This window comes from Ranitomeya variabilis, chromosome 1 (assembly GCF_051348905.1).
Source record: "Ranitomeya variabilis isolate aRanVar5 chromosome 1, aRanVar5.hap1, whole genome shotgun sequence".
In the NCBI taxonomy this organism is placed as follows: Eukaryota; Metazoa; Chordata; class Amphibia; order Anura; family Dendrobatidae; genus Ranitomeya; species Ranitomeya variabilis.
The window spans coordinates 604,953,468-605,223,746 of NC_135232.1; the positions used below are offsets into that span (position 1 = coordinate 604,953,468).

The 270,279-nt window shown below is 45.3% G+C and overlaps 7 protein-coding genes across 17 annotated transcripts; 3 read left to right on the forward strand and 4 right to left on the reverse strand.

Annotated features, from left to right (window-relative positions):
• Positions 1-1,007: 1,007 nt before the first annotated feature.
• On the reverse strand, positions 1,008-29,060 carry GABPB2 (GA binding protein transcription factor subunit beta 2). Its single transcript, XM_077259499.1, has 9 exons — positions 28,841-29,060; positions 28,252-28,356; positions 15,657-15,824; positions 15,374-15,568; positions 3,662-3,800; positions 3,480-3,590; positions 3,222-3,401; positions 3,038-3,150; positions 1,008-2,923 (listed from the first exon to the last, which is right to left on the reverse strand). The coding sequence occupies exons 2-9, from the start codon at positions 28,354-28,356 to the stop codon at positions 2,630-2,632; spliced, it is 1,305 nt and encodes a 434-aa protein (XP_077115614.1). The 5' UTR covers positions 28,841-29,060; the 3' UTR covers positions 1,008-2,629.
• A 17,323-nt stretch (positions 29,061-46,383) lies between these two features.
• Positions 46,384-122,447, forward strand: CDC42SE1 (CDC42 small effector 1). Of its 4 annotated transcripts, none has more exons than XM_077259521.1 (6): positions 46,387-46,405; positions 55,878-55,987; positions 100,253-100,497; positions 105,010-105,120; positions 105,252-105,337; positions 117,494-122,447. In XM_077259521.1, the coding sequence occupies exons 3-5, from the start codon at positions 100,444-100,446 to the stop codon at positions 105,324-105,326; spliced, it is 240 nt and encodes a 79-aa protein (XP_077115636.1). In that variant the 5' UTR covers positions 46,387-46,405; positions 55,878-55,987; positions 100,253-100,443; the 3' UTR covers positions 105,327-105,337; positions 117,494-122,447. The 4 variants fall into 4 exon arrangements, with proteins under 4 accessions (XP_077115655.1, XP_077115636.1, XP_077115627.1 ...); XM_077259532.1 differs by lacking the exon at positions 46,387-46,405 and adding an exon at positions 56,989-57,047 and having other exon boundaries at positions 55,839-55,987; XM_077259540.1 differs by lacking the exon at positions 55,878-55,987 and having other exon boundaries at positions 46,384-46,405.
• MLLT11 (MLLT11 transcription factor 7 cofactor) lies at positions 49,485-51,772 on the reverse strand. Its single transcript, XM_077259553.1, has 2 exons — positions 51,622-51,772; positions 49,485-49,813 (listed from the first exon to the last, which is right to left on the reverse strand). The coding sequence occupies exon 2, from the start codon at positions 49,805-49,807 to the stop codon at positions 49,586-49,588; it is 222 nt and encodes a 73-aa protein (XP_077115668.1). The 5' UTR covers positions 49,808-49,813; positions 51,622-51,772; the 3' UTR covers positions 49,485-49,585.
• A 949-nt stretch (positions 122,448-123,396) lies between the features above and the next one.
• On the reverse strand, positions 123,397-132,984 carry BNIPL (BCL2 interacting protein like). Of its 4 annotated transcripts, none has more exons than XM_077259575.1 (10): positions 132,878-132,984; positions 128,650-128,754; positions 128,495-128,556; positions 128,174-128,398; positions 127,921-128,085; positions 127,410-127,512; positions 126,951-127,082; positions 126,685-126,729; positions 125,657-125,755; positions 123,397-125,432 (listed from the first exon to the last, which is right to left on the reverse strand). In XM_077259575.1, the coding sequence occupies exons 1-10, from the start codon at positions 132,967-132,969 to the stop codon at positions 125,408-125,410; spliced, it is 1,053 nt and encodes a 350-aa protein (XP_077115690.1). In that variant the 5' UTR covers positions 132,970-132,984; the 3' UTR covers positions 123,397-125,407. The 4 variants fall into 4 exon arrangements, with proteins under 4 accessions (XP_077115690.1, XP_077115682.1, XP_077115709.1 ...); XM_077259567.1 differs by having other exon boundaries at positions 126,643-126,729; XM_077259594.1 differs by lacking the exon at positions 132,878-132,984 and adding an exon at positions 130,930-131,222.
• A 1,749-nt stretch (positions 132,985-134,733) lies between these two features.
• On the reverse strand, positions 134,734-148,840 carry PRUNE1 (prune exopolyphosphatase 1). 2 transcript variants are annotated; one of them, XM_077259617.1, is made up of 8 exons: positions 148,720-148,840; positions 140,608-140,709; positions 140,222-140,427; positions 139,822-140,006; positions 139,571-139,729; positions 139,139-139,233; positions 138,843-138,998; positions 134,734-136,764 (listed from the first exon to the last, which is right to left on the reverse strand). In XM_077259617.1, exons 1-8 carry the CDS (start codon positions 148,756-148,758, stop codon positions 136,222-136,224), a joined length of 1,485 nt encoding a protein of 494 aa, XP_077115732.1. In that variant the 5' UTR covers positions 148,759-148,840; the 3' UTR covers positions 134,734-136,221. The 2 variants fall into 2 exon arrangements, with proteins under 2 accessions (XP_077115732.1, XP_077115724.1); XM_077259609.1 differs by having other exon boundaries at positions 138,843-139,001.
• Positions 148,841-164,499: 15,659 nt separating this feature from the next.
• On the forward strand, positions 164,500-177,023 carry MINDY1 (MINDY lysine 48 deubiquitinase 1). 2 transcript variants are annotated; one of them, XM_077259629.1, is made up of 10 exons: positions 164,500-164,862; positions 165,500-166,457; positions 168,108-168,165; positions 168,439-168,503; positions 171,277-171,435; positions 171,583-171,685; positions 172,824-172,966; positions 173,227-173,412; positions 173,498-173,641; positions 174,216-177,023. In XM_077259629.1, exons 2-10 carry the CDS (start codon positions 165,837-165,839, stop codon positions 174,291-174,293), a joined length of 1,557 nt encoding a protein of 518 aa, XP_077115744.1. In that variant the 5' UTR covers positions 164,500-164,862; positions 165,500-165,836; the 3' UTR covers positions 174,294-177,023. The 2 variants fall into 2 exon arrangements, with proteins under 2 accessions (XP_077115744.1, XP_077115752.1); XM_077259637.1 differs by lacking the exon at positions 164,500-164,862 and adding an exon at positions 164,895-165,256.
• Positions 177,024-265,754: 88,731 nt separating this feature from the next.
• Positions 265,755-267,927, forward strand: DUSP23 (dual specificity phosphatase 23). 3 transcript variants are annotated; one of them, XM_077259730.1, is made up of 3 exons: positions 265,755-265,844; positions 266,832-267,103; positions 267,423-267,927. In XM_077259730.1, exons 2-3 carry the CDS (start codon positions 266,834-266,836, stop codon positions 267,606-267,608), a joined length of 456 nt encoding a protein of 151 aa, XP_077115845.1. In that variant the 5' UTR covers positions 265,755-265,844; positions 266,832-266,833; the 3' UTR covers positions 267,609-267,927. The 3 variants fall into 3 exon arrangements, with proteins under 3 accessions (XP_077115845.1, XP_077115826.1, XP_077115836.1); XM_077259711.1 differs by having other exon boundaries at positions 265,827-265,951; XM_077259721.1 differs by having other exon boundaries at positions 265,829-265,955.
• Positions 267,928-270,279: the final 2,352 nt, after the last annotated feature.

The window sequence follows — 270,279 nt, forward strand, 5'->3', positions numbered from 1 at the left end:
ACCACTAGATGGTGGCCCGATTCTAACGCATCGGGTATTCTAGAATATGTATGCGTAGTGTATAGCGCAGCCCACGCGGTACATCGCGCAGCCCACGTTGTATATTGCGCAGCCCACGTTGTATAGTCACGTAGTATAATGCCCAGCCACGTAGTATGTAGCACAGCCCATGTAGTATATTGCCCAGCCACGTAGTATATAGCAATGTGGGCATCATATCCCTGTTAAAAAAAAAATAAATAAAATAAAAAATAGTTATATACTCACCTTCCGGAGCCCCCGGATCCAAGCAAAGCGGTTACCGACGCTGCTCGTGCGCTCCGGTCTCAGGAGTGCAATGTGGTCTCGCGAGATGACATAGCGGTCTCGCGAGACCGCTACATCATCTCGCGAGATCGCAGCATGGACCGGTTACCGGAGCGTCGCGAGCGGGAAAGGCCTGTTGTCGATCCGGGGACCGACGGACGGTGAGTATAACACGATTTTTTATTTTTTTTAACATTAGATCGTTTTACTATTCATGCTGCATAGGCAGCACGAATAGTACAAAGTTGGTCACACAGGGTTAATAGCAGCGGTAACGGAGTGCGTTACACCGCGGCATAACGCGGTCTGTTACCGCTGCCATTAACCCTGTGTGAGGGCAGACTGGAGGGGAGTACGGAGCGGGCACTGACTGCGGGGAGGAAGAAGCGGCCATTTTTATGCCGGACTGTGGCCGTCGCTGATCGGTCGTGGCTGTTTTGCCACGACCAATCAGCGACTTGAATTCCATGACAGACAGAGGCCGCGACTAATGAATATCCATGACAGAAAGACAGACAAAGAAGGAAGTGACCCTTAGACAATTATATAGTAGATTAGTTCAAATCGGTAATATGGAATCTGCTAAGAAATAAACAATTACAGCAACAGTCTCACTTGGTGGCACAGTAAAGCCACAAACTTTATAAATAGGACTTCTCTCCATTGACATCATTAAGGGAAACTTTTTTTTTACTTTAAAATATAAAAAAGGCTTTTATTGAAATATAAAATGTTTTACAAATTAGAAAAAAAATAATATGTACACAATACAAGAAAATTATTTCACATTATTGACAAAATTGTTTGCTGAGCTGTAGAAAAGCAGTTCTGTAAAGAATTCTCTCCCGAATATGCCGATGCTTTATACAGGTCAGGAATGACACATCATGTGACTGAACAGGGAGCAATCAATCTGATTCACTTGTTTCTAAGGGGCCACTTAGAGATTCACAGAAGTTTTTATTCTCCACACAATGAAAAAAAAAAAAAAAAAAAAAAAAAAAAGATTTTTTGCTTCACATATATATTACACAATGCTCTATATAATTGTCTCCAACGTATAAATAACTTTCATACAGAATATATCATATACAAGATTTTATTTAAAAGCGTTGCAAATTTTTTTGATTTGGAGGATTTTGTGACTCCGCGTAGAAAAAAAAAAAAAAATGTTATATATGCCAAGGAATAAAATTTACCTTTAAAACTCCTTCAATATTATATTTCTCTCCCCCATCCCCCCCCCAAGAAAGTAGATTGCGTGCATTAAAGCAGAGAATGAGGCGAGACATGGTGTTCTATTTAAAAAAAATAAATACATTTCTAAGAAAAATTTGACCTCTCCATGAAGTCTGATTTTTTTTGTGCCCGAATTGAGAAATTATATATAAATAAAAGTTAAAATATTACATATAAATTAATTACAGACAAGGGGAAAAAAAAAAAAAAAAAAAAAAAGGGCAAGTCTAGTAATAAAAGTAAAAAAAAATATGAAACAATCCTCAGTGAAGTATTATACAGGGAACCCCACATTTTCAGCCCCAGACTGTACATGCTGTGGTTTATGTTTTTTTGGCATCGGCCATCATGGAGTTAACAAAGAAAGACCACAGATATGAGCGTTATATTCCAACATCGCGGCTTTTAATGATTATTAAAAGGGCTGGGAGTGATTGCCATGGTAACAGCATGTAGACTGGAGAAACTGTCACCGTGTCTGTCTATGCTGGGTCTGTTCTGTCTTTTGCTTTAAGCCACGTTCCGCAACAAATACGAAGCATCAATCTCTCGTCTCGGGAGTTCCAAGTGTGACCACAAACGGATCCTTCTGGGATGCAAACCAATATGGAACGGAACACAGCTGAGCTCACAAGCACCATATTTTAGTTTCACTTTAAAACTACAAGTCCCAGCATGACCGGTTACCAAAGGCTGGGAAACCAGCATTTTGTGCGTTGTGTAGTGATAGCTAGGTGATGTATATTGCAGGGAAGGGGTAGAGGGGGATGCAGTGACATGAGCGCTGCTGGAGAATATATAAATATAGACCAGTCTATATACAGTATATATGTACATTTACAGTGAGGCTCTGCCACATCCGCTGTGGACCACCATCAGGAGGCCAACGCATCCCAGAAGCAGGGCTGTGTCCACCTTCTGCCGTTCATGATACAGGATTGCATTAGTAGTGTGACTAAGGGGCTATTCTCCGGAGGACCCTCGCACCTCACCAACCTAAGATTTACAAACCTATTCTGGCCTTGGATCCCAGATAACCAGCTGGAAAGTTTGCCAACCTGCTACGATGATAGAGGCAGCTTGATCACATCACAACGCTTTCCACGGGGATGTCGCAGTAATGTTCCACTGTCTCTATCTCCGTCATCTCTGTGCCCTGTAACTCCTCGGTGGAGATGATAATGGTGTCTCCGTCACCCACCACCGTGAAGCTGTCCCCATTGATGTGTTGTCGAGCCAGGTTCTCCAGCCTCACCCGGTACTCCTCCGCCTCCTGCTCCTTCTCCAGGAGCTGCTGCCGGAATTCCTGTGCCCGTACGTTCGCTTCGTGCAGCTGCTGCTGGAGAAGCTTCCTGGCGTCCTCGTCGTGATTGTTGTCCTGGATGGAAGACGAGATAAAGGAATTAACCGCGACCAAATTCATCCTCTCCTACGGTGCCGCTTAGGTCTCGCCTTTCCCCACTGGTTCGCCCCTGAGCATCAGTCTCCTCACCATTTTCTTTGCTGTAGCATTCTCCACCATTTCTAAGCGAGGTTTTTTGGCTGGATGCAAGTCTTCCTCAGTAATCACCTCCTCTATCACCTCTTCCTCCGGGATGGTGACAACTGTAAACAAAATGGTAACAGTTACATGTGGCACCCGCCCTTCCTTCTCTCCTTACACTATGTCTACTCACCTTGCTCCCCATTTTGTATGGTCACTAGGAGCGGATGCTGGATGTGATCAGCAGTAAACCCCCCATGCAGGTTTCCAAGCCCTACGCCATCCGTCACAATGGTGATCACCCTCTGGCCTCGGTTCTGCATAATCTGCCCCACGGAGGAGCCAGCAGAATCCACGAGCTCTGTGGTGGAGCCTGGAAAACAATACTTTTATGAGTAAAAGTCCAGAAATAATAAACATAAGATCTAACTGGGGCGAGGGCAACACTCACCAGCTGTAAAGTCTGAGCCAGATATAGGGGCGGAGGCCTCTGCCAGTGCTGCTAGTGTGGCCAGCACAGAGTTGGGGTTGGTAATCTCTATGGTGCCTCCATTGCTGTTGACTGCAATAGAAAAAAACATTACAAATGAAATGAACATCAGAGAGTGCAGGACTATGCCCTTTACGCCATACCTGTAGTAGTGGTCAGGTTAGACGCAGACACCAGGCTGGACAGATCTCGGGGCGTCAGGATGATCTGCGGCGAGGAGACAGTGATGGCGTTGGTCCTGGATGGCTGAGGGTGGAATTGTCCCTGTCCTTGCATAGTTTCCTGTGGTGGAAGAGGAGCGATCACGTGATTGAGCAAAGCTCGAAGGTTGAATGCTCTTGACCACCGATATGCCTTTTAGTGGCAGCTGTTAAAGGGGCATTAGTCCGCAGAGCTGTTTTTTAACATCAAGAATTAAGAGTATAGCGCCGGGCGGCGTCAATTCCCACAGGTGTCATCTGTATATGACAGCTGACACCCTGCAGTATCTGCCCCGAGATTATCGGGGGTCGATAATCCCCTTAAACACTGCTGTCAATGAGAGCAGTAGTTAAGTTGTTATAAAGGTGGTCACGAGAGTCCCTTAGTAACCATTGGACCACCACAATGAGAATCAGGGGTCCCGATGGTTATCATTGTGACAAGGGTATGGTGGCCAGTGAGATTCAGCAATAAACAAACAATCTCACAGGCACAGTCAGTAAGTCACTGAGTCTCATACACAAGTACTGCGGTGTATGAGCCCAGCAATCTTAAAAAAAATTAAATAAATAAAAATGCACAAAGGTCACAAGAATCCATTTTGATATATATATATATATATATATATATATATATATATATATATATATATATATATATATATAGATAGATAGATACACACACATACATACATATATACACACACACCATCAAGTTAGGCGCCTTTTTAGAGCACAAGTGGCAAGTGTGGGCGACCACAGATTTGTGCATGCCCAAAAAGGTGGATACCATCGGAGAAGATGCAAAACAGACTAAGGCTATGTGCGCAAGTGTGTAAATTTCTGCGCGGTCTCTGCTTCTCTTTGACTATTCTCCCATCATCGGCTCATGCGGTCACTGTTATTTGACAGCAGACATAGCTGCCTGGAAGTGCGAATCCACTTGACTAGAGTGGCCTTTGAGGTGGGTAGACCTTTCCTATGTCCCTCCGGAAGCACGAAGTTTCCTAGCGAGAATCATGGTAGAAGAAACCCCTGGAGAGAATCCAGCTTGGACTAAAATCCAGGATTCAACAGCCACGCCGTCAAAGACAGGGCCCTGGAGTTCTGGTGGCAAATCGGGCCCTGTGAGAGATCCATGCGATCTGGAAGCCGCCAGGGAACATCGGCGACCATTTGGACAAATACCGCGTACCATGCTCGGCGTGGCCAGTCCGGTGTGACGAGGATTACCGGTCTCCCCTCTGCCCTGATCTTCTTGATGACTCTCAGGAGCAGAGGAAGAGGCGGAAATATGTATGGCAGCAGGAACCGATGCCACGACAGGACCAGAGCATCTGCCCCGATGGTGCAAGGATCGCGGGATCGAGCAATGAACTGGGGAACCTGGTTGTTGAACCTCGAGGCCATGAGATCCACATTCAGCGTCCCCCAGCGAAGACAAATCTGCTGGAAGACTTCCGGATGGAGGGACCACTCGCCCAAGGCAAGACCTTGGCGACTGAGGAAGTCCGCTTCCCAATTCTCCACACCCGGTATGTGGATCGCCGAGATGAGTGAGAGATTGGTCTAGGCCCAGCGCAGGATGTGGGAGACTTCGAGCATGGCTTCCCTGCTGCGGGTTCCCCCTTGCCGGTTGATATACACCACTGCTGTGGCGTTGTCGGATTGGATTCTGATGGGATGGCCTGCGAGAAGATGGTGAAAGTTGCGTAAGGCAAGTGTCATCGCTCGAATCTCCAAGATATTGATAAGAAGACGCAACTCTCTCATGGACCAACGACCTTGTGCCATGTGGTGACTGAAAACTGCGCCCCAGCCCAAAAGGCTGGCATTGGTGGTCACCACTAACCAGCGCACTGGGAGGAAGGACTTCCTTTGGTTCAGGGAAGACTGAAGTGTCCACCACCTGAGGGTCTGCCTGACCTGTGGGGACAGGCGAAAACGTCGATCGAGGGAAAACAGACCCCTGTCCCAGGCTAACAGCAGCACCTGTTGCAAGAGATGGAGATGGAACTGCGCAAACGGAACGGCTTCCATCGCCGCAACCATTTTCCCGAGGATGCGCATCGCAAAGCGAATGGAGTGAGGGATTGGCTGCGCTCCCTGTTGTAAGGACAAGACCTTCTCTGGAGGGAGAATGACTAACCCACGGGAAGAGTCCAAAATCATGCCCAGGAAGCAGATTTGCTGAGCTGGCACTGGAGAGGATTTCTCAAAGTTGATTTTCCAACCCAGGCGAGAAAGAGAATCCACGGTGATACTTACAGACTCCTCGCAGGCAGAATGGGTCAGACCCTTGATTAAAAGGTCATCCAGATACAGAAGGACTACCACTCCCCGAGCGTGAAGAATTGCCATGACAGCCGCCATGACCTTCGTGAAGACTCTGGGGCAGTGGCGAGTCCGAAGAGCAAGGCCACAAACTGGAAGTGTTCTTCTTGGACTGCGAAAAGCAGGAACTGCTGATGAGAGGGAAAAATTGGAATATGTAGATAAGCATCCTTGATGTCTATGGATGCAAGGAACTCTCCTTTTTCCAGGGACAAGACAACGGAACAGAGCGAGTCCATCCTGAAGTGTCGGACCCGTACGAACTTGTTTAGCAGTTTGAGGTCCAGTATGGGCCGTAGGGTCCCGTCCTTCTTTGGGACCACGAAAAGATTGGAGTAAAACCCCTTGAACCTTTGGTCTCGAGGGACCGGAACGATGACACCATCCCTTTGAAGCGCCTGCAAGGCCTGAAGATGTGACGCCCTTGCTTTGGGTGGGGGGGGGGGAGAAGACTGGAAGAAGCTCGGAGGGGAGATGGAAGAAAACTCGATTTTGTATCTGGAAGACACAAGCTCTCTGACCCACTCGTCGTGAATGACCGAGAGCCAATTTTGACGGAACGAAAGAAGGCGTCCACCTACTTTGTCGGTGTCCGCCGCACAAACAATCGAGTCATTGTGTAGAAGGTTTAAGGGATGCGGATGCCTTAGGGCCAGAAGGTCTCAGTCTGGGTTTCCAGGAGCGGTTTGGTCTGTATGAGACCTGGGATATCCGTTTTCCCGCCGTCCCGAACCAGGGGAGGAGGACGACCAACTGGAGCTGTTACGAAAGGACCAGAATCGAAACTGCGGCCGAAAAGGCCGGGCAGGTTTTCGCTGAGGAAGAAATTTACTCTTCCCTCCAGTAGCATCAGAAATTATTTGGTCTAGTTTCTCCCCAAAATAAACAACCAGCTTGGTAAGGTAAAGAAGTCAGCGACTTTTTAGAAGCAGAATCTGCTCGCCAATCATGGAGTCATAAGGCCCTCCTGATGGAGACTGCGGTTGAGGCCGCTTGCACAGCGCAATTAGCCACATCTATGGAAGCATTAACTACAAAATCTCCGGCCTGAGCCTACTGGTTAGCTAGTCTGGCCGCCTCTGGGGGAAGATTACTGTCGTTGACGGTAGAGGTTAACACCTCTGCCCAGGCATCCATTGCCTTAGCCACCCAGGTAGCGGCAAAGGATGGAAGGAGAGCTGCTCCTGAGGCCTCAAAGACAGAGCGAGCTAGGTAGTCAATTTGACGGTCAGAAGGATTTTTGACTGATGAACCGTCAGACAGAGATAAGGCGGTTTTGGCTGCGAGTCGCGATACGGCAGGATCCACAGGAGAGAGAAGCAACTCCTTCATCAGATCCTTGGAGAAAGGATATTTAGCTTCCGTGGCTTTTTGAGCCGTAAATCACTTCTCCGGGTGTTCCCTGTGCTTTTGGACAATGTCCTGAAACTCAGGGCGATAGCAAATATCATTTGAACGCGTTTAGTCTTTTTAAAAGACAACGTGTTCCTGAGTGGATACAGATTCCTCGTCCACCATTAGTGTTTTGTTGACTGCCTCAATAAGGGAGTCAAGTGTCTCCTGACCGATAGAGGAGTCTTGGTCTTGGGTTAAAGATTCCTCCGACTCGTATTCTGAGTCATGTACGCTGCGACCCTCGGGGGAGGGGGAGCGAGAAGATGAGCTCACAGATACTGAAGCTCGAGCATGGACGGGAGATGAGGGAAGGGTTCTTTTCCTGGCACCCCGAGATTCCCGTAGTACGGTATGCCCCCTGTGGTCGGACGGCATCGCACAGGCGCCAGATTCCGTCGCAGCCGATGGAGGCGAGTTCTGGCTTAAGGAGGACCCTCGGAAAGAGTCCAATGCCTTGACCAAGGAATCCATAAAGCGTGACAAGGACGCGGCCCACTCAGGAGGGTTAGGCTCGACGGAGACATTGGAGGTGGAGGCAGAAGGTGGCTGCGCACAGGCTGGGTGACAGTTCTGGGGTATTGTGGGCACGTGGCAACGCAGAATTGCAAGAGGCACATGAAGTAAACACAGTGTGCTTTTTATTGCCCCTTTTTGCCTCCTTAGATTGAGACATAGTGTATGTCTATTCTCCAGTAAGCTGCTAATAGCAGGGCTATGGGTGCAGAGAAGGGGTTAAGTTTTTCACTATGGAGTGGAGCAGCTTACCCACGGTCCTGTGCTGGTGTCCCCAGGGAGGAAGAGAGGGAAGTAGCGTTTTCGGCTGTATTTCCCTGCAGCAGTGTCCCAAGATGGTGCCCAAGATTTTGTTCAGAGTGAGAAGTGCCTGAGTAGTGGGCGGGGCTCTGGCGGTGGGCGGGATTTTTGAATTGCGGCCTAGTCCGGCTGAAGAAACCAGGGACTAAATTAGTGAAGCCGGCCAGCAGAGCGCGCCGCATCTAACGGTCGCAGCTGGCATCTAGCCAGCGGTACCTCTCCCCAGGGACCCGGACCGCATCTTCCCACGTCAGTAGCGTGAGGAAGAGTAGTACTCACCGAGGAGGGAGCCAACTCCAGCTCAATCGATCATCCCTATGCTGGGAGATGGAGAGCGCCCTGACGTGTGCTTGCCCCTTTCAGGGGACTTACAGCTGTGCCTGCCGCAGGGGGGCTTACGGCTACTGTGGGGACTACAAGATGCCAAGGAGAGGGCTTGAGTGCGGTAGAGCCCGGGAGATGCACATGAGAGGTATACTCTATGTGCTCGCCATCTTACAGGGGGGAGATCGGGACCGTATAGGAACCGTTGCCCTAGCGTAGATTAGGCGTACCCCAAACGTTGCAGGAGAGGTACGGGGAGGTATACTCGCCTGTTGATGGTTCGGGGGAGAACAGACCCTGAAAAGGAATCGGTCGCCCCCTTCACTCTGTTAATTAAAAAATAAAAATTTACAGAAAAATAAAATAAACGTTGGGGTCTCAAAAAGACCCAAGTGCCTCCTACAGACACTAAGCAAGAACTGGGTTGTTACTGGCCAGTCAAGGGGTGTCTACTGCAGAGGAGGAGTTACCGTATTTTACGCTTTGTAAGACGCACTTTATTTCCCCCAAATTTGGGGGGGAAATGTGGGTGCGTCTAACAAAGCGGATATACCGCTTACCATTACAGGCTGGGATGAGGGGGTGTCCGCCGCTGCTACCGCCCGCCGCCGCTGTCGCCCGCCGCCGCTGTCACCCGCCGCCACTGCCGGGGTTGTCCGCTGCTGCCCCGGGTGATGCTGGAGGCTCCGGTGCTGCGGGGGGCTCTGGCGACATTTTGTGAAAGACCAGAGCCCCCCGGCAGTTCGTCCATGCGTTCTAGTATGACTAACTCCTGGAAAATGGCCGCCGGAATCTCGGGAGATGAGATTTCAGCACTGAGATCTCATCTCTCGAGATTCCGGCGGCCATTTTCCCGGAGTCAGTCATACAGGAACGCATGGACGAACTGCTGGGGGCTCTGGTCTTTCACAAAATGTTGCCAGAGCCCCCCGCAGCACCGGAGACAGCCCTGGAGACAGCCCTGCAGCACCAGAGCCCCCTGCAGCACCAGAGCCCCCTGCAGCACCAGAGCCCCCTGCAGCACCAGAGCCCCCTGCAGCACCAGAGCCCCCTGCAGCACCAGAGCCCCCTGCAGCACCAGAGCCCCCTGCAGCACCAGAGCCCCCTGCAGCACCAGAGCCCCCTGCAGCACCAGAGCCCCCTGCAGCACCAGAGCCCCCTGCAGCACCAGAGCCCCCTGCAGCACCAGAGCCCCCTGCAGCACCAGAGCCCTCTGCAGCACCAGAGCCCCCTGCAGCACCCCTCATCCCAGCCTGCAGCACAGCAGCCCCCATGCAGCACCGAAGCCCCCCTGCAGACCCCATCATCCCAGCCTGCAGCAATGCTCCACTCCTGCCCCCAGCAACGACCCTGGGACCCTGATCCACCGCAGCCACAACCCCTGGTAAGCAATAAGACGCATGGATTATAAGAAGCCCCCTCAATTTATTAAAAAAAGTTTTTTCCTATTTTTCTCCTCAAAATTTGGGGTGCGTCTTATAATCCGGAGCGTCTTACAAAGCGAAAAATACGGTAATTCTTTGTGTTTACTTAGTGTCCTAGTGGCAAGCAGCATAACACCCATGGTCCTGTGTCCCCCAATGAGGCGTAGGAGAAAAGAATTGACATGCTGCGGAAAATAAAACGCTGCGAATCAGGACAGAATTTTCCGCAGCATGTGCACACCAATTCTGGATTCCCATTGATTAACATTGACTTTGCAGATTTGGTGCAATTCTACACAGAAAAAAAAAACGCTGTGGATCCGCAACGTGTGCATATAGCCTAAAGTGTCTCCATCTGCCTCATTAAAAGGTGGGTGGTTCAGTTGGGGGTTTCGTGTGAATCGCAATTTTGTGGGATTTACACAGCAACCCAGACATGTGCGGAGTGGAGAACACAAGAATGTGATCCCAGCCTTATACTGGAAGAGATTGAAAATTATTATTTTACATTTCTGACCACGGTCCCTTTATGAGGTAATAACTCGAACGCTTCCATGGATCCCGATGATCCTGACATTGTTTTCTCATGACATATTTTACTTTAGGATAGTGGTAAAATTTCTTTGATATGACTTGCGCTTGTGAAAAAAAACAAAAAAAAACGGAAATTTGGCAAAAATTTCGCAATTTTCCAACTCTGAATTTTCATGCCCTTAACCCCTTCATGACCCAGCCTATTTTGACGTTAATGACCTGGCCGTTTTTTGCAATTCTGACCAGTGTCCCTTTATGAGGTAATAAGGCTACGTTCACATTTGCGGTCTGCGCCGCAGCGTCGCCGCATGCGTCATGCGCCCCTATATTTAACATGGGGGCGCATGGACATGCGTCGCACTTGCGTTTTGCGCCGCATGCGTCCCTGCGGCGCACGCGTCCCGGCGCAGAGGACGCAGCAAGTTGCATTTTTGCTGCGTCCAAAATCAATTAAAAAAAAAGGACGCATGCGGCGCAAAACGCAGCGTTGTGCATGCGTTTTGCTGCGTTTTTGTTTGCGTTGTGCGTTGCGGCGCCGACGCTGCGGCGCACAACGCAAATGTGAACGTAGCCTAACTCAGGAACGCTTCAACGGATCCTAGAGGTTCTAAGATTGTTTTTTTTGTGACATATTGGGCTTCATGTTAGTGGTAATTTTAGGTCGATAATTTTTGTGTTTATTTGTGAAAAAAAAAATTTGACTTTTTGAATGAAAAATTAGCTCCAATCATTAGCGGACACCATGTCGTGTTTGGAGAGCCGCTGTGTGCCTAAACATTGGAGCTCCCCCACAAGTGACCCCATTTTGGAAACTAGACCTCCCATGGAACTAATCTAGATGTGCGGTGACCATTTTAAACCCCCATGTGCTTCACAGAAGTTTATAACGCAGTGCCGTGAAAATGAAAAATAATTTTTCTTTCCTCAAATTTTTCAGCCCGCAATTTTTTTTATTTTCACAAGAGTAACAGGAGAAATTGGACCCCAAAAGCTGTTGTCCAGTTTTTCCTGAGTACGCTGATACCCCATATGTGGGGGGGACCACTGTTTGGGCACTGCGTTTTACCGCGGATTTCCAATGGTTTTTGTGCAGATTTCACCTGTGGATTCCTATTGAGAATCAGGTGTAAAACGCTGCGGAATTCGCACAAAAGAGTTGACATCCTGCGGAAAATACAACACAGCGTTTCCGCGCGGTATTTTAAGCACCATGGGCACAGCGGATTTGGTTTTCCATAGGTTTACATGGTACTGTAACCCTGATGGAAAACTGCTACAAATCCGCAGCGGCCAATCCGCTGCGGATCCGCAGCCAAATTCGCGACGTGTGCACATAGCCTAATTCTAGCCTAATTCTAACCGTAACCCTAATGGAAAAAAAAAATAAATATATATATATATATATATATATATATACACACACATATACATACACACACACACACATCTTCTTTATTTTATTATTGTCCCTACCTATGGGGGTAATAAAGGGGGGTGGGGGTGTTCATTTACAATTTTTTTTTTTTTGATCACTGTGATAGAACCTATCACAGTGATCAAAATGTACCTGGAACGAATCTGCCGGCCGATTCAGCGGGCGCACTGCGCATGCGCCTGCCATTTTGGAAGATGGCGGCGCCCATGGAGAAGACGGACAGACACCGGGAGGCTCGGTAAGTATGAGGGGGTGGGATCGGAGCACGGGGGGAGCGGACAGGAGGACGAAGGAGAGCGGACCACTGTACGGGCAGATCAGGGTTTCCAGCCATGGCCGATGATATTGTAGCATCAGGCATGGCTGGATTGTAATAGTTCACCACTTTTCATAGGTGAAATAGTACAAATCGCTCTGATTGGCTGTTGAAAGTAGCGCGAAGCCACCCCCCCTCCCCGGGCTGAAGTACCACTCCCCCCTCCCCCTGCAGATCGGGTGAAATTGGAGTTAACCCTTTCACCCGACCTGCAGGGACGCGATCCCTCCATGACGCCACATAGGCGTCACAGGTCGGATTGGCACCGACTTTAATGATGCCTACGTGGCGTCACAGGTCGGGAAGGGGTTAAATCAGAGATATATGTCACACAAAATGCTTAATAAGTAACATTTCCCACATGCCTACTTTACATCAGCACAATTTTTGGCACCAAAATTTTTTTTGTTAGGAAAATATAAGGGTCAAAAGTTGACCAGCGATTTCTCATTTTTACAACACCATTTTTTTTTTTTCTTTTTTGGGGACCACATCACATTTGAAGTTACTTTGAGGGGTCTATATGAGAAAATACCCAAGTGTGACATCATTCTAAAAACTGCACCCCTTAAGGTGCTCAAAACCACATTCAAGAAGTTTATTAACCCTTCAGGTGGTAACAGGAGAAATTGGTCCTCAAAAGTTGTTGTGCAATTTGTCCCGAGTACACCGATACCCCATATGTGGGTGTACACCACTATTTGGGTGCATGGCAGAGCTCAGAAGGGATGGAGTGCCGTTTTGGAATGCAGACTGATGGATTGGTCTGCAGGCGTCAAGATGCGTTTGCAAAGCCCCTGATGTACCTAAACATTAGAAACCCCCCACAAGTGATACCATATCGGAAACTAGACCCCCCCGAAGGAACTTATCTAGATGTGTTGTGAGAACTCTAAACCCCCAAGTGTTTCACTAAAGTTTATAACACAGAGCTGAGAAAATAAAAAAAAAATTTTTTTCCCACAAAAATGATTTTTAGCCCCCAGTTTTGTATTTTCCCCAAGGGTAACAGGAGAAATTGGTCCTCAAAAGTTGCTGTGCAATATGTCCTGAGTACGCCGATATCCCACTGGGTAAACCACTGTTTGGGCGCACGGGAGAGCTCGAAAGGGAAGGAAGACTGTTTTTCTTTTTCAACACAGAATTGGCTGGAATTGAGGCCGGACGCGATGTCTCGTTTGGAGAGCCCCTGATGTACCTAAACAGTGGAACCCCCCCCCCCCCCCCCCAATTCTAACTCCCTCTTAACACACCCCTAGCCCTAAGCCCAACCCTTACCACACCCCTAACCCGAACACGCCCCTAGCCCTAATCCCAACCCTAACACGCCCCTAACTACATCCGTAAGGCTGCTTTCACACATCAGTTTTTTTGCTATCAGTCACAAACCGTCGAATGTTTAAAAAAATCTGATCCGTCGCAGACTGTGAAAAACTGATGTGATGGATCCGTTTTTTTGACTGATCCGACTAGCTGATCCAGCTAACTGGATTAAAAAAAAACCCACACTGAATCAGTCGCTGGATTCCATCATTTGACGGATCCGGCCCCATAGGGTTCCATTCTAGCAAACGACGGATGGTGACTGATCCGTCGCTGTCCGTTTTCTCCAGCCACCAGAAAACCCAATTTGACGGATTCGGCCAAAAAAAATAAAAAAAAATATGGATGAAACGTAAGGCTATCCATCGCTAATACAAGTGTATGCGAAAAATCGGTTGCGGTAGCAACTTTTAAAGGATCCGGGTTTTTTTTTTTTTTTTTTTAAATTCACCGGATTGTGACTGACGGCAAAAAACTGATGTGTGGAAGCAGCCAAATCCTAATCCCAACCCGCCCTTAACCCCAACACAAATGCACGTCAGGGCGTCTGTGGTAAATAATAAAAAAGTCATAGCGTAGAAATTTTACCACCATCATGAAGTATAATAGGTCATTGAAGAAAAAAAAACAACCTGTCAGAATCAGTGGGATCCATTGAATCATTCTAGAGTTATTACCACAAAAAGTGACACTGGTCAGAACTAAAAAGTTTGGCCTAGTCATTAAGGTGAAAATTGGCTCATTCACTAAAGGGTTAAACACATTTACTGGCACCAGTACCTGCAAGGCCTGTTTCACACGTCAGTGGCTCCGGTACGTGTGGTGACAGTTTCCTCACGTACCGGAGACACTGACACACGTAGACACATTAAAATCAATGTGTCTCTGCACATGTCAGTGATTTTTCGCGGACCGTGTGTCCGTGTGCAAAACACGGAGACATGTCTACGTTTCTCCAGCAGCACGGTCCGCAAAGCGTCCCGCACACGGAGAACAGTGTGCACTCTCCTCCGTGTGCACGTACCGCCGCAGGAGAAACAGAGCTAGAGTTAAGCGCTGTCCCCTGCTTTTGGTGCTGAAGCCGGCATTCATTCCTTCTCTCCAGCAGCGTTCGCTGGAGAGAAGGAATGAAAAATCAAGGTTTTGTTATTTTTTGTGTGTTTAAAATAAAGTTCGTGGTCACTTCCCGCCTCCCACCCCCTGTGCGCCCGCCCGCTTGCATTAGAATACTCACCCAGCTCCTGCGATGCCTCCTCTCAGCGCTGGCAGCTTGACTTGTGTGAGCGGTCACTTGGTACCGCTCATTACAGTGATGAATATGCGGCTCCACCTCCCATAGGGATAAGCTGCCGGCGCTGAGAGGAGGCATTGCGGGAGCTGGGTGAGTATTTTAATGCAAGCGGGCGGGCGCACAGGGGTGGGATGTGACCACGAACTTTATTTTAAACACAAAAAAAAAACACCTTGATTTTTCATTCCTTCTCTCCAGCGAACGCTGCTGGGGAGAAGGAATGGATGCCGGCTTCAGCACCAAAAGCAGAGGACAGCGCTTAACTCTAGCACTGTCTCCTGCACGGTCCGTGTGCTCCTCAGTCGGCACATGGGCGGCACACGGCTGCCGTACGTGTGCCACACTGATGTGCCACATGAGCACACGGACACTGATAACTCCGGTATCGATTTTTCCGGTACCGGAATTATCTGGACATGTGAGACTGGCCTAATGGAGAGCCGCACAAAAATGCAGACTGCCTAACCTGTAAGGTAATCAGCAGCTCAGGGTAGTTTCGGTCGAGGGCGATATCAAAGGGTGTTTTTCCAAACTTGCTCTGGAGGTTGACGTCAGCCCCATTGTTGATGAGCAGCTCCACCACGTCTTGGTGATTGTGCTCCGTCGCCCAGTGCAGCGCTGTCATCTCCAGCATGTCTTTGGCATTGATGTTGGCGCCGTTCTAAAGAAGAAGGGGAAACACCACAATTAATAACCAATTAGGAAGAGGAGATGGGTGAGCGGACTGCACCCGATGGGTGTGGCCACACCTTGATCAGTAAATCCACTATGAGAGTGTGTCCCTCGGCAGCCGCCATGTGCAGGGGAGTCCGGTCCACCTTGGTCCGGGCGTCTCGGCTGATCCCTGCCTGCAGGAGAACCTTCACCGTGGAGAAGTGTCCGCACTGAGCAGCGAGATGAAGAGGAGACGTCCCGAGCTGGAAGACAAGTTACATCACCTTCATATGTCAGTATCTCCATTACGTGTAGCAACTGTTCTCAAGCGTACTGCAGAGTTACACATGTAGATCCATTAAAATTAGTGGTCTGCGCACATGTCAGTGTGTTTCCACAGATGTGTATGCGTGGGCAAAAACACGTTGACATGTATATATATGTGTACGTGTGTATCTATCTATCTATCTATCTATCTATCTATACACACACACACACACACACACACACACACACACACAGTGTGCCTAAAAGTAGTATTCAACCCCCTGCAGATTTAATAAGATGCAAATAAGTTAGAGCCTTCAAGCTTCAAACAAGAGCAGGATTTATTAACAGATGCATAAATCTTACAAACCAAAAAGTTTTGTTGATCAGTTAAATTTTTAGAAATTTTAAACATAAAAGTGTGGGTCAATTATTATTCAACCCCTAGGTTTAATATTTTGTGGAATAACCTTTGTTTGCAATTACAGCTAATAATCGTCTTTTATAAGACCTGATCAGGCCAGCACAGGTCTCTGGAATTATCTTGGCCCATTCCTCCATGCAGATCTTCTCCAAGTTATCTAGGTTCTTTGGGTGTCTCATGTGGACTTTAATCTTGAGCTCCTTCCACAAGTTTTCAATTGGGTTAAGGTCAGGAGACTGACTAGGCCACTGCAACACCTTGATTTTTTTGCCTCTTGAACCAGGCCTTGGTTTTCTTGGCTGTGTGCTTTGGGTCGTTGTCTTATTGGAAGATGAAATGACGACCCATCTTAAGATCCTTGATGGAGGAGCGGAGGTTCTTGGCCAAAATCTCCAGGTATTCCGTGCTATCCATCTTCCCATGGATGCGGACCAGATGGCCAGGCCCCTTGGCTGAGAAACAGCCCCACAGCATGATGCTGCCACCACCATGCTCGACTGTAGGGATGGTATTCTTGGGGTCGTATGCAGTGCCATCCAGTCTCCAAACGTCACGTGTGTGGTTGGCACCAAAGATCTCGATCTTGGTCTCATCAGACCAGAGAACCTTGAACCAGTCAGTCTCAGAGTCCTCCAAGTGATCATGAGCAAACTAGACGAGCCTTGACATGACGCTTTGAAAGTAAAGGTACCTTACGGGCTCGTCTGGAACGGAGACCATTGCGGTGGAGTACGTTACTTATGGTATTGACTGAAACCAATGTCCCCACTGCCATGAGATCTTCCCGGAGCTCCTTCCTTGTTGTCCTTGGGTTAGCCTTGACTCTTCGGACAAGCCTGGCCTCGGCACGGGAGGAAACTTTCAAAGGCTGTCCAGTAGTTCCATAAGCCTTCCACTTCCGGATGATGCTCCCAACAGTGGAAACAGGTAGGCCCAACTCCTTGGAAAGGGTTTTGTACCCCTTGCCAGCCTTGTGACCCTCTACGATCTTGTCTCTGATGGCCTTGGAATGCTCCTTTGTCTTTCCCATGTTGACCATGTTTGAGTGCTGTTCACAAGTTTGGGGAGGGTCTTAAATAGTCAGAAAAGGCTGGAAAAAGAGATAATTAATCCAAACATGTGAAGCTCATTGTTCTTTGTGCCTGAACTACTTCTTAATACTTTAGGGGAACCAAACAGAATTCTGGTGGGTTGAGGGGTTGAATAATAAATGACCCTCTGAAAAGACTTTTCACAATTTAAAAAAAAAATAAACAAGAAATAACATTCTTTTTTACTGCAGTGCATTTCACACTTCCAGGGTGATCTACAGTCCAAATGTCACAATGCCAAGTTAATTCCAAATGTGTAAACTTGCTAAATCTGCAGGGGGTTGAATACTACTTGTAGGCACTAATATTATATATATATATATATATATATATATATATATATATATATATATATATATATATATATATATATATATATATATATATATACACACACACAGTGGGGCAAAAAAGTATTTAGTCATTCAGCAATAGTGCAAGTTCCACCACTTAAAAAGATGAGAGGCGTCTGTAATTTACATCATAGGTAGACCTCAACTATGGGAGACAAACTGAGAAATAAAAATCCAGAAAATCACATTGTCTGTTTTTTTATCATTTTATTTGCATATTATGGTGGAAAATAAGTATTTGGTCAGAAACAAACAATCAAGATTTCTGGCTCTCACAGACCTGTAACTTCTTCTTTAAGAGGCTCCTCTGTCCTCCACTCATTACCTGTAGTAATGGCACCTGTTTAAACTTATCAGTATAAAAAGACACCTGTGCACACCCTCAAACAGTCTGACTCCAAACTCCACTATGGTGAAGACCAAAGAGCTGTCAAAGGACACCAGAAACAAAATTGTAGCCCTGCACCAGGCTGGGAAGACTGAATTTGCAATAGCCAACCAGCTTGGAGTGAAGAAATCAACAGTGGGAGCAATAATTAGAAAATGGAAGACATTCAAGACCACTGATAATCTCCCTCGATCTGGGGCTCCACGCAAAATCCCACCCCGTGGGGTCAGAATGATCACAAGAACGGTGAGCAAAAATCCCAGAACCACGCGGGGGGACCTAGTGAATGAACTGCAGAGAGCTGGGACCAATGTAACAAGGCCTACCATAAGTAATACACTACGCCACCATGGACTCAGATCCTGCAGTGCCAGACGTGTCCCACTGCTTAAGCCAGTACATGTCCGGGCCCGTCTGAAGTTTGCTAGAGAGCATTTGGATGATCCAGAGGAGTTTGGGGAGAATGTCCTATGGTCTGATGAAACCAAACTGGAACTGTTTGGTAGAAACACAACTTGTCGTGTTTGGAGGAAAAAGAATACTGAGTTGCATCCATCAAACACCATATCTACTGTAAAGCATGGTGGTGGAAACATCATGCTTTGGGGCTGTTTCTCTGCAAAGGGGCCAGGACGACTGATCCGGGTACATGAAAGAATGAATGGGGCCATGTATCATGAGATTTTGAGTGCAAACCTCCTTCCATCAGCAAGGGCATTGAAGATGAAACGTGGCTGGGTCTTTCAACTTGACAATGATCCAAAGCACACCGCCAGGGCAACGAAGGAGTTGCTTCGTTAGAAGCATTTCAAGGTCCTAGAGTGGCCTAGCCAGTCTCCAGATCTCAACCCTATAGAAAACCTTTGGAGGGAGTTGAAAGTCCGTGTTGCCAAGCGAAAAGCCAAAAACATCACTGCTCTAGAGGAGATCTGCATGGAGGAATGGGCCAACATACCAACAACAGTGTGTGGCAACCTTGTGAAGACTTACAGAAAACGTTTGACCTCTGTCATTGCCAACAAAGGCTATATTACAAAGTATTGAGATGAAATTTTGTTTCTGACCAAATACTTATTTTCCACCATAATATGCAAATAAAATGATAAAAAAAAACAGACAATGTGATTTTCTGGATTTTTTTTTCTCAGTTTGTCTCCCATAGTTGAGGTCTACCTATGATGTAAATTACAGACGCCTCTCATCTTTTTAAGTGGTGGAACTTGCACTATTGCTGAATGACTAAATACTTTTTTGCCCCACTGTGTGTATATGTATATGTATATATATATATATATATATATATATATATATATATATATATATATATATATATATATATATATATATATATATATATATATATATATATATATATTTTTAACAGCAGCACAGGCCGCAAAATGTCCTGCACACATGCATACTGATTACACACGGACGTTATCCGTGTGCCGTATCAGTGTGACACATACTGGTGCCTGGGGAAAGTCATACATGCCGCACTGTTCCCAGGAACTGAAGGCTGTTAGCATCATTCTCACCTGGTCTCCCCAAGATCAGCGCGACCAAATGCCAAATATTGGGAGTTGTGTTCAGCACCCACTGTGTACATCGTGTACTATAACATTCAAAAAACAAAATTGTGTATGCTTCCGCGTAATTTTAATAACAAGCCGAGAGAAGGCTGAATGCAGGGGGCTGATGTTAATCTGGGAAAGGGGGCCAATATCCCAAAAGGTTCCCAGGCTATTAACAACAACTTTTTGCTTAGCCTTTACTGGTTAGTTAATGGGGGGACCCCAGAAAAAGACAAAACAACTTAGGATTCCCCTATAATTCCTAACTAGCAAACGCTAAGCAGACAGCTGTGGGGGTTATTTTATAGATGCCTCTCCATTACTAACCCCTGGGCTTGATGTCAGTGTCCATAAAACAGCTGACATTAGCCCACTTGCCACCACACCAGGGCAAGTGGGAAGAGCGAGGCCAAGCGCATCTCATGGATGCCCCATTTCTGGGACGGCTGATGATGTTCTTAGCCTGAGAGGAGTCCCAATATCCCTAGCCCCTTCCCAGCCTATTAATATCAGTCCACAGCTGTCTGTTTAGCCTTTGCTGGTTACAAAGTAAAGGCTAAGCAAACAGCCGTGAGCCTGGGAACCTTTTGGGATATTTGCCCCTTTCACAGATTATTATCAGCCCCCTGCGGTAGGCTTTTCCTCTGCTGGTTATGAAAAGAATCACAAGGAAGCCCACACTTTGTTTATTATTCAATACACTATGTTCACAGCAGGTGTTGAATTCAACTCCCACCATTGTTGCGATCTCAGGGAGACAATGAGGAGAGCAGCCTTCAGCACCCGGTGCGTACGAACAGCGTGAACTGTACTGCTTTTCCCAGGTGACGGTATGTGTCACACTTACATAATGTTACATACAGACATGGATAGCACCACTACTGGTTTTTCGAGTATCAGAAACATCAGGATGTGTGAAGGGGCCTCAGGTGCATCCATCCAGTACATAGGACAAATGTGGTAGTGACCGGTGAGGGGTGCATAGGAGCAACGTTATCCGCCCTTAGTACTAGAGAGAAGATTCGGTTCAGCTCCCTGTTAACCATTTAAATGCTCCTGTCAATCTCTGACAATGATAGGACCGTTCTGTCACCATCACCACCCCTCCTGTGACCATATCCCCAATGGATTGGCATGGTAGCCAACGGCCTACTAAAAACGATCAATAACGCAAGTGCCGACTTGGCACCATCGCTAGCGCAGATAGAGCATCTGCTAGCTCTTTCTGCGCTAGCAGTGACGGACCCGGAAACGCTCCAGCACGCGTCTCAGGGTCCGTCACTGAATGACGGCACATGGCTAGCACACGCCCATTGTGACATAGAACTTAATGGCGGGGTTACAGACGTTACAGCGCATTTATGCCGGGGTGTAACGTAATCCGTCTAACGGACAGGTTCAACGCAGTGTGAACCCAGCCTTAATGGTATGATCAATAACAAAGAGAGAAAAAAAAAAGCCCACACTGCTTTATAAAATTACGCCTCTTACAAGATTGTGACAAACATTTTTTATACTTAAACAAAATACAGACTGTAAATACCAATGTAATACAATAAGATCTATACACGCTGGGTGTTGCTGTAGTTCTCCTGATATGGAAACTTACCAGGACATAATTACCGTATAATAAATGCCGTAATGCAAGAAGAAAACCCTAAAACAATGGTGCAATTGAGTGTTTTTTTTTTTTCCTCATTACGCCATCCAACTTGGAATATTTTCCCTCCCATTTTCCAGTACATTATAAGATAAAATGAAAGGATTAATTCACAAGTACAATTCGTCCCGCAATTCGACCAGCAGGGTCAGTTTTACACAAAATAAGAAAATGCCAGTCAGCCAGAAACGCCACTTGGCTCCACATGGCGTTTTTTGCAGCAGTTTTTCACAAAAGCTGCTGTGTTTTATAGTAAAGCAAAATAAATGAGGTCTCAAAAATTGTCTGCTTTTTTTTTTTTTTTTAACCTTGCATTTTGTTTTTGATCTGCAGAATGTCAATTCTTTCAGTCTTTTTGACCCAATTTAACGAGGAAAAAAAAATGCACCAAAAATGTCTTATTTTAGGCAGTGTTTGCCCTGCGAACATAAAGAAAAAAAAAAAAGTTGCAAAAACGCCACATGTGAACATAGCCTTGAAATCATGTCTGGCTGCCTTAATGGAAGTACAGCCAGAAGGAAAAAATGAACATATATCCTTTGCGCATTCACGCAGAGCGGCCCATCAGTCTAAGTGCAGGGTAGCTATTACAGCGCGCTCAGTGTAGTGATGCGTGACCACTGCGATGGCTATACAGAAATGCTAATCGGCAGCACGTCCTGGGCAGACTGAAGCTACAATGACATGAAACAGTGTTGAATTAACAAAAAAAAACAACCCAACACATTTGTGAATCTACACCGTGTTCCAAATTACTATGCAAATAATATTTCCTCATATTTTCTCAAAATTACCTATCTGAATTGCAGTCATTGTTATTTTCCAGTCATCTACTATTCTAGTATAATTGCAATGTTTTGGAACAAACTGCCTATGAAAACAGTTTCTTTAAAAAAATAAACACTCAAAATGCATGTTCCAAATTATTATGCACAGCAGAGTTTTCAACCTTTTTTTTTTTTTTTAACCCCTTCCCGACCCATGACGCCACATAGGCGTCATGAAAACCCGTGCCAATCCGACCCATGACGCCTATGTGGCGTCATGGAATGATCGCGTCCCTGCAGATCGGGTGAAGGGGTTAACTCCTATTTTACCCGATCTGCAGGGAGAGGGGGAGTGGTACTTCAGCCCAGGGGGGGTGGCTTCACCCCCCCGTGGCTACGATCGCTCTGATTGGCTGTTGAAAGTGAAACTGCCAATCAGAGCGATTTGTAATATTTCACCTAAAAAACTGGTGAAATATTACAATCCAGCCATGGCCGATGCTGCAATATCATCGGCCATGGCTGGAAACACTAATGTGACCCCCCCCCACCCCACCGATCGCCCCCCCAGTGCTCCGTTATAGGGTCCGGTCCCCTCCGTCCGCCTGCCGGCTCCCCCGTCCTGCTGTCCGCTCCCCCGTCCTCCTGCCCGCTCCCCCCCTGCTCCTATGTCACCCCCCCGTGCTCCGACGCCCCCCCCGTGCCCCGATCTCCCCCCCCCTTATACTTACCGAGGCTCCCGGTCCCCGTCCGCCTCCATCATGGGCGCCGCCATCTTCCAAAATGGCGGGCGCATGCTCAGTGCGCCCGCCGGCCGGCAGATTCATTAGAGGTACATTTTGATCGCTGTGGTAGGTTCTATCACAGCGATCAAAATAAAAAAATAATAAATAAACCCCCCCCTTTATCACCCCCATAGGTAGGGACAATAATAAAATAAAGAAAATATTTTTTTTTCTTTTTCCACTAGGGTTAGGGTTAGAACTAGGGTTAGAACTAGGGGTAGGGTTAGGGGTAGGGTTAGGGTTACGGGTAGGGTTAGGGGTAGGGTTATGGCATGTGCACACAGAGCGGATCGGCCGCGGATCCGCAGCGGATCCGCAGCGGATCGGCAGCGGATCGGCAGCGGATCCGCAGCGGATCCGCAGCGGATCCGCAGCGGATCGGCAGCGGATTGGCCGCGGATCCGCAGCGGATTGGCCGCTGCGAATTCGAAGCAGTTTTCCATCAGGTTTACAGTACCATGTACACCTAAGGAAAACCAAATCCGCTGTGCCCATGGTGCGGAAAATTCCGTGCAGAAACGCTGCGTTGTATTTTCCGCAGCATGTCAATTCTTTGTGCGGATTCCGCAGCGTTTTACACCTGTTCCTCAATAGGAATCCGCAGGTGAAATCCGCACAAAAAAACACTGGAAATCTGCTGTAAATCCGCAGGTAAAACGCAGTGCCTTTTACCTGCAGATTTTTCAAAAATCATGAGGAAAAATCTCACACGAATCCGCAACGTGGGCACATAGCCTTAGGGTTAGGGTTGGAATTAGAGTTAGGGTTGGAATTAGGGCTAGGGTTTGAAATAGGGTTAAGATTAGGCTTGTGGTTAGGGTTACGGATAGGGTTAGGGGTGTGTTGGGGTTACAGTTGTGGTTAGGGTTGGGATTAGGGTTACGGTTGGGATTAGGGTTAGGATTAGGGTTGGAATTAGGGTTACGGGTGTGTTGCGGTTAGGGTTGTGGTTAGGGGTGTGTTGGGGTTAAGGTTGTGATTAGGGTTATGGCTACAGTTGGGATTAGGATTAGGGGTGTGTTGGGGTTAGTGTTGAAGTTAGAATTGAGGGGTTTCCACTGTTTAGGCACATCAGGGGTCTCCAAACGCAACATGGCGCCACCATTGATTCCAGCCAATCTTGCGTTCAAAAAGTCAAATGGTGCTCCCGCCCTTCCAAGCCCCGACGTGCGCCCAAACAGTGGTTTACCCCCACATTTGGGGTACCAGCGTACTCAGGACAAACTGGGCAACAACTGCTGGGGTCTAATTTCTCCTGTTACCCTTGCAAAAATAAAAAATTACTTGCTAAAACATAATTTTTGAGGAAAGAACAATTATTTTTTATTTTCACGGCTCTGCGTTATAAACTTCTGTGAAGCACTTGGGGGTTGAAAGTGCTCACCACACATCTAGATAAGTTCCTTCGGGGGTCTAGTTTCCAAAATGGGGTCACTTGTGGGGTGTTTCTACTGTTTAGGTACATCAGGGGCTCTGCAAATGCAATGTGACGCCCGCAGACCATTCCATCAAAGTCTGCATTTCAAAACGTCACTACTTCCCTTCCGAACCCCGACGTGTGCCAAAACAGTGGTTTACCCCCACATATGGGGTATCAGCGTACTCAGGAGAAACTGGACAACATCTTTTGGGGTCCAATTTCTCCTGTTACCCTTGGGAAAATAAAAAATTGTGGGCTAAAAAATCATTTTTGAGAAAAGAAAAATTATTTTTTATTTTCATGGCTCTGCGTTATAAACTTCTGTGAAGCACTTGGGGGTTCAAAGTGCTCACCACACATCTAGATTAGTTCCTTGGGAGGTCTAGTTTCCAAAATGGGGTCACTTGTGCGGGAGCTCCAATGTTTAGGCACACAGGGGCTCTCCAAACGCGACATGGTGTCCGCTAATGATTGGAGCTAATTTTCCATTCAAAAAGCCAAATGGCGTGCCTTCCCTTCCGAGCCCTGCCGTGCGCCCAAACAGTGGTTTACCCCCACATATGGGGTATCATCGTACTCAGAACAAACTGGACAAAAACATTTGGGGTCCAATTTCTCCTATTACCCTTGGGAAAATAAAAAATTCTGGGCTAAAAATCATTTTTGAGGAAAGAAAAATTATTTTTTTATTTTCACGGCTCTGCGTTATAAACTTCTGTGAAGCACCTGGGGGTTATAAGTGCTCACTATGCATCTAGATAAGTTTCTTGGGGGGTCTAGTTTCCAAAATGGGGTCACTTGTAGGGGAGCTCCAATGTTTAGGCACACAGGGGCTCTCCAAACGCGACATGGTGTCCGCTAACGATTGGAGCTAATTTTCCATTCAAAAAGTCAAATGGCACGCCTCCCCTTCCAAGCCTTGCCGTGCACCCAAACAGTGGTTTACCCCCACATATGAGGTATCGGCATACTCAGGAGAAATTGCCCAACAAATTTTAGGATCCATTTTATCCTGTTGCCCATGTGAAAATGAAAGAATTGAGGCTAAAAGAAATTTTGTGTGAAAAAAAAGTACTTTTTCATTTTTGCGGATCAATTTGTGAAGCACCTGGGGGTTTAAAGTGCTCACTATGCCTCTGGATGAGTTCCTTGGGGGGTCTAGTTTCCAAAATGTGGTCACTTGTGGGGGAGCTCCAATGTTTAGGCACACGGGGGCTCTCCAAACGCGACATGGTGTCCGCTAAAGATTGGAGCCAATTTTTCATTAAAAAAGTCAAATGGCGCTCCTTCCCTTCCGAGCCCTGCCGTGCGCCCAAACAGTGGTTTACCCCTACATATGAGGTATCAGCGTACTCAGGACAAATTGGACAACAACGTCCCTGGTCCAGTTTCTCCTTTTACCCTTGGGAAAATAAAAAAATTGTTGCTAAAAGATCATTTTTGTGACTAAAAAGTTAAATGTTCATTTTTTACTTCCATGTTGCTTCTGCTGCTGTGAAACACCTGAAGGGTTAATAAACTTCTTGAATGTGGTTTTGAGCACCTTGAGGGGTGCAGTTTTTAGAATGGTGTCACTTTTGGGTATTTTCAGCCATATAGAACCCTCAAAATGACTTCAAATGTGAGGTGGTCCCTAAAAAAAATGGTTTTGTAAATTTTGTTGTAAAAATGAGAAATCACTGGTCAAATTTTAACCCTTATAACTTCCTAGCAAAAAAAAAAATTGTTTCCAAAATTGTGCTGATGTAAAGTAGACATGTGGGAAACGTTATTTATTAACTATTTTGTGTCACATAACTCTCTGGTTTAACAGAATAAAAATTCAAAATGTGAAAATTGCGAAATTTTCAAATTTTTTGCCACATTTCCGTTTTTTTCACAAATAAACTCAAAAATTATCGACCTAAATTTACCACTAACATGAAGCCCAATATGTCACGAAAAAACAATCTCAGAATCGCTAGGATCCGTTGAAGCGTTCCTGAGTTATTACCTCATAAAGGGACACTGGTCAGAATTGCAAAAAACGGCAAGGTCATTAAGGCCAAAATAGGCTGGGTCATGAAGGGGTTAAACAAAAAAAAATAAAAAATGCTCAATTGTGAAGTTATAAGCATTATCAGTTTATTACAAAATGAAATCAAACAGTTTTCAAGTGAAAACTTCATTCTAGGTGATGTTACATTTGCACATAGGACCCCTTGTTCGAAAGAAGCTTCTGAACTCTCTCGTCCATTGAATTTGTCAGTTTTTGGATGGTTTCTGCTTCAATTGTTTTGCATGTGGACAGAATACCCTCCAAGAGCTGTTGCTTAGATGTGAACTGCCTCCTGCCATCACAGACACTCCTTTTGATGATGCTCCAGAGGTTCTCAATGGGGTTGAGGTCAGGGGAAGATGGTGGCCACACCATAAGTTTGTCCTCTTTTATGCCCATAGCAGCCAGAGATGCAGATGTGTTTTTTGCAGCATGAGACGGTGCATTATCATGCATGAAAATGATCTTGCTGCGGAAAGCACGGTTCTTACTCTTGAACCATGGCAGGAAGTGTTGTTTTAGAAACTCCACATAGATTATGGAGTTCATCTTTACCCCTTCAGGGATCATAAAGGGGCCGACAATCTCTCTCCCCATGAGTCCAGCCCAAAACATTACTCCACCTCCTCCTTGTTGGTGCCTTAGCCGTGTTTTCATGGGGTGTCCATCAACCAGCCATCCTCCACTCCATCCATCTGGCCCCTCGAGCGTTGCACGGCACTCATCGGTGAACAAAACAGTTTGGAAGTCAGTCTTCATGTATCGTTTGGCCCACTGGAGCAATTTCTGCTTGTGTGCAGTGGATAGAGGTGGTCGACAGGATGGCTTACGCACAGCTGCAAACCTCTGAAGGACCCTGCATCTTGTTGCATCTGGGGACGTTGGAGGCACCAGCAGCTTCAAAAACTTGTCTGCTGCTATGACAAGGCATTTTTGCAGCTGCTCTTTTAACCTTACGCAATTGCCTGTTGGAAAGAGTCCTCAATTTTTCCTTATCAGCACGCACACGTGTGTGCTGGGAATCAGCTACATACTTCTTGATTGTGTGATGATCACGATGAAGTGTCTTGGCAATGTTGATTGCAGTCATGCCTTGACCTAAATACTCCACAATTTGTTGCTTCTCAGCAGCCGACACATCCTTTTTCTTTCCCATTTTGGCAAAAAATGTAGGCTGCTTAATAATGTGGAACAGCCTTCTTAAGTAGTCTTGCCTTTATTTGGACACACCTGCCAAACTAATGTGCACAGGTATCTGCAATCGCTTTCAGTGATATAAAGAGCCCTGACACCCATCACCATCAATGAGTGTAAATGACAAACAAAAAAAATTCTAACCTTATCACTCCTAAACTCTTTGTGCATAATAATTTGGAACACAGTGTATTTTAGTGCTAGGCTGTAGCTAAGTTGAACCCGAGTTGCATGTTGCGTATGTCCAGCGACACAATATCCTACTTACCCCGGGCGTTGTGCTGCCGAGAATAATGATTTTTATTCCAGCATAAACTATCTAGTTACTCAATGTAAGAGCGTTTTGCTCTTTTGGAAACCCAGGAACGCTCATCTGCAATGCCATCACACTGTCCGTTACACACATTACCTGCCAAGCAAACCCAGCACACGTCGCACCCATACAAGCCGCTTTTTACTCACCCTCCCGGGTCCAGCATTAAGTCTCCACAACAGCTCCCAGTGTCCGCTACGGTCCATCACATCAACAGCGCTGCTGCCAATCAGCGGATCTACCGATTAGCTGCAGAGCTGAAGACAGTAACAGAAAGTAGGAGCAGCGGTGGAGACTCGGCACTGGACAGAAAAGTGTAAGTTATGGGTCTTGGAGAAAGGAAAACACAAAAAAACAAAAGGAAAGGAGTTGTCAGGACCTCTCGCACCCCCATGATACCCGGCCGGGTCACATACCCAGTCTGTGGTGAATGGCGCCCCATTCTGCATCAGCTGTCGGACCTCGTCGTCTTCTCCGCTGCGAGCTGCCTCCAGTAACCGCTTCCCCAGGTCCAGCGCCATCTGCAACATACACACAAAGGGAATTGCCACACATGCGATTGTCTGAGGGAAGACGTGACGCAGGAGGGGGTCTGGAGGCCTAATATGAAATGAGGGGCTAATGGGGGCTGTAATCAGCCTTATATGAGGAAAATGTCACATTTATCACGAGTTTCTGCTACGGAAATCCAGCCACAACAAATATGGTCGCCTCAGAGGACACCGGCACAGCGACAGGGACCGCTGACTGGAAATAAGATGAGGACTACCTCACAAATACACAAAATACTTGTTATATCTCTCCCCAAGAAGGCTGAGCGACACCTCAGCAGATTGGGGAAACACGCAGGTGGCTGAGGGATTATCAGGAGCTGTGGAGATAATGTGTGGGGTGGTAATGGAAGCTGCGACTTGTAGTGCCCCTACAGCCTCCCCTCTTAATTGCACACAGGACGACCACATGGACATCGACGGACTATATTGACCGATACCCAGGAGCACTCACCGTCGCGGCCGGTCAGCGCTCACAGCCAGCTTGCCAAACCTATTCCTTCCTCAATCCGCCCTCTTCGGTGATAATCCGTCACGTTACTGTAAGTATTTCATCTATTTCAAAAGTTTGGGTGCCAACAAAATGGCGGCGACACCAGCGGAGGAGTACAGGGCGGAAGTAAGGTGCACAGCGTCACGCTGCCGCGGATGAATTCGGTTGTGGACTTGGACACTTCACTCCCCTATAAGACGGGACTTAAAAAAAAAAAAAAAAAAAAAAAAAAAAGTGCTGAACTGCAGCTGCGCAGAACAAAAGGCGCGAAGAACGTCACCTCAGCATTATAGAAACTGCCAGATTTGTTGTTTTTGGCAGTCATGTTCTTCACAGTCTTATTTTTATAGCAAAATTGGTCATAATATGAGGCACTTTGTTATGAGGAGCTGAACGCCTAAAAAATGTAGCAGTGGGGCAGTTGTACCGGATGTGGACACTTCTCTGAGAAGAAATGCGCCTCAAAATAATTATAAAACAAATTAGGTCGAAAGGCAGTGACAGTAAAATGATGCGATTAATGCAGCGCCATGTTTGCCCCCAAATGCTATGGTGGAGGCAAAATTCTGCTTAAATGCATAGATTTCAGTTACTAAAATGAGCGTCTCCTAGATGTGGCTCCTCAAAGAGCTGTTTATTAGAACTACACCGGTGTGATTTCTGGTTTATCAATTATTTCCTCTCAGTTGAAGAAAAATCCTTTGACGTGTTTGAGACTCTTGAGTTGCCAAATAATCCAATATTACAGATTATGAGACGCCTTTACATTACTGGTCACATAAGTTTCCTTTGCCCAAACCACATTGCAGGGTCTGTCACAACTTGGCTCGTCGGTCACCATTTATTTATATCGGGGTCGTTATCAGCATGCACCATTTTGACTGGAAAAATGCTGCCTCATACATCATACTACGCTCTTCTTCCTGTCAAATGTGAGAGAATCTGCAGTCGGATCTGAATAAAGCAAGAAATCACGACAGTGCCACCGTCTTGGTGCCAGGATTTGGCAGATTTATTAACCCCTTAACGAGGGCCAACAGTCATTAAGGGGAATAACATAGAGACCAGCGATTAAAGTAAAAAATATTCATGTCCCACAGTGGGACCAAGCAAAAATAAGCTAAATAAAATGTGTAAAAAAAAAAAGACACAAAAGTAAGTGCAAAATTCCGAAAAGTTGTCCCACCACTAAAACCGCAGCTTTTGTGTAAAAAAAAAATCCACATAATTGGTATCCAGAATAACCAGAACTATAAAAGTGTCACGTTATTTATTCTGTGCAGTAAAAAAAATACCAAATACTGCTTTTTTGTCACACTGACACAAAAAAGTTACCGTAATTAAAAGCAATAAAAAATACATATGTAAAAAAATATGGTTTCAATGAAAATGAGAAATCGTCCCTCAAAAACAATCCTGCGTATGGCTCTTTTGTGGAAAAACATAAAAAGGTTATAGCACTCTGAATAAGGTGATGCAAAAACAGATTCATTTTTGTAAAATATTGTTTTTAGTGTGTAATGGTAGCAAAGCATAAAAAAACCTATATAAATCTGGTATCGCTATAATTGAACTGACCTGAACAATAAATGGGTCTTCTCGTATTTTCCGCACTGTACTAGACGGAAAAAATATATATACTGCTCAAAAAAATAAAGGGAACGCTTAAACAACAGAATATAACTCCAAGTAAATCAAACTTCTGTGAAATCAAACTGTCCACTTAGGAAGTAACACTGACAATCAATTTCACATGCTGTTGTTAAAATGGAATAGACAACATATGGAAATTATTATGAAGACACACTCAATAAAGGAGTAGTTCTGCAGGTGGGGAACACAGACCACATCTCAGTACCAATGCTTTTTGGCTGATGTTTTGGTCACTTTTGAATGTTGGTTGTGCTTTCACACTTGTGGTAGCATGAGACGGACTCTACAACCCACACAAGCAGCTCAGGTAGTGCAGCTCATCCAGGATGGCACATCAATGCGAGCTGTGGCAAGAAGGTTTGCTGTGTCTGTCAGCGTAGTGTCCAGAGGCTGGAAGTGCTACCAGGAGACAGGCCAGTACACCAGGAGACGTGGAGGGGGCCATAAGAGGGCAACAACCCAGCAGCAGGACCGCTATCTCAGCCTTTGTACAAGGAGGAACAGGAGGAGCACTGCCAGAGCCCTGCAAAATTACCTCCAGCAGGCCACAAATGTACATGTCTGCACAAATGGTTAGAAACCAACTTCATGAGGATGGTCAGAGTGCCCGACGTCCACAGTTGGGGATTGTGCTCACAACCCAACACCGTGCAGGACGCTTGGCATTTGCCACAGAACACTAGGATTGGCAAATTCGCCACTGGCACCCTGTGCTCTTCACAGATGAAAGCAGGTTCACACTGAGCACATATGACAGACGTGACAGAGTCTGGAGACGCCGTGGAGAGCAATCTGCTGCCTACTACATCCTTCAGTATGACCGGTTTGGTAGTGGGTTAGTAATGGTGTGGGGTGGCATTTCTGTGGGGGGCCGCACAGCCCTCCATGTGCTCGCAAGAGCTAGCCTGACTGCCATTAGGTACTGAAATGAGATCCTCAAACCCCTTGTGAGAACATATGCCGGTATGGTTGGCCCTGGGTTCCTCCTAATGCAGTACAATGCCAGACCTCATGTGGCTGGAGTGTGTCAGCAGTTCCTGGATGATGAAGGCATTGAAGCTATGGACTGGCCCGCCCATTCCCCAGACCTGAATCCGATTGAACACATTTGGGACATCATGTCTCGCACCATCCACCAACGTCACGTTGCACCACAGACTGTCCAGGAGTTGGCGGATCCTGTGGTCCAGGTCTGGGAGGAAATCCCTCAGGAGACCATCCACCGCCTCATCAGGAGCATGCCCAGGCGTTGTAGGGAGGTCATACAGGCACGTGGAGGCCACACACACTACTGAGCATCGTTTCCTTGTCTTGAGGCACTTCCACTGAAGTTGGATCAGCCTGTAACTTCATTTTCCACTTTGATTTTGAGCATCATTCCAACTCCAGACGTCCGTGGGATATTAGTTGTGATTTACGTTGATAATTTTTAGGTTTTATTGTTCTCAACACATTCCACTATGTAATGAATAAAGTTTTACAACTGGAATATTTCATTCAGTGATATCTAGGATGTGGGATTTTAGTGTTCCCTCTATTTTTTTGAGCAGTGCATATAAAAACAAAAACTGAATTGCTGGTTTTTGCTCATTCTGCATCTGCAAAATCTGCATAAAAGCGATGAAAAAATGTTATGTACCTCATAATGATACCTATAAAAACTTTAACTTGTCCAGCACAAAAAAGCCCTCATATAGCTGTGGTGGCCAAAAAATAAAAAAGTTACAGCTCTCAGGATACGGCAAATAAAAAACTTTTTCTTTTTTTTTTCTTTCACAAAAAGCCTTTGCAATTCTCCAGAAAAAAAGGTATAAAGTGGATGCTGCAGAGTGAGGCCAAAATAGTCACTGCAGCTATAAATTAATTAATTGAGAGATGTAATTTCTAAAATGGGGTCACTTTGCGATGTTTTCCTGTTGTTCTGGCATCCTTAGGGCTCCACAAATGTCATCTGCAAAACTATTCCAGGAAAATCTGCTCCGAAAGCCAAATAGTGTTTCTTCCTGCTCAGCCCTGACGTGTGGCCTAACAGTAGTTTCAAAACAGCAGAAAAAAGTCAGCGATGTTTACCTGCCCAGGCCTCCAAACAAATTCACTATAAGGATGCAGTGGACCCATGTAGTTAAGATGGCGGCAACACAGGTGCAAAAATACAAATGAGACAACCACTCACGGCCTACCAATCCATGGAGGGGGTGGTTGCTTGGTATACTAATGCACAATAGAGTTTTGTATGCTGCGCTGTTCACATACAGGTGATGCACAGCATCCAGGTTAACAGCCTATTAGTGACACCTATACTACTCGATCAGGCGAGCTGCCCAGTGCTATCCAAATGCATCCCATGTGAACAGACACCACAGTTTACAAAACCAAATGGGCCCAGCTGTACCCTGAATAATAAAGTGCAGAAAATACATATAAAAATAATATGTGAGGTATTAGTTGCTATTTTGGCCAAGATATGCAAGCTCGCAACCCACTTCAAAGGTCCTCACACTTGCGAGTCCTAACACTAAACAGCAAAACCCAAAATAGCGGACTTAAAGATCCTCCAAAACCTCAAAAACAGCAGAAAAAAGCAGTAGTTTCCATCGATATATGCGGCATCACCGCTGTCAGAAGAAATTATGCAACAAATTGTGGGGTCCAGTTTCATTTATTAACTTTTGTGTAGCTGAAAAATCTGCAGCAAATAAAAAATAAATACATTTTTACCACTAAATTTTCACTGCCCAATATTATAAAATTCAGTGAGGCACCTGTGGGTTCAAACTACTCACTACACCCCTAGATGAATTCCATAAGCAGTGTAGTTTCCGAGATGGGGTCACTTGTGGGGATTTATGCTTTTTTCAGCACTTCAGGGGCTCAGCAAATGCAATATGGTGTCAAAAATTTTGTTCAAAAATTAAATTCAAACCCTACGATGTGCCCAAACATTACTTTTTCAACACATAAGGGATATCACTGGATTTGAGAGAAATTGCATAACAAATTATAGGGTCTTTTTTCTTCTATTACCCCTTATATACATTATAGATTTGATGCTAACAGAGGATTTTACTGGAAAAATGTAATATTTAGTTTTCGCATTTTAATGTTATAAAGTTCTGTGAACCACCCATGGGTTAAAAATGCTGAACTCACTCCTAGATGAATTCCTTCATGGTTCTAGTTTACAAAATAGGGTCGCTCATTGGGGGCTTCTGCTCGTTTGGTATTTCAGGAGCTCTGCAAATGCGTCATGTCGTCTGCAATCTATTACAGCCAAATCTACACAACAAATATCCCTTCTTACCTTTCCGATCCCGACCGTTTGCCCAAACAGCAGGGTTTTTTTTATCACATATGGTATATTTTCATGTTCGAAAATAAATTGCGTAATACATTATAGGGTCTATTTTTTCCTGTTACCTCTTGTGAAAAAGAAAATAATTGCAGCTAAAGCAATATTTTAGTAGAAAAAGGTAATTTTTCCTTGTTCTTTTCATCCCACTTTGCCTTAAAGGGAACTTGTCACCTTGTTTTGCCGCTATAAGATGCGGCCACTGCCTTTCAGGGCTTATCTACAGCATTCTGTAATGCTGTAGATAAGCCCCTGGTCTGACCTGAAAGATAAGAAAAATAAGTTTTATTATACTCACCCGGGGGCGGTCTGGTCCGATGGGTGTCGCAGGTGTGGGGTCCGGAGCCTCCCATCTTCATACGATGTCGTCATCCTGCTTGCTTCGTGCCGCGGTCCTGCGCAGGCATACTGATCTGCCTTGTTGCAGGCAGAGCAAAGTACTGCAGTGCGCAGGCGCTGAGCCTCTCTGACCTTTCCTGGTGGCATGAAGCAAGCAGGATTACCACATCGCATGAAGATGGGAGGTGTTGGACCCCAGACCTCGGACACCCATCTGACTGGACCGCCCCCTGGGTGAGTATAATAAAACTTGTTTTTCTTCTCTTTCAGGCTGGACCGGGGGCTTATCTACAGCATTACAGAATGCTGTAGGTAAACCCTGAAAGGCAGTGGCCGCATCTTATATCGGCAAACCGAGGTGACAGGTTCCCTTTAATTTTTATGAAGCACCTGAAGGGTTTACAAATTTCCTAACAGCAGTTTAGAATAATTTGAGGTGTGTAGGTTTTATAACGGTATCACTCCAAGTATTTTCTGTTCACTGCATGGTAAAAATTAGTCAAAAACATATTTCTCTGGGTCAGTGTGGCTACGGTGACACCAAACTTTATTATAATTTAGTGGTTTACTTAACAATTAAGTCACTGGAAAATCTGTTCAAATCAAGGAACATTTCACTAGTGACGTAGACACGTCTCGTACATACTTTGGTCTCTTCTGTGGCAACATACGGATGTGAAACCTGGACAATATAAAATTGAGGCAAAAGAAGAACCTATGCCTTCAAAATGTGGTGCTGGAGAAGGATGTTATCAATACCATGGATGGCAAAAAAAAACAAATCAATTATGGAACAAATCAAGCTAAATACCTTATTTTGCGGATTATAAGACGCACCCCAAATTTTGAGGAGAAAAATAGGAAAAAGTTTTTTTTTTTTAATAAAATGGTGGTGACTCTTATACAACATGTGTCTTATTGCTTTCCGGGGGTGGTGGCTGCTGTGAAGCGGGGTCCCAGGGTCACTGCTGGAGGAGGCAAGAGTGGAGAGTTGCTGCAGGCCGCAGGCTAGGATGAGGGGGTGTTCACAGGTGCACTGCTGCCGGTGTCAGGCCGGTTTCACATTTGCGGTGGTGTCCGCAGCATTTCTTCCGCAACTATCCGCATGCATTGTGTATTCCTATCTTTAACATTAGGGACGCATGCGTTTGCGATCGTTCGCGTTTTACCGCGTTTGACGCCGCATGCGTCGTTTCGTCGTCTGCGGCTTTTTGCGGAAATGCAACATGTAGTAATTTTTTGAGGCGTCAATTTACCGCCTGGAGACGTATGCGGTCGATTGCGCAAGGAATGCGCCAAAAAAACGCATTGCTGTCTATATGAACGCATGTGTTCACAAGCACATGCGTTTGCTTGTGTTTGTGAACGCATGCGTAACACCACAGAAAAACATGTCTAGACACTAATTAGTCACCCCCCCCCCATAGTCACCCCAAACAAGGAGTGAACAAATTATAGGTAAATTATGATATTAACATAATAACTAGCACCTCTGCCTTTATCACCCACTCCTGGTTTTGGATTACAAATACTGATATTAAATACCGACCAAATACTGCCAGTTTAGGACAGCCTTGGTTTGTAGAGGACATACATAGGAGACACGGGCAACACAAACAAAAATAAAGTTTATTTTAATGAGACATATTATTCACATTTAAGAAAATTACTTGTACAGATAAAATTACAACAGGACATTTACACAACATTGTCCTGCCATGACACACGTCCAATATCAGAAACAAAAAAGGCAGCAAATTGGTCCCGCATGTGACCAACTTCAGCAGTTGACCGCAGCGGGTGATGCTGGTAATTGGGCAGTGGGTGTGCAACTGGTTCATCCAGTTTAATGTTGGTTTGCTCCTTTGCCATTATATAATTGTGCAGAACCACACAGGCTTTGACCACCTCGTCGACTGTCTCCATTTTTAGATTAATGGCTGATGCAAGAATGCGCCATTTTGAGACTAGAATGCCAAAGGTACACTCTACTGTTCTTCGGGCCCTGGTCAGTCTGTAGTTAAAGATCCTCCTAGTGTGGTTCAAGTCCCAACTGGAATATGGCTTCAGTAGGTTTTCACACATCTGAAAGGCCTCATCCCCAACCATAACAAATGGCATTGGTGGTCCTTGAGTGTTGGGGAGAGGTTGTGGCCGTGGAAAATTAAAATTTTTGCCATACACACGGCGGCCCATATCAGAGTTCTTAAAAGTCTGGGAATCGTTGCCACGGCCAAAAGCTCCAATGTCCACGGCGATGAAGCGACAGTCCGCATCGGCTATTGCCATGAGCACAACAGAAAAATATTTTTTGTAATTGAAGTACTCCGATCCTGTTCTGGCTGGTTTGATAATGCGAATGTGCTTTCCATCCACCGCTCCCAAACAGTTGGGGAAATCACACACATTCCAGAATTTTTCCGCAATTTCAAGCCACATTTCCACGGTGGGTAGGGGTATAAACTCTTCCCGGAGTACATTCCACAAAGCCCGGCAGGTGTCTGCAACTATTCCGGACAGGGTGGATATTCCGAGCCGGTATTGGAAGTGGAGGGATGATAAACTCTCTCCGGTTGCAAGAAATCTGTAAGAAAAACAAACAAAAAAAAATTACAATCTATTCTATTTACGGTGTGGTTACGCTAAAGAAGGAAAGGAAAATACCCAAAAAAATACATGTCAGAACACCCAAAATTTGGACTGTCATTGGTTTAGATTTGGAACGTACCTTAATGTAACCAGCAGACGTTCCTCGGGTGGAATCGCTCTACGGAGCTGGGTGTCCTGTCTCCGTATGGCTCCTTGGACACGAGCAAGCAAATCCCGGAACGAGTCTTGCGACATCCTTGTATATTCATGGAATTTCTCCGGGTTGGCATTAAGCTCCCAATACTGCGTGTGATAGGCTCCACGGCTCTCACGTAGTTCGATAATGGGGTGTCTGCAAAAACGCCTACGAGGTCTCCTTCTCCATCTTTCGCGATTTCTGTCTTGCTCCCAAGCAAACGCACAGGCAAGATACAGCTTGATGATTAAATCCAGGTTGAAATAAAAGCTCTCCATGCGAAGATCCATTCTGACACAGCATACAGGAGCAAAATCTGAAGATTTCAGCTGTTCAAGGGTCTATATATTGAGATCCCATAATACACGCCCTCTGTAGTCCCATTGGCGGTTTCTGGTTATCTCGATTTTTCTCCTGTAAAATTTGTCACCATGCGCACCAAAAACTCAAACGCTGGAAAAAGTGCATAGAAAAGCGTGCAAACGCGGCGTTTTTTTAACCGCATGCGTTTCTGCATGCGTCTAAAGAACGCCGCGTTTGTACACGTTTTCAAGCGTTTTTTCCTGCACTTGCGGATGCGGATTAAACGCTGCGGATTTGAACGCCAATGTGAAACTAGCCTTAGGTGGTGTGGGGGCTCTGCCGGCATTTTGTGAAAGCCCAGAGCCCCCGCACTTACATGGTTTACTATGCGGTGGACTCCGGGAAAATGGCTGCCGGGGCGGCGCATGCGCAGATGGAGATCTCGGCACCAAGATCTCGGGGGGATTTAAAAAATAAAAGGATTCTGAACTTTGTAAAGAAAAAAACGGTTTGAGATATCCTTTTCCCTCACTTTTCATTTTTCCACCGATGCAGCTGCGTGACAGATTGTTTTTTTGTTAGTAAGCTGTAATTTTTATTACTACCATTTTGTGGTACTTACAACATTTTGATCACTGTTTGTTCATTTTTTTGGGGTTTCAATGACTGAAACGGCAAGTTTAATGTTTTATTTTTCTTTACGTCATTTATTTTATGGGTTAAACCATTTTATATTTTCATAAATCAGACTTTTACAGCAAAATGCCTTAGAAAAGCTGCACTACTGATACCTGACCTCCATTACCAATCAGCGATGATCTGTACAGTTACGTCTGACAGTCGATGTTCCCGGACTAGCTGGATGTGGCGGGGAGATTAAAGAAGCTACTTAACCTATTGGATTTCATGATCATTTGGCATCTCTGGGAGGAGATCCGTGTGCGGCTTTGTTTCTGTTTGAACTTGTATTGTAGGATTCTCTGGTTTCAAGAGAAGATTTAGTTTTTGTTTATATTTCTTAGGTCACGGGAAGGCATGAAATATTTTATCTGCTGGCACATGAATGGATGACATAGCCAAGATCAGTAGCAATTTAGAAAGTATTTGGTCTAAATTTCTTTTAAAAAATCACCGATAAATCCTTGAGTCATCTTCTCATTGTGTTGAAACATCTGTTTAGTTGTTTTGTCACACGACAAGTCCCACGCAAGTTGTACAAATGTCATTATGTGGATCTAGCTGCAACCAAAAATATTTGTGCAATTTTGCAGAAATTAACACACCCAAACTGCAGATATGCTGTTCGTGGCATTGGCGATTTGATTTCTGTGGCCCAAAATCTAAGATTTCTTTAATTTTTGCAACGTTTGCATAAGGGTTGCATTAAATCGTAGGTCGTATCGAGATTCTTTGGACAATGAGTAGATGCACATGACAACATCTTCATCCTTGTACTATAAAATATCCAAGGTTTATTTACCTGAATTATGTGTACCTAAGTAAATACCGTCATTTGCCTGATTATTGAGATTTTTCAGATGTATTATTTTACAAGTACACTTAAATGTAGAATTTTTAGGGTTGGATATAGCAACACCGGTAAATGCATATAGTGTAGAAGTGAAGCTACATAGGCACCAGTCCTATTACATCTACATAACTCGTCCTCTTATATAAAATAATTAGCCAAATGCAGCAAAAATTGTTTTAGCTTTACAATAGAAGTCACTGAAATAGTGTATGGAGAACAATGAAAAGCGGCACTCACCACTAGCTGCAATTTTAACAGTCCTTTAATCAAGCATACATGTCGGTGGAGCGGTTCACAGGGGGTGTCCAGATCTCCTTACCCCCTGCCAACTGCTCCGTCAGACATGTATGCTGGATTAAAGGACTGTTAAAGGACTGTTAAAATTGCAGCCAATGCGTGCGCACATTGTAGCTAGGATACCTGTTGTGAATTTGGATTCTGGGCTCCCCCGGTGGCTACTGGTGGAATTGAACTGGTGTCTTCATCTTCTCTGTTCACCTGTTCCCATCAAGATGTGGGAGTCGCTATATAACCTTGCTGCTCTGTTAGTTGCTTGCCGGTCAACAATGTTATCAGAAGCCTCTCTGTGCTTGTTCCTGCTCCTAGACAACTACTAGATAAGTTGGACTTTTGTCCATGTTTGTTTTTGCATTTTGGTTCCAGTTCACAGCTGTAGTTTCGTTACTGTGTCTGGAAAGCTCTTGTGAACAGGAATTGCCACTCTGGTGTTATGAGTTAATGACAGAGTTTTAAAGTAATTTCTGGATGGTGTTTTTGATTAGGGTTTTCAGCTGACCATGAAAGTGTCCTTTCTGTCTTCTGCTATGTAGTAAGTGGACCTCAATTTTGCTAAACCTATTTTCATCCTACGTTTGTTATTTCATCTTAATTCACCGCCAATACATGTGGGGGGCCTCTGTCTCCTTTTGGGGTATTTCTCTAGAGGTGAGCTAGGACTAATATTTTCCTCTGCTAGCATTATTTAGTCCTCCGGCTGGTGCTGGGCATCTAGAATCAACGTAGGCATGCTACCCGGCCACTGCTAGTTGTGTGTTAGGTTTAGTTCATGGTCAGCTCAGTTCCCATCTTCCAAGAGCTAGTTCCTATATATGCTTATGCTATGATCTCTTGCCATTGAGATCATGACAGTTTGACCGGCCCTCTAAAGGGTTAAAATCCTTGGCTGAGAAAGGAGAGAAAATAGTAGTCTGCTGATATTTTTTTTTTTTTTTTTCTCTCCTTTGAATGGCTCTGTGTCCACCTGTTTGTAATGGATCTTCAGAGTGTAGCTGCAGGTTTGAATAATCTCGCCACGAAGGTACAAAATTTGCAAGATTTTGTTTGTCATGCACCTGTATCTGAGCCGAGAATTCCTTTGCCGGAATTTTTCTCGGGGAATAGATCTGGGTTTCAGAATTTTCGAAATAATTGCAAATTATTTTTGTCCCTGAAAGCTCGCTCTGCCGGAGACCCTGCACAGCAGGTCAGGATTGTGATTTCCTTGCTCCGGGGCGACCCTCAAGACTGGGCTTTTTCATTGACACCAGGGGATCCTGCGTTGCTCAATGTGGATGCGTTTTTTCTGGCCTTGGGGTTGCTTTATGACGAACCTCATTTGGAGCTTCAGGCAGAAAAAACTTTGATGTCCCTATCTCAGGGGCAGGATGAAGCGGAAATTTACTGCCAAAGATTCCGTAAATGGTCTGTGCTTACTCAGTGGAATGAGTGCGCCCTGGCGGCGACTTTCAGAGAGGGTCTCTCTGATGCCATTAAGGATGTTATGGTGGGGTTCCCTGTGCCTGCGGGTCTGAATGAGTCCATGACAATGGCTATTCAGATCGATAGGCGTTTGCGGGAGCGCAAACCAGTGCACCATCTGGCGGTGTCCTCTGAGAAATCGCCAGAGAGTATGCAGTGTGATAGAATTCTGTCCCGAAGCGAGCGGCAGAATTTTAGACGGAAAAATGGGTTGTGTTTCTATTGTGGTGATTCTACTCATGTTATATCAGCATGCTCTAAGCGCACTAAAAAACTTGGTAAATCTGTTTCCATTTGCACCTTACCGTCTAAGTTTATTCTATCTGTGACCCTGATTTGCTCTTTGTCATCTATTACCACGGACGCCTATGTCGACTCTGGCGCCGCTTTGATTCTTATGGATTGGTCCTTTGCCAATCGCTGTGGGTATGATTTAGAGCCTTTGGAGACTCCTATTCCTCTGAAGGGGATTGACTCCACCCCATTGGCTAATAATAAACCACAATACTGGACACAAGTAACTATGCGTATTAATCCGGGTCACCAGGAGATTATTCGCTTTCTGGTGCTGTATAATCTACATGATGATTTGGTGCTAGGATTGCCTTGGCTGCAATCTCACAACCCAGTCCTCGACTGGAGAGCTATGTCTGTGTTGAGCTGGGGATGTAAGGGGGCTCATGGGGATGTACCTGTGGTTTCCATTTCATCATCTATTCCCTCTGAAATTCCTGAGTTCCTGTCTGACTATCGTGACGTCTTTGAAGAATCCAAGCTTGGTTCGTTACCTCCGCACCGAGAGTGCGATTGTGCCATAGATTTAATCCCGGGTAGTAAATACCCAAAGGGTCGTTTATTTAATCTGTCTGTGCCTGAACATGCTGCTATGCGAGAATATATAAAGGAGTCCTTGGAAAAGGGACATATTCGTCCATCGTCATCTCCCTTAGGAGCCGGTTTTTTCTTTGTGTCAAAAAAAGACGGCTCTTTGAGACCATGTATTGATTATCGGCTTTTGAATAAAATCACTGTTAAATATCAATACCCATTGCCGTTGCTGACTGATTTGTTTGCTCGCATAAAGGGGGCCAAGTGGTTCTCTAAGATTGACCTTCGTGGGGCGTATAATTTGGTGCGAATCAGGCAGGGGGATGAGTGGAAAACCGCATTTAATACGCCCGAGGGCCACTTTGAGTATTTAGTGATGCCTTTTGGTCTTTCTAATGCTCCGTCAGTTTTCCAGTCCTTTATGCATGATATTTTTCGCGATTATTTGGATAAATTTATGATTGTGTATCTGGATGATATTCTGATTTTTTCGGATGACTGGGACTCTCATGTCCAGCAAGTCAGGAGGGTTTTTCAGGTTTTGCGGTCTAATTCTTTGTGTGTGAAGGGTTCTAAGTGTGTTTTTGGGGTACAGAGGATTTCCTTTTTGGGATATATTTTTTCCCCCTCTTCCATTGAAATGGATCCTGTCAAGGTTCAAGCTATTTGTGATTGGACGCAGCCCTCTTCTCTTAAGAGTCTTCAGAAATTTTTGGGCTTTGCTAACTTTTATCGTCGATTTATTGCTGGTTTTTCGGATATTGCTAAACCATTGACCGATTTGACTAAGAAGGGTGCTGATGTTGCTGATTGGTCCCCTGATGCTGTGGAGGCCTTTCGGGAGCTTAAGCGCCGTTTTTCCTCTGCCCCTGTGTTGCGTCAGCCTGATGTTGCTCTACCTTTTCAGGTTGAGGTCGACGCTTCTGAGATCGGAGCTGGGGCAGTGTTGTCGCAGAAAAGTTCTGACTGCTCCGTGATGAGGCCTTGTGCCTTCTTTTCCCGTAAATTTTCGCCCGCTGAGCGGAATTATGATGTTGGGAATCGGGAGCTTTTGGCCATGAAGTGGGCTTTTGAGGAGTGGCGCCATTGGCTTGAGGGGGCCAGACATCAGGTGGTGGTATTGACTGACCACAAAAATTTGATTTATCTTGAGACCGCCAGGCGCCTGAATCCTAGACAGGCGCGCTGGTCATTATTTTTCTCTCGGTTTAATTTTGTGGTGTCATACCTACCGGGTTCTAAGAATGTTAAGGCGGATGCCCTTTCTAGGAGTTTTGAGCCTGACTCACCTGGTAACTCTGAGCCCACAGGTATCCTTAAGGATGGAGTGGTATTGTCAGCCGTTTCTCCAGACCTGCGGCGGGCCTTGCAGGAGTTTCAGGCGGATAGACCTGATCGTTGCCCACCTGATAAACTGTTTGTTCCTGATGATTGGACCAGTAGAGTCATCTCTGAGGTTCATTCTTCTGCGTTGGCAGGTCATCCTGGCATTTTTGGTACCAGGGATTTGGTGGCAAGGTCCTTCTGGTGGCCTTCCCTGTCACGAGATGTGCGAGGCTTTGTGCAGTCTTGTGACGTTTGTGCTCGGGCCAAGCCTTGTTGTTCTCGGGCTAGTGGATTGTTGTTGCCCTTGCCTATTCCTAAGAGGCCTTGGACGCACATCTCGATGGATTTTATTTCAGATCTGCCTGTTTCTCAGAAGATGTCTGTCATCTGGGTGGTGTGTGACCGTTTTTCTAAGATGGTCCATTTGGTTCCTCTGCCCAAGTTGCCTTCTTCTTCCGAGTTGGTTCCTCTGTTTTTTCAAAATGTTGTTCGTTTGCATGGTATTCCTGAGAATATCGTTTCTGACAGAGGGACCCAATTCGTGTCTAGATTTTGGCGGGCATTCTGTGCTAGGATGGGCATAGATTTATCTTTTTCATCCGCTTTCCATCCTCAGACGAATGGCCAGACCGAGCGGATTAATCAGACCCTGGAGACATATCTGAGGTGTTTTGTGTCTGCTGACCAGGATGATTGGGTTGCTTTTTTGCCATTGGCGGAGTTCGCTCTCAATAATCGGGCCAGCTCTGCCACTTTGGTGTCCCCGTTTTTCTGTAATTCGGGGTTTCATCCTCGATTTTCCTCTGGTCAGGTGGAATCTTCGGATTGTCCTGGAGTGGATGCTGTGGTGGAGAGATTGCATCAGATCTGGGGGCAGGTGGTGGACAATTTGAGGTTGTCCCAGGAGAAGACTCAGCTTTTTGCCAACCGCCACCGTCGTGTTGGTCCTCGGCTTTGTGTTGGGGATTTGGTGTGGTTGTCTTCTCGTTTTGTCCCTATGAGGGTCTCTTCTCCTAAGTTTAAGCCTCGGTTCATTGGCCCGTATAAGATATTGGAGATTCTTAACCCTGTTTCCTTCCGTTTGGACCTCCCTGCATCCTTTTCTATTCATAACGTTTTTCATCGGTCATTGTTGCGCAGGTATGAGGTACCGGTTGTGCCTTCCGTTGAGCCTCCTGCTCCGGTGTTGGTTGAGGGTGAGTTGGAGTACGTTGTGGAGAAAATCTTAGACTCTCGTGTTTCCAGACGGAGACTCCAGTATCTGGTCAAGTGGAAGGGATACGGCCAGGAGGATAATTCTTGGGTGAATGCATCTGATGTTCATGCCTCTGATCTGGTTCGTGCCTTTCATAGGGCCCATCCTGATCGCCCTGGTGGTTCTGGTGAGGGTTCGGTGCCCCCTCCTTGAGGGGGGGGTACTGTTGTGAATTTGGATTCTGGGCTCCCCCGGTGGCTACTGGTGGAATTGAACTGGTGTCTTCATCTTCTCTGTTCACCTGTTCCCATCAAGATGTGGGAGTCGCTATATAACCTTGCTGCTCTGTTAGTTGCTTGCCGGTCAACAATGTTATCAGAAGCCTCTCTGTGCTTGTTCCTGCTCCTAGACAACTACTAGATAAGTTGGACTTTTGTCCATGTTTGTTTTTGCATTTTGGTTCCAGTTCACAGCTGTAGTTTCGTTACTGTGTCTGGAAAGCTCTTGTGAACAGGAATTGCCACTCTGGTGTTATGAGTTAATGACAGAGTTTTAAAGTAATTTCTGGATGGTGTTTTTGATTAGGGTTTTCAGCTGACCATGAAAGTGTCCTTTCTGTCTTCTGCTATGTAGTAAGTGGACCTCAATTTTGCTAAACCTATTTTCATCCTACGTTTGTTATTTCATCTTAATTCACCGCCAATACATGTGGGGGGCCTCTGTCTCCTTTTGGGGTATTTCTCTAGAGGTGAGCTAGGACTAATATTTTCCTCTGCTAGCATTATTTAGTCCTCCGGCTGGTGCTGGGCATCTAGAATCAACGTAGGCATGCTACCCGGCCACTGCTAGTTGTGTGTTAGGTTTAGTTCATGGTCAGCTCAGTTCCCATCTTCCAAGAGCTAGTTCCTATATATGCTTATGCTATGATCTCTTGCCATTGAGATCATGACAGATACCGCATCGGCGCTTCCCGAAATGCGCACTATTGACCAAGTACAGACATCTCCGGTCATGCGCACATGGATACTATGACGAGGATACTGCCCGACTGCTAGATTGCGCACACTATGCCTGCTATATGATGAGCTTCCGAACATGCGCAAAGGGGGTCAGTATAGCGCGGTTAATACATCTAATCATGAGACACGTGCGCACCTATTCCGCCATAGGTGCAGCCTATCTGGTGATCAGGTAGACTATATAAGTATTAGGGTGGGGGGAGTAGAACGCCAAGCATCATAAACAGGGGAGCATTGTCTCGCTGAGTCCGGCCATCATGCCTGCCTTATCAATATCGCTGCTAAGCTAAGTATTGTTGGTTACCTTGCATCTATGTTCTGCAACAAGGTCAAGCCTTTTGGCTATGTTTGAACTATCTACTCCTGATGAACCTCAGTAGAGGGGAAACGCGTTGAGTGTGGTTTTGTTGCACTACCGTCATTTGCAGTGCTTTAGTGTGGTTTTGTTGCACTACCGTGGGTTGCAGTGTTTGCCTGTTACTGTACCACTATAAGTAAAGGAGTGAATATGATGTGTCTCTGTGTACATTATGCCTAGGGGTTTTCCAGTTTGTGTACTGTATGGCAATATTTAATATGCCACTATAATTGTATTGGTAACTGCTGACACTATCAAGTGTCAAGTGTTTTGGACAACCTTTACCATTGAATAGTTAGGTTGGGATATGTTGTATCCACATTGGCATTTATATCTGATATAATAAGAATAAGATAAGATAAGATATTGTTCTAACTATTTTCTACTCTACTTTCGTCTACTTATAGACAATAGGTTCTTATTATGATGTCTATTTAGCCTCTGTGTATTTATTAAACAGTTAGAGATCAATACAAGAAGACTCTTCAGTACGACAAGCATCAACATTAACAAATATACAGAAGCTCACCAATGTATGTAGAGTTCTAGAGAACAGAGTATAGCTAGCCTAGTAATTAGACCAGTATTAGCTAGCTTTATCACAGGACCCACAAGCAAATGGCATATTCCCCTATGACTATCTTTCTCACCCTTTTAGGCATCTTTTTTCACTCCCCTGCCACGATTGGGCATAATAGGGCAGACAGGGAGAGCCGCCGTCGAGTGGGGGCGCCACAGCGCAGGACATAGGGTGCCAACCTCCGCTGTCAGGCAGGGTGAGACAGGCAATACATAGGGACAGGCACCTCCCCTGGGTGCCTCTGTATTATATACTTTATAATCTGGTGTTGGTGTGTATTCACAATTGGGTATTTGTTTGTATTATTTTAGAGGTATTTAATAAAAGTTGTATTTTATATTTATATTAGAGGTCAGCGGTGAATACGTGTTTCTTTGTTCTCCATACACTATTATAGCGGAAAATGTATTTTATGCTGCAGTTACTTCTTTCTCCAGCAGATGGACAGTGAGCACCCTGACGTTCAGTAAGGAGTCATGTGGAAGATTCCAGAATATATGAGGTACATGTATGTTAGACAACTGTGAAAGTATTATTAATGGAAAGTTTTTTTTATGGGTAGGTAGTATGTTTGTTTATGGTGGCGTCTTTCACTTGACGTGGCGACCTCGAAGCGCACACAGACTACAAAAACATCAATAATTATACAAAAGTGCAAGTCACAACTGAAATATTTTATTTGGCGCAGTGCAAATTTTGACATTTTGTCACATTTTAACTCACTTAAGAGCCCCATGGTCTTTTGCTCAGTGAAATGTCTTGTGGAACCTGGCTACAACATAAAGTGAATACTGTCTTATAACATTCATAGTCCTTCTAAAGCATGATGGAAAAAGCTTAAAGTCTGTTACTGTGACCCCATGATAACACTTCTTGCCTTATCTGTTATAAATAAATACTATGACAATCCAAATCACCATCCAAGTCTCTGTAAAGATCTAATCATTACGTAAGATTGGGACAAAAGGACTGGTAGAAAGCCACTTCCATCCCTTGCAATTTATATGTGGAAGGTAGTGGCTGAATTTAAGGATGGAGCATGGTTTTTGGGATTTTTTTTATTTTTCAATGTTGCTAGACAATATCGATCCTCTACAATTCTTTGAAAGGCCAACGTTACTTTATAATTTAAAGGGCCACTGTCACCCCCCTCCAGCCGTTATAAACTAAAAAAGCCACCTTGTGCAGCAGTAATGCTGCATTCTAACAAGGTGGCTCTTTTAGTTTTTGGTTCAAGTGTTCCCAAAATAAAGCGTTTTGAAACTTAGCCAAAATACCTGTCTTTAACCAGGGAGGCGGGTCCTCACTCCCCAGCTTGAACCGCTACTCTGCCGTCACTCCAATCTTCAGTGGCTTTCGGCGTCACCCCCTCCGCGCTTTTTTCTCTTCAAAGCCGGCGCCTGCGCTGTGTTTAAGCTCTGGCCGTGTGACGTCCCAGCCAGGCTTGCAGACTGCGCCTGTGCGGGCAGTGCGGCCACCCACCTTGGGAATCCCAGCCCCGCAGTGTGTTATGCATTATGCACAGAGCGGGGCTAGGATTCCTGGGCATGCGCATTGCGTGTGTCAACCTGTCACCCAGGTCCCCCGCCTTACAGCGCCTGTATACTGTACTGTACTGTACTGTATACTGTACTGTATACTGTATGAGGAGGCACGATCAGCTGAATACAGTATGCAGGCGCAGTCTGCAAGCCTGGCTGGGACGTCACACGGCCAGAGCTTAAGCACAGCGCAGGCGCCGGTTTTGAAGAGAAAAAAGTGCGGAGGGGGCGGAGCCGAAAGCCACTGAAGATTGGAGTGACGGCAGAGTAGCGGTTCAAGCTGGGGAGTGAGGACCCGCCTCCCTGGCTAAAGACAGGTATTTTGGCTAAGTTTCAAAACGCTTTATTTTGGGAATACTTGAACCAAAAACTAAAAGAGCCGCCTTGTTAGAATGCAGCATTACTGCTGCACAAGGTGGCTCTTTTAGTTTATAACGGCTGGAGGGGGGTGACAGTGGCCCTTTAACTACAAGGACGATTGTCAATTACACAGTTGAGAAGGAAAAATCATTCTGAATGGTTGTTGTTTTCTGCCTATTATGTACACATTATTCAGTGGTTCATTTAAGATTAAAGTATCTTTTTTTTTTAACATTCAAATATTATGACTGGAGCTCAGCCCTAACAGATTGGGACTGAACAGCCAATCAAATATTTTTAAGCCTCTGCAGAAATAACATCCACACATCCATTAGTGGTAATCACATTCTACAAACCAGCAAAAGTTCTTGGATTTTTTTGTGAAGAACGAGGCAATACAAAACCATTTCACATGTAGCTAACATAAGGACTAAACAGGATTAGAATTTTATCAGCTATATCTGAACTTCTCAGAGTCGGCATCTACATTAGGCCGGTTTCACACGTCAGTGGCTCCGGTACGTGAGGTGACAGTTTCCTCACGTACCGGAGACACTGACACACGTAGACCCATAAAAATCAATGCATCTGTTCAGATGTCATTGATTTTTTGTGGACCGTGTCTCCGTGTGCCAAACACGGAGACATGTCAGTGTTCGTGGGAGCGCACGTATTACACGGACCCAATAGAGTCAATGGGTCCGTGTAAAACACGGACCTCACACGGACATTCTCCGTCTGGGGTCCGTGTGCGTGCAGGAGACAGCGCTACAGTAAGCGCTGTCCCCCCCACATGGTGCTGAAGCAGCGATTCATATGTTCCCTGCAGCAGCGTTTGCTGCAGAGAAAATATGAATAATAGTGTTTAAAATAAAGATCTATGTGTCCGCCGCCCTCCCACCCCCTGTGCGCCCCCCAGCTGGTCAGAAAATACTTACCCGGGTCCCCCGTCGGCTGTCGCTCCTTCCTGGTCTGGCCGCGGCTTACTGTATGCGGTCACGTGGGGCCGATCATTTACAATCATGAATAGTCGGCTCCGCCCCTATGGGAGGTGGAGCCACATATTCATGACTGTAAATGATCGGGCCCACGTGACCGCATACACTAGAAGCTGCGGCCAGACCAGGAAGGAGCGACAGCCGACGGGGGACCCGGGTAAGTATTTTCTGACCAGCGGGGGGGCGCACAGGGGGTGGGAGGGCGGCGGACACATACATCTTTATTTTAAACACTATTATTCATATTTTCTCTGCAGCAAACGCTGCTGCAGGGAACATATGAATCGCGGCTTCAGCATGATGCAGAGTGGGTACCACACGCTCCGTGTGGTACCCACTCGCCATACGGGCGGCACACGTGTGCCGCACGTATGGCGTCCGTGAGTTCCCAGGCACACGGACACGGATAACTCCGGTACCGATTTATTCCGGTACCGGAATTATCTGGACGTGTGGGACAGCCCTGAGGGAGAGCAGATAATTTGCCTTTGGTGGGATGGACTCAGATTATCTGAGAAGAACATCCCCTTTGCTAAGGAATTGGCTTTAGTTTGGTTTCTGTAATTCAGCATCACATCTGTGAGCTCATTCAAACTTTTCAAAACTGTAAGTGCCTGATATGTAACAAAAATAAATTAATACCAGCAAATAAAAAAACATATTCAATGAGAAACCGCCAGGGTTGTGATATAAATAAATAATTATTCAAGCTCTACGATTGATTGGTGGTTGAAAAGCAGGTAGACTACAGCAAGGCCTTCGGGGTTTTAAGATATTTTTTCTTTATATCAAGTCAAAGTCCAAGGTATCAATGCTGGCAATGGGTTCTCGCCAGAAGTTGAAGGCAGTGTACTCAAGCAGGGTGTCTTCCTCTACGGATCCAGCTTTGGAAGTCTTGGTCGTTGTTTCTAAGCCAAGGCACTCCAGTTCAGAGAGATCCAATTCTGGGATAGGAAGTTTCCAGAACAGAAAGGAATCATATTGGCTGCTTAGTGTGTCCAGCATTATTAGCTACAAATGAAAAACAAATAAAAAACATAAATTGTCACCTAAATGAAGAAGACATCACTTAGAAAGTAAAAGAGAATACAACATAATATAGAATACGAAGGAGATGACAAAATATCATGTAGAAAATGAAAGATGTGACATACACCTAAAAAAAAGTAATATACAATATCGTAGAAAATGAAGATTAATGGAAAAACATTAATTAGAAAGCAAACTAAGGAGAAGGCGAAGTAGAAATAAAAAAAGAATATATAAAAACGTATAGAAAATGAAGAAGACTTAATATCAAGTACAAAATGAAGAAGATATCAAGTGGAAAAGGATGGATAAGAAATCATATCAAATAGGAAACAAATGAAAACACATTAAATAGAAAGCAAACTAAAGAGAAGACATGAAGTAGAAAACAAAGAAAAATGTATAATATCACTTAGAAAATGAAGAGACTTCATATCATGTTAAAAACAAAGGAGAAACTATCACATGGAAAATGAAGGAGAAGATATCACGTAGAAAATGAATAAGACTTAATGTCATGTTGACAGTGAAGTAGACATAATAAAGTGGAAAAATGAAGGTGGGCATACACTATAGATTTTGGATGGCCAATAAGGATGCCTTAACCCATTTTCAACCAGAAAACATTTTTGTGACACTAATTTGCCTGACAGTGACCACCAATGGCAGATATCTTTCGAAAAGTTGATCTGCTGTCTTGGACTTTCTCAGAAGGATCATTCATGGTGAACTACAAATCTACATATTGTGAGTGAAACTGAGAAGGGATCATTTGTGGCAGTGATTGGCTGGTGATTTGTTGTTTTAACTTACGGCCTAAGACGACAATCGTCACAAACCATAAACGGCAAGCATGTCAGTCTGAGGTCACTAATGTATGCACTTAAGGAGAAGAGATGTGGAAGCAATAGCTTGGACTTGAGATTCAGCCCTGAGAAGGTCTCCTTTCTCCTCACCATCAGCGCTTCTGGGAGCCCATTAATGAGATGAGATGTACCTGATTTTTTTTCCTTGAGGTCCTTTTCTCTAGTCTCCTAAATCCAGCCACCGCCCTGCACACAGCTCCCTCTATTATGTATTCACCATGACTGAAATAGCACCGCACATTTTGCAGTGTGCCCGCCACACCCATGGCAGTAGCAAACCATCACCCAGCTATTAATAAAGACGACTAATTTTACAGTCCCCTCCAGATCGCATCAAAGATTGGACACACAATCCTGTATGATGAATGCATCCGCCTAAGTGTCCGGTACTAAATACAATAATCAGCTTTTATTACATATCGTGGCACCGGATCATTCATTTACATTCTGCCCCCACACTACATCAAGGATATTGAGAATTCTCCAATGTTTGTGCCTACCCCACACAAAGACAATCCCCTTCTCTGATTTCAATCCTATTCTTCGTCAAGAAAAAAAGAAAATTGTAGATAATGCAAGTGCCTTCTAAATTGTTAATAAATTTACAGCAAAATTACGAGAATGTAGTAATAGTTATCATGTGCAGTCAGTGGAATGATGTGTCCATGGATGGATACAATACTTCAGCAGGAGATGGATTGATATATATTAGATATAAATCAGAAAGACGTATATGCAATAAATATACATTCTGTGTTATATTAGATAGAATTGCATCATTCGCCTGGTAATGATCTGGTTGCCTTATTAAACTCAGCTTTTCCTTCCATTTGGCAGTGCTTCCAGATAAATAGATTATAATGAAATAAGTAGATAAATGGATACACTGCATGGGATTAGGATGATGGTGGTGTTGGTACTTACGATACAGGTAATGAAGATGGGGATGCTGCAAAGGTGCTGGCGGCAGGCAGGGTATTGTCAGGGCTCCTCCTGGATACAGGGAGCTTGCAGGGCAATCTTGTGTGTGGCTTTGTCTGTATGTGAGACAGCAACTCCTCCTACCTAACACCTCTATCCTCTCACAGCAGAGGATTCTGGGCCAATGATTCAGCCAAATTCTGCTGGATGCTCATTACTTTTAAATGACAACTCCCAGCAGGGACTGGATATTCTAGTGTGTTCCCTGGAAGGAGCCAGAAAAGAAGGGACATCATCCCCCTCCCAAGGACAGACACTAAATAACACTGAGGAGAGATGTTATAAATGGCTGAGATGACTGTAGCATCAACTAGTCTAAGAATTATAATCTGTCCCTCAAAGGGTTAAATGAAATGTAGTACAAGTTCTTATAAATAATTTATACCATACAGTCCATAAAGTGGAAGAGATTTTCTGAAATCTCATACATTTTTTCACCATAGATTTCACTCTTTGCAACTGTGTGTTCTATGGTCAGCGTCTCTTTCTGCTGAGGCACAGCAGATACACCTTTTCTTTGGGTGTTTTAGTTCTGTTATCTGTGTTTCTGTTGGTTTTGGGTAACAGATGTTTTTCATTTACTCTGTCTGCCCTATCACCTTTCGGGTGCAACTTTATATACCTTTCCCTGCTGGTATTTCCTGCTGGTGATAGTCTTTGTTGGATTCGTTTACTTTGCTGTAGTTTCTGTTGGTTGCAGATGTTTTGAGTGTGATTTCTTTATTCCTTAGGAAATTGCTACTCTAGCGATTCTGGGAGCTGCTAAGGGTTTTCAGGGTAAGCTGCTGTCGAATGGGGGCACCATTGCGTTATTTTATAGTGCCAAACTTCACAGTCAGGCATGGACATACCAGGATCAGACGAGGGCTTTTTCCTCATCTGAACATTGATCTGTCAGGTTCAGGTATTTGTTATTCTGGGTTGTATGCTACCTGTGTGAATGTGCTTTGGCAGCCCTATGCTGTGCCCTTGAATTAGTAACTTTCCCGACTGTGCTCCCTGCACAAAATATAACCATCACATTATCATTTTTATGTACATGGCTGTCATACATGGCACACCAATAAAATATTAGCGCCACACTGTCCCACTTATGAACTACAACTGCCACACTGTTCAGCCTTATTAGCTATAACCACCACACTGTATGCACCTTATGAGATATCACCGCCACACTGTCCTTCCTTATTACAAATAATCGCCACACTGTCCATCCTTATTAGATATAACCACCACACTGTTTGCCCTTATTAGATATAACTGCAACACTGCCTGACCTTATTAAATATAACCACCTCACTGTCCGCCCTTATTAGATATAACAGCTACACTATCTGCCCTTATTAGATATAACTGCCACACTGTCCGCCCTTATTAGATATAACTGCCCCACTGTCCCCCTTATGAATTACAACTGACACACTGTTCGGCCTTACTAGTTATAACTGGTACACTGTCCCTTTTATGAACTACAACTGCCACACTGTTCGACTTTATTGACTATAACTGCCACACTGTCTGCCCTTATTAGATATAACTGCCACACGGTTCATCTAACTTCAGCGTCTCCCCCTTTATGCTGCCCCCTTTCCATACTGGGCCCCCTTTTCACATTGCATACTTTTCCACACACTGTGCCCTCAAATTGTCCCCTCATTCTGCCCCCTGTCTATAATGTGCCTTCTTACACTGCGCATCTGTGGACTGTATTGTATTGATCCTGTTTATATGTGATCACTGTCTACACTTGTCGTCTTGCTGCAATGATGAGTGGTGATAAAATTGTGGCTTACTGCAGACTTTAGGACGAGTGCAGGTAGAAAATGAGCGGCTGGTCCATGACACTACAAGTTGCATTTTACAAAATTCAATGCAGTTCAGTGTAGTTTTATGGGATAGACCTATAAGCCCTGATTAGTCTGATCCCCATGATTCATTGATAAATTCTATCTAATTCTATTCTATTAATCTACAGTTAGAACTGACCGGCAGAGTAGTGATATTTTTATTTAGCCCTGAGAATTTTTCCAGCTATGCCAAGACAAAACAAGGCCCAAGAAAAGCAAATAATGCCTTGTTTTCCTTCATGTCCAGAAATAGCCCAGCAGAGAACAATGCCTTCCCTTCCTATGGAACTACCTAAAGCCTTGGATAACAAATATCCATTTCCCAGAATTCACCCCGGCCACTCTAGTGAATGGAGGCAGTATGTGTAGTTCCTGTTCTGGGGAGGTAAATGTACCTTATCAGGGGTTGATCAGTCAGGAGCGAATTCACAAAATATGCACGCTATTCCAAACAAGTCATTTTTCAACATGTGCCAATGTGCATTCATATGAAGGGGACATTTAAAAGGCACTGTTGTATTTTGCTATACCTAGTTAGTGACAATCAATATTGCTAAAATCCAATGTACAGATGCTGAAATCATGATATCCTACTTTCGAAAGGCAGCTTTCTCCTTAAAGGGAACCTGTCACCCCCAAAATCGAAGATGAGCTAAGCCCACCATCATCAGGGGCTTATCTACAGCATTCTGTAATGCTGTAGATAAGCCCCCGATGTATCCTGAAAGATGAGAAAAAGAGGTTAGATTATACTCACCTGGGGGGGTGGTCCCGCTGTGGTCCGGGTCCGATGGGCGTCGCAGGTCTGGTCCTGGGCCTCCTATCTTTATAGGATGACATCCTCTTTTCTTTACACTGCGGCTCCGGCGCAGGCGTACTCTGTCTGCCCTGTTGAGGGCAGGTCATTACAGAATGCTGTAGATAAGCCCTGATGACGGTGGGCTTAAGCTCATCTTCTATTTTGAGGGTGACAGGTTCTCTTTAAAAATGTGATATATATGTCGGACCCTACAAGAGATGGTTGATTACCTGCTAATTATTTTCCACAATGTTGTGATCTGGGACTACAGTTTAGCTGCACTGTCTACTGGGACTCTGAGGTAGTCTGAGACACACCTTCTGTCTCATTGGTTCAGGGTGTCAATTTTTACTTACGGTAAATTATATAAATCTCATGAAATAAGGACATTAAAAGTAGGCTCAAAGTTGGAATAAAAACTCATTGTACATTTTAGGCTGTTATTTGGGGTATGGTCACATGACTGTGAGGCAGAAAATAATCTCATAATTCAAGGGCCAAACATTGCGCCTTGCCAGCGACTTTTACTGAGGATCGGGAAAAGTCAGGAATTCACAATTGTTTTTCTATAAACTTTCTTAATAACAGTCCGGTCTGTCATTATTGTTTTTTATTTACACCCTGAACATTTTACTTTCCTCTGGTTCTGAGCAAATGGTTTCTAATGCATTCTCCAGACCTGAGGTAACCGGAGAGTGATGCTGTGTTGGGTTCCCTTGAAGTCAACACGTTAGGACTTGTATGAAGTACGATTCATAATGTGACTCACACAGGACGGGCTCTGCACTTTTCAGGCCTCAAGAAGGTGGAAGGCGCGTGGGATTAAAATGTAGAGATCAGAATGAGATGGAATGATATACCAAGAAGGAAATGTAACTGTATTTATGGAATTGCCCAAGTGTCGAGTGGACATCAGTGGTTTCCTCTCGTAAAACTTAGTTAATATAATTTTTTTCCAACTCTAATTCATACGCTATGCAAGCTACAAACCCACTAGACCATGCCCAAATAGATGTCATTCACCAGTGATGACTAGGTAGAGCTCCAGGCTCTTGTTATCATCAGGGTATCACCATGTAGACTTTGCCCCAATAGCTGCCCTCTACTTGTGATTACTAGGTCCAGATCTATGCCTTTGTAAGCATCCTGCTAGTCACCTTGTATACCACGAGAATGCCGTTGGTATACTTTTAGATATATACTTTATTTTATTTTTACCTGTGCGGGAGGGTAAAAGTAAGGGTGCTTTCAGGACAAAAGAGCGTGGTAACAGCGATATTGTATCCATATTTCATCCTATAATCTTTAAATTGTCCATTGTGCTTCTGTGTTATGTCATCCTTAGATAAGTAACCATTATTGTGTGAGTCTCTTCTTCTCCCTCCACCCTGGGGAAGTAAGTTCCTCAGCATTGGGAAAGAGTTTGAAGCTTGTAGCCACCTCCCTCCCCCTCTTTCTTCGCCTTGCACTTTCCATCTCGTCCACTGCGAGTGCTCTGTGAGATTCTGAACAAACACAGCGGAGAGCAGAAGCATTTCCTTATTCTCACACAGGAACCACACCTCACTGGAGACCTCAACTTCACAGCAACTTTACACCAGCTGCCGAGAAGACCAGAAAAGCCAACCGGTGACTTAGAGTTTGGCAGGGTCACCGACACCAGGTAATAATGGGTTCTGCGGGTCCCCACGCTAGTCTTTACAATTCTATATCCAACACATGATCTTTAATCTTAAAACAGTCTTCATCTAAACATGTATCTGCAAACTTTATAAAATTCTGTAAAAGATTGCTGCATTTTTTTTTCTGTGTTGAAAGCAAAAGTAGGATTATGTTATTTCAGGAGTTGCTCCAGTGCTGTGTGGAAATTTCCTTTGAGATGAAAAGATTCATAGATTACGGAATAATGTAGGTTGCTCCTGGGAAAACAAATTACGGAGGTTAACCCCTTGACTACAGATGAGGTTTCATTATGCTTGGGTCGGTTGCGGACTTGATCGTGGATGTTCAGCTTAGTTATTTGGCTCTACTCTTTAGGATGGCTCTATGTTACTACCAAAGTCTTTCTCTCTGTACATTGTGATATGATTGACATTCTTTTGGGTCGCGATCATGCCGGCTTAGTTCTTTGGCTTGTCTACTATAATCTTTAAAGCTCGAGCTGCTTCAATGGTGGACCAACACAAACCATTTTGAACCAGCTTTTAAGCTTTAGACATCAAGGTGAGGACCCGATCACACAACTCCTGCAATATTTTGTTCAATCCTTTGATAACATTCTCGGATATATGAAGAACTTTTTTCTGCCCTAAGTGAAGATCAATACGATTGACTTTTTTTATGTACTACACAGGAAATTATTATTGACCTGCTTGCTAAATGTTTCAGCCATAGTGATTACCATTGGTCAATATGTAATGAATTTAAGATAATCTTGTGGTGCATCCTTAAGTCCACATCAACCATGAATTCGAACCCTTGTGTAGCGGTTACCAAGAATTGTACTGGTTGGGCCTGTGGTCCTCCAGACCCTTTGAGATCCTGTCTCCATCTCTCTCCCATTCTCATTACGAATTATGAAGCACAGTGTTTCCATATGTGATTTACTAGGTCGGCAAGGAATTAAAAATTCTAATATGGCCTTCAATGCTCTGCATCTTCCAGGAGCAGTAGAAATACTTCAGGACAACCAAGTGAAGAGTGGTTCGTGGGCAACCGAATAGGTAGGGATGTAGATAGGATGGGTAAGGTTGTCGTAAAAACAACAGGAAGGAATCCTATTTAGATTATTTTTTTTACTTCCAGAAAAGATGAAAATGGTAGACATGGTTTAAAAAAAAAGTTGGGCCTTGAAGCTTTGCAACATGATGATGGTTGGATAGTCCACCATCCTGGTGTGTAGTAATCTCTATGTTGGAGGGAAAGTGACAACTAATTCTAGGAGGTTATTGGTCTTTATTTTACACCCTCGCCTTCCTTAACTCTTTATATAAGGTGAGTTATATAACCTGAGTATAGGCTCTTGTAATCCAGTCATGATGGAGGGTTCTAGGTGTGTCAATTATCCATGACTCAGGATAAAAGGGAAAGGGACACTGTGCAGCATGAGCAAGGTATATCATGTTTTATCAGGCAGGTAAGTGAAATGACGCCGCGATGAAGGTCAAGTTACAAGTCATGAGAATTGCAGTCTAGAGGGGAAAATTAAATGGGTGCTCCGGAATTAAGTAAACAGGGCAAACAATAGCTGATAACACGAGCTGCTGTGATTTCCTAAAATACTGAGTGTTACATTTGTTTGTCCCCACTATCCATTCTATGCATGCAAACAAAAATTTCCCACCCCACACCTCCTGAGAGTGACAAAGTGGCTCATTTCAATACATTTTTTAAGATGTTAGGGATGTCATTTTACCCATATCTGCTATGTCCTGGGGCACCCATTTAATATGATTTCATACATTCATACAATCATGTATTCAAACAAAAAACATAAGCTCTGTTTGCCTAGAGCCCATGAGGTTTAGATGGGGGTGGGGTTTGGCGGTGGACAGTGCAACTATATTTTAACCCAGTGATATATTCCAGGATATATTAGTAGTACAAAACTAATTCTATATTTAATCTGTCTACAAAATTTACCTTGTACATAGGGATCGTGTTATAATAGTTATATTCTTGTACATAAGGGCAGTATTATAGTAGTTATATTCTTGTACATAGGAGCAGTATTATAGTAGTTATATTCCTGTACATAGGGAGCAGTATTATAGTTGTTATATTCTTGTACATAGGGGGCAGTATTATAGTAGTTATATTCCTGTCCATAGAGAGCAGTAATATAGTAGTAATATTCTTGTACATAGGGGCAGTATTATAGTAGTTATAGACTTGTACATAGGGGCAGTATTATAGTAGATATATTCTCGTACATAGGTGGCAGTATTATAGTAGTTATATTCATGTACATGGGGCAGTATTATAGTATATTCTTGTACATAGAGAGCAGCATTATAGTAGTTATATTATTGTACATAGGGGCAGTATTATAGTAGTTATATTCTTGTACATAGGTGGCAGTATTATAGTAGTTATATTTTTGTACATGGGGCAGTATTATAGTGTTTATATTGTACATAGGGAGCAGTATTATAGTAGTTATATTCATGTATACAGGGCAGTATTATAGTAGTTACATTCTTGTACATAGGGGCAGTATAATATTTATATTCTTGTAGATAGGAGCAGTATTATAATAGTTATATTCTTGTACATAGGGGCAGTGTTATATTCTTGTACATAGGGTCAGCATTATAGTAGTTGTATTTTTGCACATGGGGTATGATTATAGTAGTTATATTCTTGTACAGAAGGGACAGTATTATAGTAGTTATATTCTTTTACATAGGGACAATATTATAGTAGTTATATTCTTGTACATAGGGGCAGTATTACAGTAAGTATATTCTTGTACATAGGGGCAGTATTATAGTAGTTATATTCTTGTGCATAGGAGCAGTACTATAGTAGTGATATTCTTGTACATAGGAGCAGTATTATAGTAGTTATAGTTGTGTACATAGGAGCAGTATTATAGTAGTTATATTCTTGTACATAGAGGGCAGTATTATAGTAGTTATATTCTTGTACATAGGAGCAGTATTATAGTAGTTATATTCTTGTACATCGGAGTAGTATTATAGTAGTTATATTCTTGTACATAGAGGGCCATATTATAGTAGTTATCTTTTTGTACATGGGGCAGTATTATAGTAGTTATATTCTTGTACATAGGAGCAAAATTATAGTAGTTATATTCATGTACATAGGAGCAGTATTATAGTAGTTATATTTGCATAGGGACAGTATTATAGTAGTTATATTCTTGTACATAGGGGCAGTATTATAGTAAGTATATTGTACATAGGAGCAGTATTATAGTAGTTATATTCGTGTACATAGGAGCAGTATTATAGTAGTTATATTCTTGTACATAGGAGTAGTATTACAGTAGTTATATTCTTGTACATAGGAGCAGTATTATAGTTGTTATGTTCTTGTACATAGAGGGCAGTATTATAGTAGTTATATTCTCGTACATGGGGCAGTATTATAGTAGTTAAATTCGTGTACATAGGAGCAATATTATAGTAGTTATATTCTTGTACATAGGGGAAGTATTATAGCAGTTATATTCTTGTACATAGGGGCAGTATTATAGTAGTTATATTTTTGTACATAGGGGCAGTATTATAGTAAGTATATTCTTGTACATAGAGGGCAGTATTAAAGTAGTTATATTTTTGTACATAGGAGTAGTATTATAGTAGTTATATTCTTGTACGTAGGGGCAATATAATAGTAATTATATTCTTGTATATAGGGGCAGTATTATAGTACTTATATTCTTGTATATAGGGGGAAGTTTTATAGTAGCTATATTTTTGCACATAGGAGCAGTATTACAGTAGTTATACTCTTCTATATAATGGACAATATGTTTGTTCAGTAAGGTCCAATAGAAACATGAAAAATTGTCTAATTTGTGAGTTTTCAATAAGGAGAGAAGCAGAAGCTGCAGGGAGACTCTGCCAGCAGTTTATCTTCTCTATAAACAAGGGATTGGAGGTTGGCATTACAAATGCAACTGCCAGGTCCTTCTTTCCCTTTAGTATGGGAGCATTAGCTGATAAAAAGTCTTAACAAGTGAAATCTTTTTTTTAGCCAAAAATGTTGTCAGCATAGTTGCCACATCCCTTCTCTTCTCCTGTAATATGATTAGCATGACACTCTGAATACAAAGGGGGTTGGTGTCCCGATTAGTGACCAGTATATAAAAAGTGTATTTAGTGAATCCTGTTTCCAACTATGTTAGCTGACGTAGTGACAGAGGGGGGCTCTCCGATTCCTCTCATGCACACTCCAGTCCATGCTCCTCATGCCTCAGCTGTGTCTGCACAAAAGTCCCATAGAACCGCAGACAGACTGGGTACTATCGCTGACGTGATCCCACTGTCAAGTAGCAGAAGTGGGTTCTGTGCAATGCTCACTGTGAAATGTGTATCTAGTGATGTGCAAACTGTGGCTGGGGAACCTGTGTGATACTGTCTGCTAAGTTATGTATCTAATCCTATCATGTGTGATACAGTCTGCTGAGCTGTGTATCTAATTCTATCCTGTGTGATACTGTCTGCTAAGTTATGTATCTAATCCTATCATGTGTAATACAGTCTGCTGAGCTGTGTATCTAATTCTATCCTGTGTGATACTGTCTGCTAAGTTATGTATCTAATCCTATCCTGTGCGATACAGTCTGCTGAGCTGTGTATCTAATTCTATCCTGTGTGATACTGTCTGCTAATATGTATCTAATCCTATCCTGTGTGATACTGTCTGCTAAGTTATGTATCTAATCCTATCCTGTGTGATACTGTCTGCTGAGCTGTGTATCTAATTCTATCCTGTGTGATACTGTCTGCTAAGTTATGTATCTAATCCTATCATGTGTGATACAGTCTGCTGAGCTGCGTATCTAATTCTATCCTGTGTGATACTGTCTGCTAAGTTATGTATCTAATCCTATCATGTGTAATACAGTCTGCTGAGCTGTGTATCTAATTCTATCCTGTGTGATACTGTCTGCTGAGCTGTGTTTCTAATCCTATCATTTGTGATACTGTCTGCTAAAATATGTATCTAACCCTATCCTGTGTGATACAGTCTGCTGAGCTGTGTATCTAATCCTATCATGTGTGATACAGTCTGCTCAGCTGTGTATCTAATCCTATCCGGTGTGATACTGTCTGCTGAGCTGTGTATCTAATCCTATCCTGTGTGATACTGTCTGCTGGGCTGTGTATTCCTTTGGTTGTGATACTTTCTCGGTCCAGTCCAGACCTGTGACCTCTTGTTCTGTGCAGTGCATGCTGGGTATATCAAATTGCACTTCCTGCCCGGCTCGTACTAATACTTGGCCTTTCTTCCTAACGTCCTCTACAGACCTGCATCTTCCATTGTGTCCTCAAAGAACATTATACAGTAACTGGTTGTAAAAAGTAAAAAACCCTTTATGTTTCCTCACATCGCTCCACTTGTTTTGTTCAAAGAACAGGAAGTGATTTGCAGCATCTCGTTTGTTTTACTCATCCCTCCGCCCCCACCACTGCTCCTGTATAACACACCCTGGGTGTTGTAACCGGCCGGGGACGTCGTCAGCTCTTGTACACTATATATCCCACACAGAGAAATCCTCTGACTTGAGGAAAGAAGTGATACGGCAATAGATAGGGTTGGGAAGAAAGTCACAAATTTTGTAATCAAGGACTGTATTCACCCCGCGCAACAAAATCTGGAAGTTTGTAAGGGGGTGACACTGTCTATATGACATAAACTCTCTTGGACCTTTTAGGAGGCTCCCAGAAGGACAGGAGGGTTCCCGAACTTCATATCCTCATTGAGTGGCGCTCTGTTGCTTCTGCCTATTAGAATGTTGGTAAATATTTACCAACATTCTAACAGGCAGAAGTGGAACATTTTGGCCACACCCCCTGGACTGTCTGTAGAAAACTGAAACACCCACTTTTGTGCAAAGTTTTTCTAAGTCGTATCACGTTTGTTTTCTTGGTCCGACTGCCTTGTTGAGGTTGTTGGCAAACATGCCAAAGCAATGTGCAGACCCAGGAAATATCTCATCTTCCTTGACTGTGACATAATAATGACTGGTACATTGGTGTGGTTGGGTGGAATCAGGCTTTAGGCGTAAAACATACTGTAATATGCAGCAGTGAATTTTATAGAGATTACCAGTCCTCTCATGACTATGCTTTATTGCCATTTTGGAAACCTCTCAGATATAAAGTCCTCGTAGTAGGTATTTCATCTTACAAGCATTCTAATAAACTATGTGAGGGCGAATGTTATAGTACATAATAAGCAGCTTCCTAGATTGTCATGGATGTCCCTTTCCCATTGTGAGAGTGCATAGCCAATCTGCTGAGTTAAGAAGAGTCACATGACACATTTCAAATCAGCACTGCCTCTAAGATTCAGCTGGAGGGCTTAATCTACTCAGGGGTGGAGCTTCTTCAGATGCCCTAATTGGTGCTTAGGGGAAACTAGTGGATGTACGTGTTCAGTTTTGATAAAGTAGTGTCATATTCTGAAAAGTCTTGTTCTAATGGCCAGTTCCTTTTCATTGATGTCTATGACAGTTACTTAATGGATCTGGATTGACATTAGGTGTGAGGATAGTCAGAAATTTGCAGACATATTTATACCGCCAGACGTCAGATGTAACTATCTGGATGCATGGATTGTCCCAGTGATGTCCAAGTTACGTGTAGTCATCTCATTTATGATCTGAATATCAGAAAATCACACTCTATGACCATAGAGGACTGAGGTTATGTCCACAGCTGCAGTGACTCTCACATTGTCCAAGTGCTCACTGGGAAGATTAACACTGGGGTAATGCACGACCCTGTGATTGCTGGCCTATGATCTAAGTATGTCTATGAAAACTCCTGTGTGGTGGGAAGCATTATACTGCTAAAAGGTGCCAAATAGCAATCAAAGAAAAGTGCCTTACTGTGCCCAAGTAATAGTGCCATAAAATGTCCAAGTAATAGCAGCTTACAATGTACAAGTAATAGTGCCATACGGTGTCTAAGTAATAGTGCCAGATAGAATCAAAGTAACAATTACAATATACAAGTAATAGTGCCATACAGTGTCCAAGTCACAGCACCATACAATGCCCAAGTAATAGCACCATTATAATAGTACTATACAGTGCCCAAGTAATACTATCATAAAGTGTCCAAGTAATAATGTCAGACAGTGTCCAAATAATAGTGTCATACAGGGTCCAAGTAATAGTACCATACAGCACCACAGTAATAATGCCATACAGTGTTCAAGCAATAGTGCCGTACAGAATCTAAGTAATAGTGCCATACAGTGTTCAAATAATGCAAAACAGTGCACAAGTAATAGTGCCATGCAGTGTCCAAGTAAAGTGATAGTCAAAATATTAGTCATACAGTGTCCAATTAATACAGCTATACAGAGCCCAAATAATAATGCCATACATTGTTCAAGTAATAGTGCCATACAGAGTCGAAATATTAGTGTCATAGAGTTTCCAATTAATACAGCTAGACAGAGTCCAAGTAATAGTGCCATACGGTGTTCAAATAATTATGCCATACAGTGGCCAATTAGTAGTGTCACAGAGTGCCTAAATAATAATGTCATACAGTGCCCAGGTAATAATGCCATTCAGTGCACAAGTAATAGTGCCATACAGTGTCTAAGTAATAGTGCCATACAGTTTCCAAGTAATAGTGCCATACAGTGCCCAAGTAATAATGCCGTAAAGTGGACAAGTAATAGTGCCATACAGTGTCCAAGTAATAGTGCCATATAGAGTCAAAATATTAGTGTCATACAGTGTCCAATTAATACAGCTATACAGTCCAAGTAATAGTGCCATAAAGAGGACAATTAGTAGTGTCATAGAGTGCCTTGGTAATAATGCCATACATTGCTAAAGTATTAGCACTACAAAGTTCCAAATAGTGGCAAGTAACCAAGTAATAATGGCATACATTGTCCAAGTAATAGCGCCATACAATGCCCAAGTAATAACGTCATACAATGCCCAAGTAATAGTGCCATAAAGTGTCCAAGTAAACCGATTGACAAAAAATAATCAGCAGCACTGAAACAGGCAGTGGCAGACTGCCAAGAGGGGCATCATTCTTCCATCGTACATCAAGTTCTCAGTGTGTTGTATAATGCATCCATATTTAGAACATGAATGCCACATTCCCACACTGTGGGCACAGGTTCCTGCCTGGCTCTGCTCTTACAGACAAGCTGTGTTTTGTGCCCACCATGGAGGTGTATGGCCAGAGGTCTGGGCTTGTTCTGATGCTTCAGTCACACAGAGACGCCCGAATATAGCTGTGCACTGAGACGTCGTGTCTATTGGGGAAAAAGCTTATTTACTGCGGGCAGAGGCGGGTGACTCAGCTCTGTAATTATTACATAACGCACACTTCTCTGCTTCCAGATCTGTACACGAGGTCATTTTTATATCTGCAGTGCTCATCATTAGGCCCTGAACCTTTCTTTGCAGACCCACGGTAGATGACTGACTAACGGGCGCCAAAATTTTGCAAACCCCTCAATCTCAATGCAGATATACACATAAGGGTCTGTGGAAATCTTACAACCCCCTACGGCTGATAATAAAGGGGTATTGGAGTGAAATGTTTGTGAACCCTCTGGATAGTTGAGACAGTTCTTTGATCTAGTTCTAAAATGAGGATATTCTGTTTTTATTATTCCATACTGGAGCGCAAACCCTTGTCACCTGAAACAAAGTTAAAATAAAAAAACAACAATATCCCATACCTCTCCGGCGTTACAGTCAAGTCCCATGCTGTAAATCCATCAGAAGGGGTTAAATAATTTTACAATCAGAAGCCTGCTAATGCAGCTGTGCTCCTGGCTGTAAAAAGTGGTGAATGAATGGAAAGCAGGGGAAAGTAGCTACGTAGACTTGTGGTGCTGCGCCCCCCTGCTGGCATAAACTCGTATGAACTCGAGCGTGGGAATTTTTCAGAATATTTTCTCACGCTCAAGTACATATGAGGTTGGTGCAGACGGAAGTGTGAAAGAGGCCTTAGTAATCTAAGACATACTGGCTACTAGAAAGTGTCTCCATAGTAACCAGTCTGTCAGTCAAGACTAAGATAACACCAATCTCACAGTAGTGAGTAGTGATCTCTGCACCGTTATTAATCAGATTTTCTCATTAGATGTGTAAACTATTCGGTCTTCATCCTCTGATTTCTCTAATGTCTTCCTGATAATACAAGTGGAGGGAAGATTTGTGTTCTCGAGCCACGTTCTGTCCATACTTGCAGAATGCTTGCTGCAGGGTGAGGGATACGACGAGGGGAGCAGGCCTGGACAGGAACATCCGTCTCCTATTAGGCATGACTAACACGTTGCAGCTCATAGAGCTTTTCACGACCTTCGGGCGTGGGCTTACCTTATGTTCAGTAGGCAGGTTCAGGCCAGCGTTCTGATGAGGTTTTGAGAACTTTAGAACATCCATCAAGTGCTGAACATCTAGGACCCAGGAAAAAGACATGAAAGGTCCTGTTTATGGTGACATTTTTTAAGAATTTTTTTTTTACTTGGCTACAGATTCACAGATGTAACAACAACGCTCTTGGTCAGTGATATATGTTGGTTATAAATCCTTCTACGCGCGGGGGGGGGGCAGTAGAAGACAAAACTAAACATTACACTCCTACAGATGTGCAGTCGGCAGGATATGCTAATGTTAGAGCACATTTGAAACTAATCCCCTTACCTGAGGGATTTCGTCACTAACCCTTGCAGGATTTTTTGACTCAGAAGATTGAGGAATGGGACAGAGCTCTTGACTTTTTGGAAAGGTTTTGGGCTAGATAGCATCCCTGCAAGCACTTTTTTTGTTGCTCATGGATGACTGAGCACCAAAAGGCGTTTTCCAAGGCTATAAAAAAAAATTAGGCGGAAAAGAACCTATATTCCCCTATTACATTCCCTTCTATTCATTCCATCACCAGTGTTCTTGACAGTAGTCTATCCACCATGATGGAAAAAAAATAAAATGAAAGCCACAATGTTGAGAACCAGTCTTTGTCACCATGTATGTACCTCCAAGACCAGGATTTGTGTCTGACGTATATCAATAAGGAAAGATATTCTGAATAACACCAAAGGTATACAATGAAAAAATAAAACAAAAAAGAAAATCGTAATTAAAAAAAGACACAAAAGAGTAAACCAGACATGTGGGTTTGAGTCTGAATGCCTGCACCTGTGTGACATACAGGAAGTGGTTGTATGGGGCAATACACCCATCATCTCACTGAAGCAAAACCCGTAGAAACAACCAAGAAACAATGATGAGAAACAGAGAATCATACATTACTTACAAGAAAGATATGTTCAGTAGTGCATAGGGGCAGTATTATAGTAGTTATATTTTTGTTGTCATATTTAGTAAGCTCACATTTATGAGGCATCTCATTCCCTCCCTTTCCAAATGTATACTAGTTATATTCTTAAATATAGGAGCAGTATTATAGTAGTTGTATTCTTGTACATAGGAGCAGTATTTTAGTAATTATATTCTTGTACATAGGGGGCAGTAAAATAGTAGTTATACTCTTGTACATAGGGTGCAGTATTATAGTAGTTATATTCTTGTACATAGGAGGCAGTAATATAGTAGTTATTTATTGTACAAAGGAGCAGTATTATAGTAGTTATGTTCTTGTACATAGGGTGCAGTATTATAGTAGTTATATTCTTGTAGGAAGGGGGCAGTATAATGGTAGTTACATTCCTGTACATAGAGGCAGTAATATAGTAGTTATTTCTTGTACAAAGGAGCAGTATTATAGTAGTTATATTCTTTTACGTAGGGGGCAGCATTATAGTAGTTATATTATTTTACGTAGGGGGCAGTATTATAGTAGTTATATTCTTGTACATAGGAGGCAGTAATATCTATCTATATATATAATTGTCTAAGGGTTTTTCCGTCTGTCTGTCTGTCTGTCTGTCTGTCTGTCTTTCTGTCTGTCTGTCTGTCTGTCTGTCTGTCTGTCCTGGAAATCCCGCGTCTCTGATTGGTCGAGGCCGCCAGGCCTCGACCAATCAGCAACGGGCACAGCATGGCGACGATGATGTCATAATGGAAATCCCGCGTCTCTGATTGGTGGAGGCCGCCAGGCCTCGACCAATCAGCGATGGGCACAGTATCGACGTAGATGTCATAATGGTTGCCATGGCGACGATGTCATAAAGGTTGCCTCGACCAATCAGCGACGGGCACAGTCTGCCGCGAATTCTGGAATCATCATTGTCCATATACTACGGGGACATGCATATTCTAGAATACCCGATGCGTTAGAATCGGGCCACAGTCTAGTCTATATATATAATTGTCTAAGGGTTTTTCCGTCTGTCTGTCTGTCTGTCTGTCTGTCTGTCTGTCTTTCTGTCTGTCTGTCTGTCTGTCTGTCTGTCCTGGAAATCACTCCATATAAGGTATGGTCTACAAACAGGATACCTTATATGGAGTGGTCGGCGGTTTGTAGACCATACCTTATATGGAGTGGTCGGCGGTTTGTAGACCATACCTTATATGGAGTGGTCGGCGGTTTGTAGACCATACCTTATATGGAGTGGTCGGCGGTTTGTAGACCATACCTTATATGGAGTGGTCGACGGTTTGTCGGGCGGCCTCGACCAATCAGAGATGGGCACAGCATGGCGACGATGATGTCATAATGGTTGCCATGGCGACGATGATGTCATAAAGGTTGCCTCGACCAATCAGCGACGGGCACAGTCTGCCGCGAATCACATACTACGGGGACATGCATATTCTAGAATACCCGATGCATTAGAATCGGGCCACAGTCTAGTATATATATAATTGTCTAAGGGTTTTTCCGTCTGTCTGTCTGTCTGTCTTTCTGTCTGTCTGTCTGTCTGTCTGTCCTGGAAATCCCACGTCTCTGATTGGTCGAGGCCGCCAGGCCTCGACCAATCAGGTACGGGCACAGCATGGCGACGATGATGTCATAATGGAAATCCCGCGTCTCTGATTGGTCGAGGCAGCCAGGCCTCGACCAATCAGCGACGGGCACAGTATCGACGTAGATGTCATAATGGTTGCCATGGCGACGATGATGTCCTAAAGGTTGCCTCGACCAATCAGCGACGCGGGATTTCCATTATGACATCATCGTCGCCATGCTGTGCCCGTACCTGATTGGTCGAGGCCTGGCGGCCTCGACCAATCAGAGACGTGGGATTTCCAGGACAGACAGACAGACAGACAGAAAGTTATATTCTTGTACATAGGGGCAGTATTATAGTAATTATATTCTTGTACATAGGGGCAGTATTATAGTAGTTATATTCTTGTACATAGGGAGCAGTATTATAGTAGTTATATTGTTGTACATAGGGGCAGTATTATAGTAGTTATATTCTTGTACATAGGGAGCAGTATTATATTAGTTATATTCTTGTACATAGGGGCAGTATTATAGTAGTTATATTCTTGTACATAGGGGCAGTATTACAGTAGTTATATTCTTGTACATAGGAGGCAGTATTATAGTAGTTATATTCTTGTACATAGGAACAGTATTATAGTAGTTATATTCTTGTACATAGGAGGCAGTATCATAGTAATTATTTTTTGTACAAAGGAGCAGTATTATAGTAGTTATTCTTTTACGTAGGGGGCAGTATTATGGTAGTTATATTCTTGTATATAGGGGCAGTATTATAGTAGTTATATTCTTGTACATAGGAGGCAGTATCATAGTAGTTATTTCTTGTACAAAGAAGTAGTATTATAGTAGTTATTCTTTTACATAGGGGGCAGTATTATGGTAGTTATATTCTTGTATATAGGGGCAGTATTATAGTAGTTATATTGTACATAGGGAGCAGTATTATAGTAGTTATATTCTTGTACATAGGGTGCAGTATTATAGTAGCTATATTCTTGTACATAGGAGGCAGTAATATAGTAGTTATTTATTGTACAAAGCAGCAGTATTATAGTAGCTATATTCTTGTACGTAGGGGGCAGTATTATGGTAGGTATTTTCTTGTACATAGAGGCAGTAATATAGTAGTTATTTCTTGTACAAAGGAGCAGTATTATAGTAGTTATATTCTTTTACGTAGGGGGCAGCATTATAGTAGTTATATTATTTTACGTAGGGGGCAGTATTATAGTAGTTATATTCTTGTACATAGGAGGCAGTAATATAGTAGTTATTTCTTGTACAAAGGAGCAGTATTATAGTAGTTATTCTTTTACGTAGGGGTCAGTATTATGGTAGTTATATTCTTGTACATAGGGGCAGTATCATAGTAGTTATATTCTTGTACATAGGGGCAGTATTATAGTAGTTATATTCTTGTACATAGGGGCAGTATTAATAATAATAATAGTAATAATAATAATTTTATTTATATAGCGCCAACATATTCCGCAGCGCTTTACAAATTATAGAGGGGACTTGTACAGACAATAGACATTACAGCATAACAGAAATCACAGTTCAAAATAGATACCAGGAGGAATGAGGGCCCTGCTCGCAAGCTTACAAACTATGAGAAAAAGGGGAGACACGAGAGGTGGATGGTAACAATTGCTTTAGTTATTTGGACCAGCTATAGTGTAAGGCTCGGGTGTTCATGTAAAGCTGCATGAACCAGTTAACTGCCTAAGTATGTAACAGTACAGACACAGAGGGCTATTAACTGCATAAAGTGCTTGAGAACATGATACGAGGAACCTGATTATGTTTTTGTTTTTTTGTTTTTTTATGATAGGCCACACAGGGATCGTTAGGTTAATGCATTGAGGCGGTAGGCCAATCTGAACAAATGAGTTTTTAGGGCATGCTTAAAACTGTGGGGATTGGGGATTAATCGTATTAACCTAGGTAGTGCATTCCAAAGAATCGGCGCAGCACGTGTAAAGTCTTGGAGACGGGAGTGGGAGGTTCTGATTATTGAGGATGCTAACCTGAGGTCATTAGCGGAGGGGAGGGCACGGGTAGGGTGGTAGACAGACCAGAGAGGAGATGTAGGGTGGTGCTGAGCCATGGAGTGCTTTGTGGATGAGGGTAGTAGTTTTGTACTGGATTCTGGAGTGGATGGGTAGCCAATGTAATGACTGGCACAGGGTAGAGGCATCGGTGTAACGGTTGGTGAGGAATATGATCCTGGCTGCAGCATTCAGGACAGATTGGAGCGGGGAGAGTTTAGTAAGAGGGAGGCCGATTAGTAGAGAGTTACAATAGTCCAGACGGGAATGAATAAGTGAAACAGTAAGAGTTTTTGCAGAGTCAAAAGTAAGAAAAGGGCGAATTCTAGAAATGTTTTTGAGATGCAGATAGGAAGAGCGAGCCAGTGATCAGATGTGGGGGGTGAATGAAAGTTTGGAATCAAGGATGACCCCAATGCAGCGGGCATGTTGCTTTGGAGTAATGGTGGAACCGCACACGGAGATGGCAATGTCAGGCAAAGGTAGGTTAGTAGAGGGCGAGAACACGAGGAGTTCAGTTTTTGACAGGTTCAGTTTCAGATAGAGGGAGAACATGATGTTAAAGACAGTGGTAAGACAATCACTGGTGTTTTCTAAAAAGGTCGGCGTGATAACAGGAGAAGAGGTGTATAATTGGGTGTCGTCAGCATAGAGATGGTACTGGAAACCAAATCTACTGATTGTTTGTCCAATAGGGGCAGTATACAAAGAGAAGAGGAGGGGGACTAGGACTGATCCTTGAGGAACCCCAACAGTAAGGGGAAGGTGAGAGGAGGAGGAACCAGCAAAACATACAGTGAAGGATCGGTCAGAGAGATAGGAGGAGAACCAGGAGAGAATGGTGTCCTTGAGGCCGATGGAGCGGAGCATATTGAGGAGGAGCTGATGATCCACAGTATCGAATGCTGCGGAGAGATCCAAGAGAATTAGCATGGAGTAGTGACCATTAGATTTAGCTGTTAGTAGGTCATTAGAGACTTTAGTGAGGGCAGTTTCAGTAGAGTGTAAAGAGCGGAAGCCAGATTGAAGAGGGTCGAGAAGAGAGTTATCTGAGAGATAGCGGATAAGACGGGAGTGGACCAGGCGTTCGAGGAGTTTAGACATGAAGGAAAGATTAGAGACAGGTCTATAATTAGCGGCACAGTTTTGGTCGAGGGATGTTTTTTTAAGTAATGGATGTATGATGGCATGCTTAAATGAGGAGGGAAAAATACCGGAAGTGAGAGAAAGGTTGAATATTTTTGTTAGGTGAGAGGTGACAGCCGGGGAAAGGGACTGGAGGAGATGTGACGGAATGGGGTCACTGGTGCAAGTGGTCGGGCGAGAAGATGCAAGGAGCCCAACTACTTCTTCTTCTGTAACTAGCTCAAAGTCAGAGAGTGAACTAGATGCAGTGGGGGAGGGAGGACAGTGCATGGTATGAAGAGATTGTGAGATGATTTCCTGTCGAATGTGGTGAATTTTTTCTTTGAAGTAATTGGCCAGATCGTCAGCGCGGAGATCCGTGGTTGGGGCCTGCTCTCTTGGGTTGAGTAGGGACTGGGAAGTGTCAAAGAGACGTTTAGGGTTATTTGACAGTGAGGTGATCAGGGTGTTGAAATAGGTTTGTTTGGAGACGTGATGGGCAGAGTTCGGGTAGATTAGATTTTCTCCACAGACGTTCGGCGCACCTGGAGCACCGCTGCAGGAAACGTGTTTGCAGCGTGTGCCACGGTTGTCGCCGTCTGTGCTGAGTTGTTCTATGTATAGGAGGTGCAGCTTCATCCAGGGCACTTTGCAGGGTTTCATTGTAATGCTTCAGAGCAGAATCATGACATGAGATGGAGGAGATTGGGGCCAATGAGGACTGCAAGTTCTTCATAAGTTTCTGGGGGTTAATGGCCTGTATGTTTCTATAAGTGTGGAAAGTGGGGGTGACCTGAGCGGGATGGCAGTTCTTGATAGAGAATGAAAGAAGGTTGTGGTCAGAGAGCGGGAGAGGGGAGTTTGTGAACTCGTCCACTGAGCAAAGGCGGGAGAAGACCAAGTCAAGGGAGTTTCCATCTTCATGCGTTGGAGAGTTAGTATGCTGCGAGAGGCCGAAAGAGGAGGTTAGAGATAAAAGGTGAGAAGCAGATGGGAAGAGGGGAGAAGCAATGGGGATGTTGAAATCACCCATGATAAGGGTGGGGGTGTCACAGGAGAGAAAGTGTGGAAGCCAGGTGGCAAAGTGATCCAGGAGCTGATGAGAGGGGCCGGGAGGACGATACACCACCGCCACTCGCATGGAGAAGGGGACGTAGAGTCTGACAGCATGGACCTCAAAGGAAGGGAATACAAGTGAGGGTACTTGGGGGATAACTTGGAAGGTACATTTTGGTGAAAGGAGCCTCCACCTGCTCTGTTGTCTGATCTTGGGGTATGAGAAAAGTGTAGTCCACCATATGAAAGAGCAGCAGCAGCGGTGGTGTCTGACTGCTGGATCCAGGTTTCAGTAAGAGCCAGGAGATTAAGAGAGTTAGAAAGGAAGAAGTCATGAATGAAGGAGAGTTTATTACACACAGAGCGAAAATTCCAAAGGGCACAATTGAAAGAGACAGAAGGCATGCATGGAATATTAATAAGGTTAGAGGGGTTTCTGAGTGTAGCAGTTGGGAGGTTTGACTGGCTATAACATGGGGGGGATGGTTAAGCGACTTGTGAGAGCGTCTCTTGTGTTGGATGGTGGGACTGAATGGATCTGCGCTGTTAAGCAATGTGAACAGAGCGTGAGTGCTATACATAGGAGAGGAGAGGACAGAGGGGCCGATATGGATGGAGTGTAAAGAGTTTATGCAAGGGCGGTGAATGTGAGTGAATGCAGCAGCCAGGATATAGATTATACAAATACATATGGTGAGTATTTGTTCTCTTTCAAATGAATAGGGAATAGATTTAGTTTTTCTTACCTGTCTCCTGCCCTGTCTAACTGCCATGTTATAACTGCCGAGTACTTAGAAAAAAGTACTTTGAATAAATGTACACGAATAATAGTGCACAAATGCATCCCCAAAGTATGTCTACATTTATAGAAGGCTAGCTCTTAGATCTCACTTTTTTTTTCCCCCTCTTGTTACCAATCAATATCAACTAAGTTGAGACAGCAGGACACAATAAATGTAGTGATCAGATAAACAAATGTCCAGGTCTACATGGATCATAAACCGATTTGAAACAGTTATGTGATCTCTGTGCATAAGGACAAGCAGAAGTGAGTTAAATATCTATAAACAAAAACAATTGCATAATAAGATGGCTAACATATATAGATATATGCAGGATTCAATCCCGAAGATAGAATGACTCAGATACCATTCAGGCTGCTTGCTGTCAGGGAATGGAGCAGTAGACATGCAGGATATTTCAGTTCAGAGAATGAATGATAAGTATTACAGTAGTTATATTCTTGTACATAGGGAGCAGTATTATAGTAGTTATATTCTTGTACATAGGGCAGTATTATAGTAGTTATATTCTTGTACATAGGAACAGTATTATAGTAGTAATATTCATGTACATAGGAGGCAGTATCATATTAGTTATTTCTTGTACAAAGGAGCAGTATTATAGTAGTTATTCTTTTATGTAGGGGGCAGTATTATGGTAGTTATATTCTTGTATATAGGGGCAGTATTATTGTAGTTATATTCTTGTACATAGGAGGCAGTATCATAGTAGTTATTTCTTGTACAAAGAAGCAGTATTATAGTAGTTATTCTTTTACGTAGGGGGCAGTATTATGGTAGTTATATTCTTGTATATAGGGGCAGTATTATAGTAGTTATATTCTTGTACATAGGGGCAGTATTATAGTAGTTATATTCTTGTACATAGGCAGTATTATAGTAGTTATATTCTTGTACATAGGAGCAGTATTATAGTAGTTATATTCTTGTACATAGGGAGCAGTATTATAGTAGTTATATTCTTGTACATAGGGGCAGTATTATAGTAGTTATATTCTTGTACATAGGAGGCAGTATTATAGTAGTTATATTCTTGTACATAGGGGCAGTGTTATAGTAGTTGTATTCTTGTACATAGGGGGCAGTATTATAGTAATTATATTCTTGTACATAGGTGGCAGTATTATACTAGTTATATTCTTGCACATAGGGAGCTGTATTATAGTAGTTATATTCTTGTACATAGGGGGCAGTATTATAGTAGTTATATTCTTGTACATAGGGGGCAGTATTATAGTAATTATATTCTTGTACATAGGTGGCAGTATTATACTAGTTATATTCTTGTACATAGGGGCAGTATTATTGTAGTTATATTCTTGTACATAGGGGGCAGTATTATAGTAGTTATTTTCTTGTACATAGGGACAGTATTATAGTAGTTATATATTTGTACATACTGGGAAGTATTACAGTACTTATTTTAATATGTTTTACTTTCTGACTTGAGTCACAGCCGAGGCCACAGAGGGTAATTTGTTTCTCTTAACATTTCTGGTGCACATCTCATGACACGTCTGACATCTTCAGAAAGGTTGTCTGCACACTTCGCCTAAGTCCTGACATTCTGAAGTTAAAGTTTTGTGAACTTGTTCAAGCCAGACTGTTTAATAGCTGTTTCCCTGCTGACATATCGTTTTTGAATATTACAGTCACACATCATCAGTGCTGGAGAGATTTTTTAAATCAGTGCAGAATGTTAAACAATGTTATTTCATCCTTCTCCAAGAACCTGTATTTTGCAGGCTGCTTTCAAATTATGTATTTCTCTTTAGATTGTTTAATGAGACATAGAGCTGTCCATTATAGCTGATTTACACTGAATACATAGCGAACCATAAAATAAAATAAGGGTCTTTCTTTGGTGATCACCCCAATTATCTCCTCAGACAAGCCACAAGGTGACAAACCTTTTCCTATAATCTCTATACTGAGATTTGTAAGGCCTTCGATACAATGTAAAATCGGATTGACAGCACCATTATAGATCTTGTAAAAAAGGTTGGGGATGGAGGCCTAAAGGTAAAATCTAAGTACTGTGTACGATCAATTTTGGGTTCTGTTATGTACTTCCTATGCTCTCTAGCCATATAATTTGCCATGTTTGTTTTTTGAACAGTAGTACAGTAGATCTAGTTTTATTGGTGATCCCATGGCTTACTGACTTTGTATCTTGATATTCGCCTGACAAAGTCTGTAAGTTTTCAACAAGTTGGACAATAGTTTCAAAAGACCTCCTCTTCTCAATCAACCAAAATAGTTGTGTTTGCTCATGAAATTATATTTTGCATATTAAAGTTTCTTCTACCTTTTCCCAGACATTATCTTGTATATGACTTTATTTTGGGCCAAATATGGCGAGAAGTTTGACGCTGATGGTCAGTAAGACTAATTTCCGTTCTTGAATTCAAGTTCTGACCCTTCTGCTTTTTCTAAGAAGTTTTCAAACAGACCATGAGATCACTGCAGAGGCTTGAGCCCTTCTGATCATGAGTAACTGATGACTTATTTTTGGCTTGATTGCTAGAAGTGCTCATCTCCAATGCCAACACAGTGAGCAATGAAATAGATATGGTTGAGTGATCATGCAAAAACTAGAGGCGTTGTTTCAGCACCCTGGCACTGTAGAGTTGGATTTGCAGGTAGACACCTTCATGCAACAGAGCTGAGAATTCAGACAGCACTTTGCAAGAGTAAAGTCAGGTATGCAGACTGGCAACTTGATTCAGCAGAGATAAGTGTGCCGACAGCATCTCGGAACAGCATAGTTTGATTTGGAAGCATGTACCTTAATGCAGTAGAGCCAAGTGCACAAACAACACTTTGTAACACCAGAGGTGGGTTTGCACTTGATGTAGCAGAGTCAAGTTTGTGGACCACATCTTCAAACAGGCAGCATGGTAAAACAGAGTTGAGTGTGCAGACTGAAAATGCGAGTTACCATAATCAAAATAGTAATCACTCATGTGGATGGTGCCCAAGTGGGATGCTATCGCATCCTATCCCAGCCGTCTATATTGACCACCACTGCAAGTCACCGCCCTTGATCTCTCTCCCCCTTGGACTCTCCTAATTCCTCCTGTCCCTCCTGCCCGACTGCACTCATTAGTTATTTTTTCTATTTCATACCACAGCTCCCTCAGTAGTACACTGCACCGCTGAACATCCTAGTCTTACTACACACACCCGAACCAGGTTACAGGATCCCTTGGATTCCATAGTGGTTGGATTCCATAGTGGTGGAACGCATGCACTGTTACCGGTGGAGCGCACACTTCCGGTCACGGCACGTCGATTAGTCCCGCCCCCGCCTTTAATCAGACACACGGGGGCGATTGCCTCTATCTAACCAGCGGCGGACACCGAGTTAGATGAGCTGAGCTAACGCCACCATCCACCGCCTGTGAGCTACTATCCTTATAGGACTTGTATCTACTATCTTTAATTGAAGCATATTTACCTATACTATGGTGTGGTGTAGATATTAATACACAAAGACCCACATATTACTATGTAAACTACTGGTAAGACGACAATATACCTAATAGGTTTTATCCTCCTCTTCATTATATTTTTTTATCTACTCCTCATATGTTCATGCTACTTAGGAACTTACTCCATAACAGGGGCTGGATTACCCCACGGTGGTTAAATGATGTCTCATTTTTAGTAAGTTCAGACCTAGTTTGCCCACGGTCACATTATTTCCATTATATCATTGCTAGTCGTCTAAATTCCCTTTTTTTTCTACTCCTTCAGGCAATTTTGCCTGTTACAAACTACATTTGAGCTGTCGGGTACGTGAAATTCCCTTTCCTTTGTTCCTACCTCCTAACTAATCACAACACTATGAGCTATATTGTTATATTACCTTCATTGTGATCACGATTGTATTGTTTTTTTGTTTTTTCGTTCCTATACTATGTTATGCAGTATACTGAAGAAGGTCATGTTTTGACCGAAACGTTTATGTTGGACTGCAATAAATTTACCTTTCTTTATTCATCCATATGAGTTGAGTGCCAATTTCTATTTTTCACTGTATCACTGGTTTGGGAATCTAATTGAGCATCACCACAGCTGTGCCACGCTATACTACATGCTATCCCATACAAATCTTGGAAAAAACTTGGCACTCAGAGGTAAATGATGAAAGAAGGTAATTATATTGTGTGCAGGCGGTCCAAAATAAAGAAGACGTTTCGTTCATACAATGACCTTTATCAGTTAGACAGATTACTGTGTGTATAAAAATACAGGTAATAATGAACGCTCTGGATGCACAGCATGTGCTGCTGCAGTGAGTTGTGCCACTGGATCTCCCTCTGATGAAGCATTATACTTGATAGATTGCGAAACGCACGTTAGGGATCTCTTTGAGGTGTCTCTGACCATTGACACTTATATGAACTAGCACTATGGGTGTGAACCTATGACGTGTATGTTGGTCTTTCCCTCTGGTAGCTGAAGCACTATTAGCACTTTAAACATAATACTCTCCATAGAAGCTATGTATGTCAGTTAGAGGAGAGGCTTACACAACAGTGGTGCTTGTTATGTAGAGTATTGAAATTGTGATATATATTATTGTTCTCACTGTTGTAACTGTATACATCTATACATGATTAATATATGTAATTGGATACGATCCACCTTATTATACTACCTTTCGTCTGTTTTTAAATTGTTTGGATAATCTATAGCATTGAATAAAGTTTCCAATTTAAGCATTAGCTCTGTGTGTTCTGCCTTTTGCTAGGAAGCACACTTAGCAGGAACACATGGCAGCAATGTTAGGTTACTACCTGAATACTAACGCCACATGGTGTCGAGTTGGCCTTAAAAGGCCTGTTAGAGTGACATTAGAGGTGCACACCGTTGTACAATATTACAGGGAAAATTGTCCTCCTGGTAAATGAGAAAGTATTGATGGGCAGCACGGTGGCTCAATGGTTAGCACTGCAGCCTTGCAGCGCTGGGGTCCTGGGGTCAAATCCCACCAAGGACAACATCTGCAGGGATTTTGTATGTTCTTCACGTGTTTGCGTGGGTTTCCTCCCACACTCCAAAGACATACTGGTGGGGAATGGTAGAGATTGTGAGCCCCAATGGAGACAGTCGATAATGTCTATAACGCGCTGTGGAATTAATGGTGCTTTATAAGTGAGTAAATTCTCTGTAGACAAGATTCCAATTATAGAAATATCTGACTAGACGTGTAGATGTCCTCTGTTGTCATGTTTTCACACTCCATTGAAAGTGGGACATCACTCACCGGACACCAACTCTTGATGTACAGTACAGACCAAAAGTTTGGACACACCTCATTTAAAGATTTTTCTGTATTTTAATGACTATGAAAATTGTACATTCACACTGAAGGCATCAAAACTATGAATTAACACATGTGGAATTATATACTTTACAAAAAAGTGTGAAATAAATGAAATTATGTCTTATATTCTAGGTTCTTCAAAGTAGCCACCTTTTGCTTTGATGACTGCTTTGCACACTCTTGGCATTCTCTTGATGAGCTTCAAGAGGTAGTCACCGGGAATGGTCTTCCAACAATCTTGAAGGAGTTCCCAGAGATGCTTAGCACTTGTTGGCCCTTTTGCCTTCACTCTGTGGTCCCTTCTCTCCCCAAACCATCTTGATTGGGTTCAGGTCTGGTGACTGTGGAGGCCAGGTCATCTGGCGTAGCACCCCATCACTCTCCTTCTTGGTCAAATACACAGCCTGGAGGTGTGTTTAGGGTCATTGTCCTGTTGAAAAATAAATGATGGTCTAACTAAACGCCAACTGGATGGAATAGCATGCCTCTGCAAGATGCTGTGGTAGCCATGCTGGTTCAGTATGCCTTCAATTTTGAATAAATCCCCAACAGTGTCACCAGCAAAGCACCCCCACAACATCACACCTCCTCCGTGCTTCATGGTGGGAACCAGGCATGTAGAGTCCATCCGTTCACCTTTTCTGCGTCGCACAAAGACACGGTGGTTGGAACCAAAGATCTCAAATTTGGACTCGTCAGACCAAAGCACAGATTTCCACTGGACTAATGTCCATTCCTTGTGTTCTTTAGCCCAAACAAGCCTCTTCTGCATTTTTGCCTGTCCTTAGCAGTGGTTTCCTAGCAGCTATTTTACCATGAAGACCTGCTGCACAAAGTCTCCTCTTAACAGTTGTTGTAGAGATGTGTCTGCTGCTAGAACTCTGTGTGGCACTGACCTGGTCTCTAATCTGAGCTGCTGTTAACCTGCGATTTCTGAGGCTGGTGACTCAGATAAACTTATCCTCAGAAGCAGAGGTGACTCTTGGTCTTCCTTTCCTGGAGCGGTCCTCATGTGAGCCAGTTTCTTTGTAGCGCTTGATGGTTTTTGCCACTGCACTTGTGGACCCTTTCAAAGTTTTCCCAATTTTTCGGACTGACTGACCTTCATTTCTTAAAGTAATGATGGCCACTCGTTTTTCTTTACTCAGCTGCTTCTTTCTTGCCATAATACAAATTGTAACAGTCTATTCAGTAGGACTATCAGTTGTGTATCCACCAGACTTCTGCACAACACAACTGATGTTTCCAACCCCATTTATAAGGCATGAAATCCCACTTATTAAACCTGACAGGGCACACCTGTGAAGTGAAAACCATTCCCGGTGACTACCTCTTGAAGCTCATCAAGAGAATGTCAAGAGTGTGCAAAGCAGTCGTCATCAAAGCAAAAGGTGGCTACTTTGAAGAATCTAGAATATAAGACATAATTTCAGTTGTTTCACACTTTTTTGTTAAGTATATAATTCCACATGTGTTAATTCATAGTTTTGATGCCTTCAGTGTGAATGTACAATTTTCATAGTCATGAAAATACAGAGAAATCTTTAAATGAGAAGGTGTGTCCAAACTTTTGGTCTGTACTGTATAATATAAGGGACAATTCTGATAGGACCTAAACATGAACTGTAATGGCGTCAACTCCAGCAACGGACATTGAATATGTTTAGCAGGTCCTTCATTAAGAACTACGATCTGAGTTTTGTTTATGAAGAGATGTCCTTTCTGGCTGAGGGCTCTCCACAATGTCTTATCATGAAATCTCGTCTTAAGGCATACCATTGAAAATCAGCACATTCTGTCCATTTACATTCCAGAAGTTCCCCTTCACGCACCCGCACATGAGATTTGTCAATTACTCTATCTCTCCTCTTTTCTTTCCCAATGATTTTGCTAAATCACTTCCCTTTTTCTATGATCCAACTGTTTTTGATTTTAGGGAAGCACTGATGCAGAAGCCGAGCGTTCAGTGGAATTTCCTAATGCCTGAAAACACTTGCTAAAGGTTCTGAAAATAGGAAATTTTTACTTTACATAAAGAGGGCTGTGGCTGGTTACAATTTGTCCTTTGTTAAGAGTATGGTTAAACCACTATTCATTAAGTGAAGAAATCATGGAGAAAAGGGTGCCGCGTAGCATAAATAAAGTCCCACTTTTGGAACCAGTTCTTGTTCTTGCCACCAAAACCCTACAAGTAGAACAGGATGTCACGTCCCTTCTTCACCATTCTCTATTTTGATCCCATTGAGCTTAGAAAAGTGGCATGACACTTGGAATAGTTATCATGTTCTTAGTTGCATGCTTAAAAAGGTCTTCTAAAATATGGATGGTTGTCTCGCGAGTCATTTTTGGTGCTTCTACCTAAAAAGTAGACTCTAAAAATATTCAAAAAAAGAGTTAAAAAGTTCTTAAGGTACAAAGAACACTTTTAAGACTGCTATATGGGCTATTATGCGTGATACCATATGAGGTCCACACACCGGCCAGTAGAGTTTAGCAAAATGATTTGCAGGACACTGGACCAGAGATCACCTGGTAGTTACCAGAGCCCTCTGAACCTTCTACCTACCAGCATTCCCAGCTCCTCTTTGGTTTTGTCATACCAGCGTGATGTTTTGCCTGCATCGTGTCACAATGGTGACACTGTGTCGGACCTACTAATCAAAGGCTGAGTCTAGAATACTGGAAGGAAGGAGGAGGTTCACAGGCTTCTGGTCCATTGACTGTTGACTTCTAAACTGACGGCTGGACCAAGATACTGCAAATCTTTTTGCATAGCTCTATCGGCCCATTAAGCCAACTTACTAGATTCTCATGGATAGAGCCTTTCATAAATGCCAGATAAATTATGTGAGTTGTGATGGCTTTGTTTACAGAAAAATCATCAGTATGGCACAATTGAAAAAAGTCGGAGTATCTGTCTCGTGGTCAATATTAAAAATGTATTGCAGATTTTCATCAGTACGTGGCACAATAATTTACTATGGAAGCCATGTAAGTCGGAGGAGCTTGTCCTCTGCTCTGTCTTTGGTTTCTACCATATGGAAGTTATGGAGTCTTCAGTAGTGTGCCAGTAGTTTTTTTTGTCCTCAAAGTGGTGAGAAAACATTAAGGTAGTGATTACTATGACTTGAAGTTGACACAAACATTCAGTGACACTTGTTGACCTTTTTGAGCCCGAAAACTCAATTACTGGAATCCATATTAATATATGTCATGAATTTGTTATATAAAAAGTTATGGTAGAAGTGGTAACATCTAATGCAGTCTAGGGTTATAGGACTGCTCCAAGCCAGGCACTGGGAGGGTTCACAAATTCCCATACTTCCCATCAAGAACCACTGCCTGATGCCTTAACTTATCTACTCTTCTCAGTATGTCATAAGTAATGACCTGTAATTAGCGCTGTCAGGGTCGTACTGGGGTGTCTGGGACCCATCTGGGGAATGGACTCTAGGAGCCTACCCCACAGCTCTATGCAAATATCTCTCAGTCGTTATTCCCCATTATAGTGGAGCATCAGCTGTAATACACAGGCGGCTCCTGCACATCTACTGTGCACCCCCATAACTGGGATGTATAATTACGGTAGTTTACATTAATGGGGTTCTTTGGTTAAAACAATTTATCACCGATCCATGGGCTCCACAGGATAGATGATCGCTTAGGTCCGACCATTAGAAACTACACTGATTTGAAGAATGAGGAAGTTTTATCGTGGATAGGATACTTATCCCCATTTTAAAATGGAGCGGCAGGTGGGATGTCTGACCGCAGGTCCATTCATTCTCTTTGGGGCTTCTAGAAAAAAAACAAGTGCAGCCACTTAGGGAATGAATGGATCAGTGGTCAAGTTGGACATACCACTCCAGTCTAATGGGGATAAAAAGTTCCACATAATGCTGAATGGGTCCAAGTAGTTAGACCCCCACCAATCAATACGTTATCACTTATCCTGTGGATAAGTGATTACTTTTTTCCACAGGAAAACCCCTGTAAGTGCATCTCTGCCGCGGTGTATCAAGTATCTAATCTCTAATGGAAATAAAGAATCTTCTCCTAAGGGTACCGTTACACTAAACGATTTACCAACGATCACGACCAGTGATACGACCTGGCCGTGATCGTTGGTAAGTCGTTGTGTGGTCGCTGGAGAGCTGTCACACAGACAGCTCTCCAGCGACCAACGATGCCGAAGTCCCCGGGTAACCAGGGTAAACATCGGGTTACTAAGCGCAGGGCCGCGCTTAGTAACCCGATGTTTACCCTGGTTACCATCGTAAATGTAAAAAAAACCAAAAAAAACGTACATACTCACATTCCGGTGATTGTCAGGTCCCTAGCCGTCTGCTTCCTGCACTGACTGAGTGCCGGCCGTAAAGTGAAAGCTGAGCACTTAGGTCCGACCATTAGAAACTACACTGATTTGAAGAATGAGGAAGTTTTATCGTTGATAGGATACTTATCCCCATTTTAAAATGGAGAGGCAGGTGGGATGTCTGACCGCAGGTCCATTCATTCTCTTTGGGGCTTCTAGAAAAAAAACAAGTGCAGCCACTTAGGGAATGAATGGATCAGTGGTCAAGTTGGACATACCACTCCAGTCTAATGGGGATAAAAAGTTCCACATAATGCTGAATGGGTCCAAGTAGATAGACCCCCACCAATCAATACGTTATCACTTATCCTGTGGATAAGTGATTACTTTTTTCCACAGGAAAACCCCTGTAAGTGCACCTCTGCCGCGGTGTATCAAGTATCTAATCTCTAATGGAAATAAAGAATCTTCTCCTAAGGGTACCGTTACACAAAACGATTTACCAACGATCACGACCAGCGATACGACCTGGCCGTGATCGTTGGTAAGTCGTTGTGTGGTCGCTGGAGAGCTGTCACACAGACAGCTCTCCAGCGACCAACGATGCCGAAGTCCCCGGGTAACCAGGGTAAACATCGGGTTACTAAGCGCAGGGCCGCGCTTAGTAACCCGATGTTTACCCTGGTTACCATCGTAAATATAAAAAAAAAAAACCGTACATACTCACATTCCGGTGTCCGTCAGGTCCCTAGCCGTCTGCTTCCCGCACTGACTGAGTGCCGGCCGTAAAGTGAAAGCAGAGCACAACGGTGACGTCACCGCTGTGCTCTGCTTTCACTTTCCGGCCGGCAGTCAGTCAGTGCGGGAAGCTAGGGACCTGACAGACACCGGAATGTGAGTATGTACGTTTTTTTTTTTTTTTTTTTTTTTTACATTTACGATGGTAACCAGGGTAAACATCGGGTTACTAAACGCGGCCCTGCGCTTAGTAACCCGATGTTTACCCTGGTTACAAGCGAACGCATCGCTGGATCGGTGTCACACACACCGATCCAGCGATGACAGCGGGAGATCCAGTGACGAAATAAAGTTCCAAACGATCTGCTACGACGTACGATTCTCAGCAGGGTCCCTGATCGCTGCTGCGTGTCAGACACAGCGATATCGTATGGATATCGCTGGAACGTCACGGATCGTACCGTCGTAGCGACAAAAGTGCCACTGTGAGACGGTACCCTAATTAATATCAGAGAGAACAAATGATGCCATACACATTACAATACCCTATACCAAGAACAATTGTACCACATACAGGGAAGAAATACCGCCACAACATGACCAGACCACATAGTGACCGAATAATACTACATACAAGGGACAAATACTGCCACACCATGACCAGACCACATATTACCACCACATAGTGACCAAGTAATATGAAATATTACCAGCATATATGGACCACACATACAAGGAGAAATACTGTCACACCGTGACCAGACAACAAATTACCACCACATAGTGACCGATTACTACAATACTGATCGGGAATACAAACCACATTACTAACAACACTGTTATTACCACCAGTGACATTATACAAAGAAGCTCTGTATATAGTGTCAGTGTACAGGTAATACAGTGACTACCAGTGACATTATACAAAGAAGCTCTGTATATAGTGTCAGTGTACAGGTAATACAGTGACTACCAGTGACATTATACACAGGAGCTCTGTATATAGTCAGTGTACAGGTAATACAGTGATCACTGGTGACATTATATACAGGAGCTCTGTATATAGTGTCAATGTACAGGTAATACAGTGATCACCAGTGACATTATACACAGGAGGTCTGTATATAGTGTCATTGTACATGTAATACAGTGATCACCAGTGATATTGTACACAGGAGCTCTATATAGTGTATAGTGTACAGGCAATACAGTGATCACTGGTGACATTATACACAGGAACGCTGTACACAATATATAGTGTATAGAGTGCGTGTACATGTAATACACTGACTCACCAGTGACGTCTGTAGTTGAAGTCCTTCATCTTCGCTTTTCTTCTTCAACCTGCACAGACTGCTATTACTTCCAGCCAGGACTTGCCTCTGCAAAAAATAACACAGTCATCAATAGCTGATCGCTTCCAGAGCATTTTCCCCACTTTTTCCCTGACTTCTACAATAAATCAGGTGAAGGAAAAAGCGACGTAGTGCCACCCTGCACAGTAACAGGACCTCCATTTTGCTCCCTCCATGGAAAACAGTTTCGTAGAAAGTAAATTATATTACAGTAGTAAAAATGCCCCTAATTGGACAAATTGTTTCCCACTTGTCACCATAAACTAATATAGCATGTTCCTCATTCTGGCCCTCAAACATTAATTTAGTCCCTCATCCTGGCCCCCTTTATTTTTATTATTATTATTATTATTATTTATTTATATAGCACCATTGATTTCATGGTGCTGTACATGAGAAGGGGTTACATACAAATTACAGATATCACTTACAGTAAGCAAACTAACAATTACAGACTGATACAGAGGGGCGAGGACCCTGCCCTTGCGAGCTTTTATTCTATAGGATGGTGGGAAAGGAACAATAGGTTGAGGGTTGCAGGAGCTCTGGTGTTGGTGAGGCAGTAGCTCCGGTAGTGGTGAAGAGGCAGCTGGGTCCCTCATCCTGGCCTCCTTTATTTAATAATCTAGCCCAGCCTGGCCCCATTTATTTTATAATATGCCCCAGCCTGGCACCCTTTATTTTACAATATGCCCCAGCCTGGTCCCCTATGTCCCTTGTCCAGCCTGGCCCCCAGATATCCATCCTGCGCCCCCAACTATACATACTGGCCCTCATATGTCCCTTATCCTGCCCCCCATATAGCTTTCCTGGACCCCCATATATCCTTCCTTGTCCCTTGTCCTGGCTTCCCCATATATCCATCCTGTACCCCCATATATAAGCATCCTGGCCCCCCATATATGTCCATCCTGGTCTCTTGTCCTGCCCCACTATATATATCCATCCTGGGCCCTCCCCATATATATCGATCTTGGCCCCTCGACATATATATATATATCAATTCTGGCCACTTCCCATATATATCCATCCTGGCCCCCCATATATGCATCCTGGCCCGCCATATATATGCATCCTGGCCCCCCATATATATGCATCCTGGTCCCTTGTCCTGCCCTTCCCCCATAAATCCATCCTGGCTCTACCATATATATGCATCCTGGCTCCCCATATATCCATCTTGGCCCCCCATGTATCCATCCTGGTCCCTTGTCCTGCCCCCCATATATATCCATCCTGGCCCCCCATATATCCATGCTGGCCCCCCAAATATATATGCATCCTGGTCCCTTGTTCTGCCCCCCCATAAATCCATCCTGGCCCCCAATATATATATGCTTCCTGGCTCTACCATATATACATGCATCCTGACTCCCCCATATATCTGCATACTGGGCCCCCCATACATCCATCTTGGCCCCCATATATCAATCCTGGTCCCTTGTCCTGCCCCCCATATGTATCCATTCTGGCCCCCATATGTATCCATCCTGGCCCTTTGTCCTACGCCCCATATATCCATCCTGGCCCCTTTTCCTGCCCCCCCATATAACCATCATGGCCCCCATGTGAATCCATCGTGGCCCCCTATGTATCTCCATCCTGGCCCCCCATGTATCTCCATCCTGGCCCCCCATGTGTCTCTAGCCTGGCTCCCCATGTGTCTCCAACCTGGTCCCCCATGTGTCTCCAGCCTGGCCCCTCATGTGTCTCCAGCCTGGCCTGTTATGAACTGGTGGTTTAGAAGCAACATGGGACGTGCTCTGGAGGAGGTGGTACCTGTACTGACCGCAGTTCCTGAGCTTAACACAACACTAGAAGTAGCCGTGGAATGTACCTAGCGCTCCCTAGACATATCGTCACAGCCGGAGGACTAACTGCCCCTAAAGATAGAAACAGGAAAGCTATCTTGCCTCAGAGAAAATCCCCAAAGGATAGGACAGCCCCCCACAAATATTGACTGTGAGTGGAGAGGGAAATGACATACGCAGAATGAAAACAGGGTGTAGCAAAGGAGGCCAGTCTAGCTAGATAGATAGAACAGGACAGAATACTATGCGGTCAGTATTAAAAACTAGAAAAATCCACCACAGAGTTTACAAAAATCTCCACACCTGACTAAAGGTGTGGAGGGTAAATCTGCTTCCCAGAGCTTCCAGCTCAACTGAATAAATCCATAGAGACAAGCTGGACTAGAAAAAACATAGAAAGTGCAGAAAGATTAAGTCCACAACAAGTGGACTGCAAAAGAACAAAGCAAGGACTTATCTTTGCTGAACTGGTCAGAATATCAGGGAAATCCAAGCAGAGATGTGAATCCAACCAGGAACCATTGACAACTGGCACTGGCTGAAGGATAGAGCCAGGATAAATAGCCGTGCCAGAATAAACGATCAGTGGAAGCAGCTGCTGACTGCTAAATCCAAGGAGCAGCAGTTCTACTTAAATCCACCGGAGGGAGCCCAAGAGCAGAACTCACTAAAGTGCCACTTACAACCACCGGAGAGAGCCCAAGAGCGGAATTCACAACACTGGCCCACCATGTGTTTCCAACCTGGCTCCATGTCCTGCCCCCCATATATCCATCCTGGCCCCCAAGTGTATCCATCCTGACCCCCCATGTGTCTCCAGCCTGACTCCCCATATGTATCCATCTTGACCCCCCATGTGTATCCATCTTGACCCCCCATGTGTCTCTAGCCTGGCCCCCCATGTGTCTCCAGCTTGGCTCCCCATATGTATCCATCTTGGCCTCTTGTCCTGGCTTCATGCACAGAGAGAGAGGAGAAAAAAAAAGATTCCTCTTACCTTTCCGCGCTCCCAGAGCTGGGTGGTGTCCCCCTCCTCTGCATGTCCGGAACATAGTAAAATGGCCGCCAACATAGTAGAGGCCAGCGGTGAATGTGTGTGCCAGTTGCATGCGGCGCATGACACTGACGTCATCAGGTAATGACCACTGTGTGCACACGCCCCTGCAGATACGCTGCCTGTGCTTTTAAAGGGCCCGCGCCCCTAAAAACCACAGACTTTTTTTCCTTTCTTCTCCTCCTCTCCTTCCCACAGCCAAGGGCCCGATACCCAGCCAGGCCAGTCCGACCCTGAGCGCAGTGATGTCACTAGTCACAACCCAGGACTGTCTTATAATGAGCACAGTGATGCAATTAGTCACAACCCTGACTATCCCATAATGAGCACAGTGATGTCATCACCCAGGACTGTCCTATTATAAGCACAGTGATGTCACCACCCAGGACTGTCCTATTATAAGCACAGTGATGTCACCACCCAGGACTGTCGTCTGTTGTGCACAGTGATGTCACCACCCAGGACTGTCCTATTATAAGCACAGTGATGTCACCACCCAGGACTGTCGTCTGTTGTGCACAGTGATGTCACCACCCAGGACTGTCCTATTATAAGCACAGTGATGTCACCACCCAGGACTGTCATCTGTTATGCACAGTGATGTCACCACCTTGGACTGTCATCTGTTGTGCACAGTGATATCACCAACTGGACTGTCCTATTATAAGCACAGTGATGTCACCACCATGGACTGTCCTATTATAAGCACAATGATGTCACCACCCAGGACTGTCCTATTATAAGCACAGTGATGTCACCACCCAGGACTGTCATCTGTTATGCACAGTGATGTCACCACCTTGGACTGTCATCTGTTGTGCACAGTGATATCACCAACTGGACTGTCCTATTATAAGCATAGTGATGTCATCACCATGGACTGTCCTATTATAAGCACAATGATGTCACCACCCAGGACTGTCCTATTGTAAGCACAATGATGTCACTACCCAGGACTGTCGTCTGTTGTGCACAGTGATGTCACCACCATGGACTGTCATCTGTTGTCCATAGTGATGTCACAAACTGGACTGTCCTATTATAAGCACAGTGATGTCACCACCCAGGACTGTCCTATTATAAGCACAAGGATGTCACCACCCAGGACTGTCGTCTGTTGTGCACAGTGATGTCACCAACTAGACTGTCCTATTATAAGCACAGTGATGTCACCACCCAGGACTGTCCTATTATAAGCGCAATGATGTCACCACCCAGGACTGTCGTATTATAAGTGTAAGGAGGAAGACCGAACCACGGGAACCTGTACCAAGCCAGGTCCGGAACTGTTGAGGCTGCCTTCCTTATTGCCTGGGGGTAAGGAATGAGGAGTGGGACCGACCTAATGACCCGGGTAGGAGGGGCAGCTTAAAAGCGAAGCGCGTTTAGTTTGGTGGGAATCAGCAGCCAGGTGAGTAGCGTGATCCGTCCCCTGATCACCGGCGCCATGCCAGGCTGCGTTGTTTGGTCCCTGCCGCCTCCAGCGGGACTGCTGCAGAGAGAGGTGCCGTGCGCTCAGTAGCTGCCGGAGACAGAAGCACCGTACGCTCAGTACCTGCCAGAAACAGAAGGGCTATACACTCCGTAACTGAGTACCGCGCACATGCAGAGGAGAGAAGGCCCACCCATTTACATTTGACTCTGAGAGTGCCGCGACCTTGTTAGTTTCGGCCGCACGTGCTTATTGACTAGTGGCTCAGCAGAAGGTACCAGAGACCGACCGCTGCCGCCAGAAGACGGACCATCGCTTAAAGGACCCCATCTGAGGACATCGCCCGGCCGATGCCGGTTCTACAATCTGACCTCCAGTGGGATCATCAGCTGCAGAGGACCATGCAGGACACAATAAGTTCTTTTCATCCGACTGCTATTGTTTTACAGTTTTACTATTTTCCCTCCTTTAACCATTAACCTCCCTGCGAGGAGTGAATTCCCTGTTTATTAAATTGTTATATCTTGTTAACCCTTGCTCTACCTCTTGTCTGTCACTGCATCCCGCAACCTGCTTACATAAGCATAATGATGTCATCACCCAGGACTGTCGTCTGTTGTGCACAGTGATGTCACCAGCCAGGACTGTCGTCTGTTCTGCACAGTGACGTCACCACCCAGGACTGTCCTATTATATAAGCACAGTGATGTCACCACCCAGGACTGTCATCTGTTGTGCACAGTGATGCCACCACCCAGTGCTGGCCCATAATAAGTATGGCCGTCTTTGACAAGGGATGTGAGGTCTTGTGATGGAGGTTTCTTATAGATACTCTAACATATATTGCGAACAGAGAATGCTGCCATTTCCTGCCTCCCTCCATGTGACTTTGAAGAGGTTCCTTTCGGCATTGCAGTGAAACGAGCCTATTGTCACTACTGGTTGGGGGAATGGTGGCTGCTGTTCAACAACCATGAATGCACAAAAGACACAATTGTGTGTAGCACTCAGCTCCCGCTCTGCCCCTGCTCCTAAGGAAGCCGGCAGGATGCGCTCCTACCCAAAACCCAGGTCATGTTTGTGGTCAAAGCAATGTCTATTCACTGCTCTCAGTGATGAGTCTTATAAAAACCAATTACAAGACCAAAATCTGTCTTGATAACTTAGGGCAGAATTCCTCTCACAACACTAATGATAATCCCAATATCCTATTCCCAGGGTTTCACATTCAGAGAATTCCAGAAAGGGGAGATACGAGGAGCTGTTTGGTGGTGTCCACAGATTTCCCAGTTGCTTTAGCTGTTCTCGGCCATTGAAGGGACTAACTAGTCACCAGCAAGTAACAAAATTAGCTTGATTTTATTTTTACCCTTCTGCAGAATGTTCCACAAGGGTTGCCACCCAGATTTCCCAGACCCCTAAATTTACAGTCTGATTAGTAAAAATGACTTAATTGCCGCCTACAGAGGATAACATAAAATTGTAAAGATGGCGTCAACTCACGAAACCTTTAAAATTGTCAGATCCAAAGGTCATAGTTAATAAAGTGCAAAAGCACACCAATTCAATCAGCTAAAATAACATAACTATAGAGATAGTCTCCATGTACAAGTGTTTCACATCTATAATACCTCCCCTATATACAGCAAAATAACTACTATAATATTGTCCCTATGTACAATAATAATAATAATAATAATAATCTTTATTTATATAGCGCCAACATATTCCGCAGCGCTTTACAGTTTAACAGTTTCAAACACAACAGTCATAGGTAACAATGTTAACAATACAGTAATAAATACCTCCCCTATATACAGCAAAATAACTACTATAATATTGTCCCTATGTACAAGAATATAACTACTATAATACTTCTCCTATGTGCAAGAATATAACTACTATAATACTGCACCTTTGAATAAGAATATAACTATAATACTGCCCCTATGTACAAGAATATATCTACTATAATACTGCCCCTATGTACAAGAATATAACTTCTATAATACTGCCCCTATGTACAAGATATAACTACTATAATACTGCTTCCAAGTACAAGAATATAACTACAATAATACTGTCTCTATGTACAAGAATATAGCTACTATAATACTAAGCCTATGTACAATCATATAACTACTATAATACTGCTTCTATGTGCAAGAATATAACTACTATACTACTGCCCCTATGTACAAGAATATAACTACTACTGTAATAGTGTTCCTATGTACAAGAATATAACTACTATAATACTAAGCCTATGTACGAGAATATAACTACTATAGTACTGCTCCTATGTACAAGAATATAACTACTATAATACTAACCCTATGTACAAGCAAAAAACTACTATAATACCGTTCCTATGTGCAAGAATATAACTACTATAATACCGCCCCCTATGTACAAGAATATAATTGCTATAATACTGCTTCCAAATACAAGAATATAACTACTCTAATATTGCTCCCTATGTACAGGAATATAACTACTATAATACTGCTCCTGTATACAAGAATATAACTACTATAATACTGTTCCTATGTGCAAGAATATAACTACTATAATACTGCCTCCTATGTACAAGAAAATAACTACTATAATACTGCCCCAATGTACAAGAATATAGCTACTGTAATTCTGCCACCTATGTACAAGAATATAACTACTATAATGTTGTTTCTATGTATAAGACTATAACTACTATAACACTGCCCCTATGTACAAGAATAGAACTACTATAATACTGCCCACTATGTACAAGAATATAACTACTATAATACTGCCCCATGTACAAGAATATAACTACTATAATACTGCCTCCTATGTACAAGAAAATAACTACTATAATACTGCCCCAATGTACAAGAATATAACTACTATAATTCTGCCACCTATGTACAAGAATATAACTACTATAATGTTGTTTCTATGTATAAGACTATAACTACTATAACACTGCCCCTATGTACAAGAATAGAACTACTATAATACTGCCCACTATGTACAAGAATATAACTACTATAATACTGCCCCATGTACAAGAATATAACTACTATAATACTGCCCTTTTGTACAAGAACACAATTGCTATATATTACTGCCCCCTATGTGCAAGAATATAATTGCTATATTACTGCTCCTATGTTCAAGAATATAACTACTATAATACTGCCTCCTATGTACAAGAATATAACTGTAATAATTATAGGGGATAACTCAGGAGACTCTTTGCGTGGAACAAGACAACTACAGGACACAGTTTTATAAGTGGTAAAGTCTATATTATCACACGGTGATTCAAACAGGTGCAGAGAGAAACTCAAGTCCACAACACTTGGTGTAAATATTAAACGCAGCTTAGCAGTCTATAGGAAACTTCAGAGGAAAATGCAATCAAGCAGAAAGTCTATGAAGCACAGTTATTCTTGAGGATACTTGACAGGAATAAATCCTTATCTTAGTCCAAACACAGATAGATATGCTTATAAGGCAGTTCAAATCATATCTTAGCTCAACTAGGGAGGCCTGGGTAATAGTCTCAGGTTTTTGCAGAGCAGAAACAGCTTACATGTCCAGCAAATGCAGATGGAAGTAAACACGAGCAGCAGATGAAGTAGGATTACTGGAAACTGGTGTATGCAGCAGGAACTCAGAGCAGAGTAGCAGGATAACCACGCAGGTTCAAAGGAGCAGGTATATAGCCAGGGAGTAATCAGAGGTCAGGAGCTGGATGCAAGGCAGAATACTCTAGCACAGACTGAAGGCTGGGGTGGAGTTTTATAGCTGGAAGACACAGTGCACATGAGACCAAAGACGCCATCTTGGAAAAGGGCAGTAATGCACAAAAGGTAAAAAATGTTCAGAGTCCTGACATTACTCCCTCCTTAGAAGCGGCCTCAGGACAATCCTGGACCTGGTTTCTCAGGGAATCTCTGATGAAAACGAGAAATCTTCTGTTGGGCATTGATGTTTTCCACAGGCTCCCAAGAGTCTTCCTCAGGGGGATATCCCTGCCATCTTATCTGATATTGGAGCCGATTCCTGCGAATCCTGGAATCAATAATTTCCTCCACCACAAATTGTTCTTGCCCATCAATCACCACGGGCTGCGGAGGTGGCACAACATGTCCCTGGAAGGTATTAGGAGATACAGGCTTTAGTAAAGATACATGAAAAACTGGGTGTACCTTCATAGTCCTAGGCAGCTTCAGTCGGCAGGCCACAGAGCTCACAATACCGTTGATCTTGAAAGGGCCAATTAATTTCTGTCCAAGTTTTTGTGAAGGAACGTTTAACTTCAGATTCTTAGTTGCTAACCACACAGAATCTCCTACCTTGAACATGGGTGCAGATTTACGGAATCTATCAGCCGATCTCTTATAACGTTCTTGAGCTGTGGTCAGGGATTCCTTCAGAACCTCCAGATTTTGTCTCATCGCAGTCAACCTTTCCTCCACTGCCGGAACCGGAGAATTAATTGGAGACCTAGGTAAAATACACGGATGATAACCCAGATTGGCAAAGAAAGGTGTAAATTTAGTGGAGGCGCTCTGAGAATTGTTATATGAAAATTCGGCTAACAGCAGCAACTCCAACCAATCATCCTGGAGATGGCTGACATAGCATCTTAGATATTGTTCCAGCGTCTGGTTGGGCCGTTCAGTCTGACCATTTGTCTGGAGATGGTAATCGGAAGAGAGACAGACATTAATATTGAGTGCAGAGCAAAACCCCTTCCAGAATCTTGAAGTGAACTGCACTCCACGGTCAGATATGATCGCATCCGGAACCCCATGCAACCGAAAGACATTCTGTATAACCAAGTTCACTGTATCTTTAGCTGAGGGGAGGCCGGTGCACGGAACAAAATGAGCAGCTTTAGTCAGGCGATCAACTACCACCATGATTGTATTCATGCCCCCTGATGTAGGCAGCTCCACAATAAAGTCCATTGATATAGACCCCCAAGGGCGGGACGGAACCGGTAATGGTTGTAGAAGACCCGTAGGTGCCACATGAGGAGTCTTGTAACGGGCACATACCTCGCAAGAGAGAACATAGTCCTTGGTATCCTTCAGGCAAGTTGGCCACCAGAAGAATCGGCTCAGGAACTCTTGTGTCTTCTGTACCCTCCTGTGACCAGCCAACTTGTAGTCATGTACCAACTTGAGGATCTGCAGACGGACGACCTCAGGGACGTAGATACGTCGATCTCTGAACCACATGCCACCCTTAAAGACAAGATTAATATCCACAGGTGGGTTGGCCAGAAATACATCACCGTCATAGGCCTCCCTGCACTCCTTCCACAAGTCCTGATCGTGGATAACTCCGATGAAATTGGCATCAGATAGAATGGTATTGGACAGGGCTCCAGGTACGGAATCCGCAGCATGGATTCGGGATAAAGCATCAGCCTTCCCATTACGAGAACCTGGACGGTACGAGATAACAAAGTTAAATTGATTTAAAAATAAGTTCCAACAAGCCTGACCAGGAGAAAGACATCTAGCGGATCTAAGGAACTCTAAATTGCGATGGTCAGTTAGCACTATGATCTGTTGTGCAGCTCCTTGCAGATGATGCCTCCATTCTTTGAAAGCCGCAATAATAGCCAGCAATTCCTTGTCTCCCACGTCGTAATTCTTCTCTGCTGATGTTAGTCTACGGGAAAAGAAAGCACAAGGATGTAGCAGACCCTTCTCTCCAGTTCTTTGGGAGAGAATAGCCCCCAAAGCATTATCAGAAGCGTCCACCTCCACAATGAATGAAAGTGTTGGATCTGGGTGTATGTTATGATCCTAGTGGCTGAGGATCACAAAACGGACTAGCTAAGTTTATGAACATAGACATGAGCTCTAGGGAGGTGGAAACTGGACTGACCGCAAAACCTGATCCTAACCAACACACTAAAGGTAGCCGGTGAACGTGCCTAAAATCCTGGACGTCTCGACGCAGCCTGAGAAACTATCTACTCCTGGAGGGAAAGTAAGACCTCACTTGCCTCAAGAGAAATCACCCCAAAGATATAGGAAGCCCCCAACAAATAATAACGGTGAGGTAAGGGGAAAACACAAACGTAGAAATGAAAACAGATTCAGCAAATGAGGCCCGCTAATACTAGATAGCAGAAGACAGATAGGGAACTGTGCGGTCAGTAAAAAACCCTATGCAAAATATCCACGCTGAGAATACAAGAACCCCCACACCAACTAACGGTGTGAGGGGAGAAACTCAGCCCCCTAGAGCTACCAGCAAGCAAGGAAATCACATATTAGCAAGCTGGGCAAGAAACAAAAAATAAACCAAGAAACATATGACCACTGATGGTCAAAAAATGAACCAAGCAAAACTTAGCTTCTCTTGAAGAGACTGATAACGAAGGACTGCAGGAGAGCTCCAAAATAGCACTGAAGACATTGACAGCAGGCAACAACTGAGAGTCCAGGTGAACTAAATAGGAAACCAGCTAACAGATAACGAGAAAGCTGATCAGCCTCAGACCTGCAGAATGACACAAAGAACCACCAGAGGGAGCCCAAAGACAGCACTCACACAGTACCAGTTGTGACCACAAGAGGGAGCCCAAAAACAGAGTTCCCAACAGGTGTATCAACAGCGGTGCTGATGTGAAACAGATCGTAAGCCGATCAAAAGCTTCTTGAGCCTGTGATGACCACTTAAAGGGCTTTTCCTTCTTTGTCAAAGAAGTAATGGGACGGACAATATCAGAAAAATTTCGAATGAAGCGTCTGTAGAAATTTGCAAAACCAATAAAACGTTGGACCTCCTTAACATTCTTGGGTACCGGCCAGTCAAGGATAGCCTGAATCTTACCAGATTCCATGTTCAGCCCCTGGGGAGAGATGATATAACCTAAGAACTGTATCTCAGAACGATGGAACTCGCATTTCTCCGGCTTGATATACAGATGGTTCTCTTTCAGACGTCTTAAAACAGCTTTGACATGTTCTTCATGTTCCTGTAGAGAGTCAGAAAAGATTAGAATATCGTCCAAATAAATCACCACAAACTGGTCCAACAAATCTCTGAAAATGTCATTAGCAAGGTGTTGAAACGTTGCAGGGGCATTACAAAGCCCAAAGGGCATCACGAGATATTCAAAGTGTCCATACCGGCATCGGAATGCTGTCTTCCACTCATTCCCTGGACGAATATGCACCAAATTATAAGCCCCACGAAGATCCAGTTTAGAGAACAACTTAGCATGGCGGACTCTTTCCAGTAATTCGGGAATCAGAGGCAAAGGGTAACGGTTTCGTATGGTTACCTTATTGAGTTCCCGATAGTCAACACAGGGTCTCAGGGTCCCATCCTTCTTTTTTCAAAAAATATAGGTGCCTCTGCTGGTGATGAAGAAGGACGTATGAAGCCTTTGGCCAGATTTTCATCAATATACTCCTTTAAGGCTTGAAGCTCAGGTGCCGCCAAAGGGTATACGTTACCAAAAGGAATAGCTACCCCAGGAAGCAGCTCAATGGGACAGTCATAATGCCTGTGTGGAGGAAGCTGATCTGCATTCTTCTTGTCAAAGATGTCAGAGAACTCTATATGCTGGAGGTAAAGAAAATACCTGTACATGTGGTTCCGTAGCCGTGGACTCAGGGACAGCTTCTGTTAACGCTGAGTTGCTCCTTGTTGGAAAGATAATCTCCTTGGTCTCCCAGTTGATAATTGGGTTCTGAGAACGCAACCAAGGAATGCCTAAGATCACAGAAAATGAGGAGAAGAAATTAGCACAATAGAAAGTTGCTCCTGATGTTTAGGCTCCAACAAAATTTCAAGGGGTACGGTCTGATCCACAGGCCCAGAGATTAAAGGTGACCCATCCACTGTTTCCATGGTAATTGGAGAGGCTCTTTGCTGAATTTCAATACCATGTTCCTTGGCAAATGCGATATCCATGAAATTGCCACCTGCGCCTGAGTCAATCATAGCTGCACTGGAAATCCACTGTCCTGAATACAGGATCTTAATAGGGAGCGAACAGTGAGAGTTCTTCTCCTTCAGCTCCTTGGGGGGTGAAGTCATAGAAAGTGAATGGAATACAGCGTTTAAAGGCAGGCTACATTCAGAGATGTCAGATTCATCATCGCAGTTGTCATACTCCCCTACTGCAGCTAACACCTTGTTAGGCCGTCTAGGACACTTAGGACAATTGATCAAGAAGGGGTCAGACTGGCCGCAATAGAACCATAGACTTTCATGAAGGCGATGCTCCCGACGCTCATTGATCTCGAGCCTCTGAACGGAATCAATTTACATGGGCACTTCCTCCACCTCCCGAGAGGTTTTACCTGCAGGCTCTTTGGAAGGAATGGAAAAGTTAGAAATACGGTTATATGCAGCAAATTTCTCCTGCCTACACTCAGTAAGGCGAATGTCTATGCGCACACAATGCTGTATAAATGTCTCTAGCTCTTGTGGTGACTCAAAGCGAGCTAGTTCATCTTTTATAATACTAGACAGACCCCTTTTAAAAATAGGCAATTGTGCATAACTGTCCCAATTAGTATCTACCGCTAATCTCCTGAATTCAGTGGCATACTCAATAACAGAACGTTTAGCCTGGCGTAAAGACAACAAAGCAGATTCAGCGGTTGCACGGCGATTAGGGTCATCAAACATTAATGCCATAGCGGCCAAGAAATCATCCAAGTTATTTAACCGTGGGTCACGAGACTCAATCATCTGATTTGCCCAGGCGAACGCTCATGAGGTCAGTAGCATTATTACACACAATACTTTGGATCTATCAGTAGGAAAACGGTCAGCATGCACATCAAAATATAGCATACATTGAGTCACAAAGCCACGAAATTTGTCGCGATCACCATTAAATCTGAATGGGGGCAACTTAGGTGGGCTAGCTGGTGGCGGTTGCCAAGAGGGTAAAGTCACTTGTGCAGCTATTTGCGTGCTTATGTCCTGAAAAGCCCGTCCATACTGGGACTCTGTGCCAGGAAGTTTGTTTTCCTGGGCTGCCATGCGGGTGCTAAAGTCCTGCAAAGTTTGTCCAAACACTTGTTGATTGTGTTCAAAGCTTACAAACTTCTTTTGCAGACCTTCCACATCTTTCTGCAGTGATCTAATTATGGAAAACACCTGCTCTAATCTGCTCTCTGCAGTCATTGTTCCAGCAGTCTCCTTTTTTTTTTTTAAGGCTAGAGTATCCTGTAATAATTATAGGGGATAACTCAGGAGACTCTTTGCGTGGAACAAGACAACTACAGGACACAGTTTTATAAGTGGTAAAGTCTATATTATCACACGGTGATTCAAACAGGTGCAGAGAGAAACTCAAGTCCACAACACTTGGTGTAAATATTAAACGCAGCTTAGCAGTCTATAGGAAATTTCAGAGGAAAATGCAATAAAGCAGAAAGTCTATGAAGCACAGTTATTCTTGAGGATACTTGACATGAATAAATCCTTGTCTTAGTCCAAACACAGATAGATAAGCTTATAAGGCAGTTCAAATCATATCTTAGCTCAACCAGGGAGGCCTGGTTAATAGTCTCAGGTTTTTGCAGAGCAGAAACAGCTTACATGTCCAGCAAATGCAGATGGAAGTAAACACGAGCAGCAGATGAAGGAGGATTACTGGAAACTGGTGTATGCAGAAGGAACTCGGAGCAGAGTAGCAGGATAACCACACAGGTTCACAGGAGCAGGTATATAGCCAGGGAGTAATCATAGGTCAGGAGCTGGATGCAAGGCAGAATACTCTAGCACAGACTGAAGGCTGGGGTGGAGTTTTATAGCAGGAAGACACAGTGCACATGAGACCAAAGATGCCATCTTGGAAAAGGGCAGTAATGCACAAAAGGTAAAAAATGTTCAGAGTCCTGACAATAACTACTATAATACTGCCCCATGTACAAGAATATAACTACTATAATACTGGCCTTTTGTGCAAGAACACAATTGCTATACATTACTGCCCCCTATGTGCAAGAATATAATTGCTATATTACTGCTCCTATGTGCAAGAATATAACTACTATAATACTGCCTCCTATGTACAAGACTATAACTACTATAATACTGCCCCTTTGTACAAGAATATAACTACTATAATACTGTCCCTATGTACAAGAATATAACTACTGTAATACTGATTCCTATGTACAAGAATATAACTACTATAATACTGCCCCTATGTACAAGAATATAACTACTATAATACTACCCCCTATGTACAAGAATAAACCTACTATAATACTGCCTCCTATGTACAAGGTTATAACTACTATAATACTGCCCCCTATGTACAAGAATATAACTACTATAATACTGCCCCTATGTACAAGAATATAACTACTATAATACTGCTCCTATGTACAAGAATATAACTGCTGTTATACTTCTCCTATGTACAAGAAAATAACTACTATATTACTTCTCCCTATGTACAAGAATATAACTACTATAATACTGCTTCCTATGTACAAGAATATAACTACTATAATACTGCACCCTATGTACAAGAGTATAACTACTATAATACTGCTCCCTATGTACAAGAATATAACTATTATAATACTGCCCCTATATACAAGAATATAACTACCATAATACTGCCCCCTACGTAAAAGAATAACTACTATAATACTGCTTCTTTGTACAAGAAATAACTACTATAATACTTTCCCTATGTACAAGAATATAACTACTGTAATACTGATTCCTATGTACAAGAATATAACTACTATAATTTTTTTTATCAGTTTGTGGTTTTGGGATAGGTATTATTAACACACCTAGAGTCTTTCTGACATAGCTTTGCATACCACCATAACCCTTTATTGTGATGTCTCACCCTGACCCTTAACAGCCACGTGTTGGTGTTTCTGTGACTATGAACCTTTCAATTATTTTCTATTTCCATCACATCTGAAAACAACAAAACATTTTGATGACCTGAAGGTGTTGTTCGGCTCTGTTCTTCCTGTTCTTGTATAATGCTCGGTGACTTCCTCTAGGGCTACTTGGGGTGTTTGAAGATGGGAAGCACAATAGGGTGCGGCCAGACCCCCGAGCGGAAGACAGGTCAAGGCTTCATAAGTGAAGACTACAATTAATAAAAAATAGCCTTACCTTAAAATTATGTCTAGTTGCTCACTCTGTTATGAGACTGAAATTGTATTTTTTATATTTTTAATAATTTTTCAAATTTAAAACTTTTTGAGAAAATATTTGTATTTTTTTTTAAATTGCAGGAAAATAAAGAGTTATCCTCCCTGAGGGGCAAGAACATAATCCACACATTATCTTCATGGGCTACCAGTTGTGAATTGCTATGGAGTGATCTAGACACACCCGCCTTCCCCGAAGGACTACTTTACGTCTGACTTAAGGGATCTTCTGCTGTTGGCCAATCCAAATTTCAACCAAACTGGAAGTCACAAAAATGAGCGACTTTTGGCATAAATTAGGCTGCTGTGTCGTAGAAAAGCCACAACCGGTAAGTTCTAATACGTCGCCATCAATCAGTAGGGACGTATTGGGAATTAACAGTTCCCTCCAGCAGTTATTCTTTAGTATTGTTATATTTTACAGATTTATACTATGTCAACACTTCTGGGAAATGGAACTTAATCTGTTAACTTCCTATCTGTAGGCTGAATACTTGTGCTCACAACATCTACTTTTTCTGACTACCTCATACACATGCACGATCAGATCTGCCAGGAATCCACGTGTTTTCAATTTGGACAGAGAGTAGCTGCTGCCTGACAACTCTGTTTATGTTCCCTCAAAACTGACCAATCCTCTCAGTCTGGTGTCCCTTCTCACTAAAATTGACTGGTTTAATCTAATGTATATGGGGGCCTTGAACGGGTTGTCCCATAGAAAAAAACATTCATTACTTATCAACACAAACTTATGATTAGTGGGGGCCAGCAAACCTCCTCATAGATCCTGAGCACAGGGACCTAAAGTGCTCAGTGTGAATGGAGTGTGCGTGACCACCTCTCTTATAGACTTGAATGGAGCAGTAGTGAGCATGTATGACTGACCACCTCTCCTGTAGACGGTGGATGGAGCAGTAGTGAGCGTGTGTGACCACCTCTCCTGTTGATGGTGGATGGAGCAGTAGTGAGCTTGTGTGACCACCTCTCCTGTAGGCAGTGGCTGGGGCAGTAGTTAGCGTGTGTGACCACCTCTTCTGCAGCCGGTGGATGGAGAGTTAGTGAGCGTGTGTGACCACCTCTCCTGTAGACAGTGACTGGGGGCGGTAATGAGCTTGTGTGACCACCTCTTCTGTAGACGGTGGATGGAGAGGTAGTGAGAATGTGACCACCTCTCCTGTAGACTTTGGATCGAGAGGTAGTGACCATGTGAGACCACCTCTCCTATAGACAGTGACAGGAACGGTAGTGAGCGTATGTGACCACCTCTCCTATAGACGGTGGATGGAGAGGTAGCCATGGTGTGCGACCACCTCTCCTATAGATGGTGTATGGAGAGGCAGTGAGCGTGTGCGACCACCTCTCCTATAGACAATGACTAGAGCAGTAGTGAGCGTGTGTGTCCACCTCTCCTATAGACGGAGACTTGGGCGGTAGTGAGCGTGTGGGACCACCACTTCTTCTTAAATAAAACTGCACCATGTGAAATAAGAACAACAATATACTCACTTCGCAGACACCATTAAAGAATTGAAGGAAAAAAAACCCTCATGCGCAAATGATGACACAGTTGTGCCCCACTTTAATGGTCATCTCTGATTTGTAGAAATTAAAGTGGTTCTCTGGGACAGGCTCTTCTTTCCGAGATGCGTTCAGTGGCCTTCAGTGACATCAAATATATATATATATATATACATACATATATATATATATATATATATCTGCAACAGATGTTTGAAGCTGAGGTGAGAGGCACAAGGCGACTCCCCCCCACCCACACACACATCTGCCGCCTGCAGGATGACTTTGTGATCAGACTTGCTGCAGAAAGCCTCCGGCTACCAGGCAAGATCTGTGATTGATGGAACGTGGATTATGGATGATGCTGAACCCGAGCTGCGGAATCTGAATGTCACTTAATAAGGTCCAAACTTCAGAGAGATATTTGTTTCAGAAAGATTAAGGCAATTTTTGTCCTTAAACATCCCCTCCCCCATTGCCCCTCCTAGGCCCCATTATTCTTCCCCATACCAAGCGTAAACATGAACAGGGCCAAACATAGCGAGAATCAATCCAAGTGCTCACTTCGCGCTCATACCAAGGGTGATAACACCACCATAGAAAGCCGATATAATACCACTATACAGAGCCGATAAAATACCACCACACAGATGTCACATAATACCTTTATTTAGAGCCCATATAACACCGCCATACAGAGCTCATGCAACACCATACAGAGGCCATATAATACCTCTATACAAAGTCCATATAACACCGCCATACAGAGCTCATAGAACACAATACAGAGCTCATATAATACCACCGCCATACACAGTCCATATAATATCACCATCCAGAGCCCATATAAAAACCCTATACTGATCTCATATCCCACCTTATGGAGCCCATGTAATACCAGCATACAGTGCCCATGTAATACAACCATACAATCCTCACATAATACCTTTATACAGAGCCCTTAAAACATTGCCAGAGCTCATATAACACCATACAGAGCCCATATAATACCATCACCATACAGAGTCCATATAATACCATCGTACAGATTCCATACACCATACTACAAAGCTCATCTAAAAACACTTACAGATCTTATATACCACCAAATAGAGCCTATATAATACCATCATACAGAGCTAATGTAATGTGACCATACAGAACTCATATAATACCACCATACAGAGCCCATATAATACCACTGCCATACAGAGTCCATATAATACCATTGTCCAGTCCCCATAAGAAAACATTTTACATATCTCATATACCACCATGCACAGCCAATGTAATACAACCATACACAATACCTTTATACAGAGCCCATAAAACATCGCCATACAGAGCTCATATAAAAACTTACAGAGACCATATAATACCACCACACTAATCTCACATAATGCCTTTATACAGAGTCCATATAATACCATCGCCATACAGAGCCCATATAATACCACTGTATAGAGACCATATGCCATCATACAAAGCTCATATAAAAACCCCATACAAATCTCATATACTACCAAATAGAGCCCATATAATACCACCATACAGAGCTCTTGTAATATGACCATACAGATCTCCTATAATGCCACCATAGAGAGCCCATATAATACCACCCTACAGAGACCATATAATACCACTGTACACAGCCCATATAGTACCACCATACACAGCCCATATAATACCACCATAAAGAGACCATATAATGCCACCATACAGAGTCCATATAATACCACCCTACAGAGCCCATATAATACCACCATATACCACCCCTATAATGCCACCATACAGAGGCTATATAATACCACCGCACACCGCCCATGTAATAGTACTGTACAGAGCCATATAATGCTACCGTACAGAACCCATATAATACCACCATATGGAGCCCATATAATACCACCATACACCGCCCTTATGCCACCACTGTACAGAGCCCATATACCACCACTGTACAGAGCCCATATAATACCACTATATACAACCCCTATAATGCCACCATACAGAGGCTATATAATACCACCGCACGCTGCCCATATTATACCACCGTACACCGCCCATGTAATACTACTGTACAGAGTCATATAATGGTACCGTACAGAACCCATCTAATATCACCATACGGAGCCCATATAATACCACCATACACCGACCTTATACCACCACTGTACAGAGTCCATATACCACCACCATACAGAGCCCATATAATAACACTGTACAAAACCCATATAATACCACTGTGCAGAAAATACGGTATATAATACCACCATACAGAACCCCCAAAAACCGTTAAAATGGAAGTGAAATCTCATTGTCGCTCTGTCCCCTACAAGGCAGAGCATATGTTGGCAGTGGTGCCCCACCTAGGAGTAGCAGTGCTCTGGTCTCATGGAAAGCTGGTTAGTTGTTGTAGTGGTATGGCTGAGGACCTCTAAATCCTGAATAACTGCAGGATCCGTCACATGAACGCGGATTAATCAGTAACGCGCGGTTTGTCTCATTTTTTGGAATGTCTTGAGTCGTCCACATTCCTCCTCACCTCCTGGTATTCCTCCTCCCTTTCCTCTGTGCCAGGGGGCACTGCTTTTGATTGGGGTCATGTGGCGGGCAGTGGAGGGTGGTGGGACAGATTGTTACCACTTTCATTAAAAATAGCAGCCATCAAGTGATTTGGCAAATCCTTATCTTTGATCGACTATTTAAAGGGCCAGAGCATGTGTGTCAAAAAGGGGCCACTCCGCCCAGACATATTGCCAAATAGTGCCAAATAGATTTGTGTGTGAGAGCAGGGTGACTTCCTACGCACGGGAAGCGTGAGTTGTATATACCCCACGAGTTCCTGTACACGGCTCTTGAGAGAAACATGTCTTCAGTGTGTCAATGTCTACAGGAAACCGAGAACGTGGTGAAAACAGGAAAACCAAGCCCCGGCGAAGAACGAAACTCCGCCATCAGCCCCACACACACGAGTCCACTGCCCACAGCACGCAGAGGAATTCACATCTCACAGGCCCAGTGTGTGCGCTGGAGACATGTGTCCCTCTACAGCCACCGTCCACATAGCCTCACTGATCTGCGGGACCTCTGTCCACCGCCAGAGCCTGGTGTGAGAGATAACTGCCACCTCCGCCTCTGCCCGCAGTTATCAGACAGCTACCGCCACCACCAACATCTCCTGTAATCCACAAACAATATCACACACATGATAGGACTATATATATTACATTACATGATGGCAAACTTAGGTACGCTGTGCTTATATACTCCAGGTATGATGAGCTACGATACAATTATCTAATCATGTGCTCTGTTTCGTACAGAAAAAGAAGAGGAGGAGAATCGATCGCTCCATGATCGGAGAACCCATGAACTTTGTGCACCTGACACACATCGGCTCAGGAGACATGGGGGCGGGGGATGGCGTACAGATGGTACGTCCTGTATGTACCGCGAGTCTACTGCTGCTGTGTTACTGTATAACGGCATCAAATAATCATTACACATCTGCATCCAAATCGCATGGTAAAACAGTATAACTTCAGGATGTCTCTTATTTTTGCAGGCAGGTCCAATGCAAGAACAAATGAGATCGAAAGGTGGGCGAGATAGACAATGGAATAACTCCAGGATCTTGTAGCTGTACACACTGTAAGACCCTGCTGTGTATTATAGCACTTACTGTATATTCCTGTATATAGGGGCGGTATTTTAGTATCTATATTCTTGTACATAGGAGCAGTATTAGGGTATGTGCACACGTCAGGATTTCTTGCAGAAATTCCCTGAAGAAAACCGGAAATTTTCTGCAAGAAATCCGCATTTTTTTTTGCGTTTTTTTCCCGATTTTTTCGCGTTTTTTTTAGCATTTTGCAAGCGAAATTAGCTTGCAGAATGCTAAAGTTTTCCAAGCGATCTGTAGCATCGCTAGGAAAACTGACTGACAGGTTGGTCACACTTGTCAAACATACTGTTTGACAAGTGTGACCAACTTTTTACTATAGATGCAGCCTATGCAGCATCAATAGTAAAAAGATATCATGTTAAAAATAAAAAAAAAATGGTTATACTCACCCTCTGCAGACAGCCGATCTCCTCAGCGGTGTCCGTTCCTATAGATGGTGTGTGCAGGACCTTCCATGACATCGCGGTCACGTGACCGCGACGTCATCGCGGTCATGTGACCGCGACGTCATCGCAGGTCCTTCAGACACACCATCTATAGGAACGGAAGCGGCAGCATGCACCTGAGAGGCGGGAAGACTGCGGGGGCCATCGAAGGTGAGTATATCACTATTTTTTAACTATTTTTTATTTCAATTCTTTTTTTTTTTTTACCAATTATATGGTGCCCAGTCCATGGAGGAGAGTCTCCTCTCCTCCACCCTGGGTACCAACCGCACATGATCCGCTTACTTCCCGCATGGTGGGCACAGCCCCGTGCGGGAAGTAAGCAGATCAATGCATTCCTAGGTGTGCGGAATCCCCGCAATTCCGCAAATTTAATGAACATGTTGCTTTTTTCCGCGATGCGATTTTTTCGCGGAAAAAAATGCAAAATATGCACAAGAAATGTGGAATACACTTAAAATAATGGGAGGCATATGTAAGCGTTTTTTTTCGCGTTTTTATCACGTTTTTATAGCGAAAAAACGCGAAAAAAACGCGAAAAATGCTGAACGTGTGCACATGGCCTTATAGTAGTTATATTCTTGTACATAGGGGCAGTATTATTGCACTTATATTCCTGTACATAGGGGCGGTATTATAGTAGTTATATTCCTGTACATAGGGGCGGTATTTTAGTAGCTATATTCTTGTACATAGGAGAAGTATTATAGTAGTTATATTCTTGTACATAGGGGCAGTATTATAGCACTTATATTCCTGTACATAGGGGCGGTATTATAGTAGCTATATTCTTGTACATAGGAGCAGTATTATAGTAGTTATATTTTTGTACATAGGAGCAGTATTATCATAGTTATATTCTTGTACATAGGAGCAGTATTATAGTAGTTATATTCCTGTACATAGGGGGCAGTATTATAGTAGTTATATTCTTGTACATAGGGAGCAGTATTATAGTAGTTATATTCTTATACATAGGGAGCAGTATTATCGTAGTTATATTCTTGTACATAGGAGCAGTATTATAGTAGTTATATTCTTGTACATAGGAGCAGTATTATCATAGTTATATTCTTGTACATAGGAGCAGTACTATAGTAATTATATTCTTGTACATAGGGGGCAGTATTATAGTAGTTATATTCTTGTACATAGGGAGCAGTATTATCGTAGTTATATTCTTGTACATAGGGGGCAGTATTATAGTTGTTATATTCTTGTACATAGGAGCAGTATTATAGTAGTTATATTCCTGTACATAGGGGGCAGTATTATAGTAGTTATATTCTCGTACATAGGGGACAGTATTATAGTAGTTATATTCTTGTACATAGGGGACAGTATTATAGTAGTTATATTCTTGTACATAGGAGCAGTATTATTGTAGTTATATTCCTGTTCATAGGGGGCAGTATTATAGTAGTTATATTCTTGCACATAGGAGCAGTATTATAGTAGTTATATTCTTGTACATAGGAGCAGTATTATAGAAGTTATATTCTTGTACATAGGAGCAGTATTATAGTACTTATATTCTTGTACATAGGGGGCAGTATTATAGTAGCCATATTCTTGTACATAGGAGACAGAGTTAGGCTGCCGTCACACTAGCAGTATTTGGTCAGTATTTTACATCAGTATTTGTAAGCCAAAACCAGGAGTGAAACAATTAGAGGAAAAGTATAATAGAAACATATGCACCACTTCTGCATTTATCACCCACTCCTGGTTTTGGCTTGCAAATACTGATGTAAAATACTGACCAAATACTGATAGTGTGACGGCAGCCTTAACTACTATATAATTGTCTAAGGGTCACTTCCGTCTTTCTCTCTGTCCTTCTGTCTGTCTGTCACGGATATTCATTGGTCGCGGCCTCTGTCTGTCATGGAAATCCAAGTCGCTGATTGGTCGTGGCAAAACGCCCACGACCATTGCCACGACCAATCAGCGACGGGCACAGTCCTGCGGCAAAATGGCTGCTCCTTCCTCCCCGCAGTCAGTGCCCGGAGCCCGCTCCATACTCACCTCCAGTCACCGCTCACACAGGGTTTATGGCAGCGGTAACGGACCGCGTTATGCCGCGGGTAACGCACTCTGTTATCGCTGCTATTAACCCTTTGTGACCAACTTTTTACTATTGATGCAGCATCAATAGTAAAAAGATCTAATGTTAAAAATAATAAAAATAGTAAAAAATAGTTATATACTCACCATCCGTCGGCCCCTCGGATCCTCCAGAACTGGCCTTTCCCGCTCCTCGCGACCCTCCGGTGACCGCTCCATGCATTGCGATCTCGCGAGATGATGACGTAGCGGTCTCGCAATGCACTCTTGGGACCGGAGCGCGCAAGGAGCATCGGTAAACGCTTCGCCTGGATCCGGGGCCAACGGAAGGTGAGTATATAACTATTTTTTTTTTTTATTCTTTTTTTTTTAACAAGGATATCGTGCCCACATTGCTATATACTACGTGGGCTGTGCAATATACTATGTGGCTGTGCAATATACTATGTGGGCTGTGCAATATACTACGTGGGCTGTGTTATATACTACGTGGGCTGTGCAATATACTACGTGGGCTGTGCTATATACTACGTGGGCTGTGCAATATACTACGTGGGCTGTGCAATATACTGCGTGGCTGTGCAATATACTACCTGGGCTGTGCAATATACTACTTGGGCTGTGCAATATACTACGTGGGCTGTGCTATATACTACGTAGGCTGTGCTATATACTACGTGGGCTGTGCAATATACTACGTGGGCTGTGCAATATACTACATGGGCTGTGCTATATACTACGTGGGCTGTGCAATATACTACGTGGGCTGTGCAATATACTACGTGGGCTGTGCTATATACTACGTGGGCTGTGCAATATACTACGTGGGCTGTGCTATATACTACGTGGGCTGTGCAATATACTACGTGGGCTGTGCAATATCCTATGTGGCTGTGCAATATACTACGTGGGCTGTGCAATATACTACGTGGCTGTGCAATATATTACGTGGGCTGTACAATATACTACGTGGGCTGTGCAATATACTACGTAGGCTGTGCAATATACTACGTGGCTGTGCAATATACTACCTGGGCTGTGCAATATACTACTTGGGCTGTGCAATATACTACGTGGGCTGTGCTATATACTACGTAGGCTGTGCTATATACTACGTGGGCTGTGCAATATACTACGTGGGCTGTGCAATATACTACATGGGCTGTGCTATATACTACGTGGGCTGTGCAATATACTACGTGGGCTGTGCAATATACTACGTGGGCTGTGCTATATACTACGTGGGCTGTGCAATATACTACGTGGGCTGTGCTATATACTACGTGGGCTGTGCAATATACTACGTGGGCTGTGCAATATCCTATGTGGCTGTGCAATATACTACGTGGGCTGTGCAATATACTACGTGGCTGTGCAATATATTACGTGGGCTGTACAATATACTACGTGGGCTGTGCAATATACTACGTAGGCTGTGCAATATACTACTTGGCTGTGCAATATACTACGTGGGCTGTGCAATATACTACGTGGCTGTGCTTCGCTAATTGGTTGCGGTTGGCCGAATCCTGTGTATTCAATGTATTATTCTAAAATCTTCATAAATAAACTACATACATATTCTAGAATACCCGATGAGTTAGAATTGGGCTACCATCTAGTAGCAGTTATATTCTTGTACAGGAGCAGTATTATCCTACTATATAATTGTCTAAGGGGTACTTCCGTCTGTCTGTCCCGGATATTCATTGGTCGCGGCCTCTGTCTGTCATGGAATCCAAGTCGCTGATTGGTCGCCACAAAACAGCCACGACCAATCAGAGACGGCCACAGTCCGATTAGTCTCTCCCTACTCCCCTGCAGTCAGTGCCCGGCGCCCCTCTATACTCCCCGCAGTCACCGCTCACACAGGGTTAATGCCAGCGGTAACGGACCGCGTTATGCCGCGGGTAACTCACTCCGTTACCGCCGCTATTAAGCCTGTGTGACCAAGTTTCTACTATTGATGCTGCCTATGCAGCATCAACAGTAAAAACATCTAATGTTAAAAATAATAAAAAAAATAAAAAATCATTATATACTCACCTTCCGCCGCCTTTTCTGCTCCTCGCGACGTTCCGGTGACCGGTCCATGAAAGCGGTAGGTTCCGTTGGCAAGGATGGTCTGCGAGAAGGACCTACCATGACGTCACGGTCATGTGACCGCGACGTCGTCACAGGTCCTGCGCGAGAAGGACCTGCCGTGACGTCACGGTCATGTGGCCGCGACATCATCACAGGTCCTGCGCGCCTGCGCGAGAAGGAGGCGACAACTACAAGGGTAGCCTCGGAAGGAGAGTATATGTTTATTTTTTATTTTTTAACCTGTGACATACGTTGCTGGGCAATATACTACGTAGCTGGGCAATATACTACGTGGCTCTGTGCTGTATACTACGTCGCTGTGCAATATACTACGTGGCTCTGTGCTGTATACTACGTCACTGGGCAATATACTACGTCACTGGGCAATATACTACGTCACTGGGCAATATACTACGTAACTGGGCAATATACTATGTAACTGGGCAATATACTACATGGCTGGGCAATATACTACGAGGCTGGGCAATATGCTACGTCACTGGGCAATATACTACGTAACTGGGCAATAGACTACGTGGCTCTGTGCTGTATACTACGTCGCTGTGCAATATACTACGTGGTTGGGTAATATACTACGTAGCTGGGCAATATACTATGTGACTGGCCAATATACTACGTGACTGGGCAATATACTACGTGGCTCTGTGCTGTATACTATGTCGCTGTGCAATATACTACGTGGCTCTGTGCTGTATACTACGTCACTGGGCAATATACTACGTTACTGGGCAATATACTACTTGGCTGGGCAATATACTACATCACTGGGCAATATACTACGTAACTGGGCAATATACTATGTGGGCTGTGCAATATACTACGTGGCTGGGCAATATACTACGTGGGCTGGGCAATATACTACGTTGGCTGGGCAATATACTATGTGGACTGTGCATATTCTAGAATACCCGATACATGTCTTTCTGTCTGTCACGGATATTCATTGGTCGCGGCCCCTGTCTGTCATGGAATCCAAGTCGCTGATTGGTCTCGCCAGCTGCCTGTCATGGCTGCCGCGACCAATCAGCGACGGCCACAGTCCGATTAGTCCCTCCCTACTCCCCTGCAGTCAGTGCCCGGCTCCCGCTCCATACTCCCCGCAGTCACTGCTCACACAGGGTTAATGCCAGCGGTAACGGACCGCGTTATGCCGCATGGTAGCTCACTCTATTACCGCCGCTATTAACCCTGTGTGACCAAGTTTTTACTATTGATGCTGCCTATGCAGCGTCAATAGTAAAAACATCTAATGTTAAAAATAATTAAAAAAAATAAAAAATCATTATATACTCACCTTCCGCCGCCTTTTCCGCTCCTCGCGACACTCCGGTGACCGGTCCATGAAAGCGGCAGGATCCGTTGGCAAGGATGGTCTGCGAGAAGGACCTGCCATGACGTCACAGTCATGTGATCGCGACGTCGTCACAGGTCCTGCGCGAGAAGGACCTGCCATGACGTCACGGTCATGTGGCCGCGACATCATCACAGGTCCTGCGCACCTGCGCGAGAAGGAGGCGACAACTACAAGGGTACCCTCGGAAGGAGAGTATATGTTTATTTTTTATTTTTTAACCTGTGACATACGTGGCTGGGCAATATACTACGTAGCTGGGCAATATACTACGTGACTGGCCAATATACTACGTGGCTGGGCAATATACTATGTGGCTCTGTGCTGTATACTACGTCGCTGTGCAATATACTACGTGGCTCTGCTGTATACTACGTCACTGGGCAATATACTACGTCACTGGGCAATATACTACGTCACTGGGCAATATACTACGTAACTGGGCAATATACTACGTAACTGGGCAATATACTATGTAACTGGGCAATATACTACATGGCTGGGCAATATACTACGTGGCTGGGCAATATGCTACGTCACTGGGCAATAAACTACGTAACTGGGCAATAGACTACGTGGCTCTGTGCTGTATACTACGTCGCTGTGCAATATACTACGTGGTTGGGTAATATACTACGTAGCTGGGCAATATACTATGTGACTGGCCAATATACTACGTGACTGGGCAATATACTACGTGGCTCTGTGCTGTATACTATGTCGCTGTGCAATATACTACGTGGCTCTGTGCTGTATACTACGTCACTGGGCAATATACTACGTTACTAGGCAATATACTACTTGGCTGGGCAATATACTACATCACTGGGCAATATACTACGTAACTGGGCAATATACTACGTGGGCTGTGCAATATACTACGTGGCTGGGCAATATACTACGTTGGCTGGGCAATATACTACGTGGACTGTGCATATTCTAGAATACCCGATACATGTCTTTCTGTCTGTCACGGATATTCATTGGTCGCGGCCCCTGTCTGTCATGGAATCCAAGTCACTGATTGGTCTCGCCAGCTGCCTGTCATGGCTGCCGCGACCAATCAGCGACGGCCACAGTCCGATTAGTCCCTCCCTACTCCCCTGCAGTCAGTGCCCGGCGCCCGCTCCATACTCCCCGCAGTCACTGCTCACACAGGGTTAATGCCAGCGGTAACGGACCGCGTTATGCCGCTGGTAGCTCACTCTGTTACCGCCGCTATTAACCCTGTGTGACCAAGTTTTTACTATTGATGCTGCCTATGCAGCGTCAATAGTAAAAACATCTAATGTTAAAAATAATAAAAAAAATAAAAAATCATTATATACTCACCTTCCGCCGCCTTTTCCGCTCCTCGCGACACTCCGGTGACCGGTCCATGAAAGCGGCAGGATCCGTTGGCAAGGATGGTCTGCGAGAAGGACCTGCCATGACGTCACAGTCATGTGACCGCGACGTAGTCACAGGTCCTGCGTGCCTGCGCGAGAAGGAGGCGACAGAACTACAAGGGAAGGTGAGTATATGTTTATTTTTTTATTTTTTAACCTGTGACATACATGGCTGGGCAATATACTACGTAGCTGGGCAATATACTACGTGATTGGCCAATATACTACGTGGTTGGGCAATATACTACGTCGCTGTGCAATATACTACATGGCTCTGTGCTGTATACTACGTCACTGGGCAATATACTACGTAACTGGGCAATATACTACGTGGCTGGGCAATATACTATTTCACTGGGCAATATACTACGTCACTGGGCAATATACTACGTCACTGGGCAATATACTACGTAACTGGGCAATATACTACGTGGCTCTGTGCTGTATACTACGTAGCTGTGCAATATACTACGTGGTTGGGCAATATACTACGTAGCTGGGCAATATACTATGTGACTGGCCAATATACTACATGGCTGGGCAATATACTACGTGGCTGGGCAAAATACTACGTGGCTCTGTGCTGTATACTACGTCGCTGTGCAATATACTACGTCACTGGGCAATATACTACGTCAGTGGGCAGTATACTACGTAACTGGGCAATATACTACGCGGCTGGGAAATATACTACGTGGCTGGGCAATATACTACGTGGGCTGTGCAATATACTACGTGGACATGCATATTCTAGAATACCCGATACGTTAGAATCGGGCCATCATCTAGTAGTAGTTATATTCTTGTATATTATTATTATTATTTATTTATTTATATAGCACCATTGATTCCATGGTGCTGTACATGAGAAGGGGTAACATACAAGTTACAGATATCACTTACAGTAGACAAACTTACAATGACAAACTGATACAGAGGGGCGAGGACCCTGCCCTTGCGGGCTTACATTCTGCAGGATTATGGGGAAGGAGACAGTAGGTTGGGGGTTGCAGGAGCTCCGGTGTTGGTGAGGCGGTAGCTTCGGTAGTGATGAGGAGGCAGTGGGGTCAGTGCAGGCTGTAGGCTTTCCTGAAGAGATGTGTTTTCAGGCTCCGTCTGAAGGATCCGAATGTGGTGGATAACCGGACGTGTCGGGGCAGAGAATTCCAGAGGATGGGGGATATTCGGGAGAAGTCTTGGAGGCGATTGGATGAGGAGCGAATAAGTGTGGAGGAGAGAAGGAGGTCTTGGGAGGACCGGAGATTATGTGAGGGAAGATATATGGAGATTAGTTCAAAGATATATGGAGGAGACAGGTTATGGATGGCCTTGTAGGTCAGTGTTAGTAATTTGAACTGGATACGCTGAGGGAATGGGAGCCAGTGAAGAGATTTGCAGAGGGGGGAAGCGGAGGAGTAGCGAGGAGAGAGATGGATTAGTCGGGCAGCAGAGTTAAGGATGGACTGGAGAGGTGCAAGGGTGTTAGAAGGGAGGCCGCAGAATAGGATGTTGCAGTAGTCAAGGCGGGAGATGATGAGGGCATGCACAAGCATTTTAGCAGATTGAAGGTTGAGGAAAGGACGGATTCTAGGGATATTTTTGAGCTGGAGGCGACAGGAGGTGGAAAGAGCTTGGATGTGTGGTTTGAAGGACAGGGCAGAGTCGAAGGTTACTCCGAGGCAGGGGACTTCCGGTACGGGGGAAAGTATGATGTCATTGATTGCGATAGATAGGTCAGGTAAGGAAGATCTGTGGGATGGAGGAAAGATGATGAGTTCAGATTTGTCCACATTGAGTTTGAGGAAGCGAGAGGAGAAGAAGGAGGATATGGCTGATAGGCACTCTGGGATTCTGGACAGCAGAGCGGTGACGTCTGGGCCAGAGAGGTAGATCTGAGTGTCATCAGCATAAAGGTGGTACTGGAATCCATGGGACTTTATGAGTTGTCCCAAGCCAAGTGTATAGATTGAGAAGAGTAGGGGTCCTAGAACAGAGCCTTGGGGGACTCCAACAGAGAGAGGGTGGGATGAGGAGGTAGTGTGGGAGTGGGAGACGCTGAAAGTGCGGTTGGAAAGGTATGAGATCCAGGATAGGGTGAGGTCTTTGATGCCAAAGGAGGAGAGGATCTGTAGTAGGAGGCAGTGGTCAACTGTGTCAAAAGCAGAGGACAGGTCTAGAAGGAGGAGTACAGCGTATTGTCCAGTAGCTTTGGCGGTAAGTAGGTCGTTAGTGATTTTGGTCAGGGCAGTCTCAGTTGAGTGATGGGGGCGGAAACCAGATTGTAGATTGTCGAACAACAAGTTAGATGAGAGGTGGGAGGAAAGTTCAGCGTGGACGTGCTGCTCCAGGAGTTTGGAAGCGAATGGGAGCAGCGATAATGGGCGATAGCTGGACATAGCAGTTGGATCGAGGGTTGCCTTTTTAAGGATAGGTGTGATTGTGGCATGTTTAAACGCAGAAGGGAAGGTGCCAGAAGTTAGTGATAGGTTGAACAGGTGGGTTAGGGATGGGATCAGTGTGGTAGTGAGGTTGGGGAGGAGATGGGATGGGGTCGAGCGCACAGGTGGTGAGGTGCGATTTGGAGAGGAGACAGTTAAGCCCCCCTTCAGTGATGTTGGATAGGGATGTTATGGGGTTTGGGCATTGGTCTGGTATACAAAGGGGTTGTGGTGGTTGAACAATGAAGGCTTGCCTTGTCTGGTCGATCTTATTTTTAAAGTGTGTGGCAAAGTCCTCAGCAGAGATGAGGGAGGTTGGAGGGGGCAGTGGGGGGCGGAGGAGGGAGTTAAAGGTTTTGAATAACTGTTTGGGGTTGTAGGATAGGGAAGATACGAGGGTTGTGAAGTAGGCCTGTTTAGCAGAGGTGAGAGCAGATTTGAATGCGAGTGTTGCTTGTTTGAATACAGTGAAGTCATTTTGCGAGTGTGTTTTCTTCCACAGGGAGCAGTATTATAGTAGTTATAATGTATATGCAAAGAGAAAAAAATTGCGGCAGCACTCACCAGGTGGCGTGGTTCATTCCTATATTGAAGATACGAATTCCATTAAAGTAAATGCACGGCTCGGGGGAGTGCGGACATGGTGGAAGTGAGCAGGGAAGGACAACAGCTGTTTCGCGCTATACCAGTTATACCAGTTACCATTATAGTAGTTATAATACTGCCCCCTATGTACAAGAATATAATAGTTATATTCTTGTACATAGAGGACAGTATTATAGTAGTTATAGTCTTGTACATAGGAGCAGTATTATAGTATTTATATTCTTGTACATAGGAGCAGTATTATAGTAGTTATATTCTTGTACATAGGGGCAGTATTATAGTAGTCATATTCCTGTACATAGGAGCAGTATTATAGTAGTTATATTCTTGTACATAGGAGGCAGTATTATAGTAGTTATATTCTTGTACATAGGAGGCAGTATTATAGTATTTATATTCTTGTACATAGGAGCAGTATTATAGTAGTTATATTCTTGTACATAGGAGGCAGTATTATAGTAGTTATATTCTTGTACATAGGGAGCAGTATTATAGTAGTTATATTCTTGTACATAGGAGTATTATAATAGTTATATTCTTGTACATAGGGGGCAGTATTATAGTAGTTATGTTCTTGCACATAGGGGCAGTATTATAGTAGTTATATTCTTGTACATAGGAGCAGTATTATAGTAGTTATATTCTTGTACATAGGGGCAGTATTATAGTAGTTATATTCCTGTACATATGAGCAGTATTATAGTAGTTATATTCTTGTACATAGGAGGCAGTATTATAGTAGTTATATTCTTGTACATAGGAGGCAGTATTATAGTATTTATATTCTTGTACATAGGAGCAGTATTATAGTAGTTATATTCTTGTACATAGGAGGCAGTATTATAGTAATTATATTCTTGTACATAGGGAGCAGTATTATAGTAGTTATATTCTTGTACATAGGAGTATTATAATAGTTATATTCTTGTACATAGGGGGCAGTATTATAGTAGTTATGTTCTTGTACATAGGGGACAGTATTATAGTAGTTATATTCTTGTACATTGGGGCAGTATTATAGTAATTATATTCTTGTACATACGGAGCAGTATTATAGTACTTATATTCTTGTACATAGAGGACAGTATTATAGTTGTTATAGTCTTGTACATAGGAGCAGTATTATAGTATTTATATTCTTGTACATAGGAGCAGTATTAGAGTAGTTATATTCTTGTACATAGGAGCAGTATTATAGTAGTTATATTCTTGAACATAGGAGCAGTATTATAGTAGTTATATTCTTGTACATAGGGGGCAGTATTATAATAGTTATATTCTTGTACATAGGGGGCAGTATTATAGTAGTTATATTCTTGCCCATAATCACCTATCTTTGTGTTCCCCCATGTGCTGTACACAGATATAACATCATTATTTATTATCTGCTGGTTTCGGGATATTAATAAGTAATAGTTTCTGGGCACAATTACTAATTGGATTTAGTTTGTTTCTGTAATTGACTTAGATTAAATACCTTGCAATTAGCAAACCCTTTATACTTCTAAATGGATTATCATCTCCGCTGTGAAGAACATGTGGGCGTGCTTTCAGCACAAGCACAGTTCATACATTCCTTGTGGCATAGCGCCGTCATCTGGAATTTTCAGTAACATCTACATTTTGGGAAATAATGTCATCATTTGTTTTTGCATGTCTTTTACTTATTAAAAAAATTCTAAGATAACCAAAATATTAATTTACGGTATTTTAATTTTAGGGATGGAGTCTACGCAAAGAGATGTAACGAGGAACAGGAACAAAGCACAGTGCAGTAACCACTGGATAAATTATTCTATCTTCCCAACAATTTTTTTTTTTTGCCTGGAAACATTTTTTGGAGAACTGATAAAGAAATATCTAAAGAATGTGCAATATTTTGTTCTAGAATATTCTACGTATGTATTAGCTTTTTTTCCCGGTAGATTCCTGCTGTATGAGTTATGCCATGGATTATCTCTTTATTTTATTTTTTTACGGCTGGAATGAGTGAAGTGTTGCCAGATTGCGAAACTGAAAACACTTCATAGACTTTTCTGTGCTTTTTTTTTTGTCTTCACATTCCGAAATATTCACCCCCTCTCGAGAAAAGAGAAAAAAAAATCTGTAAAAATTCCAGATTTTTTTTAACTTTATTCGGTGACTTGCCATCTTGCTCCCATAGTATTCTATGTTAATAGGAATTTTAGGAAACATTTTTTTCTATCAATTACTTTGAAAAAAAATTAAAAATAAAAAAATGATTATTTTTTAAATAAATATGTATTATGCAAAGTACGAGAAGTAAAATTTCTATAATTAGCTTTGTATTTTTCGAGGCCTAATGTTACATGGTTGATTTTTGCCATAGAGCATTTGCCGACACTGCCTTAATAAAAAAAAAAAATTAAAACTGCACTTGAAATGATATAAAACATCTGCAATAATAATGATAAAAAACAGGCCAGGCTACTACTTCTACATCACGACCGCAGTGCCAGAAGCTGACACTTTACTTACAGACTAGTAGTAGGCCCTTTTCCATCACTGTTTTTTTACTACCTACCCAAAATTGAATCTATTGGTAGAAATATGTTGTATGAACTAACTCCATTTTGAGGCTTTTTTTTTTAATTACTTCAATGTAGAAGCTTTTTTAATATTAAAGGAGAATTTAAAACAAAAGAAAGTGTAATAAGAGCTTAAAAAAGACTCTAATGAAGGCTTTGAGGTTGGAAGAACAAGTTTTGGATGTATATCTATATATTTTTTAAGAACTCAAAAAGATTGGGCATATCAATGAAAACTGCCTAATCCTTCTGTACGCCTTCTATGTGGCTCTAGACGAGACCAAACACAAAATAGTTGGACATTCTCTCCAAAATCAAAAAGGAAGGGGAGAAAAGTTGCAGCCTGAGTCATCAATTGCTAATGTTTTCCAAAATTTGTTCTTCTAACCCGCTGTCCTGAAGGGGGTCATTCCCAGTGAAAGGGAGCCTGTTACTTGCACTTCCAACAATAAACCGCCAGCACCATATTATTCATCTCTTTTACCATTTTAACATTGTGCGCATGTATAAATCATGCTAATTATACTGACTAGTCATATGGGCGGGATTATTCCTATTAGTCATAAAGTGCAGCTTGTAATCATTGCCGTTTTGGCTTGAGTGAGGTTAGGCTATGTGCACACGATGCGTTTTTGATGCGTTTTTTACCCCCATAAATGGTCCAAAATCGCAATGGAATACTAAAGCAAGGTAATGCAATGACAATCCTGAAGTGTTGTGCACATGATCTGTAAATTTCCGTCCGTACTTGCAGCATTTTATTTTCTGCAGCATGTCAATTCTTGCATTTCTGCAGTGTTTTTCACTCATTGACTTCAATTGAGTCAGTCAATTCTGCAGCAAAAACGCAGGTGTAAAAAGGTTTGCTTATTTGCTGCCAAAAACGCTGCGATTTGTCAAAGGAAATGATGTCAGAAGGAGGAAGAGTGTGTGGGTAGAGAATATGTGTGCGGGCAGAGAATATGTGCGTGTGTCTGTGAGGGCGGAGAATGTGTGTCTTTGTGTGGGCGGAGAATATGTGTCTTTGTGTGGGCGGAGAATATGTGTCTTTGTGTGGGCGGAGAATATGTGCGTGCGTCTGTATGAGCAGAGAATTGCGTGTCTGTGTGTGGGTGGAGAATGCGTGTGTCTGTGTGTAGGTGGAGAATATATGTGTGCGTCTGTGTGTGGGCGGAGAATATGTGCGTGGTCTGTGTATGAGCAGAGAATTGCGTGTCTGTGTGTGTGGAGAATATGTGTGTATCTGTGGGTGGAGAATATGTGCGTGTGTCTCTGTGGGTGGAGAATGCGTGTGTCTGTGTGTGGGCGGAGAATATATGTGTGCGTCTGTGTGTGGGCGGAGAATATGTGCGTGGTCTGTGTATGAGCAGAGAATTGCGTGTCTCTGTGTGTGGAGAATATGTGTGTATCTGTGTGGGTGGAGAATATGTGCGTGTGTCTCTGTGGGTGGAGAATGCGTGTGTCTGTGTGTGGGCGGAGAATATATGTGTGCGTCTGTGTGTGGGCGGAGAATATGCGTGGTCTGTGTATGAGCAGAGAATTGCGTGTCTGTGTGTGTGGAGAATATGTGTGTATCTGTGGGTGGAGAATATGTGCGTGTGTCTCTGTGGGTGGAGAATGCGTGTGTCTGTGTTGGCGGAGAATATATGCGTGTCTGTGTGTGGGCGGAGAATATGTGCTTGTGTGTGTGTGGGCGGAAAATATGTGATTGTTTCTGTGTGTGGGCAGAGAATATGTGCGTGCGTCTGTTTGTGTGCGGAGAATGCGTGTCTGTGAGTGGAGAATATGTGTGTATCTGTGTGGGCAGAGTGTGTCTGTGTGGGCGGAGAATGTGTGTGTGTGTGTGGGTGGGTGGAGAATGTGTGTGTGTGGAGAATGTGTGTGTGTGTGGGCGGAGAATATGTGTGTCTCTGTGTGGGCAGAGGATGTGTGTCTCTGTGGGCGGAGAATATGTGCGTGTCTGAGTGGAGAATATGTGTGTATCTGTGTGGGCAGAGGATGTGTGTGTGTGGGCGGAGAATATGTGTGTGTCTGTGTGGGCAGAGAATGTATGTGTGTGACCGGAGAATATGTTTGTGTGTCTGTGTGGATGGAGAATACATGCATGTGTCTGTGTGTGGGCGGAGAATATATGCGTGTGTCTGTGTGTGGGCGGAGAATATATGCGTGTGTCTGTGTGGGCGGAGAATATGTGCGTGTGTCTGTTAGGGTGGAGAATACATGCATGTGTCTGTGTGTGGGCGGAGAATATATGCGTGTGTGTGTGGGCGGAGAATGTATGTGTGAGCGCGGAGAATATGTTTGTGTGCCTCTGTGTGTGGGCGGAGAATGTGTGTGTGTCTGTGTGGGCGGAGAAAGCGTGTGTCTGTGTGGGTGAAGAATACATGCATGTGTCTGTGGGCGGAGAATATATGTGTGTGTGTGTGGGCGGAGAATATATGTGTGTCTGTGTGGGCGGAGAATGTATGTGTGTGTATGGGCAGAGAATATGTGCGTGTACCTGTGTGGGCGGAGAATATATGCGTGTGTGTGGGTTGAGAATATATGCATGTGTCTGTGTGTGGGCAGAGAATATGTGCGTGTGTCTGTGTGTGGGCAGAGAATATGTGTGTGTGTGTCTCTGTGAGCGGAGAATATGTTTGTCTCTGTGTGTGGGCGGAGAATATATGCATGTGTCTGTGTGTGGGCAGAGAATATGTGCGTGTGTCTGTGTGTGGGCAGAGAATATGTGTGTGTGTCTCTGTGAGCGGAGAATATGTTTGTCTCTGTGTGTGGGCGGAGAATATATGCGTGTGTCTGTGTGTGGGTGGAGAATATATGCGTGTCTGTGTGTGGGTGGAGAATATATGCGTGTGTCTGTGTGTGGGCGGAGAATATATGCGTGTCTGTGTGTGGGCGGAGAATATATGCGTGTGTCTGTGTGTGGGCGGAGAATATATGCGTGTCTGTGTGTGGGCGGAGAATATATGCGTGTCTGTGTGTGGGCGGAGAATATATGCGTGTCTGTGGGCGAAGAATATGTGCATGTGTCTGTCTGTGTGTACTCATGCGACGTGTGTACCCAGGCTTCGTCTGATGGGCCGGGTAGAGCGGTCACGTTCCCGATGAGAGTGTTCTAGACGTGAGATCGCCATAGGACACTTGGTATTAAATGGGCTACGTTGGACAGGATAGTATTATATGTTGGTTTATTATTTTTTGAGTGTTTGCAGGAGACGAGGGCGTCAGGGATTAGTTGTTCTGTAAGGATGGTAAATTTAGATTCAATAAAGGAGTCTGTAATTATTTCAAATAAAGGACTTTATACTGGCAGTATCTTTATTTACCAAGTAACTATAGGATTAGTAATGGATAGGTGTCTTATAGATGCCTCTCCATTACTAACCTGTGGGCTTACAATACAAATATGAAGTGTGAGGCTGATATTAATAGCCCCTTCCCAGGCTATTAATATCAGCCTGCAGCTGTCTGCCTAGCCTTTGCTGGTTCGATTTTATAGGGGGACACCCATGTCAATTTTTTTCTTAGTCAGTAAAGGCTAAGCAAACAGCTGATAATAGCCTGGAAATTTCTGCAAGCAAATACGCAATGTGCGCACATAGCCTTAATCTCAATTTTTATATGTATATATACATTTTCAATCCCTATCAGCTTCACTTCGAGTTTGCTTTGCCCATTTGTGCCAGGAGCCTGCTACTCCTTATAGTTACTTCAGTATTTCTACGTTGAGAGCTAGAGGATCGCTGCAGCGACATAACCATATAATATTCAATAATCGCAACGAAAATTTAAGACGCCCCTTTTATGCTCTGGGACGTCACGCCTTGTGATCTGTAGTTGTAAAATTGGTAGCTTTTATACAAACATCCTAACCTGTTCATGTGCAGCTGGTCTGTTATAATGTGATTGAACCGGAATAGCAGGTCTATTCCAGGAGCTTAAATACAGATTTTCTTTTTTAATGTTTTTTTGTGCGTTGATAAAACCGGAGTCGCTCTAGTTAATTATATCTAAAAAGCCAGTCCGATATTGATTTCTATGTCATTGTATCCGGAGCTGTTGTTCCTAGTTCTGCTGTAAATGAGATCTGTCTGTGCACAATAAATGCAATTCTGTTAAAACGCATTACATTTTGTTTGTTTGGTTTTTTAGCACTGAAAAAAAAAATTATCAAATTTGTGCAACTTTTGTAGTCTTCTGCTGATTCTGACCAATTGGTCACCAGATGTGCCCAATGACATAGCACCTCGCCATCTAGTGGCACTTAAAGAGGACCTTTAACTGGATTTTTTTTTTTTTAAACTAAGTACCTCCTCTAATCTCCGCTTCCCCACTGATTCTGGAACAGTTTTACATTTTAAAATGTGTGTTTCTATATTCCAAAATTGTGACCCCCTGAAATAATAGTACACATTTTCCCTGCATATGCCACAAAATTTCTTTGCTCTTTCTCCTCTGACACTGGCCAATCAAAACACAGTGAAGTTCTAGGGTACACGCCCATTTGGCTGAGGGAAGAATTTGCACCATTATTATTGGAGGGCATAACTTTCTAATTAAGGGGCACAGAGGAAAAAGAAAGTCTGTTCCTGAATCAGTGGAGCAGCGACAACTGGGAGAGATACTGCTTTTACTTTATAAAAAAAAATAAATAAATAAATAAATCAGTGAAAGGTTCTGTTAAGTGTAAGAAGAAAAAAAAAAAAAAAAAAAATTATATCTATCTATCTATCTATCTATCTATCTATCTATCTATATATATATATATATATATATATATATATATATATATCTATCTATATATATATATATATATATATATATATATATATATATATATATATATATATATATATATATATAAACTAGCACAAGATGGGGCCTAGTGAGATAGGACAGCGCCACCTGGTGACATAAATTAGTCAGTTTCAGAAGACGTTGCAAAAATCCACAGTCTCTTCAGCTGATTTGGATCAAGTTATGTCACCAGGTGGCGGTGTCATGTTTCTGTGCACCATCTAGTGGCGGTATTTTTTTCCTTTGTGTTTACACCATAGAATTGCACCCACAATTAATTCTCAGAATATAAAACGATTGTTTTTTATTAACATCAGCAAATTTAAATAGAAAAAGTAATATATACACACTCGATATAAGAGTACACAGGGCAGTGGGAGAACACTTGACAACTATTAACGCTCATATATACAAATATTTAATGTGCCAATTATGTTTTTATGGGTTAACGAGCTTGTTGCAGAGGGCATAATCAAAACTTGGATTATCGTATAGTTAAGAGGCAAAGATCCAACTTTGCCAGGACACTATTGTACACTTAGAGGGGACTTGTCACTTGCCATTAATATGCAATTCTTTTTTTCCCTCTATATAAAAGCCGCTGTTGTCCTGAATCCGGCGATGTTTCTCTTTTGTTCCTGCGCCTCTCCGCTCCTGAGATATGGCCTTCCCTTCCCTGTATACAAATCTAGTGTTTGCCAACTGGGCATGGTCCTCAAGAACACGCCCACAAAGAATAGTTGGAGTACGCCCACTTGGATAATAAGACTAGATTTATATACAGGGAAGAGGAGGCCGTATCTCGGGAAAGGAGAGGTGCAGGAACAAAAGAGAAACATCGCCGGATTCAGGAGAACAGCGACATTTACACCAGGTAACAAAATTACATTTATAGCAAGAGACAGATCTCCTTTAAAAGCATAAATAAAAACACTGTAAGAAGCAGCTTTCTGGTGTTTTCCAGGTACAATCTTGTGATTTGATTGGGAAAAATAAAGGCAAAAAAAAAAAAAGTGCAATCAAATCACGACATGACATAAAAGCAGAATTTTAGATTTAGTGACTAGATTGGCGATAATTGAAGGCGGAGCTTCCCTTTACTAATGCAAACAAAAAAAAATTGGGGGCAGTTTTTGAAAGGTCATATGCTGTCCAAATCAACTATTTTTCAAACTAAAGTGATAGGACTGATACTTAAAGGGAAAATCGGCTAAAAATCTGTTAAATCCTACCCATGAGGAATAACCAGACCCCACCCATGAGGAACAATCATTACGGATCAGCGTGAAAGCTTAGAAGATATATTTTTAAAGTTCTATTTTCCCATTAATTGACCATCATGATGACATGTAAATACCACTTGTCAGATATAGGACTAGAACCCATATTTGTCAATTGTTGTAATCCCCACTACAAAACATCTTGCCCCAACACCTCGGTGTAAATAAGTGGCACTGGGTATCACTGAGGCAACTCACAACCCAGCCATCACAATGACAGGAAGTGTTATCATGTGGACTTTTTTTATATAGATTTCTGTGTCATCTTATAAACAGTATGGATATATTTGTTAAACCAAGATCTGTCAGAGAACAGTGACAGGAGGTGTTGTCATGGGGACTTGATTTTTTTAAAAATGTTTAAATAATTCAGATTCTAGGTAGTGTTTTCATAATTATTACTTATAAAAAATATGCAAGAGCTAATTTGTTTAGGTGACATCCAGGCGTTTCTGATCTGCAAGTGCACAGGGACTAGAAGTGTTGTCATGGTGACTTTTTTTATTATATATATATAAAATTATAGTAAGTCCTCCCATAAGCATTATTAAAATAAATATTAACCGAGGTGCAGTGTATGAGACATGAAAAAAAGGTTACCACGACACAAAAATATATACATATGTATGTAAACAGTAAATTAAAATATTCTACAACTTGTTCTGTTCACGTCGTAGCTTACATAGGAACGTCAGAAGTCACTATGAAAGGACACGGAAGCTCAATGGATCCCATCTTTGCTTCAGTTCTCTAAATTGCAGTGGAGCCGGAAGTGTTATCATAGGGAAAAATCAATTTTTGACATAATTATTTGCAAATTTTGTCCACCAGATGGCGCTATTGTCTTTATGGATAGAGTCTCATCTGTGCAGCTTTCCAGAGGGAGGTCTCAGCCTGAGAGGTATCTCTAGTGCTTATTCCGGCAGATCTCCATTTACCGTGCAAGTTATCGTTCCCACGGTAGTGGAAGAGTTGTCATAGGGTTTCACCGCTATGCTATTACAGGTGCTATCTCTTTAATTCATTGTCCAACCTGAAAGAAGAGAAGTGGACAGTTTTACTGCAAAGTACTATAAGAGGACATTATGGAACATGAAGAAAAAAGTGAGAACTGTCAAAGTGACAAAAAAAAACAACAAAAAAACACTGGAAATGCAGAGCTGTAGGGTAAAGCATGGGGGGGAAGAGACAGTGAGCCTTGGATGAGGCTGGAGGTGGATAAAGCAGACAATATCTGAATCACAGGGGGCGACTCACTCTTGAATACAGTCCGGTATGTGAACGTTATCTAGCGAAACGAGCTGCGCCAGATCCGCCAGGCTGCTGACAAATCGTATCTTTTTTCCAAATTTGGAGCTTTAAAAAAAAAAGAACAAAATATAAAAAAATAAATACATGAGAGAATGAAAGCCGTTACAAAGGGCATCTCGCTATCTGGAGGACCCAACTTTACACACAACCCAATGATGTGATTGGATACTGTAATTCTTCATTTCTCCAGTAGTGGCACTGTGGGGAAACTGAACACTTACAACCAGGTTTCCACACAGATCACAGAAGAGAGAAACTTAGCGATTAGCTTATTGTCCAGGTACAACCCCTTTAAGATATTCACCCTTTGTTCTTTCTCTTGCTAGGTTATTATCTTTTTTTTTTTTTTACTTAACTACAATTTCAACTTTTTAAAATATCTATTCCACTAATATCTAGTGGAACTCCCCTTTAATATATATATATATATATATATATATATATATATATATATATATATATATATCTATATCTTTTTTTTTTTCTTTCTTACTGGCGCTCCCCTTTAAGGCTACGTTCACACGATCCGTTTTTCACTGCGGATTTTTCCGGTCCTTTTTCGGGGAAATCCGCAGTGGAAAACGGCGGTGCTTCTCTCGGCGGATTTGTGTCCTTTTTCTTCTGCGGATTCCACTGCGGGTTTCCAACTGCAGTTTCCTATTGGTGCTGTTGGAAACCCGCAGCGGAATCCGCTGAAAGAATTGACATGGTACTTCTTTTTTCCGTTGGCAAATCCGCGCGGATTTTCCAGCGAAAAAAAGGATCGTCGGCACAGCGGGTTTTGTTTTCCATAGGGTAACATTGTACTGTACCCTGCATGGAAAACGGCTGCGGATCCGTAGCTGCAATTCCGCTACGGATCCGCAGCAAAAACCGGATCGTGTGAACGTAGCCTAAATCTCTAATGCCTGAATTTTTGGGGAAGCACTAACCTGATAAATGGCCTCGTGATGACCAGTAAGACTTTCACGTACCATGTTGAATGCACAATCAGGACAGATTTCAGATTTTTCTTTAACCTAAAAGTAAAAAAAATAATAAGTATTTAAAGGGGGATACCGCCTTCAAGGCCTTGATACAAATCACTTTTGGTCGAATCTCTACATCAAGAGTTTGTAAAGTCGGAACTTTTTGGGCCTCAACAGAACAATTTCATTTTTGGAATCGGAGTTTCCCTTTATGATTTCCACACTATGTCGATTGCACAGATCAGCGCGAGGGTCTCTGGGATGTCACTTACCGTCTCCCCGTGGCCTGGTAACAGCGCTTGATCCAGCTGATTGGGGGGATTTTACTACGTGGAGTACATCCGTTCAGGTAGATCATCATGTAGTCCTCCGCCACCAGAAGATCCAGAGTTCCTATGATGTACCTGAATACACAGCACAACAAACTATGAAAGGAAGTCCAATCCAAAAGAAGTAGAAAAACCTAGCATCAGAAAGAGAATTGCGAGTGGAGTTCTCCTTTAATTGTACACAAGATTATATTACTGCTACGAAGGGGGTGAAGCTATGACAACCTTTTATTCATTTTTCTAAGTGAAAGTGGCTTTCAGATCACGATCTGCTCCTCCAGGATCATCAGAACAGGATTTTTGTATTTTGCGTGGCGTTTCCCTTTAAACAACTTTCTGCATTGTTCATCAGTATTGTGTGGTGGTGCTGCCCCCGGTGGCCGAGCCTTGTACTGCGTGTACCTGAAGAGATTGTCCATGATGTACTGGTAATCTGGATTATTACTGTCTGGTAGATAACAAGATGCGAATGTAATAATGGCAGTCAGTCCGTCTCCATAATAACCTGTGGGAAAGCATAGGATAGGATTAGATGCATGGCTCAGTGTGCAGCATCACGGTCAGGTACGGACTGGGGATGAAATTCAGCCCTGGCATTTGAAATCACTGAGGCCCATGGTGTCCCCGTCCCCATGAACCAGATGGGATATATTACTAATATTACCCTGGATGGAGGAAAGGAAGATTTTCTACAAGACCAATATTTCTAATGATACCTGTGGCCTGCTGGGGTAAGTGATGGAGTCAGTGACTTTGTGCTCCGTCACAACTCTTGACAGTATGGGTGTCTTCACAAGACAGATTCTGCTAACAACGTAGCAGGCAAGGCAGCCCATGACCAGACAGACCCCCTTCTGGCATTTGCCAGATGGCCAGTCCGGCCCTGATCACGGTATAGGACTGAATATGCTACCTCCATGGGACACGACCTTCTTGTACGGCTCGATTGCTGTCATGTCCACCTTGTGTTCCCCCATCAGGAATATTCTCCATTTTCGGCCATTTTCATCTTCTATGTCCGTCACACGGTTTTCAACCTCAGAAAAACTCTCTGCCCCTTTTGCCTTTGGAAGGTCATCTGTAATAGAGGAGGCCGGGGTCATTATGGCCTCACCATGATCACCCCGACCCCATTTGCCAGAGCTCGTCCACACAGAGGACGTTACCTTCCCACTCAAACTCGTGGCTCAGGTCCAGCATTTCGCTGCTGTTTGGAGTCTCCAAATCATCTATGTCAAAATCGAAATCTTCCTCAGTGGTCTGATCGTCACGGGGGTCACTGGAGACCGCCGACTCCTGGCTGTTCTCCAGATTAAAACTAATGTCTGGGGCAGACAATCGTTTCTTCATATGGCGGTTACCGCACAGCTCCAGCGTGCTGGGAGGACAAGCTGTGGGTCACAGATCAGGCAAGAAAAAAAAAATCATTTTCCTAAAATTCTATGTGCTGCTGGGGGAACCTGGTGCAAGTTTGTCTCCCCCCTCACCTGAGGGTTTATCCTCTTTGGAATCTGAATCTTCTTCCGTCGCCGCCTCTTCTGGGAGGAACCTAAAACCCAAGACAAGGACATCACATGATGGTAATAAGCAATCTACTAAGGTCAGGTCCCGTAGTCGTGTCAAGTGGGAAGGGGGGACCGACCTTGGAAACTCTTCATCTTGCCATTCTTCTTTCAGCTCCATGTCATCAATACCCAGACGAGGGGCAGCGGACGGGGCTGCGGGATGCTGCATGACACCACTGGAACTGCCGGGAAAGAACGGGACAATGGAGGGTCACATTTTAGTCACACTTGCTATTATGCCCAAGCCGACCCTTACGGTTATGTCAGGGCGGACACTCGTGGTTCCATCAGGGCTTACAGGCACGTCCTGCAATGCCTGAAGGTTCTGTCTGGGCAGACTCTCGCGGTTCTGTCAGGAGCTTCCCAATTGGGCAGACAATTTAGTCAGGACTGACAGGGGCGTCCCATAAGGGCAGACGTTTCTGTCAAGGTGAACGCTTGTGGTTCCTTAAGGGCTTACAGGCATGTCCCGTAAGGGTGGATGGTTCTGTCAGGGCAGATGCTTGCAGTTCCTCCAGGGCTTACAGCTGCAACCCGTAAGGCTATGTGCCAACGTTGCGGATTCGTGTGCGGATTTTTCCGCATTGTTTTTGCAAAATCCGCAGGTAAAACGCACTGTGTTTTATCTGCGGATTTACTGCGGTTTTTGTGTGGATTTCACCTGCGGATTCCTATTGAGGAGCAGATGTTAAACGCTGCGGAATCCGCACAAAGAATTGACATGCTGCGGAAAATACAATGCAGCGTTTCCACGTGGTATTTTCCGCAACATGTGCACTGCGGATTTGGTTTTCCATAGGTTTACATGGTACTGTACACCACATGGAAAACAGCTGCGGATCTGCAGCCAAATCCGCAACATGTGCACATACCCTAAGGTTGGAAAGTTCTGTCAGGACGAGCGCTTACTGATCTGTCAGGGCTTACAGGCGCATCCTATAAGGGCTGACGGTTCCATCAGGGTGGATGCTTGTGTTTCATTCAGGACTGACAGATGCGTCCCATAAGGGTGAACGGTTATGTCGGGGCAGGCAATCGCTTTTCTGTCAGGCACGTCCCATAGAGGCAGACGATTCTGTTAGGGTGGACGCTAGCAGTTCAGACAGGGCTGACAGGCGCGTCTCATAAGGGTGGACGGTTGTGTCAGGGCGAACACTCACATTACTGAGAACAAATAAAGTGTGTGCTATGTGCACACGTTGCGGATTTTGCTGCAGTTTCCCATGCGTTTACAGTACAATGTAAACCTATGGGAAACAGAAAACGCTGTGCCCATGCTGCGGAAAAAAACGTGCTGAAACGCAGCGGTTTACATTCCGCAGCATGTCAATTCTTTGTGCAGATTCCGCAGCGGTTTTACACCTGCTCCATAATAGAAAACCGCAGTGGAATCCGCAGTAAATCTGCAGGTAAAACACATTGTCTTTTACCTGCGGATTTCTAAAATCCGCTGCGGAAAAATCCGCAGAGGTCCATTCTACGTGTGCACATAGCCTTAAGGTTTTTTGTGTCATAGAACCCGGTGAGAAAAGTGGAGACTCCCTTTAAGGCACAGAGTGGAGTGTAGGGATAGCACTCCCATTGATCACACAGATTGCCATTATAAATATCTCCTATGGATTTTCCATCAGTGGTTTATTTTTCTGCCCCCCTGATGACAGGAATTAACTCCGTCAATGAGATTTCTTTAAAAATTCTGAAGATCCCATCGGCCATCCAATGACTGAGTCAATAAAACACACATCACATGACCTAGTCATCCAAAATGACAGACAACGCCTCTTAAAAAGGATTTTACGGCTCAAAAAAAAAAAAAATAAAAAATCATAATATAAATCACTACAGAAAATGGCACAGGAGATCGGAGGAGCGGTCCACAACAAAACCAAACGCTGACGATGAATTCCGATAAGTTGCTATGGCAACGTCCCTCTTTCATACATGGGGCAGACTGCTTTAGTAACGACCAACGTACCCCCTAATGAAAAATTTGGTGACGTTTCTGTCCGATTTAACCACAGCGTGCGAACCTGGTGTAACGGTGCAACTTCCAATAGTCTGGAAATCCAGCACCTTAGTGGTTAATAGTCACAGGTGAGCGGATTAGTCGGATCCTGGGCTGCCAGTTCTATCCCTCATTATGTAGTTATGGGCGCGGTGGTGAATAGTGCTGCACAGGTGTGCTTTCTATACGTTAAAAATAAGCGCCCCCCTTACGTGTGCATACAGTACCCCCATACAGTGTGCGCCTTTATTTGTTGTAGGTGCACCCCTTTATGACCTATATACACACACCACTATTGCTCGGAGAACGCAGGGTGATAAATACCGCCATACTGTGCTGAGGAGATACTTACACATTGTACGCCAGGAGGTTGGGGACCGTGAAATAGGCGGCTGACATCACCCATGTAGCTGGGGGGTAGGGAAGGTGCAGAGTAATGGGTGACTCCCAAAAAATCTCATGTTACCTAGTAACCGCACAATCAGCCCGCAGCGCACCCTGTGCACACACAGCACAAGTACAAACACGCACAACGCGGGGCCGGCCTCGTCTATGGAGAGATATACACGGCAGGCTCTGCACTTTTATACTGAAGTGATCTTCCAACTCATTGAGACTCTTCCCATAATCCCCCAGGTGTCTGCTAATTTGAATTAAAAAAAAGTGGTCTTGTAGGACCTCATTAAAGGGGCAGGTCCAAATAAGAAGGGTGTGCCATCATGTCTTTTCTGGTAGTTTGGGATCTGTCCTTGCAGAAATCATCCTCTAGATAAAGTGGCAGCATTTATGGCCACTGCTGCAACCCCCTTTTTTGGCAATCGGTGGGTAACCCAGCATCAATCTATCAGTTATATACCCCTTTACCTATATAATTGCCGCTTGTGTAGTAGGACACACTTGATAGATGGAAACCATCAGCAAGTATGACACTGCCCAGTTAGACAGTAGTGGGCATGCTTGTATCATAGTTCACATCCGAAGCCCCGAGTTGCTCTGATGATCTCTAGACTGGTGACAACAACCCCATAAGGCGCTGTCATGGCTGCCTGTCACCTTAGCATGGAGATGAGATGAGGGCAAGTCCCCGCCCATCCATCCTTTTAAAACTGGGAGTGTATTTTACAACAAATATGGCTGCTGCCTTGGGCCAAACACACCTGTGAGAGACTCACTTCTGAGTAATGGATATATATGTGTACAGTAATTAAAGGGACGGTGAGCAGGTCATGTACACCTTGGAGGTGACATTTTTAGGGGCTTGTAAATATCCTGTGTTTTATATACTGCAAGACTTGTTAATATTACAAGGAGGTAATCTCCAGTCATTACCGAATCCAACAAAGTCATCAGGGGGTGCAGGAGTAAGCCGCCATGACTATAGGGCGGATCCAGCTCAGAACAGACTCCTCTGCTTTACAGTCATACAAAACCAGACTTTGGGAAGTGCTCCCTCACCTCCTCAGTATGGGGCTCTTCTCGTGAACCCGTCAAATGTTAAACTCATGACAAAGGTAAATTTGATTGTTTAAAGGTAAATGTTGTAAGTCGCACCCAATTCCTCCTGGAATTAAAGAAAAAAAACACACCACATCCTAAAAAAAAAAAAATCGAGGGGGGAAGGGGGGGAATCATCTTACAGCAAGATACAGATTTTGCTACGAGTCAATGGTCCAGGTACTCTCTCCCTGCCATTTCCCCTACAAATACTGATAACTAGAGATGGGCGAACATGCTCAAGTGCTAATAGAGTATCTTTGGGGTGCTCTAATACTAGGTGTAAGTCTTGCGGCTGCATGTCTCAGGGCTGTTCGACAGCCGCAACACATACAGGAATTTCCTAACAAGCAGCCAATCCCTGCATGTGCTGTGACTGTTGACTAGCCACCGAGAAATGCAGCTGCGGGGACTCAAATACATTTTTCGAGCGCGCCAAAGATACTAATTTCGCACCCGAGCATGCTCGCTCAGTAACTGTACTACGGCAATAGCAGCACTCCACTGCACCAAGATGATGTTTAAATAGGTGGGGAAGGGCAGGGAGAAAGTACCTGGACGTGATGCTACACCTAGATCTTATTTTACAGTACCAGCTTTTTTGGTGCTTCACACATGGCCCAATAGATCCGGGCACAGCTGGAGCGATTACATCTGATACAAATACTGAAGGATGGGGTAAGCATCAATTATGTTATAGGGCAGCCTAGAACTCCCTATTGTTATTATGGATTACTTCAGCTCCCAGAAGAGGCAGCAGCCATCGCTCCTATCACGTGTACAGGGGGACGGAGGACATCGCTCACCTTCGGTGCAGAGATCCCAGCTTGCTGTCATTGTCCATCTTTAGTAGATGTGTGATAGTTGCGAGTGAGGTTTTCTCATCGCCCTGCCTCATTATGCAGGGAACACACACCTATCACAAACCAGTTCTTCCACCTTTCAGACCTGCATCTTTTTTTTTTTCTTCCTTGTCAATTCAGCTGAGTTTTTATTTTTCTTCTCACCTCCCTCCTCCCCCACCCTCCATAAATTCTACAGGGGGGAATAATGTTGATGCATAGGCCCGACGTGGCCCAAAAAAGTTCTGCAGGCAACAGGTTCTTCGCCGGACTCTTTCATGGAGAGAAAGATGGAGTCCAGACTATGAAGAAAGCAGTGCTCTCCCTTGATCACAGGTGAGATTCCCAGTATTACCTGAAAACCCAATATGCTGCTTCGGTTCTTAACGTGGGTGAAATTCTTAAAGAATGTAATAAAATGGCTATCAGTCACATAATTCAAACCGCAGCCTGTCCTGGTCACGTGTCAGGATGCTCTACAGTCTAAAATCAGAGCGGCCGAGACCTTTATCGTAAGCACTAGTGATGAGCGAGCATGCTTAGGTGCTAACCCAGTGTCTTCGGGGTGCTTGAAAAATATGTTAAGAGTCCCTGCGGCTGTATGTGCTGTTAGACAGCAGCAACACATGCAGGGATTTGGTTAGGCAATCCCTGTATGTGTTGCTGCAGTCTAACAAAACATACAGCCGCAGGGACTCTTAACATTTTTTTCAAGCACGCCGAAGACACTCTTTAGCACACAAGCGTGCTTGTATAACACATCATCCGACCACGGTCACCTCACTGGTAAGCACACATACCTGTGTGAGCGGAGCTGTGACAGGAGAAAAAATAAATCCAGCCTCAGTGCTCCTGACAGCCAAGGAGAAGATTAAGGCTATGTGCACACGTTGCGGATTCTGCTGCGGATTTTTCCGCAGCGGATTTGCAAAATCCACTACGGTTTTCACGGCGGATTTTCTAGCGGTTTCTTCTGCGGATTCCACTGCGGTTTTACAACTGCAGTTTCCTATTGGTGCAGGTGTAAAACCGCTGCGGAATCCGCACAAAGAATTGACATGCTGCGGAAAATAATCCGCTGCGTTTCCGCGCGGATTTTTCCGCAGCATGTGCACAGTGTTTTTTTTTTTCCCATATGTTTACATGGTACTGTAAACTTAGGGAAAACTGCTGCGGATCCGCAGCGTCAAATCCGCTGCGGATCCGCAGCAGAATCCGCAACGTGTGCACATACCCTAAGACTACTTGGTGGAAACGCATAGGTCCTGCATCCCCTGGGAATTCTGTGGTGTCACCAACAAGTCTTCTTTACTTACCTACACTGGAGAACATTCCTTTCTATTTCTGTCTCAAGAAATGCCCAGGACCAGGGCAGCACTGCGCGTGGATCTCTTTCTCTACCAAGTGCCAGACATACAACGAGCTGACTTTTTCCCTCTCTACACAAGATTTATTTCTTCTCCTCTGACAGCCCTTCTTCAGTGGCTCACTAGCATGTGTTTTACAAGACAGCTCCTCTGTCATTTGAGACACAGACATCGATTACTGTATTTCTTGAGACTGCAGCTCATCCTGACACGTGGCTAGGACAGGCTACTGCCTGAATTATGTGACCAGATGGAGGGGCATTATATTACATTCTTGGAGAAATGCTTTATAAAACACCAATAACTATCATGGCCTTTGAATGCTTACGAGGCAGACTAGAAAATGCAGCTCTCTCTGCCTTGGTCTCAGCAGCACATCCCAGCATTACCTGAATCTCGATGTGACAGTGGTACACTGGGTAAGCGGCTGCAATAAAATAACAACACATGACATAACAGGGAGGAAGTATTCATTTATTAAACATCACATCCAGAGTCTCAAAAGCAGACATGGGAAGAAACAGAACATAAGACGTATGGATGTGAGGTCATGGGTTTGCGGTACTGACTGTTTATACCAACGATACATGATCTGTAGTGTGCAATCCCTTCTGAAAGTCTCTTAAAAACAGTTGAGAACAGTTGTGGGAAGGGTTCCCTTTAATAATAAATTTTATTTACATCATATTACAATTCAGTGATGTCACTAACAGTGGGCGGAGCCATGACTACAAACCCTTTAGGTGGGAATTGCCCTTTAAGTTTCACCACATTTGATTGTCGCACCTCGTTACGGACCGCCAATCCCACCTTAACAAACATATGTCCCAAACAGTAAAAGGGACTAGGAATGGTAAAATACACAACCTGACAGGCCTTCAAGGGATTCTTCATATTTAATCCGGACCCTGTAGAGCCGCTATTTTGTAAGTCAGCAGAAGAAAGTCCCTGGTGACCACCTTGTTCCATGTCACAGGCAGGAACAACGACAACTTCAGCAGTTCTATTGTCTGAGGACCCCAACATTCAGTGAAATCTCAGCATTATTTCATGAACCCCTGTGAATCTGGAATTTCAGGAGTGAGATATTGGGATGAAAAGTAGTCATGTCTAAATCTTCCAGTTTTCAACGGGTTAATCCTATAAAAATGGGCTGCGTTCTAACTTGACTATGTATTACCCTCCATATAGGCCCGGAGACCTCAGTCTACCAGGAATCACTCCTAACTTATTAATATTAGTTGCATTATTAGAATATTTTATTTTTTACACCTGTGCTTCATTATTTATAGCCTTTATGTATCAGGCCATGGACATAATGCGGCCACCATTCAAGGCCTATCATTTTATACCTATTCTACCTGACATTTTTGCATTGCTCCACCAGCTTATCAAATTTGTACCGCTATCGTTGTTGCCCATACCAACCAATCACAACTCGGCTTTCTTTTTTAATGTAAAATGAAAGCAAAGTGGTGACTGGTTGCTATTGGCAACAGACTCCCCCCACCCCAGACACTCCCGGTGGCCATTTTGATTACCTCATGTACCGTATTAGAAACAAGGTTCATTCTACAAAATGGCTCCCGCCATTAAATATTAGATAATAAATATTTCACTTCAAAAGGAGGAGAGCGAAGGGTTACTTGGGCCATTTTTTACGTAATTTCTGTCAAGTCTCACTGGTTAACACGAAGAGCTCCCAGCATGCACAGGCATACAGACAATGTTAGGAAAGAGTTCCCATAAAGTCCCTTCCTGACCTGAGGTAATTCACATATAACACCACCCGTACTTGCAAAACCTAAAATTTTCAAATTTAAAAAATAAAAATTATATAAAAAATAAGAAATGCATTGCTGTCTGACAAATACCCCAATTTTTTTCCCTCTGGTAGGAGAAATTTTTGATTTGCACGTTAATTAGGGGTTTCGGGCCTCGTCATTGGCTCCCAGTTGTGGAGTTTACCTCAGAATTTACCACAGTGATACGGTTGATCCGCTCTAAAATGGCTTCTGCAGTCAATTTTGGCAGCCCCCGATCAAGGGGACAACCCTCCACAAGACTGTTCATAGGGGTCGGGGGGAAGGAGTTGTCCTCGTCCAGTCCGTCCTCCATCAGTCTCCTGAACCCGGCTCCGAACTCTTTACCCTTCATTCCATCTTCACCACAAACGTCCAGGTTGTCCGGCTGCTCCTCGGGGTCTCCGTGCCGCTCGCTGCTCTCCGAATTGTCTTCCACATGAAGATCCGTAAATTCATGATGTCCCTTACAGTCCTCGGCTCCCTGGAAAGACTGCATGGGTCGGCCGCTGCTTTCCTCGCTGTCCCTTTTCTTTAAGAAGTCCTTCAGGATGGGCAGGACTTTCTTACGAGAAGCGCTGGTGTTGCCTTGGATGTAGGCAGTAATGTGGCTACAAGAATGGCAGGTTATAGGGGACAGCTCCAGATCTGGCGATGTGGCCTGCTCCAGAACGCTACTCACCTAATACAGAAAATAAGAAAAACCTCAAACTATAAAAAAAACTAAAATGTTACAATTTAAAGAACAGCTGAAAATGTAACTAGTTGCCTTGGAAACCAACCACTGCTGCGAGACAGCAGAATGTATGCAGTGTTTACAAGATTTTTTCCATTGAGCTTGTAAGTGCTGTTTTGAAGCTGGCCAGGATTGCTGGAGTGCTCCAGTGCTTACAAACTAGACAGCAGAGGTGGTCTGTCTCCTAGGCAACAAGCTATTAAAAAAAAAAAAAAAGTGTTACTATTTGAATAACGGCTGCAAATTTTAATTGGCAGTAAATTGTAATAGTGTTTGTTATTACATGCCCAATCCAACAAATTCCATCAAACTGAGAATAACCTCTTACAATGAATATTGCCTCAAACTTATGGGTCCTTTTTGTTCTACCCCGGAGAATCATAACGTCAGGTCATGTTTAAACCACAATGAGCATCGTAAAAATAAAGCCAAAGCCCAAAAAATAATAAAATAATGGCAAAATTGTGCTCCCCCCCCCCCCCGATTTCCAGTAAAACGAATGGTGTCATTGTCCAAGGAAAGAAAAAACAAAACAAGCCAGTGCGTAAAAAAAGAGAAATGGCCATTTCCTGAAGGGGTTAAACATGCTGGAGGCTCAGTGATCAGTTGATCACAGCAGGTCCTTATCCCAGCACACCAAGATGAACTGCAGAAACACAGCCAGCTAAGTATCTCACCCAACAGTGGCCACCACAGGAGACAAGCGGTATTACACAGCGGCCAGTCAGAGGAATACCCAGAGTCTGCTGCAATGGCCGTTAGCGGGGAGGATTAAAGGGATGTTCTCATCTCGGACATCTACACACCTCGACAGGTCATAAATATCGGATAAATGCAGAGGTCTAATATATCTCAAGAAAAAGGGGAGTACAAAAGGGAGAGCAAGTTAACATTTTATATTCCATATTTAAGTCACGGCACAACTACCCTTTTTCTACTAGTTTCTCACCTACAGCTGACTGTGGGTTATGGCTTCTTGTCTGTGTGAAAATAAGCAAATGTCCCGGATTCACGTTTCAGAGCTGAAAGTTTAAACTTTGGTCAAGTTAATGAATGACCCAGATCCAGTTACAGGGAGGCATGACAGCTCCGTGGGCAGAGAGCGTGGGGGATGGGGTAGAAAAAAAATTGTTAAAAATATAAAATAGATTGCAATTGTATAATTTGCGTGTACAGGCCGAAAAAACAAAATAAAAAAAAAAAGGTACCTTTTTATTAAGTTCTTATAAATTACAATTATGAAGTTCCTCAGCTACCAGCACCAGAACTCCCTCTAGGGGTCGCTTTAACCCATTGCAGGTTTTTAGTTTTCAGAATACTCCTGGTCAATGGAGAGTAATATCATCCTTGATTAGACCAGGCAATGCCTCTTGGGAAAAAAAAATATGCAAACTAGCTCTCCTCCAGAGAAAGCAAAGCAGTCTTATTACTGTCACCTTGTGGCTGCTCTGCTCTACAAGTCCGTGTCTGTGGGACACACTGACCATCTGATATATTTGGGGGGCTTCCCAACTATTCTCCCTGACAGCAGATGTCACGGGAGAGAAGATGATTGTGAATATTGCTGACAGAAGAGTCACAGGTCGCCCGAATCCCCTTGTTCCTATTGAGAACTCAAGCTCTCTCACCTGAGCAGAGTGTGCATGTGTATAAAGAGTCAGGAGGGAGAGCTGCTGGCTGAAGCGAGTGGCCCGACTCTGCTCAGGAAGAGGAATCCTTTAAGAACTCAATGCCACACAGAAAATATAACTTTTACATACCATGAGGTCCAAATAGGGGCAAAGTCCACAGCGTGTCCTCGCCACCCTGTATATATAACCGCCCCTGCCTCGTGAACACACACTGCTTATCTGTCGCTTCCCTCCACTGTGCTGGAACATCAGATAAGAAAATTAAAGATGGCCGCCAGCTCCAGCCAAGACTCCTGAATGATGTGTCTGGCAGCCATATTGGATATCACCGGTCCGGAAGCGTCCAGGCTGACCACCTTGCCCCAGTTTACACCTTCCCATGTCTTGTCTTACCATTGCTCTCAGCACCCCCTGCAGGCTGTACACAGCTATCTGCCTCCTTGGCTCGTTGGCACTGGTGAACGCAATTGCCATGGCGACGATCACGTTGTAATGGTGTCTCTGACAGAAATTCTGTAGCTCTTCCTCCAGGTCTTTCCTCTGGAGGAACTCCTTAGAGGAAAATAGAAATGTAGAAAACTAAGAGCGAAGAAACGTTGCCTTAGGTGCAGGATGGACGTCTAGCCTCTGACTACTCCTCCCCCGCAGGATAAGACAATCGCACATCATGCAATTCCCCTCACACTCACCTCGATGTCCATGTATATGGCACTGATGGCCAACCTGATATCCAGATCGACCAGGCCTTTCAGGTCCTTCCGGAGCATCTGATCTGTGGTTAGACCTGCGCAATAAATGGGTTAATACACATCGCCTCAGAGATAGTCACATGCTGTTCTCTTCTCTCGTTGCCTCCAAAGCTGCGGTGTCATTTCACAATTTAAGGCCAAAATAGTAGTTATGGAGTCCTTTAGCAGGCCAATAGCTGCCCAGCAATCACATCACTGGTGATGGGAGTTGGCAACCAGACTGTCCAAATACCGCCAGTGGTTAACAGTATCATCAAAAAAAATTGAACAGCCGTGATCAGAGCATGTGCCGTATTATACAGCTCCTGAGTCTGGGCCATAAAACACCAACGGGCCAATATCTCATATTCAAGCAGAATATCTCAGTGATACCTGACACATTAAACTTGGCATTCTGAAGAGACTCAAACAAAGCGTCCCTCGGTCGCAGATCAGGGAACTTCGACTCCAGGATTGTTACATACTCCGTATCTTTCGGGGTGACCTTCCCGGCCGCGGATGCCATGTTCACACAATCCAGGACAATGGCACCTGTGAAGGTAACAAATAAATACTTCACTCGACATTTAACCCTTTTCTGCTCATTAGGTAATCCGGCCGACCGCCGAGTATAGGGGATTTACCACGCAGCATGGACGCCACTTGAGGGTCCAGGATGTGAGGGGCTTCCCGCAGGATCTTCTCTGCTACCAAAGTAGTACAAGATCCCACCAGCTCTGCGGTAACGCGGCAATTACGAGAAGAACTCCTGTCCACGACATGGTGGTCTATGACCTCGGTTACCACATCTTCCATGAAAGAGTCCACCCTGACCGGCAAAAAATGGTTTGTAAAACACAAAAAAATTAAAATACAAGAAAAAAATCCCTACTCTCTGTACAGTATGCACAGCGCTCATTCAGTCATCAGGTAGGCAGCAGTGGGAACAAAACATCTCTACCGTCTGCCTGCTCCCAAGCGATCTATATGCATTTGCACACTCAGCAAGGATACTCCGAGACGCTACTGATGATGTTCCCTCACCTGGGCAGCACATTGTGATCCACCAGCGACAATACCAACTGGCCTGCCTCATACAGTCCGCCCAGGTCTATCTCATCGCGGAAGATCAAGAGCGCCTCCAGGAGACAGTTTTCTTTGAGGAAGAATGTACTCTCTGTCCGGAGAGGAAAGTCCTGACGGGGGATGTTCAGCACCGGAATGTACACAATGTTCTTGCTGGAAGAAGTCTACAGTAATGGAGGAAGAAACACTATCCGTGAGCAAATCCGGTTCAACCGGACTCATCAAAATAATAGGGAACGGATCATGCCGATGATTTTGTTTTTTCACTTTTTTTCCTGCATGAGGGCGTACGGGTTTAGTAGCCGAGTTAGTAATAGTCGGCCTGATATGGGACAGACACTCACCTTGGCCAAGTAATACGCCAGCGTGATGGCAGACACCATGGAATCTAAGTCACACGCTTCATTGCCCAGGACCACGTGGAATTCCTGTCCGCCATGTTTATTCTGAAAAAATAAAACACTAAATAAAACTCAATACTTTCCATGAAATATTTACCTTGCTACAGCACGACAAGCCCTATGAGTAGGCATCAAATAAGGACTCTACGAAACAGGGGGGGCGTAATGGCGGCCATATTGTTTGTCATCCTGCCTGTTATAGAGTGCAATGCCACCATACACTACTTACTACGAAGGCTTTTGCGGCTTTAATAAGTTTACTTTTCGTTGAACAGGAGGCAAAACCTTTAGAAATCTATACAATTGAGCAGGAAAACTATATTGAAAGGCCGTGAAAAAAGGACTAAAAAAAAAAGCAAAAAAAAAAAACCCATAAAAAATCCCTACAAAATAAATTCTAATTAGCCATCCTAAATAAGTAATTGCATAATGGGCTATCGCCATTATCTGTATTATGCCGCTTGTGTAATCTCGCCCACTAGAACAAACACAACGGGCACTTAACTATACATTACTGTAATAAAGCAGATTACAGGAGGCGCCATTACCCCCAAATCACATCCGGCCCTAGATCAGTGACCAGGCCCCAACATCTGGAGGTACACATGGGTTCATAAAGTTCAGGGAGCCCCAACATCTTTAAAGGAGCTTAAAATATCAAGGAGATAGCCCCTGAGGAGCTGTCTTGCAGCCATATTCCACAGACTATATGCATCATTGGCTACTGCATTTAGAAGGGTGGGGCTTACTTAAAGGGAGTCAGACCTCTGTGTGCTTGGTCCCCATTATGGCAAAAACAGACAAAGCAACAGATATTACATCACTCTTGGCCCCTTTATTAGCTCCGGCTCTTTTCCTGAATCTATTGATCACATGTTCTAAAGAGGTTACAAAATGGAGACCTAAAAAGAAAACTTTTAGGATACTGGGATACTTTTCTTTAATGATTTTAAAATTAAAAAAAAAAAAAAAAAAAAGTATTAAGCACAAACCAGACATTATAAAAGACCCAGTTGCTCCTAGTTTTTTTTCACTGTACAGTCCCTTTAATTTTTAAAGGGAAGGTAATATACCCACTTAGCATTCAGATTAGAATCAATTGCATGAAGGGAACCAACAGGAACCGAGATATACCGACAGATGATGGGCGATTCTGGAGAACAGCGACGTTTCTGGGATACAGTAAAGATTTGGGAGTTGCAGACGTGGAGATGTAATGTGTTTACAGAACGGTTAAGTAATTGATTTATGGAGCGCGACCTAAAGTCCTAATGTCCGTAAAAGAAAGAGAACACTGCACCATATGTCACCACTCGCCCCATTTATTTAGGAAAAGCAATATTTTGAAATTGACCCTTAAAAGCTGAAAGCAAAAAAGGATTAATGGAGCTGAAATGGAAAAAAGCTGCGTGTGTATGTACACAGGAAATCTGTGATCACCAGCGGAAAAGTAACGAGCCTCGACAAAACAACATTCATTAATTGCAGCAAAAAGCAAGATGGCCGGCTGGAGTCAGAAAGTCACCCCACTCTCTCAGATATCTGCTATGTGGTGTTCTGGAGTCTGGAAAAGCCAGGTGAAACCACGGGGTCTCTAATGGCAGAAATACTGGCCGTCATCTTAACCCAGCTTTCCCAGAAATTACTATCCACGATGAATATGGCCACCTGAATCACCCAACTTTCCCAGTAATGGCCACATTTTACATTGAGGATTACAGATGGAAAAAGACAGTTCCTTACCGGTAACGGGATTTCTCAGAGCCCATGACAGCACCATGGAGAGAGGGGATTCCTCTTCAGAGGACAGGGAACTTACAGATAAAAAGGGCGGCACCCCTCCTCCGGATTCAGTTAGTTTACAGAGCAGAGGAGGACCTCCAGGTTATTATAATAAACATTTTAACCATAATACTTATAAGCAAACACCCTGCAACCTATACATAAATCACACACAAACAGAAAAAAAAAAAAAGAGCGTGCTCACCCATATGTGACGGGAGGAAATATAAGGGTGCTGTCATGGGCTCTGAGAAATCCTGTTACCGATAAGTAATCGTCTTTCTCCTTCCCCCATGACAGCACCATGGAGAGAATTGCAGAGAATCATATCTTAGGAAGGGACCGCAGCCTGTAGAACCCTTCTCCCAAAGGTTAGACCAGAAGAAGAGGTTAGGTCCGGGTGATAGCGATGGTAAAAATAGAAGGAGATGACCAAGTAGCAGACTTACAGATCTGCTCTATGGAGACCTCTGACTTTTCCGCCCAGAAGGCTGCCACCACTCTCGTAGAATGAGCTCTCAATCCCTCTGGGGTGACATTCCCACTGGATGAGTAGGCCAACGAGATTGCATCCCTTATCCACCTTGCCAAGGTGCCTAGACGCTACCTTAGGTAAATAGGCAGAGTCGGGTTTCAGAATGACCCCATACTAAAATTTAAGTGAAGGGGGCCTGCAGAAAGGGCCTGAATATCGCACAGCCTGCGGGCTGATGGCAATGCCAATAGAAGAACAGTCTTAAGACATAAAATCCACTTCCGTTAAGATTTTAAGAGCTCAAAGGGGGGACCCATTAGGACTGACAATACCAAATTCAAATCCCATGGTAGTGAATTCTGGGCAGCAATGGGCCTAGAACTGGCGGAGGCTCTAATGAATCTAGCTACCCAAGGATTGCCCGCCACATCATGATTATACAGGGCTCCTAATACGGCCACCGTATAGCCTCCTAGCCGGCTATACGGCTAGCAGCAAGGCCCTGCTCTAATCTCTTCTGTAAAAATTCCAGGATGACCGTGATAGGAACCCCATCCTGGACTCTGACCCCTGAGGTGGATAGGATTTTTTCCCAAGTTTTTCCACAGGCTTTAGTAGTGACAACTTTCCTACTTTGAAGTAGGGTAAAAACCAAGTTTGGAGAAAAACCTCTGTCCCTGAAAAGTGTCCTCTCAAATTCCATGCTGTTAAGTGTAAATTCGCTGCCTGAGGATGATATACTGGCCCCTGGGAGAGAAGATCCGAAACTTTCGGTAGTACCCAGGGGTCGGTGATAGACATCATCCTCAGCCAGGAGAACCAAGTTCTTTTTGGCCAGAAGGGGGCTATCAGGATTACCCTTGCCCTGTCCTCCCTGATTTTCTTCAGGACCGCCGGGATCAGGATGACCAGGGGGGATAAAGGCATAGGCCAGGCTCTGATTTCAAGGAATCATGAAGGCATTTAGAGCCTGAGTGTTCCCTCTGGAATCTATGGAGCAAAAGGACTCTACCCTCTTGATTTCACTATTGGCGAAGAGATTTATTACAGGGAGATCCCACAGCTCTATATAATCTGGTTGAAAATGGACCGTTTTTGAACCCATTTGCCTTGTTTCAACTGAGTGCGGCTCAGGAAATCTGCCTTGTAGTTTTCTACCCCCCCACATACTAGAGTTGCCTAACACTAGGTAGTGATCCAGGTAAGGGACAATCAAGTCATCCTGTTTCCTCGGCTGTGCCACTGCTTCCGCCACCACCTTGGTGAACACTCAGGGGCCACTGCCAAGCTGAAAGGGGAGGCTCTGTACTGAAAAAATAAGATAATAACATAATTAGCATCCCTCAGGCCCAAGGACTGTCAAAGCAATCTGGAAACAAGATTTTGACAGTTATTTTTATTGACTCCATTTTGAAAGTTTGAGTCTTTAGAGGCTTGTTCAGTTTTTATGTTCATTATTGTCCTGAAGGATCTGTCTGCTTTCTTCACCAGAAAGAATGGGAGTAGAATCCTTCTCTTTTCCTGAGGGGGGAGAGCTCCTGGAGGACAGCTTTGTCCACTAGCTTGAACATTTCATGTTCCAAGGCCCAATGTTCCTCTGAAGAGGACCGTAGAGGAGTTACCACGAAGTTTGGGACTAGGAATGAGAGGAATTCAATATTTAGGCCTGACTTTAATAGGCTCAGTATCCAGGAACTCCTGGAAATCTTTTCCCAGGCTGGGAGAAAGAGCGATAATCTTCCTTCCCACCTGGGAAAGACCATCACTGGGAGGGCTTCCTATCCTGAGAGGGACCTTCAAAGTGGAACCCTCCGTTTTTCTTTTCTCCCCTCTTCCCATCTGTTTTGCTCTCTCGGGGGTCTTCTACAAAAAAAATTTTTTACGCCGAAAAGACGTCTTATATGTAGGAATAGGCAGGTTGGAAATCCATTTTTCTTATCCCCTGCTTGCTCAAGAATATCATCTAATGTTGACCTGAACACAAATTCAAAAATCATATGTAAATGCCCCTACTAAAAACAACCTTTATTGTTAAAACCAGGCAAACTGAAAGTGAAAAAAAGACACAAAACAGGTGTTCAAAAGACAAAAAAAAAAAAAAAAATAATATATACCCACAACCTAATGGGGAAACCCTAGATGCCCTAGTAGGAGTACCTAATTTGGCCCCTACCTGTCTGCGGAGGTTGACGCCCTAGGGGGGAACGTTGCGGCGCCCCCGCTCCACGACGGCTGACCCTGCACGCCCTGATGTGACCTGCGGCCGCTAGTGAGAGCCCCTACCCACAGACTAAAGGATCCTCTGACACTATACAGAGAAAATGCCTATACTAGGGAATAACCTAGGTCCCCAGTGAGTTAAAACCAATGTATGAACACATGGCGAAAAGTGAAAGATGTGATACCGCTCTATAGATGAGCAAAGACTGTTCCAACCAAGCGTGGTTTAAAAAACCATTGCTGATCAATCCACTTTTGGAAAACCGATATACATTCCCTGCAGGTATAACCAATTCTGATATCAAAAGATGCCCTGCATGGTAAGATCATATCCAGTGGAATACATGCAGTTCTGCATCATTGATATGACACATATTATCATATTATCAGGCCTCCTGAGGAGCCTAAGTAGGCGAAACGCGTTGAGGCGTTTAGAAGTTATGGCGGTGGACTTATAACCGTGAATTCAACTAGAGATGAGTATTTGGTTCCATACATACCATGTATTCCACTGGATATGATCTTACCATGCAGGGCATCTTTTGATATCAGAATTGGTTATACCTGCAGGGAATGTATATCGGTTTTCCAAAAGTGGATTGATCAGCAATGGTTTTTTAAACCACGCTTGGTTGGAACAGTCTTTGCTCATCTATAGAGCGGTATCACATCTTTCACTTTTCGCCATGTGTTCATACATTGGTTTTAACTCACTGGGGACCTAGGTTATTCCCTAGTATAGGCATTTTCTCTGTATAGTGTCAGAGGATCCTTTAGTCTGTGGGTAGGGGCTCTCACTAGCGGCCGCAGGTCACATCAGGGCGTGCAGGGTCAGCCGTCGTGGAGCGGGGGCGCCGCAACGTTCCCCCCTAGGGCGTCAACCTCCGCAGACAGGTAGGGGCCAAATTAGGTACTCCTACTAGGGCATCTAGGGTTTCCCCATTAGGTTGTGGGTATATATTATTTTTTTTTTTTTTTTGTCTTTTGAACACCTGTTTTGTGTCTTTTTTTCACTTTCAGTTTGCCTGGTTTTAACAATAAAGGTTGTTTTTAGTAGGGGCATTTACATATGATTTTTGTTCTGGTTCCCCGGACTACTATATAGTTTTTTCTTTGAGCTGAACACAAATTCACCTTCACAGGGAATGGAACATAATTTTGATTTTGTTTGGACATCCCCAGGCCAACATTTAAGCCAGAGAGCTCTACGGGCTGCGTTGGAGAAGGCTGCGGATTTGGCCGCCAGTCGAACTGAATAAGCTGACAAGTCAGCCAGGAAAGCCGAAGCCCCCCATATTAAGGGAATGGATTCTAGTATCCTATCCCTCGATACCCTATCCCACAGCAGCTTCTCTAATTGGTCTAACCAAATCACTAAAGACATAGCTGTGCGGGTTGCTGCTATAACAGGTCTTAAACTGTCCCCTAACGCTTTGCAGGCACCCTTAAGGAAAGAATCTGCTCTTTTCTCTAGCAGATCCTTCAATACTCCCATGTCCTCAAAGGGAAGGGCAAATTTCCTGAAAGCCTTGGCAACAGCTACGTCTAACTTTGGGGCTGTATTCCAGTATGTAGATGCTAAATCATCAAAAAGATATTTCCTTTTGAAGGACGGCACAGAGGACTTTAATGACCTACGTTTCTTCTGTCAGAGTCCACCAAACATAACATCCTGCACAGATTGTTCTGGGTGAAGGTCCATCACTCTCATCATGGCTCTTACTGCCTTGACCAGACCATCTATTTCTTCTTATGGAAAACAATGTGGCACCCACCCATCTCTTCCTCTGAGGATGAAGAAGCGTCCGATGAACCCGAGTCTCTCTGTTCTTCCTTAGAACTATCGGTCTCAGATTCAGGGCACCTCCTGCTCGTCTTGTGCCTCTTGATATTAAACCCCCTGGGAGAGGGATTTAAAGGTGCTTTCGACCTCGGTCCTGATTACAGATCTTAACTCTGAAGAAAAATTAGGGGTCTCAACACATAGCCCCTGCTCTCTGCATGATTGGCAGAGTTTTTTCCCAAGTGATGGGTAAATCCTCATTACAAATTGGGCAACGCCTGTGCTTGGTCTTAGCCAAGCATTTTCCTCCCTACATAAGTAAGAAGGGGCCCCCAATTACAAAGTGAACTTTCACAAAACTCACTCACCAGACGTAGACGCGGGTACCGGTTTAGAAGGAGGAATGGGATCCACTGATAGACCTCTGGAGGCTGGAGATTTATCTACCAAGCCGAAGTTCCTGCTCTGCAGGGTAGAATGGCTGCTGGAAAGAAGGTTCATTCTGTCGCACCACCTTCCCATCTCCTTTGCGGCTGCTGCTGTGGTGGTGGTTCATCCTGTGCTTCCAGGGGACCGCCTATGCTGCATGGAGCGTCTTATCACGCTCCTCTTTTAAACTCAAGCAGCCTCGGATTGTCACCTGTACTCTCTCCAGTTTCCTTGCCGGAAATTACTTCTGGTCAAGTGACCTTCCGGCCATGTCATCAGGGGGCGACTCTGGCGCGTCCCCGCGCATGCGCAGAGCTGGATTCCAGGAAGCTGGCACCGTAGCATAGTGTGACAGCTGCACTTCCCCCATCCCCAGCACAACCTGAAAGTAGAAAAATAGACACTGCGCCATGAAATACGATCAGTGGACGCACCGGTGTAAAAATAGCAGGATGTGGCAGATGCCAGCTGGCCGTCTCCACAGAGCAATATTTTAAGCTTGACTTCATAAGGTTTCAAAATGGGAGCCCCCCGTGCCACGTTCCTGTATTTTTTAAGATGCGGCCACATAAAAATTGCCAGCAGTGATAAGCGCCGCTGGCCTCCATTTCTACAGGAACGGCCTTACCAGTAAATGGGGAATAGTGAAGGTAGCGTCGCCTACAGCAGTCACTCACATCCCAGTTTAGGGAACAAAATGAAAGCATCTACTGTATTTGGCCAAAATGGGGACACGAGATGTGCTGGAAATTGTGGTGTTTGTAGTCCGTCCTATTCACTCTGTCCACCTTGTGTAAGTGATTGTACACATGCTCAGGATTTGCTGCAGGGTTTCCTGATGCCCCTGCATAGAGTAGTGGGTGACAGAGCACAGATCATGTGACAGTCACAACACTGAGGCATGAGAAATAAAGGGCCAGTGTCCTGGATCACACAGCGCTGACCCTGCCACTGATACCAGGACCCAGTGCCAAACGCCTGAGCGCAGAGTGTAGGACGGGAAATGCAGAGCGAAGAATGGGGCAACAGCCAGCCTCCTCGCACGACAAGTCCACGTGATAACGGGCACACAGCAGAGCACAGTGTCACATGGAAGAGCAGGGGAGCAGTGTACACTGTACTGACACAAAGGCCCGGCACTCCTCCTACACCCCGACAAGGAGGCCCCCTTCTGCACCCCCACACGGAGGTCCCCTCCTGCGCCCCCACACGGAGGCCCCCTCCTGCACCCCCACACGGAGGCCCCCTCCTGCACCCCCACACGGAGGCCCCCTCCTGCACCCCCACACGGAGGCCCCCTCCTGCACCCCCACACGGAGGCCCCCTCCTGCACCCCCACACGGAGGCCCCCTCCTGCACGTCTCACCTGTATTCCGCTCTTGCAGCCCCTCAAGAATTCCTCCATCCCGCTCCTCTCTGTGCCGAACGCTCAATGCTGAGCCTCCCCCTCAGCACTGCATGCCGGGAGATGTCAGCCAGAGGGGGCGGTGCCTAAGCATAAGTGAGCCATGTATCTAATCTACAGCGTGTGATACTGACTGCTGAGCTGTGTATCTAATCCTATCCTGTGTGATACTGTCTGCTGAGCCGTGTATCTAATCCTATCCTGTGTGATACTGTCTGCTGAGCCGTGTATCTAATCCTACCATGTGTGATACTGACTGCTGAGCTGCTGTATCTAAGCCTATCCTGTGTGATACTGTCTGCTGAGCTGTGTATCTAATCCTATCCTGTGTGATACTGTCTGCTGAGCCATGTATCTAATCCTATCCTGTGTGATACTGTCTGCTGGGCCGTGTATCTAATCCTATCCTGTGTGATACTGTCTGCTGAGCCGTGTATCTAATCCTATCCTGTGTGATACTGACTGCTGAGCTCTGTATCTAATCTACAGCGTGTGAAACTGACTGCTGATCCATGTATCTAATCTACAGCATGTGATACTGACTGCTGATCTGTGTATCTAATCTACAGCGTGTGATACTAACTGCTGATCCATGTATCTAATCTACAGCGTGTGATACTGACTGCTGAGCTGTGTATCTAATCCTATCCTGTGTGATACTGTCTGCTGAGCCGTGTATCTAATCCTATCCTGTGTGATACTGGCTGCTGAGCCATGTATCTAATCCTATCCTGTGTGATACTGTCTGCTGAGCCATGTATCTAATCCTATCCTGTGTGATACTGTCTGCTGAGCCGTGTATCTAATCCTATCCTGTGTGATACTGACTGCTGAGCTCTGTATCTAATCTACAGCGTGTGAAACTGACTGCTGATCCATGTATCTAATCTACAGCATGTGATACTGACTGCTGATCTGTGTATCTAATCTACAGCGTGTGATACTAACTGCTGATCCATGTATCTAATCTACAGCGTGTGATACTGACTGCTGAGCTGTGTATCTAATCCTATCCTGTGTGATACTGTCTGCTGAGCCGTGTATCTAATCCTATCCTGTGTGATACTGACTGCTGAGCCGTGTATCTAATCCTATCCTGTGGGATACTGTCTGCTGAGCCGTGTATCTAATCCTATCCTGTGTGATACTGTCTGCTGAGCCATGTATCTAATCCTATCCTGTGTGATACTGTCTGCTGAGCCGTGTATCTAATCCTATCCTGTGTGATACTGACTGCTGAGCTCTGTATCTAATCTACAGCGTGTGAAACTGACTGCTGATCCATGTATCTAATCTACAGCATGTGATACTGACTGCTGATCTGTGTATCTAATCTACAGCGTGTGATACTAACTGCTGATCCATGTATCTAATCTACAGCGTGTGATACTGACTGCTGAGCCGTGTATCTAATCTACAGCCTGTGATACTGACTGCTGAGCCGTGTATCTAATCTACAGCGTGTGATGCTGACTGCTGAGCCGTGTATCTAACCTACAGCGTGTGATACTGACTGCTGAGCCGTGTATCCAATCTACAGCGTGTGATACTGACTGCTGAGCCGTGTATCTAATCTACAGCGTGTGATACTGACTGCTCATCCGTGTATCTAATCTACAGCGTGTGATACTGACTGCTGAGCTGTGTATCTAATCCTATCCTGTGTGATACTGTCTGCTGAGCCGTGTATCTAATCCTATCCTGTATGATACTGACTGCTGAGCCATGTATCTAATCCTATCCTGTGGGATACTGTCTGCTGAGCCGTGTATCTAATCCTATCCTGTGTGATACTGTCTGCTGAGCCATGTATCTAATCCTATCCTGTGTGATACTGTCTGCTGAGCCGTGTATCTAATCCTACCCTGTGTGATACTGACTGCTGAGCTCTGTATCTAATCTACAGCGTGTGAAACTGACTGCTGATCCATGTATCTAATCTACAGCATGTGATACTGACTGCTGATCTGTGTATCTAATCTACAGCGTGTGATACTAACTGCTGATCCATGTATCTAATCTACAGCGTGTGATACTGACTGCTGAGCCGTGTATCTAATCTACAGCCTGTGATACTGACTGCTGAGCCGTGTATCTAATCTACAGCGTGTGATGCTGACTGCTGAGCCGTGTATCTAATCTACAGCGTGTGATGCTGACTGCTGATCCATGTATCTAATCTACAGCGTGTGATACTAACTGCTAATCCATGTATCTAATCTACAGCGTGTGATACTGACTGCTGATCCATGTATCTAATCTACAGCGTGTGATACTGACTGCTGATCTGTGTATCTAATCTACAGCGTGTGATACTGACTGCTCAGCCGTGAATCTAATCTACAGCGTGTGATGCTGACTGCTGATCCATGTATCTAATCTACAGCGTGTAATACTAACTGCTGATCCATGTATCTAATCTACAGCGTGTGATACTGACTGCTGATCGTGTATCTAATCTACAGCGTGTGATACTGACTGCTGATCCATGTATCTAATCTACAGCGTGCGTGTGATACTGACTGCTGATCCATGTATCTATTCTACAGCGTGTGATACTAACTGCTGATCCATGTATCTAATCTACAGCGTGTGATACTGACTGCTGATCTGTGTATCTAATCTACAGCGTGTGATACTGACTGCTGAGCTGTGTATCTAATCCTATCCTGTGTGATACTGTCTGCTGAGCCATGTATCTAATCCTATCCTGTGTGATACTGTCTGCTGAGCTCTGTATCTAATCCTATCCTGTGTGATACTGTCTGCTGAGCCATGTATCTAATCCTATCCTGTGTGATACTGTCTGCTGAGCTGTGTATCTAATCCTATCCTGTGTGATACTGTCTGCTGAGCTGTGTATCTAATCCTATCCTGTGTGATACTGTCTGCTGAGCCATGTATCTAATCCTATCCTGTGTGATACTGTCTGCTGAGCCGTGTATCTAATCCTATCCTGTGTGATACTGACTGCTGAGCTCTGTATCTAATCTACAGCGTGTGAAACTGACTGCTGATCCATGTATCTAATCTACAGCATGTGATACTGACTGCTGATCTGTGTATCTAATCTACAGCGTGTGATACTAACTGCTGATCCATGTATCTAATCTACAGCGTGTGATACTGACTGCTGAGCTGTGTATCTAATCCTATCCTGTGTGATACTGTCTGCTGAGCCGTGTATCTAATCCTATCCTGTGTGATACTGGCTGCTGAGCCATGTATCTAATCCTATCCTGTGTGATACTGTCTGCTGAGCCATGTATCTAATCCTATCCTGTGTGATACTGTCTGCTGAGCCGTGTATCTAATCCTATCCTGTGTGATACTGACTGCTGAGCTCTGTATCTAATCTACAGCGTGTGAAACTGACTGCTGATCCATGTATCTAATCTACAGCATGTGATACTGACTGCTGATCTGTGTATCTAATCTACAGCGTGTGATACTAACTGCTGATCCATGTATCTAATCTACAGCGTGTGAGACTGACTGCTGAGCTGTGTATCTAATCCTATCCTGTGTGATACTGTCTGCTGAGCCGTGTATCTAATCCTATCCTGTGTGATACTGACTGCTGAGCCGTGTATCTAATCCTATCCTGTGGGATACTGTCTGCTGAGCCGTGTATCTAATCCTATCCTGTGTGATACTGTCTGCTGAGCCATGTATCTAATCCTATCCTGTGTGATACTGTCTGCTGAGCCGTGTATCTAATCCTATCCTGTGTGATACTGACTGCTGAGCTCTGTATCTAATCTACAGCGTGTGAAACTGACTGCTGATCCATGTATCTAATCTACAGCCTGTGATACTGACTGCTGAGCCGTGTATCTAATCTACAGCGTGTGATGCTGACTGCTGATCTGTGTATCTAATCTACAGCGTGTGATACTAACTGCTGATCCATGTATCTAATCTACAGCGTGTGATACTGACTGCTGAGCCGTGTATCTAATCTACAGCCTGTGATACTGACTGCTGAGCCGTGTATCTAATCTACAGCGTGTGATGCTGACTGCTGAGCCGTGTATCTAACCTACAGCGTGTGATACTGACTGCTGAGCCGTGTATCCAATCTACAGCGTGTGATACTGACTGCTGAGCCGTGTATCTAATCTACAGCGTGTGATACTGACTGCTGATCCGTGTATCTAATCTACAGCGTGTGATACTGACTGCTGAGCTGTGTATCTAATCCTATCCTGTGTGATACTGTCTGCTGAGCCGTGTATCTAATCCTATCCTGTATGATACTGACTGCTGAGCCATGTATCTAATCCTATCCTGTGGGATACTGTCTGCTGAGCCGTGTATCTAATCCTATCCTGTGTGATACTGTCTGCTGAGCCATGTATCTAATCCTATCCTGTGTGATACTGTCTGCTGAGCCGTGTATCTAATCCTACCCTGTGTGATACTGACTGCTGAGCTCTGTATCTAATCTACAGCGTGTGAAACTGACTGCTGATCCATGTATCTAATCTACAGCATGTGATACTGACTGCTGATCTGTGTATCTAATCTACAGCGTGTGATACTAACTGCTGATCCATGTATCTAATCTACAGCGTGTGATACTGACTGCTGAGCCGTGTATCTAATCTACAGCCTGTGATACTGACTGCTGAGCCGTGTATCTAATCTACAGCGTGTGATGCTGACTGCTGAGCCGTGTATCTAATCTACAGCGTGTGATGCTGACTGCTGATCCATGTATCTAATCTACAGCGTGTGATACTAACTGCTAATCCATGTATCTAATCTACAGCGTGTGATACTGACTGCTGATCCATGTATCTAATCTACAGCGTGTGATACTGACTGCTGATCTGTGTATCTAATCTACAGCGTGTGATACTGACTGCTCAGCCGTGAATCTAATCTACAGCGTGTGATGCTGACTGCTGATCCATGTATCTAATCTACAGCGTGTAATACTAACTGCTGATCCATGTATCTAATCTACAGCGTGTGATACTGACTGCTGATCGTGTATCTAATCTACAGCGTGTGATACTGACTGCTGATCCATGTATCTAATCTACAGCGTGCGTGTGATACTGACTGCTGATCCATGTATCTATTCTACAGCGTGTGATACTAACTGCTGATCCATGTATCTAATCTACAGCGTGTGATACTGACTGCTGATCTGTGTATCTAATCTACAGCGTGTGATACTGACTGCTGATCTGTGTATCTAATCTACAGCGTGCGTGTGATACTGACTGCTGATCCATGTATCTAATCTACAGCCTGTGATACTGACTGCTGAGCCGTATATCTAATCTACAGCGTGCGATACTGACTGCTGATCCATGTATCTAATCTACAGCGTGTGATACTGACTGCTGAGCTGTGTAGCTAATCTACAGCCTGTGATACTGCTGAGCCGTGTATCTAATCTACAGCGTGTGATACTGACTGCTGAGCCGTGTATCTAATCTACAGCGTGTGATACTGACTGCTGATCCATGTATCTAATCTACAGCGTGTGATACTAACTGCTGATCCATGTATCTAATCTACAGCGTGTGATACTGACTGCTGATCTGTGTATCTAATCTACAGCATGTGATACTGACTGCTGAGCCGTGTATCTAATCCACACCGTGTGATACTGACTGCTGATCCATGTATCTAATCTACAGAGTGATACTGACTGCTGATCCATGTATCTAATCTACAGAGTAATACTGACTGCTGATCCATGTATCTAATCTACAGCGTGTGATACTAACTGCTGATCCATGTATCTAATCTACAGCCTGTGATACTGACTGCTGAGCCGTATATCTAATCTACAGCGTGCGATACTGACTGCTGATCTGTGTCTAATCTACAGCGTGTGATACTGACTGCTGATCCATGTATCTAATCTACAGGGTGTGATACTGACTGCTGAGCTGTGTATCTAATCTACAGCCTGTGATACTGACTGCTGAGCCGTGTATCTAATCTACAGCGTGTGATGCTGACTGCTGATCCATGTATCTAATCTACAGCGTGTGATACTAACTGCTGATCCATGTATCTAACCTACAGCCTGTGATACTGACTGCTGAGCCGTATATCTAATCTACAGCGTGCGATACTGACTGCTGATCCATGTATCTAATCTACAGCGTGTGATACTGACTGCTGAGCTGTGTAGCTAATCTATAGCCTGTGATACTGCTGAGCCGTGTATCTAATCTACAGCGTGTGATACTGACTGCTGAGCCGTGTATCTAATCTACAGCCTGTGATACTGACTGCTGATCCATGTATCTAATCTACAGCGTGTGATACTAACTGCTGATCCATGTATCTAATCTACAGCGTGTGATACTGACTGCTGATCTGTGTATCTAATCTACAGCCTGTGATACTGACTGCTGAGCCGTGTATTTATTCTACAGCATGTGATACTGACTGCTGAGCCGTGTATCTAATCCACACCGTGTGATACTGACTGCTGATCCATGTATCTAATCTACAGAGTGATACTGACTGCTGATCCATGTATCTAATCTACAGCGTGTGATACTGACTGCTGATCCATGTATCTAATCTACAGAGTAATACTGACTGCTGATCCATGTATCTAATCTACAGCGTGTGATACTAACTGCTGATCCATGTATCTAATCTACAGCCTGTGATACTGACTGCTGAGCCGTATATCTAATCTACAGCATGCGATACTGACTGCTGATCTGTGTCTAATCTACAGCGTGTGATACTGACTGATCCATGTATCTAATCTACAGGGTGTGATACTGACTGCTGAGCTGTGTATCTAATCTACAGCCTGTGATACTGACTGCTGAGCCGTGTATCTAATCTACAGCGTGTGATGCTGACTGCTGATCCATGTATCTAATCTACAGCGTGTGATACTAACTGCTGATCCATGTATCTAATCTACAGCGTGTGATACTGACTGCTGATCTGTGTCTAATCTACAGCGTGTGATACTGACTGCTGATCCATGTATCTAATCTACAGCATGTGATACTGACTGCTGATCTGTTTCTAATCTACAGCGTGTGATACTGACTGCTGATCCATGTATCTAATCTACAGCCTGTGATACTGACTGCTGATCCCTGTATCTAATCTACACCGTGTGATACTGACTGCTGATCCATGTATCTAATCTACAGAGTGATACTGACTGCTGATCCATGTATCTAATCTACAGCGTGTGATACTAACTGCTGATCCATGTATCTAATCTACAGCGTGTGATACTGACTGCTGAGCTGTGTAGCTAATCTACAGCCTGTGATACTGCTGAGCCATGTATCTAATCTACAGCGTGTGATACTGACTGCTGAGCCGTGTATCTAATCTACAGCGTGTGATACTGACTGCTGATCCATGTATCTAATCTACAGCGTGTGACACTAACTGCTGATCCATGTATCTAATCTACAGCGTGTGATACTGACTGCTGATCTGTGTATCTAATCAACAGCGTGTGATACTGACTGCTGATCTGTGTATCTAATCTACACCGTGTGATACTGACTGCTGATCCATGTATCTAATCTACAGCCTGTGATACTGACTGCTGAGCCGTGTGTCTAATCTACAGCGTGTGATACTAACTGCTGAGCCGTGTATCTAATCTACAGCGTGTGATACTGACTGCTGATCCTTGTATGTAATCTACAGCGTGTGATACTGACTGCTGAGCCTTGTATCTAATCTACAGCGTGTGATACTGACTGCTAATCGTGTATCTAATCTACAGCGTGTGATACTGACTGCTAATCGTGTATCTAATCTACAGCGTGTGATACTGAGTACTGATCTGTGTATCTAATCTACAGCGTGTGATACTGACTGCTGATCTGTGTATCTAATCTACAGCGTGTGATACTGACTGCTGATCCATGTATCTAATCCACAGCGTGTGATACTGACTGCTGATCTGTGTATCTAATCTGCAGCGTTTGATGCTGACTGCTGATCTGTGTATCTAATCTACAGTGTGTGATACTGACTGCTGATCCATGTATCTAATCTACAGCGTGTGATACTGACTGCTGATCTGTGTATCTAATCAACAGCGGGTGATACTAACTGCTGATCCATGTATCTAATCTACAGTGTGTGATACTGACTGCTGAGCCGTGTATCTAATCTACAGCGTGTGATACTGAGTACTGATCTGTGTATCTAATCTACAGCATGTGATACTAACTGCTAATCTATGTATCTAATCTACAGCATGTGATACTGATTGCTGATCCCTGTATCTAATCTACAGCATGTGATACTGACTGCTGATCCATGTATCTAATCTACAGCGTGTGATACTGACTGCTGATCTGTGTATCTAATCTAAAGCGTGTGATACTGACTGCTGATCCCTGTATCTAATCTACAACGTGTGATACTGACTGCTGATCTGTGTATCTAATCTACAGCGTGTGATACTGACTGCTGAGCGGTGTAGCTAATCTACAGAACAGAGTGTGATACTAACTGCTGATCTGTGTCTAATCTACTGCGTGTGAAACTGACTGCTGATCTGTGTATCTAATCTACAGCGTGTGATACTGACTGATGATCCATGTATCTAATCTACAGCGTGTGATACTGACTGCTGATCCTTGTATCTAATCTACAGCGTGTGATACTGACTGCTGATCCGTGTATCTAATCTACAGCGTGTGATACTGACTGCTGATCTCTGTATAAAATCTACAGCGTGTGATACTGACTGCTAATCCATGTATCTAATCTACAGAGTGATACTGACTGCTGATCCGTGTTTCTAATCTACAGCGTGTGATACTGACTGCTGATCGTGTATCTAATCCACAGCGTGTGATACTGCTGCTGATCTGTGTCTAATCTACAGCGTGTGATACTGACTGATGATCCTTGTATCTAATCTACAGCGTGTGATACTGACTGCTGAGCTGTGTATCTAATCTACTGCGTGTGATACTGACTGCTGATCGTGTATCTAATCTACTGCGTGTGATACTGACTGCTGATCTGTGTATAAAATCTACAGCGTGTGATACTGACTGCTGATCCTTGTATCTAATCTACAGCGTGTGATACTGACTGCTGATCCGTTTATCTAATCTACAGCGTGTGATACTGACTGCTGATCTGTGTATAAAATCTACAGCGTGTGATACTGACTGCTGAGCCGTGTATCTAATCTACAGCGTGTGATACTGACTGCTGATCGTGTATCTAATCTACAGCGTGTGATACTGACTGCTGATCTGTGTATCTAATCTACAGCGCGTGATACTGACTGATGATCCTTGTATCTAATCTACAGCGTGTGATACTGACTGCTGATCCTTGTATCTAATCTACAGCTTGTGATACTGACTGCTGGTCCGTGTATCTAATCTACAGCGTGTGATACTGACTGCTGATCTGTGTATAAAATCTACAGTGTGTGATACTGACTGCTGAGCCGTGTATCTAATCTACAGCGTGTGATACTGCTGATCGTGTATCTAATCTACAGCGTGTGATACTAACTGCTGATCTGTGTCTAATCTACAGCGTGCAATACTGACTGCTGAGCCATGTATCTAATCTACAGCGTGTGATACTGACTGCTGAGCCGTGTATCTAATCCACAGCGTGTGATACTGACTGCTGATCTGTGTATCTAATCCACAGCGTGTGATACTGACTGCTGATCTGTGTATCTGCTGATCTGTGTATCTAATCTACAGCGTGTGATACTGACTGCTGATCTGTGTATCTAATCTACAGCGTGTGATACTGACTGCTGATCTGTGTATCTAATCTACAGTGTGTGATACTGAGTACTGATCCGTGTATCTAATCTACAGCGTGTGATACTGATTGCTGATCTGTGTATTTAATCTACAGCGTGTGATACTGACTGCTGAGCCGTGTATCTAATCTACAGCGTGTGATACTGACTGCTGATCGTGTTTCTAATCTACTGCTTGTGATACTGACTGCTGATCTGTGTATCTAATCTACAGCGTGTGATACTAACTGCTGAGCCGTGTATCTAATCTACAGCGTGTGATACTGACTGCTGATCGTGTATCTAATCTACTGCGTGTGATACTGACTGCTGATCTGTGTATCTAATCTTCAGCGTGTGATACTGACTGCTGGGCTGTGTATCTAATCTACAGCGTGTGATACTGACTGCTGTTCGTGTATCTAATCTACAGCGTGTGATACTGACTGCTGAGCCGTGTATCTAATCTACAGCGTGTGATACTGACTGCTGATCCTTGTATCTAATCTACAGCGTGTGATACTGACTGCTGATCCGTGTATCTAATCTACAGCGTGTGATACTGACTGCTGATCTGTGTATAAAATCTACAGCGTGTGATACTGACTGCTGAGCCGTGTATCTAATCTACAGCGTGTGATACTGACTGCTGATCGTGTATCTAATCTACAGCGTGTGATACTGACTGCTGATCTGTGTATCTAATCTACAGCGCGTGATACTGACTGATGATCCTTGTATCTAATCTACAGCGTGTGATACTGACTGCTGATCCTTGTATCTAATCTACAGCTTGTGATACTGACTGCTGGTCCGTGTATCTAATCTACAGCGTGTGATACTGACTGCTGATCTGTGTATAAAATCTACAGTGTGTGATACTGACTGCTGAGCCGTGTATCTAATCTACAGCGTGTGATACTGCTGATCGTGTATCTAATCTACAGCGTGTGATACTAACTGCTGATCTGTGTCTAATCTACAGCGTGCAATACTGGCTGCTGAGCCATGTATCTAATCTACAGCGTGTGATACTGACTGCTGAGCCGTGTATCTAATCCACAGCGTGTGATACTGACTGCTGATCTGTGTATCTAATCCACAGCGTGTGATACTGACTGCTGATTTGTGTATCTGCTGATCTGTGTATCTAATCTACAGCGTGTGATACTGACTGCTGATCTGTGTATCTAATCTACAGCGTGTGATACTGACTGCTGATCTGTGTATCTAATCTACAGTGTGTGATACTGAGTACTGATCCGTGTATCTAATCTACAGCGTGTGATACTGATTGCTGATCTGTGTATTTAATCTACAGCGTGTGATACTGACTGCTGAGCCGTGTATCTAATCTACAGCGTGTGATACTGACTGCTGATCGTGTTTCTAATCTACTGCGTGTGATACTGACTGCTGATCTGTGTATCTAATCTACAGCGTGTGATACTAACTGCTGAGCCGTGTATCTAATCTACAGCGTGTGATACTGACTGCTGATCGTGTATCTAATCTACTGCGTGTGATACTGACTGCTGATCTGTGTATCTAATCTACAGCGTGTGATACTAACTGCTGAGCCGTGTATCTAATCTACAGCGTGTGATACTGACTGCTGATCTGTGTATCTAATCTACAGCGCGTGATACTGACTGATGATCCTTGTATCTAATCTACAGCGTGTGATACTGACTGCTGATCCTTGTATCTAATCTACAGCTTGTGATACTGACTGCTGGTCCGTGTATCTAATCTACAGCGTGTGATACTGACTGCTGATCTGTGTATAAAATCTACAGTGTGTGATACTGACTGCTGAGCCGTGTATCTAATCTACAGCGTGTGATACTGCTGATCGTGTATCTAATCTACAGCGTGTGATACTAACTGCTGATCTGTGTCTAATCTACAGCGTGCAATACTGACTGCTGAGCCATGTATCTAATCTACAGCGTGTGATACTGACTGCTGAGCCGTGTATCTAATCCACAGCGTGTGATACTGACTGCTGATCTGTGTATCTAATCCACAGCGTGTGATACTGACTGCTGATCTGTGTATCTGCTGATCTGTGTATCTAATCTACAGCGTGTGATACTGACTGCTGATCTGTGTATCTAATCTACAGCGTGTGATACTGACTGCTGATCTGTGTATCTAATCTACAGTGTGTGATACTGAGTACTGATCCGTGTATCTAATCTACAGCGTGTGATACTGATTGCTGATCTGTGTATTTAATCTACAGCGTGTGATACTGACTGCTGAGCCGCGTATCTAATCTACAGCGTGTGATACTGACTGCTGATCGTGTTTCTAATCTACTGCGTGTGATACTGACTGCTGATCTGTGTATCTAATCTACAGCGTGTGATACTAACTGCTGAGCCGTGTATCTAATCTACAGCGTGTGATACTGACTGCTGATCGTGTATCTAATCTACTGCGTGTGATACTGACTGCTGATCTGTGTATCTAATCTTCAGCGTGTGATACTGACTGCTGGGCTGTGTATCTAATCTACAGCGTGTGATACTGACTGCTGATCGTGTATCTAATCTACAGCGTGTGATACTGACTGCTGATCTGTGTATCTAATCTACAGCGTGTGATACTGACTGCTGATCGTGTATCTAATCTACTGCGTGTGATACTGACTGCTGATCTGTGTATCTAATCTACAGCGTGTGATACTGACTGCTGATCGTGTATCTAATCCACAGCATGCAATACTAACTGCTGATCGTGTATCTAATCTACAGCGTGTGATACTGACTGCTGATTTGTGTATCTAATCTACAGCGTGTGATACTAACTGCTGATCGTGTATCTAATCTACAGCGTGTGATACTGACTGCTGATCTGTGTATCTAATCTACAGCGTGTGATACTGACTGCTGATCTGTGTGTCTAATCTACAGTGTGTGATACTGAGTACTGATCCGTGTATCTAATCTACAGCGTGTGATACTGACTGCTGATCTGTGTATCTAATCTACAGCATGCGATACTAACTGCTGATCCGTGTATCTAATCCACAGCGTGTGATACTGACTGCTGATCTGTGTATCTAATCTACAGCGTGCAATACTAACTGCTGATCGTGTATCTAATCTACAGCGTGTGATACTGACTGCTGATCGTGTATCTAATCTACAGCGTGTGATACTGACTGCTGATCGTGTATCTAATCTACAGCGTGTGATACTGACTGCTGAGCCGTGTATCTAATCTACTGCATGTGATACTGACTGCTGATCTGTGTATCTAATCTACAGCGTGTGATACTGACTGCTGATCTGTGTATCTAATCTACAGCGTGTGATACTGACTGCTGATCCCTGTATCTAATCTACAGCGTGTGATTCCGAGTACTGATCTGTGTATCTAATCTACAGCCTGTGATACTGACTGCTGATCTGTGTATCTAATCCACAGCGTGTGATACTGACTGCTGATCTGTGTATCTAATCTACAGCGTGTGATACTGACTGCTGATCTGTGTATCTAATCTACAGCGTGCAATACTAACTGCTGATCGTGTATCTAATCTACAGCGTGTGATACTGACTGCTGATCGTGTATCTAATCTACTGCGTGTGATACTGACTGCTGATCTGTGTATCTAATCTACAGCGTGTGATACTGACTGCTGATCGTGTATCTAATCCACAGCGTGCAATACTAACTGCTGATCGTGTATCTAATCTACAGCATGTGATACTGACTGCTGATCTGTGTATCTAATCTACAGCGTGTGATACTGACTGCTGATCTGTGTATCTAATCTACAGCGTGCAATACTAACTGCTGATCGTGTATCTAATCTACAGCGTGTGATACTGACTGCTGATCATGTATCTAATCTACTGCGTGTGATACTGACTGCTTATCTGTGTATCTAATCTACAGCGTGCGATACTAACTGCTGATCCGTGTATCTAATCTACAGCGTGTGATACTGACTGCTGATCTGTGTATCTAATCTACAGCGTGCAATACTAACGGCTGATCCGTGTATCTAATCCACAGCGTGTGATACTGACTGCTGATCTGTGTATCTAATCTACAGCGTGTGATACTGACTGCTGATCTGTGTATCTAATCTACAGCGTGTGATACTGACTGCTGATCGTGTATCTAATCCACAGCGTGCAATACTAACTGCTGATCGTGTATCTAATCTACAGCATGTGATACTGACTGCTGATCTGTGTATCTAATCTACAGCGTGTGATACTGACTGCTGATCTGTGTATCTAATCTACAGCGTGCAATACTAACTGCTGATCGTGTATCTAATCTACAGCGTGTGATACTGACTGCTGATCATGTATCTAATCTACTGCGTGTGATACTGACTGCTTATCTGTGTATCTAATCTACAGCGTGCGATACTAACTGCTGATCCGTGTATCTAATCTACAGCGTGTGATACTGACTGCTGATCTGTGTATCTAATCTACAGCGTGCAATACTAACGGCTGATCCGTGTATCTAATCCACAGCGTGTGATACTGACTGCTGATCTGTGTATCTAATCTACAGCGTGTGATACTGACTGCTGATCTGTGTATCTAATCTACAGCGTGTGATACTGACTGCTGATCGTGTATCTAATCCACAGCGTGCAATACTAACTGCTGATCGTGTATCTAATCTACAGCGTGCAATACTAACTGCTGATCCGTGTATCTAATCCACAGCGTGTGATACTGACTGCTGATCTGTGTATCTAATCCACAGCGTGCAATACTAACTGCTGATCGTGTATCTAATCTACAGCGTGCAATACTAACTGCTGATCCGTGTATCTAATCCACAGCGTGTGATACTGACTGCTGATCTGTGTATCTAATCTACAGCGTGTGATACTGACTGCTGATCCCTGTATCTAATCTACAGTGTGTGATACTTACTGCTGATCGTGTATCTAATCTACAGTGTGTGATACTGACTGCTGATCGTGTATCTAATCTACAGTGTGTGATACTGACTGCTGATCCGTGTCTAATCTACAGCGTGTGATACTGACTGCTGATCCCTGTATCTAATCTACAGCGTGTGATACTGACTGCTGATCCCTGTATCTAATCTACAGCGTGTGATACTGACTGCTGATCTATGTATAAAATCTACAGTGTGTGATACTGACTGCTGATCCGTGTCTAATCTACAGCGTGTGATACTGACTGCTGATCCCTGTATCTAATCTACAGCGTGTGATACTGACTGCTGATCTATGTATAAAATCTACAGTGTGTGATACTGACTGCTGATCCCTGTATCTAATCTACAGCGTGTGATACTGACTGCTGATCTATGTATAAAATCTACAGTGTGTGATACTGACTGCTGATCCGTGTCTAATCTACAGTGTGTGATACTGACTGCTGATCGTGTATCTAATCCACAGCGTGCAATACTAACTGCTGATCGTGTATCTAATCTACAGCGTGTGATACTGACTGCTGATCTATGTATCTAATCTACAGCGTGTGATACGAAGTGGCGAAGTGAGAAGCCACGCTTGTTTCTCTGTACTGCACTACTTCATGCTGCCCGCCAGGTGGCGCAATGAGATCTTTCCTCTGCACTGTATTACCGCCTAATGTCAGCCAGGTATCACTGTGATCCGCTACGCTCCTTCGTCTGTAGTGCACTATCTCTTCTTGGCCTCCAGGTGTCAGTGTGATAAACTACGCTCATTTCTCTGTACTGCAATATTTCTCCTGACGGCCAAGTGTCGCTGTATCAATCTACTCCCGCTCCTCTAGTCTGCACTACCTCCTCCTGACCGCCAGGTGTCAGTGTGACAAACCACTCTTCTTCATTTGTCCTGTAATATTTCCTCCTGACAGCCAAGTGTCGCTGTAACAATCTACTCCCGCTCTTCTGCTCTGCACTACTTCCTCCTGACCGCCAGGTGTCAGTGTGATAAACCATTCTTGTTCCTTTGTATTGCAATATTTCCTCCTGACGGCCTAGTGTCGCTGTAACAATCTACTCCCGCTCTTCTGCTCTGCACTACTTCCTCCTGACCGCCAGGTCTCGCTGTTATCGTTTACACTCCTTCCTCTGTAGTGCACTGCCTTCTCTAAACGGCCTGGTGTCGTTGTGGCGAGCTACACGCGTTCCTCGTTACTGCACTAGCTCCTTGTGTCCGCTAGGAGGCGCTGTGACAGGCTACGCCCTTGTGTGTGCTGCACTATTTCATCCTGGCCTCCAGGTGGCGGTGTTTTTCTTCTCTGCTCCCCTGTACGCTCTTGGTGTCGGTGTCCGTCTTCAGAGGACTGTCCCGGAATATAAACAAGAGGCCGGAGGATTCCGGGGGCGTCAGCGCGGAGCAGGTACGTGGTGAGGGCGGGGACCCCGGAGCCGCAGCGGGGGAGTGTGCTGTGTGTCCTGTGGCACAGGTTGGGCGCGTTATCTGCCGAGCCGCCGACGGGAATTCAGTGCTTCTATTTATTTTTTCCTTTTTGGACTTTTTTTCTTTTTTTTTTTTTACTTTGAGACACATTTATTGTGTTTTTTTTCCTTTTGTAAGTTTTCCTTGGCTATGTGTGGTGTTCCCCACTATATCCCTGTATTTCTGTTCCGCTGGTTCTCTTCGCTGACACGAGCGGAGATCTATGACCTGGGCAGCACAGAGGCTTCTGGGATGTTTTCTGACCCCGTGATGGAACCAGTTATGGAAACATGGCGGATCTGTCATCAGATACTGATGATTTATACTCTGGAGAGGTGATAAAGAGCCCAATGTCTCCACCAATCAGCAGCCAGAACCGCACAGCGCCCTCCATGGTGTGATGGCCGATGCAGGTACTGCAGCTCTGTTCCTGTTCTTTTCATTGTAAGCTGCTGTACCCCACAGCGGCCCCTACACCTTGTATGGCGCTGTCCTGTGTGGGCAGTGTTCTCAGACCCCCAGATCTAGTAGAATTCATTCCTGAACAACCCCTTTAATATATTTTCCTCTTTCCGCAGACATCTCCTTTGCAATAAGCGGTCCGTCTCGCCCTGCCTGATTATTCCACAGCACCACCTGCAGCAGCTCTGATTGCTTGGGATTTTTTTAATGTATTTTCTGCCTTTTTTCACCATGATTTTGATGTAACTTATTTATCTTTTTGTCGTTTTTTTTTTTTTCGTTTTAAATTTTTTAAATATTTTTTTGACTTTCCCGATAGAGATGTGTTATTATTATATAAAAATAAAAACTGCCATGGGCCCATTTTAAATAGTCCCAGGTAATATTTATACATTTTTGGGCAGAAATTTGTAGTTTTGTAAGGGTTTTTTTCCCCCCCTATTTGGTTGGGTCATGGAGCCATTGGGAAATGAAATCGACATGGACCAGGGCGGAAAGGTAGAATCCGCACCCACCACAGATCTGCAGGCAGAAAGCTGTGAGAAACCGCAGGAGGCAGAGGTACAAGCGATGGAGACTGACCCTCGAGGAGGAAGCTCCCATTTGGTTTCAGAGGAAACGTCGGAAAGGAGTCGAGAGACATCGGAGGAGAGGGAGACGTCCGGCTCTAGTGATAGCAGCACATACAGCGCCACCCGCCCAAGTGACAGCCTGTCCGAAGGAGGAGCAGATGACGGGAACTGCCAGTCCAGTCCAGAATTGGGAAAACCCACCGAGATGTCCACTTCAGCAGAATCCGAGCCACCCGGGAGTTGTCAGACAGCAGACGATCACACGAAGACTGAGAGCCCATCACTGCAGAACTTGTTGTGCTCCAGCGTTAGCGTCAGCCCCTGTGAAGAGGCGATAGAACCCGGGGCATCAAAGCCGGCGGGAAACGGAGCTTCAGGGGCGGACTATTACTTTGTGAAGTGGATAAACTGGAAAGGAGAAAGGACACCGGTGATCACCCAGAGCGAGAATGGACCCTGCCCCCTAATCTCAATCATGAATATCTTGTTTTTGCGTTGGAAGGTGAGTGCAGCTCTGAAGTATAATGCAGTTTGTCTCTAAGGTTATGTAATGTGTGTGCACTGACTGCCCCAGCAGAATAGTGAGTGCAGCTCTGGAGTATAATACAGGATGTAACTCAGGATCAGTAATGTATGTACACAGTGACTGCACCAGCAGAATAGTGAGTGCAGCTCTGGGGTATAATACAGGATGTAACTCAGGATCAGTAATGTAATGTATACACACAGTGACTGCACCAGCAGAATAGTGAGTGCTGCTCTGGAGTATAATACAGGATGCAACTCAGGATCAGTGCAGGATCAGTAATGTAATGTATGTACACAGTGACTGCACCAGCAGAATAGTGAGTGCAGCTCTGGAGTATAATACAGGGTGTAACTCAGGATCAGTAATGTAATGTATGTACACAGTGACTACACCAGCAGAACAGTGAGTGCAGCTCTGGGGTATAATGCAGGATGTTGCTCTGGTGGTGTTCTGTATGGTGTACAGCTCAGGACACTACATATCAGGAATGCTGTCGGGCCGGTCATTAATGGGTGAGGTGCAGGTCGTTGTATTGCAGCAGACCTGACCCGGCCGGTATCTTCCCCACACCGTTATCTTGTGTGCTGTGTAAACACACGGCTCCATTAGGGTACCGTCACACATTGAAATTTCCATCGCTACGACGTTACGATTCGTGACGTTCTAGCGATATCGTTACGATCTCGCTGTGTCTGACACGCTACTGCGATCAGACACCCTGCTGAGAATCGTACGTCGTAGCAGATCGTTTGGAACTTTCTTTCGTCGCTTGATCACCCGCTGACATCGCTGGATCGTTGTGTGTGACAGCGATCCAGCGATGTCTTCGCTTGTAACCAGGGTAAACATCGGGTAACTAAGCGCAGGGCCGCGCTTAGTAACCCGATGTTTACCCTGGTTACAAGCGTAAACGTAAAAAAACAAACCGTACATACTCACCCGTCGGTGTCCTTCAGGTCCCTTGCCGTCTGCTTCCTGCTCTGAGTGCCGGCCTGAAAGTGAGAGCAGATCACAGCGGTGCTGCGATCTGCTCTCACTGTACGGCTGCACTCAGAGCAGGAAGCAGACGGCAAGGGACCTGAAGGACACCGACGGGTGAGTATGTACTGTTTGTTTTTTTACGTTTACGCTGGTAACCAGGGTAAACATCGGGTTACTAAGCGCGGCCCTGTGCTTAGTTACCCGATGTTTACCCTGGTTACCCGGGGACTTCGGCATCGCTCCAGCGCCGTGATTGCAACGTGTGACCGCAGTCTACGACGCTGGAGCGATGATTATACGACGCTGCGACGTCACGAATCGTGCCGTCGCAGCGATGAAAATTTCAATGTGTGACGGTACCCTTACAGGCGCCCACAGTATACAGCGCTTACATCACACTGTGTTGTGTGTGCAGAGCACACCTCGAGTTGTATTTGGCATCACAGACCCTCGCACACCCGGGGGCTCAGATTATACAGACAGTAAACCAGCCCGTGGGCAGCGAGGAGATGCAAATATCTCTGAGCGCAGCTTTGTATGTAACTAGAGTTTACAAGCTGATGCATGATGAGCGCTAATTATATTGATTTAACCCCGTAGTTTCTGATTTTAGTCGGTGACTGATCTGCTTTGTTAATGCAGGTAAAACTGCCTCCTCAGAAGGAGCTGATCACGTCGGAGGAGCTGATGGCGCATCTCGGTAAGAAGAGGTCCCCGCTGGGGATTTAGGCGTCGCATTGTGGATTCCTTGACAGCGAAAAGCGGAAGAGTCACTTTTTAGCTGGCACGGTGTCCAGTTCCTGAATGCGCGGTACAATATTCCTTGCAATTTTCACTTGCTGCCAAACCAAGTTGCCTGTACAGATCCCAGAGGAAGGTGCCACTGCCAATGTTTGCTCTGCACCTGGCGGCTATCAGCGATGTATTCACCCCTTCACAACCACCTGTCTCACATGCATCTTCTCCCGTGCAGGTGATTGTATCCTGTCCATTCAGCCGCAGGAGAACTCTGAGGCGCTGCAGCTCAACTTCCAGCAGGTCCGTGACGGTCCAGACTGAATCCCATAGATCTGAGATTGCTGGCGTTGAAACCCAATGATGGAATGGGCCATAAAGATTACATTGGGGGATCCAGCTTCTGGTAGTCCTATGTTAGCGAGTACATGTATATTACTTGAGGGTCACGGCATGGAGCCTATTCCATGGTGTTGGCAGTTTTAACCCCTTTGATGCTGAGAGCAGTAATTCCCAGGCCTTTTAACCCCTTAACGAACAGAGGTACCGGTATTTTGTTTTTGCATTTTTGTTTTTTGCTCCCCTTCCTCCCAGACCCATTACTTTTTTTATTTTTCCGTCAATTAGGCCGTGTGAGGGCTTTATTTTTGCGGAACAAGTTGTACTTTTGAACTACACCATTGGTTTTAACATATCGTGTACTAGAAAGCGGAAAAAAAATCCAAGTGCTGTGAAATTGCAAAAAAAAGTGCAATCCCTCAGTCGTGTTTTTATTTATTTATTTTTTTGAGCCATTTATTTTTTTGAGCCTTAAACTGACCTGCCATTATTATTCTCCAGGTCATTACGAGTTCATAGATACCAAACATGTCTAGGTTTTTTTTTGTTTTTTTTTTAAGTGGCAAAAAAAAACCTCCAAAGTTTGTTTAAAGGGAAAAAAAACAAATTGCGCCATATTCCGATACCCGTAGCATCTCCAATTTTCGTGATCTGGGGTCGGGTGAGGGCTTTATGCGCACTGAGCTGACGTTTTTAATTATGCCATTTTGGTGCAGATACGATCTTTTGATCGCCCATTATTGCATTTTAATGCAATGTCGCAGCAACCAAAAAATTGTAATTCTGGTGTTTTGACTTTTATTTTTTTTTCTCTTTACACCGTTTAGCGATCGGGTTAATTTTTTTTAATTTTTTAATCGATTGGGCAATTCTGAATTCAAATATGTGTATATTTGATTTTTATTTTTTTTTTCATTGTTTTATTTTGAATGGGTCAAAAGGGGGTGATTAAAAAAAAAATTAAAAAATATGCGTGTGTGTGTGCGCACACGCAATTTTTTTTTTTTTTTTTTTTCTTCTTTCATGCATCAATAGTTTCAGTGGCAGACTAGAAGCTGCACTTGTGTGATCGGCTCTGCTACATACAGGCGATAATCAAATCAACCTGTATGTAGGAAAATTGCTGACTTGCTATGAGCGCTGACCACCGGGCAGCGCTGTTGGCAATCCAGCAGTAACTACCATAGAGGTCTGTTGGAGATCTCTGGTTGTCATGCCAACCCATTGTTGACCCGCAATCATGTGATTAGGTCACCAATGGGCGGGATTTCCAGCGCTCTTTCGGGAAGCATGATTGAGATTGACAGCGGCATTTAACTAGTTAACAGCCGCTGGTGGATTGCTATTCCACCCCGGCTGTTAGTGGCACATGTGAACTGTCAAAACAGCTGACATGTGCCAGGAAAGATGTGGGCTCAGCTCCGGAGCCCACATCAAAGGGAGGGAGTCTGACATCGGCGTACTATTACGCCCGATGTCGGAAAGAGGTTAAAGCAGTTGTCCACTACTTCAACCATTGACGACCTGTAGCTTAACGATAGATCATCAATGTTAATCAGTGGGAGTGCAATACCCGGCATCTCCCGACCATCATCTGTACTCGGTGCTGTCTGCTGATAGTGTCCGCAGCCGGGTACGGCACATTAGCCTCATTAATTTGAATAGAGGGTGGTTGTGCAGTACCCGGCTGCGGCCACTGACAGTAGATGGAGTAGTTCTGTAACTGAGCAGTTCCTGCAGCACAGAGAACAGCTGATCAGCGGGGATTGCCCGGTGTCGCACCCCCACAGATCGGACATTGATGACCTAATGGCTGAAAACATTTGGAAAATGAAAAAGCCCCTCACTGACTATGGTGAACATAAAATAAACAAAAAAGATCGCCGCAATAAACAGTTGAATTTGTAGAAAATAGACTTTAAAATAGGCTCAAATGAAACAAAATAGCACATAAAAAGTAAGGAACAAATGCAAGGAGAAAGGTTTGGAGAAAAGTTCATCAGAAACTAAATGTGCCCTAAGGCTATGTTCACACGATGCAGTTTTTGCTGCGGATCCGCAGCGGATTTGCAGCTGCGGATCCGCAGCAGTTTTCCATGCAGGGTACAGTACAATGTTACCCTATGGAAAACAAAATCCGCTGTGCACACTATCCTTTTTTTCGCAGGCAAATCCGCGCGGATTTGCCTGCAGAAAAAAAGAAGTACCATGTCAATTCTTTCTGCGGATTCCGCTGCGGGTTTCCAACAGCACCAATAGGAAACTGCAGTTGGAAACCCGCAGTGGAATCCGCAGTAGAAAAAGGACACAAATCCGCGGTGAAAAGCACCGCGGGTTTTCACTGCGGATTTTCCCAAAAAAGGACCTGAAAAATCTGCAGTGAAAAAAGGATCGTGTGAACAAGCCCTAACACTTATGCGGATCAACTGCCAGGACCGCCAGCAATCAGCTGTTGTCTGTGCTCGGTTCCACCACACTGCCCCCACAGGAGGCGTGTGGTATTACAAGTTACCCATTTGTTATTGGTGGTGAGTTGCAAATCGGGGGGGGGGGGGAGGGAACAATGTGAATTACTTAATAGGAGACACTAAAGCAGAAAGACAGAAAGACCCATTTAGGAAGCAGCAATGGCTAAAGATTGTATGGCTCCCCTCACTTCCTGTCCTGTTGTACCCCAGCAGTACGCCATGAGGCTTCTGGCATAGTTAACGTTCAATCGTTGTGTCTCTTGTTGCAGAATGTGAACGATGCCATGACTGTGCTGTCGAAGCTGTCCACAGGGCTGGACGTGAACGTTCGCTTCACAGGCGTGTCAGACTTCGAGTACACCCCTGAGTGCATAGTGTTCGACCTCCTCAGTATCCCGCTGTACCACGGCTGGCTGGTGGACCCTCAGGTAGTACACTGTGTAGTATTGATTCAAATGTGAGCAGTTTCTTACAGTCTCTGCTGTGTCAGAAGGGTTGGAGGTCCTAGGAGGGCTGTAGTGAGGCTTTTCCAGACATGATACGATACCACTACACTTTGTCTTTACCCCTTACAGAGCTCTGAGGCCGTCCAGGCTGTCGGCAAACTGAGCTACAACCAACTAGTGGAGAAGATCATCACCTGCAAGCACTCGAGTGACCCCAACCTGGTGACGGAAGGTACGGCCGCATCCCACCCTCAGCTTTCCAGTAGTCTTCCTGTTTCCATTCATTGCCATTTGTTTTTTGCCAGAGAATGAGAAAACTTTTTAGGTCCAGAAACAAAAAAAAATATCCTGACCAGATGGAAATCCATCTCACAGCCAAAGCATTGTTACATTGTATCAGTGCTGGCAGATACAGTTGTAAGAAACCTTCAGCTGTGAGTCTGTGACATGTGTTGGGTCAGGACATGATTTCAGGTTTTCATTCACAGAAGTGAGCAGAGATCCTGAAACAGTAACTTATTTAACGGGCATTTCTACTGTCTTTTTAAAACCAGCGCCACCCCCTAACTGTACGCTGAGTAGTAATATCAAACACACCCTATAGTTAGGGGCTGAAAGAAAGCAGCCATGTTTAACTACCCCTGCACAAGCCCTTTAGTTATACATTGATTAACCTCTTAGTGCATCCGCACATACTTGATTTAGAGAGCGGAGTTCTGAGCCAGCTCTGATCCTGGTGGTTTATCCCCCCAGGATTAGCAGTGACCTCGGGTTGCCCTGGTAGCCCCTGGGGGAGGGTGGTGGTTGTGTGGCATTGCAGTGGCCTCGGGTTGCCCTGGCAACCCCTGGGGGATGGTGGTTGTGGTGGGGCATTGCAGTGACCTCAGGTTGCCCTGGCAGCCCCTGGGGGATGGTGGTTGTGGTGGGGCATTGCAGTGGCCTCGGGTTGCCCTGGCAGCCCCTGGGGGATGGTGGTTGTGGTGGGGCATTGCAGTGACCTCAGGTTGCCCTGGCAGCCCCTGGGGGATGGTGGTTGTGGTGGGGCATTGCAGTGGCCTCGGGTTGCCCTGGCAGCCCCTTGGGGATGGTGGTGGGGCATTGCAGTGGCCTTGAGTTGCCCTGGCAGCCCCTGGGGGGAGGGTGGTGGAGGGGTATCGCAGTGGCCACGGGTTGCCCTGGCAGCCCCTGGGGGAGGGTGGGGGTGGGGCATTGCATTGGCCTCGGGTTGCCCTGGCAGCCCCTGGGGGAGGGTGGTGGTGGGGTATCGCAGTGGCCTCGGGTTGCCCTGGCAGTCCCTCGGGTAGGGTGGTGGTGGAGTATCGCAGTGGCCTGCGTACTAAGGAGCTCTCCTCCCTCTTCCGTGTCCTCAGGTCTCCTCGCAGAGCAGTTCCTGGAGTCGTCGGCAGCGCAGCTCACCTACCACGGACTCTGTGAACTGATGGCAACCGTGAAGGAGGGCGAGCTCAGCGTCTTTTTCCGGAACAATCACTTCAGCACGCTAATAAAGCACAAGGTAGCGTTATGTCATCTCTGCTCCTCCCGCACCCCCTAAATTTTCCATCCAGTTCCTTCAGACCGAGTGGTGGGGGATCGTCCTCTCCGCCAGTGTCCTAGAAGTAGCGCTAGTATTGTGAACTTTTATAAATCTGTTGGGCTGATGGTGACTGCTGTTTTCAGAGGTAGAAGAAAAAAAAATTGCAAAAGTATGGGGCAAACTGAAGTTTGCAGCTTGCTTTTTTTTTAACCGATAATAAAATGTGCTTCCTCGTCCAGGGTCACCTGTATCTGCTGGTCACTGACCAGGGCTTCCTGCAGGAGGAGAAGGTGATCTGGGAGAGTCTGCACAACGTGGAGGGGGACAGCTGCTTCTGCGACTCAGACTTCCACCTCACTCAGCACATGGAGAAGGACACAGCGTGCAGCTCCCCGCAGCAGCTGCAGCAACGACAGGTGGATCAGGTAATGCTGCGGCGTCATCAGTGGGCGCACCCGGTATTCTTTGCTCTGTAGTGGGCTGATGATTCCTGTATTTCTTCTCTCTCAGGACTACATGATTGCGCTGTCGTTACAGCAGCAGCAACAGGGACCTCTGCCCATGAGTGACCTGGAGCTGGCCCGACAGCTGCAGAAAGAGGAGTATCAGCAGCAGGTGCCAGCAGCACAGGCACCGCCACAATCTCCGCAGCAGGTATGTGCTACCATCACCTCTGCCACATAGTCACCACTGCTTGCTGACTCTCTAACTGCAGTCCAAACCTCCTAATCATCAGCACAAACACTGTGCCCCTGCTGGCAATTTCACACCAGCCTTGCATCACCAAGCACAATGCCAAGCATCGGACGGAGTGGTGTGTAGGTGGATGTGCACATTTCTCCGTGTAGTGCACATCATTTATTGATGATGTTCCTTATCCCAGCCACTTGGTGGCGACATGCAGCTATAATTAGGCTCTCTCTGACTCAAAGATCTGTTCCTGGTGTACGTGCGGAGAGCCGGGGCGAGGTGTCGTATGTGCAGAGAGCTGGGCGAGGTGCTGTTTTTGCCCTTTAGTGCACAGTAATCTGTTACATTAAATCGGCCATTATATAGGTGTCTGGAAATGGCTAAAAAAAAATAATGTCTATGTCCTGCAATGACAGGAGCAATCAGTGAGTCGGCATGTAATTGGCTCCCGCCGTAAGTACCGCACCCCAAGCACCAGCAGTTCGCTGACTCTTAATGGCGCAGTCTCAGATAAATCCATAATTTGTATTTATTCCAGGTGAGGCCTCAAACCTCCGGACGTCCGTCCTCCGAGCGCCGGCAGAGACAGAAGGAATCGGACTGCGTCCTGCTATAGCCCCACCATCTTGTCATGCCATGTGCAAAGGAATCCGAGGTTCAGCACTGGGGGTGGGGGCGCAGCACAGATCTTCCGTTCTGAAGGGCAGACACATGGAGCCCGCCGCCGCCCTCCGGGTCTTCTCTTATCTGACCACTCTCGGTGTGATACAACTAGTGAGGACAGATCCCCCATCTCCCACTGACTCTTCTTCTGCCTTTCTCAAGCTTTGTTTTTTTTTTGTTTTTGTTTTTTTTTTTTAGTAAACAGCAGTATCCACAAACTTTAGTGATGGGAGGGACCCAAAAGGGGTTAAAAAAGTGTCATGGACTCCACCTGTGGATGCAAATTGTTAAATAAAATAGCCGACTTTTGTTAGGACCTCTACTCCAGAGCTGCATTCATAACGCTGCAGTTTCTTGCCACAGCACTCTGCATCTCCTGCTGGTTCACTGTCTGTGAAATGCACCTCATTATGGAAGATATAGTATCCAGGCCAAGCACTCTCCAGCCGCCAGCTGAGTTATAAATGCAGCTTTGGATGTGACTGGAGAAGAAGACGACGTAACTCGTTCAGCTTAAAGGATTCTTTTTAAAACAAAAACTGAAAGATAAGGGAAAAGTTGCTGAATGTTAAGACCGCGAGATTGGGAGGCTCTGCAGAGCAGTTCTGAATGGGAGCGTAGGTTCAGATTCCGGGCCACTGCGCCATTTATTGTCCGCCATTTCCATCAGCCTGACAATAAACGTCATGTATGTGCATTCAGCACGGTTCTGTAGGGTCTCCATCTTGGGATTGTTGATTACTCATAATCCTTTGTCCATTTACTGTTAATTGCTTTTTTATATATATTTTTTTTTTTACACCAACCTAAAAATTGGGGGTCAGCAGTGCATCAATCTGCATAACCAGGCCTTCTGTTATGGGGCCGCGCGGTTATTTCTACAAGACTTTTACGACTGCCGCTCGATTTGCCATATTGTCGATCTGGGCTTGTTACGTGTCTATCGGTCACTCAACATGTTATTTAGATGGTGTTTGAAGGTGGCCACACATGGGTCCAATTACCCAGGCCCCTAGTTACAACCTCTAAAGATGGAGGCCGACAGTCTGAATATCAGCATTCACCGGTCAATGCAGAGAAGACAGGGCAGGGGAGCCTTTTTCCTTCTCAGACCCTTAAGTATAGTCACAGAAGAGATGTGGGCACTGTATAATTACTGTATGTGAGGAAGGAAGATCAGACAGCTTGTCTTAAAGGGGAACACTAAGCCCTGACAAGATGGCCGTGGCCACTCTTGGTATCGGGCTCCCCCTCCCCCATGCGTTGCTTTTCATGTAATACGGTTACTCTTCCAGTCTGTACTTTGACACTCATGTAAATATTAAGGAATTCATCTTTAGCTGTCCATCGTTGTCACCAGTTTTTGACCCGTTCTGTCCATCCGTATCCTGCTGCTGCTACTATGGACCAATGTTTTGTACTCTCGATTTGCTATATAAACCTCTTACCCCAAGTGTCCTTGTGAACAGACTGTAATGCTGGAGAAAAGGTCACAAACGGAAAGTGCAGCTCCACATTCAAATATTTATTCATGGCACCGCTCCTGCTTGTTCAGTGTCTGGATAATGAGATTGCAGGTGTCCTGCCTTTCTTACTTGGTGCTCAGTTTACCTCCCAGAGCTGCATTTATGACTGCTGGTTTCTTCTAAGCTTACATCGTAGAGCACCCACTGCTGGTTTAGTGTCTGCATAACTAAAATTGCAGCTAATTTGCTTTTTCCCCCGTCGTTCTTGATTTAGTTCCTGAAACTGCATTCATAACTCATGATTTCTTCTTGGCACTGACTTTTTATCTATCCGCAACTCCTACTGGTTCAGTGTCTGGATAAAAGAAGAAATACACTATAGTAACCTGCCATTTTAGTAGGATACTATATGCTATTGGTCTCTTCTTTGCACTAAACTTTAATCTACCAGCACCCCCAGCTTGTTTAGTGTCTGGATAAGACAGGTCATGCACTAGGAGATTGCTGGTGAGCTGCTTTCACTTATATAATGCTACTGTTACTCTCCTCCCAGATTCGTGTTTGCAGGTTACAGCCGCCAACATCCCTGCTGGATTAGAGTCTGAATAAAATAATATTGGTTTGTTATGGTTATACCAGGCCTGATACTGTATCTCGTTCATCATAGCATTGTCAATGAACTCAGGGTGCGGTTATTGTTCCCGTTAGAATGGCTGAATTTATGAATGCAGCTCTTGAGGTAATAACATAATGTAACTGAGCTGCAGGGCTAGACAAGAGGCAAGGAGTTAGTATTTTTACTGAGCATATATTTAACCCTTGAGGTGATATTGCACGGTGGCGCTGCACTTGGTCTTGGTCCAGGATGAAAACTAAGTGCCAGTTTTTTGGGGGAAATAAGTGATGCGTTCTTAAATATGAGCACACTAGGTGTGCAGACCCGGGAACATGCCCATTTCACTAGTTTAGAAATTATTTTAAGGGGCCGTCTCTCTACCACATTCTTGGTGTTGACCATTTTCAGAAACTTTCTGATCTCATCTCGACTTTACGCTTTCGATCCAAGAACTGCATGAACAGAACATTCTCCTTGTCGTCGTGTTCTTTACCCATTTCCCTTCCAGCTGTCCTGAGGGCCGACACTGTGAGCAGCTTTTGCACTGTGTAGAATCGATGAACCCATAGGAGAACTATACATTAAACTCTTTATATCCCTGCATGGCCTCCTGTATTTTTTTGCCAGTCCTTAGTGTTGGCCTCTATGTTTACTATAATGCTAAAAGTGCAGATTCAGTGCTATCCTGGAGGATTACAACAAATCAGATAATGGCTGACTATAAAACTCTGTAAACAAGAACCCGGACGTTCCCCAAGAAGAGTCTGATCTGAAGGAAACCTATAACTGTAGGACATCATGATATTCCCAGCCACTGAAGACACCAGGGCACACTCAGAGCCAGGCAGCCGCAAAAAGGACCACATAATCCTGCAACATGAATGCAGTGTTTCTCTAAGACGTTTACAGGGTCAAGAAGTCATCCTGTCATTACAGATTTGTAATGCAGCCACACGTGCCACCTTCTTATCTATGGCTGGAGCATTACATGACCACTACCATCACCATATGGATCTCGTAACATTGGGAAACAGAAATCGCTACTTGAATCCATTGACACAAAAAGCACCATGGAAAGGTGCCATGGTGGTACAAAGTGACTAGAAAGAATATAAACAATGATTCTTTCTTAACACAGAATTAAAAATTGTTAAAAGGACAGGGGAAGAAACAACATCCAAGCAAAATATTTCACCACAGTTCTGATGCTGCAACAAAATGAAAGGGAACCACATTACACCCAGTATACAGGACGGGAGAAGTTATACTGTGCACTGTGTATATATACGTGTGTGTGTGTGTATGTATGTGTGTGTGTGTGTGTGTGTATATATATATATATATATATATATATATATATATATAATACAGGTACTGAGAATTACACCTAGTATACATGACAGGAGAAGTGGTATTGTGCAGTGTATATATACAGAATGTCAGGAATATGAGGTATTTGTGTATTATTACGCACACTGAGCTCTGCTAAGTCCCTTAAAGCTGAGCCGACACGCTGTGGCCCATCCCAACCCCCCCTCTTCTCACTCTGCCTGCTTGTGTGTGTGTGAATCCTAAACCCCTCATTTCTCCCTCCCAAAATAATTTTTATTGCTTTTAGCTGCAAATAGCAGACATCTCCCTAAAACTACTCATTCCCCCTTCCCATCCAATACCAGCCTAAACTGGTGTAGAAGCCCCAATTTTCTTTGTTCTATTATCGTGATATATATGGGCACTGACCCGGGCTAGAAATATAAGAATTACATATTCCGGATGTCCCTCGATAGATCTATCAGTCACTGAAACCTCTAGAAGCTAAGCACGAGTGCAAAGAGTGGATTTCTTCGTAAGCAGGTTATGTAATTAATCCGTATTTACACTTAAAAGAATCGCCCCGACGTGGTGCACCTCATTATCCTGGGGTATTTATTATACGAGGTTCCTACAGCGAGATATGCATAGAAATAGTTTTCATATTCTTAGTTAAAGGGGAGGCATCAGCCCATAAGTGATGTCACCACAGGGGGAGTGCCTGGGTTTTGGGCTGTGAGATAACTTCGTGGGACAGCAGTTTGCAGTGTCTTTTGCCCGGGGGGTCTATCTGCTATAGAGAGGGGTGTTATGCATCTGGATATATGCTCACCCTTCCCCCCAGCACACGGCTGCCATGATGATACCATTACATAACGCTATGTAAGTGTTTTTTCAATTTTAATCCTTATTTTATTATCTGTAATGGACACATGACTTTGTCTTTTTTTATAATATCTTTTATACTTTGTAAACACTGCCTACCTTTTTATGGAGTAAAATATATTTACTAGCTTGTCTCTTCATGCTCTATAAACGAACTGTCACTTCCTCTGAAGTGAATTACGCTATTGATTTGGGTTGGCTCCGGACCCGTTAACCGTTGTGGAATCAGAGCTGGTGGCAGCATACGTTGTTCTGTGCGCTTGGGAGGCTTTGTAGCGACAGCAGCGTTGATAATTATTATTCCTACTTGTGTGGGAGTAGTTATATCGCCCTCGCTGCAGCGTGCCCAATAGCCAGTACATAGGCAGCCTTTCTGGCGACATATTACCCTAGGTGCAGTACCTAATCTGACCTGAGGGTAAGGGGGGCGCCAGAGAGCTGCAAGTTCCAAACCGGAACTGGGAAGTGAGATATAGATAAATCCCCTTCAGAAGGAACCAGGGGCAATCAAACAACCCCGGTTCGTGACAAATTGGTGTGAGTAGTGTGGACGACAAAGGTATCCTCCCGGGATGCCAGACATATGGTTGGGATCTGTGACATATTGTTGGCAGCACGGTGTGAACCGAGACATATTGGTGGCAGGGCGGTGGGATAATAGAGCATTAGTGATCTGGTTTGAGCAATCAATCCTTTCACTAAAAACTTGCACAGTTCTTGAGAGGACTCTGCGCAAATAAGTTTGGAGAACAAGCTCAGTGTTTGCTAGTACTGAGACGATACCATGTGTACTTGCGATTACTCCCTACCCTTCTCTTCGTTTTTCCATCCTATCTTTTATTTGGCAACCATGGTTATGCTAGGAGAAACCTTTTGTAAGAAGCAGTCCAAGGACACTCATTGCCTTGTGCATGTCACAGCAGATTGACTTTGCAGGCAAAAACAAAGACCAACTGGTCACAGATATGGTGCAATGGGAAGCTGCTCCAGACCGCTCTCAGACCCCAGTGGCCGCAAAAGCCAGCACAAGCGAAAATGGTGCTGCAGCAGAGGTCCAACAACTGAACGCTGGCCCTACTTGCAACCAAGGCGGATTGGACCCCAACCTGCAGGCGGCCTTAGAACAACTCCCCGCCAACGACCGTGATGGACGTTTGCAGCTGATCCAGAAATACCACGAGAGAGCCGAGCGGAGGCGGAAAGAGCTCAGTGGGAGGCGGAGAGAGTCGAGCAGCAAGCGGTGGGGGTGCACCAGCTGGAGTTAGCCCGACTCCAGGTGCTGGGGTTGTCCCAGTCTAGCGGCGAGCCCAACAGCGCTCAGACCCCTAAACCCCGGCCAGAGCACTTTCCTGTGATGGAAAAGGATGGGGACTTGGACACTTTTCTGCGGGCCTTTGAGAAAGCCTGCAGACAGTACGGCTGCCTTGGGACCAATGGGCCCGATACCTGACCCCAGGACTAAGAGGCAAAGCTCTGGAGGCGTTTGCTGCTCTCCCTCAAGAACAAGATGGTGACTATGAGGCCATCAAGCAGGGCCTGATAACCAAGTACCAGCTTACACCTGAGGTTTACCGTAGAAAGTTCCGGAACCTCCAACGTGGCCCACAGCTACGGCGATGTGCATGGACTCGGGACCCACTTTGACCAGTGGCCCCAAGGACTGTCGGTGACCACCTTTAAACAGCTGCGGGACCTGATGATCAAAGACCAGTTCTTACATCTTTGCCCAGCTGAGGTGCGACAGTTCATGATGGACAGAGAGCCCAAAGACGTGACTAAAGCAGCGCAGATCGCCGATGCCTATTATACCAACCGTAGATCGGAAGTGCGGAAGTCAGTCACCGCCAGCTGGAGAGGGGGTAAGCCTGCAACCAACGCCAGTACCCCTGCCAGCCAACACACCAGAGGCCCTGTCCTCACAGCATCAGACCTACCACCGACCCTCGCCAGTGTTTTTCCTGCAAGCGGACTGGTCACATCAGCGCCCTGTGTCCAGAGAAGCAAAGAAACCCCCCAGCCCCAGGGCCTAATGCTGCAGTTCTTTTGGTGGGTGAGGCGGTTGGGAGGGTGCATGACAACATTCAGTACGTCACCGTGGGGGGGGCATGTCGCTACAGGCCTCAAGGACACCGGGGCTGAACGAACCCTCATCCGACCCAAACTGGCGGCCCCTGAAGAGATCATTCTGGGGAAAACCCTGACTGCCACCGGGATTGGGGGCATCCGCTGTCCCCTGCCAATGGCGCGGGTGTATATAGATTGGGGTGCCGGGAGTGGGGTGAAGGAAGTGGGGCTGTCTGATAACTTGCCCACTGATGTTTTATTGGGGACTGATTTGGGGCGGATGGTTGCATATTATGTCCCTGACTCCCCTCCCCAATCTAATTCTGACGATAGGGCAGCGCCCCAGAGTCCTGGTCGTTGCAGTACTGATGCTCCGCCGCTAAGGGGGGCTATGGTACGTCTGATGGCACTGAAGGAGTTCACCTGACCAGGTATCACAGACACCAATACACTTCACAGTCTGGCCTCCAGGGGGAGCTAAGGGTGCTATGTATTAGGCCACTCCTCACAATCTGGTAAAACTGGGGGTTGGATAGGAAGTTAGTCAGATGCTGACTGGGTTGGAACCAGGCAACATCCTGTGGCAGAGGGTGTTGCAGGGGAAGATTCAGGGGGGTCCCTGTCAGGGATGGGATCCTGACAGAGGCCTAGCAAACAGAGAGAACGTTACGGGACCGCGCCTGCACGAGATAGCGGCGGTGCCCTAAGAAAGGACAAGAAGCGGGGTTTATTGTGCTGAGTGAGAAACGAGATCAACGCAACAAGGAGAAACACCAGTAGGAGTCGTGCTGTAAGATGAGGCAACATCCTACTGAGGCGCGCAGCCGGTGGCCGGAACGCCGAGGAAGTATAGAGCTCCAGGCCTAACTTCAAACCTACGGCAGGACAGTCAGTTATAGGCGGGCTGTCTCACCCAAATCACCTAAGAAGACATAGGGGGCAACAATAGGAGAGGGGCGACACTAGGGTCCCGGAAGACCTCCGAGCCTACCCGTCATACGAGTGCGTCCTAGCCTTATCATCTGGGGGACGAGGAAGAACATCAGAATCGAGTTGTGAGGGAACACGAGAAACAGACACAACAGTTGTGGGGACTATCCCGTAAGCACAGCAGGGAAGGACCACAACACACAAGCGCTAGAAGGTAGGCACAGATTTCCACCTGCAAAGGGAACTCTGGAGGTGCCATCGGACCGGCCGGACTTGCGCAGCCTGGTTAAACGTATTCTGGACTGAGGACCCTGAAGCCTTCAGTAAAGAGGTAAAGAGACTGCAACCTGGTGTCCTCGTTATTTACTGTGACCAGCACTGCACCGCACCATAACATCGTCACCATACCCCCACCTTCATTGTACGCCCCTCAGCAGGGTCACGGGCCGGGTCTAGCCACCGTGACAATCCCAGAGCAGAGACTCGGTACCGGGTACCCCTCGGCCCTGCGGCAGTGGGGGTGCTACAACTTGGCGTCACGAACAGGATCTACTTAAGCCTGAGGAATCGGGTCATGTGTGCCTTGGAACTGTGATTTATTGTACTTGGACTGTGACTTATTGCAAGGGCTGTGTGTTGCCATTTGCCGTCAAAACCGCCACCATTACAGCGCTAAGAGGAGCGCAGGAGAAGAAGAAGGGCGTGGAGTGGGCGTAGACAAGCTGGAGAGCGCAAAAGACAATGGCCGCCCAGTCTAAATATTTCTGCCCCTTGAGGACGTGTCCGTCAGCAGCCGAGATCCGCCTACTGATCCTCAATGGGGGGCGGAGACAACAAAAATGAAACCGCCCACGAAGGAGAGCGGGAAAAGGACCAGGAAGAAGAAGTGAGCGACATGGAGGACGCCATGGCGAGCCACCCGGAGCCGGAGCGTGGGGTAGGAGCAGGGGACTCCCCCAGCTACCCGGAGGGGCACCGCAACCAGGCCTCCACCGCTGATATTGATTTCCTGCAGGCCGGAGTGGATGAGCTCGGCGACCAACTCCGGCGGATGCAGCTGAGCACTGAGGCCGGGTGGAAGAAGACCTTCATCGGGAGCCTCATCAGACGTCTGTTTGCAGCCTCGTCTGGTCCGGAGCAAGAAAGAAGTTCCAGCGCTCCGAAGCCAGAAAGCAAGGCCCTGCCGGAAAGCGAGGTGCTGCAAACGGAGATGACAACGCCGCAGCCCAAGACCCTGCAACTAGCGTTCCAGACCCCAGTGGAGACGGAGCAGATCGGCACCGGAGGGACCGCATCTGAAGCAGGTATGAAGAACGACCCTGCCTCGCCAGCAGAGGACTTGCTGATAGGCCCCGTCGCGGTGCCCCCTCTCCCTGGGACCTATAGACTCCGGCGCCTTACACCTTGGGATCGGGCCACGGGTATGGAGCACTTCTTAAAGGCCCTGATCTCGGCGATCACCTTGCCGAGCGAGGTCTATGCGGAGCTACGGCCGCCAGAGCGAGAGTAAACCTCGATGCCATGGATATGTAAATAGTTAACTGCTTGTTTCCCTGCTTTTTGCTGCTTTAAACCTGACTAGGGTTACTCTTCAAGGGATCCCTTAGTTTACCCGGGATCCCTTCTTCTGCTTTTTGTTTTGTTTCCTGTTTTATCATTGTTGAAAGAACTCCTGGATCATGAACACTGCATGATTACAAACTCCTTGTAAATAGTTTGCACCTTCTTAAAGGTGCCCTCTACTGGTTTTACAAAAGAAAGGACTCTTTGCGAAGAAACTGTTCCTGGAAACAGCATCGGAGTCCTTACTGCATACGGACTTGCAGCTTGAGAAGTTGCACTACCTCATAGAGACTTGGTCCCTTCTTAAAGGGGACGTTCATCGATAGCACTTAAACTATAATGATGCCTTAAGAGAAATAGTGATAATGCTTACATGTAAAGTTATATGTAGTCAGACAGTTGATAGTAAGAAATGTTTAATGATGTGTCAGAGAATGAGGACAGGAAGTGAACCCATACGGGGTTAGTCGGTGAGTCCTCTTTGGAGCCATACAGAGATGACTCGGTGATCCTGAACTGAGAGATGGATGATACGTTCTATACTGTGTATAGTAGCAGAAAGGCAGTAGGCCCGGGCGGAAAGGGGCGGTCCTGCAACAGAACGAGAGGCAGTAGGCCTGGGGCAGATAGACAGGTGGTCCTGCAGATGTAAAGGTGGAAAATGAAGGAAAAGTTGATTAGCCTTATAGTGTTGTATAAGAAGGTCTTTAGTGGATTCAGCGTGTACGTCCTTAAAGGCAACGTTAAAATTATTGTTCAAAAATTTGCACTTAGTAGAATACCCGGTTGGGTAAGAAAAAGTTATTTATAGTATGTTATTTAAAGTATTTAACCATGTTTGTAACGTTCAAGTGTCCTCACCTCCCATAAAGGGAAGCTCTGTTCAAACTTACTTATTGTTATTGCATTTCCAAATTGTATGTCTTTTTTGCTGACATGTATTGTTGTTTTCTTCCCAGTCCAGGAGTACTGGATTTAACTGGGGGGGGAGTGCAGCGCCCCAGAGTCCTGGTCGTTGCAGTACTGATGCTCCGCCGCTAAGGGGGGCTATGGTACGTCTGATGGCACTGAAGGAGTTCACCTGACCAGGTATCACAGACACCAATACACTTCACAGTCTGGCCTCCAGGGGGAGCTAAGGGTGCTATGTATTAGGCCACTCCTCACAATCTGGTAAAACTGGGGGTTGGATAGGAAGTTAGTCAGAAGCTGACTGGGTTGGAACCAGGCAACATCCTGTGGCAGAGGGTGTTGCAGGGGAAGATTCAGGGGGGTCCCTGTCAGGGGTGGGATCCTGACAGAGGCCTAGCGAACAGAGAGAACGTTACGGGACCGCGCCTGCACGAGATAGCGGCGGTGCCCTAAGAAAGGACAAGAAGCGGGGTTTATTGTGCTGAGTGAGAAACGAGATCAACGCAACAAGGAGAAACACCAGTAGGAGTCGTGCTGTAAGACGAGGCAACATCCTACTGAGGCGCGCAGCCGGTGGCCGGAACGCCGAGGAAGTATAGAGCTCCAGGCCTAACTTCAAACCTACGGCAGGACAGTCAGTTATAGGCGGGCTGTCTCACCCAAATCACCTAAGAAGACATAGGGGGCAACAATAGGAGAGGGGCGACACTAGGGTCCCGGAAGACCTCCGAGCCTACCCGTCATACGGGTGAGTCCTAGCCATATCATCTGGGGGACGAGGAAGAACATCAGAATCGAGTTGTGAGGGAACACGAGAAACAGACACAACAGTTGTGGGGACTATCCCGTAAGCACAGCAGGGAAGGACCACAACACACAAGCGCTAGAAGGTAGGCACAGATTTCCACCTGCAAAGGGAACTCTGGAGGTGCCATCGGACCGGCCGGACTTGAGCAGCCTGGTTAAACGTATTCCGGACTGAGGACCCTGAAGCCTTCAGTAAAGAGGTAAAGAGACTGCAACCTGGTGTCCTCGTTATTTACTGTGACCAGCACTGCACCGCACCATAACATCGTCACCATACCCCCACCTTCATTGTACGCCCCTCAGCAGGGTCACGGGCCGGGTCTAGCCACCGTGACAATCCCAGAGCAGAGACTCAGAGACTCGGTACCGGGTACCCCTCGGCCCTGCGGCAGTGGGGGTGCTACAACTTGGCGTCACGAACAGGATCTACTTAAGCCTGAGGAATCGGGTCATGTGTGCCTTGGAACTGTGATTTATTGTACTTGGACTGTGACTTATTGCAAGGGCTGTGTGTTGCCATTTGCCGCCAAAACCGCCGCCATTACAGCGCTAAGAGGAGCGCAGGAGAAGAAGAAGGGCGTGGAGTGGGCGTAGACAAGCTGGAGAGCGCGAAAGACAATGGCCGCTGTTGTGAACTCTGTTTTCAGGCTCCCTCTTGTGGTCACTTTTGGTATGGTGTGACTTTTGCTTTGGGCTCCCCCTGGTGGCTTTGTTTGTTATCCTGCTGGTCTCTGGCTATCAGCTGGTTCGTTATCCTCTGGGAGGTTCCTATATAGCTCTGTTTCACTTCCACTTGTTGCCGGCTGTCGATGTAATCAGTGCTACTCAGATTCCTTCTGACTACCTTGCTCCCAGTCCATCCAGGACAAGGTAAGTTTTGTTTGCTCATTTTTTGATCAGCAGTGTTTATCATGTTTTCTTGTCCAGCTTGCTAAATGTGTTTCCTTCGCTTGCTGGTTGCTCTAGTGGACTGAGTTTCTCCCCACACACCGTTAGTTGGTGCGTGGGTTCTTGAAATCTCAGGATGGATATTTTGTAAGGGTTTTTTATTGATCGCATAGACCCCTGCTCTATTTTCTGCTTTCTAGTACTAGTGGGCCTCTTTTGCTGAATCTGATTTCATCCCTATGTATGTATGTATTACTTCACCGTTAATATTTGTTGGGGGCTTCTATATCTTTGGGGATTATTTCTCTGGAGGCAAGCGAGGTCTTTCTTTCTCTTTAGGGGTAGCTAGTTCCTCAGGCTGGCTCGAGACGTCTAGGAATTTTTTAGGCACGTTCACCGGCTACCTCTAGTTGTGTTGGATAGGTTCAGATTTGCGATCAGTCCAGTTACCATCTCCCTAGAGCTTGTCCTAAGTTTATTCACTTGCTGGTCTATCTGTGATCCTCAGCCACTAAGGATCATAACAGTACAGCCGGCCCTGAAAGTGTTAATTGCATGGCAGAAGCAGGAGAAAAGAAGCCTTGAGAAATTTTTTGTTGTTGTTGTTGTTGTTGCCGTGTGTCTAGCTGCTGTGGCTAGCTTCTCTCCTCCTCTTAATCTTGGTGTGGCTCTGAGTTCAGCTGCTGACATGGATGTCCAGAGCTTGGCTTCCAGTCTGGATCATCTTGCTGCTAGGGTTCAAAGTATTCAGGATTTTGTTGTTCACAGTCCTATGTCAGAGCCTAGAATACCTATTCCGGAGTTGTTTTCTGGAGATAGATCTAGGTTCCTGAATTTTAAGAACAATTGTAAGTTGTTTCTTTCTTTGAAACCTCGTTCCTCTGGTGATGCCGTTCAGCAAGTTAAGATTATCATTTCCTTTTTGCGTGGTGACCCTCAAGATTGGGCCTTCGCATTGGCGCCAGGGGATCCTGCATTGCTTAGTGTAGATGCGTTTTTTCTGGCCCTTGGATTGCTCTATGAGGAACCTAATCTTGAGAACCAGGCTGAAAAAGCGTTATTGGCCCTCTCGCAGGGGCAAGATGAAGCAGAGGTGTACTGCCAGAAATTTCGGAAATGGTCAGTGCTTACTCAGTGGAATGAGTGTGCCCTGGCTGCAAATTTCAGAGAAGGTCTTTCTGAAGCCATTAAGAATGTCATGGTGGGGTTCCCTACGCCTGCAGGTCTGAAAGAGTCAATGACTCTGGCCATTCAGATTGATCGGCGTTTGCGGGAGCGCAAACCTGTGCACCATCTTCTGAACAGACACCTGAATCTATGCAATGTGACAGAATTCTGACCAGAAGTGAACGGCAAAATTATAGACGGCAAAATGGGTTGTGCTTTTACTGTGGTGACTCAGCTCATGTTATCTCAGCATGCTCTAAGCGCAAAAAAAAGGTTGATAAATCTGTCACCATTGGTACTTTACAGCCTAAGTTCATTTTGTCTGTTACCCTGATATGTTCCCTGTCATCTTACCCGGTTAATGCTTTTGTAGATTCAGGTGCTGCCCTGAGTCTGATGGATTGGTCATTTGCCAGGCGCTGTGGTTTTGATTTGGAGCCTTTAAAATTCCCTATTCCACTAAGGGGAATTGATTCTACACCATTGGCTACGAATAGACCTCAGTACTGGACACAAGTGACCATGTGCATGACTCCTGTTCATCAGGAGGTGATTCGCTTTCTTGTACTGCATAATTTGCATGATGTCGTCGTGTTGGGTCTACCATGGTTGCAGACTCATAATCCAGTCCTGGATTGGAAAGCTATGTCTGTGTCAAGTTGGGGTTGTCAGGGAATTCATGGTGACGCTCCTGTGGTGTCAATTGCTTCGTCCACTCCTTCTGAAGTCCGTACGTTTTTGTCAGACTACCAGGATGTATTTGAGGAGCCCAAATTCAATTCTCTACCTCCTCATAGGGACTGTGATTGTGCTATAAATTTGATTCCTGTTAGTAAGTTTCCTAAGGGACGACTTTTCAATTTATCTGTGCCGGAGCATGCTGCCATGCGGAGTTATATAAAGGAGTCTTTGGAGAAGGGACATATTCGCCCGTCCTCATCCCCTCTTGGTGCAGGATTCTTTTTTGTGGCTAAGAAGGATGGTTCCCTGAGACCTTGTATTGATTATCGCCTTTTGAATAAAATCACGGTCAAATTTCAGTATCCTTTGCCATTGTTTACTGATTTGTTTGCTCGCATTAGGGGGTCTAGTTGGTTCACCAAGATAGATCTTCGTGGTGCGTATAACCTTGTGTGTATAAAACAGGGTGATGAATGGAAAACTGCATTTAATACGCCTGAAGGCCATTTTGAGTACTTGGTGATGCCTTTTGGACTTTCTAATGCTCCTTCAGTCTTTCAGTCCTTTATGCACGACATCTTCCGTGAATATCTGGATAAGTTTATGATTGTGTATCTGGATGATATTCTGTTTTTTTCGGATGATTGGGAGTCTCATGTTAAGCAGGTCAGGATGGTCTTTCAGGTCCTGCGTGACAATGCTTTATTTGTGAAGGGCTCAAAATGTCTTTTTGGAGTCCAGAAGATTTCTTTTTTGGGTTTCATTTTTTCTCCTTCTACTATTGAGATGGACCCAGTCAAGGTTCAGGCTATTCATAACTGGACGCAGCCTACATCTGTTAAGAGTCTTCAGAAGTTCTTGGGTTTTGCTAATTTTTACCGTCGCTTCATAGCTAATTTTTCTGGTGTTGTTAAGCCTTTGACGGATTTGACCAAGAAGGGTTCTGATGTGACTAATTGGTCTTCTGCGGCTGTGGAGGCCTTTCGGGAGCTGAAGCGTCGGTTTTCTTCGGCTCCGGTCTTATGTCAGCCAGATGTCTCACTTCCCTTCCAGGTGGAGGTTGATGCTTCCGAGATTGGAGCGGGGGCTGTTTTGTCGCAGAGAAGCTCCGATGGCTCTGTGATGAAGCCATGTGCTTTCTTTTCAAGAAAGTTTTCGCCTGCCGAGCGGAATTATGATGTCGGTAATCGGGAGCTGTTGGCTATGAAGTGGGCATTTGAGGAGTGGCGACATTGGCTCGAGAGAGCTAAACATCGTGTGGTGGTCTTGACTGATCACAAGAATTTGATTTATCTCGAGTCGGCCAAGCGGCTGAATCCCAGACAGGCTCGTTGGTCGTTGTTTTTCTCTCGTTTTGATTTCATGGTCTCGTACCTGCCTGGTTTGAAGAATGTGAAGGCTGATGCTCTTTCTAGGAGTTTTGTGCCTGACTCTCCTGGAGATTCAGAGCCGGCTGGTATCCTTAGAGAAGGGGTGATTTTGTCTGCCATCTCCCCAGATTTGCGACGTGTGCTGCAAGAGTTTCAGGCGGATAGACCTGACCGCTGTCCACCGGAGAGACTGTTTGTCCCGGATAGATGGACCAACAGAGTCATCTCCGAGGTTCATTCTTCGGTGTTGGCGGGCCATCCTGGAATATTTGGTACCAGAGACTTGGTGGCCAGGTCTTTTTGGTGGCCTTCCTTGTCGCGGGATGTGCGTTCCTTTGTGCAGTCTTGTGGAATTTGTGCTCGGGCTAAGCCTTGCTGTTCTCGTGCCAGTGGTTTGCTGGTACCTTTGCCTGTCCCGAAGAGGCCTTGGACGCACATTTCCATGGATTTTATTTCAGATCTCCCTGTCTGTCAGAGAATGTCTGTCATCTGGGTGGTGTGTGATCATTTTTCTAAGATGGTCCATTTGGTGCCCTTGCCTAAGTTGCCTTCCTCCTCCGAGTTGGTTCCACTGTTTTTTCAAAATGTGGTTCGTTTGCACGGGATTCCTGAGAACATTGTTTCTGACAGAGGATCCCAGTTTGTGTCTAGATTTTGGCGGACCTTTTGTGCTAAGTTGGGCATTGATTTGTCTTTTTCGTCGGCCTTCCATCCTCAGACGAATGGCCAAACCGAGCGAACTAATCAGACCTTGGAGACTTATTTAAGATGTTTTGTTTCTGCTGACCAGGACGACTGGGTTACTTTTTTGCCGTTGGCCGAGTTTGCCCTTAATAATCGGGCTAGTTCTGCTACTTTGGTTTTTCCTTTTTTTTTGTAATTCGGGGTTTCATCCTCGTTTTTCCTCGGGTCAGGTGGAGCCTTCTGACTGTTCTGGAGTGGATGTTGTGGTGGATAGGTTGCATCAGATTTGGAATCATGTGGTGGACAATTTGAAGCTGTCACAAGAGAAGGCTCAGCTCTTTGCCAACCGCCGTCGCTGTGTGGGTCCCCGACTTCGCGTTGGGGACTTGGTGTGGTTGTCTTCTCGCTTCGTTCCTATGAAGGTCTCCTCTCCTAAGTTCAAGCCTCGGTTTATCGGTCGTTATAAGATTCTGGAAGTCCTTGGCCCTGTGTCATTTCGTCTGGACCTCCCGGCATCATTTGCTATTCATAATGTGTTCCATCGCTCGTTGTTGCGGAGGTATGTGGTACCTGTGGTTCCTCCGGTTGAGCCTCCTGCCCCGGTGCTGGTTGAGGGAGAATTGGAATACGTGGTGGAGAAGATCTTGGATTCTCGTATTTCTAGACGGAGGCTCCAGTATTTGGTTAAGTGGAAGGGCTATGGTCAGGAGGATAATTCTTGGGTTGTCGCCTCGGATGTTCATGCGGCCGATGTGGCTCATCCTGATCGCCCTGGGGGTTTTCATGAGGGTTCGGTGACCCCTCCTCAAGGGGGGGGTACTGTTGTGAACTCTGTTTTCAGGCTCCCTCTTGTCACTGGTGGTATGGTGTGACTTTTGCTTTGGGCTCCCCCTGGTGGCTTTGTTTGTTATCCTGCTGGTCTCTGGCTATCAGCTGGTTCGTTATCCTCTGGGAGGTTCCTATATAGCTCTGTTTCACTTCCACTTGTTGCCGGCTGTCGATGTAATCAGTGCTACTCAGATTCCTTCTGACTACCTTGCTCCCAGTCCATCCAGGACAAGCTAAGTTTTGTTTGCTCATTTTTTGATCAGCAGTGTTTATCATGTTTTCTTGTCCAGCTTGCTAAATGTGTTTCCTTCGCTTGCTGGTTGCTCTAGTGGACTGAGTTTCTCCCCACACACCGTTAGTTGGTGCGTGGGTTCTTGAAATCTCAGGATGGATATTTTGTAAGGGTTTTTTATTGATCGCATAGACCCCTGCTCTATTTTCTGCTTTCTAGTACTAGTGGGCCTCTTTTGCTGAATCTGATTTCATCCCTATGTATGTGCCTTCTTCTTACTTCACCGTTAATATTTGTTGGGGGCTTCTATATCTTTGGGGATTATTTCTCTGGAGGCAAGCGAGGTCTTTCTTTCTCTTTAGGGGTAGATAGTTCCTCAGGCTGGCTCGAGACGTCTAGGAATTTTTTAGGCACGTTCACCGGCTACCTCTAGTTGTGTTGGATAGGTTCAGATTTGCGATCAGTCCAGTTACCATCTCCCTAGAGCTTGTCCTAAGTTTATTCACTTGCTGGTCTATCTGTGATCCTCAGCCACTAAGGATCATAACAGGCCGCCCAGTCTAAATATTTCTGCCCCTTGAGGACGTGTCCGTCAGCAGCCGAGATCCGCCTACTGATCCTCAATGGGGGGCGGAGACAACGAAAGTGAAACCGCCCACGAAGGAGAGAGCGGGAAAAGGACCAGGAAGAAGAAGTGAGCGACATGGAGGACGCCATGGCGAGCCACCCGGAGCCGGAGCGTGGGGTAGGAGCAGGGGACTCCCCCAGCTACCCGGAGGGGCACCGCAACCAGGCCTCCACCGCTGATATTGATTTCCTGCAGGCCGGAGTGGATGAGCTCGGCGACCAACTCCGGCGGATGCAGCTGAGCACTGAGGCCGGGTGGAAGAAGACCTTCATCGGGAGCCTCATCAGACGTCTGTTTGCAGCCTCGTCTGGTCCGGAGCAAGAAAGAAGTTCCAGCGCTCCGAAGCCAGAAAGCAAGGCCCTGCCGGAAAGCGAGGTGCTGCAAACGGAGATGACAACGCCGCAGCCCAAGACCCTGCAACTAGCGTTCCAGACCCCAGTGGAGACGGAGCAGATCGGCACCGGAGGGACCGCATCTGAAGCAGGTATGAAGAACGACCCTGCCTCGCCAGCAGAGGACTTGCTGATAGGCCCCGTCGCGGTGCCCCCTCTCCCTGGGACCTATAGACTCCGGCGCCTTACACCTTGGGATCGGGCCACGGGTATGGAGCACTTCTTAAAGGCCCTGATCTCGGCGATCACCTTGCCGAGCGAGGTCTATGCGGAGCTACGGCCGCCAGAGCGAGAGTAAACCTTGATGCCATGGATATGTAAATAGTTAACTGCTTGTTTCCCTGCTTTTTGCTGCTTTAAACCTGACTAGGGTTACTCTTCAAGGGATCCCTTAGTTTACCCGGGATCCCTTCTTCTGCTTTTTGTTTTGTTTCCTGTTTTATCATTGTTGAAAGAACTCCTGGATCATGAACACTGCATGATTACAAACTCCTTGTAAATAGTTTGCACCTTCTTAAAGGTGCCCTCTACTGGTTTTACAAAAGAAAGGACTCTTTGCGAAGAAACTGTTCCTGGAAACAGCATCAGAGTCCTTACTGCATACGGACTTGCAGCTTGAGAAGTTGCACTACCTCATAGAGACTTGGTCCCTTCTTAAAGGGGACGTTCATCGATAGCACTTAAACTATAATGATGCCTTAAGAGAAATAGTGATAATGCTTACATGTAAAGTTATATGTAGTCAGACAGTTGATAGTAAGAAATGTTTAATGATGTGTCAGAGAATGAGGACAGGAAGTGAACCCATACGGGGTTAGTCGGTGAGTCCTCTTTGGAGCCATACAGAGATGACTCGGTGATCCTGAACTGAGAGATGGATGATACGTTCTATACTGTGTATAGTAGCAGAAAGGCAGTAGGCCCGGGCGGAAAGGGGCGGTCCTGCAACAGAACGAGAGGCAGTAGGCCTGGGGCAGATAGACAGGTGGTCCTGCAGATGTAAAGGTGGAAAATGAAGGAAAAGTTGATTAGCCTTATAGTGTTGTATAAGAAGGTCTTTAGTGGATTCAGCGTGTACGTCCTTAAAGGCAACGTTAAAATTATTGTTCAAAAATTTGCACTTAGTAGAATACCCGGTTGGGTAAGAAAAAGTTATTTATAGTATGTTATTTAAAGTATTTAACCATGTTTGTAACGTTCAAGTGTCCTCACCTCCCATAAAGGGAAGCTCTGTTCAAACTTACTTATTGTTATTGCATTTCCAAATTGTATGTCTTTTTTGCTGACATGTATTGTTGTTTTCTTCCCAGTCCAGGAGTACTGGATTTAACTGGGGGGGGAGTGCAGCGCCCCAGAGTCCTGGTCGTTGCAGTACTGATGCTCCGCCGCTAAGGGGGGCTATGGTACGTCTGATGGCACTGAAGGAGTTCACCTGACCAGGTATCACAGACACCAATACACTTCACAGTCTGGCCTCCAGGGGGAGCTAAGGGTGCTATGTATTAGGCCACTCCTCACAATCTGGTAAAACTGGGGGTTGGATAGGAAGTTAGTCAGAAGCTGACTGGGTTGGAACCAGGCAACATCCTGTGGCAGAGGGTGTTGCAGGGGAAGATTCAGGGGGGTCCCTGTCAGGGGTGGGATCCTGACAGAGGCCTAGCGAACAGAGAGAACGTTACGGGACCGCGCCTGCACGAGATAGCGGCGGTGCCCTAAGAAAGGACAAGAAGCGGGGTTTATTGTGCTGAGTGAGAAACGAGATCAACGCAACAAGGAGAAACACCAGTAGGAGTCGTGCTGTAAGACGAGGCAACATCCTACTGAGGCGCGCAGCCGGTGGCCGGAACGCCGAGGAAGTATAGAGCTCCAGGCCTAACTTCAAACCTACGGCAGGACAGTCAGTTATAGGCGGGCTGTCTCACCCAAATCACCTAAGAAGACATAGGGGGCAACAATAGGAGAGGGGCGACACTAGGGTCCCGGAAGACCTCCGAGCCTACCCGTCATACGGGTGAGTCCTAGCCATATCATCTGGGGGACGAGGAAGAACATCAGAATCGAGTTGTGAGGGAACACGAGAAACAGACACAACAGTTGTGGGGACTATCCCGTAAGCACAGCAGGGAAGGACCACAACACACAAGCGCTAGAAGGTAGGCACAGATTTCCACCTGCAAAGGGAACTCTGGAGGTGCCATCGGACCGGCCGGACTTGAGCAGCCTGGTTAAACGTATTCCGGACTGAGGACCCTGAAGCCTTCAGTAAAGAGGTAAAGAGACTGCAACCTGGTGTCCTCGTTATTTACTGTGACCAGCACTGCACCGCACCATAACATCGTCACCATACCCCCACCTTCATTGTACGCCCCTCAGCAGGGTCACGGGCCGGGTCTAGCCACCGTGACAATCCCAGAGCAGAGACTCAGAGACTCGGTACCGGGTACCCCTCGGCCCTGCGGCAGTGGGGGTGCTACAACTTGGCGTCACGAACAGGATCTACTTAAGCCTGAGGAATCGGGTCATGTGTGCCTTGGAACTGTGATTTATTGTACTTGGACTGTGACTTATTGCAAGGGCTGTGTGTTGCCATTTGCCGCCAAAACCGCCGCCATTACAGCGCTAAGAGGAGCGCAGGAGAAGAAGAAGGGCGTGGAGTGGGCGTAGACAAGCTGGAGAGCGCGAAAGACAATGGCCGCTGTTGTGAACTCTGTTTTCAGGCTCCCTCTTGTGGTCACTTTTGGTATGGTGTGACTTTTGCTTTGGGCTCCCCCTGGTGGCTTTGTTTGTTATCCTGCTGGTCTCTGGCTATCAGCTGGTTCGTTATCCTCTGGGAGGTTCCTATATAGCTCTGTTTCACTTCCACTTGTTGCCGGCTGTCGATGTAATCAGTGCTACTCAGATTCCTTCTGACTACCTTGCTCCCAGTCCATCCAGGACAAGGTAAGTTTTGTTTGCTCATTTTTTGATCAGCAGTGTTTATCATGTTTTCTTGTCCAGCTTGCTAAATGTGTTTCCTTCGCTTGCTGGTTGCTCTAGTGGACTGAGTTTCTCCCCACACACCGTTAGTTGGTGCGTGGGTTCTTGAAATCTCAGGATGGATATTTTGTAAGGGTTTTTTATTGATCGCATAGACCCCTGCTCTATTTTCTGCTTTCTAGTACTAGTGGGCCTCTTTTGCTGAATCTGATTTCATCCCTATGTATGTATGTATTACTTCACCGTTAATATTTGTTGGGGGCTTCTATATCTTTGGGGATTATTTCTCTGGAGGCAAGCGAGGTCTTTCTTTCTCTTTAGGGGTAGCTAGTTCCTCAGGCTGGCTCGAGACGTCTAGGAATTTTTTAGGCACGTTCACCGGCTACCTCTAGTTGTGTTGGATAGGTTCAGATTTGCGATCAGTCCAGTTACCATCTCCCTAGAGCTTGTCCTAAGTTTATTCACTTGCTGGTCTATCTGTGATCCTCAGCCACTAAGGATCATAACAGTACAGCCGGCCCTGAAAGTGTTAATTGCATGGCAGAAGTAGGAGAAAAGAAGCCTTGAGAAATTTTTTGTTGTTGTTGTTGTTGTTGCCGTGTGTCTAGCTGCTGTGGCTAGCTTCTCTCCTCCTCTTAATCTTGGTGTGGCTCTGAGTTCAGCTGCTGACATGGATGTCCAGAGCTTGGCTTCCAGTCTGGATCATCTTGCTGCTAGGGTTCAAAGTATTCAGGATTTTGTTGTTCACAGTCCTATGTCAGAGCCTAGAATACCTATTCCGGAGTTGTTTTCTGGAGATAGATCTAGGTTCCTGAATTTTAAGAACAATTGTAAGTTGTTTCTTTCTTTGAAACCTCGTTCCTCTGGTGATGCCGTTCAGCAAGTTAAGATTATCATTTCCTTTTTGCGTGGTGACCCTCAAGATTGGGCCTTCGCATTGGCGCCAGGGGATCCTGCATTGCTTAGTGTAGATGCGTTTTTTCTGGCCCTTGGATTGCTCTATGAGGAACCTAATCTTGAGAACCAGGCTGAAAAAGCGTTATTGGCCCTCTCGCAGGGGCAAGATGAAGCAGAGGTGTACTGCCAGAAATTTCGGAAATGGTCAGTGCTTACTCAGTGGAATGAGTGTGCCCTGGCTGCAAATTTCAGAGAAGGTCTTTCTGAAGCCATTAAGAATGTCATGGTGGGGTTCCCTACGCCTGCAGGTCTGAAAGAGTCAATGACTCTGGCCATTCAGATTGATCGGCGTTTGCGGGAGCGCAAACCTGTGCACCATCTTCTGAACAGACACCTGAATCTATGCAATGTGACAGAATTCTGACCAGAAGTGAACGGCAAAATTATAGACGGCAAAATGGGTTGTGCTTTTACTGTGGTGACTCAGCTCATGTTATCTCAGCATGCTCTAAGCGCAAAAAAAAGGTTGATAAATCTGTCACCATTGGTACTTTACAGCCTAAGTTCATTTTGTCTGTTACCCTGATATGTTCCCTGTCATCTTACCCGGTTAATGCTTTTGTAGATTCAGGTGCTGCCCTGAGTCTGATGGATTGGTCATTTGCCAGGCGCTGTGGTTTTGATTTGGAGCCTTTAAAATTCCCTATTCCACTAAGGGGAATTGATTCTACACCATTGGCTACGAATAGACCTCAGTACTGGACACAAGTGACCATGTGCATGACTCCTGTTCATCAGGAGGTGATTCGCTTTCTTGTACTGCATAATTTGCATGATGTCGTCGTGTTGGGTCTACCATGGTTGCAGACTCATAATCCAGTCCTGGATTGGAAAGCTATGTCTGTGTCAAGTTGGGGTTGTCAGGGAATTCATGGTGACGCTCCTGTGGTGTCAATTGCTTCGTCCACTCCTTCTGAAGTCCGTACGTTTTTGTCAGACTACCAGGATGTATTTGAGGAGCCCAAATTCAATTCTCTACCTCCTCATAGGGACTGTGATTGTGCTATAAATTTGATTCCTGTTAGTAAGTTTCCTAAGGGACGACTTTTCAATTTATCTGTGCCGGAGCATGCTGCCATGCGGAGTTATATAAAGGAGTCTTTGGAGAAGGGACATATTCGCCCGTCCTCATCCCCTCTTGGTGCAGGATTCTTTTTTGTGGCTAAGAAGGATGGTTCCCTGAGACCTTGTATTGATTATCGCCTTTTGAATAAAATCACGGTCAAATTTCAGTATCCTTTGCCATTGTTTACTGATTTGTTTGCTCGCATTAGGGGGTCTAGTTGGTTCACCAAGATAGATCTTCGTGGTGCGTATAACCTTGTGTGTATAAAACAGGGTGATGAATGGAAAACTGCATTTAATACGCCTGAAGGCCATTTTGAGTACTTGGTGATGCCTTTTGGACTTTCTAATGCTCCTTCAGTCTTTCAGTCCTTTATGCACGACATCTTCCGTGAATATCTGGATAAGTTTATGATTGTGTATCTGGATGATATTCTGTTTTTTTCGGATGATTGGGAGTCTCATGTTAAGCAGGTCAGGATGGTCTTTCAGGTCCTGCGTGACAATGCTTTATTTGTGAAGGGCTCAAAATGTCTTTTTGGAGTCCAGAAGATTTCTTTTTTGGGTTTCATTTTTTCTCCTTCTACTATTGAGATGGACCCAGTCAAGGTTCAGGCTATTCATAACTGGACGCAGCCTACATCTGTTAAGAGTCTTCAGAAGTTCTTGGGTTTTGCTAATTTTTACCGTCGCTTCATAGCTAATTTTTCTGGTGTTGTTAAGCCTTTGACGGATTTGACCAAGAAGGGTTCTGATGTGACTAATTGGTCTTCTGCGGCTGTGGAGGCCTTTCGGGAGCTGAAGCGTCGGTTTTCTTCGGCTCCGGTCTTATGTCAGCCAGATGTCTCACTTCCCTTCCAGGTGGAGGTTGATGCTTCCGAGATTGGAGCGGGGGCTGTTTTGTCGCAGAGAAGCTCCGATGGCTCTGTGATGAAGCCATGTGCTTTCTTTTCAAGAAAGTTTTCGCCTGCCGAGCGGAATTATGATGTCGGTAATCGGGAGCTGTTGGCTATGAAGTGGGCATTTGAGGAGTGGCGACATTGGCTCGAGAGAGCTAAACATCGTGTGGTGGTCTTGACTGATCACAAGAATTTGATTTATCTCGAGTCGGCCAAGCGGCTGAATCCCAGACAGGCTCGTTGGTCGTTGTTTTTCTCTCGTTTTGATTTCATGGTCTCGTACCTGCCTGGTTTGAAGAATGTGAAGGCTGATGCTCTTTCTAGGAGTTTTGTGCCTGACTCTCCTGGAGATTCAGAGCCGGCTGGTATCCTTAGAGAAGGGGTGATTTTGTCTGCCATCTCCCCAGATTTGCGACGTGTGCTGCAAGAGTTTCAGGCGGATAGACCTGACCGCTGTCCACCGGAGAGACTGTTTGTCCCGGATAGATGGACCAACAGAGTCATCTCCGAGGTTCATTCTTCGGTGTTGGCGGGCCATCCTGGAATATTTGGTACCAGAGACTTGGTGGCCAGGTCTTTTTGGTGGCCTTCCTTGTCGCGGGATGTGCGTTCCTTTGTGCAGTCTTGTGGAATTTGTGCTCGGGCTAAGCCTTGCTGTTCTCGTGCCAGTGGTTTGCTGGTACCTTTGCCTGTCCCGAAGAGGCCTTGGACGCACATTTCCATGGATTTTATTTCAGATCTCCCTGTCTGTCAGAGAATGTCTGTCATCTGGGTGGTGTGTGATCATTTTTCTAAGATGGTCCATTTGGTGCCCTTGCCTAAGTTGCCTTCCTCCTCCGAGTTGGTTCCACTGTTTTTTCAAAATGTGGTTCGTTTGCACGGGATTCCTGAGAACATTGTTTCTGACAGAGGATCCCAGTTTGTGTCTAGATTTTGGCGGACCTTTTGTGCTAAGTTGGGCATTGATTTGTCTTTTTCGTCGGCCTTCCATCCTCAGACGAATGGCCAAACCGAGCGAACTAATCAGACCTTGGAGACTTATTTAAGATGTTTTGTTTCTGCTGACCAGGACGACTGGGTTACTTTTTTGCCGTTGGCCGAGTTTGCCCTTAATAATCGGGCTAGTTCTGCTACTTTGGTTTTTCCTTTTTTTTTGTAATTCGGGGTTTCATCCTCGTTTTTCCTCGGGTCAGGTGGAGCCTTCTGACTGTTCTGGAGTGGATGTTGTGGTGGATAGGTTGCATCAGATTTGGAATCATGTGGTGGACAATTTGAAGCTGTCACAAGAGAAGGCTCAGCTCTTTGCCAACCGCCGTCGCTGTGTGGGTCCCCGACTTCGCGTTGGGGACTTGGTGTGGTTGTCTTCTCGCTTCGTTCCTATGAAGGTCTCCTCTCCTAAGTTCAAGCCTCGGTTTATCGGTCGTTATAAGATTCTGGAAGTCCTTGGCCCTGTGTCATTTCGTCTGGACCTCCCGGCATCATTTGCTATTCATAATGTGTTCCATCGCTCGTTGTTGCGGAGGTATGTGGTACCTGTGGTTCCTCCGGTTGAGCCTCCTGCCCCGGTGCTGGTTGAGGGAGAATTGGAATACGTGGTGGAGAAGATCTTGGATTCTCGTATTTCTAGACGGAGGCTCCAGTATTTGGTTAAGTGGAAGGGCTATGGTCAGGAGGATAATTCTTGGGTTGTCGCCTCGGATGTTCATGCGGCCGATGTGGCTCATCCTGATCGCCCTGGGGGTTTTCATGAGGGTTCGGTGACCCCTCCTCAAGGGGGGGGTACTGTTGTGAACTCTGTTTTCAGGCTCCCTCTTGTCACTGGTGGTATGGTGTGACTTTTGCTTTGGGCTCCCCCTGGTGGCTTTGTTTGTTATCCTGCTGGTCTCTGGCTATCAGCTGGTTCGTTATCCTCTGGGAGGTTCCTATATAGCTCTGTTTCACTTCCACTTGTTGCCGGCTGTCGATGTAATCAGTGCTACTCAGATTCCTTCTGACTACCTTGCTCCCAGTCCATCCAGGACAAGCTAAGTTTTGTTTGCTCATTTTTTGATCAGCAGTGTTTATCATGTTTTCTTGTCCAGCTTGCTAAATGTGTTTCCTTCGCTTGCTGGTTGCTCTAGTGGACTGAGTTTCTCCCCACACACCGTTAGTTGGTGCGTGGGTTCTAGAAATCTCAGGATGGATATTTTGTAAGGGTTTTTTATTGATCGCATAGACCCCTGCTCTATTTTCTGCTTTCTAGTACTAGTGGGCCTCTTTTGCTGAATCTGATTTCATCCCTATGTATGTGCCTTCTTCTTACTTCACCGTTAATATTTGTTGGGGGCTTCTATATCTTTGGGGATTATTTCTCTGGAGGCAAGCGAGGTCTTTCTTTCTCTTTAGGGGTAGCTAGTTCCTCAGGCTGGCTCGAGACGTCTAGGAATTTTTTAGGCACGTTCACCGGCTACCTCTAGTTGTGTTGGATAGGTTCAGATTTGCGATCAGTCCAGTTACCATCTCCCTAGAGCTTGTCCTAAGTTTATTCACTTGCTGGTCTGTCTGTGATCCTCAGCCACTAAGGATCATAACAGGCCGCCCAGTCTAAATATTTCTGCCCCTTGAGGACGTGTCCGTCAGCAGCCGAGATCCGCCTACTGATCCTCAATGGGGGGCGGAGACAACGAAAGTGAAACCGCCCACGAAGGAGAGAGCGGGAAAAGGACCAGGAAGAAGAAGTGAGCGACATGGAGGACGCCATGGCGAGCCACCCGGAGCCGGAGCGTGGGGTAGGAGCAGGGGACTCCCCCAGCTACCCGGAGGGGCACCGCAACCAGGCCTCCACCGCTGATATTGATTTCCTGCAGGCCGGAGTGGATGAGCTCGGCGACCAACTCCGGCGGATGCAGCTGAGCACTGAGGCCGGGTGGAAGAAGACCTTCATCGGGAGCCTCATCAGACGTCTGTTTGCAGCCTCGTCTGGTCCGGAGCAAGAAAGAAGTTCCAGCGCTCCGAAGCCAGAAAGCAAGGCCCTGCCGGAAAGCGAGGTGCTGCAAACGGAGATGACAACGCCGCAGCCCAAGACCCTGCAACTAGCGTTCCAGACCCCAGTGGAGACGGAGCAGATCGGCACCGGAGGGACCGCATCTGAAGCAGGTATGAAGAACGACCCTGCCTCGCCAGCAGAGGACTTGCTGATAGGCCCCGTCGCGGTGCCCCCTCTCCCTGGGACCTATAGACTCCGGCGTCTTACACCTTGGGATCGGGCCACGGGTATGGAGCACTTCTTAAAGGCCCTGATCTCGCCGATCACCTTGCCGAGCGAGGTCTATGCGGAGCTACGGCCGCCAGAGCGAGAGTAAACCTCGATGCCATGGATATGTAAATAGTTAACTGCTTGTTTCCCTGCTTTTTGCTGCTTTAAACCCGACTAGGGTTACTCTTCAAGGGATCCCTTAGTTTACCCGGGATCCCTTCTTCTGCTTTTTGTTTTGTTTCCTGTTTTATCATTGTTGAAAGAACTGCTGTATCATGAACACTGCATGAATACAAACTCCTTGTAAATAGTTTGCACCTTCTTAAAGGTGCCCTCTACTGGTTTTACAAAAGAAAGGACTCTTTGCGAAGAAACTGTTCCTGGAAACAGCATCGGAGTCCTTACTGCATACGGACTTGCAGCTTGAGAAGTTGCACTACCTCATAGAGACTTGGTCCCTTCTTAAAGGGGACGTTCATCGATAGCACTTAAAGTATAATGATGCCTTAAGAGAAATAGTGATAATGCTTACATGTAAAGTTATATGTAGTCAGACAGTTGATAGTAAGAAATGTTTAATGATGTGTCAGAGAATGAGGACAGGAAGTGAACCCATACGGGGTTAGTCGGTGAGTCCTCTTTGGAGCCATACAGAGATGACTCGGTGATCCTGAACTGAGAGATGGATGATACGTTCTATACTGTGTATAGTAGCAGAAAGGCAGTAGGCCCGGCGGAAAGGGGCGGTCCTGCAACAGAACGAGAGGCAGTAGGCCTGGGGCAGATAGACAGGCGGTCCTGCAGATGTAAAGGTGGAAAATGAAGGAAAAGTTGATTAGCCTTATAGTGTTGTATAAGAAGGTCTTTAGTGGATTCAGCGTGTACGTTCTTAAAGGCAACGTTAAAATTATTGTTCAAAAATTTGCACTTAGTAGAATACCCGGTTGGGTAAGAAAAAGTTATTTATAGTATGTTATTTAAAGTATTTAACCATGTTTGTAACGTTCAAGTGTCCTCACCTCCCATAAAGGGAAGCTCTGTGCAAACTTACTTATTGTTATTGCATTTCCAAATTGTATGTCTTTTTTGCTGACATGTATTGTTGTTTTCTTCCCAGTCCAGGAGTACTGGATTTAACCGGGGGGGAGTGCAGCGCCCCAGAGTCCTGGTCGTTGCAGTACTGATGCTCTGCCGCTAAGGGGGGCTATGGTACATCTGATGGCACTGAAGGAGTTCACCTGACCAGGTATCACAGACACCAATACACTTCACAGTCTGGCCTCCAGGGGGAGCTAAGGGTGCTATGTATTAGGCCACTCCTCACAATCTGGTAAAACTGGGGGTTGGATAGGAAGTTAGTCAGAAGCTGACTGGGTTGGAACCAGGCAACATCCTGTGGCAGAGGGTGTTGCAGGGGAAGATTCAGGGGGGTCCCTGTCAGGGGTGGGATCCTGACAGAGGCCTAGCGAACAGAGAGAACGTTACGGGACCGCGCCTGCACGAGATGGCGGCGGTGCCCTAAGAAAGGACAAGAAGCGGGGTTTATTGTGCTGAGTGAGAAACGAGATCAACGCAACAAGGAGAAACACCAGTAGGAGTCGTGCTGTAAGACGAGGCAACATCCTACTGAGGCGCGCAGCCGGTGGCCGGAACGCCGAGGAAGTATAGAGCTCCAGGCCTAACTTCAAACCTACGGCAGGACAGTCAGTTATAGGCGGGCTGTCTCACCCAAATCACCTAAGAAGACATAGGGGGCAACAATAGGAGAGGGGCGACACTAGGGTCCCGGAAGACCTCCGAGCCTACCCGTCATACGGGTGCGTCCTAGCCATATCATCTGGGGGACGAGGAAGAACATCAGAATCGAGTTGTGAGGGAACACGAGAAACAGACACAACAGTTGTGGGGACTATCCCGTAAGCACAGCAGGGAAGGACCACAACACACAAGCGCTAGAAGGTAGGCACAGATTTCCACCTGCAAAGGGAACTCTGGAGGTGCCATCGGACCGGCCGGACTTGCGCAGCCTGGTTAACCATATTCCGGACTGAGGACCCTGAAGCCTTCAGTAAACAGGTAAAGAGACTGCAACCTGGTGTCCTCGTTATTTACTGTGACCAGCACTGCACCGCACCATAACATCGTCACCATACCCCCACCTTCATTGTACGCCCCTCAGCAGGGTCACGGGCCGGGTCTAGCCACCGTGACAATCCCAGAGCAGAGACTCGGTACCGGGTACCCCTCGGCCCTGCGGCAGTGGGGGCGCTACAACTTGGCGTCACGAACAGGATCTACTTAAGCCTGAGGAATCGGGTCATGTGTGCCTTGGAACTGTGATTTATTGTACTTGGACTGTGACTTATTGCAAGGGCTGTGTGTTGCCATTTGCCGCCAATACCGCCGCCATTACAGCGCTAAGAGGAGCGCAGGAGAAGAAGAAGGGCGTGGAGTGGGCGTAGACAAGCTGGAGAGCGCGAAAGACAATGGCCGCCCAGTCTAAATATTTCTGCCCCTTGACAATGCTTTGCCTGTTAATAATGTACTTTATAATGATTTTTCTGAAAATGCCGAGGGTAATACTGATGATGCGGATGATGAAAATATGCATCTTTTACATGACAGCCATTTGTTTCCTAGGAATGATGTGTTCACAGGTGCAGGAGTGCCCAGCCATGTCACTCTGCATGGTGGGATGGCTGAGGAACCCCTAACAGGAGCAAGCGATGGTGCTCAGGGAGATGCATGGGAACTGTGAGGAAGGTGATGCCGTGCAACTGATAAGTGCCACAGAGGAAGGTGACTGCCCCATAAGTAGCACTGCTTCTGGAATGTTGGGGGTGAATGGGGAGGTAGTACCCATAGCAGCGCCGGATGATAGGTCTGTGGAAATCCCCGGGGAGACAGCCTACGTAGCTGCTGTCACCCGCAGTCAGAGTGCCCAGAACGCAGATAACGTTCTGCCTTCTGGACCCTCCTCAGTCACAGGTGTGACTGAACCAGAGATGGACCCAGAACAGGTCCCAGAGAGTCCCCTTGGGATAGGGACCCTGACATCGCTTCTGGCATCCCCTAGCCAGGAGTTCCAGGCCACTCTGCACTCAGATTCGAGCCTGGAGGATTTGAGACACCTCACCGAGACACCCACCTCCGTGACTGATAAGGAGAGGGTGTTCTGGGAACGAGGGAGGTTGTACCGGGAGACAGTACCCGGAAAATCGCAAAAGGAGTGGTTGAGGGAAAGACAGCTGGTCGTCCTGCACCAATTCAGGGGTGAATTGTTGCGCATTGCTCATGAGATCCCGCTCGCTGGACACTTGGGGGTCAGCAAAACTAAGGCCCGGCTGTCTCAACACTTCTATTGGCCCAAGATGGGGACAGATGTGACAAACTACTGCCGCACCTGTATCATCTGTCAGAGTGGGGAAGGCGAGGCCTGCTCTTTAGGCTTCCCTGATCCATTTGCCGGTCATAGAGGAGCCTTTCCAGAGGGTTGCGGTGGACATTGTGGGCCCGCTGGCCGTCCACAGCAGCTCTGGAAAGCAATACATCCTCACTATGGTAGACTACACTACCTGCCACCCAGAGGCAGTGGCTCTGTCCTCAACTAGGGCAGATAAGGTGGTGGATGCACTGTTGGCTATCTTTTCACAGGTAGGATTTCCCAGGGAGATGCTTACCGATCAAGGGACCCAATTTATGTCTCGCCTAATGGAGGCTCTCTGTAAGAAAATGCAGATGAAGCGTCTGGTATCGACTGGGTATCACCCACAGACCAATGGCTTGTGTGAGCGCTTCAATGGTACCCTCAAACAGATGCTACGCATGCTGGTTGAGGCCCAAGGACGCTACTGGGAGTGGTACCTCCCACACCTTATATTCGCTTATCGAGAGGTCCTGCAGGCCTCGACGGGGTTCTCTCCCTTCGAGCTCCTGTACGGCAGGCGAGTCCGGGGACCCCTTGGGTTGGTAAGGGAATCCTGGGAAGAGGAGCCGAACCCTCCTGAAGTGTCCATAGTGGAGTATGTCATGCGCTTCCGTGAGAAAATGCAGACCTTGACGCAGTTGGTGCATGACAACATGAAGCAGGCTCAGGCTGATCAGAAGCACTGGTATGACCAGAACGCCCGGGAGCAGACCTACCACGTGGGTCAAAAGATGTGGGTGCTGGTCCCTCTACCAAAGGATAAGCTTCAGGCAGCCTGGGAAGGCCCGTATGTCATCCACCAACAGCTCAACCCGGTCACCTACGTGGTCACGCTTGACCACGCTCGGGGTAGGCGAAAGGCCTTTCACGTCAATATGATGAAGGCTCATCACGAACGTGAACCTTATGTCCTACCGGTCTGCAGCCTGCCCGAAGATGGGAAGACCTCCTCCTGGACATGCTAGCCCAAGCCAAGGCCGGTGGGTCCATTGAGGACGTGGAGGTAAGCGCCTTGTTAACCGAACCCCAGAGGTCGCAGTTGCGGACCATGCTGGAACCATTCCGGGTTGTGTTTTCTAGCCGACCTGGAAGGGCGATGTTAGCGGTCCATGAGGTGGACACCGGGAATCATGCCCCACTACGGTGAACACCCTATCGGATCTCTGTCGATGTGCAGCAGGTTATGCACCAGGAGATCGATGAGATGTTACAGCTGAGGGTGATTCAATGGTCCAAAAGCGTGTGGGCCTCACCTGTAGTTCTCGTGCCAAAAAAGGATCGGACCACCGCTCAACGCCATCACAGCCTCTGACGCGCACCCAATGCCACGCATCGAGGAGCTGCTTGAGAGGTTAGCTGGCACCAAATATCTAACCATAATGGATCTGAGTCGATACTGGCAGATTCACCTGAGCACCGAGGTGCAGGAGAAGTCCGCCTTTATCACACCCTTCGGACTGTATGAGTCCACGGTCATGCCCTTCGGCATGAAGAATGCCCCTGCCACTTTCCAGCAGATGGTCAACCATCTGCTTCAGGGACTGGAGAAGTACGCGGCGGCGTACCTGGATGACATTGCCATCTTCAGTTCCTCCTGGGGTGAACACCTGCAGCATCTTCAGGAGGTGCTCAGGCGAATTCACTGAGCCGGTCTGACCATCAAGCAGGGAAAGTGCCAGATGGGCATGAGTGAGGTCCACTACCTGGGGCACCGGGTAGGTGGGGGCTCCATAAAGCCAGAGCCTGGGAAAGTGGACGTGGTCGCGTCCTGGCCCACCCCCAGGACCAAGAAACAGGTGATGTCCTTCCTGGGCACTGCAGGGTTCTATAGGCACTTCGTACAGCACTATAGTAGCCTGGCAAAACCCTTGACGGACCTCACCAGGAAGAAGCTACCCCAAATAGTCGACTGGACCGACGGATGTGAGGGGGCCTTCCAGGCATTGAAGACAGCCCTGTGCAACGCTCCTGTGTTGAAAGCAGTCGACAGCAGTCGACCGTTCCTGGTCCAGACTGACGCCAGTGAGTTTGGCCTAGGTGCTGTGCTCAGCCAGGTTTACTCGGGGGACCAAGAGCACCCCGTGTTGTACCTGAGCCAGAAGCTTCTGCCAAGGGAAGTGGCCTATTCCACCATTGAGAAAGAGTGCCTGGCCATAGTCTGGGCCCTGCAATGTTTGAAGCCCTACTTGTATAGTCGCACCATCACTGTGGTGACCGACCACAACCCTCTGTGCTGGCTACAAGCCATGTGTGGAACCAATGGAAGGTTGCTACGCTGGAGCCTTGCCCACCAGCAGTATGATTTTACAATCAAACACAAAACGGGCAGGTAGCAGGGCAATGCAGACGGGTTGTCCCGCTGGGGCAAACCTGCTGAGGTGCCCATGGAGGAATAACGCGAGGTCCTGCCTCCATAGCACAGTCCAAAAGGGGAGGTGTCAGGAACAAGAGGTATTTGTGTATTATCACGCACACTGAGCTCTGCGAAGTCCCTTAAAGCTGAGCTGACACACGTTGTGGGCCATCCTGACCCCCCCTTCTCACTCTGCCTGCTTGTGTGTGTGAATCCTAAACCCCTCATTTCTCCCTCCCAAAATAATTTTTATTGCTTTTAGCTGCAAATAGCAGACATCTCCCTAAAACTACTCATTCCTCCTCCCATAGAAAACCAGCCAAAACTGGTGTAGAAGCCCTGAGTTCCTTTGTTCTATTAAAGTAATATATATGGGCACCGACCCGGGCTAGAAATACACGAATTACATATTCCGGATGTCCCTCCATAGATCTATCACCCACTGAAACAGCTAGAAGCTAAGCACGAGTGCAAAGAGTGGATTTCTTTGTAAGCAGGTCATGTAATTAATCCGTATTTACACTTAAAAGAATCGCCCCGACGTAGTGCACCTCGTGATCCTTGGGTATTCGTTATACGAGGTTCCTACAGTGAGAAATACATAAAAATAGTTTTCATATAATAAGTAAAGGGGAGGCATCAGCCTCTAAGTGATGCCTGGGTTTTGGGCTGTGAGATAACTTAGTGGGACAGCAGTTAGCAGTGTCTTTTGTCCAGAGGTCTAGCTGCTATAGAGAAGGGTGTTATGCATTTGGATATATGCTCACCCCCCCCAGCACACGGCTGCCGTGATGATACCATGACATAACGTTATGTGTTTTTTCGATTTTAATCCTTATTTTTTTGTAATGTAATGTACACATGATTTTGTCTTCATTATAATATCTTATATACTTTGTAAACACTGCCTACCTTTTTATGGAGTAAAATATATAATTTACTAGCTTGTCTCTTCATGCTCTATAAACAAACTATTGCTTCCTTTGAAGTAAATTATGCTACTGATTTGGGTTGGCTCCGGTCCCGTTAACCCTTGTGGAATTCGAGCTGGTGGCAGCATACTTCGTTCTGTGCATTTGGGAGGCTTTGTAGCGACGGCTGCAGCGTGCCCAATAGCGAGTACATAGCAGGCAGCCTTTCTGGCGACTAATTACCCTAGGTTCAGTACCTGATCTGACTTGAGGGTAAGGGGGGCGCCATTGAGCTGCAAGTTCCAAACTGGAACTGGGAAGTGGGATATATATATATATTCAGAAGGAACCGAGGGCAGTCACAGGTCCCCCGGTTTGTGACAAATTGGTGTGAGTAGTGGGGACGATAAAGGTATCCTCCCCGGGATCCAGGACATATGGTTGGGATCTGTGACATATTGTTGGCAGCACGTTGTGAACCGTGACACTTTCTGAAAAGCTCCCAGGCTCGAATTCATATAAGTTCATCCAGCAGAGGGCGCATCACCGCGACTCGAGGTAACTATAGGACATTCCCCTGCATTCCATTCATTCACCAAATTTTACAGACAGGAGCACAGCTGCATTAGCAGAGCTCCTGGGTGTAAAATGATTTAACTCCTTCAGATGGATTTACAGCGTGGGACAAGACTGATCGACGGAAGGTATGGAATATTGTTGTTTGTTTTGTTTAACTTTATTTCAGATGACAAGGGTCTTCAGGTGGATTGAGAGTCTAATAAAATATTAAAACACCCTGTGTCTTTATTTCATTAAAATACTTTTTAATAATGTGTGTGTGTGATTTATTAACCATTTCATACTATTGGATTAATAATGGATAGGTATCATAATTGACGCCTCTCCATTATTATCCTGGCTTAATGTCACCTTACAATAGCAAGGTGACATTTATCCTTCATTACCTGATATCCCACCGCTACACGGGAGTGGGAAGAGAGAAGCTAAGTGCCAGAATAGGCGCATCTTCCAGATGTGCCTTTTCTGGGGTGGCTGGGGGCAGATTATTTTAGCCAGGTGGGGTCCTATAACCATGGTACCTCCCTAGGCTATTAATGTCTGCCCTCAGTCACTGGCTTTCCCACTCTGGCGGAGAAAATTGCGCGGGAGCCCATGCCAAATTTTTCCCGGATTTAACCCTTTCATTTAATAGCTAGAGCTTCAAAATATTACACACAGACACTTGTTACATTACTAAAGAGGAATATGTAATAAAAAAAAGGGATATGAGATGGTTTACTGTATGTAAACCATGTCTCATATCCTGTCGGGTTTGGGAAGGAGATAGCAAAAGCCGGCAATTGAATTACCGGCTTTTATGCTATCTTGCACTGAATTAAATATATATATATATATATATATATATATATATATATATATATATATATATATATATATATACATATATACACACATACACACTCACCGGCCACTTTATTAGGTACACCTGTCCAACTTCTTGTTAACACTAGATTTCTAATCAGCCAATCACATGGCGGCAACTCAGTGCATTTAGGCATGTAGACATGGTCAAGACAATCTCCTGCAGTTCAAACCGAGCATCAGTATGGGGAAGAAAGGTGATTTGAGTGCCTTTGAACGTGGCATGGTTGTTGGTGCCAGAAGGGCTGGTCTGAGTATTTCAGAAACTGCTGATCTACTGGGATTTTCACGCACAACCATCTCTAGGGTTTACAGAGAATGGTCCGAAAAAGAAAAAAAATCCAGTGAGCGGCAGTTCTGTGGGAGGAAATGCCTTGTTGATGCCAGAGGTCAGAGGAGAATGGGCAGACTGGTTCGAGCTGATAGAAAGGCAACAGTGACTCAAATCGCCACCCGTTACAACCAAGGTAGGCCTAAGAGCATCTCTGAACGCACAGTGCGTCGAACTTTGAGGCAGATGGGCTACAGCAGCAGAAGACCACACCGGGTACCACTCCTTTCAGCTAAGAACAGGAAACTGAGGCTACAATTTGTACAAGCTCATCGAAATTGGACAGTAGAAGATTGGAAAAACGTTGCTTGGTCTGATGAGTCTCGATTTCTGCTGCGACATTCGGATGGTAGGGACAGAATTTGGCGTAAACAACATGAAAGCATGGATCCATCCTGCCTTGTATGGAGCATCTTTGGGATGTGCAGCCGACAAATCTGCGGCAACTGTGTGATGCCATCATGTCAATATGGACCAAAATCTCTGAGGAATGCTTCCAGCACCTTGTTGAATCTATGCCACGAAGAATTGAGGCAGTTCTGAAGGCAAAAGGGGGTCCAACCCGTTACTAGCATGGTGTACCTAATAAAGTGGCCGGTGAGTGTATATATATATATATGTGTCTCACTGATATATATATATATATATATATATATATATATATATATATATATATATATATATATATATATATATATAGACTGTATATATGTTTTTAGGAATATTTTAGCAGATGGATCCATGATTTGTCTATTTTGCAAGCCTGCGCAAAAAAATCGCCGTACGGAAGCCATACGGATGACACACGGATACATTTGTCCGTAAAAATCGCATCCTCGCATTGAATACGGAAGTGTTTTGTGAAAATTACTGCGTATTACGGCCGTAAAATACGGACCGTATTTCCCTACGCTGAGTGTGACGCCGGCCTAATACTGATACTGATGAGTACACCCAGTATACAGGACAGGAGAAGTGGTACTGTGCAGTGTATATGTACAGAATAATGCAGATACTGAGAATTACACCCAGTATACAGGACAGAAGTGGTACTGTGCAGTGTATATATACAGAATAATACAGATACTGAGAATTACACCCACTATACAGGGCAGGAGAAGTGGTACTGTGCAGTGTATATATTCAGAATAATACAGATACTGAGAATTACACCCAGTATACAGGACAGGAGAAGTGGTACTGTGTAGTGTATATATACAGAATAATACAGATACTGAGGATTACACCCAGTATACAGGACAGGAGAAGTGCTACTGTGCAGGATATATATACAAAATAATACAGATACTGAGGATTACACCCAGTATACAGGACAGGAGAAGTGGTACTGTGCAGTGTATATATACAGAATAATACAGATACTGAGAATTACACCCAGTATACAGGACAGGAGAAGTGGTACTGTGCAGTGTATATATACAGAATAATACAGATACTGAGGATTACACCCAGTATACAGGACAGGAGAAGTGGTACTGTGCAGTGTATATATACAGAATAATACAGATACTGAGAATTACACCCAGTATACAGGACAGGAGAAGTGGTACTGTGCAGTGTATATATACAGAATAATACAGACACTGATAATTACACCCAGTATACAGGACAGGAGAAGTGGTACTGCGCAGTGTATATATACAGAATAATACATATACTGAGAATTACACCCAGTATACAGGACAGGATAAGTGGTACTGTGCAGTGTATATATACAGAATAATACAGACACTGAGAATTACACCCAGTATACAGGACAGGAGAAGTGGTACTGTGCAGTGTATATATACAGAATAATACAGATACTGAGAATTACACCCAGTATACAGGACAGGAGAAATGGTACTGTGCAGTGTATATGTACAGAATAATGCTACGTTCACATTAGCGGCGGGCGCCGCAGCGGCGGGCGCCGCAGCGGCGCCGCATGCGTCATGCGCCCCTGTCACGATATGGTATGAAATATCATAAGTTAGTTTTCTTGCTAGCATGCGGGGGCTAAACCCCCCCTCTCTCTGGTTCTCTTTCCTTCCCTGTGGTTCTAACTGTCTGTGTAGCAGAGCTTGCCTTGTGGGGGAGTTTTATTGACGGAAGGTATTTACGACGGTCATAGCTGCAAGGGAAATTTGTGTTAGCAGGAACTGTTAGAGAAACTTCTAGAATCATGAAAGTCTTTTGTTCCATTTTTGTAAGATATTACGCAAACCGTTTACGTTAAAAACACGAAAATAGATGTTCTTATTCTCTCTCGGTGGATCTATCAATGACTCTAATCACAGGCTTGTAGCTCCCTCTGGTGAAGAAGTAGGGATTGCTCTGTAAATAATAGGACATATTTGATCTCATAAGAAAGCTCATGTTAATACAAGCTGAATGCTGGGTGTGCTATGATTCTGATATGTACTGGAACGGAGTTATAAGCATTAGACCAATTTGTATTCAAAGTACTCAGACTGAAAGGTAGGAGGATCTGGAAAAGCCAGCCCTTTCTGTGATGTCACTAGCTGTAGGTCTTAAGTTTGTGGCCAGATCCCCAGCTCCTTCTTCTTGTCTTTTCCTGTGAGGCCTGAGCAGCACGACAAATGAGCTGGGATGTCTGGTTGCCTGCAATGCAATGATCTGAGAATATGTGAGTGTTATCTTTTCTTCATTTAATCCTTTTATTTTCATAATTACCTTGTACATATTTGCAATTGTCTCATTTGTAACATCTTTGTAAAATATTTTTATAAACACTGCCTAAAAATCATTTATGGGGTATATTATTTAATACTAGTTCGTTCTTCCTGCCCTAAACCGTACCCTGTCTCTGAAGGGAATTACGCTACTGTTTTTTTTGGGTTTGCTCCAGACCCGTTCAATTGGAGCTGGTGGCAGCGACCGTGTGCCAGCTTTTGGGGGTCCCTGTAGCGACTGCGGCTTGATAATTATTGTTCCTGCCTGAGTGGGAGTAGTTATCGCGTCGCTGCAGTGCGCCCAATAGCCAGTACATAGCAGGCAGCGTTTCTGGCGACTAATCACCCTAGGTGCAGTACCTAATCTGACCTGAGAGAAAGGGGGGCGCCAGAGAGCTGCAAGGTTTAAGTGGAACTGCAAGCGGGATATACACAAATCCCTGCAGTTCATGGTATACTGAAGAGCAGTGGGATACCTAAAATAAGCCCCTGCTGTAAACAAGAGGTCAATAGCCTCGTGTGTGTTTTTTTCATCACATTGTGGCAGTGGAGGGATAACTAGGATAAGCCCCCTGCACATGTGACAGCCGGCTGCTGGTCTAAAGTCACCCCGATCCGTGACATATTGTGGGCAGCGGCTAAGGGATCTTGACAGTCACGGTGTGGATCGTGACAAATTGGTGGCAAGGCGGTGGGATATTAGAGCATTAGTGATTTGGTTTGAGCAATCATTCCTCTCACTAAAAACTTGCAGAAAGTTCTTGCGAGAACTCTGCGCAAATAAGTTTGGAGAACGAACTCAGTGTTTATTAGTTGTGAGACAATTGTGTACTGGTAATTATCCCTTCCCTTTTTCTTCGTTTTTCTATCCTATCTTTTATTTGGCAACCATGGTTGTGCTGGGAGAAACCTTTTATGAGCAGCAGACCAAAGACACCCTTGTGGCCTTGTGCAAGTCACAGCACATTGACTATGCAAACAAAAACAAAAGCCAACTGGTCGCAGTCCTGATGCAATGGGAAGCCGCTCTAGACCACTCACAGGGCCCAGAAGCCGCAGATGCCAGCACCCGCGAACATGGTGCTGCAGCAGAGGTCCAACCACTGAATGCTGGCCCTGTTAGCAATCCGGGCGAATTGGACCCCCACCTGCAGGCGGCCTTGAAAGAATTCCCCACTGACGACCATGAGGGACGTCGGCAGCTGATTCAGCAATACCGGCAGGAGGCTGAGGCCCGAGCTGAGCGAGAGGCCCAGCGAGAGGCAGAGAGAGCCGAGCGAGAGGCCCAGCGAGCCGAGCGAGAGGCCCAAGCGCAGCGGGAGTACCAGCTGCAGATGGCCCGACTGCAAATGCAGGGGTCGTCCCAGTCCAGTCGTGAGCCCAGCAGCGCTCAGACACCAAAGCCCCGGCCCGACCACTTTCCTGTTATGGAAAAGGATGGGGACTTGGACACTTTTCTGCGGGCCTTTGAGAAGGCCTGCAGACAGTACCAGCTGCCTACACAAGAATGGGCACGGTACCTGACACCAGGGCTGAGAGGAAAAGCTCTGGAGGCGTTTGCTGTCCTCCCTCAAGAACAAGATGGTGACTATGAGGCCATCAAGCAGGCTCTCATAGCTAAGTACCAGCTTACACCCGAGGTGTACCGTAAAAAGTTTCGGACCCTCCTACGTGGCCCACACGACAGTTACAGTGATGTGGTGCATAGACTGGGGACCCACTTTGACCAGTGGACCCAAGGACTGTCAGTGACCACCTTTACACAGCTGCGAGACCTGATGATCAAAGACCAGTTCTTCCGTCTTTGCCCAACTGAAGTGCGACAGTTCGTGATGGACAGAGAACCCAACGATGTGACGAAAGCAGCGCAGATTGCCGATGCCTATGAGGCCAACCGTAGATCGGAAGTGCGGAAGCCAGTCACCACCAGCTGGAGAGGGGGTAAGCCTGCAGCCAACGCCAGTACCCCTGCCAGCCAACACACCAGAGGTCCTGTCCCCGTGGCCAACAGCACCAGACCTACCACCGAACTTCGCCAGTGTTACCACTGCAGGCAGACTGGACACCTCAGTCACCAATGTCCAGCCAGGCAGAAGAACCCCTCATCCCAGGCCCCAGGGCCTAATGCAGCCGTTCTTTTGGTGGGTGGTGTGGTTGGGAGGGTGTGTGACAACGTACAGCCCGTCACTGTGGGAGGTCGTGTTGCTACAGGCCTCAAGGACACCGGGGCTGAACGAACCCTCATCCGACCCGAACTGGCGGCCCCTGAAGAAATCATTCCGGGGAAAACCCTAACTGTCACTGGGATTGGGGGCATCAGCTGTCCCTTGCCAATGGCCCGGGTTTTTATTGATTGGGGTGCTGGGAGCGGGGTGAAGGAAGTGGGGCTGTCTGATAATTTGCCCACTGATGTTTTGTTGGGGACTGATTTGGGGAGGTTGGTTGCATACTTCGTGGATGACCCTCCTCCCCAATCTACTAATGAGGGTAAAGTTAACCCTGATGATGATGATGATGATGATGATGGGAAATCGCATGTGTTACCTGACCATGCTTTATCTTGTAGTGATGCATCTGTTAACCATTTTTTCCCTAGGATTGATGGTGAAAATGTTGTACCTGTGCCAACTGTATCTGATAATAATGTTTCTGTGAAAGTTGATGTGTCCATAGGTACAGGAGTGCTCAGCCACGTCGCTCTGCGGAGTGAGACGGCTGAGGAACCCCTAGCAGGGGCAAGTGTCGGTGCTACAAGAAATGGGGAGATACATGGGAACCGTGAGCAAGGTGATGCCATGCAATTGACCAGTGCCACCGAGGAAGGTAACTGGCCCATAAGTAGCAATGCTCCTGAGGTAATGGGGGTGGATGGGGAGGTAGAGCCCATAGCAGCGTCGGCTGTTGGGTCTGTAGAAATCCCCGGGGAGACAGCCTACGTAGCTGCTGTCACCCGCAGTCAGAGTGCCCGGAACGCAGATACCTGTCTGCCTTCCGGACCCTCCTCAGTCATCAGTGTGACTGAACCAGAGGTGGACCCAGTGCAGGTCCCAGAGGGCTCCCGTGGGGAAGGGACCCTGACATCGCTTTTGGCTTCCCCTAGCCAGGAGTTTCAGGCCGCTCTGCACACAGATGCGAGCCTAGAGAGTTTGAGACAACTCGCCGGGACGCGCTTCTCCGAGACTGATAAGGAGAAGGTGTTCTGGGAAGGAGGAAGGTTGTACCGGGAGACAGTACCCGGAGAATCACAAAAGGAGTGGTTGAGGGAAAGACAGCTGGTCGTCCCACAGCAATTCCGGGGTGAGTTGTTGCGGATTGCCCATGAGATCCCGCTAGCTGGACACTTGGGTATCAGCAAAACTAAGGCCCGGCTGTCTCAACACTTCTATTGGCCTAAGATGGGGACAGATGTGTCAAACTACTGCCGCTCCTGTGTCACCTGTCAAAGAGTGGGGAAGGCGGGGCCTGCTCTTAAGGCTCCCCTGATCCCTTTGCCAGTGATAGAGGAGCCTTTCCAGAGGATTGCGGTGGACATTGTGGGCCCGCTGGCCGTCTCCAGCCGCTCTGGAAAGCGATTTATTCTTACTGTGGTAGACTACGCTACCCGGTACCCAGAGGCAGTAGCTCTGTCGTCAACTAGGGCAGATAAGGTGGCGGATGCCCTGTTGGCCATCTTTTCACGTGTAGGATTTCCCAGGGAAATGCTTACTGATCGAGGGACCCAATTTATGTCTCACCTAATGGAGGCTCTCTGTAAGAAAATGCAGGTGAAGCACCTGGTATCGAGTGCGTATCACCCACAGACCAATGGCTTGTGTGAACGTTTCAATGGTACCCTCAAACAGATGCTACGCATGCTGGTTGAGACTCAAGGGCGCGACTGGGAGCGGTACCTCCCACACCTGCTATTCGCTTACCGAGAGGTTCCGCAGGCCTCGACGGGGTTCTCCCCCTTCGAGCTCCTGTATGGCAGGCGAGTCCGGGGACCCCTTGGGTTGGTAAGAGAATCCTGGGAAGAGGAGCCGAACCCTTCTGAAGTGTCCATAGTGGAGTATGTCATGCGCTTCCGTGACAAGATGCAGACCTTGACGCAGTTGGTGCATGACAACATGACGCAGGCTCAGGCTGATCAGAAGCACTGGTACGACCAAAACGCCCGGGAGCGGACCTACCACGTGGGTCAAAAGGTGTGGGTGCTGGTTCCTGTACCAACGGATAAGCTTCAGGCAGCCTGGGAGGGCCCGTACGTCGTCCACCAACAGCTCAACCCGGTCACCTATGTGGTCACGCTTGACCACACTCGGGGTAGGCGAAAGGCCTTTCACGTCAACATGATGAAGGCTCATCACGAACGTGAACCTTTCGTCCTACCGGTCTGCAGCTTACCCGAAGACGGGAAGGAAGACACCCTCTTGGACATTCTGGCCCAAGCCAAGGCCCGTGGGTCCATTGAGGACGTGGAGGTGAGCGCCTCGCTAGATGAACCACAGCGGTTGCAGTTGCAAACCATGCTGGAACCCTTCCGGGTCGTGTTCTCCAACCGGCCTGGAAGGACTGAGTTAGCGGTCCATGAGGTGGACACCGGGAATCACGCCCCACTACGGCGAACACCCTATCGAATCTCTGACCAGGTGCAGCAGATTATGCGCCAGGAGATCGATGAGATGTTACAGCTGGGGGTGATTCGACGGTCAAAGAGCGCGTGGGCCTCACCTGTAGTTCTCGTGCCAAAGAAGGACCGGACCACCCGGTTCTGCGTGGACTACAGGGGGCACAACGCCATTACAGCCTCTGACGCGCACCCAATGCCGCGCATCGAGGAGCTGCTTGAGAAGTTAGCTGGCGCAGAATACCTGACAATAATGGATCTGAGTCGCGGATACTGGCAGATTCCCCTGAGCCCCGAGGCGCAGGAGAAGTCCGCCTTTATCACACCCTTTGGACTGTACGAGTCCACGGTCATGCCCTTCGGCATGAAGAATGCCCCTGCCACTTTCCAGCGGATGGTCAATCTCCTGCTTCAGGGACTGGAGAAGTACGCTGTGGCGTACTTAGATGACATTGCCATCTTCAGTCCCTCCTGGGATGAACACCTGCAGCATCACGAGGAGGTGCTCGGGCGAATTCACCGAGCAGGACTGACCATCAAGCCGGGAAAGTGCCAGATGGGCATGAGGGAGGTTCACTACCTGGGGCACCGGGTAGGCGGAGGCACCCTGAAACCGGAGCCTGACAAAGTGGGCGTGATCGTGAACTGGCCCACTCCCAGGAACAAGAAACAGGTGATGTCCTTCCTGGGCACTGCAGGGTACTATAGGCGCTTCGTGCAGCACTATAGTAGCCTGGCAAAACCTTTGACGGACCTCACCAGGAAGAAGCTACCCCACAACGTCAACTGGACAGATGGCTGTGAGGGGGCCTTCCAGGCGTTGAAAACCGCACTGTGCAACGCCCCTGTGTTGAAAGCAGTCGACAGCAGTCGACCATTCTTGGTACAGACCGACGCCAGCGAGTTTGGCCTTGGTGCTGTGCTCAGCCAGGTGGACTCGGAGGACCAAGAGCACCCCGTGTTGTACCTGAGCCGGAAACTTTTGCCGAGGGAAGTGGCCTACTCCACCATTGAGAAGGAGTGCCTGGCCATAGTCTGGGCCCTGCAGCGCTTGCAGCCCTACTTGTACGGGCGCACCTTCCCTGTGGTGACCGACCACGACCCTCTGCGCTGGCTAAGCACCATGTGTGGAACCAATGGCAGGTTGCTACGCTGGAGCCTTGCCCTTCAGCAATTTGACTTCACCATTAAACACAAAGCGGGCAAAGAGCATGGTAGTGCAGATGGACTCTCCCGCCAGGGTGAACCCACGGAGGTGCGCATGGAGGCATACCGAGAGGTCCTGCCGCCGTAGCGCACGCCAAAAGGGGGAGGTGTCACGATATGGTATGAAATATCATAAGTTAGTTTTCTTGCTAGCATGCGGGGGCTAAACCCCCCCTCTCTCTGGTTCTCTTTCCTTCCCTGTGGTTCTAACTGTCTGTGTAGCAGAGCTTGCCTTGTGGGGGAGTTTTATTGACGGAAGGTATTTACGACGGTCATAGCTGCAAGGGAAATTTGTGTTAGCAGGAACTGTTAGAGAAACTTCTAGAATCATGAAAGTCTTTTGTTCCATTTTTGTAAGATATTACGCAAACCGTTTACGTTAAAAACACGAAAATAGATGTTCTTATTCTCTCTCGGTGGATCTATCAATGACTCTAATCACAGGCTTGTAGCTCCCTCTGGTGAAGAAGTAGGGATTGCTCTGTAAATAATAGGACATATTTGATCTCATAAGAAAGCTCATGTTAATACAAGCTGAATGCTGGGTGTGCTATGATTCTGATATGTACTGGAACGGAGTTATAAGCATTAGACCAATTTGTATTCAAAGTACTCAGACTGAAAGGTAGGAGGATCTGGAAAAGCCAGCCCTTTCTGTGATGTCACTAGCTGTAGGTCTTAAGTTTGTGGCCAGATCCCCAGCTCCTTCTTCTTGTCTTTTCCTGTGAGGCCTGAGCAGCACGACAAATGAGCTGGGATGTCTGGTTGCCTGCAATGCAATGATCTGAGAATATGTGAGTGTTATCTTTTCTTCATTTAATCCTTTTATTTTCATAATTACCTTGTACATATTTGCAATTGTCTCATTTGTAACATCTTTGTAAAATATTTTTATAAACACTGCCTAAAAATCATTTATGGGGTATATTATTTAATACTAGTTCGTTCTTCCTGCCCTAAACCGTACCCTGTCTCTGAAGGGAATTACGCTACTGTTTTTTTTGGGTTTGCTCCAGACCCGTTCAATTGGAGCTGGTGGCAGCGACCGTGTGCCAGCTTTTGGGGGTCCCTGTAGCGACTGCGGCTTGATAATTATTGTTCCTGCCTGAGTGGGAGTAGTTATCGCGTCGCTGCAGTGCGCCCAATAGCCAGTACATAGCAGGCAGCGTTTCTGGCGACTAATCACCCTAGGTGCAGTACCTAATCTGACCTGAGAGAAAGGGGGGCGCCAGAGAGCTGCAAGGTTTAAGTGGAACTGCAAGCGGGATATACACAAATCCCTGCAGTTCATGGTATACTGAAGAGCAGTGGGATACCTAAAATAAGCCCCTGCTGTAAACAAGAGGTCAATAGCCTCGTGTGTGTTTTTTTCATCACATTGTGGCAGTGGAGGGATAACTAGGATAAGCCCCCTGCACATGTGACAGCCGGCTGCTGGTCTAAAGTCACCCCGATCCGTGACATATTGTGGGCAGCGGCTAAGGGATCTTGACAGTCACGGTGTGGATCGTGACAGCCCCTATATTTAACATGGGGGCGCATGGACATGCGTCGCACTTGCGTTTTGCGCCGCGTCCGGGCGCAGAGGACGCAGCAAGTTGCATTTTTGCTGCGTCCAAAATCAATTAAAAAAGGGACGCATGCGGCGCAAAACGCAGCGTTGTGCATGCGTTTTGCTGCGTTTTCGTTTGCGTTGTGCGCTGCGGCGCCGACGCTGCGGCGCACAACGCAAATATGAACGTAGCATAATACAGACACTGAGAATTACACCCAGTATACAGGACAGGAGAAGTGGTACTGTGCAGTGTATATATACAGAATGATACAGATACTGAGAATTACACCCAATATACAGGACAGGAGAAGTGGTACTGTGCAGTGTGTATATATACAGAATACTACAGATACTGAGAATTACACCAGTATACAGGGCAGGAGAAGTGGTACTGTGCAGTGTATATATACAGAATAATACAGATACTGAGAATTACACCCAGTATACAGGACAGGAGAAGTGGTACTGTGCAGTGTATATATACAGAATAATACAGACACTGAGAATTACACCCAGTATACAGGACAGGAGAAGTGGTACTGTGCAGTGTATATATACAGAATAATACAGATACTGAGAATTACACCCAGTATACAGGACAGGAGAAGTGGTACTGTGCAGTGTATAAATACAGAATAATACAGGTACTGAGGATTACACCCAGTATACAGCACAGGAGAAGTGGTACTGTGCAGTGTATATATACAGAATAATACAGATACTGAGAATTACACCCAGTATACAGGACAGGAGAAGTGGTACTGTGTAGTGTATATGTACAGAATAATACAGGTACTGAGGATTACACCCAGTATACAGGACTGGAGAAGTGGTACTGTGCAGTGTGTATATACAGAATAATACAGATACTGAGAATTACACCCAGTATACAGGACAGGAGAAGTGGTACTGTGCAGTGTATATGTACAGAATAATGCTACGTTCACATTAGCGGCGGGCGCCGCAGAGGCGGGCGCCGCAGCGGCGCCGCATGCGTCATGCGCCCCTATATTTAACATGGGGGCGCATGGACATGCGTCGCACTTGCGTTTTGTGCCGCATGCGGCGCCCGCGTCCGGGCGCAGAGGACGCAGCAAGTTGCATTTTTGCTGCGTCCAAAATCAATTAAAAAAGGGACGCATGCGGCGCAAAACGCAGCGTTGTGCATGCGTTTTGCTGCGTTTTCGTTTGCGTTGTGCGCTGCGGCGCCGACGCTGCGGCGCACAACGCAAATGTGAACGTAGCATAATACAGACACTGAGAATTACACCCAGTATACAGGACAGGAGAAGTGGTACTGTGCAGTGTATATATACAGAATAATACAGATACTAAGAATTACACCCAGTATACAGGACAGGAGAAGCGGTACTGTGCAGTGTATATATACAGAATAATACAGATACTGAGAATTACACCCAGTATACAGGACAGGAGAAGTGGTACTGTGCAGTGTATATATACAGAATAATACATATACTGAGAATTACACCCAGTATACAGGACAGGAGAAGTGGTACTGTGCAGTGTATATATACAGAATAATACAGATACTGAGAATTACACCCAGTATCCAGGACAGGAGAAGTGGTACTGTGCAGTGTATATATACAGAATAATACAGATACTGAGAATTACACCCAGTATACAGGACAGGAGAAGTGGTACTGTGCAGTGTATATATACAGAATAATACAGATACTGAGAATTACACCCAGTATACAGGACAGGAGAAGTGGTACTGTGCAGTATATATATACAGAATAATACAGACACTGAGAATTACACCTAGTATACAGGACAGGATAAGTGGTACTGTGCAGTGTATATATACAGAATAATACAGATACTGATAATTACACCCAGTATACAGGACAGGAGAAGTGGTACTGTGCAGTGTATATATACAGAATAATACAGATACTGAGAATTACACTCAGTATACAGGACAGGAGAAGTGGCACTGTGCAGTGTATGTATAGAGAATAATACAGTTACTGAGAATTACACCCAGTATACAGGACAGGAGAAGTGGTACTGTGCAGTGTATATATACAGAATAATACAGATACTGAGAATTACACCCAGTATACAGGACAGGAGAAGTGGTACTGTGCAGTGTATATATACAGAATAATACAGATACTGAGAATTACACCCAGTATACAGGACAGGAGAAGTGGTACTGTGCAGTGTATATGTACAGAATAATGCTACGTTCACATTAGCGGCGGGCGCCGCAGCGGCGCCGCATGCGTCATGCGCCCCTATATTTAACATGGGGGCGCATGGACATGCGTCGCACTTGCGTTTTGTGCCGCATGCGTCGCTGCGGCGCCCGCGTCCGGGCGCAGAGGACGCAGCAAGTTGCATTTTTGCTGCGTCCAAAATCAATTAAAAAAGGGACGCATGCGGCGCAAAACGCAGCGTTGTGCATGCGTTTTGCTGCGTTTTCGTTTGCGTTGTGCGCTGCGGCGCCGACGCTGCGGCGCACAACGCAAATGTGAACGTAGCATAATACAGACACTGAGAATTACACCCAGTATACAGGACAGGAGAAGTGGTACTGTGCAGTGTATATATACAGAATAATACAGATACTGAGAATTACACCCAGTATACAGGACAGGAGAAGTGGTACTGTGCAGTGTATATATACAGAATAATACAGATACTGAGAATTACACCCAGTATACAGGACAGGAGAAGTGGTACTGTGCAGTGTATAAATACAGAATAATACAGGTACTGAGGATTACACCCAGTATACAGCACAGGAGAAGTGGTACTGTGCAGTGTATATATACAGAATAATACAGATACTGAGAATTACACCCAGTATACAGGACAGGAGAAGTGGCACTGTGCAGTGTATATGTACAGAATATTACAGGTACTGAGGATTACACCCAGTATACAGGACAGGAGAAGTGGTACTGTGCAATGTATATATACAGAATAATACAGATACTGAGAATTACACCCAGTATACAGGACAGGAGAAGTGGTACTGTGCAGGATATATATACAGAATAATACAGATACTGAGAATTACAACCAGTATACAGGACAGGAGAAGTTGTACTGTGCAGTGTGTATATACAGAATAATACAGATACTGAGAATTACAGCCAGTATACCGGACAGGAGAAGTGGTACTGTGCAGTGTATATATACAGAATAATACAGATACTGAGAATTACACCCAGTATACAGGACAGGAGAAGTGGTACTGCGCAGTGTATATATACAGAATAATACATATACTGAGAATTACACCCAGTATACAGGACAGGATAAGTGGTACTGTGCAGTGTATATATACAGAATAATACAGACACTGAGAATTACACCCAGTATACAGGACAGGAGAAGTGGTACTGTGCAGTGTATATATACAGAATAATACAGATACTGAGAATTACACCCAGTATACAGGACAGGAGAAGTGGTACTGTGCAGTGTATATATACAGAATAATACAGATACAGAGAATTACACCCAGTATACAGGACAGAAGTGGTACTGTGCAGTGTATATATACAGAATAATACAGATACTGAGAATTACACCCAGTATACAGGACAGGAGAAGTGGTACTGTGCAGTGTATATATACAGAATAATACAGACACTGATAATTACACCCAGTATACAGGACAGGAGAAGTGGTACTGCGCAGTGTATATATACAGAATAATACATATACTGAGAATTACACCCAGTATACAGGACAGGAGAAGTGGTACTGTGCAGTATATATATACAGAATAATACAGACACTGATAATTACACCCAGTATACAGGACAGGAGAAGTGGTACTGTGCAGTGTATATATACAGAATAATACAGACACTGATAATTACACCCAGTATACAGGACAGGAGAAGTGGTACTGCGCAGTGTATATATACAGAATAATACATATACTGAGAATTACACCCAGTATACAGGACAGGATAAGTGGTACTGTGCAGTGTATATATACAGAATAATACAGATACTGAGAATTACACCCAGTATACAGGACAGGAGAAGTGGTACTGTGCAGTGTATATATACAGAATAATACAGACACTGAGAATTACACCCAGTATACAGGACAGGAGAAGTGGTACTGTGCAGTGTATATATACAGAATAATACAGATACTGAGAATTACACCCAGTATACAGGACAGGAGAAGTGGTACTGTGCAGTGTATATATACAGAATAATACAGACACTGATAATTACACCCAGTATACAGGACAGGAGAAGTGGTACTGTGCAGTGTATATATACAGAATAATACAGATACTGAGAATTACACTCAGTATACAGGACAGGAGAAGTGGCACTGTGCAGTGTATATATAGAGAATAATACAGTTACTGAGAATTACACCCAGTATACAGGACAGGAGAAGTGGTACTGTGCAGGGTATATATACAGAATAATACACTGAGAATTACACCCAGTATACAGCACAGGAGAAGTGGTACTGTGCAGTGTATATATACAGAATAATACAGATACTGAGAATTACACCCAGTATTCAGGACAGGAGAAGTGGTACTGTGCAGTGTATATATACAGAATAATACAGATACTGAGGATTACACCCAGTATACAGGACAGGAGAAGTGGTACTGTGCAGTGTATATATACAGAATAATACATATACTGAGAATTACACCCAGTATACAGGACAGGAGAAGTGGTACTGTGCAGTGTATATATACAGAATAATACAGATACTAAGAATTACACCCAGTATACAGGACAGGAGAAGTGGTACTGTGCAGTGTATATATACAGAATAATACAGATTCTGAGAATTACACCCAGTATACAGGACAGGAGAAGTGGTACTGTGCAGTGTATATATACCGAATAATACAGATACTGAGAATTACACCCAGTATCCAGGACAGGAGAAGTGGTACTGTGCAGTGTATATATACAGAATAATACAGATACTGAGAATTACACCCAGTATACAGGACAGGAGAAGTGGTACTGTGCAGGGTATATATACAGAATAATACAGATACTGAGAATTACACCCAGTATCCAGGACAGGAGAAGTGGTACTGTGCAGTGTATATATACAGAATAATACAGATACTGAGAATTACACCCAGTATACAGGACAGGAGAAGTGGTACTGTGCAGTGTGTATATACAGAATAATACACTGAGAATTACACACAGTATACAGCACAGGAGAAGTGGTACTGTGCAGTGTATATATACAGAATAATACAGATACTGAGAATTACACCCAGTATACAGGACAGGAGAAGTGGTACTGTGCAGTGTATATATACAGAATAATACAGATACTGAGAATTACACCCAGTATACAGGACAGGAGAAGTGGTACTGTGCAGTGTATATACAGTATAATACAGATACTGAGAATTACACCCAGTATTCAGGACAGGAGAAGTGGTACTGTGCAGTGTATATATACAGAATAATACAGATACTGAGAATTACACCCAGTATACAGGACAGGTGAAGTGGTACTGTGCAGTGTATATATACAGAATAATACAGATTATTCTATACGGTACCAGACATTTAATGCGGACCCATGTAGGTATAATAACTCATGAATTAATCATTTATCAGGAGGAAAATGAGTAATTGATATACCAAAAACCATAATTTAGATTTCATAAATATTTTTTATTATTTAATACCATGAACTTGTTTTTACAATCAATACATAGGTCTTTATTAGTACAAAAACTTAAAGTGAATCAAACTAAAGTGTCAAACAAGACACAGGGTGGAGTGTACCGGACTAAGAGTACTAATAGAGTGATAAGGGCTCACTATAGTGCCCATATACAACTATGATCAAATGTGCATGTGCATATCACCATTTATAGGCACATCCCTTCCACTCATATATGTGTACTCACACTATATGCTGCGGATAATCATGGGTGATTCCTCCATTGAGACCATAATCCCTCCCATATATAGCGAAATATCCACATCATAAGCTGCAAACAGCCAATCCCTCATTAATATACAGGAAAAGATAGCTTTATTTAGTTACCCATGATAAGGTGAACCGTCCGACTCCAACCTGCGTCTTGGATCCCCAACGCACGTTTCGCATACAATTTGTGTTGCTTCCTCAGGGGGCGTGGTTTCAAGTGGTAGCTAGTTCAGATTAAATAGTGCGCCGTTCCGGTCACATGACCGGGCGGCCGCCTATCCAGAATTACCCGTTGTGCGCACGTGCACAGCGTCCCATCACCATAACAACTGAAGCCCCGAACGGACGCCCCTCAGTGATCACGTGGGCGGACCGGCGCCGGGCCTCGCACCTCGCTCACACCGAATGGGCAGCCGCACAGAGGTCAGGAGAATGATTACCAGGGGCACAGATCGCGTTACTTCATAGAAAATATATCGCAAATAATGACATTAACAAATGTGCAAATTAGATTATTTAAAGTGTCCAGTGCATATTAATTATAAATAATAGGCATCTACAGCCATTATTGTAACAAAGTGCAATGTGCTAAAGGTTATAATTGTACATGCATATGTGACATTAAACTCATAAATTAAATATAGAAATATTAATTAAAAAAGACCTTACGCATCACATATGTACATGATATATCAAAAATACCTATATAAATATAACATTACAAAAATAATAATGAGGGAAGGGGAAAAGAGAAAGCAGCAGTCACAGCCTACCCAAAAAGGGGGGCTAAATATAAGTCCTCGGGTTTCACATATAATAAGCTCCAAATTCTAGTTATGTTATAATTAGAGGTGATCCATCCTTCAATTTTCAAACTGTATTCTTCTATTTATGTTTTATGTATATTCATTTTCACCTCCAGAAGCTTGAACCCAGTTCAGGATATTCCTCCCAGACTACAGGAGACAGCGACCAACCGCCTACTCACATCCCATCACTACATCACGGACACAGGTAATTACTCTATAATGGAACAATAAAAATCATTTATTATAAAAACATATGAAAACCACACTTAAAATCTGGTAGATATATGACAAAGCTAGTAGACCAGATCTGGAGACAATTTAATCCAAGCCTTAAAAGAAGACTCAGAGAAAAGACGAAAACCCTTGATTTTCATTCAGACCTGCAGGAGTCATAGTACCAAGGAGAGTTATCCATCGGCATTCTTTTTGTGCCAGGAGACGTTGAACGTTACCTCCCCTAATGCCACATTGTATATGTTCAATGCCTCTAACCAGCAGAAACTTGGGGTTACATTTGTGGTATTGTTTGAAATGGCGTGGAATGGTTTTTAATTGAGAGGGATCCTCCTCCACTTCTGCCGCCATAATGTCACGGACGTGTTCCCTTATACGTGTACCCAGGCGTCTAGAAGTAAGGCCTATGTACACTTTGGGGCAGCTGCATTTCGCATAATATATGACTTGGGTTGTATTGCACGTGATGTGCTGTCGTATCCGAAATTCTTTTCTTCCATCCGTGGATTGAAAATCCACTGCCCGACATATATTTCTGCAAGAGATGCAGCCGCCACATGGGAAACATCCTAAGGGGCAACCACTTGAACCAAACACATTTCTACTGATCAGAGGCATATAATGGCTGGACACCAGAATATCTTTGAGATTTTTGCTTCTTCGTGATGTCATCATGGGATATTCTGACAAGATTTTAAATAATGTGGGATCCGTTTTTAAGACATCCCAATGTCTACTAAGGCAATCTCTCATAGATGCCCACTCCCCATTAAAAGTTGATATAAAGCGGACGGTCTCGTCTTTGCTGTCCTTATTCCTCTGTCTAGGATACAACAGTGCATCACGGGGTTGAGATTTTGCTCTAGTGTACCCCTTTTTGATGCATCTGTTGCTGTAGCCTCGTTCTCTGAACAGGACAGGAGAAGTGGTATTGTGCAGTGTGTATATACAGAATAATACAGATACTGAGAATTACACCCAGTATACAGGACAGGAGAAGTGGTACTGTGCAGTGTTTATATACAGAATAATACAGATACTGAGAATTACACCCAGTATACAGGACAGGAGAAGTGGTAATGTGCAGTGTATATATACAGAATAATACAGATACTGAGAATTACACCCAGTATACAGGACAGGAGAAGTGGTACTGTGCAGTGTGTATATACAGAATAATACAGATACTGAGAATTACACCCAGTACACAGGACAGGAGAAGTGGTACTGTGCAGTGTTTATATACAGAATAATACAGATACTGAGAATTACACCCAGTATACAGGACAGGAGAAGTGGTACTGTGCAGTGTATATATACAGAATAATACAGATACTGAGAATTACACCCAGTATACAGGACAGGAGAAGTGGTACAGTGCAGTATATATATACAGAATAATACAGATACTGAGGATTACACCCAGTATACAGGACAGGAGAAGTGGTACTGTACAGTGTATATATACAGAATAATACAGATACTGAGAATTACACCCAGTATACAGGACAGGAGAAGTGGTACTGTGCAGTGTATATATACAGAATAATACAGATACTGAGAATTACACCCAGTATACAGGACAGGAGAAGTGGTACTGTGCAGTGTGTATATACAGAATAATACAGATACTGAGAATTACACCCAGTACACAGGACAGGAGAAGTGGTACTGTGCAGTGTTTATATACAGAATAATACAGATACTGAGAATTACACCCAGTATACAGGACAGGAGAAGTGGTACTGTGCAGTGTATATATACAGAATAATACAGATACTGAGAATTACACCCAGTATACAGGACAAGAGAAGTGGTACTGTGCAGTGTATATATACAGAATAATACAGATACTGAGAATTACACCCAGTATACAGGACAAGAGAAGTGGTACTGTGCAGTGTATATATACAGAATAATACAGATACTGAGAATTACACCCAGTATACAGGACAGGAGAAGTGGTACTGTGCAGTGTATATACAGAATTATACAGATACTGAGAATTACACCCAGTATACAGGACAGGAGAAGTTGTACTGTGCAGGTGTATATACAGAATAATACAGTGTCACGATTCACACCGTGACCGTCACCCCTACGTCACGTATTAGGGTGACTTTAGGCCAACAGACGGCTATCACAGGTGCAGGGAAGCTTATCTCAGTTATCCGTCCACTGCTACAATGTGATAAAAAAAACATACACATGGCTATTGACCTCTTAGTTTACAGCAGGGGCTTATTTTAGGTATCCCACTGCTCTTCAATATACCACGAACTGCAGGGATTTGTGTATGTCCCGCTTACAGTTCGACTTGAAACCTGCACCTCTCTGGCGCCCCCTTTACCCTCAGGTCAAAGTAGGTACTGCACCTAGGATAATTAGTCACCAGAAAGGCTGCCTGCTAGCTACTGGCTGTTGGGCACGCTGCAGCGACGCGATAAACTACTCCCACTCAGGCAGGAACAATAATTATCAACGCCGCAGTCGCTACAACGACACCCAAAGGCCTGCACACGGTAAGCTGCCACCAGCTTCGATTAAACGGGTCCGAAGCTAACCCAACACAGTAGCGTAATTCCCTTCAGAAGAATTAGGGTATGTTTTAGAGCATGAAGAACGAACTAGTACTTTAAATATTTTACTCCGAAAGAAGGCAGTGTTTTTAGATAAAAATATTACAAGGATGTTACAAAAGAGACAATTGAAATATGTACAAGGTAATTATAAAAAAACAGGGATTACATAAGAAATAACCTTTACATCTGGTCAGATCATTTGAGGCAACCAGGCTAGTGGAGTTCCCATATGTCCCAATGCATTAGGACAGCAGTCAGGCTTTTCAGGTCAAAACTCACTCTGCTGGGGGCTTGGCAATGGCAGAAACTTATAAACCGCCGCCCATGACATCACCAACAGGGTTGAGTTAAGATCGCCCTCCTCTTTCTTCAGTCTTAGTAATTTCAACCTAAATTGGTCCAATGCCTATAACTCCACTACAGAACATGTCGTAGTCATAACAAACCCAGCATTCATCTCGTATTAATGTTGGCATTCTAATGAGATCAAATATGTCCTATTTGTGATGCATAATTACAGAGAAATCCCTACTTTTTACCTGATTGAGTTAGAAGCTCACGCTTAGAGTGGCTGATAAATCCGCCGATGGAGATTTGCAAAATGTATTTGGTATTTTCCTACCTTAAATCATTGGTCCAATATCTTACAATAATGGGACAAAGGAAAACATGTTTTAAAAGCGAGATCAGACCAGTTTCTGCTAGTACAACTGTCTATGCATCTATCCCGATCGTAAAAATTATTTTGGGAGGGGTATGAGGGATTTGGGAGCTGAAAGTCAGGAATTTGCAGCTACAAGCCATAAAAGCTGTTGCCAAATCACTCCAAGAAGGGGGGCTTTAGCCCACAGCATGCTAGCAAGAGAAACTAAACTTATATTATTTCATATAATATCGTGACACCTCCCCCTTTTGGTGTGTGCTACGGAGGCAGAACCTCTCGGTATGCCTCCATGCGCACCTTAGCAGGTTCACCCTGGCGGGACAGTCCATCTGCATTCCCATGCTCCCTGCCCGCTTTGTGTTCAATGGTGAAGTTAAATTGCTGAAGGGCAAGACTCCAGCGTAGCAACCTGCCGTTGGTTCCACACATGTCGTTTAGCCAGCGCAGAGGGTTGTTGGTCACCACGGTGAAGGTGCGACCATACAAGTAGGGCTGCAAGCGCTGCAGGGCCCAGACTATGGCCAGGCACTCCTTCTCAATGGTGGAGAAGGCCACTGCCCTCGGCAAAAGTTTCCGGCTCAGGTACAACACGGGGTGCTCTTGGTCCTCAGAGTCAACCTGGCTGAGCACAGCACAGAGGCCAAACTCGCTGGTGTCAGTCTGTACCAAGAACGGTCGACTGCTGTCGACTGCTTTCAGCACAGGGGCGTTGCACAGTGCGGTTTTCAACGCCTGGAAGGCCCCCTCACAGCCATCTGTCCAGTTGATGATGTGGGGTAGCTTCTTCCTGGTGAGGTCCATCAAAGGTTTTGCCAGGCTACTATAGTGCTGTACGAAGCACCTATAGTACCCTGCAGTGCCCAGGAAGGACATCACCTGTTTCTTGGTCCTGGGAGTGGGCCAGTTCACGATCGTGCCCAGTTTCTCAGGCTCTGGCTTTAGGGTGTCTCCGCCTACCCGGTGCCCCAGGTAGAGGACCTCCCTCATGCCCATCTGGCACTTTCCTGGCTTGATAGTCAGTCCTGCTCGGTGAATTCGCCTGAGCACCTCCTCGAGATGCTGCAGGTGTTCCTCCCAGGAGGGACTGAAGATGGCAATGTCATCCAAGTACGCCACTGCGTACTTCTCCAGTCCCTGAAGCAGGAGGTTGACCATCCGCTGGAAAGTGGCAGGGGCATTCTTCGTGCCGAAGGGCATGACCGTGGACTCATACAGGCCAAAGGGTGTGATAAAGGCAGACTTCTCCTGCGCCTCGAGGCTCAGGGGAATCTGCCAGTATCCTCGACTCAGATCCATTATTGTCAAGTATTTTGCGCCAGCTAACTTCTCAAGCAGCTCATCGATGCACGGCATTGGGTGCGCGTCAGAGGCTGTAATGGCGTTGAGCCCCCTGTAGTCCACGCAGAACCGGGTGGTCCGGTCCTTCATTGGCACGAGAACTACAGGTGAGGCCCACGCGCTCTTTGACCGTCGAATCACCCCCAGCTGTAACATCTCATCGATCTCCTGGCGCATAACCTGCTGCACCTGGTAGGAGATTCAATAGGGTGTTCGCTGTAGTGGGGCATGATTCCCGGTGTCCACCTCATGGACTGCTAACTCAGTCTTTCCAGGCCGGTTGGAGAACATGACCCGGAAGGGTTCCAGCGTGGTTTGCAACTGCAACCGCTGTGGTTCAGTTAGCGAGGCGTTTACCTCCACGTCCTCGATGGACCCACCGGCCTTGGCTTGGGCCAGCATGTCCAGGAGGGTGTCTTCCTCCCCGTCTTCAGGTACGCTGCAGACCGGTTGGATGAAAGGTTCACGTTCGTGATGAGCCTTCATCATGTTGACGTGAAAGGCCTTTCGCCTACCCCGAGCGTGGTCAAGCGTGACCACGTAAGTGACCGGGTTGAGCTGTTGGTGGAAGACGTACGGGCCCTCTCAGGCTGCCTGAAGCTTATCCGTTGGCACGGGGACCAGCACCCACACCTTTTGACCCACGTGGTAGGTCCGCTCCCAGGCGTTCTGGTCGTACCAGTGCTTCTGATCAGCCTGAGCCTGCGTCATGTTGTCATGCACCAACTGCGTCAAGGTCTGCATCTTGTCACGGAAGCGTATGACATACTCCACTATGGACACTTCAGAAGGGTTCGGCTCCTCTTCCCAGGATTCTCTTACCAACCCAAGGGGTCCCCGGACTCGCCTGCCATACAGAAGCTCGAAGGGGGAGAACCCCGTCGAGGCCTGCGGAACCTCTCGGTAAGCGAACAGGAGGTGTGGGAGGTACCGCTCCCAGTCGCGCCCTTGTGTCTCAACCAGCATGCATAGCATCTGTTTGAGGGTACCATTGAAGCGTTCACACAAGCCATTGGTCTGTGGGTGATACGCACTCGATACCAGGTGCTTCACCTGCATTCTCTTACAGAGATCCTCTATTAGGCGAGACATGAATTGGGTCCCTTGACCAGTGAGCATCTCCCTGGGAAATCCTACAGTGCAAAGATAGCCAACAGGGCATCCGCCACCTTATCTGCCCTAGTTGACGACAGAGCTACTGCCTCTGGGTACCGGGTAGCGTAGTCTACCACAGTAAGGATATATCGCTTTCCAGAGCTGCTGGGGACAGCCATCGGGCCCACAATGTCCACCGCGATCCTCTGGAAAGGCTCCTCTATCACTGGCAAAGGGATCAGGGGAGCCTTAAGAGCAGGCCCCGCCTTCCCCACTCTTTGACAGGTGATAAAGGAGCGGCAGTAGTTTGACACATCTGTCCCCATCTTAGGTCAATAGAAGTGTTGAGACAGCCGGGCCTTTGTTTTGCTGATCCCCAAGTGTCCAGTGTTATGACCCCAATGGCAGAGGGTCTCAGAATTAAATACCAAGTCTGCAAACACAAAAAAACAGCTCATAGGGCAGTGGTAACTGGGCTGACCATATATCTAATCCTAGCACCACAAATAACAGTAGCCGGGGAACGTGCCTACGTTGGTTCTAGACGTCTCGCGCCAGCCGGAGAACTAACTAACCCTAGAAGGGAAAAGAAAGACCTTTCTTGCCTCCAGAGAAAAGACCCCAAAAGTTGGATACAAGCCCCCAACAAATAATAACGGTGAGGTAAGAGGAAAAGACAAACATAAGAATGAGCTAGGTATTTAGCAAAGAGAGGCCCACTAGCTAATAGCAGAATATAGTAAGATGACTTATATGGTCAGCAAAAACCCTATTAACATATCCACGCTGGATATTCAAGAACCCCCGAACCGTCTAACGGCCGGGGGGAGAACACCAGCCCCCTAGAGGTTTCAGCAAGGTCAGAAATCACATTTAGTACAAGCTGGACAAAAATAGGAGCAAAGCAAATAACCCAAAAAACAAGAAGCAGGACTTAGCTTAATTTTGCAAGAACCCAGACCAGCAGACAGGAGCAAACAGAAGGATCTGATTACAACGAAGCCAGGCACTGGACTAAGGATCCAGGAAGTTAATATAGCAACACCCCTAGACTAACGGCCCAGGTGAGTGCCAAACTGAAAAAAGACAATCCCAGAGTCATATCACTAGTGACCACAAGAGGGAGCCAAAAAGTCTAATTCACAACAGTACCCCCCCCTTAAGGAGGGGTCACCGAACCCTCACCAAGACCACCAGGGCGATCAGGATGAGCAGCGTGAAAGGCACGAACTAAATCGGCCGCATGCACATCAGAGGCAACCACCCAGGAATTATCCTCCTGACCATAGCCCTTCCACTTGACCAGATACTGAAGCCTCCGCCTGGAGAGACGAGAATCCAAGATCTTCTCCACCACGTACTCCAACTCGCCCTCAACCAACACCGGAGCAGGAGGCTCAACAGAAGGAACCACAGGTACAACGTACCGCCGCAACAAAGACCTATGGAACACGTTGTGAATGGCAAACGACACCGGAAGATCCAAGCGAAAGGATACAGGATTAAGGATTTCCAATATCTTGTAAGGACTGATGAAGCGAGGCTTAAATTTAGGAGAGGAGACCTTCATAGGAACAAATCGAGAAGACAGCCATACCAAATCCCCAACACGAAGTCGGGGACCCACACCGCGGCGGCGGTTGGCAAAACGCTGAGCCTTCTCCTGTGACAACTTTAAGTTGTCCACCACATGATTCCAGATCTGCTGCAACCTATCCACCACAGAATCTACCCCAGGACAGTCAGAAGGCTCCACATGTCCCGAGGAAAAACGAGGATGGAAACCAGAGTTGCAGAAAAATGGTGAAACCAATGTAGTGGAACTAGCCCGATTATTAAGGGCAAATTCAGCCAACGGCAAGAAGGTCACCCAATCATCCTGATCCGCAGAAACAAAACACCTCAAATAAGCCTCCAGGGTCTGATTAGTTCGCTCTGTTTGTCCATTAGTCTGAGGATGAAAGGCAGACGAAAACGACAAATCAATGCCCATCCTAGCACAAAAGGATCGCCAGAACCTGGAAACAAACTGGGATCCTCTGTCAGACACAATATTCTCAGGAATGCCGTGTAAACGAACCACATTCTGAAAGAACACAGGAACCAGATCGGAAGAGGAAGGCAGCTTAGGCAAAGGTACCAAATGGACCATCTTAGAAAAGCGATCACATACCACCCAGATGACAGACATGCCCTGAGACACCGGGAGATCTGAAATGAAATCCATGGAAATGTGTGTCCAAGGCCTCTTCGGGAAAGGCAAAGGCAAGAGCAACCCACTGGCACGAGAACAGCAAGGTTTAGCTCGAGCACAAGTCCCACAGGACTGCACAAACGACCGCACATCCCGTGACAAGGAAGGCCACCAAAAGGACCTAGCCACCAGATCTCTGGTGCCAAAAATTCCCGGATGCCCTGCCAACACCGAGGAATGAACCTCGGAAATGACTCTGCTGGTCCACTTATCAGGAACAAACAGTCTGTCAGGTGGACAAGAGTCAGGTCTACCAGCCTGAAATCTCTGCAACACACGTCGCAAATCCGGAGAAATGGCTGACAAGATAACTCCCTCTTTAAGAATACCAACTGGTTCTGCGACTCCCGGAGAGTCAGGCACAAAGCTCCTTGAAAGAGCATCAGCCTTCACATTCTTTGAACCTGGTAAATAAGAGACCACAAAGTCAAAACGGGAGAAAAACAATGACCAGCGGGCCTGTCTAGGATTCAGGCGTTTAGCAGACTCGAGATACATCAAATTTTTGTGATCAGTCAAGACCACCACACGATGCTTAGCACCCTCGAGCCAATGACGCCACTCCTCAAATGCCCACTTCATGGCCAACAACTCCCGATTGCCAACATCATAATTCCGCCCAGCAGGCGAAAACTTCCTAGAGAAAAAGGCACAAGGTCTCATAGCAGAGCAACCAGGGCCTCTCTGCGACAAAACGGCCCCTGCCCCAATCTCAGAAGCATCCACTTCAACCTGAAAGGGAAGTGAGACATCAGGCTGGCACAAAACTGGCGCCGAAGTAAACCGGCGCTTCAACTCCTGGAAAGCCTCCACGGCTGCAGGAGCCCAGTTAGCAACATTAGAACCTTTCTTGGTCATATCCGTCAAAGGTTTAACAATGCTAGAAAAATTTGCAATAAAACGACGGTAGAAGTTAGCAAAACCAAAGAACTTCTGAAGACTCTTAACTGACGTGGGCTGAGTCCAATCATGAATAGCTCGGACCTTGACTGGGTCCATCTCCACCGCAGAAGGGGAAAAAATAAACCCCAAAAAGGGAACCTTCTGTACTCCAAAGAGACACTTTGAGCCCTTAACAAACAAAGCATTCTCACGCAAAACCTGAAACACCATCCTGACCTGCTCTACATGCGAGTCCCAGTCATCAGAAAAAACCAGAATATCATCCAGATAAACGATCATAAATTTATCCAGATACTTCCGGAAAATATCATGCATAAAGGACTGAAACACTGAAGGAGCATTAGAGAGCCCAAAAGGCATCACCAAGTACTCAAAATGACCTTCGGGCGTATTAAACGCGGTTTTCCATTCATCTCCTCGCTTAATGCGCACAAGGTTGTACGCACCACGAAGATCTATCTTGGTGAACCACTTGGCACCTTTAATTCGGGCAAACAAGTCTGACAACAGAGGCAAAGGATACTGAAATTTAACAGTGATTTTATTAAAAAGCCGATAGTCAATACAAGGTCTCAAAGATCCGTCCTTCTTGGCCACAAAAAAGAATCCCGCACCAAGAGGGGAAGAGGATGGACGGATATGCCCCTTCTCCAGAGATTCCTTGATATACGAACGCATTGCGGTATGCTCAGGTACAGACAGATTAAATAGTCTTCCCTTAGGAAATTTGCTACCTGGAATCAAATCTATGGCACAGTCACAGTCCCTATGAGGAGGCAAAACACTGGACCTGGACTCGCTGAACACATCCTGATAATCAGACAAATACTCAGGAACTTCCGAAGGAGTAGAGGAAGCAATAGACACCGGCGGGGAATCACCATGAATACCCTGACAGCCCCAACTTGACACAGACATTGCCTTCCAATCCAAGACTGGATTATGAGTCTGTAACCATGGTAAACCCAAAACGACCAAATCATGCATTTTATGTAGAACAAGAAAACGAATCACCTCCCGATGCTCAGGAGTCATGCACATGGTAACCTGTGTCCAAAACTGCGGTTTATTTTCCGCCAATGGCGTAGCATCAATACCCCTCAGAGGGATAGGATTTACCAACGGCTCAAGAACAAAACCACAGCGCTTATTGAATGACAGATCCATAAGACTCAGGGCAGCACCTGAATCCACAAACGCCATAACAGGGTAAGAGGACAATGAGCAAATTAAAGTCACAGACAAAATAAATTTAGATTGCAAATTACCAATGGCGACAGGACTAACAACCCTTGTTAGGCGTTTAGAGCATGCTGATATAACATGTGTAGAATCACCACAGTAAAAACACAACCCATTCTGACGTCTATGATTTTTCCGCTCATTTCTGGTCTGAATTCTATCACATTGCATCAAATCAGGTGCTTGTTCAGACAACACCACCAGAGGATTAGCGGTTTTGCGCTCCCGCAAACGCCGGTCAATTTGAATAGCCAGCGCCATGGAATCATTCAGACTTGTAGGAATGGGGAAACCCACCATCACATTCTTAATGGCTTCAGAAAGGCCATTTCTGAAATTTGCGGCCAGAGCACACTCATTCCACTGAGTAAGCACGGACCATTTCCGAAATTTTTGGCAATACACTTCAGCTTCATCCTGGCCCTGAGAAATAGCCAGCAAGGCTTTTTCTGCCTGAACCTCAAGATTGGGTTCCTCGTAAAGCAATCCGAGCGCCAGAAAAAACGCATCAATATTTGCCAATGCCGGATCTCCTGGCGCTAGCGAGAAGGCCCAATCCTGAGGGTCGCCCCATAAAAAAAAGATAACAATTTTAACTTGCTGAGCTGGGTCTCCAGATGAACGGGGTCTCAGAGATAGAAACAATTTACAATTATTCCTGAAATTCCTAAACTTAAATCGGTCTCCAGAAAACAGTTCAGGAATAGGTATTTTAGGTTCAGACATAGGACTCCTGGTAACAAAATCTTGTATGCCTTGCACACGAGCAGCAAGCTGGTCTACACTTGTAATCAAGGTCTGGACATTCATGTCTGCAGCAAGCTCAAGCCACTCAGAGGTAAAGGGGAGGAAGAGAGGAAAAAAAAAAAAAAACTCAGAATTTCCTTTCTTATTATCCCACTTCTGCAATGCATTAAACATTCAATGTTGGCCTGGCATACTGTTATGACCCCAATGGCAGAGGGTCTCAGAATTAAATACCAAGTCTGCAAACACAAAAAACCAGCTCATAGGGCAGTGGTAACTGGGCTGACCATATATCTAATCCTAGCACCACAAATAACAGTAGCCGGGGAACGTGCCTACGTTGGTTCTAGACGTCTCGCGCCAGCCGGAGAACTAAATAACCCTAGAAGGGAAAAGAAAGACCTTTCTTGCCTCCAGAGAAAAGACCCCAAAAGTTGGATACAAGCCCACAACAAATAATAACGGTGAGGTAAGAGGAAAAGACAAACATAAGAATGAGCTAGGTATTTAGCAAAGAGAGGCCCACTAGCTAATAGCAGAATATAGTAAGATGACTTATATGGTCAGCAAAAACCCTATTAAAATATTAAATTTTTTTATATGGATATTCAAGAACCCCCGAACCGTCTAACGGCCGGGGGGAGAACACCAGCCCCCTAGAGCTTCCAGCAAGGTCAGAAATCACATTTAGTACAAGCTGGACAAAAATAGGAGCAAAGCAAATAACCCAAAAAACAAGAAGCAGGACTTAGCTTAATTTTGCAAGAATCCGGACCAGCAGACAGGAGCAAACAGAAGGATCTGATTACAACGATGCCAGGCACTGGACTAAGGATCCAGGAAGTTAATATAGCAACACCCCTAGACTAACGGCCCAGGTGAGTGCCAAACTGAAAAAAGACAATCCCAGAGTCATATCACTAGTGACCACAAGAGGGAGCCAAAAAGTCTAATTCACAACAGTCCAGCTAGTGGGATCTCATGGGCAATCCGCAACAACTCACCCCGGAATTGCTGCGGGACGACCAGCTGTCTTTCCCTCAACCACTCCTTTTGTGATTCTCCGGGTACTGTCTCCTGGTACAACCTTCCTCGTTCCCAGAACACCCTCCCCTTATCAGTCTTGGAGATGGTCGTCTTGGCGAGTTGTCTCAAACTCTCTAGGCTTGCATCTGTGTGCAGAGCGGCCTGAAACTCCTGGCTAGGGGAAGCCAGAAGCGACGTAAGGGTCCCTTCCCCACAGGAACCCTCTTGGGCCTGCTTTGGGTCCACCTCTGGTTCAGTCACAATGATGACTGAGGACGGTCCGGAAGGCAGACAGTTATCTGCGTTCCGGGCACTCTGACTGCGGGTGACAGCAGCTACGTAGGCTGTCTCCCCGGGGATTTCTACCGACCCATCAGCCGACACTGCTATGGGCTCTACCTCCCCATCCACCCCCATTACCTCAGGAGCATTGCTACTTATGGGCCAGTTACCTTCCTCTGTGGCACTGGTCAATTTCATGGCATCACCTTCCTCACGGTTCCCTTGCATCTCCCCATTTCCTGTAGCCCCGACACTTACCCCTGCTAGGGGTTCCTCAGCCATCTCACTCCGCAGAGCGACGTGGCTGAGCACTCCTGTACCTATGGACACATCAACTTTCACAGAAAAATCATTATCAGGTTCAGTTGGCACAAGTACAACACTTTCACCATCAATCCTAGGGAAAAAATGGTTATCAGATGCATTATTACAAGATAAAGCATGGTCAGGTAGCACATGTGATTTCCCATCATCATCATCATCAGGGTTAACGTTACCCTCATTAGTAGATTGGGGAGGGGTGTCAGGGACGTAGTATGCAACCATCCTCCCCTAATCAGTCCCCAACAAAACATCAGTGGGCAAATTATCAGACAGCCCCACTTCCTTCACCCCGCTCCCAGCACCCCAATCAATATAAACCCGGGCCATTGGCAAGGGACAGCTGATGCCCCCAATCCCAGTGACAGTTAGGGTTTTCCCCGGAATGATTTCTTCAGGGGCCGCCAGTTCGGGTCGGAGGAGGGTTCGTTCAGCCCCGGTGTCCTTGAGGCCTGTAGCAACATGGCCTCCTACAGTGACGTGCTGTACGTTGTCACACACCTTCCCAGCCACACCACCCACCAAAAGAACTGCTGCATTAGGCCCTGGGGCCTTGGCTGGGGAGTTCTTCGGCTTGTCTGGACAGTAGTGACTGATATGACCAGGCCGCCTGCAATGGAAACACAGGCGAGGGTCGGTGGTAGGTCTGGTGCTGTTGGCCACGGGGACAGGACCTCTGGTGTGTTGGCTTGTAGGGGTACTGGCGTTGGATGCAGGCTTACCCCCTCTCCAGCTTGTGGTGACTGGCTTCCGCACTTCCGATCTACGGTTGGCCTCATAGGCATCGGCAATCTGCGCTGCTTTCGTCAAGTCTTTGGGCTCTCTGTCCATCACGAACTGTCGTACCTCAGCTGGGCAAAGATGTAAGAACTGGTCTTTGATCATCAGGTCTCGCAGCTGTGCAAAGGTGGTCACTGACAGTACTTGGGTCCCCTGGTCAAAGTGGGTCCCCAGTCCATGCGCCACATCGCCGTAGCTGTCATGTGGGCCACGTTGGAGGTTCCGGAACTTTTTACGGTACACCTCGGGTGTAAGCTGGTACTTGGCTATGAGGGCCTGCGTGATAGCCTCATAGTCACCATCTTGTTCTTGAGGGAGTGCAGCAAACGCCTCCAGAGCTTTGCCTCTCAACCCTGGCGTCAGGTGTCGTGCCCATTCATCTGTAGGCAGTCGGTACTGTCTGCAGGCTTTCTCAAAGGCCTGCAGAAAAGTGTCCAAGTCCCCATCCTTTTCCATAACAGGGAAGTGATCGGGACGGGGCTTTGGTATCTGAGCGCTGCTGGGCTCACGGCTGGACTGGGACAACCCCTGCATTTGCAGCCGGGCTAACTGCAGCTGGTACTCCCGCTGCGCTTGGGCCTCTCGCTCGGCTCGCTCCTGGTATTGCTGGATCAGCTGCCGACGTCCATCACGGTCATCGGCGGGGAGTAGCTCCAAGACCGCCAGCAGGTGGGGGTCCAATCCGCCCTGGTTGCTAATCGGGCCGGCATTCAGTGGTTGGACCTCTGCTGCAGCACCATGTTCACTTGTGCTGGCTTCTGCGGCCACTGGGCTCTGAGAGCGGTCTAGAGCGGCTTCCCATTGCACCAGAACTGCGACCAGTTGGGCTTTGTTCTTGCCTGCAAAGTCAATGTGCTGTGACTTGCATAAGGCAATAAGGGTGTCTTTGGTCTGCTGCTCATAAAAGGTTTCTCCCAGCACAACCATGGTTGCCAAATATAAGATAGGACAGAAAAACAAAGAGAAAGGGAAGGGATAATTACCAGTACACACAATTGTCTCAGGACTAATAAACACTGAGTTCGTTCTCCAAACTTATTTGCGCAGAGTCCTCACAAGAACTTTGCAAGTTTTTAGTGAGAGGAATGATTGCTCAAACCAAATCACTAATGCTCTTAAGGTACCGTCACACTAGGCGATATCGCCAGCGATCCGTGACGTTGCAGCGACCTGGATAGCGATATCGCTGTATTTGACACGCAGCAGCGATCTGGATCCCGCTGTGATGTCGCTGGTCGCTGCTAGAAGGTCTGCACTTTATTTGGTCGCTAGGTCGCCATGTATCGCCGTGTTTGACAGCAAAAGCAAGGATACCAGCGATATTTTACACTGGTAACCAGGGTAAACATCGGGTTACTAAGCGCAGGGCCACGCTTAGTAACCCGATGTTTACCCTGGTTACCAGCGTAAAAGTTAAAAAAACAAACAGCACATACTCACCAGCGCGTCCCCCAGCCTCTGCTTCCTGACACTGACTGAGCGCCGGCCCTAAACTGAAAGTGAAAGCACAGCGGTGACGTCACCGCTGTGCTGTTAGGGCCGGAGCTCAGTCAGTGTCAGGAAGCAAAGGCTGGGGGACGCGCTGGTGAGTATGTGCTGTTTGTTTTTTTAACTTTTACGCTGGTAACCAGGGTAAACATCGGGTTACTAAGCGCGGCCCTGCGCTTAGCAACCCGATGTTTACCCTGGTTACCCGGGGACCTCGGCATCGTTGGTCGCTGGAGAGCGGTCTGTGTGACAGCTCTCCAGCGACCAAACAGCGACGCTGCAGCGATCGGCATCGCTGTCGCTATCGCTGCAGCGTCGCTTAATGTGACGGTACCTTAAGATCCCACCGCCTTGCCACCAATTTGTCACGATTCACACCGTGACCGTCACCCCTACGTCACGGATTAGGGTGACTTTAGGCCAACAGACGGCTATCACAGGTGCAGGGGGGCTTATCTTAGTTATCCCTCCACTGTTACAATGTGATAAAAAAACACACACAAGGCTATTGACCTCTTAGTTTACAGCAGGGGCTTATTTTAGGTATCTCACTGCTCTTCAATATACCACGAACTGCAGGGATTTGTGTATATCCCGCTTACAGTTCGACTTGAAACCTGCAGCTCTCTGGCGCCCCCTTTACCCTCAGGTCAGAGTAGGTACTGCACCTAAGATAATTAGTCGCCAGAAAGGCTGCCTGCTAGCTACTGGCTGTTGGGCACGCTGCAGCGACGCGATAAACTATTCCCACTCAGGCAGGAACAATAATTATCAAAGCCGCAGTCGCTACAACAACACCCGAAGGCCTGCACACGGTAAGCTGCCACCAGCTTCGATTAAACGGGTCCGAAGCTAACCCAACACAGTAGCGTAATTCCCTTCAGAAGACTTAGGGTACGTTTTAGAGCATGAAGAATGAACTAGTACTTTAAATATTTTACTCCAAAAGAAGGCAGTGTTTTTAGATACAAATATTACAAGGATGTTACAAAAGAGACAATTGAAATAGGTACAAGGTAATTATAAAAAAAACAGGGATTACATAAGAAATAACACTTACATGTGGTCAGATCATTTGAGGCAACCAGGCTAGTGGAGTTCCCATATGTCCCAATGCATTAGGACAGCAGTCAGGCTTTTCAGGTCAAAACTCACTCTGCTGGGGACTTGGCAATGGCAGAAACTTATAAACCGCAGCCATGACATCACCAACAGGGTTAAGTTAAGATCGCCCTCCTCTTTCTTCAGTCTTAGTAATTTCAACCTAAATTGGTCCAATGCCTATAACTCCACTACAGAACATGTCGTAGTCATAACAAACCCAGCATTCATCTCGTATTAATGTTGGCATTCTAATGAGATCAAATATGTCCTATTTGTGATGCATAATTACAGAGAAATCCCTACTTTTTACCTGATTGAGTTAGAAGCTCATGCTTAGAGTGGCTGATAAATCCGCCGATGGAGATTTGCAAAATGTATTTGGTATTTTCCTACCTTAAATCATTGGTCCAATATCTTACAATAATGGGACAAAGGAAAGCATGTTTTAAAAGCGAGATCAGACAAGTTTTTGCTAGTACAACTGTCTATGCATCTATCCCGATCGTAAAAATTCTTTTGGGAGGGGTATGAGGGATTTGGGAGCTGAAAGTCAGGAATTTGCAGCTACAAGCCATAAAAGCTGTTGCCGAATCACTCCAAGAAGGAGGGCTTTAGCCCACAGCATGCTGGCAAGAGAAACTAAACTTATATTATTTCATGTAATATCGTGACATACAGATACTGAGAATTACAGCCAGTATACAGGACAGGAGAAGTGGTACTGTGCAGTGTATATATACAGAATAATACAGATACTGAAAATTACACCCGTACACAGGACAGGAGAAGTGGTACTGGGCAGTGTATATATACAGAATAATACAGATACTGAGAATTACACCCAGTATACAGGGCAGGAGAAGTTGTACTGTGCAGTGTGTATATACAGAATAATACAGATACTGAGAATTACAGCCAGTACACAGGACAGGATAAGTGGTACTGTGCAGTGTATATATACAGAATAATACATATACTGAGAATTACACCCAGTATACAGGACAGGAGAAGTGGTACAGTGCAGTGTATATATACAGAATAATACAGATACTGAGAATTACACCCAGTATTGTTGTGAATTCTGCTCTTGGGTTCCTGTTGTGAATTGACTTTTTGGCTCCCTCTTGTGGTCACTAGTGGTATGACTCTGGGATTGTCTTTCTTCAGTTTGGAACTCACCTGGGTCATTAGTCCAGGGGTGTCGCTATATTAACTTCCTGGATCCTTAGTCCAGTGCCTGGCATCGTTGTAATCAGATCCTTCTGTTGCTCCTGTCTGCTGGTCCTGGCTCTTGCAAAATTAAGCTAAGTCTTGCTTCTTTGTTTTTTGAGTTATTTGCTTTGCTCCTATTTTTGTCCAGCTTGTACTAAATGTGATTTCTGACCTTGCTGGAAGCTCTAGGGGGCTGGTGTTCTCCCCCCGGCCGTTAGTCGGTTCGGGGGTTCTTGAATATCCAGCGTGGATATTTTAATAGGGTTTTTGCTGACCATATAAGCCATCTTACTATATTCTGCTATTAGCTAGTGGGCCTCTCTTTGCTAAATACCTAGCTCATGCTTATGTTTGTCTTTTCCTCTTACCTCACCGTTATTATTTGTTGGGGGCTTGTATCCAACTTTTGGGGTCTTTTCTCTGGAGGCAAGAAAGGTCTTTCTTTTCCCTTCTAGGGTTAGTTAGTTCTCCGGCTGGCGCGAGACGTCTAGAACCAACGTAGGCACGTTCCCCGGCTGCTTCTATTTGTGGTGCTAGGATTAGATATATGGTCAGCCCAGTTACCACTGCCCTATGAGCTGGTTTTTTGTGTTTGCAGACTTGGTATTATTTCCTGAGACCCTCTGCCATTGGGGTCATAACAGGTTCCCACCTGTGGTTGTTGATAGTAGTGCAGTTGTCCCTGGGTTGCAATCCTGGGCAGGTGTCCCTGCTGATTGCAGCTCTGACTGGGATATTTAGGTGTGCAGGATTCATTAGCCCTTGCCAGTTGTCCATTGTTCTTGGAGGTTTTGCATCTCTGTCTGGTTCCTCCTGCCCTGCTGCCAAATCAGCTAAGATAAGTGTCTGGTTTTGTTTCTGCAGCACACATGCTGTGTGCTTTACAATTCAGTACTATTCAATGTTTTTTCTTGTCCAGTTTAGACTGTGTTTGGATATTTCAGTCAAGTTGGATTCTCAGGAGATGCAGATATACATTCCATGTCTTTAGTTAGATGGTGGAATTTTTGTATTATCTGCTGTGGATATTTTTAGGGTTTTAATACTGACTGCTTAGTATTCTGTCCTATCCTTTCCTATTTAGCTAGCGTGGCCTCTTTTGCTAAATCCTGATTTCTGCCTGCGTGTGTCTTTCCTCTAATACTCACAGTCAACATTTGTGGGGGGCTGCCTATCCTTTGGGGTTCTGCTCTGAGGCAAGATAGAATTCCCATTTCCATCTATAGGGGTATTTAGTCCTCCGGCTGTGTCGAGGTGTCTAGGATGTGTTAGGTACACCCCACGGCTACTTCTAGTTGCGGTGACAGTTTAGGGTTTGCGGGCAGTACAGGTTCCACCTACTCCTGAGAAAGTCTCATGCGGCTCCAAGGTCACCGGATCATAACAGTACAACTGGCCCACAATGAGTTAAATGCATCTCAGAAGAAGGGAAGAAAGAGCCATTTTTTTTTCTGTAGCCTGCTTTGTCTTTTCTTTCCTCTTTTTCTCTGGGTGGCTGAGGAGCCTTTTGCTGGCATGGATGTTCAGGGATTAGCTTCTCGTGTAGACCAGATTGCTGCTAGGGTACAGGGCATTTCTGATTATATTGTTCAGACTCCAGTTTTAGAGCCTAAGATTCCTACTCCTGATTTGTTTTTTGGGGACAGGTCCAAATTTTTGAGTTTTAAAAACAACTGTAAACTGTTTTTTGCTCTGAGACCTCGATCCTCTGGTGATTCCATTCAGCAGGTTAAAATTGTCATCTCCCTGCTGCGTGGCGATCCTCAGGATTGGGCATTTTCCCTGGAATCTGGGAATCCGGCCTTGCTTAATGTAGACGCCTTTTTTCAGGCCTTAGGATTATTATATGATGAACCAAATTCTGTGGATCAAGTTTGTTGGTCCTGTCTCAGGGTCAAGAAGTGGCAGAATTGTATTGTCAGAAATTTAGAAAATGGTCTGTGTTGACTAAATGGAATGATGATGCATTGGCGGCAATTTTCAGAAAGGGTCTTTCTGAATCCGTTAAAGATGTTATGGTGGGTGTTATGATCCCAATGGCAAGGATCTCAGAGATTACAGCAAAAGTCTGCAAACATAAATACCAGCTCATAGGGACGTGGTAACTAGGCTGACCATATACCTGATCCTAGCACAAACACTAACAGTAGCCGGGGAACGTGCCTACGTTGATCCTAGACGTCTCGCGCCAGCCGGAGAACTAACTAACCCTATCAGGGAAAATAAGACCTCTCTTGCCTCCAGAGAAAAGACCCCAAAGTAATACAAGCCCCCAACAAATAATAACGGTGAGGTAAGAAGAAAAGACAAACGTAAGAATGAACTAGATTTTAGCAAAGAGAGGCCCACTGACTAATAGCAGAAAATAGTAAGATGACTTATATGGTCAGCAAAAAACCCTGCAAAATATCCACGCTGAATATCCAAGAACCCGCAAATCGACTAACGGTGAGGGGGGAGAATATCAGCCCCCTAGAGCTTCCAGCAATATCAGGAATCACATATTGTACAAGCTGGACAAAAATATGAACAAAGCAAAATAACAAAAAATAAGAAAGCAGGACTTAGCTTATCTTGCAAAGAACCAGGACCTGAAGACAGGAGCAAACAGAAATGAACTGATTACAACGATGCCAGGCACTGGACTGAGAATCCAGGAAGTTTAAATAGCAACACCCCAGGCCTAACGAAGCAGGTGAGTACCAACCTGGTAAAAGACAATCCAAGTGCCAAATCACTAGTGACCACAAGAGGGAGCCAAGAAGTATAGTTCACAACAGTACCCCCCCTTTAAGGAGGGGTCACCGAACCCTCACCAAGACCACCAGGGCGACCAGGATGAGCAGCGTGGAAGGCACAAACCAAATCGGCCGCATGAACATCAGAGGCGGCCACCCAGGAATTATCCTCCTGACCATAGCCCTTCCATTTGACCAAATACTGAAGCCTCCGTCTAGAGAGACGAGAATCCAAGATCTTCTCTACCATGTACTCCAACTCGCCCTCAACCAACACCGGAGCAGGAGGCTCAACAGCAGGAACCACAGGCACAACGTACCGCCGCAACAAAGACCTATGGAACACGTTGTGAATGGCAAACGACACCGGAAGATCCAAACGAAAAGAAACCGGGTTAAGAACTTCCAAAATTTTATAAGGACCAATAAAGCGAGGCTTAAACTTAGGAGAGGAAACCTTCAGAGGGACATACCGAGAAGACAACCAAACCAAATCCCCAACACGAAGTCGGGGGCCCACACCGCGGCGGCGGTTGGCAAAACGCTGAGCCTTCTCCTGTGACAACTTCAAGTTGTCCACCACATGATTCCAAATCCGCTGCAACCTATCCACCACGGAATCCACCCCAGGACAGTCAGAAGACTCAACATGACCCGAGGAGAAACGAGGATGAAAACCAGAGTTGCAGAAGAATGGCGAAACCAAAGTAGCGGAACTAGCCCGATTATTAAGGGCAAACTCCGCCAATGGCAAGAAGGTCACCCAATCATCCTGGTCCGCAGAAACAAAACATCTCAAATAAGCCTCCAGTGTCTGATTAGTTCGCTCCGTTTGACCATTAGTCTGAGGATGGAAGGCAGATGAAAACGACAAATCAATGCCCATTCTAGCACAAAAAGATCGCCAGAATCTGGACACAAACTGGGACCCTCTGTCGGACACGATATTCTCCGGAATGCCGTGTAAACGAACCACATTCTGAAAAAACAAAGGAACCAGATCGGAAGAGGAAGGCAACTTAGGCAAGGGTACCAAATGGACCATCTTGGAAAAACGATCACACACCACCCAGATGACAGACATTCCCTGAGACACCGGAAGATCAGAAATGAAATCCATGGAAATGTGTGTCCAAGGCCTCTTCGGGACGGGCAAGGGCAGAAGCAACCCGCTAGCACGAGAACAACAAGGCTTAGCCCGAGCACAAGTCCCACAGGACTGCACAAATGACCGCACATCCCGTGACAAGGAAGGCCACCAAAAGGACCTAGCCACCAAATCTTGGGTACCAAAAATTCCCGGATGCCCTGCCAACACCGAGGAATGAACCTCGGAAATGACTTTGCTGGTCCATTTATCAGGAACAAACAGTCTGTCGGGTGGACAAGAGTCAGGTCTACCAGCCTGAAATCTCTGCAACACACGTCGCAAATCAGGAGATATGGCCGACACGATTACTCCCTCTTTAAGAATACCAGCTGGCTCCGAGACTCCAGGAGAGTCAGGCACAAAGCTCCTAGAAAGAGCATCAGCCTTAACATTCTTCGAACCAGGCAGGTACGAGACCACAAAGTCAAAACGAGAGAAAAACAATGACCAACGAGCCTGTCTAGGATTCAGGCGCTTAGCAGACTCGAGATACATCAGATTTTTGTGATCAGTCAAGACCACCACACGATGCTTAGCACCCTCGAGCCAATGACGCCACTCCTCAAATGCCCACTTCATGGCCAACAACTCCCGATTACCAACATCATAGTTCCGCTCAGCAGGCGAAAACTTCCTAGAGAAAAAGGCACATGGTCTCATCACAGAGCAACCAGAGCCTCTCTGCGACAAAACAGCCCCAGCACCGATCTCAGAAGCATCCACTTCAACCTGAAAGGGAAGTGAGACATCAGGCTGGCACAAAACAGGCGCCGAAGTAAACCGGCGCTTCAGCTCCTGGAAGGCCTCCACGGCTGCAGGGGCCCAATTAGCCACATCAGAACCTTTCTTGGTCATATCCGTCAAAGGTTTAACAACGCTAGAAAAATTAGCGATAAAGCGACGGTAGAAATTAGCAAACCCCAAGAACTTCTGAAGACTCTTAACAGACGTGGGCTGAGTCCAATCATGAATAGCTCGGACCTTGACTGGGTCCATCTCCACAGCAGAAGGGGAGAAAATAAAACCCAAAAAGGAAACCTTCTGCACTCCAAAGAGACACTTTGAGCCCTTCACAAACAAAGCATTATCACGCAAAACCTGAAACACCATCCTGACCTGCTTTACATGAGAATCCCAATCATCCGAGAAAACCAGAATATCATCCAGATAAACAATCATAAATTTATCCAGATACTTCCAGAAGATATCATGCATAAAGGACTGAAACACTGAAGGAGCATTAGAGAGCCCAAAGGGCATCACCAAGTATTCAAAATGACCTTCGGGCGTATTGAATGCAGTTTTCCATTCATCTCCCTGCCTAATGCGCACAAGGTTGTACGCACCACGAAGATCTATCTTGGTGAACCACTTGGCACCCTTAATCCGAGCAAACAAGTCTGACAATAGTGGCAAAGGATACTGAAACTTAACAGTGATTTTATTCAGAAGCCGATAGTCTATGCAAGGTCTCAAAGACCCGTCCTTCTTGGCCACAAAAAAGAATCCCGCACCAAGAGGGGAAGAGGATGGACGAATATGCCCCTTCTCCAAAGACTCCTTGACATAAGAACACATCGCGGCATGCTCGGGTACAGACAAATTAAATAATCGTCCCTTAGGAAATTTACTGCCAGGAATCAAATCTATAGCGCAGTCACAGTCCCTATGAGGAGGAAGATCACTGGACCTGGACTCACTGAATACATCCTGATAGTCACACAAATACTCAGGAACCTCTGAAGGAGTAGAAGTAGCAATAGACACCGGCGGAGAATCGCAATGAATTCCCTGACAACCCCAACTCGACACAGACATAGCCTTCCAATCCAAAACAGGATTATGGGTCTGTAACCATGGCAGACCTAACACGACCAAATCACTCATTTTATGCAGAACAAGAAAACGAATCACCTTCCGATGTTCAGGAGTCATGCACATGGTCACTTGTGTCCAAAACTGCGGTTTATTTTCCGCCAGTGGCGTAGCATCAATTCCTCTGAGAGGAATAGGAATTTTTAAAGGCTCCAGGACAAAACCGCAGCGCTTGGCAAACGACAAGTCCATAAGACTCAGGGCAGCACCTGAATCCACAAACGCCATAACAGGGTAGGAAGACAATGAACAAATTAAAGTCAAAGACAAATTAAATTTAGGCTGCAAATTACCAATGGAGACAGGACTGACAACCTTGGTTAGGCGTTTAGAGCATGCTGATATAACATGTGTAGAATCACCACAGTAAAAACACAGCCCATTCTGTCGTCTATGATTTTGTCGTTCGGTTCTAGTCAGGATTCTATCACATTGCATTGCTGGATCGGGGTTTCTATCACATTGCATTGAAACAGGTGTCTGTTCAGACAACACCGCCAGAGGATTAGCGGATTTGCACTCCCGCAAACGCCGATCAATCTGAATAGCCAGCGCCATAGAATCATTCAGACTTGTAGGAATTGTGAAACCCACCATCACATTCTTAATGGCTTCAGAAAGGCCATTTCTGAAATTTGCGGCCAGAGCACATTCATTCCATTGAGTAAGCACGGACCATTTCCGAAATTTTTGGCAATACACTTCGGCTTCATCCTGGCCTGAGAGATAGCCAGTAGAGTTTTTGCTGCCTGAATTTCAAGATTAGGCTCCTCATAAAGCAATCCGAGCGCCAGAAAAAACGCATCGACATCCGCCAATGCCGGATCTCCTGGCGCTAACGAGAAAGGCCAATCCTGAGGGTCGCCACGCAAAAAGGAGATAACAATTTTAACTTGCTGAGCTAAATCTCCAGACGAACGAGGTTTCAAAGATAGAAACAATTTACAATTATTCCTAAAATTCCTAAATTTAAATCGATCTCCAGAGAACAGCTCAGGAATAGGTATCTTAGGCTCAGACATAGGACTGCTAACAACAAAATCCTGAATGCTCTGCACTCGTGCAGCAAGCTGATCCACACTAGTAATCAAGGTCTGAACATTCATGTCTGCAGCAAAGCTTACAGCCACTCTGAGAAAAAGGGGAAGGAATAAAGAGGAGAAAAAAAAACTCAGAACTCCTTTTCTTTTAATCCCACTTCTGCAATGCATTAACTATTCATGGCCTGGCATACTGTTATGATCCCAATGGCAAGGATCTCAGAGATTACAGCAAAAGTTTGCAAACATAAATACCAGCTCATAGGGATGTGGTAACTAGGCTGACCATATACCTGATCCTAGCACAAACACTAACATTAGCCGGGGAACGTGCCTACGTTAATCCTAGACGTCTCGCGCCAGCCGGAGAACTAACTAACCCTATCAGGGAAAATAAGACCTCTCTTGCCTCCAGAGAAAAGACCCCAAAGTAATACAAGCCCCCAACAAATAATAACGGTGAGGTAAGAAGAAAAGACAAACGTAAGAATGAACTAGATTTTAGCAAAGAGAGGCCCACTGACTAATAGCAGAAAATAGTAAGATGACTTATATGGTCAGCAAAAAACCCTGCAAAATATCCACGCTGAATATCCAAGAACCCCCAAATCGACTAACGGTGAGGGGGGAGAATATCAGCCCCCTAGAGCTTCCAGCAATATCAGGAATCACATATTGTACAAGCTGGACAAAAATATGAACAAAGAAAAATAACAAAAAATAAGAAAGCAGAACTTAGCTTATCTTGCAAAGAACCAGGACCTGAAGACAGGAGCAAACAGAAATGAACTGATTACAACGATGCCAGGCACTGGACTGAGAATCCAGGAAGTTTAAATAGCAACACCCCAGGCCTAACGAAGCAGGTGAGTACCAACCTGGTAAAAGACAATCCAAGTGCCAAATCACTAGTGACCACAAGAGGGAGCCAAGAAGTATAGTTCACAACAGGTGGGGTTTCCCACGCCTTTCTGTCTGAGTGATTCTATGTCTCTGGCCATTCAGATTGATCGGCGTTTGCGGGAGCGCAGAACTGTGCGCGCTGTGGCGTTGTCCTCAAAACAGATGCCTGAGTCAATGCAGTGTGATAGGATTCTGTCTAGAACGGAACAACAGGGATTGAGACGTCAGAATAGGTTGTGTTTTTATTGTGGCGATGCTTCTCATGTTATTTCAGTCTGCCCTAAGCGTACAAAGAGGATCGCTAGTTCATTTTCCATCAGTACTGTACAACCTAAATTTTTATTATCTGTGTCCTTGATCTGCTCATTGTCATCATTTTCTGTCATGGCGTTTGTGGATTCAGGCGCCGCCTTGAACTTAATGGACTTTGAGTTTGCCAGGCGTTGTGGTTTTCCCTTGCAGTCTTTGCAGAACCCTATTCCTTTAAGGGGGATTGATGCTACACCTTTGGCTAAAACTAAGCCCCAGTTCTGGACACAGGTGACCATGTGCATGGCGCCAGCCCATCAGGAAGATTGTCGATTTCTGGTGTTGCATAATTTACATGATGCTATCGTGCTGGGTTTTCCGTGGTTGCAGGCACATAATCCTGTGTTGGATTGGAAGTCTATGTCTGTGACTAGTTGGGGATGTCAGGGGGTTCATAATGACGTTCCTTTGATGTCAATCTCCTCTTCTTCCACTTCTGAAATTCCAGAGTTTTTGTCTGATTTTCAGGATGTATTCGATGAGCCCAAGTCCAGTTCCCTTCCACCGCATAGGGACTGTGATTGTGCGATTGACTTGATTCCAGGCTGTAAGTTTCCTAAGGGCCGACTTTTCAACCTGTCTGTGCCTGAACATACCGCCATGCGGAGTTATGTTAAGGAGGCTTTGGAGAAAGGACATATTCGGCCATCTTCTTCACCGTTGGGAGCGGGATTTTTTTTTGTTGCTAAGAAGGATGGCTCCTTGAGACCCTGTATTGATTATCGCCTCTTGAATAAGATCACGGTCAAGTTTCAATACCCTTTACCTCTGCTTTGCGATTTGTTTGCTAGGATTAAGGGGGCTAGTTGGTTTACGAAGATTGACCTTCGGGGGGGCATATAATCTTGTTCGTATTAAGCAGGGTGATGAATGGAAAACTGCGTTTAATACGCCCGAGGGCCATTTTGAATACCTTGTGATGCCATTCGGGCTCTCTAATGCTCCATCTGTTTTTCAGTCCTTCATGCACGATATCTTCCGGACTTATCTTGATAAATTCATGATTGTATATTTGGATGACATTTTAATTTTTTCCGATGATTGGGAGTCTCATGTGAAACAGGTCAGGATGGTATTTCAGATCCTTCGTGATAATGCTTTGTTTGTGAAGGGGTCTAAGTGTCTCTTTGGAGTGCAGAAGGTTTCTTTTTTGGGCTTCATTTTTTCTCCCTCATCTATAGAGATGGATCCGGTTAAGGTTCAGGCCATTCATGATTGGATTGAACCCACATCTGTGAAGAGCCTTCAGAAATTTTTGGGCTTTGCTAATTTTTATCGCCGTTTCATTGCTAACTTCTCCAGTGTGGTTAAACACTTGACCGATTTGAAGAAGAAAGGCGCTGATGTGACGAATTGGTACTCTGCGGCTGTCTCTGCCTTTCAGGAGCTTAAACGCCGATTTACTTCTGCCCCGGTGTTGCGTCAACCGGATGTTTCACTTCCGTTTCAGGTTGAGGTTGACGTTTCTGAGATTGGGGCAGGGGCCGTTTTGTCTCAGAGGGATCCTGTTGGTTCCTTGATGAAACCGTGTGCCTTCTTTTCCCGTAAGTTTTCGCCCGCTGAACACAATTATGATGTCGGCAATCGGGAGTAGTTGGCTATGAAGTGGGCATTTGAGGAGTGGCTACATTGGCTCGAGGGAGCTAAGCACCGTATTGTGGTCTTGACCGATCACAAAAATCTGATTTACCTCGAGTCTGCCAGGCGGCTGAATCCTAGACAGGCTCGATGGTCCTTGTTTTTTTCCCGTTTTGATTTCGTGGTCTCGTATCTTCCGGGTTCTAAGAATATTAAGGCTGATGCCCTCTCTAGGAGTTTTTTGCCTGATTCTCCTGAGGTCCTTGAACCGGTCAGCATTCTGAAAGAAGGGGTGGTCCTTTCTGCCATTTCCCCTGATTTACGACGGGTTCTTCAGGAATTTAAGGCTTACAAACCTGACCGCTGTCCAGTGGGGAAACTGTTTGTTCCTGATAGATGGACTAGTAGAGTGATTTCTGAGGTTCATTGTTCTGTGTTGGCTGGCCATCCTGGTATTTTTGGTACCAGAGATTTGGTTGGTAGGTCCTTTTGGTGGCCTTCTTTGTCACGTGATGTGCGTTCTTTTGTGCAGTCTTGTGGGACTTGTGCGTGGGCCAAGCCTTGTTGTTCCCGTGCTAGTGGGTTGCTTTTGCCTTTGCCGGTCCCTGAGAGGCCCTGGACGCATATTTCTATGGATTTTATTTCTGATCTTCCGGTTTCCCAGAAGATGTCTGTCATCTGGGTTGTTTGTGACCGGTTCTCTAAGATGGTCCATTTGGTGCCTTTGCCTAAATTGCCTTCCTCTTCTGATTTGGTTCCGTTGTTTTTTCAGCATGTGGTTCGTTTGCATGGTATTCCGGAGAATATTGTGTCCGACAGAGGTTCCCAGTTTGTTTCTCGGTTTTGGCGGGCCTTTTGTGCTAAGCTGGGCATTGATTTGTCTTTTTCTTCCGCATTCCATCCTCAGACAAATGGCCAGACCGAGCAAACTAATCAGACTTTAGAAACTTATCTGAGATGCTTTGTGTCTGCTGATCAGGATGATTGGGTAGCTTTCTTGCCATTGGCCGAGTTTGCCCATATTAATCGGGCTAGTTCGGCTACCTTGGTTTCGCCCTTCTTTTGTAATTTTGGTTTTCATCCTCGTTTTTCTTCGGGGCAGGTTGAGCCTTCTGACTGTCCTGGTGTGGATTCTGTGGTTGACAGGTTGAAGCAGATTTGGGCTCATGTGGTGGACAATTTGGTATTGTCTCAGGAGGAGGCTCAACGTTTTGCTAACCGTCGTCGGTGTGTTGGTTCCCGGCTTCGGGTTGGGGATCTGGTCTGGTTGTCTTCCCGTCATGTTCCTATGAAGGTTTCTTCCCCTAAGTTTAAGCCTCGCTTTATTGGTCCTTATAGGATCTCTGAGATTATTAATCCGGTGTCTTTTCGATTGGCCCTTCCGGCTTCTTTTGCTAGCCATAATGTCTTCCATAGATCTTTACTGCGGAAATATGTGGTGCCCGTTGTTCCCTCTGTTGATCCTCCGGCCCCTGTGTTGGTTGATGGGGAGTTGGAGTATGTGGTTGAGAAGATTTTGGATTCTCGCTTTTCGAGGCGGAGGCTTCAGTACCTTGTCAAATGGAAGGGTTATGGCCAGGAGGATAACTCTTGGGTTTTTGCCTCTGATGTCCATGCTGCTGATTTGGTCCGTGCCTTTCATCTGGCTCGTCCTGATCGGCCTGGGGGCTCTGGTGAGGGTTCGGTGACCCCTCTTCAAGGGGGGGGGTACTGTTGTGAATTCTGCTCTTGGGTTCCCTCCGGTGGTTGTTGATAGTAGTGCAGTTGTCCCTGGGTTGCAATCCTGAGCAGGTGTCCCTGCTGATTGCAGCTCTGACTGGGATATTTAGGTGTGCAGGATTCATTAGCCCTTGCCAGTTGTCCATTGTTCTTGGAGGTTTTGCATCTCTGTCTGGTTCCTCCTGCCCTGCTGCCAAATCAGCTAAGATAAGTGTCTGGTTTTGTTTCTGCAGCACACATGCTGTGTGCTTTACAATTCAGTACTATTCAATGTTTTTTCTTGTCCAGCTTAGACTGTGTTTGGATATTTCAGTCAAGTTGGATTCTCAGGAGATGCAGATATACATTCCATGTCTTTAGTTAGATGGTGGAATTTTTGTATTATCTGCTGTGGATATTTTTAGGGTTTTAATACTGACCGCTTAGTATTCTGTCCTATCCTTTCCTATTTAGCTAGCGTGGCCTCTTTTGCTAAATCCTGATTTCTGCCTGCGTGTGTCTTTCCTCTAATACTCACAGTCAATATTTGTGGGGGGCAGCCTATCCTTTGGGGTTCTGCTCTGAGGCAAGATAGAATTCCCATTTCCATCTATAGGGGTATTTAGTCCTCCGGCTGTGTCGAGGTGTCTAGGATGTGTTGGGTACACCCCACGGCTACTTCTAGTTGCGGTGACAGTTTAGGGTTTGCGGTCAGTACAGGTTCCACCTACTCCTGAGAAAGTCTCATGCGGCTCCATGGTCACCGGATCATAACACAGTATACAGGACAGGAGAAGTGGTACTGTGCAGTGTATGTATACAGAATAATACAGATACTGAGAATTACACCCAGTATACAGGACAGGAGAAGTGGTACTGTGCATTGTATATACAGTATAATACAGATACTGAGAATTACACCCAGTATACAGGACAGGAGAAGGGGTACTGTGCAGGATATATATACAGAATAATACAGATACTGAGAATTACACCCAGTATACAGGACAGGAGAAGTTGTACTGTGCAGTGTGTATATACAGAATAATACAGATACTGAGAATTACAGCCAGTATACAGGACAGGAAAAGTGGTACTGTGCAGTGTATATATACAGAATAATACAGATACTGAGAATTACACCCAGTATACAGGACAGGAGAAGTGGTACTGTGCAGTGTATATATACAGAATAATACAGAAACTGAGAATTACACCCAGTACACAGGACAGGAGAAGTGGTACTGTGCAGTGTATATATACAGAATAATACAGATATTGAGAATTACACCCAGTATACAGGACAGGAAAAGTGGTATTGTGCAGTGTATATATACAGAATAATACAGATACTGAGAATTACACCCAGTATACAGGACAGGAGAAGTGGTACTGTGCAGTGTATATATACAGAATAATACAGATACTGAGAATTACACACAGTATACAGGACAGGAGAAGTGATACTGTGCAGTGTATATATACAGAATAATACAGATACTGAGAATTACACACAGTATACAGGACAGGAGAAGTGATACTGTGCAGTGTATATATACAGAATAATACAGATACTGAGAATTACACCCAGTATACAGGACAGGAGAAGTGGTACTGTGCAGTGTATATACAGAATAATACAGATAGTGAGAATTACACCAGTATACAGGACAGGAGAAGTGGTACTGTGCAGTGTATATATACAGAATAATACAGATACTGAGAATTACACCCAGTATACAGGACAGGAGAAGTGGTTCTGTGCAGTGTATATATACAGAATAATACAGGTACTGAGAATTACACCCAGTATACAGGACAGGAGAAGTGGTACTGTGCAGTGTATATACAGAATAATACAGATACTGAGAATTAAACCCAGTATACAGGACAGGAGAAGTGGTACTGTGCAGTGTATATACAGAATAATACAGATAGTGAGAATTACACCAGTATACAGGACAGGAGAAGTGGTACTGTGCAGTGTATATATACAGAATAATACAGATACTGAGAATTACACCCAGTATACAGGACAGGAGAAGTGGTACTGTGCAGTGTATATATACAGAATAATACAGATACTGAGAATTACACCCAGTATACAGGACAGGAGAAGTGGTACTGTGCAGTGTATATATACAGAATAATACAGGTACTGAGAATTACACCCAGTATACAAGACAGGAGAAGTGGTTCTGTGCAGTGTATATACAGAATAATACTGATACTGAGAATTACATCCAGTATACAGGACAGGAGAAGTGGTACTGTGCATTGTATATATACAGAATAATATAGATACTGAGAATTACACCCAGTATACAGGACAGGAGAAGTGGTACTGTGCAGTGTATATATACAGAATAATACAGATACTGAGAATTACACCCAGTATACAGGACAGGAGAAGTGGTACTGTGCAGTGCATATATACAGAATAATACAGGTACTGAGAATTACACCCAGTATACAGGACAGGAGAAGTGGTACTGTGCAGTGTATATATACAGAATAATACAGATACTGAGAATTACACCCAGTATACAGGACAGGAGAAGTGGTACTGTGCAGTGTATATACAGAATAATACAGATAGTGAGAATAACACCAGTATACAGGACTGGAGAAGTGGTACTGTGCAGTGTATATATACAGAATAATACATGTACTGAAATTTACACCCAGTATACAGGACAGGAGAAGTGGTACTGTGCAGTGTATATATACAGAATAATACAGATACTGAGAATTACACCCAGTATACAGGACAGGAGAAGTGGTACTGTGCAGTGTATATATACAGAATAATACAGATACTGAGAATTACACCCAGTATACAGGACAGGAGAAGTGGTACTGTGCAGTGTATATATACAGAATAATACAGGTACTGAGAATTACACCCAGTATACAGGGCAGGAGAAGTGGTACTGTGCAGTGTACATATACAGAATAATACAGATACTGAGAATTACACCCAGTATACAGGACAGGAGAAGTGGTACTGTGCAGTGTATATATGCAGAATAATACAGATACTGAGGATTACACTCTGTATACAGGACAGGAGAAGTGGTACTGTGCAGTATATATATACAGAATAATACAGATCCTGAGAATTACACCCAGTATACAGGACAGGAGAAGTGGTACTGTGCAGTGTATATATACAGAATAATACAGATACTGAGAATTACACCCAGTATACAGGACAGGAGAAGTGGTACTGTGCAGTGTATATATACAGAATAATACATGTACTGAAAATTACACCCAGTATACAGGACAGGAGAAGTGGTACTGTGCAGTGTATATATACAGAATAATACAGATACTGAGAATTACACCCAGTATACAGGACAGGAGAAGTGGTACTGTGCAGTGTATATATACAGAATAATACAGATACTGAGAATTACACCCAGTATACAGGACAGGAGAAGTGGTACTGTGCAGTGTATATATACAGAATAATACAGGTACTGAGAATTACACCCAGTATACAGGACAGGAGAAGTGGTACTGTGCAGTGTATATATACAGAATAATACAGATACTGAGAATTACACCCAGTATACAGGACAGGAGAAGTGGTACTGTGCAGTGTGTATATACAGAATAATACAGATACTGAGAATTACACCCAATATACAGGACAGGAGAAGTGGTACTGTGCAGTGTATATATACAGAATAATACAGACACTGATAATTACACCCAGTATACAGGACAGGAGAAGTGGTACTGTGCAGTGTATATATACAGAACAATACAGATACTGAGAATTACACCCAGTATACAGGACAGGAGAAGTGGTACTGTGCAGTGTATATATACAGAATAATACAGATACTGAGAATTACACCCAGTATACAGGACAGGAGAAGTGGTACTGTGCAGTGTATATATACAGAATAATACAGATACTGAGAATTACACCCAGTATACAGGACAGGAGAAGTGGTACTGTGCAGTGTATATATACAGAATAATACTGATACTGAGAATTACACCCAGTATACAGGACAGGAGAAGTGATACTGTGCAGTGTATATATATGCAGAATAATACAGACACTGAGAATTACACCCAGTATACAGGACAGGAGAAGTGGTACTGTGCAGTGTATACATACAGAATAATACAGATACTGAGAATTACACCCAGTGTATGCAGCGCCCCAGAGTCCTGGTCGTTGCAGTACTGATGCTCCGCCGCTAAGGGGGGCTATGGTACGTCTGATGGCACTGAAGGAGTTCATCTGACCAGGTATCACAGACACCAATACATTTCACAGTCTGGCCTCCAGGGGGAGCTAAGGGCACTATGTATTAGGCCACTCCTCACAGTCTGGTAAAACTGGGGGTTGGATAGGAAGTTAGTTCAGAAAGCTGACTGGGTTGGAACCAGGCAACACCTTGTGGCAGAGGGTGTTGTGGGGGAAGATTCAGAGGGGTCCCTGTCAGGGGTGGGATCCTGACAGAGGCCTAGCAACCAGAGAGAACGTTACGGGACCGCGCCTGCACGATATAGCGGCGGTACCCCAAGGAAGGACAAGAAGCAAGGTTTATTGTGCTGAGTGAGAAACGAGATTAACGCAGCAAGGAGAATACCAGTAGGAGTCGTGCTGTAAGACGAGGCAACATCCTATTGAGGCGCATAACCGGTGGCCGGAACGCCGAGGAAGTATAGAGCTCCAAGCCAAACTTCAAACCTACGGCAGGACAGTCAGTTACAGGCGGTCTGTCTCACCCAGACCCAGGAAGACACAGGGGGGTAACAACAGGAGTGGGGCGACGCTGGAGTCCCGGAAGAGCTCCGAGCCTCCCCGTCATACGGATGCGTCCTAACCATAAGATCAGGGGGACGTAGAGGGAGAACATCAGGATCGAGTTGTGAGGGAACACGAGAAACAAACACAACAGTTGTGGGGTACTATCCCGTAAGCACAGCAGGGGAGGACCACAACACACAAGCGCAGGAAGGTAGGCACAGATTTCCACCTGCAAAGGGAACTCTGGAGGTGCCATCGGACCGGCCAGACTTGCGCAGCCCGGTTAACCGTATTCCGGACTGAGGACTCAGAAGCCTTCAGTAAAGAGGTAAAGAGACTGCAATCTGGTGTCCTCGTTATTGACCGCGACCGGCACTACACCGCACCATAACATCAGCACCATACCACCATCTTTGATTGTGCGCCCCTCAGCAGGGTCACGGACCGGGCCTAGCCACCGTGACAACCCCGGAGCAGAGACTCAGAGGCCCGGTACCGGGTACCCCTCGGCCCTGCGGCAGTGGGGGCGCTACAACTTGGCGTCACGAACAGGATCTACTTAAGCCTGAAGAATCAGGTCATGTGTGCCTTGGAACTGTGATTTATTGTGCTTGGACTGTGACTTATTGCAAAGACTGTGTATTGCCACTTGCCGCCAAAACCGCTGCCATTACAGCGCTAAGGAGAGCGCAGGAGAAGAAGAAGGGCATGGAGTGGGCGTAGACAAGCTGGAGAGCGCGAAGGACAATGGCCGCCCAGTCTAAATATTTCTGCACCGTGAGGACGTGTCCGTCAGCAGCTGAGATCCGCCTCCTGATTCTCAATGGTGGGCGGAGACAGAGAAAGCGAAACCGCCCACGAAGGAGAGAGCGGGAAAAGGACCAGGAAGAAGAAGTCAGCGACATGGAGGACGCCATGGCCAGCCGCCAGGAGCCGGAGCGTGGGGTCAGAGCCGAGGACTCCCCCAGCTACCCGGAGAGGCACCGCAGCCAGACCTCCACAGTTGACGGTGACCTCCTGCAGACCGGAGCGGACGAGCTGATCCACCAACTCCTGCAGACACAGCTGAGCACTGAGGCCGGGTGGAAGAAGACCAACATCGGGAGCCTCACCAGACATCTGTCGGCAGCCTCATCTGGTCCGGAGCAAGAAAGAAGTTCCAGCGCTCCGAAGCCAGAAAGCAAGGCCCTACCGGAAAGCGAGGTGCTGCAAACGGAGAGGACAGCGCCGCAGCGCAAGGCTGTGCAACCAGCGTTCCCGATCCTAGCGGAGACGCAGCAAATCGGCACCGGAGGGACCGCATCTGAAGCAGATATGAAGAACGACGCTGCCCCGCCAGCAGAGGACCTGCTGATAGGCCCTGTTGCGGTACCCCCTCTCCCTGTGACCTATAGACTCCGGCGCCTTACACCCTGGGATCGGGCCACGGGTATGGAGCACTTCTTAAAGGCCCCGATCTCGCCGATCAGCTTGCCGAGCGAGGTCTATGCGGAGCTACGGCCGCCAGAGCGAGAGTAAACCTCGATGCCCTGGATATGTAAATAGTTAACTGCTTGTTTCCCTGCTTTTTACTGCTTTAAACCCGACTGGGGTTATTCTTAAAGGGATCCCTTTGTTGACCCGGGATCCCTATTGCTTTTTGTTTGTTTTCTACTTTTGCTCAGTTATCAAAAGACTGCCGAATCATGGACGGTGAATGATTCACAAACTGATGTTGTAAATAGTTTGCACCTTCTTAAAGGTGCTCTCTACTGGTTTTTCATATAGAAAGGACTCTTTGTGAAGATACTGTTCTTGAAAACATTACCGGAGTCCTTGCTGCGTACGGACTTGCAGCTTGAGAAGTTGCACTACCTCATTGAGACTTGGTCCCCTCTTAAAGGGGATGTCCACATCTTGCACTTATGAACAGTGTTGCCTTAAGATGGTTAAATGGCAATAATGTCTTGAAAGAAAAAGTTAAATGTAGCTAACTAGTTGATTGTAAGAAATGTTTAATGATGTTGATAGAAGAATGAGGACAGAGAGTGAACCCGTACGGGGTTAGTTAGTGAGTCCTCCTAGGAGCCATATAGAGATGGCTCAGTGATCTTGAACTGAAAGAAAAATGATATGTTCTATACTGTGTATAGTAGTGGAAGGACAGTAGGCCCGGGCGGAAAGGGGCGGTCCTGTAACAGAAAGGAGAGGCAGCAGGCCTGGAGCAGTTAGGACAGGCGGTTCTGCAGATGTAAAGAAGGAAAATGCAGAAAAGTTGATTAGCCTTATAATGTCTTATAAGAAGGTCTTTAGTGGATTTAGCGAGTACATCCTTAAAGGCAATGTTAAATTATTGTTCACAAATTTTGCACTTAGTAGAATACCCGGTTGGGTAAAAGAAGTTATTTATAGTATGTGTATTAAAGTATTTAACCATGTTTGTAACGTTCAAGTGTCCTCACCTCCCATAAAGGGAAGCTCTGTTAAAAAAATGTACTTGTACTTGCATTTTCCAAAATTGTATGTCTTTTTGCTGACATGTATTGTTGTTTTCTTCCCAGTCCAGGAGTACTGGATTTAACCGGGGGGGAGTGCAGCGCCCCAGAGTCCTGGTCGTTGCAGTACTGATGCTCCGCCGCTAAGGGGGGCTATGGTACGTCTGATGGCACTGAAGGAGTTCATCTGACCAGGTATCACAGACACCAATACATTTCACAGTCTGGCCTCCAGGGGGAGCTAAGGGCACTATGTATTAGGCCACTCCTCACAGTCTGGTAAAACTGGGGGTTGGATAGGAAGTTAGTTCAGAAAGCTGACTGGGTTGGAACCAGGCAACACCTTGTGGCAGAGGGTGTTGTGGGGGAAGATTCGGAGGGGTCCCTGTCAGGGGTGGGATCCTGACAGAGGCCTAGCAACCAGAGAGAACGTTACGGGACCGCGCTTGCACGATATAGCGGCGGTACCCCAAGGAAGGACAAGAAGCGAGGTTTATTGTGCTGAGTGAGAAACGAGATCAACGCAGCAAGGAGAATACCAGTAGGAGTCGTGCTGTAAGACGAGGCAACATCCTATTGAGGCGCATAACCGGTGGCCGGAACGCCGAGGAAGTATAGAGCTCCAAGCCAAACTTCAAACCTACGGCAGGACAGTCAGTTACAGGCGGGCTGTCTCACCCAGACCCAGGAAGACACAGGGGGTAGCAACAGGAGTAGGGCGACGCTGGAATCCCGGTAGAGCTCCGAGCCTCCCCGTCATACGGGTGCGTCCTAACCGTAAGATCAGGGGGACGTAGAGGGAGAACATTAGGATCGAGTTGTGAGGGAACACGAGAAACAGACACAACAGTTGCGGGGTACTATCCCGTAAGCACAGCAGGGAAGGACCACAACACACAAGCGCAGGAAGGTAGGCACAGATTTCCACCTGCAAAGGGAACTCTGGAGGTGCCATCGGACTGGCCGGACTTGCGCAGCCCGGTTAACCGTATTCCGGACTGAGGACTCAGAAGCCTTCAGTAAAGAGGTAAAGAAACTGCAACCTGGTGTCCTCGTTATTGACCGCGACCGGCACTACACCGCACCATAACATCAGCACCATACCACCATCTTTGATTTTGTGCCCCTCAGCAGGGTCACGGACCGGGCCTAGCCACCGTGACAACCCCGGAGCAGAGACTCAGAGGCCCGGTACCGGGTACCCCTCGGCCCTGCGGCAGTTGGGGCGCTACATATACAAGACAGGAGAAGTGGTACTGTGCAGTGTATATATACAGAATAATACAGATAGTGAGAATTACACCAGTATACAGGACAGGAGAAGTGGTACTGTGCAGTGTATATATACAGAATAATACAGATACTGAGAATTACATCCAGTATACAGGACAGGAGAAGTGGTACTGTGCAGTGTATATATACAGAATAATACAGACACTGAGAATTACACCCAGTATACAGGACAGGAGAAGTGGTACTGTGCAGTGTATATATACAGAATAATACAGATACTGAGAATTACACCCAGTATACAGGACAGGAGAAGTGGTACTGTGCAGTGTATATATACAGAATAATACAGATACTGAGAATTACACCCAGTATACAGGACAGGAGAAGTGGTACTGTGCAGTGTATATATACAGAATAATACAGATACTGAGAATTACACCCAGTATACAGGACAGGAAAAGTGGTACTGTGCAGTGTATATATACATAATAATACAGATACTGAGAATTACACCCAGTATACAGGCCAGGAGAAGTGGTACTGTGCAGTGTATATATACAGAATAATACAGATACTGAGAATTACACCCAGTATACAGGCCAGGAGAAGTGGTACTGTGCAGTGTATATATACAGAATAATACAGATACTGAGAATTACACCCAGTATACAGGACAGGAGAAGTGGTACTGTGCAGTGTATATACAGAATAATACAGATACTGAGAATTACACCCAGTATACAGGACAGTAGAAGTGGTACTGTGCAGTGTGTATATACAGAATAATACAGATACTGAGAATTACACACAGTACACAGGACAGGAGAAGTGGCACTGTGCAGTGTATATATACAGAATACTGATACTGAGAATTACACCCAGTATACAGGACAGGAGAAGTGGTACTGTGCAGTGTATATATACAGAATAATACAGATACTGAGAATTACACCCAGTATACAGGACAGGAGAAGTGGTACTGTGCAGTGTATATATACAGAATAATACAGATACTGAGAATTACACCCAGTATACAGGACAGGAGAAGTGGTACTGTGCCGTGTATATATACAGAATAATACAGATACTGAGAATTACACCCAGTATACAGGACGGGAGAAGTGGTACTGTGCAGTGTATATATACAGAATAATACAGATACTGAGAATTACACCCAGTACACAGGACAGGAGAAGTGGTACTGTGCAGTGTATATATACAGAATAATACAGATACTGAGAATTACCCCCAGTACGCAGGACAGGAGAAGTGGTACTGTGCAGTGTATATATACAGAATAATACAGATACTGAGAATTACACCCAGTATACAGGACAGGAGAAGTGGTACTGTGCAGAGTATATATACAGAATAATACAGATACTGAGAATTACACCCAGTATACAGGACAGGAGAAGTGGTACTGTGCAGAGTATATATACAGAATAATACAGATACTGAGAATTACCCCCAGTATGCAGGACAGGAGAAGTGGTACTGTGCAGTGTATATATACAGAATAATACAGATACTGAGAATTACACCCAGTATACAGGACAGGAGAAGTGGTACTGTGCAGTGTATATATACAGAATAATACAGATACTGAGAATTACCCCCAGTATGCAGGACAGGAGAAGTGGTACTGTGCAGTGTATATATACAGAATAATACAGATACTGAGAATTACACCCAGTATACAGGACAGGAGAAGTGGTACTGTGCAGTGTATATATACAGAATAATACAGATACTGAGAATTACACCCAGTACACAGGACAGGAGAAGTGGTACTGTGCAGTGTATATATACAGAATAATACAGATACTGAGAATTACCCCCAGTATGCAGGACAGGAGAAGTGGTACTGTGCAGTGTATATATACAGAATAATACAGATACTGAGAATTACACCCAGTATACAGGACAGGAGAAGTGGTACTGTGCAGTGTATATATACAGAATAATACAGATACTGAGAATTACACCCAGTATACAGGACAGGAGAAGTGGTACTGTGCAGTGTATATATACAGAATAATACAGATACTGAGAATTACCCCCAGTATGCAGGACAGGAGAAGTGGTACTGTGCAGTGTATATATACAGAATAATACAGATACTGAGAATTACACCCAGTATACAGGACAGGAGAAGTGGTACTGTGCAGTGTATATACAGAATAATACAGATACTGAGAATTACACCCAGTATACAGGACAGGAGAAGTGGTACTGTGCAGTGTATATATACAGAATAATACAGATACTGAGAATTACACCCAGTATACAGGACAGGAGAAGTGGTACTGTGCAGTGTATATATACAGAATAATACAGACACTGAGAATTACACCCAGTATGCAGGACAGGAGAAGTGGTACTGTGCAGTGTATATATACAGAATAATACAGATACTGAGAATTACACCCAGTATGCAGGACAGGAGAAGTGGTACTGTGCAGTGTATATATGTAGATTGTAAGGTGATCTACGTTTTCTTCAATGTCCAAGCTTTGTGCTTTGCACACTGTCCCTTGTTGGGGAATGCTGCAGCTCTTGTTTTACGGTCCCTAGGCCCTATCACGTGATGCCACTTAGAGGGTATTCCTGGCTGCAGTGTTAGGTCAGTGCTGGGTGTTGTTACTCAGGTCCAGGTGGTTGGAGAAGGAGTAATGGGGTTTTATGTTCTGCCCTTGAAGAGATTGCACGGTTCTGGTGACCCTGGGGTTGGTAGGTAAGAGGGACTTGATACACCTGGGGTTCTGTCCTGGGCTGTACTAGTACTGTCCCTCCTGGTTCCCTGTCTGCACTGGGGTCATTCCTAGCTTGAGTGCACCCTTCCAAGTAATGAATGCATAGACTGACTGCTACATGACCTAAGTCCTCTGTGTGCTCATGATAAATTGCTCTTAAAGTGAGTCCGTCATTACTGTTAGTGAGCTCATGTTTCCCGCCCTAGTGTGCCATACTTGTGATGGCTGGAGACATTGGGTGACCGCTAGTATCCATTGATTGACACCCAGCTCTCCCATCAAGGGATTAAACACAACTCGGCAGAAAAGAGAACTTTACCAAGGTTTTTTATTTTTATTTTGGGGCTAGGTTGCCCTCTACCCTACTGTGACCCAGGCGGGGGCCTCTGTGTCCTGGCACTGGTGAGGTTGGGGTTCATATTACACTGTGTCCTAATATACATTTGGTGAATGGCTATGTATGTCTCCTGCCACTGATTGTAGCTTTGTGCCAACTGATGACCTGCAGAAGCTGCAACGTGGTCTCTTGTCCATTTTTCTGGCATTATTTTTAATCCCATGGGCAAAATATATAAATTCTAAGATAATTTACAAGTGGCACCAATGTCCAAATATGCTAGGTTATAGGCAGACCATGTCCTCTGTTGACCTGTCTTATACACTAGTCAGACCGGGATACGAACATCAATTCTGTAGCACACGCCCTGGTCTTGTTGGCATCTCCCATTCATCCCCATCAGCACTGGGTGCCGTCTGTTGGGAGACAAAGCCTTGTTGCCCCAAGCAGTAAAACCAGAAGCACTTTTCACTGTGACTCTCCCTAGGTCACCTATACCCTTTTTGTACCTCTCTTACAGCAATGCCCCCTGTCCCACCACACAACTTTTCCTGGGTGGAGCCCGGCCTTATGGCTGGCATGGCGATGCCCCGTCTACCGGCTCATTATGACTACCTCTACGAGAATGGTATCCGACACCTCGTGACCCTGACGGAGCACAAACCCCCTTACCATGACACCTGCCCTGGCATTACTCTTCACCGTATCCGTATCATGGACTTCTGCCCACCCAGCCTGGAGCAGATCAAGACTTTCCTGAAGATTGTGGAGGATGCCAGAGTCAAAGGAGAGGTGAGTGCCAAAGACTTGCGGGTGATATGTTATGGCGAGGGTCTAACTCTTTTACAGACCTAATAGTTGTCACAGCTGAGAGTTTGTCACAGGTTTCAACCCTGGCAATCCTGTGTGAATACAGACTGTTTACCTCATGGAGGATTGTCTAGACTGGATATAATTGTAGCAAACCCTCTGCTGTGAGAACATTAAGATCTGTTCTTCTTTTGCCCTCCATCCTCTGACAGCAAGTAGGCATATTTTAAAAATGATGTACAGTGGTGGTCTGTTACTGTCACATTACCCCCAACATCTGACATTCAACCTTCTCGCCTAGGCTGTCGCAGTTCACTGCCTTCACGGTTATGGCCGGACTGGTACCATGTTGGCTTGCTATCTGGTAAAATCCAGAAAGATCACTGGAGTGGACGCCATTCATGAAATCCGCCAGCTCCGGCGTGGATCCATAGAGACAACCGAGCAGGAAAAGGCTGTGATACAGTTCCAGAACCACATTAAGTGACAAGCGTTACTCTCCCGGCGACTATGGAATATAATAAAGGCAATGAGTGCAACACGTAGTATTTATGTAGATTATCGGGGAACACGTTGGCTCAGTGGTTAGCACTGCAGCCTTGGAGCACTGGAGTCCTGGGCTCAAATCCCAACAAGGACAACATCTGTATGTTCTCCCCGTGTTTGTGTGGGTTTCCTCCCACACTCCAAAGACTGACAGGTAATCTAGATTGTGAGTCCCAATAGGGACAGTGATTATGTCTGTAGAGCGCTGTGGAATTAACTGCGTTATATAAGTGAGTAAAATAAATAAGTAGGTCGATGAAGCATTGTATGTTGGAATTAACATGCGGGAGTCACGTCCTGATAGAGGCTGATGAATGAAGGAATAATCCTTACATATGATTAGAGGAAAGCTAATTAAAAAGACGCTGAAGAATAGAGGAAAGGTCTCTACACAGGGGCTGAAGAGCAGAGGAACGGTCATAACGTAGGGGCCGAAGAATAGAGGAAAGGTCATTACACGGGTTTGAGGAAACGCCTCAAACTTATACAATGACATTTCCTCTACTCTTCAGCCTGTATGTAAGGAACTTTCATCTGTTGTTCAGCCCTTGTGTTGAGGCCTTTCCTCTAAACTTCAGCCCTTGTTTAATGACCTTTCCTCTTTTCTTCAGTCTCTCTGTAATGACTTTTCCTCTAATCTTCAGCCCCTTTGTAATAACCTGGTCACCACTGATCATCCGATGATACAATTTAATTCCAATAACATTACCTATGATACCCCCCCAAAAAAATAAAAGATTAATATATTCTAAAATCATCCCACATACACAACATGCAGGGGCATAAAGATCATAGAGGCAAAATGTGTGGCTGCTATGGGGCCCTTAGAAATAGGCAGGGGCCAGCCCTGGTTGTCTCTGCTCTCGTTACTGGGGATTGAGAACATGTGCAATACTAGCATCTCCAGCGGTACTGTAAGGACATGGCAGGGGCAATCAAGGGGATTTTTGCTATGAGGCCATTTCTATATTTGTACATCCCTGGTGCCACCATTTTCCCATTTAATGAGTACACTGCATGCAGAATTATTAGGCAAGTTATTTTTTGGATCACATGATACTTTTTATGCATGTTGTCCTACTCCAAGCTGTTCAGGCTTGAGAGCCAACTACAAATTAAGTAAATCAGGTGATGTGCATCTCTGTAATGAGGAGGGGTGTGGTCTAATGACATCAAAACCCTATATAAGGTGTGCTTAATTATTAGGCAACTTCCTTTCCTTTGGCAAAATGGGTCAGAAGAGAGATTTGACGGGCTCTGAAAAGTCCAAAATTGTGCGATGTCTTGCAGAGGGATGCAGCAGTCTTGAAATTGCCAAACTTTTGAAGCGTGATCACCGAACAATCAAGCGTTTCATGGCAAATAGCTAACAGGGTTGCAAGAAGCGTGTTGGGCAAAAAAGGCGCAAAATAACTGCCCACGAATTGAGGAAAATCAAGCGTGAAGCTGCCAAGATGCCATTTGCCACCAGTTGTGCCATATTTCAGAGCTGCAACGTTACTGGAGTATCAAAAAGCACAAGGTGTGCCATACTCAGGGACATGGCCAAGGTAAGGAAGGCTGAAAAACGACCACCTTTGAATAAGAAACATAAGAAAAACGTCAAGACTGGGCCAAGAAATATCTTAAGACTGACTTTTCAAAGGTTTTATGGACTGATGAAATGAGAGTGACTCTTGATGGGCCAGATGGATGGGCCAGAGGCTGGATCAGTAAAGGGCAGAGAACTCCACTCCGACTCAGACGCCAGTAAGATGGAGGTGGGGTACTGGTATGGGCTGGTATCATCAAAGATGAACTTGTGGGACCTTTTCGGGTTGAGGATGGAGTGAAGCTCAACTCCCAGACCTACTGCCAGTTTCTGGAAGACAACTTCTTCAAGCAGTGGTACAGGAAGAAGTCGGTATCGTTCAAGAAAAACATGATTTTCATGCAGGACAATGCTCCATCACATGCCTCCAACTACTCCACAGCGTGGCAGGCCAGTAAAGGTCTCAAAGAAGAAAAAATGATGACGTGGCCCCCTTGTTCACCTGATCTGAACCCCATAGGGAACCTGTGGTCCCTCATAAAATGTGAGATCTACAGGGAGGGAAAACAGTCCACCTCTCGGAACAGTGTCTGGGAGGCTGTGGTGGCTGCTGCACGCAATGTTGGTCGTAAACTGATCAAGCAACTGAGAGAATCTATGAATGGAAGGCTGTTGAGAGTCATCATAAAGAAAGGTGGCTATATTGGTCACTCATTTATTTTGGTTTTGTTTTTGCATGTCAGAAATGTTTATTTCTAAATTTTGTACAGTTATATTGGTTTACCTGGTGAAAATAAACAAGTGAGATGGGAATATATTTGGTTTTTATGAAGTTGCCTAATAATTCTGCACAGTAATAGTTACCTGCACAAACAGATATCCTCCTAAGATAGCCAAATAAAAAAAAACACTCCAAGTTCCAAAAATATTAAGCTTTGGTATTTAGTCTTTTGGGTTGATTGAGAACATAGTTGTTGATCAATAATAAAAATAATCCTCTAAAATACAACTTGCCCAATAATTCTGCACGCAGTGTAGACTCTATAGTGACTGGATGGAATTTGCATAATTTGTCACTTCT

What these genes read in the sequence shown, in the direction of transcription:
- MINDY1 (XM_077259629.1), top strand. Translation starts at nt 165,837, where the DNA reads ATGGAGCCATTGGGAAATGAAATCGACATGGACCAGGGCGGAAAGGTA. An exon ending in TGCAGCTCAACTTCCAGCAG is followed by an intron (nt 168,504 to 171,276) that starts GTCCGTGACGGT and finishes CTCTTGTTGCAG; the next exon opens with AATGTGAACGATGCCATGAC. An exon ending in CCCCAACCTGGTGACGGAAG is followed by an intron (nt 171,686 to 172,823) that starts GTACGGCCGCAT and finishes CCGTGTCCTCAG; the next exon opens with GTCTCCTCGCAGAGCAGTTC.
- CDC42SE1 (XM_077259540.1), top strand. Translation starts at nt 100,444, where the DNA reads ATGAGCGACTTTTGGCATAAATTAGGCTGCTGTGTCGTAGAAAAGCCA. An exon ending in TCGTAGAAAAGCCACAACCG is followed by an intron (nt 100,498 to 105,009) that starts GTAAGTTCTAAT and finishes TGTTTCGTACAG; the next exon opens with AAAAAGAAGAGGAGGAGAAT. An exon ending in CGGGGGATGGCGTACAGATG is followed by an intron (nt 105,121 to 105,251) that starts GTACGTCCTGTA and finishes TTATTTTTGCAG; the next exon opens with GCAGGTCCAATGCAAGAACA.
- DUSP23 (XM_077259711.1), top strand. Translation starts at nt 265,894, where the DNA reads ATGGGGTTTTATGTTCTGCCCTTGAAGAGATTGCACGGTTCTGGTGAC. An exon ending in TTCTGGTGACCCTGGGGTTG is followed by an intron (nt 265,952 to 266,831) that starts GTAGGTAAGAGG and finishes CCTCTCTTACAG; the next exon opens with CAATGCCCCCTGTCCCACCA. An exon ending in ATGCCAGAGTCAAAGGAGAG is followed by an intron (nt 267,104 to 267,422) that starts GTGAGTGCCAAA and finishes CTTCTCGCCTAG; the next exon opens with GCTGTCGCAGTTCACTGCCT.
- PRUNE1 (XM_077259609.1), bottom strand. Translation starts at nt 148,758, where the DNA reads ATGGAGGAATTCTTGAGGGGCTGCAAGAGCGGAATACAG. An exon ending in TGCCAAGTTTAATGTGTCAG is followed by an intron (nt 139,234 to 139,570) that starts GTATCACTGAGA and finishes TTTATTGCGCAG; the next exon opens with GTCTAACCACAGATCAGATG. An exon ending in CCATATACATGGACATCGAG is followed by an intron (nt 139,002 to 139,138) that starts GTGAGTGTGAGG and finishes TTTTCCTCTAAG; the next exon opens with GAGTTCCTCCAGAGGAAAGA.
- BNIPL (XM_077259567.1), bottom strand. Translation starts at nt 132,969, where the DNA reads ATGAGGCAGGGCGATGAGAAAACCTCACTCGCAACTATCACACATCTA. An exon ending in CCACGAGTTTGAGTGGGAAG is followed by an intron (nt 128,086 to 128,173) that starts GTAACGTCCTCT and finishes CCTCTATTACAG; the next exon opens with ATGACCTTCCAAAGGCAAAA. An exon ending in GAAGGTCGTGTCCCATGGAG is followed by an intron (nt 127,513 to 127,920) that starts GTAGCATATTCA and finishes GCTTTCCCACAG; the next exon opens with GTTATTATGGAGACGGACTG.
- MLLT11 (XM_077259553.1), bottom strand. Translation starts at nt 49,807, where the DNA reads ATGCTGGACACACTAAGCAGCCAATATGATTCCTTTCTGTTCTGGAAA.
- GABPB2 (XM_077259499.1), bottom strand. Translation starts at nt 28,356, where the DNA reads ATGGCGCTGGACCTGGGGAAGCGGTTACTGGAGGCAGCTCGCAGCGGA. An exon ending in CGCCATTCACCACAGACTGG is followed by an intron (nt 15,825 to 28,251) that starts GTATGTGACCCG and finishes CTTGTCTTCCAG; the next exon opens with CTCGGGACGTCTCCTCTTCA. An exon ending in TAACCTGACCACTACTACAG is followed by an intron (nt 3,591 to 3,661) that starts GTATGGCGTAAA and finishes TTTCTATTGCAG; the next exon opens with TCAACAGCAATGGAGGCACC.